Below are 206,028 nucleotides of genomic sequence, written 5' to 3'. Positions count from 1 at the left end.
ATGCTGTTGGTCAGACCTGGATTTGTGACTCCAGGTTGATCGTTTCCTATCGGAGTTTGCCAATTTTCTCTGATTTCATTGTTGAAACGGTTCCCGGAAAAAAAAATTGGCTAAAAATCCTTCCTACCTACTATGTCACCACTATTTGAAAAATTTGATTGATGTACAATAAAAATTTATGTACAATTCATAGATGTCTCGTTAATTTGCGAGTTTTTTCAGTGTCTCGCAATTCAACGACTTATAATAAAAATGCTGTATTTGTATTTGTAATTGGCCAGGAAGGCGCATTGGGATTTACCTGTAAGGCCTTCCTGGTATATATGTAAAATAAAAATAAAATAAAAATAAATAATCGGGATCCGGAACAGAAACAGGAAACCAGATCCGGAATGGAAGCAAAAGTCGGGAACCGGAACTGAAACACGAATCCGGATCCCGAATCGATACAAAATTCGGGAAACAGAACTGAAACAGTAATTGGGAATCGGAACTGAAAAAATAATTGTAATTGAAACAATAGTCGGAAATCGGAACTGAAACAGGAATCTGAATCCGGAACTGAAACAGTAATCGGGATCCAGAACTAAAACAGTAATCGAGGCTACCACCCTTAGGCTGCCGTACCGAAGGAGCGCTCCCTGGCACCCCCGCGGCCGGCATGTGTCACCCGTCTGTACGTGTGTGTGTATGTGTCGGCCGAACATCGCACATGCAAGTGAATGACGCTCTACACCCCCCCCCCTCCTCCACTTCCCCACTAGCACGCTTCCCCACATTTCGAATACTTGGCTGTGATTGACTCTCCATACTGTTCCCACATTCTGCCATATATTTATAAAATCTATATATATGTATATATATATACATATATAAATGAATATCTGTGTGTGTGTCTCGAATAGGCTCTGAACCGATTACGATGGAACTTTCAGGATTTGTTGTATGCATGTCCGGGAAGATTACTGTGAAAAAAAACGGGAACGGAAACGGGAAAAACGGGAATGAGTGTCATTCGCTATAATTTCAATGTTTTCGCGCCGCGACCAGGGTGTTCGCTGCCTGCGTTTTTCCGACAAATAGGAATGGGAACGAGAAGGGGAACGGGAATTGAATGCGTTATTGTGGAATTGTAACGCATGACGCGAAAGTAAAGGTCTGACCACACTATGCGCTTGCGACACGACCGGCAGCGTGCGGCCAAATAGTTTGTATGAAATTGTATGAGATATAACGCACTACGCGTCACGCAACAGAGTTGCCTTTTGTATCAACTTTGCCGTGTCGTGTCGTGCTGCAGCAGTCGATGGCCGTATAGTGCGGTCAGACCTTAAAGCTACATTCACGCGTTCAACGCATCACGCCGCGAGTGTGATAATAATCGCACCGCCTCGCGCTCGAATATCTTAAGCGGGCTCTACACTCACGCCGTGCGTGGCAGTGAACACCATCGAACACATCAGTGACATGTGAGTCGAAATGTGAGTGTGTGCGTTTCGCGCGATCGAGTTCGCACCTCGCGGCGTCCCCCGTGTTTTGTCCCGCAACGAAGGGACGTCACGACGACGAAGTGACTCGGCAACGAAGGAATCACGTCGCCGAGCTGTGGCATACCGCTTTGCGAAGATCCCAGTTTTTGGCGGAGAACTTCGCGCGAAATCCAGTGTCGTAGCTACCATTGCGCAGAGTGAAGCATCACTGTCCATGCTCGATATGAAACAATTTCACCGTACGCCACTGCTATACACATATGTATAAGCTAAGTAGGCGTTTCAATAACAAATCAGGCGTGTAGCCGCTCGAATAGGAAAATATTGCAGAAACGAGATCTTACTTTAAAGTTTAGACGAAACCACTTTGGTGTTGAATCGTATATATGAGAATGTTAGTAAATTACGAAATTCATACGAAGAAATAAAATCAGGAGCGAACAAACTGGCCAGGAAGTGGGGAGAAATTTTTACATCGGGGCCCAAAATTTCTAGTTACGCCACTGGCGCTAAGGGGTTAGTAAAATGTAGTAAAAAGATGTCACCACACTCATTGAGTCGCGGCGCGATGTTCACAGGCGAGTGAAGAGCCCACTTTAACCATTCGTCAAATATTCGTCATTCGTTAACAAACGCAACGTCTGCCAACTGAAACTGAAACTGTCAACGTTGTCAATTCAATACGGGTACTAAACGAGAAATTGTCGCTGCTTTCAATTAATCCTACAAACTTTCAATTAATCCTACAAGCTTTCCAAACAAACAATTGGATAATTTCAAATGTGTTCGCTACCTGCATTTTTCCGACAAATGGGAACGGGAACGAAAACGAGAACGGGAACGGGAATTGCATGCGTTATTGTGGCATTGCAACGCAAATAGCGGAAAAAAGAAGACGGAAAAATATCAAAATTTATTTTAACTGTAAATTGAAATTATTATTTATTTATTTATTTTTATTTTTACATACATATTTTAACAAACATATATACGAATATACCAGGAAGGCTTAACAGGTAAACCCCAAATGCGCCTTCCTGGTCCACATAATTATTACATACATAGATACATGTAAATATAAACAATATCTGACATCTATGGTCAGATATTACAAACATCGTATTAATACGATAAAATAACGATGAATAACTTTCATGTAACAATACGATTTTTTTTATATTCAATAAACAACCACAGATACATCTATGGTGAGCAATATGGCAAAACCTAAGATATAACAATAACTAAAGGTTCGCAACAGAAAATTGGGAAGGAAACGCTTCAATGAAAATCAGAAAAATTGGCAAATTCTGATAAGAAACGATCGACCTCGACAAACCAAGGTCTGGCCAACAGCGAGACTTAGCGGGAATCGAACTCGTAACATCAATTACGAAATAATTCAACATTCACCACTAGACCACGCTGCTGGTTCTATTCTGATTATATTCCGTTTACTTGTCCTTGTCAGTGGGGTAGTGAGGGGGGGGGGGGGCAGCGCCAATACTTATTTTTCGACCCGAAGCGTACCCTCAGGACCGGTTACTCGGTAAGCAAAAGATGCTGATTTCAGCTTTTCTCAGAGGGGAGCAAAAATTTTAACCAGTAAGGAATGACTTTCTAGATGGGGGGGGGGGGGGGGGTAATAAAAAATGATATTTAAAAAATGAGTGACTGCACCATTCATTCAAGAAAACAAGTGTATGCGATAGTCTGATCCGTTATTAGCGGAAAAGGAACTGGACCCGTTTTGTGGAGGGTACGTTGCAACAAGAACAATAAAAAAAAATCTTGATGTATGTTTTTTTGCCGTATTTTGTGTCTGAGGGCATGCTTGCAAATAATTACATCTTTATGCGAGGTGGTGTTCCATGTCACACGACAAAATCGATAAAAACTTACCTGACCACACAAAATATTTTACTATGGCCAGGTAATTCACCGGATTTAAATCCAATTTAAAATTGTTGGGGGGTATTAAAAAGTATTATTTATAACAGCCCTAATACTACGTTGGCTAATTTAAAAGAAAAAAATAATAGATAAAATAATAGTACATAAAGAGTATGCCGCGGAAAATTAGTGTTGTTGGAAAAAATAAGGGAGGGACCACTAAATATTAAGTTAATTATAGTTTTTTGTTGTAAATATTATTAATAAATATATTGTGTATATAAAAAAAATCGGTTTCATTTTCTATTCTAAAATTGAATAAAATCGACGAAAATCTAGTTTTTACCTATAATATTTACTTTCGACGCTCCAGTCTCCGCCGCCATTTTGGAACGCCACTCGTATACGAATACAATCGCAACATTTTAGCGCGGTCCGACTCCACTCGGATTGAATATCAACGTCCGAAAACACTCCGATAACCTGTTATTACATTACGAGTACAAATAAGCTCATATATGTACTTCCGTCATTCAATTTTATTTCAAATTTAAACGAGAAATAGGGCGAAAATATAATGAATCAATGAACCTCAAAAGACATCAAATATTTTCACGATATGTAACTAACCAGTATATAATCATTGACTACATGAACAATGGCGGCGGTCTAACATACGTTGAAAATAAGGGCGCGCTTGGGGCCCCCATATTTTGGGGGGGCCGAAATGGACCTTTGCTACCAAAATTTACAACTTACAAATTATTATTATTTCCAAAAAATACATTCGTAAGCCAAGAATAAATGAAATTAATACCTATTCTACATAGTATTTTAAAATTTTACTGATTTCATTTCAAAAACTATAAGTGTACATACATATGTATAGTAAATAAATAAAAAAAATGGTTTTGTAAAATCCTAATGAAAAACCATATACATCTTTTTACTGAAGTGGGGGCATCAAATTTCAAATGCGCTTCATATAAAAAATGTACTGACACAAATATAATATACTAGTGGTTTTACCCGGCGTCGCTCGGTATTTATAATATAATTTGCAATATAAACCGCTTAAACATGGCCAATTTTTATTTGTTTTTTATTAAATTTATTTGAATCGAAAAAAAATAATACTCTTTTTTTACATTGATATATACAGGAAGGCTTGACAGGAAGACCCCAATGCGCCTTCCTAGACAATTAATTACAAAAACAATGCAGCATTTTTTATTACATAAATCACTGTATTTCAAGAAGCTGAAGAACACTTAGCAATTAGCAATTAATTAATTAATCCATTGAAACGTATGTGGATTTAGATTTGTAGATACATTTTTACAAATTGTATATACATTAAATACAGAAGATTTGTGACAGCAGGTAGGATGATTTTTTTGCCAATTTTGAGGAACCGTTTCAACAATAATCAGATAAAATTGGCAAACTCTGATAAGAAACAATCGACTTGGAGTCACAAATATCGAAGTCTAACCAGCAGTATTAAGGATTAACCCGGGATCGAACCCAATAATCTTTTAGTGCTAAACATAAACGCAACCACTGTGCCATACTGCTGGCTAAAAAAAAAGAATATTATTCGATTTATCGATATCATAGAAACTTTGAATCGATGCTCCCACCCAAACCTTACATATGTAGTTACAAAGTCTCTTTCGAAATTATATATTAGATCGATATGAATTAATAATGAACATCAGCATCATCAAAAGCACATATTTTCCAATAAAATAATAAAGAAATGCATTCACTGGTCAATTTTATTTCATGTATAAAAACCATTAGTGCAATTCAAATTAACTGGACACTTTTAGATACAAACAAAAAAACACAATATAAATCGTTAACTATACATAAATTAAATAAATATTTGTCACTTCCGGGCTATAGCTACTATAGGGGATGAACGAATGAGACGACTGGCATGTTAATGCACGTGTTTATTATATGACAGCTGAAGACGGAGTGGGTAGCAGCTCTCCGAACCCAGCCGGGTTGGTCCCCACTCGCAGGAAGGCAACCAAACTCGACCATGTCGTATAAGCGAGCCGCCACATCACTCCCCCCCCAGCATCAGCGATACCAAAATTACAAAGAAACAAATTTTACAAAAGAAAAAAATTATTGTTACACAAAGAGAAAAAATTATTACGTGGGGAGAAAAAAAATTGTTGACGTGGGTCATCCGCTGTGTACATAGGTGTACCGCCCTGAATGGTCGGTAGATTCGAGGGCGGTGACGTCGCGAGCAGGACGGTGGGTGGTCCGATGGTCGCGCCGATCAATGCGATGCTGCGGCGGCGCCGCTCTTCCGAGGCTGATGTCGGTTGGTGGGGCGGCGGGGGCGGCAGGGGTGGCAGGGGCATCGATATGGTTGATGATACTCCGAGCTGGACTGTGAGTCGTTGTGGCTCGTGGAGGTGTTGTAGCGCTACCGCCCGTCTCGGCGTGACGACGCTCGTGGGGACGGACGGGGCCTTGATGATGATGATGATGATGATGGTGCTGAGGTGGTGTATGTCTTGTGGTGCTGGATGACCGTTCTATGTGTAGTGGATCGCGCATGACTCCACATCCAGCCGTCAAGATCGTCGTCTCATTCGCTCCCCCATTTTTTAAAAACACCTGTCGTCGACGTTGTGGCTGGACTCCAGTCGATAGGTAGATAGGTAGGTAGCCGTGTCTGCTCGTTTATTGTCACCCGCGGGCCGCGACGCGTGTTGATGGCGATGGGGGCGCGGCGGGTAGCTTCCCCGCCTGGCTCGGCGAGGCAGGGATGAGCGGCATGTTGAAATTGATCGAGGCTGCGTGGCTCGATGTCGGGGGTCACCAGTATAGGGGATGAACGAATGAGACGACTGGCATGTTAATGCACGTGTTTATTATATGACAGCTGAAGACGGAGTGGGTAGCAGCTCTCCGAACCCAGCCGGGTTGGTCCCCACTCGCAGGAAGGCAACCAAACTCGACCATGTCGTATAAGCGAGCCGCCACAGCTACCAAATCTAGATTTCTAGTATTTCTAGTATGATGTTAAATTGGTTATATTACAATTTAACATCATTAAAACAACAAACACCAAGAACCGAAATGTATCCAACTTACATACATACAATCGCAAAACGTTTCCTATCAATTATCAAACGAAAAGAATATCACATTCCTTGCAATTATTTTTACTATGTTTGCATCAACCAAATTAACGATTAAAAATCACACTAATCCTTCATTTTATTCATTAAGCGAGCATTTTATGATCACTGATCGCCGCAAACCAATTATGTATGTACTTTGTACATGCACACAGCGTTTCAAATCGAATCAAAAAAGACAATTAAATAAAAAATGATTGTAAGGACGAATGTGAAAGACCATAACTGACATAACATGGAAATAAAATTGATATAAACCTTCAAAAAATACTCACTGTTTTAAACGTTTCGGTGCCGTCACAACATTATATTCATATTCATTCACAGTGATTGTATATAAACGATAAGTCACACCGCAACTCATTTTGCGTTTTATCACTTTGGGCTTTTTATCTTTGTGCAAATTCATACAATTTAATTAAATCAATTACGGATAAAATTCGTCGATTATTAAACTCGCGCAGGAAGTATTTTATTTTATCAGCGAAAAACGGTGACATGTGCAGACAAGATGGCCGACCGACGTTCAACTAAAAAACAAGCGAAAAACACATTTTAATTAAACAAATTCAAATGATTTATGCCGTTTTATTTTTTAGCAATCGATTATTAATTTTATAGATTATTAATTTGATTAAAGGTTCACTATTTAAAAGCAAAATTCTAATTCTTGTATGTAGATGATGCAATAGAATGCGAGACTGTTTTATTTTTATTTTTACACAATTAAATGTACAAAACTGATATTTTAAAACAATTCGCGTTTATTATCGATGACCTGTGAGTCAGAAAACAGTGACATGTTGTTTTAAAAAATTATCACAAAGGAATCGCTCGCAAATTAACGGTAACGCAATAATTGGCGCTACGTGGGTTCTGATGACGATATAATTATGAAAATTTATCGATGATTATTGTAATTATTATAGGTTGTTATAAATAACATTGTTTTATAAGGAATCTAGTTATATGCTCCGCTTCCGTAGGCGTCTAGCTTAAAACTGAATGGGCCATTTCTTTCGAGGATCCGCGCAAGTTCGTACTTGTCGAGGACCACAGCCAGCTACATCCAGTGCTGTTCAATGGTCTCCTAAAATATCTTATGTATATAATATTATTTGCATGAATTTATCTATGATAATATATGAGACGTGCGATGAACACATGTGTGCATATTATTCATTGAAATTAAATGTGCGCCATATGCAATTTTTACATATTAATTTTATTTTAAAAATAAAACGTTTGTTTTTTGCTTCATTTTCAATAGTTTCGATTCGATTCGATGGTGTTAATCAAACTTTTCAATATGAATTAAAAATTCATGTTATCTAAATTTCAAATAAATATTGCGAATAATTGTATTATAAGATGTCGTCATTGTGTCAACTGTATTATAAGATGTTATATATATATAACTAATTAAATAATAAATACCCGATTTAGATAATAGTGAAATTTATTACATCGTGTAAAATGATAAGACAATTAATTCACGTAAAATTTTTTATTATATTTTAATTACAAAAAAATAATTTGATCAATAGTTTCATCAACTGAAGCCAGTATTTTACAAAATAGTAAAAAAATTACGAAATGGTCAATATTTGGCCAAAATGATCAGCATTTTAGTTCTTAATTACAAAATTAAAGAATATAAAACGTCTTGATTTTCAACACAATTGGCTATATTCGTAGGGGGAGAGAGGAGAATGGTTGAAAAAGCTTAAATAAAAAGTTTTATGGTATTATTTAATGTATTACCAATATTTTTATATAAAATTGGAAATTTAAAAAAAAAAGACACTAAAAACAACTGAATGATGTTTTTAATATTTGAAAGATTTATTTTTTCAATTCCTTAAAAGTTGTGCATAAATAAAGACAAAATATTTTATTATTTATATTAATAATATTTTTTTTATTATTAATATTAAATTGTTAATCTTTGTACATAATTGAAAACATGTTATATTAAAAGTTACGAGTCTTTTACAGAGACATCTATTGAAAAAACAATTTGTATAAAAGCACCATTCTGCTTGAACAGTTCTGATCGTAGCTTTGACTTTAATAATACACATGTATATTAAAATCGCGAAAAAAATCATCCAAACCTTTGTATTGAAATAAAAAAAAAAAAAAAACACTTTGTAATGTAAGATATGTTTATTACGATTTCAATACCTATTACAACACAGTAGGTAAATTACAATATTCGGACTCGCATAATAAACATATTACAAATATATTATATTATATTTCTAAAACTTAATACGTACAAGATTACAGTATAATATCACAAACTATTACCCGATATGAATATGAATACATCGCTTGATACAAATTTGGCGGTAAGCCACGAAGGAACATGTATAATATAAAATGAATTAAAAACGTCCACCGATACTTAAAAATATAATAACCTAATAATAAATAGGATGCGCGAGAGTAAAATACATTTAATATTCATCGAAAACATAATCTTCATCTTCATCTTGCGATCTGAGCAACTGTGATATAGATTCCATTTCACCGGCTGGATTTTTATCTTGTACATCAGTGTCCTCTTCGTAATATTCAGATTCTGCAAAATAACATTAAAATATTATTTATTTAACGTTTTGGACCATTGTGGCATTACAGTAAGAACCTAATGCGCCACAATGGCCTACATAATAAAATAAGAGGGAGAAAATAAAAAATAAAAAAAATTAATAGATAGAACAAAAAGAAAAGTAAAAAATAATACAGCATTTAACACAATCATAAAAAACTTTATAGTAATAATTAAAATTATAATAAGTAAAAATACAAAGAAGGAAATGTCTCGCACCTGCAGCCTGTTCCGATAAATAAGAACAAGCTACAAATACAAAACATCCCTGCGAGGCCAAAATAGAAGAGAGTAGATTAAATATTCCACACATACATACATCACATTCAAATTAAGAGAATAATGATGAGCGTAGGTTACCAGATAAATATGTTAAAATAATATCCGATAATCTACGCTCACTTTGGTGGAAAATATCACATTCAGGCATGGCAGCAACGATTTCATTGAGAAGTCGAATAGCTCTTGGAATAGGAGGCATTCGAAAAAGAACTGTGCGAGCAGGAGGTACAACCATCAAATGATGATGTCTACCACGCACATACATAATTATTAGGGACATAAAGTCCCAACTGTTCCAGCAACAACGGACATGACGTATTACCACGCAGTAGCTGGACAACGAAACGAATTAATGAGAAGTTCCTTCGAAGTCCAAGGGAATTATACCCAAGCATGCCCAAAAGGAAAGGAGTAGGGTAGAGATATGGGTAGTAACCATACTCTTTCTTATAGAGAAAACGAAGAAATGCTTTTTGCACTTTTTAAATCATAAGAGAGTAATTTGCTTCATGCGGATATTAATATTCTTTTGTATACAATTCAATTGTAATAAGTTTACCTGCATCATCGTCGGCATTGATGATTTGTTTTGGTGTTTGCGGTTCGTTGATTACAGAGGCCGGAGTCTGCGGTGATTGCATGACGGGTAAGCCAACTGGTCCTGATAGTTTTGCGTTTCTGTTTCTTCTACTTGCATTGTAAGCCTTCAACGGAGATGAGAGTATGGTGGGTTTGTTGGCAAGGTCGAAGGATGTCTTTCTCCTGTAACAATGTTTGTATGTTTAATCATGCGTTGTGTTTATCATAAAGAGTTATGATTAATCATAAAAAGTGTATCATTCATACTTTCTACTGGGAGATTCTGGGATAATCGGAGATGATGGTATTATAGGTTGATTAGTAGGTGCAGTATTGGCATCTTCTTTTACTGCCACTTTATTGAGACTCATTAAAATGTCGTAATTGATTTTGGTACTGATTTTCTTCTCTTGCAACATTTTCTCTATCGCTTCACCTGCCGATGATGAAGGTCCTATGGCTCCTTTCCTCTTTGGTCCTACCTTTCTCTTCTTTCGTTCAGGTTTTCCTTCCTCTTTTTCTTTTGCTAACACTGCTGCTTTTACTAAAAAATAAAAACAATAGAATAAAAATATACACATCGGACTATTTATGAATAATTTTACTGCATAAATACTGACATTTTTGTTCTTTCAAATACGGAGCGTTTAATTTGTGCCAAAGGTGCGTTTTGTACAAGGCTTCACGAGGAGTCATTATTATAGAATTTATTTCATCATCGTCAATATCATCGAGTGATTCTCCTACGACGTTAGCTTCAGAGTTTTCTGAAGGCTTTGATATATCTATGCTCGTACCCAAGATATTCGAGACATTTGGAATGCTCATTTGATCGATCACTCCCATACTCTCTAAATCTGGACCTGAAATTTGCAAAGACAATATATAAAACCAACAGAATAGACTAGTGGTCAGCATAAATGCTTTCAGTAAAGTGGTCACGGGTTCAAATCCCAATGACGTTCGATTTGGGACTCCAGGTCGATCGTTTCCTATCAAAGCTTGCTAATTTATCTGATTTTCATTGAAACGGTGCCAATAAATTGGCAACCTTACCATCAGTGTCATCCCAATTTTGGAACAACAGATTTCCAATTTTTTTAACGTAATAGTGACTTGGATGAAATTTCTTCTTATATATTACTTGAATTCATAATATTTCAAATGATTATTTGTATAAATCCAATAGCTATTAAATTAGAATTCAATAGTTGATATTTTTAAGTTGCTAAGTAAAATTTTTGACACTTTTGAAGTAAGTGTTCGTTCAGTCTTCCAAAGAGAAACAAAAATGAACTAAATAAAATCATACCATATATAGGTATATCGAAATTCGCTGAATTGTATAAAATGCTGTAAAATTTATTTATTTATTTGTCTCTGTGGATGTTAATTAATATGACTGAACTTTGTATAATACTAATAATACTTGTATCAAATGTACAATGTTTCTGGTGAAGAAGGCGCACTGGGGTTCCTGGTATAAATTAAAAATTAAAAATAAATAAATAAAACCCATTTCATCATCATCCTTCCCCATCAACTGCTGGGTTTCCTACCTACGCCCATACTACTGTTCCCGATATTTTAAAAATCCTATCCTTTAACCCTTTGACTGCTACAACAACGATAAATCGTTGTTTTGAAATCGGCGAAGATTGCTACGACGATCGTTGTTGACGTCATTAATTGTCGTATTTCAATACTTTCTTTGAGCCACCAGCGCATCAGTGGCACGAAACATTTTTTTTATATACGTATTTATATTTATTTTTCAATCAAGCTTTATAAATATTTATCAATTTTTTAAATAAAAGCTCTTCAATTTCGGGTTCATCATCAAAGTAAATTTCGGGTTCGTTGTCAATGTCATATAAGGAGTTATTACTTGGGAATTGATTATTGTCGATAAATTCATTTTCAGAATCAGTAGAGCTGCTGATTTGTCGAGTTCCTCGGCGAGGAGCTATTATTTCGCTTTCATCACTTTCACTGTCCGATATCATTTTGCAGAGTTAAAATAAATGGCAAAAAACAATAGAAATCCGCTTTCAATTATATAGGTCACGAGACGTCACGAATTCATGCAATCAATCAAATGCAACTGAAATGCATACAAAATGTTTATGATACATGTTGAAAAATTATTTGATTATTAGAAACTTCGCATCCTTGTGTGTCTCGCTCACACGTACACAATTAAAACCAAGAAAGAAAGAGAGAGAGACCGCTACCTGTTTCGAATATATCGCATGTTGTAAGGATACATCGATATCTAAAAATAGATTATTGAAAAGAATAAAGCCTCGGAAAACAATCGTCAAAACTTATTTAGTGTATATATGTAGGTATCTCTTTCGCACGCACGCATGTAAAAGCAAGACAGAAAGAGAGAGCACTAGTCCACGACTGCTTCTTAAAAATGTATATAAAGTATTATAAAAATTACGAGTGTTCGGCGAAGTAAGTATGTAAAAAAAAATATTATATTTTTTTTTTTTCAAAATAATTACAAATGTTAGCATTTTTCGCTTGGACATTGAAAAACCTCGTAGCAGCCAAAGGGTTAACAATCTTTTTGTCAGGCGACGACTCAATGGGATGCTACATTCTTTTTTAAGCTCCTAAATGGTTTCCTTGATTTTTCCGATTTACTGAGTAAGCCTGGTTTCAGGATCGCAGTTAGGTATTCTAGACACGTTGCACTCTTTTCACTTAATCCTTTCAAAACCAATTCCCTAAAATATTCCTATCTACAGCTTATTTATCGTATGCTTAACGGGGAGCTGAATGAGTTTGATCTATTCGGTATTTCCTTACATCAATTCAGGACTGCCATCAGGAGAGTCTTGATTGATTGATCCATTTCTATTTCTATTATATATTCTTTATCCAATTATATTATCCACTTTATGTCAATATGTACTAAATATATTATGTATTTTATAAAAATCTATGTATAATTGGGCTCAGATGTTATTTTGTTATATTTATGTAGGGTTGGAATTGAACGAAAGGCCGATGTATGGGCTATGGCTGAGAAAGAGTATGTTACGACTGATTGTGAGAAGGGGATGAAAAGGGGTAGAGATGTAACGGTTAGTCGCAGTTGGACCTTTGCTCCGCGCGGTTGGTCGCTAAGCCTCCGCACGTATCATCTTAATAGACAACATGACTGAAAATTCACGCGTTTGGTCTTCATCTCAACCACCTCATCCTAACCATGGTCCTGAACAGCGTCATCTGTGAGGATTCTCTACCACATTTATTCTTTATTTTTATGAATTTCTACATCTGAGGCCTGTTGATTTTTCAATAAATAAATAAATAAAGGCGTCTCCACCACTCTTCCATTCTTCTCTGTTCTGAGAAACATTCATCTTACTTTTCTTACTTTAAATACACCTTTGGTTACCAAATGAGTATTATTGTCTACCTTTCAACCAATCATCTAGTCATATGACCTACCCATTGCCATTTCAGTATCTGCCCTCATTATATTAAGCATAAGTTGTTTCATATGCAACATTTTGGCGTTCGAAGTCTGGCAAAACACAGCGATAAAAAACTTCATTCTTTAGACAAAGCGAATTCTTATATGAATCTGTAACGCGACGTTCTCCCCATCGTCCCATAGGGCAACACTCGCCCTTTATTTCGAGTGGCCACACCGGAAAAAGCCTTATAGGCGCGCGCGCATGTAGGGCGAGCCTCTCTCACCCGCCATCGACCGACGAAGAAAGATCTCTCCTGTGCACGTCTCCAGGGGGAGACGGGGCCCAGAGATTCACTATCTTGCTGAAGAACCGCTGTGAGGTCGAGTGTAGCATCACTCCCTCCCCTGAGTTCCAGCACAACGTCCCCTGTATTCCTCACGCCGTTTCCGGAGAAACATCTGCCGTGAGAGGACCGACCGACCAGAGGACCGCAGAGCCAGCTCTCAACCACGAGGAAGCGGCTATCAACGAGACGAGTTGCAGTCAGGATCCTCCCCGACTATATATATATATATATATATATATATATATATATATATATATATATATATATATATATATATATATATATATCCCAAGGTTAGTCCACGTTTCCATATAACCCGACCCTTGGAAGAAGAACGACATAAACGCCCTCTGGACCTCCCATCGCGAGATCAGATAAGCGCGCGTAAAACCGTTCGTTACAAATCTTATTTTTCAAAGTGTTTTTTGCATACCCAGTCCCGCTGAATTCATAATAATAGGATCATCAGGATCGTCTTCGTTTAAAGAATTATTCACAGCTTCACAGGTAGTTTGAAGTACAAACATATCAAGGTCAGCATTTTCTACAGCGCTTTCATCGCAACCAGATACTATAAACAAAAGTAAACATTATTAAGAACACCAAAATCGATGAATAGATTAATGAATGAGCGGGAAATAATTATCTCACTTGATTTGGGAGTACTTGGAACATGTTTAGTTTTCTTCTTGTGGTCCTTTTCAAGTTGACATTCTATTTCCTTTTGCAACTGGGTAAGAGCTACTTCTCCATCCTTCTCATTGAACTGTACGAATCAAAAATAGTTTATAATATACATATATAATATACATAACTACTTATTTATATATTCAACACACACAAACCTTCTTCAACCGTTCCTTATCCTTTTTCCTAGCAGCAATGAATGCAGGTGGATCCTGTTCCTCTTCCAAATCCACAGTAAGAAACTCATCAAGTGTAAGTGCACCCGATGGAGTATCACCGAACTCCACAAGCCTCTTTCTCAGAGTCGACTCATGAACTTTTACGATACGAACCAAATCAGCGGGCTCTCTGTTCATTTCATGTAAACGACTAGCAAGCAATAGAGCTGTAAATAAATAAAATACGACTATAAACAACACATACATATAAGCAATGGCAAATTTATCAAAATAATATTATACACCACCTGCTCCGCACAAGCCAGACGGCCTTCTTCCGGAATGTAAAGAATCCCTCTTCATCCTCTGCACCAGCCGGAGAGCAGTAGTTGAGATCTCTTGCGTTTTATCACCGAAATCCAACTGATTGGCAAATCGAAGAATGTAAATGCACGGATCTGCAAGTTCAAAAGAAAAAAGAAACATTTTAATAAAAATACACAATATCAAAGCTAATTATCAAATACATGAAAAATCTGGTTATAATCCATCGACACGATTTGCATAGATAATTTGCACTTAGAAAAATAAACATGACAATGTAAAATTTCAGAAACAATGCAACAATGCAATTAAATACAACCGCACTATGTGAATTATTGCACGATTTTTTGCATCGTATTTTTCTTTTTAGCAATCATGACGATAAATGACGACTTAAGGTTCGAATCTTTTTGACATGGATTTTTTAAAATATGATACGATAAGGGTGAATATTTTAAATACATCACCTATTCTGTCTTAAGTGTTTTATTTATTTTATTTTTAAATTAGTGTTTCAACGGGTTGGTTTGGAAAGGAATTGATACACGAATAAAAAAAGTTATATGTTATAAATAATGTAAGGTAATTTATAGGCGCGCGCGCGCACGTATTATTAATCGTAATGAGTGCGCGCACTACACGCTTACCGATCCAACCCGTTCGAAATGATTGAATGAATGTGTGTTTGTGTTTCGAGGATGTGTGTATGTGTCATCCATCGCTCGGCCTGACGTCACACATGCCTGTCATCGATCGGCCTGACGTCACATGATGCTCCCCCACTTCCCCGCTACTACGCTTCCCCACGTCTTGTCGGCCACTTGACTCTGATTGGCTGTATCTCCACGGTCCGTCACAAACATACCCACATACATCGCGTCCGTTTTTATATATATGTATACCACGAAGCCTAACAGGTAAACCCCAATGCGATCAATATACAACACGTACATACATATATGGATATATTTAGTTTTGACAAATTTTGATAAACATACATTTTCGGAGCATTTTTTTCTACATATAAATCGTCAAATTTTGAGATGCTGAAAAACTCTTAATTTTTGAAAACATTTATGTTTGCATTTTGCAGTATTTTCAATCAGCGAATCAGCGAAATTGAAAATGCTGAAAACTCGAAAATTGCGAGAAATGGGTAAAGGTTGCCAATTCGTTGGAACCATTTCAATGAAAATCGGATAAATTGGGAAATTGTGATAGGAAACGGTCGACCTGAAGTCAGTGCTTTACAACCTATGGTGTCCTCGGAATTTTTTTTTCTAAGCGCCCCTAGAAAAAATATTAAAAAATGGGTTATCATCCTCCTTTTTCCGGACTTGGGACCGGCAGAAAAGTTGTTAACAAATTTGACCAACCCCACTTGTGGAGTTAAAAATAAATAAATACAAATGTTTGAACTTAGAACGTAGAGGCGCTTTTAGCGCTTTGATCTAAAATTTTGTAGCGCCTTAGGCGATTTAATTTTAAATTTTGAATCGCCTTCGGCGCATTAAGTGGCACCCTAACTTACTTGGCGCCCTCGGGCGCCGGCCGACCCAGCCCCCCCCCCCTAAAACCAAGGTCTGAGCAGTAGAAACTAGTGGGATTTAAACCCGTGATCACTTTGTTCAAAGCATTATATGCTAACATTGGTCAATTAGTCAATTCTGCTGGTACACGCTGGTTATGATTGGAAGCATTGGTTCTTTTCGCTATCTGAGCATCCGTCTCCAGCACCATCTTTTTTATGTATTGTATATGTATATGTACATATATTATTATTATCTCATCCGTAAAATGGCAGATCCCGAATATGCAAAAATAAATAATTAAATGATTTAAATAAGCTACTATCTAGAAGAAGAACGCACAAAAACCACAAATTATGGTAAACCCAATTTTGCCAATTTGTGGTTTATGACCTGGTCTTTGTCCATGTGCATATGTACATACATATACCTTAAACTATGTATATTTCAAAGCCAACGCTATTCTGTACTTTTTTCCTAAGAAATTTTGGATCCAATACACATTTTTTTTTATCTTTCATAGAAATTTGAAATTCATAATTGTTGAAAAGCCGGTAGATCGAGCCAAAAAAGCCCGTTTTCGGTTTTTTGAAAAATGGTCAAAAATCCGGGTTTTCGGTCTCGGTTTAAGCCGGCTTGGAAGCCCTACCGCGAATACAAATCGAATAGTCAAAACACTTGTCCGCAGTCTAACTAGGAAGCATCATTGTACGAAATCAATTCCACGGTCAAAACAAAGCGTACCACGTTTGTTTAATGTGATTTACATGTCTAGAAAGAGAAGAAGAAGAAGGAGATGAGGTCGAGCTGAACGTCCCGAGCAATTGACTTGCGCACGCGAGTCGCATACACATTTGGGATAAGTGTTTTGGAACAGAGACGACGGGACGTGAACCATTACCGCTTCCTCAAACGGTCGCATCAAGATAATGACGATCGAAAACAAGAAAAAACAAGCAACGTGGGTCAAAAGATCAAATCTTTAAAGCGAAATGAAAATTCACCATCAATCGACATCGTAACGTGAAGACTTGGTGCGTTGACCAGGTCGGAGGTACATATGTATGTGTTAACCTGAAAACAATCACAGCTTGGAAGTTGTTCAAACTGTCATCATCAATTGTAGACCCATAAGATTTGTTAGCAAAGGCTAGTTAAATACATAGTAGCCGATTGATAGTGTTAAAGATCAAAAACAAGCAGAAGTCATAGTTCCATAAGAACTGTCTTGTTTTGATTTTTAATACATTGTTTGTATTCCACAAGTGACCAATCTGTGAAAAATGCTAAACAATGTGCAGAACGAATACTGACAGCCAACAATGATGCACAGCGAAAGTATTCACGTATATAAATATACAGCCTAATCAGTCAATCAACTAGTTGTTTTACATATAGTCATAGTCATAAATTTGAAGAAGTAATTGACTAAATTTATGTGTCTGTTAACTCTTTGAATGCTGACCAACGCCGATCGGCGTTTTGCCAATAAGTCCATGGGCCTGAAAAACGCCGATAGGCGTTGTGTCTTGAGCATGTACAAAGTAAACAACTTAGTACCCGCTAAGCTTTTCCAGGTAGCATTGAAAAAAAAATGCATTGAACATGGATCGTGTAATCCATGTCATTCATTTGTCGTTTATTAACCCTTTGCCCGCGTCACCAAATTTAGCGAACATGCCCTGTACGCGACTGATTTTGTTATCGCGTTTTCGACTATAAATATAGGTTGTAATATTTTTTTGAATTTTACAACCTATATTTTTTTGTTGACTATTGCCATCTATTGAATTTGGTAAAGTATACATTTAGTAATATTTTCAACCAAGTTATAAAATTTTAACACAATAGACGGCTCTTATACAGGTTGGAACTTCCAAGACATCTATGCGTGTCTCGCGCGCTGAGGGCATGTTCGCTAGGACATGTATAGTAGTCGTACGCGGTGGAAAGGTTAAGACTGGTTTACACCGGAATTTCTGAATTTATAACCATAGTAGAATTTCCCGAAGGAAATTCCTAACTGCTGAGTATTTTAGATTGTAGCTTGGCATTTAGTAGATTATGAGCATTAGATTTTAACAACAATAAAGTAGATGGAATTAGTTTTGGAAAAATACTTTCATTAATAGACTTATTTTTTTTATTTTATATTTTTTGCAAGATATATTAGAGAGTCTAAAAACTCGGCGGTAGTTATCTAGGGGTTGTTCGGATTCACTTCAATTTTTATACCTGCTTTCTATTGGATTTCAAAATCATTCTAGTTGGAAATTTTCAGCGTAGGGGGCATTCAACAGAAAAGACGTCAGCACTCAAAGGGTTAAGGCCGAGTTCTTAAATTTAATAATGTAACATGGGAACACGAGAGAGTATCCTCTGTCTAAATGCATTCTTGGTATTAACCGGTAAGCCGGTTATGGAAGAAATTATTAATTGTTTACCGGTTAATGTAATTTGATTTGCAATCGCCCAGGTGGAGATTGGAGTATTGGCATTTGAAATACATATTGATTATGCTGATTGGGACAGTCTTGGAGATTGAATTATAGTATGCATTTGAAATACATATTGATAATGCTGATTGGGTCAGTCTTTCACATCTCACATTTCTTTAATCCCTTGAGACAAGAGTTTCAGTATTATTCTTGAACTTTGTTCCACACACTATCTTCTTTTCTGGCAATAAGACTGTACATATGTACAGTCTTATAGCCAGAAAGTTCCATGTCGTTCTTGGCTTCTCAGTAGAACGTCTTACCCAGAACTTTGCACGTACTACTTTTTTGACCAGGTGAACTTGGATTTTATACCTATTCTTTATTTTTCTTTATTCTTCCCATCATACCTACATATATTTTCATATTTGCATGTAACAGTAACGGAGTATACGATGATTGATCGATTTTATCTTTCGTTTACGTGACCTTCTGAAGGCGACGAGAAATCATCAAACAGTATCTTTCCATACATCGAACTACAATGTGTGTCAAAAAGTGAAAATACACTCTCAAAAGCAAGTACGCCACTTTCAGATGATCAATACCTGTTAGAAGAGACTGAAGCACGTCTCTTTGCGTCGAATTGAATTCTGACATTTGTATGGCATTAGCCCGAGTTTTTACATTGTTCCTTTCACCATTTCTCACACCGGAGAGGAGAAAAAGAAGTACACACTAGCTGCAACATAGCGATTAATTACCACAGATGCGAAATAATAAATTACACAGAAGAGATTTGAGGACGAAACGTGGATGACGAGAGATCGACGCGAACCGGTCGAGAGTTCAAGCAGTCACGCTTTGCACAATTTATCACAGACCACAAACCAACCGGTCGATGAGACACAGTCTACAAAAATATATATACATATGTATATACACATATAAAAAAAAAATCAATCTGTCATTTCACACGACCCAGACTATAAATTTGCCGACAGAAGTCGCGTTGCTTCATAGGAAATTTCACCACATGTACGTAAGACGTTCACAAAGTTACCGGAAAGTAAACTACTTTATCATGTATTCACAACGAGACTTACGTCTATTGTTATGTTAGTTTGAAATTACATAGTATTATGCTGGTAAAAACCTTGTATTAATAATAAGGATTATTAATAGAAAGCCAATCTCAAAGAATAGCTAAATTGTTGATAAATGAGAGTTAAGAGGGCTGGACAGCAGCACCTTGTCCATACAAACGTACTATACTTCTCCCTTCCTCAATTATGGCACTAGAGAAATTATTTTTTAATATGCTATGGATATCCACCATTGGGGTGCATCTATCGTTTTATTTTTTTGATTAATTATTTTTTATAGGATATAGGAGCCGCCAAACATCTATAAAATCGCCTCTTTTTTACACCCACAAAACGGGTCCAGCGTGCTTATTTAACGGTCGATTTTAAAAAAAATACGCCGATAGATGCACAGAAAGTATCTTTCTCATACCGATGATGATTTTTTTTTTAAATTGGTCCAGTTTTGGAGGTGAAAATAGTAGAATACGAAACCTCGATTTTGTCAATTTAAAATACGTTTTATCTGGTCGAAGCGCAACTGTCGCATTCACTCAATATATATATATTGATATATATTGTCGCATTCACTCAATATATACATACACTCAATATATATATCGAAGAAAGGAACGGTAACAAAATTAAGGTTTCGGGTGTATAGCCCTCTTAAGAAAGCCGAAAGCGTTGGGAAACCGTCAATTTCTGTTTCTGAAGAAAGTATGCATGCTGTAAAGAATAGTGAAAAGTTAAGAGTATATGCGCAAATATACTGAATCGTACGGCACGGCATCCCTAGGTAGACTTCAGTTGTGAATGGGCGCTTCTTCATGTCATTATTAATTTTTACGATCTTATTATTTCAACAGGTTTTTCCAATATTCCTTCAAATATGAGAATCGCCGTTATCAATCACTGTCACAATGTCAATACAAGGATAAAATGTCACCGAAAGCATTCCAGGGTGAGAGTTTTGACCTGGATTGCGATAGCATATATTGGGTGAGCTAGAATTTTTTACACGGGCAAAAGTATCTAAATAAAAAAAACATACTACGCTCCACTTTGTGTGTCTGCGCCTTATTTCACCTATACTACATACTCCCCCTCCTTGATGTTCTAGAATCTAGAATTGTTCAATTAGACTCTAGAATCTGATGAACAATTTTAACGGAGGGGGGCTAGAGCTTTACAACTACAAATTTACAGATTATATAAATTTTGAAATCATATTAAAATAGTGTTGACAAATAGTAGTAGATTGGTTTTCAAAATTTGAAGCAAGGATAAATACTACCATACAATTTCAACAACATATGTCGAATGTATTGTTTTGAAAAGACTATCCCATGGATGAGTTAAGGGCTGAGGACAACCCTCTACCATTATACTCAACTATCACAAATTCGTCACTTATATGACACTATCATTATGACTCCTTCATTGTCACATGATGTGTAATTAATATTAAGAATAAAACGACTAACCAGTAGAGATAAGACACACCTAATTTTATAAGTAATACCATTGATTTGTGACACACCTAATTTAATGAATAGCACTATTGATTTGTACCACACCTCACGCACTGACTAACCGAAATTGTACGACACATGTCTTCAACACATTCGTTTTTTTACAGAAGAATATATAAACCATTCCTGTTACAATTAAGTTAGTCCGTAATCAGCTCTTGTACTGAATATTATAATAAATTATTATTTTTTATTCAAACCGTTCATCTGCAATTCCTTATTCGTGCATGGGTTAGTCCTTTCAAAACGACACATTCGACCTACATATGTCGTTGAAATTGTATGGTAGTATTTATCTTTGCTTGACAGTGATCTATATCAAAACGAACGTTTGGACCATTTTTGGTAAAATTGTATCCTTGCTTGACAGTGATCGATACAGGATACAATTTCACAATTATATATGTATAGGAAGTCCGCTGGGTAGCAGGGAGGATTGCAGGAGAGAGAGAGACAAGTAAAAGCGATCTCAATTCAATCTTATACGTTTATTTAGAACAATAGGTACTCGATGCGCATACGCACCCGGTCGCGTCAAAGCGCGATTCCTACTACTGTCGCTACCGGACAAGGTTCGGTAGTACCAACCTTAACATTAATACATACAGTGCATAATACCAACTGTTCGGCATGAGCCACCTCATTATACATAATTATAATCATTTTATATTAATATCCTACATATGTTGTTCGCAATTTTATAGGTCGTTTTGGTATATGTAGATCACTGTCAAGCAAGGATAAATACTACCATACAATTTCAACGACATAGGTCGAATGTGTCGTTTTGAAAGGACTATCCCATGCACGTGTGCCATGAACCTCACTTTTTTTCTATATGTTTAAAACTATCCAAAAAAAAAACCCACGTGCCAAATTCACCACTGTGTGATTTCACCCTAATTCAATTTGGTGTCCTTTCTTTTACATTTTCCGGGAATTTTTCGAACGCCCCTCCCCCCCATATACCCACTAGATATACACACAATGCGTTGTAACGCATGTAAACCAGTGCAATTGGGTTCGGCATCTGCTCCGAGCAAATATGTGCACCATTTTGACCCGCTGAACCTGACCATTACGGTTTTAATTAAAGCGACCGAGCGTCGACGACAGGACGACAGTTGGCAAACGAACGCCGGCTGGACAGCGACGACGACGTGCGAAAATCGACAGTGCTAGCGAAAGTGGCCCGCGAAAGTGATAATATTATTATTATAATGTGGAATGGCTACGAAAAGGTGTTGAACCGATGAAAAGGACAGTTAAAGTGTTGGTCAAGTACATGAAGGCCATTTGGTCGCCGAAGATGCTCGAAAGGATAGAGAGGCTCCTCGAAGAGGAAGACTCGAGAAGGGGTGAGTGTTGGATTAAACTTTTAGTTCACTGCTACTATACATATGTATTTTATACTGTGGAAATTCACCGAAGAAGATGTTCTGGGTCATATATGTCATTAATAAATTACCTAAAAAAAAAAACTCCTTGCTCATATTTTGCTTTCACTTGTGCACGTTTGGCTATGGACAGTCTAGAACAGTCAGAATCAGTGTGGATACAGGTATAATGTCATAAAAATGTAGGTCATCATTTGAAATGTGCAAATTTTTAGATTAAATGAGCTATTTTTCCTTAGGGAAAATGTGTACAGGAAATAGGGAAGACGTTATCAGAGTGTGCTTTTGTTGATTTGAAGCGTTTCTTCTTGACTATCTTCTGTTAAGAAGTAATCGAGATAAGGTAAACACTCCAAGGCTCGATTTTTTTCCATGTGTTCTACTATTATAAGTATTTAGATTCTATTTGAGGAAACTTTGCTTTCTTTAGTGTCAAATATGATGTCATGTCTATCGTTCGACTTTTGTAATTTTGATTAATCCAACATTTCTTTTAATTTTCTGCACTTATAATAGGTATGTAACTATGATGACTACCACTATCAAAATGGTGCAAATTATATTGAAAATATCTTGCTGTTGGGAAGGGGAATGTTTACTTTCTATGATTAGCGTTTTTATTATCAACTAGCTGAACCCGGCACGTGTTGCAATGCCACAATAACGCATGCAATTCCCGTTCCCGTTGCGTTCCCGTTCTCGTTCCCATTTTTCGGGAAAATGCAGGCAGCGAACACATTTGAAGTTATTCAATTGTTAGTTTATTTTAACCTAACAACGCAGGTCGCTACACGAAATCATTTGAAATTATTGCGTTGCAATGCCACTCATTCCCGCTTTTCCCATTTCCGTTCCCGTTTTTGAGCGATTTTTTTTACAGTAAGGTTCCCGGACATGCATACAACAAATCCTGTTTAGGAGCCTATACGAGACAGACAGACAAATAGACAAACAGACATTCATACGTACGAGTGGATCAATTTGCACAAAATTTGTTCAGTTAGCTTTTTTCTACATACCAGGACCCAATCCCAAATGGATTTTTTTGTATACTTAAAAATTTAAATAAAAACTCGCCCATGAATATATACCATTGAAAGTGGCTCAAATAAGAATTTATAATAGGTCTCGGCCATGATTAAGCGACAGATAGTTGCATTCAGCACTGTTGGAACGTGTATGGTTTTTGGGATAGCCCTAATGACTAGTCTTCGGCATTGCCTGGGTGTTCGTCAAATAACAATAGTTATTGAATATTATTAACTGGAATATTAATAGAAATAAGTAAACCATTTTATATGCCAAAAGCATCGTCACAACGCCGATCTTTGCTAATGACCATCTGCTCTATAGTCATGACTAGACTTCGGCGTTGGCTTTGTGCTTTTAAAACCAGCAGAATATACTTGTGGTTAGCATATAATGATTTGAACATAGTGGTCACGGGTTCAAATCCCACTGATTTCTGCTGGCCAGACCTTGGATTTGTGACTCCAGGTCGATCGTTTCCTATTAGAGTTTGCCAATTTATCTGATTTTCATTGAAACGGTTCCAACAAATCGGCAACCTTACCCATTTTCTCGCAAATCTCGAGTTTTCAGCAATCTCGAATTCAGCTGAATTGTATAAAAATGCTATAAATGTACAAATTACACCATAAATGTCTCTGTGGATGTTAATTGATATGTATTTACTGAATTTCGCTGAATTGTTTAAAATGCTGCAAATTTACAAATTTGACCATAGATGTCTCTGTGGATATTAATTGATGTGTATTTATTTACTTTGTATAATACTAATAATATTTGTATCAAATGTACAATGTTTCTGACCAGGAAGGCGCATTGGGGTTACCTGTCAGGCCTTCCTGGTATAAAAAATAATAATAATACAAAAAAAAAACAATATACCTCTCCATTACCTTACAATCAAAGAGAGAGAAAAACATGATTGACAATAGCAATTTTAGATAGTGAACCATTTTTTATTTCAAAAGCAACGTCCTAATGCCGATTTTTGGTCATAACTAGAGTACGGACCCAAAGCGCGCCGCTTATTGTTCAGTTGTTGTAAATGCTTTGAAAAAAGGTTCAGCAAACCTTAAACAATGCATTTACAATATTTGAACAATGAACGGCGCGCTCTGGGTCCGGGCTTTAGTCATGACAGCGGAGGGAGATTGGGTACTTTTAATTTTGTAGAAAACCTTTTTTATTTATTATTTCTTAATTTAGCATTGTTGGAACGTGTATTGTTATTTGTCATTTCCCAAATGAGTATCCGTCCCTTAGTCATGACAAGATTAGAATTCAAGACAGAATTCATGACAAGATCAGAATTCAAAACATCGATACAGTAAAAACAACCACTAATTAGCATCATCTAAATGACACTATAATGCATATTTTTATGAAGAGCATATGGAGTAAGTTAGATGATACGTCATTGCTCCAAAAATTGAAAAGGAGGGGAGATATGTGCAATAGATGCATCAACTGATTGGACTAATAAGTGGAAGCGCATTGTCTTCCATACTATCTTAGATAAAACAAAATAAACCAAGTATAGAACAAATAGAATGCAACTTGAATATTGATAGACCAAACTCTGATTTGAAGCAACATTCTTATATAGATCTATTCCAAGAAATTACACTAAGATGAAGATGGTGTTCAAAACTCTTTCTAAAAAAATTCAAGGCTATTCAAAGATTTTTGGTGAAAAATTATAATTTTTGAACCATTGCAAAGGAACTATCGCCCTTATGAAAATGCCGCCTCAGGCAACAGCTTGCTTAACCAACAATTATGTTAATATTCAAGTTCGATTGTAGTGAATCACACGCACGATGGACAACCAGACGAGACAATCTTTGCTGCGCAGTTTGCTGTCAATACAGAAAGTAAACAAGAACAAAAATTGTACCTATTATACATAAGTACATACATCAAAATTTTTGACATTATGATAAAAAATAAGAATAATAAAAAAGCAACAAATTGGCGAAAATTATCCGTTGAGTCATGAATAAGATTTGATCACATTTAGTGGTACAGAGGTCGTTTCCTTTAGCAACAAAAATAATATCAGTGTGGGTGTTTTAGATAAAATATGCAAGTTCCTTAAAAATATTATCGAGTATTTTATTACTCAATATTATTATATACAGTTCATTGACTGTTAATCATTGCTTTTCAATGACTATTCTTACGTCGATTTAATCCAGTGGTTGGGAGCCTTTTCCAAGCAGAGCTCAATAAATCATATTGTAATTATAGAAATATTGAATCATAATACATTCGAATTTAGGATCGCAATTTAGCGTCAAATTTCATTTACCGGTAAACGGTAAATAATTTCTCCCATTACCGGTTACTTTGACTAATAACGTTAATCTACACAGAATGAACCGTAAATAATAAAAAATAAATCTCTGGTGAATAATGTCATATAAATACAATAAGGTCCATTCGTAATAATTAATAATCATAATTGAAACAACCGTTTTATCGCGTTAATTACGACTTGATTGGTCTGTGTTAGTTACCGATGAATAAATTTTGGCATTTTACCGGTAAATGTAATGCAAAACATAATTTAAAAATCTTAAAATCCATCACAGTAATTTTCGAATTTTATCGATTAACTGTACAAATGTTCAAATATATTTTCTTAGAAATACATACGATAGGACTTTATTTAGTGATATGACAAATAATACTTCTCATAGAACTAATCAGAGAGGAAAAAATAAACATATATATATATATATATATATATATATATATATATATATATATATATATATATATATATATATATATATATATATATATATATATATAAAAACAAAATTACATATAATACTTGCAACTATTAAAACAATATGTATGTATGTACAATATTTACTTATATTTTGATACTGAAACAAAATAGCCTTCGTTTTATATTCCAAATGTTACGAAAAGCTGCTTTAAAATTAGGGCGTATGCATAGAGAGACCGAGACACGCACCATGTGTCTCCGTGTGCGCGTTGGGTCTCCATGTTCGGCAGATTTTGGAGCATTTGTGTCTCCGTGCGCACCTTGTATCTGTTCGCTAGTTTAGACTTTTGATGATATTGTGATCCGCACTTAATTAGGGCGAAAACACACAGCGATGAACGTTGCACATGGTTTTTTTTAGATGGTTTCATGGCACGCCCAACAGAGACCGTCCTAAAATCACCCCCTGGAATGTTTCGGTAAAATTGTATCCTTGTATTTATCCTTGCTTGACAGTGGTCGATAACGGTGTATCCCATATTTGAAGAAATGTATGAGACCACCCACAGCGGGGAGGCAAGCACACGACGTGCCGTTCTTCCCTGTTATTTCGCTCTAAAGCAGAGCCACACGCGGCTCCCGAGCCGCCGGTTTCTTACCAGACGTCAAAACGACCTTGATTCAATTCGATTGTTTTTTCACTGTTAAATTTTGCATTCGAATTATTAGCCTTGGCAAGTGATATTTGCTAAATGCACAGATCTATAAATACACATTAATACGAATTTTTACAAAGACTTCCTGTTTACATATGTACATAATTTATCTCATTCAATTGTGATATTGTTTTTGGTGGAGTTTTTGATTGAATGCACTTTTCTCTTTTGTCGCAACGTGTCATTATATCGATTGGTAATAAATATGGTAATATAATTGAATTAATTCATTCGTCACGTCCGTTTTTTACTTCATTTCGCAATATTCGAATTAATTTTACGCGGGTCAAGAGCGAGTGTGTCGCACAAAAGTGACCTCAACATAACAACATACTGGCGTCACTTCTAAATTTTGCAAAGCCCATTGAAATGCCCTATTCCTTTAAATTCCGAATAATTTACAATGAACATTCATTTGTATATATCAGTGGCGTGCTTTGACTTCTCAAACGGGGCTTGCGGTCAGGGGAAAATACAAACAACATTTTTTTTTTTTTTAATCAGTGCTTCTTCTTACAAAAATTCATCAATAACCATTTCATATTACTCATTGCTTTTTTGATCGGTTAAATAGATCTCGTTGCAAAACACGAAAGTTTTTTTGACCTCTATAATTAATCACTAATAAATCTGCATTAATTTAATCAATATTCAACTACATTTAACAGTTGATAGTTGACATTCGCAGTTGTCAAAATTGCTCAATGAAGTATCTCAGCTGAGAGCAATCTACCGGACAATCAATTGGGCAATTTATTGGCGCGATAATCATGACTAGAGGTAGGATAGTCACAGTGCTATCCATTGTTCGGCAAACCTTTAACAATGCATTTACAACCTTTGGACAATACACGGCCCCCTCAGGCTCCGGTGACTAATCATGACAGCAGGATTTTCAAAGAATTAAAACAATATATATTATAATACTAGTTGTTTTACCCGGCTTCGCTCAGTATTTATAATATAAACAGCGTAAACGTGGCGAATCTCATAGTAAATATTCATTTGTTTTTATTAAATTTATTTGAATCGAAAAAAAAAATCGAATTGTCGTCATAGAAATTTTGACTTGTTTACGATTCCCAACCAAAGATACTTATAAACATACATATATATTTACATAAAAATTCTCTTTCGACATTATATATTAGATGTAGAAAAAGCTTTTTTTCAAATTTGATCTCAAAATTGTAACATTTACGATACAAATTTCTGCGGCAGATAAACCGCTTCGTCGGTACGTTTTATAAATGATGGATGATATTGGATGAAGGAAATAAAAGCCCGCAGTGTAGCTCTGTGTTTGCGTTAACCACCGAGAGGTTCCCGAGTTCGAGCCCTGGGTTAACCTCCATTGAAAATAATTTATTCGCAGTATTTCTGCACTACTGCTGGTCAGACTTGGATATTTGTGACTCAAATTCGATTGTTTCCTATCAGAGTTAGCCTATTTATCTAATTTCATTGTGGAGACGGTACTTCATCAAATTTTCAAAACCATCCTTTTTACTATTTGACTATTAGTATTGTTTTTGATATTTCAACGGGTGGTTTCGGAAAACGAATTAAAATAAAGGTAGATGTATGTATGTATACTAATAATTGGAGCCGAATTCGTCATCGCAATCGGAATCAAAATCGATATAATAAATCTTGATAAATCTAAAAATTGTTTTTTTGAAATCTCCACATACCTACATATATACATACATACACAAATATCCACATCCTTTCCGTTTATATATACATATATTATGATTTAGAATATATGATCTATACATTTACATGTACAAGTGTGGGATTTAGTTTTCTAATCTAGAAAAATCATTATGAATTATTTGGTTGGCTTGCATGAGTAGAATGAACGATGAAGTTGGTAACATGTAATGTGACGGACAGACCATTGCGGCGCAATGTTTTAAACCGCTCAACACGAGTCATTTTACACAACCGCTTATATCTCCTGACAACCAGATCCTACACAAGTTTAATGCCATCGCTCTGGGGCATCACGGAAAGGTATCGCTCTGGGCGGTACGTGACGATTGGGCGCCCAGGACGATTGGGCGATCAGTGTTACTCGCCACTGCGACAATTGGACGACGAGACTGGCGGACTCTGCGTCAATTGGGCCCTGCGTCAATTGGGCGCCCATCGCACTGGGCGATCATCGACTGGCCGACGGCGACCGGGCGACCAGGGCGCGTGGGCGACCACCGACACGGCCCGCTGGTGAAGTGGTCGCCAAGCTTACGTAAACTCTGCGTTTTGCAAGGAACGACCGCGAACGGAGCGTTATAGGAATTTCCGATGCACTGACAAATATTCTACCTACATACATATGCTTTATACCGCTTTATTTTTCGTTTCAGTTTTACCAATTTTTCGTAACAACACGAATCATACTATTAATTTTTTTCGCTATATTATATTACATTTGCTGGAATTTTATATTAAACGTACTTTTATAAATACATGTGTAGCACCTTTTCACAAAAAATAATTGTAAGATGACAAATCATATGTACCTACATATTCTCCAAAATAATATAAAAGAAAAATGATCGATTGAATCTTTCGCGCAGTGCTTTTAGTTTTTTTTCAAATGGACACACTTTTTTTTCTTTTAAATGTTATATTTCAGTTTTATCAATTGGATAAATTCACACTCTATTCTCAATTTTCTCAACACTGTATTAGTTATACATAATAACAAAATATTTTCTAATAGCAATTCTCAAAGTTTTCAAGATTATATTTTTTTTCAATGATGAAATACGTTTACGAAAAAAAAGCGCATACTTAAATTCGTTCGCGGAGCTCGAATAATTTTTTTCGGCTTTTCCCATAATTAAATTATTACATCGTTTACGATTCGCAGAGGCAATTCTCGAAAAAAATAGCTTTTTAAAGTAATTTTAAACATCTCCCGTTCTATGGTTATTGTTGAAAATTACATTGAGCCACAAAAAATCACGTTTTTTAGTTACCAGAGCGGAGACTAACCAATCTTTACTAACTTTGACCCACTGAATTCGAATATGATATTGATTTTTGCTGGTTGGTGATTGTTTACGAGATATGAGCGTTTAAAAAAATGCGCGATTTTTACAGTTTTTTGGCTTTTGCGGTCTTTAACTCAAAACCTAGTATTGCTGTGCTCAAAGTGAGTATTGGAATCAATAGTCAGATGTTTTTCCTATTGATTGTGATATTGCATTGTTTTAAAATACTTATAATTAATTGTCTAGCGAATTTTAAAAGTAAAAAAAATATTTTTTTTACGGATTTTTTCTCCGTGCTATTTTGCATTTATTTGGCAATTTTTTTATTTCACCTCGTTTATAAGAATTGGTTTTCTATTTCAATATTTTTTATTTTTATCTAAACGTACTAACTCGAGCGGTAATTGCAATTTAAATGCTTTCGTTTTTGTTGCTCAGTGTTATTATAGTCACATTAAAATCTATATGATAGTTTATAGTAATTAAGGCTCATTTCGTTTATCAATAATTTAATAAGGTATATTTTTACTAATTAATATCTTTCGCTTTTGTAAATTCGAAACATACATACATATGTATAACGAATTATGTTTACATCTATAACTGTCATCCAGCGCTCATCTGTTCATCTAATGTATAATTTCTTTAATAATATTTTATGCGTATAAAATATTACAAAGACCTTAATAATACCGCGAAGATAAATAATACCGCGTCTCATAGGCTAGGCTAGAGATGCTCTGCAAGTCATTTTGATAAAAGAGTTCTCAAAACGACTTTTGACAACTGTTTCTCGAACTACTTTTTTTCTTGATTGTTTTACATGACATGTTATACATACATATGTAAGGTTTTTCAACGGGTTTTTGCGGTATCATAAATTCATGGCCCTCAAATTTGGTTTAAAATAATGCAATGACGTAAATGATTTTATACCCTTTATCCTTTTATTAAATTCAAATTATTCTGAAATGGTTTTCATCGTTTTTTCAAAACCTCTCCGATAAAATAAACGTTTTTTATTCCAAAAAAAATGGCAAAGTTTCAAAGCGATCGGAAAAGTTTTAGGAGGTTTGTCCAAAACTAAGATAAACCTTGTAATTTTCAAATGTTATAATTAGCATGGAAATAATTTTTTCAATGTATGTATGTGTTGTATGAATGCATGTACATACATACATATGTACATATGTTATTTTGAAAATTTTCAATTTAATATTTATTTTCATTATTCATCAATGAAAAGTAAATCAAAAAACTTTATTAATACTATGATTTGATGAATATACTAAATACTGGCGATTCTAGAATTGATTTAATGTTGAGAGTTACAAATTTTACACGTTTTGGATTTTCGTAAGATTAAAAATAAGCACCAATCACACGGTTGATCCCATAATTGTTATATTTTTTGACCATTGTGGCGCTTTAGGAATTCCTGTTATGCCACAATGGTCTGTTTAAAATAAATAAATAAATAAATATTTTTTAAGATCATCGAAAGCCGATGCAATTCGCGCTATTATATAAGTATTTATATTTTTATTTTTGAACATTTAATTTGTACGAATATTTTTTACGTAAATTTGTACGAATATCGACACAAATTAAAAATCATGCGATATTTCTTCTATTTGAATTTCATCATTGAATATCAAAGAAAAATACTACATATAGATATATATACAAAACGTGTTATTGTCTAGCATTCAGGAGTTTTTTATAACTTTCTATTGTAGGAGATATTTCGAGTCTTAAATGGTCAGTCTATTGTTCCGAAAACCGAGCGAGAATGAATCTGACCCAGGTACCTACCCTTTTTTTTGTCGAAGGGATCCGTAACGGAATGCGAAAACAAATTATACAAAACTTAATCTATACTACGTACATACATAGATAAAGTAAATATAAATAAAATGTGCATGGTGACTTTGAACCGCATGATTTTTAATTTGTGTTGATATTCGTACAAATTTAATGTTCAAAAATAAAAATAAAAATACTTATATACAGTTTTTGCAAGCCTATTTCACCCTTTTGCTAATGAAATTCACTTAACACAATGAAAATTGATTCAGATTAACAGAATGAAAATTGAAAAATTGAAAATAAAAAAATAAAAATAGTATTTGCACCTTCTAAATAAATATCTATGGTATGTACAAATATAAATATAAGTTTAAACTATAATACATAAAAAGCACATTTTGTTTAATTCGGTTTCTTTATTTTTTAATACGATTTTTGAAAAGGACGAATTTCATTTGCAAAAGGATTAATTTTCATTTGCAAAAGTACTGATTTCATTTGCAAAAGGATGAATTTCATTTGCAAAAAGGGTGAATTTCATTTGCAAAAGGGTGAAATAGGCTTGAAAAAATATTATTAAAGAAATTATATATTAGTTGAACAGATGAGCGCTGGATGACAGTTATACATAGATGTAAACATAATTCGTTATATATATATATATATATATATATATATATATATATATATATATATTTATATATATATATATATATATATATATATATATATATATATATATATATATATATATATATATATATATATATATATGTATGTATGTATGTTTCTAATTTACAAAAGCAATAGATATTTACCTACATAGTAATATATTAAATTATTGATAAACGAAATGAGCCTTAATTACTATAAATTACTATAAACTATCATATAAAATTTTAATATGACGAAAATGTCTATATTTTTAATTCTTACGGCTAATTTTTACTTTATCTATGTACGTAGTTTTTGATATATGTACATACATACATATGTACCTAAACGCATCATAACATTATGGACTCGTTATTAAATAATTATTTAAAAAGCATAATTTTCAACAATAACCATAGAACTAGAGGTTCTGATCGAGAAATCTTGTCTCGAGATTTCTCGAGAAATTTTGATTCTCGTTTCTCGAGAATATTTTATTGTAAAATTACGAGATTCTCATTTCTCGAGAATATTTTATTATGAAAATTCGAGATTCTCGTATCTCGATAAAATATGGGATCAACCGTGTGATTGGTGCTTATTTTTAATCTTACGAAAATCAAAAACTTGTAAAATTTGTAACTCTCAACATTAAATCAATTCTAGAATCGCCAGTATTTAGTATATTCATCAAATCATAGTATTAATAAAGTTTTTTGATTTACTTTTCATTGATGAATAATGAAAATAAATATTAAATTGAAAATTTTCAAAATAACATATGTACATATGTATGTATGGACATGCATTCATACAACACATACATACATTGAAAAAATTATTTCCATGCTAATTATAACATTTGAAAATTACAAGGTTTATCTTAGTTTTGGACAAACCTCCTAAAACTTTTCGGATCGCTTTGAAACTTTGCCATTTTTTTTGGAATAAAAAACGTTTATTTTATCGGAGAGGTTTTGAAAAAACGATGAAAACCATTTCAGAATAATTTGAATTTAATAAAAGGATAAAGGGTATAAAATCATTTACGTCATTGCATTATTTTAAACCAAATTTGAGGGCCATGAATTTATGATACCGCAAAAACCCGTTGAAAAACCTTACATATGTATGTATAACATGTCATGTAAAACAATCAAGAAAAAAAGTAGTTCGAGAAACAGTTGTCAAAAGTCGTTTTGAGAACTCTTTTATCAAAACGAACTCATAGTAAAAAAAACCGTTTTGAATGAGTTCGTTCATTCGGTCCAAATATTTGAAAATATATAATTTCTTGTAAGGTCTTTGTAATATTTTATACGCATAAAATATTATTAAAGAAATTATACATTAGATGAACAGATGAGCGCTGGATGACAGTTATAGATGTAAACATAATTCGTTATACATATGTATGTATGTTTCGAATTTACAAAAGCGAAAGATATTAATTAGTAAAAATATACCTTATTAAATTATTGATAAACGAAATGAGCCTTAATTACTATAAACTATCATATAGATTTTAATGTGACTATAATAACACTGAGCAACAAAAACGAAAGCATTTAAATTGCAATTACCGCTCGAGTTAGTACGTTTAGATAAAAATAAAAAATATTGAAATAGAAAACCAATCCTTATAAACGAGGTGAAATAAAAAAATTGCCAAATAAATGCAAAATAGCACGGAGAAAAAATCCGTAAAAAAAATATTTTTTTTACTTTTAAAATTCGCTAGACAATTAATTATAAGTATTTTAAAGCAATGCAATATCACAATCAATAGGAAAAACATCTGACTATTGATTCCAATACTCACTTTGAGCACAGCAATACTAGGTTTTGAGTTAAAGACCGCAAAAGCCAAAAAACTGTAAAAATCGCGCATTTTTTTAAACGCTCATATCTCGTAAACAATCACCAACCAGCAAAAATCAATATCATATTCGAATTCAGTGGGTCAAAGTTAGTAAAGATTGGTTAGTCTCCGCTCTGGTAACTAAAAAACGTGATTTGTTGTGGCTCAATGTAATTTTCAACAATAACCATAGAACGGGAGATGTTTAAAATTACTTTAAAAAGCTATTTTTTTCGAGAATTGCCTCTGCGAATCGTAAACGATGTAATAATTTAATTATGGGAAAAGCCGAAAAAAATTATTCGAGCTCCGCGAACGAATTTAAGTATGCGCTTTTTTTTCGTAAACGTATTTCATCATTGAAAAAAAATATAATCTTGAAAACTTTGAGAATCGCTATTAGAAAATATTTTGTTATTATGTATAACTAATACAGTGTTGAGAAAATTGAGAATAGAGTGTGAATTTATCCAATTGATAAAACTGAAATATAACATTTAAAAGAAAAAAAAGTGTGTCCATTTGAAAAAAAACTAAAAGCACTGCGCGAAAGATTCAATCGATCATTTTTCTTTTATATTATTTTGGAGAATATGTAGGTACATATGATTTGTCATCTTACAATTATTTTTTGTGAAAAGGTGCTACACATGTATTTATAAAAGTACGTTTAATATAAAATTCCAGCAAATGTAATATAATATAGCGAAAAAAATTAATAGTATGATTCGTGTTGTTACGAAAAATTGGTAAAACTGAAACGAAAAATAAAGCGGTATAAAGCATATGTATGTAGGTAGAATATTTGTCAGTGCATCGGAAATTCCTATAACGCTCCGTTCGCGGTCGTTCCTTGCAAAACGCAGAGTTTACGTAAGCTTGGCGACCACTTCACCAGCGGGCCGTGTCGGTGGTCGCCCACGCGCCCTGGTCGCCCGGTCGCCGTCGGCCAGTCGATGATCGCCCAGTGCGATGGGCGCCCAATTGACGCAGGGCCCAATTGACGCAGAGTCCGCCAGTCTCGTCGTCCAATTGTCGCAGTGGCGAGTAACACTGATCGCCCAATCGTCCTGGGCGCCCAATCGACCGTGTCCCCGCTCTGGGGCATCACGGAAACAAAACAGTGAATGAAACATAAGATTGCTAGGAATGGAGAAATGAGGAGAAAGAGATTTTCGTTCATGATAGTTTCGTGATTCAGTCTAATCTAAGCCTGGCAACACTAGTATCAAAAATGTAAGGAGAACACAGGAGAAAGGAAAAATAATGGAACTCATTAGAGAGATTTTCATTTAAAATATGACAATCAAGCAATTATATTGTCTTAAAGAACACACTTGGCAACACCGGTATGAAAAACCTGAGGAAAAATTACTTATGTATGTAAAACAACAGATTATTCGTATTATTGTTTGGGCTCATACTCATAAGCAGTAAGTAAATTGAAAACGCATTAAAAGATACAATCAAACACAGTGGATAGATTAAGAAAGATTGCAAGCAGGGCTGTACAGTCCAATTAATTAATTAATTTTTCTATTGATGTTTTATATAGTTTATATGTAGTTAGTTTTTACCATTTTTTCATATTGGTAGCAAATAGTATATATAGAAGTTTTTTCTTTTTTTATTGTATTCGTATACACATTTTGGCAGTGACAGTATGTACATACATATGTACATATGTCGAATCGAAACGACTATTAGGGCGAAATTACACAGCGTGGGATGTGGGACGTGGTTTTTTTTAGATAGTTTTAAACATATAGAAAAAAATGTGTAAAACGACACATTTTAGCTGTTTCGTTGAAATTCTATAGCAGAATTTATTCTTGCTTGACAGTGATATGTACCAAAACGACCCTTTGGACCATTTTCGGTAAAATTTTTCTTCAAATATGGAATACACCGTTATCGATCACTGTCAAGCAAGAATAAACACTACTATAGAATTTCAACAAAACAGCTTGAATGTTTCGTTTTGAAAAGACGATACCGTGTATAGTACCATGTACACCACATTTTTTCTATATGTTAAACTATCTAAAAAAAAAACCACGTCCCACATCCCACGCTCTGTGATTTCGCCCTTATAGTATGGCGAGCGTTACCTCAGACAGACAGAACAGCGATATTATATATATATATATATATATATATATATATATATATATATATATATATATATATATATATATATATATATATATATGATGATGCTTACTAAATTAAAATTTATTGGTGGATTTATATCAACAAAATTGGAGACTAGTTGACAGATACCGTAATACTATTGTTGCATAGGGGTGGGTGGAGGATCCAAGTAAAAGGCCTTAATCGTTTCACAGCATTTATTGATGATTAAGGAGATACACGCATTGGCAGTGCTCAGTCCAGAATGACCTGATATCGCCTACATACCGCCTTATAAAGGGTAGATCTCTCAGGTCGTCTAATCTGTTTACCAATTGTATAGTCACGTATTCGGATATGTATTCCCACGACATTGGGTCTCCCCGTACCGATTCTGAGAAAGGACTAATAACGGTCATTGTTTAGCCTAAATGCACTAAGAGTCCAGATATAATACTGGAAGTAAGTGCAAGCACTTAGTTAATCCGTTAACAGATATCCGTTGGTCCTAAGTGCAAGCACTTAGTTAATCCGTTAACAGATAACCTTTGAACGGTCACATAGTCTCTGGGATTCTATTCGGTTAATCCGCGGCGTACGTAACACTATTAATTAAATAAAGTAATAATAAAAAGTCGGAGTCGGTTGATTTTTTACGACTCCGACTCCGCTTGAAATGCTCCGATTCCACAGCCCTGGTTTCAAATTAATTGTACATAAAGTGACGACATAGCACATTTAACTATGATAAAAGTAACAATGCACAATCTAGTCCAAGTATGTTGCATTTCCGCGTCGCGTTCTACATAAACGGTCAGTTTTTTTCATACACACTTTACTATAGTATACCTATGAAGAAAGTGATTTTTTGGTCAAGCAACGGTACAAGCCTCGCGATCCAAATGTCTCACATTGCGAGATGTTACAAAAAAAAAAGTGATCGATGGAATCACCAGACTAAAATGCGATCGCACGCCCATACAACCATTTTCGTTCTGTACAACGAATGTAGCACAGATCGCCGATCGAATACTATTCAATTGAAATTTCATCGAAACAATAATTAGTGGCCCGCATGCGTATTTTATACTCCGTCGTAAATTGGTATAATAAGCCCTGTCGGCTATTTTCTTCACGTAACACATAGATGGATAATCTGCCAGATTTATCTGCACCAAATCGGCCAACTTTGCAATTGGGCAATTGCAGCGACAGTTATTACCAAATTGCCACTACTAAACGATAGTCATCCTGATTTATCAATCGTATAGATTGTTGCCTACGATATTTGTGGTGTGTAACTGGCGATATTTCGTATTTACATACATATGTTGTATGTACATATCAGAGAAATGTTATAATAATAGAAGTGCCTTTACGAATAAATAAATTGTGTCAATAATACGCGGTACGTCTCCATAACTACGCTACAACGCACGGATATAATCAGGGTCATCACATATTCACTACAGAAATTAAAGTTTCATTTTGATATAGATTTATTTACAATTTGAGTATATGGTGGTGTTGGGCGTTGGTGGCCAATCCGTTTCTTTTCTCAGTTGGCAGATTATTTATATCCACTTTTTTATTTGTCTGTCCTTGGGAACTATTAAATTAACGTGTAATGTATAGTTTCAACAAAAATATGTCCAATATAAAATGAACGATGATTATATTAATTAAACTCAAATAATTGGTTAGGGCGGTTTCAGACTAGCGTATTTTTATGCGCGTATATCGTCGTTTCGGCATACGCGCTTACACGCGCGCTACATTTCGCGCTTCAAAAAACCGGAATCGCGTACACGGGCTTATTCCAGCGTGTTCGCTCCAACCGGTAGTGGTGATTTAGTATCAACATGGATAATACGAGCTTATAAGCGCGTCTACGCTCGTACGAGTTGCGCGTATGGAGAACGACGCGCCTATACGCGCCTACATGCACTTCAAAAAACGAGATTATACGCGCGTATAAAACGCTAGTCTGAAACCGCCCTTACACTATTCGAGAAATGACGACTTTTTTGGTTCAGAGACGAGATATGACTTTTCTTATAGATCTATGCCCAGTGAACAAGAATCTGGTAATAAAAAATGTTGATCGACTCGAGATTCGGAGATATATGTGTTTTTTTAATCGCACGATTTTTCTATATCTTTGTGTTGTTCGGTCGATGTCTCAAAATATGTCATTTTTCTGTTCAAAATGAATATTGGAATCTATAGTCGGGTATTTTATCTTTCATTTGTAGTACTTTTCAGCTTTAAAATCTTTCTAAGTAGTCGTCCAGTTCAAATCAAAAGTCAAAAGTACCTATTTTAATACTATTTTATATTGAGTATTTTCTATTGAAATATGTTTATTGGGATAGTATTCTGGCCACACTATTTTTTAGAAAAAACATATTTCGACTATTCTTGTGGATTAATAACAAAAATTATATTAATAACTGGTTTAACTCGATAAAATAAACGAATTTTTGTAATAAATTTTTCCAACGAATAAAATTTAAAAGACTTTTCCATCTAGAAATGAGATCGTTGTCCAGATGAGATAGAATAAAAATAAAAATATGTATATACACATACAAGTTCATAGATGAAAAATAAATTTATACATAATCATAAAAAACAATAGCATTATAAAAATAGCAGATAAAGTAAAAATATCAAATAATAAAATACAAAGTAGGGATTGTCTTGCACGTATAGCCGGCACGAATATATGTACATATAAGAACCAGCTGCAAATACAAAATATACCTGCGAGGTCGAAATGGAAGAGAAGATCAAAATTTCACTCATACATCACATTGAATTATGAACATAATGTTGAGCGCAGGCTACCAGATAAATACGCTAAAATAATCTAAAATAACCTACACACACTGATATGGAAAATATCACATTCAGGCTCAGCAGCAACGATTTCATTGAGATATACATAGATATAAAATTCTATATCCATTATATTCTATGGTATCAACATAAACCAGCAGCATAGCTCAGTCGTTTAGCTTCTGCTTAGCGTCAAGAAGGTGCCGGGTTCAATCCCTAAATGAAAATGAATTTTTCAGAGTATCCTGTTGGTCAGACCTGGTTTTGTGACTCCAGGTTGATCGTTTCCTATTAGAGTTTGCAAATTTTATCTGATTTCATTGTTGAAACGGTTCCCGGAAAAAAAATTGGCTAAAAATCCTTCCTACCTACTATGTCACCACTATTTGAAGTTTGATTGATGTACAATAAAATTTATGTACAATTCATAGACGTCTCGTTAATTTGCGAGTGTCTCGCAATTCAACGACTTATATTAAAAATGCTGCATTTGTATTTGTTATTTGTAATTGGCCAGGAAGGCGCATTGGGATTTACCTATAAGGCCTTCCTGATATATATGTAAATAAATAAATAATAAACAAATGGCAAAAAACCGAAATTAACACATGATCTTTAGATCCCAAAATCCAATGCCCAAAATTGGCAAAAAAACTCACATCATTTTAGCAAATCGTATACACAATATACACATGTACATATTTACAATAATTCAAATAAAATTTTTTAACAAATGAATGTTATTACATTATACTATAATTTAAACACAAAATAAAATTAGACAGCGCGTGTATTTTGGACTCGAAAGGAAAAAGTTCTGTTCAATTCAATGAAGATCTGAAAATTTTGAAAGGATATGCTAAAGTTGTGTTCCTGACCTTCTACACGTTACAATAAAGTAAGTATATACATACATATATAGTATACATTATGTAAATATATTACAATAAATTCAATGCAGGAAAGTGTTACCAGAGAAATATTATAATAATAGAAGCGCTTTTACGAATAAATAAATTATTTCAATGTTACGCGTACGTCTCCAAAACTACGCTAAAACGCAGGAAATACCATCAGCGTCATCATATATTCACTACAGAAATGAAAGCTTTATTTTGATATAGATTTATTTACAATTTGAGTACATATATATAGTGGTGTTGGGCATTGGTGGCCAATCCGTTTCTTTTCTCATTATTTTTATCCACTTGTTTGTACTTGTCTGTCCTTGGGAACTCTTAAATTAACTTGTAATGTATAATTGGTTATTAATATAATTGAGTATTTGGCGCCACCAAGAGAAATATTTTTACATTTATTTAAAAATATTTTTTACATTTTTTTGGTGCCACCCCTGAAATTTTATGTAGAATGCGGGCGATCGCCATGAAACTTTTAAAAACTGTCAAAATACGATGTTAATTGAATAATATGTTACTTAAATGATCTACTGTGCAATTTTTTACGATGCACTTGCAATTGCCTTTGCCCAGAGAAGTTTTAATCGGACATACGTCGAGCATTAAATACGACTGATGCTAAAATTATATAGGAATGTCTGTGGACAGTCGTCACTTGACAACAATATAACGCATAAAGCCACTTCTATTATTATAATAACATTTCTCCGAGTGTCACTAAATTTTTAGTTTTTACATGAACATTCTTCTGACATCTTGAGAAACTAGGTTTCAAATAAAAATAGGCAAACAATCAATTGAAAGCATATATATTTTGAACAGTTATTTACAACTGCTTTGTTACTGATTGTATACCATCAAAATTGCTATCGGATCACATCCTGAACAATCGTTTCTCGAACGTACAAAAATTTAGTGGGTCGAACGTGATGCATTCACTATCGAATATTGTAACTTGTTTTACGCTTCGACCGATGATGATGACCCACAAAAAAAAATGAGATCGCACAAAAAAAGTATCATACGACCCGCACGAGAAAATTTATGCAAAAATCGCATAAAATTCGCATTTGAAAATTCACTTTTCGAGAAAAGAAAGTGTTTCGGCCGCGAGAACAGGATAAAGGAGTAAACTTTCGCGACATGAATGATTCAAACGCGGTCTAATTAGAATCGATATAAATACATAAGCCATTGTTTACGAATGCATTTACTTTCTTTTCAAATTGAGTAACCGATAGGTGTATTGTGTATTAGCTGTAATGTAATTGTGATGTAAATTTTATGACTGCAAGAAGGTTAACGCAAACAACCCGAGGGTCACAGTCATTATCGGACAGGTGTAATTTCGCAATGTAAATTTTACGACGAATTGCATTCTATTGTTATATAATGTATAATAATAATAAAGCAATTATAATATCAAGTAGCTGCAGTACCCGGCTTCACTCGGGAGTGGTTTGTGTTTTCATTTTATCAACCTTGAATGTCTAAAATTATTTGGTGCTACTTTAGTATGCGGTCTACCTTAGCATGCGATCTACCTTTGAATCGCGGTCAACTATTTTTTTTTATTTCCCCATTTATTTCGCCCCATAATGTTATCGAAGCATTTCTATCAAAATATCGTCAGGAGATACATATCTCTTAACCAAATCTAAAGTGAATAGGACCAACCTTAACTTAACCTAACCTATCCTGACCCTTAAATAAATAGGTGTTAGCTGCTAAGATGTTTTTTTTTGTTGTGAAAATATTGATGAAATAAAACTTAAAAAAAAAGATATCTTAGCATCCAACACCTATTTATTCAAGGGTCAGGATAGGTTAGGTTAAGTTAAGGTTGGCCCTATTCATTTATGATTAGGTTGTTAGGGTCGGTATTATTCAGTCTCAGTGTCACACGCGAGAACTGAGACAGTGAGACCGCATATTAAAGTAAAAACGTGAAGGTAGATCACATACCAAAGTTAATATGTGAAGGTAAATCGCATACTAAAGTAGCTCCAATTATTTCATGTCGAAAGATTAAAACATGAAACAACACCCTTTCAAGGTTGAAATATAATATTTAAATGTTTTATGCGTTTTGTTTCATCAAAAGACTTTGATTTTTGCTAAAATAAAATCCCCAACTGAACAAGAAAAATGTATACGGCGATTTGTCCATAGGTTTGACAGTGATCATTTGACATTTCTTCAAATATGATTCCCATATTTAAAGAATGGTAGGAGAAACTTGTAGAAATAATAAGATCATTCGGATTAATAATGACATGAAGATACGCCTCTCACCGCTTGAGTTCACGTACAAAAGTCCCGTGCCGCAATTTTGACCGTACTTAGTATACAAAAATCCCCAATCACAGTTTTTTTGTCCGTAAATGAATCTCAAATCACAAGAATCTCTACAAAGTTTCGAAAAAACGGTCTATAATATAATAATATATATAGAAATTTTAGAAGTATACGTTATGCATAGGGATGTGGCGTGACAACCGATCGTGTCGGTTGGTGGTGTCAGCGTCAGATGCGCTGCGCGGGAGCATACACGCATTCACACATCCACGAAGACACACACACACATTCATTCATCATTTCGACGTGGGAGAACGGCGAGCGTTTAATAAGCGAACTGGAATGCAGCCATTGAAATCAACGGGCACAACACTAGTTTAGTAATAAAAGGTTGTATTTTTTTTAAATGTAGTCGAGAAATTCGTCTCTAGTAGGGTTTGTCGTAGCGTCTCGAATTTCGTAATCAGTGATCTTGCAGAAGATGTTTTTGATCTCAGTGAATAGCTTAGTATAAATTAATAAATAAGTCAAAGATGAAATTAAGGAATAAGGGTGGGGTGTTTATATAAAATTTACCCCATAATATTTGTAATAAAATTTACCCCATAGTTTGTCATACAATATTTGGTTCAGGTCAGTTAATCGAATTGAAACAAACAAAACGTTTGCAACAATAATACAGAAAATATATCAGTAATTGAATGATTATGACTTATTATCGAAATTTCCGAACAACATAATTAAGTAGATATGTTTATAATGGGTCTACGTGACGAGACAGAATGTTAAATTACAGAAAACACAAATATCGGAAGGCAAAGATCAAAAATCGCAAGATCTTAAGTCGAAAGATCAAAAAAAAATGGTGCATGGTAAACGGTACATACTCACGTACATACTCATTTAATTTGCGCGAACAGGATACAACAGGAACAAGAGGAACATGCTTTTCCTCCCGTATTCTGCGCGCGCACATTAATACGGGAGGAAAAGCCTGTTCCTCTTGTTCCTATTGTATCCTGCTCGTGCAAATTAAGTGAGTATGTACCGTTTACCATGCACCATTTTTTTTTTTGATCTTTCGACTTAAGATCTTTCGATTTTCGATCTTTGCCTTCCGATATTTGCGTTTTCTGTAATTTAACATTCTGTCTCGTCAAGGAGACCGGTTTATAATACATGTAATATCAAATTGATGCGTTCATTGAATGCCGGAAAATTTTAAAGTACCGAGGGGGGGGGGGGGGAACATACAAATTCCGAAATTTGTATGTATTTGAAAAATGGCCAAAGAAAGTAGTGTCGGATTTAACTTGAGGTTATTTTGAAACGAAGGTTTTTTATTGTCCTCTTACTGGTGTCCAGCCAGATGTGACCATCGCGTGAGCTCCACAACTGGAGCGAAGTGCAAGGAGGTCAAGTTTAAGCTGATTTTTCACCGGGAAAAAATATTGCATCGAAAGTGCATTCAGCATTCAAGTATAAAATAAACGTATATGAATTTAAAAGAAAAATAGTATTACATTTATTCACTAAAATAAACTTTTAGCATCAATTTCAGACTGACAGACCCACACACAGTCTACTCGACCAAGTCGCGCCCCCCACCACTAATGCCATATCTAATTGTGAAACATTTTTTAAATTAAACTTGTTCAGAAACACATGTAATTCAACTTACAGTTACAACCCTGGATTACTTTCATCATATATGTATATACATATTTTATTTTTACATCAATATATACCAGAAATGCCTAACAGTTAATTATAAACATTCTAGCATTTTTTATTACATAAATCGCTGTATTTCAAGGGGCTGAAGAACATGAATTAATTATTGATAAATGAATTAATCCATAGAGACATCTATGGATTTAGACTCGTACATACATTTTTAACATATTGTACATAAATCAAATTCAGATATTTGTGACATAGCGGGCAGGATGGTTTTTGCCAATTTGATGGAGGAACCGTTTCAACAATGAAATCAGATAAATTGGCAAACTCTGATAGGAAACGATCGACTCGGAGTCACAAATATCCAAGTCTGACCAACAGTATTGAAGATTAGCATGGGATCGAACCCGGTAACCTATCGGTGTTTAACATAAACGCAACCACTGAGCCATACTGCTGGCTTTGGCTTGGCATATGTATGTATAATATAAATATGTAAGTCATTAAATAGCGTGCAAAATATGAAATGAAATGTACATATAAAAGCATTGAAAAGTATATGCTCGAAAGAATGAAAAGGGATTGAAAGTGGAACACGTGTTTGAGTGATTGAGCGAATGTATGGAAGACATACAATTTCGTTTAAAATCAATGCAATTAAGAAGAAAGTACATTATTATAAATGTAGACTTGGACAAGATGACAGAGAATTGAACAAGATTCTGACAGAAAACATTCATTAATAATACATAATGGGGTGGCCCTGTATAATTAACATGAAATAAAGTTTTCACATAACCTTTTGAACACTCAAGTTCATCCAGTACTGCGACCTTGAATCACACAATTTGGCGAATTAAGCTGAAATGCGAAGAAAAGGAACTTGTCAAGGGTCATCGAGGACCTTCGCAAGTTCGTAAAAATAACCAGTTTAATAGTTACATATGTGGACAGTCAGATATCAGGTTTCGACCGAAACTTCCATATACATATTTGACTGGAGATTTTTTGTATTATCCAAACACAGCACAAAGTAAACGACACATCAATTCACCTATGATCCAAGCAGATATGAGGACATTATAAAGATTAAAGTTTGGTTTGAGAAGACCAATACGAAGACACTCGAAATATACGTTTAATTTTACGATAAGTAAACGAGGAAATCGCAGTCTAAAACTACAGCTTTAAAGTAGTACAGCATTTTTCAATCTAAAAAATCCACATTTTCATAAATCGCTTTTTTTCTTAAAATATATATGTAAGCTAAAAATAATGGTGTTTCTAAGAAATTAACAATAGTGAACCATTTTTGTGTGCGAACGCCAGTTTTTGCTTATAAAGTGTGAGGATAATGAATTATTATTGCTGGTGTTGGATGTTGGACAATTTATATAGACGATTTATCAGTCGTAGACTCGTAATGAACGGTAGTAGGTAACATATTTTTCATGGACAAATATTACTATATGTACAATAGACTGAATTTTTGAGCACTATTATTGTCAAAACTTTACATAGATGATAATTCGCTGATTTCTACAGTCTAATTCTTATTAATATAAATATAGTAAACTCTCGATTATGGACAAAAGTGTTATATCATCAATGAAACGTCTTTAGCGTCAAACTCTTGTTGAGAAAGGTGACAAACTAATCAATTTCTGGAAAAAAAATGACGATATTGGATGCTATACACGGAATAACACAATCTTGCTCAAAAGTAAAGCCAGTACACTTATTCTATCATGGGGAAAGATTCTTCCTGACATGGAAACATATGTAGTGGATTCTGAAGACAATGAAGCAAATGATATATCTGAAATATGTGGATTATTGGAAAATTTATAATGTTTTGAAAACGTGGATAGGGAAAACATCGAGGAGTGGCTCAATTGTGATTTAGGTGATCCAGATTTTAAACGCATGGATGATGCAGATATCGTTTCTTTTGTTTCTCAAGAGGAAGAAAATGAGAGTGACACTACAAATGAAGAAGATACCAGTGATTACATTAGTCATACAATGGTACAACACTAGTACTAACTACTAACGGCCACTTATCTGCTTAACTATGAGCGTTTTTCTTAATAAATAACGATTGTTGAGTGTTGTAAATATGATATTATATTCGAAACCAAGTCAAACTTTGATGATTCGGATTATCCGTGCCCTTCCTCCCTAGCATTAGCCCGGATAATCGAGAGTGTACTGTATCTGCAAAAGAGCTCGGTATATTTGAATGTAGCGCAAGTTCAATTTTCAGTTCCAAAATCATTATTTATATTTGACTTCATTCACAAATTGTTATCACTTATTTTAATTCTATGTGTCCAGAATCTCGGAAAAGCAGAATAAGCGAATAAATACAGGCTACCAGTATTTTTAAATATTGTTAAACGCAAATCATTATATTTAAAGTTTTGCGAGATATTTCTCGGAAGGAAGAAAAGTGAACTTGATGTTACTTTCAATAATAACGGCTCAAATATGTAAATATTCCAAGTATAAATGGATAAAGTATTGTGATCGTCAGAAAAGGTCCGAAATAAATTGCCCAACCAAAGTTGGACGATTTATCTCTCGATCAATAAATATGCAATACTAAAATATGAAATAGTATTACAAAAAAAAAACTCGAATGAGATAACATCTTGGGTATGCTATGGGTCAAGTGGTGTCAATGGTCGTGTGCTCAAATATAGGTGAATTGAACAGTTTATTATTACTACGAACATACATATTTACCGATCAATTGAATCAAAAGGTGCCTAAAAAATATAGCAGCTTCTATTTGCACGTGATCGATAATCAGACGATTAAACAAAAGCGCACAAAACACTGGGGCTCAAAAGTAAAAAAAAAAAAGAGTAAAATCTTCAGAGGTGTAAAAATCATCGACGATAATTTAAAACCACAACAAATGCCCCAAGTGCTAAGTTTTATTATCGAAGAGTTACATAAGAAAGCACGCGCCATATAAAACAGCACGTAAAACTATTGCGATTAAAGGTTTTTTTTTTAAATTTATAATACGTAGATACATATGTATAATGCAGATTGCGGTGAAAAGAAAGTGAAATTGGCGATGATGAAAATTTAATGTTTCTGGTGCAACGACATACCTCGACTATCCAGTTTCACATTTGAAAACTTGCAGTGAAATTCGATGAATAAACTCACTATGTGCAAACATGCACTTGTAAATGGAAAACAAATGTGTAAGAAATTGGACGAAAGGGCTGGGAAAACCGAACGAGCTCAATCTTTGAAATCTTTCAGAACAAATTTCGGTAGATTGGTTTGCCTGGTTAAGATTATGGTAGGAGAATTTCACGGAAACGAAAGGATAAATGAAGATGACACTCCAATTAATCACGCTTTATCTCGTGCGACAGACTTCTGGGTAACTGATGGTAGATCTTTAAAGGTACAGACACACGTCATGTGTTTTTTAGACAGTTTCGCACGTGTAAAAAAAACGCTAGCACGTCAAATATATATATCCTATCACAATCCAGGCCAAAACTCACCTTCTGAAGTGTTTTCGGTGATATTTTATCCTGTATTGATATGGGTTTGACAGTGATTCCAATATTTGAAAAGAGAAACTTGTCAAAATAATAAGATCGTACAAATTAACAATGACATTAAGTAAAGCCCATCACAGCTGGAGTCTACAGTTAGACGTACCGTGCCGCACTTTTTAGTGTGTTACCAGAGATAGGCGTTAGGCGTTAGGCGAATGCTCGACAATAATAATAGACCTCTCCATTACTTTTCAAAGGAACAGAGCAAAAAAAATGGTTGACACTAGTAATTAACAATCTGAACGCCCCACTTTAGTTCTTACCATTAAGGTGTGAAATTATTAGTTGATTTATGCCACACAAACATTGAAGTATAATGTATAGAATAGTCATTCCTAACAAAAGTATCGCTTAAAAGCGAGCCATCGAAGAGAGAGACGGAAAGTCAGAAGAGAGACAAAAGAGTGAGGAAAAAAAATTCGTGGAAGTGATCGTCCCTTATCGTCCTTTGACGTTCAGGGACGCACGGGCACATACAGATGTTCGGACTTTGTTGAACTAATACTACCACACAATTTCACTAGTAGAGCCTATTTCAAAGAGATCCTACTGCTACAGGGTTTAACAATCAACTGAGCAAAACAGCCGAAATCTCCGTTTGCACGGAGTTTTTGTAGCAACATTTTTGGAAGCTAAGAGCGCTTCTACCCATTCTACTTCAATGCACACTAACAATCTTGGATGATTTATTTCTCGATTTAGTGTAATAAAATGGAATTTAGTAGATAGAAATCTCAGGAATCGATGCATCTGGAAGGCTATTGCTTTTATTTAAGTAGAAATTTTGTATGGAACGGTCACGATTTTGGTTTTATTATCATCCAAATTTTTACAATAGAACCAATGTTTCAAACTAGGGATTGTGAACGTGAGCCCATCACGCTTTTGATTGGGTAAGCAGCGTAAGTGCTTATAAAATTCGAGTAAAAGATGAGAAAAACAGTGTTAGTAAACAAAAAAAATAATAAGCAATAGGCATGGTGACGCAGAACGCACAATTCTGGCAATTGCAATAGTGCTAATACGGAAACAATGGAAGTTTCGCAAACGTCACTTGCAATTTTCCCAAGTGCTTTTCCCACACAAGCAATCTCCGATAGAACTCTGAAATCGGATTGATACTCGAGTGGAAGAAATCCAGTAGCTTGGTAAAACTTGGCACGTTCAAAGCAAAGGAAAGTGCAAGTGGTACGCGAGCAGGCAACAAAACGGTAACGGTGCACAACAATGACGATAAATTGAATACGCGGCGAATTCAAAATCAGCAGATCAATCATGACCGGACCAAACATAATAACCCACATCCTGAAAGACGCGCGCGAGAGAAAACAGCTTGTGCAGACAATGGGAGATGCGGATTACTTATGTATTTATAGCAATGGAGTACGTGCTCTTTCATCAAAACCAATTGCAAACACTGTATTGTACTATCTAGAAACTTGTCATCGAACACAACGCTCTGATCATTCCTGCTTCATCAAAAGAAACGAGTGTCCCACTCAGAAAGTGTGATTCTTCAATCGATGTTATATTATGGGGCTCATAAATGATGCGATTCACTTGAATAGATGGTATACATAGGATACAATGAGACACCCCATACAATTTCCTATTTTTGTCTACCCATCTCCCCTTCTGTCTTTCTTTTACCTTTTTGCATTCTCTCGAGTACCATTCTAGCACTTCTTCTGTCCACCTTTCGTCCATTCTTCTAACTACGGGGCCTACCCATTGCCAATTCTATCTCTTTACTCTGTCTGCTACCCTTTTCATACTTCTCACCCACGTATTCCAGCACTTCTTATGTCCACCTTTCGTCCATTCTTCTAGCCATGTGGCCTACCCATTGCCAATTCTATCTCTTGTCTACAACCCTTATACTTTTCACCCACGTATTCCGCTTCATGTATTTCCTCGTTACGTTGAGCATACAGCGTTCTATACTTCTTTGGTTCTATATACAATATGTATATACTAGTTGTTTTACCCGGCTTCACTCAGTATTTGTAATATAAACAGACTAAACATGGCGAATCTGATATAAATATTCAGTTGTTTTTTTTATTAAATTTATTTGAATCGAAAAAAAATAATATTCAACCAATCGCATCGTCGTCATAGAAACTTTGACTTGTTTTCGACGTTCCCAACCAAAAATACATAAATATATATAAATATACAAAATCTCTTTCGAAATTATATATTAGATTCTAATTGCATATATTATTTGTTTGAGGAGAAATACATATACTGGGAACATTGATTTTATAATTTAACTAGCACAATAGACTAGTGGTTAGCATATAATACTTTGAACAGGGTGGTCACGGGTTTAAATCCCATGGTTTCTGCTGGCAAGAACTTAGAATTGTGACTCCAGGTAGAGCGTTTCCTATCAGAGTTTGTCAATTTATCTGATTTTCATTGAAACGGTTCCAACAAATTGGCAACCTTACCAATTTTCTCGCTAAATCTAGAGTTTTCAGCAATCTCAAATTTCACTGAATCGTATAAAATGCTGCAAATTTACAAATTGACAATAAATGTCTCTGTGAATGTTAATTGATATGTATTTACCGAGTTGTTTAAAATGCTGCAAATTTGACCATGGATGTCGGTGTGGTTATTAATTGATATTGATATGTACTTTGTATAATATTCATAATATCAAATGTACAATGTTTCTGGCCAGTAAGACGCATTGGGGTTACCTGTTAGGCCTTCCTGGTATAAATTAAAGATAAAATAAAATAATTTAAATATACATATGTATGTAGATAGCAGTAAATACATACATAAGTATAGGAGTAGATACATACATCTCGTTAGAAATATTGAGTAAGGAAGTATGGAACGCCGAATACTCGATAAAACGAGAAGAAATAGGGAACGGAATACGTGGGTGAGAATTGTGACAAAGGTAGTAATGGCAATGGGCGGGTCACGTATGTAGCTAGAAGAATGGACGAAAAGTGGACAAAAATGAGCTCAAATGCTATCCGAGAGAGAGTAAAAAGGTGTAAGAAAGGCCGCAAAGGAGATGGGTTGATGAAATTAGAAAAATGTGTGGGGTGAGATGAATGAGAGTTGCTCAAAACAGGGACATGGAAGCGTGTTGAATTGGTAAATGGTGATGACAAAGATTTAAGCCCTTGTAAAGTATGTGGAAGAATAGAGGAAAACTCGGAGACATAGCATGTAACTTCGTTGAGGAATTGAGGACTGGAAGTCAGCTGGTGCTTCGACGATGAGACCAGTACCAAGACCGGTCTACCTTAGAACGGATCAGTTGTCAGACGAAGGTCTCGAGAGCAATACGCATATGTATACAGCCAGTCGTTCTTGTGTCGTGAACTGAGTCGGTCGTACATTGTTGGTGAAATTTAGTGTACAAAATTCAAAACACGTGCTAACTTGTCAAATATATTTAAATAATCACTATTTGTATTCGTACTTTCTTACTGTTGAAATCGTAAGTGATATAATAAATTGTGTATTTACATAGCTTTTATTAGTATGTAGTATTATAGTACATAGTGGTGTTCCAAGGAAAAGTTGTTGTTATCAATTAGAGCATTCTTTTGTTCAAGTTCATAAATCAAGTCAAATTGTAGCAAGCAATCCTAAGTGTATATACATTTAAGACTCTTATGAAGAATACATAAGTAAATCAAGCACTTCTCATCAAAATTATGTATATAAATATACATAGTTGGGAACTGAATTGCATTCTATTCTACTTACGATTACCTTATTTTAGTTTGTTTTGGGGCATGCATTCTTAGATGCATCTGCTTCTTTGCATTATTACCAAAGATCGGTGTTAGATGGATTGCTTTCGCACAACAAATGGCTCACTATTGACAGTTTCTAATAAAAAAATATGCTTTTTAATACAAGTTTTTTATAAGCTTACCAAAGATCAGTGTTAGATGGATTGCTTTCGCACAAAAACTGAATTTCTAATAAAAACCATGCTTTTTATTACAAGGTTTTTATAAGCTTCACTTCGTCAATCGGTCTGACAATATTCCTACATTCTTCCAATCGCTTTGTTACTTTGCCATTTTGCGAGGTTTGGCCAATGATGGATATTTCAAGTGCTTCCGCTAGTTCGATGGTGAAATATAGTCGTAATAAACACGTTTAAGAATCCAAAAATTTCAACTCTTTGTCACTAGACTGTTGCCTATACATATATGTACATATATGACTTTCCGCCAGTAACTCATTTTATCAGATTTTAATTGTTTAGACGCCTATAACTTTATCATTTTCACACTATATCTTTTGAATTATTTGAATTATATGAATTTGAATTTGAATTATAGGCTCTCATTATCTATCGTGTATATTTTTAATTATCTAATAGGTTATATAATGAATGTTAAAACGTTTATATTACAATTTGCTCTCTTGCTTTGAACACTAATGACACGGTCCATTGTTATTTGAAAACGATCCATCGAACGATAATCTCTGATTATTTATTACCTCTAAACAATAAGGAACAAGCTGTCAGTTTCAAAGGCAGGCTTTTTTACCGCATTACTTCCGATTAAAAAGTTTTGGGTTCAACGCTAGACAACAGTAGTTTGATTTATTCAAACGTCTTTTGAATATATTGACGTGTTGGGGAAACTTGCGACTACTGAAAAACTCTTATTAAATAAAGCCTCATTGTTAAATCTTTTGTTAAGTAAGATTAGGTTATTATTTGGATGATTATAATCATCCAAATCTGTACAGTCAGTTTAACAGATTAATCAGACTTAATTGTTAAAACCATTTACACAATAAAGCTAGTGTGACTTTTCTATTTCTTGACATAAGTATGTACAGATATTTTAATATTACAGTTAAATTGGGTTAGATTTACTTTTATATGTAAATTAACACTAATGAAACTGACTCAACTTGACCTTTATCCGACTAAACGTAAACGTTTACACAAACAATACAAAATTTTTGAACAAAAACTTTAATCTAATCTAAGATCGAAGCTTCAAAGTAAATAGTTTTTAGCATTAATACCATTAAGTGGGTCACATTGAAGTCATTGCATACAATTTATTAATATTGTAGATATACAGGTTTTTATTACATTTGTAATTATGTATTACAGTTACTTTTAAAAGCAAAGTGAATTTAGGAGATTCAGACTAGAACACTGAACCGTAATTTCGGTAGAAAAATTCATCTCACTTCGGTGCTTTCGAGCGATAAATTCACGTTCACGTTTGAATCAATCCGAATTAAGAGCCCAAAATCCCAAAAGATTTGGGACGAATCGAATGTGTCCAAATTTATAATCGAGAAAGTGGAACATCAAGTGAAATGCGAATGGTGTGTAGCACGTTATTTGTGTGCGGTTCTCGATTTTTTTTTCTCTTCCGTCGATTTTTGAGTACCCGTCGGAGTACGGGGTCAAAGGAAAGTAAAATCGCGTTCAATAAAATTTAAAAAAAAATAGAAAAGACTCCCAAAATGTGTCCCGAATTCGGAAAAAAGGATGGAAAAGGCGTGATGATGACACGCGCGGTAGAGAGCGTGATCAATTACTCACTAAGTTCGTGAGCACTGCTCGTATGTGGATCGCGTAATTAAAAAAATCAGTGTTTTTAAACTGCTACTAAAAAAATGTTTGGCAACATGTGGCGTAAATATAACCGTTCTCAGTTTTGCGCGTGAAAGGAAATAATATAATATGACTGGGGTGGTGAACTTATGGCACACGAGACGATTTGTGTCAAAAGTTGAAATGCAAGTACAATGCATTAGCCTTGAAAGCCTATATACAGTTGAAGTGTATCTTCCTGTTGTAATATATTTTGCCTAGTTGGAATACATTCCAGCTAACCTGGTACCAACAACCGTTATAGTTGAAGTGTATTTTCAGTTGTAATATATTTTGACAAGTTGGAATATATTCCGTCTAATCCAAGTAAGTTGATTCATATGGTGAATCACATTTTAACTGGTGAAAATGTATTACAACTGAAAACACAGTTCAACTATAAGTTGGTACCAGTGGAGATGGAGAGGTTACTGTTGAAGTGTATCTTCCAATTGTAATATATTTTGCCTAGTTGGCATACATTCCAGCTAACCTAGTATCAAGTACCGTAATAGTTGAAGTGTATTTTCAGTTGTAATATATTTTGACTACTTAGAATATGTTCCGTCTAACCCCAATATGTTGATTCATATGGCGAATCACATTTCTAGTCAAAATATATTACAACTGAAAACACAGATCAACTATAAGTTGGTGCCAGTGGAGATGGAGAGGTTACAGTTGAAGTGTATCTTCCAATTGTAATATATTTCGCCTAGTTGGAATACATTCCAGCCAACCTGGTACCAACTACCGTTATAGTTGAAGTGTATTTTCAGTTGTAATATATTTAAAGTAGTTGGAATATATTCCGTCTAAACCATGTAAGTTGATTTATATGGCGAATCACATTCCTAGTCAAAATATACTACAACTGAAAACACAGATCAACTATAAGTTGGTGCCAGTGGAGATGGAGAGGTAACAGTTGAAGTGTATCTTCCAATTGTAATATATTTCGCCTAGTTGGAATACATTCCAGCCAACCTGGTACCAACTACCGTTATAGTTGAAGTGTATTTTCAGTTGTAATATATTTTAAGTAGTCGGAATATATTCCGTCTAAACCATGTAAGTTGATTTATATGGCGAATCCCATTCCAACTGATAAAAATGTATTACAACTGAAAATACAGTCAAATTATAAGTTTGTACCAGTGGAGATGGAAAGGTTAGGTTTTCGTGAAAACGACACTCGATTAGTTAATTTGGTTGGAGTCACGTTTTTGTTTTGAATACATTATTAGAGTATCGTAATACGGTATTCATTACCATTATTCTTAACACTTAGCAAATATAAACGCATTATTTAATTCTAAAGCTTTCAGAAAAACATCGGAGCTGTCAAAACTCGACTGTTATATTACAACTGGCGCACATTGTTGAAAGAGTATTAACGATTGTAGAGATATAATTTACTAGTTGAATTGTATTCGAATATGAATGACCTAATACGCCAGTTGGAATATATTACAACTGAAAATACACTTCGACTGAAACATACATATATTTATTTATGTTCCAGTCGAAATATTTATTTAGAATAAAATATATAAAATTATTGGAGACATAGGGCATGGTTTAAAATCAATGATTTTTTTTATTATTATTTAACGCTTCCTTGTACGACGAAAGTTTTCCACTATTTCTATCGATGAACATCCAAAATTCGTTTTGGTACTATGACTGAAATCGATGACAATTCGTACTCGAAAACGAGTTTTATAAAGTGTACCATTTAATGTTGTCAAGTCATCAATTTTACATACGTCAGACTTGTGCATTAACGATTTTAAATGAGCTATTTAAATATTCAGCTATGACATGTTTTTATAACCATAAAATATATGGAAATCATTCCATCAGCTGATTGTCAACGATTTCGAGCGTTTCGATAGCTGCTGGAAAATTTTGTTGAAATCATCTTATCAGACTTTTTCCCCCATGATGCTAATACGGGTTTGGCTCTGAACGACACCTACAGTATTAAACCTGTACATGTATACATTTATATATTATAATATGATTTCAAATAGTGGTGACATAGTGGGTAGGATGGTTCTGACAATTTGATAAGGAACCGTTTCAACAATGAAATCAGATAAATTGGCAAACTCTGTTAGAGTCACAAATATCCAAGACTGACTAGCACCGCTGCAGAATAAATTATTTTATATCGAGGTCAACCCAGGGCTCAAACCCGGCAACAGTTCGGTGGTAAGCATTAACGCAACCATCGAGCTATACTGCTGGCTAATTGTTGAGATGACTCCATACAAAATAGGTCTATCCTTCCCAATATAATCACAGATTATACAATCTGCAATTGCTAATTGTACGTTTTTCAATTCTAACATTTATTGACATTGAATAGACATACATGTGTTTATTATTTTACACCGAATCCATGAAATTGTCTATAACACGCATTCGGCAAGAGAATTGACAAAGTGACAGTTGAATAAGGATGTGTACATAAATTAATGCTATTTTTATACATTTTGATCAATATTTTGTGACATTTGATTAGTTCTAGAAAACAACACCGGAGCGCTGCTGTCTATTTGCCAACTCCACACTTTGAGCAGACAAATTCTTACCGATTACACGCATTCGGCAAAGAATTTGCCGAATCCGTGAACTGGACAACGTGCTTGCATTTTTCACGCATTCGGCATTTCTCTTGGCGAATGCGTGTAATAGACAATTTCACGGATTCGGTGTAACATATATACAGGTTTTTCATTTCAAATTGACCCCTTTTCAATGTTAATTTGGAACGAAAAACCTGTATATGTACACGGTTGAACATAGTGATGCATTAGGAAAATTTCAAATGACAAAACTTTTATTAAATATGTAAACTGAAGACATCGAAAGTCTTCACAATTACAGAATTATGAAATATATCAAGCATGAATTCAATCTTATGATATGTAAAACTATAGTCGATCCGACGTAGCGTGAGACTTACGAGAATAGAGCATGCTGTCGCATTCGTGCAATATGCAACATTGTAAGGACGTAAAATAATTTCTTTATAATTTTTTTTTTCTTATTTAACTACATATATAATATGTATTATTAAAATATAATTGCATGCAAGGTCTTTAAAAATATTACTGTAAGTTTTTCTGTCCATAACATGACGTTGACAATTACTTTTAACGTCTAAAATATATAAATTTCCATTAATATAAAATATAAACGTATTCCAAAAATAAATTTATATTATCAACAACTAACGTATTTTATATTAAAATTTTATTAATTTAAATATTTCAAAATACGAAACACGAACTCAAAAGTAACAACAAAATAAAAGTCAAATTATACACACGAACAATATTGTATTTCTTGACCAAAATGCAATGCGAAACTGAAACGAAATGTAATTGGCTATCGCGGGCGGGTAGATCGTTTCGACTACAGCGAAAAGTCCCAGCTTCGCACGGAATAAAATACATACTACATATGTAGGAAAAATTTACATCAAAGATAAAAATAGCTGCTTATAATATTTATATACAACTTAAAATAAGAATCTGCCGCATTATTATGCTAATTTATACACAGGTGCGTACAGCGTCGAAATTTAGGACCTCTGATTTATGAACTCTGAGAATGCTTGAATTTTAGTAAATTTGTAACCTTATCTTGTGTGGGCACGTCGTAAAAATTTACGACCAACTTGACCATCCCCACTCACTCACCATAAAAAATACTACAACCGGGCACTTTAATTTTGCAAATAGGTGTGTGCCTTCACAGTCGCAGTCTCGAGTTGGCAGATAGATCCTCAGTGAATCGGGGGATCCTCAGTGATGAGGAAGTCGTCGAAGGAGCTGATGGAGTGAACTTTGCGAGCTGGTGGTGGTGTCGGTCGATCAGTCACAATTTTCTTTCGACGGCCACGATACCTGCGCAAAGAGCGGCCCCATGGTGGAGAAGACATGACGAGCTGGGGGCGCAGCACCAAGCCTGAGGTGGGGTGGGGCGTAGCCCCCGTCGAAGCCTGGCAACTGGCAGGACGCTGCGTGGAGCGATTCCAGAGGGCCGGAGCCGTGGCTCTCCTGGAAAGCCTCTTCGCACCTGAAGAGGAAGACGACAGAATCGACTGGAGGATATACACGGAGCACACCAGAGGTAATTACCAAAAAAAAAAAAAAAAACTAACCCAATGACGGTGGAAAATTCAGTATTGTGATTCCGGTACACTTAAGGCACCGACACATAAAGTTGACGCGTGAAGGAACCCAGCTGTAAAGAACCGCAGGGGGTCAGCCGGGTCATAGTGCACATTTATTTATACATGGATTTTTTTATTTTTATCTTTAATTTATACCAGGAAGGCCTAATAGGTAAACCCAATGCGCCTTCCTGGCCAGAAACATTGTACGTTTGGGTTCGGTGATTACTAGTCAAATGTGAACCGGTCACAGGACAACCGGTCGCTCTAGATCGGTCACACGTGATCACCCGTCACATTAAAACTGGTCACGAGAAAACTGGTCACACCCTAAAATCGGTCAACCAGTTTATTCGTGACCGATTTTAGGGTGTGACCAGTTTTCTCGTGACCAGTTTTAATGTGACGGGTGATCACGTGTGACCAGTTGTTCTGTGACCGGTTCACATTTGACTAGTAGTCCGTACATTTGAAGCCCCACCAACCCATCTCCTTTGCGGCCTTTCTTACACCCTTTTACTCTCTCTCTCTCTCTCTCTCTCTCTCTCGGATAGTATTTGAGCTAATCTTTGTCCACTTTTCGTCCATTCTTCTACATAGCTACGTGACCCGCTCATTGCCGTTACTACCTTTGTCACACTTATCACCCACGTATTCCGTTCCCTATTTCTTCTCGTTATAGCGAGCATTCGGCGTTCCATACTTCTTTACTCTAACTTCACTCTAACATACTTCTAACGAGATGTATGTATCTACTCCTATACTTATGTATGTATTTACTGCTATCTACATGCATATTTATATTTAAATTATTTTGTTTTATCATTAAATTTATACCAGGAAGGCCTAACAGGTAACCCCAATGCACCTTCCTGGTCAGAAGCAATGTAAATTTGATATTATTAATATTATACATAATAAATAAATACATATCAATTAATATCCACATAGACATACATGGTCAAATTTGAAGTATTTTAAACAACTCAGTAAATAAATATCAATCAACATCCACAGAGACATTTATTGTCAAATTTGTAAATTTGCAGCATTTTATACAATTCAGCGAAATTCATGATTGCTGAAAACTCTAGATTTAGCGAGAAAATGGGTAAGGTTGCTAATTTGATGGGTCGGTTTCACGTGAAAATCAGGTAAATTGGCAAACTCTGATAGGTAACGATCGACTTGGAGTCACAAATATCCAAGTCTGACCAGCAGTATTAAAGATTAGCACGGAATCGAACCCGCCAACCTCGTGGTGATCAAAATACATACAACGAAAGTAGTATAGGTAGATAAATTCCACGAGTTGGAACAAAATTAAATAAAATTGAAAGTAATCAGAGTTTTGAGAGGAAAGGGGAGGGGGGGGAGCATTAGAAATTTTGCGGAACAAAAAGTTTCGCTCCAGGCATTTTTTTTCCCACATTAAATAGTAAATTATACGTAATTACGATATATTTAATTAGTATTTTATGTACTGATAATAAAAGTGATCCACAGGCGAAATTTTTTAATGAAAAATTTTTTTTTGCCTATTTTCATTCCATTTATTTATTTATTGTGTGTAAAAATTATAATAATGTTGTAAAAAAAGTTTCAAAATTTCAAAAATCTTCGCATTCGGATCCATAATATGTATGTACATAATAAGTAATATAATTATTATATATCATTGATAATTTCACATGAATATTATTGCATTACCGAAAATGCATAAAAATTATATACGCGTCTCAAAATTTCCAAAATGATGTCACCATGTTTTCCATGACATAAATATTACACAAATTTTTGAAAATTGCAAAGGATATCTCATTTGTATTGCGAACTTTAAGAAAACCAGTAAAAATTCTTCTGGCTACATTGAAGATTTTTTCCAAATTAATACAATATGTACATATATATATATAATATAATTGAAGAAGCTAAAATAAATCTATCATGATTATTATTATTTTTTTTAAACTCGAAATTACATCATAAAGCAACCTTTGAAGTTTGATACCGTTATGATTGAGACACCTGTATAAATGACTCTTAATAGGAAACGAGTCGAGAAAAATAATAAGAAACCAAATAAGTAAATATGAACGGCTATATTTACATATACGGCTTATATACACATACACACAAACGGTATTTTCCATTAATTAAATTATTATTCGCTTTGATAAAAGCACACGGATGTTTTATCTTCAATAAAGAAATGATTTAAAACTGAAAGTGTTACAAAATGTGGTGTGAAAAATTTTGTTTATTTAAAATATTATAGCTATTTAGTATTAAGTTCATATTTGTTTATATTTTACACGGGTGTTATAATAAATTGATATGAGATGTACTAATTAAAAAATAGTGGATTTCATTTATCGCCAGAGATCGGGATTGGATGGATGTTTTTCGCACAAAAAAAATTCTTGTTGTTTTAAAAAACCTTTTTTTTTGCTCTCTTGTTTTTACCACTAATGGAGCGGTCTATTGTTATTTGAAAAGCTTACCGCGCAAAGCCGATCTCTGCTTATCACTAGAGGTAGGACCGGAAGCGTGCTTTTTCCAGGAAACAGGGCGTTTTGGGTCTATTTTCCAGGAAACAGGGCAAACTACAAAGCTAGAGAGCATAAAAAAAGGTTCATCATAAAAATGAACAAAGCACGACGAATAATGAACAACGCAAAGTTAGTCCGCTCTTTAGTTATCACTATCACTGATATTACGAGGAAATATTGTTGGTTCTTATGGTGGGCATTCACGGAACGATTTCTGGCTAGGACATTTGTCGTAGCTTTAGACTTTACCGCAGACACTGCTAGAAACATATCGAAAGATAAATTTCTCAAATGTAGATTATGGATATTATTGACAAAAAAATCTAAGCTTTGCTTTAAATAAGCATTAAATATACATATGTATGATAATCATAATTATATGACATTTGAACATTCCATTCAAAGCGGTGAGAAGAAAAAGTTGCGCCCGGGGCAAAAGTTTGAATTCCCCCCCCCCCTCCCTCCCCTCTCCCTCAAACATTTAATTTAAAATATTTTATTCAGGTTTAAAAATTTTTATTCAGGTTTAAAAAAGATATGTGAGAGAATATATGTATGTACATTATTATTAACTAAGAAAATTAAGAAAATATATATTAAAGATTTAGTCATTTATATAAAACTAGTGTTGTGCCCGATGGAATACCATCGCATGGGTTATGACTAGTCACCGGAGTCTGAGGGGGCCGTGTATTGTTCAAAGGTTGTAAATGCATTGTTAAAGGTTTGCCGAACAATGGATAGCACTGTGAATATCCTACCTCTAGTTATGACATATTAAGCTTTTATTTAAAAAAATATTAAAAGAAAGTATTTTTTTGAAATAACTTTTTAATATATTTAATTTATATTTAATTGTTAAGTATGAAAAACTACCACGTACATGACAAGTATAAAACAACAATAGAAAATTAGTTAATTAAGTAATTAAATAAATTTTCAATAGATGGCGCTAGAGACTTATTTGCCTAGAAGGAACATTGGTAGCAAACAGTATACATATATAGAAGTTTTTTTGTTGATCTGTTATTATTTTCGTAGATTTTTTTGCAGTGTTTTTATAAATGTATGTATATCGAATAGAAATAGTAATCGAGCGTTATCTCACACACACACACACACACACACACACAGAGAGAGAATCGCGCTATTATATATATATATATATATATGATATTTTTGATAATGTTCTTTCAAAGGTAGGACCAATTATTTTAGCATTTATTTATTTCACTTACAAGTTCTGGAATTTGTCACATATAATTTACTTATTACATCTCATCTTAATATAATATCATATCTTACTTATAATATCTTCATCTTTATAAGATCTTCATCAGTATAATATCATATCTTACTTATAATATATACATATATCTATCCATTGATTTGCATATACATATGTATTATACATAAGTCTCAACTTCGTTTACTGATAGTTTCGTCAAACAAAAAAAATATTTTTTCAAAATCCTTTAATGACGGGGACGAACACAATTATGTAGGATCTGACTAACTGTATTTAATTGAGAACAAAAGGTTTATTTGTTGACAGACAAGTTGCTAGTCGTTGAGAAACATCTACGACAGAAAAATTGCTAAAGACTTGGCGATTTACCCGAAGAATACCCACCTTTAGAGTATCGTAATAATCGAATTTGACTGTATTTTTAATTAGACAGCATCAACACCATAAAAACAGATTGCATTAGCATCGGAAAAAAAATTACAATATATGTAAGTAACGCAACCTAAGATCACACATAAACGCACAATTACAGCAATGGTACAATTTTAATGAATTTTTCCCATAAACTGGTTGGATGCATTGCATAAGCAATAAGCCACACATCCATAAAAGCAAAAAAAAAATAATCAATACATTTAGCATATGACCGCTCGTCGATGTCTCTCGAACGTCAAGTAATTTTTCATTAACCCTTTCATAACTGACAATTTACACGAACGTGTTTTCCACACGATTACATATAATATGCAAGTGTTGTATAACGATACGGCGTGTGCGGCGGGTAAAGTCAAGTTCGTTTTTATTGAAAAAACAAGTAATGTCAGTAAAAATATGATGTGTCAATGTTAGGCCAAAAGCCATTTTCGTAGTGCATATAGCATTGAAAGGGCAACTATCGCGCGCGTAACAGTTTCGAAACTTTATCCAAGTTTTCGAACTTGGTTTTTGGGATACCTATTAACTAGGTGCCCTTCGACAATCATGTTGAAAAATATGTTAGAAAACTGGTTTTTATAAAACATAAATATTAATATTATGTTACAAAAGTTGCGCAATCGCCCACAATACACGATAAAGTTAACGGAATGTCGAAAGGTTACATTTAGATCCGCACCTAAATGTCACTCATCTGAGTTGATACGATCCAGCAATAAAGATTTTTTTTATTGATTTATTTTAAATCAGTACATCCCCATATATGTATGTATGTATGAAAGTTTGCATTAAATAGGGAAATTCGGAGAAATTTCGTAATCTTATGTACGTGAGGATGGACATATCTTATAGTGGTCGTCCTACTAGACAGACAGGGGTGGCTCGTGACCTTAAAATCGAGACAGCTAAAGCCGCCCCCCCCCCACTACATTTTTTTTCTCAAAAAATCGAACTTAATATATTTTTAGTAAAATTTTATACAAGGAAAATGCCTTATTTGGTAAATTACACTGTTCGACACGAAAAATGGTTCAGAGACGAGATATGACATCTTATAGAGCTATGCCCAGTAAACACGAATCTGGTAATAAAAAATGTTGATTGGCTCGAGATATGGAGAAGTGTGTGTTTTTTAAATCGCGCGATTTTTCTATATTTGGTGTTTTTCGGTCGATGTCTCAAAATCCGTCAATTTCCTGTTCAAAATGAATATTGGAATCTATAGTCGGGTATTTTATCTTTCATTTTTAGTACTTTTCAACTTTCAAATCTCTATAAGTAGTCGTCCAGTTCAAATCAAAAGTCAAAAGTACGTATTTTCACTTGGGATTTTTTCCCACTGTTAATACTATTTTATATTGATTTTTTTCTATTGAAACATGTTTATTGGGATAGTGTTCTGGCCACACTATTTTTTTTTCGTTTAAAAGGGTTAATTGGATGTGTGCTGAATTTTAAATCGGTAAAGTTGCGAACTAAAAGCTCGTGCTAGTATTTACTCATATTAACACGAATCTGAATTGAATTAAAAGGGATAATATATTAAATTGTCTTTATATGAGAATGAAATAAAATTCCACTTAGAAAAATCATATTTATTTATCAAATTTAAAGACAAAAATGAAAGAATTGACATATTGAAGCAGACTGCAAAATAAAGTTGAAGTGTCGGACCGGTGTATTCTGCCCCAAATAGACCTTTAAGCAGCCAACTAAAAGCAAACTTCTGTATACGGAAATACGGATATTTTTTCTACACACTATGTACCCACATTACAACTCGCAAGTTCCAGAGTAGTAAGCAAGCCCAAGCTGGCGACCACGGGACTACGGCAGATAAACGATTGCCCCAAACTGGTTTACAAACCGATTCAACTCACCGCGTGGTGAGCGGGATAAATAAAAATTCGTTAATTAGCCTAATTTACTTGTGTTACAGCCATTAGATACATAATATAAAATCTAGAGAAAAAATATTTCGTCCTAGATGGGTCTCGAACCCAAGACCCCACAACTGATAACTTGAACGCGTTCGATTTTAAATTCGGCTTTTTCGTACATTTGTATAAATTATTATTAAAACAATTTAAGTTTTAAGAAGTTTTTTTATATGAATATAAAATTTAAAAACATATTCTAATAATGCAATCGATGATATTTACTCGGGTCTGTCACTAGTTTAATAATAATATTTATGAATACCTTTTCCTATCAATTTTATTTTTCAATTTCTAAAATTATTTCTAGAATTGAGGTTTTCATATATGTAGAACTATACTTATCTTTGAAAATTTGTATATTCAGAGAACAAGCTCGCTATATACGAATACAAGTATGTATGATAATTCGCTTGAACCGAATTAAATGTGGCTTTTGCTCGTAAGAGCTGACTTCTCACTACAACCGTGTTTGTATTATCCAAATTCGACTGTATTTGAATTTTGGTACCATTATTATTAAATTGATAAAAAATTGTAATGTTTATGCATTAAAAAATACTATGAAGAAATATTTTCAATTATTTGACTACAATTCGATAATAAAAAAGTAAGGTCAACGCACTAAGCTCATGTTCTTTAATAGTCTAATATACATACATGCATAGTAAATACCTTAATCTCAGTAATACATAATTTTAAAGGCCAATGTATAATATGAAGGCATTAAATGGAAAATTGATACTATGATATTAGGATTCTATAATATTTGTTTAGCCATGACATGTACCTAATAACACATTTGAATTTTTGAAATAAAATCCGAGACAAAAGATAGAATACCTATGTAGATATTTCTCTATATGAGGCATCAATGGAATTCGTATCATACACAAACACAATAAGAACTACCGCTAGTCAAAGATTAAATAATGCAAAATATCTCCGTCGACTCTTACATCCAATAACTGATGACGATATTCGTATCGTTACTAATGATTTCAGTACACCAACTCCGGGGGAAGATTTTTGGGAATATGTACCATGTATATGGTGCTGCGTTTTTTTCGCATGTTTAAAAGTATCTAAAAAAAAACGTACAACGTACCACTCAGTGTGTTTTTGCACTATCGATGTCTCGAAAAAACCACGCGGGACAAAATCACTTGGACGAAACTGCGCAGCGAAAGAATCGCGCAACGCATATACATATAAACAAATATGAACAAGAAAATAAATACAAGTAATATGAATATTAAAAACAGGTCTAATGTATAAGAAAAATCGGATAGAACACAGTAATGATAAAATAGGAATCGTTCATTTATTTTGAAAGTGTAATTTTGAATTAGTGCTGATCCTTCGATATTATTTTTAATTTATTACATATAATTACGTCAAGTTTCAATAAATTGTGAATAAATTCAAAAATACACTTTCAAAATGATTAAACGATGCTTATTTTATCATTACTATCGGATTTTTATTATACATAGACCTGTTTTTAATATTTAAACTACTTGTTTTTCTATTCATTTTCTTATTTATATGGGCGTTGCGAGATTTTGTCCCCGCGCTATTTTGGTTTTTCGCGATTTTGTACCGCGCGGCTTTGTCACTGCACCGAATTTATTACTACGCGAAACATATTTACTGTTTAACAGAAATTTTTTTGTTCAGAACAGAAAATTGAACCTCCACCACTTTCAAATATAGCAACTCTATTTTTGAAGTTTATTTACAGATTATTGATTAATTTTTAACCTCAATCCAAGCAACGCTTATCGTAGATAAGTGAAATATAACAGTGAACGTTACACATAGCTAAAATGTTATCTTTCTTATGTACATACATACATACATACATAAATCATGCTTGAATCTTTCACAATCAGAACTATGTACATACGTACTTTATTGACTAAATTTGCAGATTTGAATTGAAAACAACTCAATTTCTAAAACAGACGCCATTTTCAAAACGTCAAACGTCAAAACGTCGCACAGCCGATAAATAACATTTAACACGAACGTCAATCAAACAACATTAACACCAGACCGAACTATTGACCAATGCAACCAAATGCACATGTCCAACATGTTGTACACACACATTTATGCATATACCTGTGTATCAGATCTGGGTCCACGTGTGGGACACGTGAGGCAACGACCAGCCCGGTTCACGAACGTCGACCATATTGCAACATCTGAACCTGATCTTGGCTCCGAGGAACCGAACGAACGGTCTTATATTAGGTACAAAAGCCGGAACACCACGTGGAACACCGGTCGTAAATTTTTCAGCCCGGGCAGAGCCGAGAACTGTGCGTGCGTACGACTTGTTGTGTATTAGCAACCAGTTTGTTGCAACGGGGTCAAGTTGATACACATTCATTCGGTACGATCGCTAATAGGAATGTTGTGATTAGCGGATTATTGTCAATTGATGTTCCACGATTTAATTTCGCTCTGAAAGTGAAAAGTGCTCTCTTGTTAGTGCGTTTTCAAAGTCTAGGTGACTTCGTTGTGTATGTATAACCTGCTGTGACCTCGCAATGCATTGTGCTAACTTATTTGCATTCGTTTAGTCTAGGAATTGTATCCAACACCATTCAATTAGATATGTGAATATATGATATAAAACTACCACATAGAAGTCAAACAGTAATACTATTATACGACTGTATATAGTGGTTCCCGGAAAGATGCACTAAATCGCACTGAATAGTAGCGCAGTTTTGAGAGGTTATAATTTTCAAAAGCGCTCAAAAAGATCTTCACAAAAAAAGATTAGCACCCTCGGATAATATCCGAATACCCCTTGTCGCTTTTTTATGGAATTCTATTGCGTTAGTTCTCCTTCAACATCGTTGAAAGTTTGGATGTCTCGAGAGTACAACTATCTCGAGTGCATTTTTCCGGTCAACGTATATAGTATGAACAAAGCTTACGACCGGTAAATCGACTTGATGAATTGTGCAACAAACTAAAATACTAATTTTTTCATTTTATGCCCCATTATAGAGCATTAATTGTAGGATTGCTGTAAAGACAACAAAATCCACATCCCGCGTAGCTTTATTTTAGATAAATTAAAGTTATATAAATATTGTCAATATGTATATATATGTAAATTTATCAAAAAATCAATTAATCAAAAAAATAAAAATAAATTGAAACATGCCTATGGTGAATATAAATAGCATATTAAAAAATAATTTCTCTAGTGCTATACTTGAGGAAGGGAGAAGTCTAAAACGTTTGTATGGACAGGGCGCTGGGGTCCAGCCTTCTTAAAATATCATATTAAAGAGCAATATAAAAGGCATGAGCAATCGATTCTAAAAGTGTGATGTAATGTTAATTCTCATGATAGCGGAAAAATTCTTAAATTCTTTCCGAAACGCTTCTCTATATGGTAGATAGTAAAGTTATTCATCAAGGTGAAACGGCAACGTTCGAAATCAAGAACGAATAAGAAATAAAAAAAGTGGAAAAAAAATATCGCGTGCAATTTTTTTTAACATCGTATAAATAGTTTTGTCATTTTATGAAGCATTTTCAAATTTTCTATAAAATTACTATATTTTTCTTAGTATCTATTGAAAAATTTTTTTAACTTTTGTTTTAGAAATAAAATTAACTTTACAAAAATTCCTTTACCCATTTAAAATTTTAAAATATATCGAGTTACCATTTAATCATTTATTAAAGCTTCCTGATAAATCATTTGCCCTAGACATTAATCGTTTTTGTATTTCGTTTTTCCACCATCTTGGTTAGAAATTCGCGATTTGCGTCCCTAACCTCAAACATATTCTGCAATGAGTTAAGTCTCCACCCCGAACCCTCCTATATACCTCCATATCTCATTTTGATCCCTTTGATTCTTGCACTCTTAATCCCAGACGAGCCCCCAAACTGTAGGATCTGGTTGTCTGGAGACATACAGTAAAGTGAGAGCGGTTTAAAATATTTTTTACTGGGCGAAGCGCCGCAAGTCTTATGTAAACTGTTCCGACACATTACATGTTACCAACCTCATCATTCATTCTATTCATGCATGCCAACTTAATCATTCATACAGGTATTCTTTTAGGCTACAAAACTAAATTCCACATTAACTTTGCAAAAAAAAAAAAAAAAAAATATATATATATATATATATATATATAAATAATAATAGAGAATTATAAACGATCATAAAATACTTAAGACAATCATATTCTTTAATACAATTTTTACCATACTTTTTTCCCCAAATTTTAAACGGAAATTAATATAGCATTACAAATCCCTCTGCTTCAATTAGCACATGTTTAATAATTACTTTCTCGCATGCTAAAAATGACGCATCATATTTAAAATAATTTAACTAAGTACGTACATATATAGGTATGTCGCGATATGTATGTCATGTTTTTATGCACAGTTTCAATTGATTTACATTGGAGTATAATTGGCTGTGCTGTTTCAGTTATTACCCTTTAATTTTTTGCTCGATAGATTTCTTCAATGAGAATCGTTTGATTCAATTCGAACGGATATAGTGCAGAAAAAAGCGTTCCAGTTTTAGATTTTATGCTTTAAACTTACATTTTATTATTAAGTCGTTTAATTAGCCTCGAGGCAATAATCGAAACAGTATGCAAAATTGTAAATTCACTCACAAAATGTGACAATGAATTTGTGTTAAAATCATAAAGATTTTGGCGATCGTTTGTATTATGACCGTTCAATAGACACCGGAGCGTAATTTATGTAAGATTTCGACTTTTGGTAAGGTAATGAAATTAAAAATTTGGTAAGGTAATGGAAATTAATTGAAGGATAATCGCAGCTTTTATGACCCCAAATGACCTTACGTAGAGCAACGATCGCTAAGCTTTCGAACCTCACGGACCCACTCACTCAATCACTAATATGATCAGAGAACTTCCATGTGTACATTCAGTATGAATATTTTTTATTTTTCTACATTTACATATATAATGACATGAAGATCAATATTAAATTATTCTTTATTGCGGAATTCAATTATGGATTTTTGCTTAAATTTAGCTATTCTTTTTGAAGCTGCCAAATCGCGAATACTTTTCATACAATAACTAGCTGAACCCGGCATGCGTTGCAATGCCACAATAACGCGTGCAATTCCCGTTCTCGTTCTCGATCCCGTTCCACGGCCATTCAATTTTATATATATGTATAGATATATTTGTTGACGTGGGCCACCCGCTGTGTGTTTTTGGTACAGCCCTGAATGGTCAGTACATTCGAGTGCGAGGTAGGCGTGGCGCGATTATTGTCACACTCGCGGCGTTATGCGTTGAGGTTTTGTCCTGTTTTTTTTTCACAGTAATCTTCCCGGACATGCATACAACAAATCCTAAAATTTCCATCGTAATCGGTTCAGTGGTTTAGGAGCCTATACGAGACACACACACAGACATTCAATTTTATATATATTGATGAACAGATATTGGCTGTGCAGACGATCGTCTTTGAATGAACCACATAATAAAAATACACTCTTCGATTTCTTCATTTCCTGATTTTTCCATAGCCTTACGCTCTGAGCTTCCGTTTTTTGACATTAAAGAATCAGTAAACTTAATTTTTTCACTTTGTTTGTTTATATCCGAGAACGTTGACGTTCCAACACTATATTTATTTGACAAAAACGTCATAAGACGCCGCTTTTTAAATCATTGATTACATCTAATTTGTCTTTTAATGATAATACAACACGTTTTCTTCAGTGGCGTGGCTAGGAATTCTGAGCCCGTGAGCAAAAATCATCAAGGACCCCCCCCCCTCGAATTTTAAAATCGAAATACCAAATTTTTGGTTTTGCAACGCAGTATTAATAAAAATATAATTATTGTTAATATGTACATAATATAATTTTCTTAATTTAACTCACCCATTTTAAAATTTCTTCTTTCGAGCCTTACTGTTAGCAAAATCATGAATTAGTTGTTTGAGGTCCATTTTAGCTGCTCAATTATAAGCAAAGATAGTTTATTGAGTCTGGTTCGACCGATCGAATTTCTTTTGTAATCTTTAATTATTTTTGGATGTAATTCAATTTATTGAATTTATGTATAAAAATAACATAAACGCGATATATACTTCTGAAAAATCATTCTCCAAACTGTACTTGGTAATAAGTCATTCTGAAAATTACCTTATGGTCATTCTTTCAGAAAGATTTTTCTTTATGAATAAAAATACATGAGCAAATTGAGATTCAAATTAAACTGAGAAAACTTCTGGATATTTTGTCTGAGATTCAAACTGGTCTGGAATATCTGTTTCCAGTATATTAATAATTTTCCTAGGTTCAAGAAAACCGAAATAGCTTTTCGTATAATAACCTAAATAAATTTTTGTTAATAGTTAGTACTGTTACATTCGTTAGTAAGTATTCATTATTTTTATTTTATTTGAATTTCATACCATATGTTTATTACGTATTTGCTTTATTTTTATATGTTGTGATTTTATATTAACTAAATATAAATTATCTTGCCTTTTTTCCTGTCAAAACCCCCCCCCCCCCCCCCTTGACAAAATCCTGGCTACGCCACTGACACTCGCACACAACAGCCAATGACAGCGGCGAGCGGGCCGAGCGGTCCGCCCCGTCCGTTAACTCGGCTTTAAGGTCTGTTCATACCTAGTCAGCACGTACCGACTTCAGCAGGTATCCGGCCGTACGAAAAGTATACTTTGGTACATTTTGTATGGGTATATTCATACCAACCGTCACGTTTACGCCACGGCAGGCTTACAGCAGTACCCGACATTTCCTGTTCATACCTTACAGCAACATCCGTCAACGTATCGTATCCGTTTTTTTGGTCATCGTGGAAATATACACGCGAATTACGTGCCATGAGTCTGCCGCTTTGCTGTTTTGGACCAATTATCGATAGTGACAGTTGACAGCTGTTCAATCTTTCGACACGGTTTTGGCGCAAATATTTAAAAAAATTTTGTCTATCATCCACAAGCTCCTTATACAGTGTCCAAAACTCTCCTTCGGTTTTTCTATTTTTTAAAATGGGATGCACTTCAAAACGCCCCCGTGCTTTTTTATTGCCTTATACATAATTTTTCAACAACAGCGCGATTATACATAATTTTTCGTTCGATAAACGTCGAAACATTTTTGCTGACTTGTATTCTGACGCGTAGCTACGAATGCACGTGTATGCATTCATATTGCAAGTACTCGACAATACGACGTAAGCAACATTGCGCCGTATCGTCATGGCCTCTAATGTATAAGTAAGCCGATTTTGCCTTGCACTCGGCCAAATTGCTGTAAACGTGACGTGACCGCGACGTGTAGGTAGATATGAATAGAAATGTAATAAAATGACATATTTGAAACGGAGTCGTGCAGTGCTGAAGCCGTGCAGTGCTGTTAAGTATGAACAGACCTTAAATCAAATAACTTTATTTTAAATCATGTATCAATCCGAAAACACCCGTCGAAATTTTGACGGGCATAAAAATACTATAAAAGAATGGCACATGGCCGACGCGCGTAATCACAACGGCCAAGGAACAGTGACAGTTGTCGACAGTGCAGAGTGGGGAGTGGAGAGTGTCGGTTGTGAGACGTGAGGGAGAGAGTTCGAAGCGTCGTAGACATGTCCGGGGGGCTCGGAGGGGGCGGAGCGGGGGCCGGCGGGGCTCCGGGCTCGGCCAACAGGCACACCCTCAAACCCCGCAGACCCCACGACTCTCACGCACTCACGCACACGGCCGCCTGGCTATTGGGTATACACACTCACTCACACATACCAATCTCACCGCTCGATACTTCACTTATGCTTATACCTAGTACATACTATATACTAGTATATATTATGTCGTACAATTGTACAATTGTTGTCGTTGCGTATGCTATCGATTTGTAATAAACAATATGTTCGATTTTCAGATGTGTATTGCGTTTCAGCTATGCATTCGCATTGGCTCGTATTTGGAGCTTGGCCCGATTGTTTGCCAAATTTTAATTAAATTCAATATACATTTACATTTGAATCCGAGTGCTGATTGTTTTCGTTATTAGCCTATTCCTCTACCTAGTAAAAAAAATTGTGGCTTTGCTTGTATCAACAGGGGTATGAACGGTACTGCAAAGTATTTTCGTCAAAAACAGACTGTAACTATTATGCAAATAAATATCGAAGAATTTATGTATTTTTATAGAATTTTAATGTTTAACAGATTTGCTTTATGCTATACAAACATAAATGTGGGTTCCGTTTATAACTCGAGGTCAAATAGAAATATTTTAAGTATTAGAAGAACTGAGCTGAATATAAATTTACTATATAGTTTGTCGTTTATGTTTTTATAAAGATTCTTAAAATTTATGAACCAGGCAAAAAATGGCAGCAAGACATAGTTTGAAGAGTATTGCTTTATAGCAATACAAAAATATTATAAAAAATAGTAATGTATTTTTTCTTCAAAATATTACATACACATTAAATGATGCAATATAATTAAAATTTCTAATTATATTTAGATTTAAACCAATTAACTTTTTATAAAGATCGATGGATCATTTCGAGAGACCAATATTTTTAGCATATATTTAGCATTTTCATTTTAAAGAATAGGGTGTTCGATTATAGCATCCATTTCTTTAACCCTTTGCCCGCGCCACCAAATTTAGCTGCTTTTTTGCGGATTTTGTTATCGCGTTTTCGACTATAAATATAGGTTGTAATATTTTATAAATTATTTTAGCCTATATTGAATTTTTTTTTTGACTACTGCCATCTATTGAATTTGGTAAAGTATACATTTAGTAATATTTTCAACCAAGTTATAAAATTTTAACACAATAGACGGCTCTTATACAGGTTGGAATTTCCAAGACATCTATGCGTGTCTCACGCGCTGAGGGCATGTCGTACGCGGTGGAAAGGTTAAGAGATAATTTTCAAAAAATGGGTTTGGTTCAATGAATAATTTCTAAAAATTCATATTTTCAGCATCTATTTAGCATTGTTATGTTTCATTTTAGCAAATAGAATGTTTAATTATAGCATCCATTTCATTTAGGCACAATTTTCAAAAATAAATTCAATGAATAATTTCTAGGGTTGGAATTGAACGAAAGGCTGAAAGTATGGGCTATTGCTGAGAAAGAGTATGTTACGACTGATTGTGAGAAGGGGATGAAAAGGGGCAGAGATATAACGGTTAGTCGCAGTTGGACCTGTGCTCCGCGCGGTTGGTCGCTAAACCTCTGCACGTATCATTTTAATAAACAACATGACTGAAAACGCACGTGTTTGGTCTTCACCTCAACCACCAAATCCCAACCGTGGTCCTGAACAGCGTCATCTGTCAGGATTCTCTACCACATTTATGTATGTTACAGTGAAAGCATATTTCAAGTGAAAATGTTTGTTCACCAATTCAAGCAGTGAAAATGTATCAAACCATGAATTTACAACGTTTAACTCTAACAACCCAATCTTAAACGAATTGGGGGCAACCCTTACTTAACCTTACCCTTAAATAATACCAACTTTTTAACAGTCTAATCTTAAATGAATAAAACCAACCCTGAAAATTTAACTGGTTATGATTTCAGTTAAACGTCAGTGAATATATATGTCTAAAAAAATGGATGCTATCATTTACCATTCTATTCGTTAAAAAATATGAACATGAAAAATAGATTCTTAAAATATTAAAGATTCGTAACATACTCTTTCTCAGCAATAGCCCATACATCAGCCTTTCGTTCAATTTCAACCCTACATAAATAAATGCAAAAAATTTGCATATATTATGAATTTTTCAATTTAAATTAACTAGTTGAAAATATTCATATATATTGTACATAAAACCAATCGATAATGATTTGACAAATGTTCTCCAATACAATAACTAAGTATTCCGATAACGAAAAATTCATATTACATATTAAAACAATACGATTTGAATTAATGACCCGCATATTTGTATTTTCCGTAGACAACATCAACTCTGGAGGTCTGTCCCTTTCGCCGCCACATGGCGGAGTGCTGCAGCGAGAGGCGGGAACGCAAATCATGCAATCCTGTCACAGCAGTCCGCCTTCACCGACGGGCTCACCAGCTCCTCCGAGCTCACCACCCACTCCGACTCCACCCTCCATGATCGTACCGCCGGCCACGCACGACCCCAACTGGCAAGCGAGCCGCTCTACCGTGCGAGAGCGGAACGCGGCCATGTTCAACAACCAGCTGATGGCCGATGTCAAGTTCCTCGTCGGCGGACCCGGTACACCATCAAAATACATCTATTATCATTTACACAATCTTTGATCGACGTTTCTATCGGGTATTTTTTTTTCATATTTGCAGGTCAGACACAGTGTATACCGGCGCACAAGTATGTGCTGGCTACGGGGAGTTCGGTATTCTACGCCATGTTCTACGGTGGACTGGCTGAGTGCAAACAAGAAATTGAAGTACCTGATGTAGAGCCATCCGCATTTTTGACGCTACTTAAGTGAGTAAATTGTATTGTTTTAATATAAATGTGAAAAAACTTGTAACATTTTGAAGAACAAGTTGGCAGCGGCTCGTTTTGTCAAGGCATCGGTTTGTTTCAGCCGCTTGAATAATGGACTTTCATATGCGGTGTAGTTTTCAAGATGTTCAAAGTAAAAAAAAGAACAATTTAAGTTTAAACTACCACAATATTCTGATATGCTACAAGCGGAATTTGTCGAAATTTTCGAAACAAACGTAAGGTGGCGCGATAAGTTTTTGTGTTGCGTTGTGATGTACATTTTGTATGAATTTACCGTTCCTATAGAAGTTTACACCTCCATGAATGATATAATTCATACTCAAGATTAATGAGAAGCAGCTTAAAGCTCGTCAAAAAATGATGGATGTTTAATTTTTGTTAAATTTTATATGTAGATAGAGTAAGTAAGGTCTTAAAGTTTTAAAAATATATTGAAATATCAACTCCTCTCCGAAACCACCTGTTGAAATATCAACAGGCACAACACTAGTTATAATATTATTAGTGTTTTACCCATTGAAATTAACCTTTGAAAGATAGAGCGTCGAGATCGAATGAGTGTCCCGAACCGGGTTTCTCAATACAAATGGGTTCAATATATGTATATCTTATTGATTATTTTATACGTGAACATAAAAAAGTTTTAGTCCTATAGCATGTTTTTGAATATTTTTGTATTAAAAAATAACGACAAGTATCGACATGCAAACGCACATAGGTAAAGCCAACAGGCGACTGCATGACTCAATAGCCACGCGCCAAAAGTGACGAAAACAATAGCTCACGAAAATATAGCTGTCTTTTTCTCGCGCATTGATTCATCGATCAACAAGAATATGCAAGCGAACAGTCAAAAACATGACTTATCGCTACCGCCTTTAAATCATACTTTGGAACGTAGAAATGTATAAATGTATTTTTTTACAATGTACCCCTTTTCTAAATCATACAAAATCTATTGAAATAAATTTCTTGTAGTTCATTCTAGGAATACGAGAAATATAGGGTGTATAGATTTGAAAACCACATAGTTATTACGAAAAATGTAAAAATTGGGGCACTTGCATACCCCACTTCAGTGAGGGAGGGTTAAGCGGGTGATTTTGAAATTACTTACGATTGTAATATAATAAATTAATGTTTGATTGATATTATATTCCAGGTACCTATACTGCGATGATATTAAACTAGAGGCGGACACAGTGTTGTCGACATTGTACGTCGCGAAGAAGTACATTGTGCCTCACCTGGCCAAAGAGTGCGTCAACTATTTGGAGACGAGTCTCACGGTCAAGAACGCTTGCCTGCTGCTCAGTCAGTCGCGACTCTTCGAAGAGCCCGACTTAATGCAAAGATGTTGGGAAGTAATCGACGCTCAGGTATGTCTAAACGATTTAATGCAGAAACTGAACAGATCGAACTCGTCCATAGACTCGTCCAGTCTTTCCAGCTCTAGTAGTATGGAACGGTTCGAAGAAACGCCTAATATTCCTTAAACACAAACCAAACACACACAAACGATAGAGCACTACTGGTATACGAATTACTGAACAAATTTTAGTTTTTTTTTTTTGCAAAATAAATAAATATTTTTTTTTAGATTCGTTTCATATATTTATTATTGTTTCTAATTGTGAATATATTTGTTAATGATAAGATATTGAGTTGTTGAAAATTGATATTATTTTTAATGTCCATAGTTTTAATGTAATCATGTAAATATTATTTTATTATTATCAAAAAGGATGTGTTCAATTTAAAAAAAAAAAAAAAAAATACTAGGGCGAATTATCTAGTATGTGATTAATTTATTATTAAGGCGAAATTTGTTTAAAAAAAAATTGATAATAATGGTCACTCCGTGCCGTACTTATCTAGTCATTTTATTTATATTATAGTTAAAACGTGCGAATCTAACTGCAATACAATAAATATATACTATATTATTTAAAATATGCCATGTAATAACTGTGATTTTATTTTTATATACATATATCGGTTCAAAATTTTATGCAAATTTGGGGTAGTTTATTTTTGTTTATTGTTCGACTAAAGTAATTTGCCAAAAAAAAAAAAACAAACAAAAAAGAGATGACACAAATGCTCAAATATTTTATACTGTTGTATTTCTTCATACATATCAATAGTAATGTCGAAAACTGTATGTGAAATTAATGTAAAATTAAATTATTATATGGAACTTGTTAATACATGGATTTTCAAAAAAAAATTGTATTGCAGTTTTAATTCAATCCACACACTTTCCTTATCCCGATTCAATACGTGTGTATATATATATTTATGTTTTGTGCTCTTATTAAACGTTGATTGAAATTCATTACAGGCCGAGATGGCTCTCAAATCAGAGGGTTTCGTAGACATTGACATATCAACCTTGGAGTCGGTGTTGGCTAGGGAGACGCTTAATTGTAAGGAAATTAATTTATTCGAGGCGGCCTTGAATTGGGCTCAGGCCGAGTGCATAAGACGGGACATCGAACCGACCCCGACAAACAAGAGGGTGATGCTCGGCAACGCCATATACCTCGTCCGAATACCGACGATGACCTTGGAAGAGTTCGCAAACGGAGCAGCACAACAGGGCATACTAACACTTCAGGAAACCATCGACATATTCCTACACTTCACAGCCAGCAATAAACCGACGCTTGCATATCCGATAAAACCTCGAGCCGGACTCAAATCTTTGGTATTTATTAATTCTATAGTATGATAAAAAGTATAAAATAAAAAAAAAAGTTTTTAAAAAACAAGCCTCTTCTATATTTTGTATATGAAAAAGAGCTGTTAATGATTAAAAATTTTAAATTCAATTTCAGGTTTGTCACCGATTTCAATCATGCGCTTATAGAAGTAATCAATGGCGTTATAGAGGACGCTGCGACTCGATACAATTCTCCGTCGACAAGAGGATATTCATCGTCGGGTTCGGCCTGTACGGTTCTTCGAACGGAGCCGCCGACTACAACGTCAAAATCGAACTGAAGCGCCTCGGAAGGATCCTCGCCGAGAATAAGACCAAGTTCTTTTCAGATGGCTCCAGCAATACGTTCCACGTCTACTTCGAAAATCCTATTCAGATCGAACCGGAGACTGTATACACGGCTTCGGCGATATTGGACGGCGGAGAGTTGAGCTACTTCGGCCAGGAGGGGCTCAGTGAGATTTACACCGGCAAGGTGACGTTTCAGTTCCAGTGCTCGTCGGAGAGCACCAACGGCACGGGCGTGCAGGGAGGCCAGATTCCCGAGCTGATCTACTACGGGCCGACGAACAATGGCAACGGAGAGGACTGATATTCGCCATACATTTTGCAAGTTCCCACTTTGCAGTTATGCTACGACGAACCGATACAGTGCAATTGATATGTGGAGCCGTTGCTTACAGTTTGATCAAAATATAAATGTGATAACAATGTAACGTGCATTGCCTTCAACACTACTAATGTCCAATTCTAAAGCTCTCAATTTATGTAAACTGCCTAAATACTGTTTAAAGAAAAATATGATTCATATACAGATATGTAAATATTTTATGATCTGAACGTATTATTATTATTATATTAGGAGTGTTGAGTTTTATTGTATTTGTAATATGATTATGTTTCGTAGATGCTTCCTTATTGTTTTTAGTGTTGAAATTAGATTTACTATTGTGTAGGTTATTGTAAAACATATATATATTGATGAATTGTATACTTAATAAGTTAATAAATACCGAATTATCGTTTAAAATTTACGTGTAAGTCACATAACATCGAGTCATGTACTAAAACCGTGATCAATTTATTTAACTGTCTTGTGCTAAATTAATTTAAAAAGAAAAATTAGATAATATAAAATATTAAATATTTACCGTGCCATTTTCATTGTGCGATTATTCTATCCTGTATCACTACGTAAGAACATTTCCCATCCATCTATCGAACATGAATCGTTTATTTTTTTCCAGAATCATCAAAACTACATATTCCATGGAATATGGAACATATTGACGTAGAAAGTTATCTCCATAAAAATTTAAATAGCTTGTGCATTTGCACAAACATATGTCAATATTATATACAAAGGGTTTTCATTTAAAAAAAGTGCAGTATATGTGAGGCTTACTTTAAAACAAAGACCGGTTTAAATGTGTGTAATTCGTTTCTGATTGGCTGTCGTTAAATATCCATGTTTTTCGATTTAAATACATTCAATAAAGAAAAAATGACTTACCGAATAACGATGGAACCATTAGTAATAAATAAATTTAAAAAAGTAAGAATTGCTTATTACAATTCCTTTCCAAAACAATCTGTTTTATATACTGTATATATATATCAAGAAAGCCTAACAGGTAAATCCCAATGTGCCTTCCTGACCGATTACATGCATCGTTATACAATTTTTAGAATAATTTTAATAAAGTAACATATGTACAGACATCTATGGATAAATTTTTGATAAACTTACATTTTCGGAGCATTTTTTTTATATATAAATCGTCAAATTTCGAGATGCTGAAAAATTTTCATACGAATTAGCGACATTACAGATGCTGGAAACTTGACGATTGCGAGAAATGCGTAAAGGTTGCCAATTTTTTGGAACCGTTTCAATGAAAATCAGATAATTTGGCAAAACCTGATCGACCTGGAGTCACAAACCAAGGTCTGACCAGCAGCAACCAGTGGGACAAATTTGCAGAATTTTCATACGAATCAGCGAAATTAGAGATGTTGAAAATTGCGAGAAATGGGTAAAGGTTGCCAATTTGTTGGAACCGTTTCAATGAAAATCAGATAAATTGACAAAGTCTGATAGGAAACGATCGACCTGGAATCAAAATACCAAGTTCCGACCAGCAGCAACCAGTGGGACATTTATGGACAAATTTGCAGCATTTTTATACGAATCAGCAAAATTCGAGATGCTGAAAACTCGAAAATTGCGAGAAATGAGTAAAAGTTGCTCATTTGTTGGAACCGTTTCAATGAAAATTAGATAAATTGACACTCTGATAGGAAACGATCGACCTGGAGTCACAAACCAAGTTCTGGCCAGCAGCAACCAGTGGGACATTTATTTACAAACAAACTTGCATCATTTTTATACGAATCAGCGAAATTAAAGATGCTAAAAATCGAAAATTGCGAGAAATGAGTAAAAATTGCCAATTTGTTTGAACCGTTTCAATGAAAATCAGATAAATTGACAAAGTCTGATAGGAAACGATCGACCTGGAATCAAAATACCAAGTTCTGGCCAGCAGCAACCAGTGGGACATTTATGGACAAATTTGCAGCATTTTTATACGAATCAGCAAAATTAAAGATGCTAAAAACTCGAAAATTGCGAGAAATGAGTAAAGGTTGCCAATTTGTTGGAACCATTTCAATGAAAATCAGATAAAATAACAAACTCTGATAGGAAACGATCGAGTTGGAATCAAAAAACCAAGGTCTGACCAGTGGGACATTTATGGACAAATTTGCAGCATTTTTACACGAATCAGCAAAATTCGATATATTGAAAACTCGAAAATTGCGAGAAATGAGTAAAGGTTGCCAATTTGTTGGAACCATTTCAATGAAAATCAGATAAAATAACAAACTCTGATAGGAAACGATCGAGTTGGAATCAAAAAACCAAGGTCTGACCAGTGGGACATTTATGGACAAATTTGCAGCATTTTTACACGAATCAGCAAAATTCGATATATTGAAAACTCGAAAATTGCGAGAAATGAGTAAAGGTTGCCAATTTGTTTGAACCGTTTCAATGAAAATCAGATAAAATAACAAACTCTGATAGGAAACGATCGACCTGGAATCAAAAAACCAAGGTCTGACCAGCAGCAACCAGTGCGACTCGAACTCGTAACCACTATGTTCGGAAGCATTAGTCCACTCTACTGTTTAAATAGAAAGCCATCAAACTTTATCTCTAATTCTCACAATCGTTATAAAGATAAGAGTTTTTAGATTATCACAAGTTGTATAAATATTTTTCCTTTTAAAAAAGGTAGAAAACCTGAATTTACTTTGCCAATGTAAATTGTCAGGATGAGATCTGGTACAAGGATTGGTAAGGTCTATATTCAGCAGTGGATAAAGAAAGTCAATAGGACGAATTAAAAAAAATAACTATCATCTCCGATATATACATATGTAAGTAATATGTCACTCACCTATCGAAGGTATCTTGATGCAGAGTGCACGGGAAAGCTGAAGGTACGCCCGACCCAACTGGTAGCAGCAAATTTGCAGGACATCGCTAATATCAATGAGTAAATCTGTTAAAATTCATTAAGGAAAATCATTAAGCATCAATTCATCAGGTAATATACAAAATGAGAAATAGTCTGTTCAAAGGATACGGTCGGTTCCTTCGGTCCTGCACGTAATATAGACGCAAGCGGCATGTATGTGACTAGCCGGGCGACCTTGGGTCAAGTGTCGGCTGAGAGCCATTTTGAAAAAGTTACACGCTATATCAATACAATGCTGCTTGAGCCGCAGATTTTGACTCAACGCTGTGATTCCCTGTTTAGCCTTTTTTATCGTGACTTCTCTGGATTCCGTCGAAACGCCCATAGAAAAAGCTGAAAACAGTCGAGTCATTTATCAAATCGTCGTTTATTTATGAATGAATTTATGTTGGATATTGGAATTGCATTTACCCGCTCCGTAGCCAGTAGCACCGCCTTTACTTTCGGCCGATACGAACTGGCCGACCATGGACGACGATCCGTGGGCATTTTCTTGGAATTCGGTCTCGGGAACGATGATGTTGTCTTCCAAAACCGAGCCGCAATTCGTGCAGACGGCATCGCCTCTGGCCGGATCTACTTCAATGTCGGACGAGCCGCAGTTTTTACACTTCCTGCCCGACGACATCTTGAATCTGTTTTAGCTATCCGTTTCTCATTCGTGCAATTCTGTGAACGGTGTGCATATTCACGTTTCATAACATACAACATATGATATAACCTCAAAAGTAAACTTTCCATTGGCGACTTCGAACGTTAAAATTTGACAAATTAATGGAAAATGATGGATTTTAGATTTAAATTTGAGTTTATTACAAGAATATTTATAAAGATGAATATATAACAGAATATTATGAAAAAAACAATACCAAATGATAGAGTTGTCAAAACGTTGGAATGTTGTAGCTGTCACCGGGATGTGAATCAAGTTTGCCAATACACTTCTGACAGATGTTGGTCGGTCAGTGCTACCAATCAACTTTGAACTGGACATAAATCTAATTGTTCGGTGTTTATTCCGCAAAAATCGTCACTAAAATCTCCATCACGGAACATCTGGCACCCAAACACTCCATCAATCGAAAGGCATCCACGGGAAATGTTGTTCTAACGAAAACTCGAGTGCTAGATGTTCCACGATCGAGATTTTAGTGACTTGTGCGAGATCGCTTTTTGCGGAATAATCCGTTTACCAATTCTAATTTACTCCATTTTATAACTGTCGCAATATACAAGCTTGCTGTTATGGAGGATGAACGAATGAGACGACTGGCATGTTAATGCACGTGTTTATTATATGACAGCTGAAGACAGAGTGAGTCGTAGCTCTCCGAACCCAGCCGAGTTGGTTCCCACTCGCAGGAAGGCAACCAAACTCGACCATGTCGTATAAGCGAGCCGCCACATCACTCCCCCCCCAGCATCAGCGATACCAAAATTACAAAGAAACAAATTTTACAAAAGAAAAAAATTATTGTTACACAAAGAGAAAAAATTATTACGTGGGGAGAAAAAAAAATTGTTGACGTGGGTCATCCGCTGTGTACATAGGTGTACCGCCCTGAATGGTCGGTAGATTCGAGGGCGGTGACGTCGCGAGCAGGACGGTGGCTGGTCCGATGGTCGCGCCGATGCGATGCGATGCTGCGGCGGCGCCGCTCTTCCGAGGCTGATGTCGGTTGGTGGGGCGGCGGGGGCGGCAGGGGCATCGATGTGGTTGATGATACTCCGAGCTGGACTGTGAGTCGTTGTGGCTCGTGGAGGTGTTGTAGCGCTACCGCCCGTCTCGGCGTGACGACGCTCGTGGGGACGGACGGGGCCTTGATGATGATGATGATGATGATGGTGCTGAGGTGGTGTGTGATGAATCTTGTGGTGCTGGATGACCGTTCTATGTGTAGTGGATCGCGCATGACTCCACATCCAGCTGTCACGATCGTCGTCTCATTCGCTCCCCCATTTTTGTAAGCACCTGTCATCGACGTTGTGGCTGGACGTCGGTAGGTAGGTAGGTAGCCGTGTCTGCTCGTTTATTGTCACCCGCGGGCCGCGACGCGCTCTGTTGATGGCGATGGGGGCGCGGCGGGTAGCTTCTCCCGTCTGACTCGGCGAGGCAGGGATGAGCGGCATGTTGAAATTGATCGAGGCTGCGTGGCTCGATGTCGGGGGTCACCAGTATGGAGGATGAACGAATGAGACGACTGGCATGTTAATGCACGTGTTTATTATATGACAGCTGAAGACAGAGTGAGTAGTAGCTCTCCGAACCCAGCCGAGTTGGTTCCCACTCGCAGGAAGGCAACCAAACTCGACCATGTCGTATAAGCGAGCCGCCACACTGTCATCGTTAAATTCATCTGAAAATGCAGTTTAAATCAACAGCCGATTATTTTACATTATAATCAGAGAAATGTAATAATAATATAAGGGCCCTTGCGAATAAATAATTCTATATAAATACGCTACATCGCACGGAATACAATCAGATCAATTTACTTATATAAATGTATTCCATGTTATTTATTGTATATTTTTGAATGCATTGTGCAATTTTTATCGATGCTTGCCCATCTTGCGAGTAATATAAACAAACAGAGAAATTTTTATCGGACATACGTCAAGCACCAAGCATCAAATACGACTGATACTAAAATTATTTAGGAATGTCTGTGGACAATCGTAATTTCACAACAATATGACGCCTAAAGCCACTTCTATTAATATAAAATTTCTCTGATTATAATACCAACTCTTATCTGCTAAGGGCATGTTTCTACTGGTAATTGGACTATTCGTCACATTGGGGTGGTCACAAAGACAATTTTTGCCATGAAAATCGCGAATACACAATATTTGGCACTCAAGTTCTCGTTACTATGATAGTTATCGTTAGTGTTGTTCAGACTATGTCTGATGATCGGCTTTCGTGGCTTTACGACCCACGATTTGGCCGATATATTTTTGTGCTGGCCACCCTGAGTCAGCGGTTGGCACACAAACTGACAGTTGTCGATAGCGGTTTGGCGCGTTAACACCCCGGTGTTTACGGGGCCCACCTCGCCACCGAAATCACCAGCTAGAGGCTGGTGAGGGTTGTGACGATACTTGGAGACCAGCTCCAGTATCCGTCCGGTGTGCACCAGAGGAAGCTTGGTCTGTCTTCGTCCAGAAGGCAGACAACTGATCTACGCGTGGCTAACCTCAAAGGGCACGCGTGGTTACTTTGTTATTCCCCCCCCCCCCTGCTTATTCTCTGTATTTATATATATATATAAAATACAGTCACCATACAAACAGAATTACAACCTGTTATCATTATTATATAATTTCCCGCCTTTGTCCTGTATCACACTCCCTTACGCACACTGTACGAGAGAGAGAGAGAGAGATAGACATCAGCAGAGACCAGACCATCGACGACGAAGGAAGGCACCGTGAGGAAACCAGTCCCGCCCAAGCTTACCACTAGCTATCTCAAGAAACCGACTTCCGGGGTGCTCTCGAGTTGAACATCCCTGGAGTCTGTACATTTTGGTCCTTCGATTCCGTATGTCTTCAGAGCTGGTCTTCCAACGTCGTCGAATCCAGGTTGGTCGTAATTAGCATTTTTCTGTTGTTGTTGCTATTTTTTTGGTCGTCAACGTCCATTTTGTTTTTTCCCGCGTCCATTTTTTCCTTTGTTTGATTTCGTCGCATTTCAATAATGGCGTCTTTGAGTACGCTTAAAAATACGCGGAAAAGAATTCGCGCTCGGTTAACGAGAAACGCGAATCAATTGGGGGACGATCTGAGCATCTTCGAGCTCAGAATCAGGCTCGAAACAATCAGACCATTACTGTCTGAATTCGAAGCGATCCAAGCTCAGATAAACGAGCTGGACCAAGAAGAGGCGCAGGCCTCCGAATCCGTCGTGGACCTATTTGATAGGGAGCATATGGCCGCCTTCGTGCGATGCACCGAAGCAATCAATTTGCGTGAGCCGCAATTGAGCGCTTCACCGTTAGATGGCGCTAACCTCACAATTTCACCTGTACCGCAATCAAATTCGGCAATAAAATTGCCCCGTTTGGAGTTGCCCACCTTCGAAGGCAACGTCCAAAATTGGCCGCTTTTTTCACAACGCTTCTTGGCCGCTATGGCCGGCGAGAGTTCGCAAATCGCCCGGTTCCAATACTTACTAGGAAGCCTAAAAGGAGAGCCCCAACGTTTAGTTGACGGCTTGGAATTAGCTTCAGATTCATTTACGAGCGCGTGGTCCATTTTGGATCAACGCTATAACAACAAAAAAATTGTTGTTCAGTATCACCTTCAGGCATTGCTTGAAGCCGAGCCAGTCGTGAGCAACAATCACGTCAGTCTGCGTCGTCTCATAGATGATGCCAACATGCATGTACGTGCGCTCGTTAACTTGGGCGTCCGGGTCGAGACCTGGAACGAGATTCTGGTGATGTTTATCACCAGAAAACTCGACCGGAGTACACTTCAGCAATGGGAGCTTCAGACTCCCAAGTATGAAGACTGCACGTTTAGCAAAATAATGCATTTTCTAACGTGCCAGTGCCAATCGATGGAAAATGCCGACTTCGTCTTAAAAGGCGAGTCGAATCCTCGACCAAGAACCATTACGAATCCGAAGGCAGCAGTTCTGCATGTGAGGAGGGAACGCCCCTCCTGCATCAGTTGCAGCGGAAGTCATTCTCTGCTAGCCTGTCCATCATTCCGCCAAATGAGCGGTGATGAGCGTAGGTCGAACGCCATAAAACGTCGACTATGTCTCAACTGCTTGAGGCCAGGGCACATAGTTCACGCGTGCCAAACAAAGCAGAGATGCTTCAAATGCGGTCATGCCCATCACACCATGTTACATGACTCAACTCCATACCAAACTTCGCCTTCAAATAAGGCCAAACATTATCGGAGCCCCAAGAAATCAGAGAACGCCAAACCCGTAAAATCATCGTTGGTTTTACACTCGGTGAGACGCGTATCGCCTTCTCACGCCCGAACTGTCCTGTTATCCACTGTGGAAGTACAAGTTCGCGGCGGAGATGGACGTTCGCACAAGGTTCGAGCATTGTTAGATAACGGCTCCGAACTCAACCTCATCTCTGAAGACTTAAGAAGGCGACTCGCCTTAAAGTCGAAAAGGATGGACGTCAACCTGGTAGGAATAGGTTCAAATAGGACGTCCATTACTAGTGGCGCGGTAATTCGAATTCTACCGCGCATCCCCAATCAGGGCTCCAGTGTTGATCTCGATTGCGCAATCATGCCCGAGATCGCGAATCAACTTCCATCGCGCAACGTGTCCGAGATTCGGAGCCATTTGCCGCTTCATCTCCCCCTTGCCGATCCGTCATTCGATATTCCCGGTACAGTGGATATGGTGATAGGCAGCGACGCCTATCATGCGATGTTACGCAATGGCAAACGTACCATTTTAGTTCCCTCCAAGTCACGCGGTGACAGAGGAGGACGCATCGCGATGATGAATACAGCTTTCGGCTGGATATTGGGCGGCTCTCTAGAAGCGCCCACAGTTTCAAGCGATTCTCGGAATTGCCATCACACAACGGGTCGTGATCCGTTATCTTGTTTTGGCGCGAGACGTCCAGTCAAGACAGTTACGCGTCCCCTGGACGAATCGCGTATTTCCGCGGTACGAAGATTCCGCTTGCCGAAGCGCAATGTACCCGCGCCTTTAGCCCTCACATCTTTCGACCTTCCCAACCCAGCTCCCATAACTCCTGGCCAGTTCCTAGTGGGCACACCACTAGTTGCGCAACAGCAGGAGGATCTGGTCGATCAACCCGGAGCGAGGGTGCTACCACACCAGCACATGCAGCAGCGGCCCCTGGCAGACAGGGGCACAGGAGTAGGTCCTACTACTCCTCCATCAGCAACACCAAGCGAGCAGTCCGGCGAGTAGCTCGATTGCCAGTCGAGCAGCACTCAGTGAATTTGTGCAACGGTGTGGCGAACGTTCAAAACGTCCCACATTAAAGTTGGCGTCTTTAATTTGTGTTGTGATTTAGTTAAATGTGTTTCCAGTTAGTTTTTTTTGTCTCTTGTTTGTTGATTGGTGTTGGTAATGGAGCTATCAATGCATATGGGACATGTAACGGCTTAACAATATTGTTACCTAGCACTGGTGTTGGTTGTTTGTTTGTTTGTTTGTTTACCTTGTTGGTTGTTTCTTGCGGGCTTAGTCAGCTGTTAATGTACAGCCGGACGATTGACGGTGGACGAACCTTTGTTTTGATTACTGATTGTGTATTGTTTATGTCTTTTTTGTTGTGTTCTTTTGTTATCTCATTTGTCATGCTTCATTAGTCTCTTGATTAATTCATTTGTTTTGGAATCCGATCCTCTGGATTCCAACGGGGGGAGTATGTTCAGACTATGTCTGATGATCGGCTTTCGTGGCTTTACGACCCACGATTTGGCCGATATATTTTTGTGCTGGCCACCCTGAGTCAGCGGTTGGCACACAAACTGACAGTTGTCGATAGCGGTTTGGCGCGTTAACACCCCGGTGTTTACGGGGCCCACCTCGCCACCGAAATCACCAGCTAGAGGCTGGTGAGGGTTGTGACGATACTTGGAGACCAGCTCCAGTATCCGTCCGGTGTGCACCAGAGGAAGCTTGGTCTGTCTTCGTCCAGAAGGCAGACAACTGATCTACGCGTGGCTAACCTCAAAGGGCACGCGTGGTTACTTTGTTATTCCCCCCCCCCCCCCTGCTTATTCTCTGTATTTATATATATATATAAAATACAGTCACCATACAAACAGAATTACAACCTGTTATCATTATTATATAATTTCCCGCCTTTGTCCTGTATCACACTCCCTTACGCACACTGTACGAGAGAGAGAGAGAGAGATAGACATCAGCAGAGACCAGACCATCGACGACGAAGGAAGGCACCGTGAGGAAACCAGTCCCGCCCAAGCTTACCACTAGCTATCTCAAGAAACCGACTTCCGGGGTGCTCTCGAGTTGAACATCCCTGGAGTCTGTACAAGTGTGATGGACTTTTCGGCTGCCAGATGTTCCGTTATAGAGATTTTAGTGACTTTGTGACCAGTAATCACCGAACCGTTTCTACTATTAGGAAGGAGGAGCTTTTTCAAATATATCCTACTTTGAAAGTGTTTTTAATAACATCCGTGTCTAGAGAATTTCTACCCTTGACTTTAAATCCAAGTGATAATTTTTTCAGGCTGCCTTGTACTAATTATTCTAGACGTAAGCCGAGTTGCGACAAAAGCTGTCATTATAGACCTGTATTCGGTGTAAATCCTGCTCCCACCTGGTATTTCTTGTCACAGAATCAACCCAACGTTACTAAAGAATTTTATTTAGCCTGGCGTCTTTGAACTGATTAGAATTGCCCCCCCCCCTGGACAATTGAATAGGGGAAATGCGGAGGAGGCCCAATATTAATATGTAATTTTCAGGAGCATCGATGAAACCACAAGAGTTAATGTCATAGGGTTCTTATTCTTTAAAAGCCTTTATTTATTTACTTGAAAATACATACCTGGCCTATAACTAAATCATTCGAAAAACCGTTTTCAATTTTTCTTACATATTGTTGCGTAGGGGTGGGTGAAGGATCCAAGTAAAAGGCCATAGTCGTGTCACAGCATTTATTGGTGATTAAGGAGACCCACGCACTGCCATCCAGAATGTCTTGATATGGTCTCTCCTTATAAAGGACAGGTCGCTCAGGGCATCTTCCTCGACACGTTTGTTTACCTATTGTTATAGTCACGTACCAGATATGTGGTCTCGCGCAGTCAGTTCTGAGAATTCTAGCGGGAAGTGGCTGGGTGCCGGTACCGACCGCTAAGTCCGTCCATTGTTTAGCCGACTCGCACTTAGTCTGGAGATAATCCTCGAAACAAATTATAACGGTCTCACGCTCGTCTGGATTCTGGGAAATATTGGGGATGCCACTCGGCCTAATCCGATTGCACTTAACCGACGGCTCCTTTTAGGCATACGTTACAATATCAATGAAAACAATGCATACTTTGAGTCAGCATATATGTAATTAAAAGTTGTATCGAGTCTTATCACATAACATGGGTTTAAGACAATAAAAACAAGTAATATAATGAATGAAATAATATTTATTATACTTAAAGGATATCAATAGAACAAAATATACATGTGTATTTCTTATCAATAATGATAAACTAAAAAGTAAAATTAAACAGATAATGCAGCTCAGAAAAACAAATGTATATGTACTTTTTTGATAATTGTAGATAAAGTATCTAAATGGAAAATAGAGTATTTCACACTGTATTAACAATGATAGTTAACCTAAAAAATTATCCGTAGACTAGATGCATAAAACTACAATAGTAATTAACGATAATTTTAGTACTTTATACTGACCAAACGTAAGCTAATGGTCACAACTATGAAAATACAAAAATGCAAGGCGTTGTTACTTTTAATAATGCAATTCTCGTTTAAACAATAAACGAAAAAACAAACGGCCAAGCAATCACACAGTACGCTAAAAGAGGAATGTTTAATTATTGCATGATCATTTATTACATCTAGTAACACATTTTGAGACAATTACAGAAACAAACAATTAAATATAATATAGTAAAGGTTCAAACCTTAACAAAAAAAAAAAGATAAATAATAGAAAAATCATACTTTTTCCTTGTTGAAACATTTTTAAAACATGATAATACATACATATAAAAATTTGAAAATCAATACTAAAAAAAATCCTCTTTGATAGAACACATCACTGTAACTGGCAAACAAATAATAGTCGTGATTTGATATGCATTTATTGTGTGATCATTACACAATGACTCAAAACGACATCAATCTAAATTGACATAAAACATTACAAGCATGGAAAATACTTGTGCAATTCTAACACATACGTATGTACGTAGCAAAGAACACATTGATAATGCAAAACGGAAAAAAAGATACACACGTTAGTAATTTAACTATAAAATAGTCGCTTTGGTATAATTATCATCATATTCAGAATTTGCATTTCGAAAATTGAACAATGTGAATCGTGATTCTTGGATATATATATATATATATATATATATATATATATATATATATATATATATATATATATATATATATATACATACATACATACATAGTTCTATATACAAGTATCACACGGAAATATTTACAAGACAATATTTTTTTTAATAATATATATAATTCTTTTTATTTTACACGTACTATATTATTATAATTTACTATAAAGTCCTCATCCGCACACAAATACTACTCTCGATGGATTTATCCGGTTTTTTATACACACTCTTAAGCATAATTTTATACTCTGTACAGTTTCGTCGATGTGTATGCGTATAAATAGCACAACAAAAGATTACATAGATCACATTACGTTATCAGCAAAAACAATACACGACACTAGAATGTGTCAACGAGACGTTCGCCGATCGGAACACGTCATCGTATAAACATCTAATCTAGCCACCGACGAGATATTTCATATTTCCTTAAGAAACAAACATAAGGAAACATGTGTGTATTCATCGATTTAATATGCTTCAAACTGGAACATTCTAGAATCGCGATGAACATGTTTCTTCGATGGAAATTTACGTATAAAGTTGCACAACCTTCGTATGAACCATGTTTAAATATTAATTTGAACGGCCTCGCTTAGTACACTCGTGCCGTAATTCAGGGCAAGATACAATCAATCCTCATTTTAGTCAAAATTAAACTAAGTATTACAGGTAAGTTACTTTATCACACGTCTTAAAACAAAATGGATTTTTATATAATTTATATATATATATATATATGAATAATTGGAATAATATACCGTCAATGTTGACTTATTGATTTATATATATACAGTGGAACCTTGAATTGAGAGTGACTCGATGATAAGTATTACTACGACAATCACGATAGAAGCTAAGGAGCATTAATGAGTGGCCAATGTTGACAATTTGATATGTGAATGTTTTGAATTATGAGCACAGTTCCAGAACGAAATCGAAGTTCCACTGTAATTCTGTACTCGACGTTAAATAAAATTTTACATTATAAACATTTTATTGCCACCATGTTTACAAAGAGTCAATTACGATGAAGAGTTTTTTCAGACATTATTCATTTATATCGGGGATTCCGTTCAATCGGGAAACATCGAGCTGAGCGGTTTCGACGACCGAAGCCGGAGAATTACTTCATTCAGCTGGGAATCCGTCGTACGTATGTCATAAGAAGAAATCGACGGACAAGTGTCTTTTGCCTTCAAAAAATGGTACACTAGTCGAGCTTTTTCTTTTTCTCTCTTTATAAAAACGGATATATATAAAAATGTATGTTTAAGTGGATGTGCAGTGCATCGACAAGTATGTAGAATTAATGTCTTGTGGTGATGAAGTGGTTAAATAAATGCATTTTTCTAGTGCTGTTTTACACTGTTTATATGTAGGTAGGTGAAATGTTTACTATTAAATAAGCCACGTTTATCCGAAGCAGGCCGAATAAAACCACTAGTAACTTACAACTTTAAGAGGGCTGGACAGCAGCGCCTTGTCCATACAAACGTACTATACTTCTCCCTTCCTCAATTATGGCACTAGAGAAATTATTTTTTAATATGCTATGGATATCCACCATTGGGGTGCATCTATCGTTTTATTTTTTTGATTAATTATTTTTTATAGGGGCTAGGAGCCGCCAAACATCTATAAAATCGCCTCTTTTTTACACCCACGAAACGAGTCAAGCGTGCTTATTTAACGGTCGATTTAAAAAAAAAAAAATACGCCGATAGATGCACAGAAAGTATCTTTCTCATACTGATGATGATTTTTTTTTTAATTTGTCCAGTTTTGGAGGTGAAAATAGTAGAATACGAAACCTCGATTATGTCAATTTAAAATACGTTTTATCTGGTCGAAGCGCAACTGTCGCATTCACTCAATATATATATATTGATATATATTGTCGCATTCACTCAATATATACATACACTCAATATATATATATATCGAAGAAAGGAACGGTAACAAAATTTAAGTTTCGGGTATACAGCCCTTTTAATATGTGTATCAATTCCTTTCCGGAACTACCTGTTGAAATCAAAGGGTGCAACATTAGTTTAAAACAGTGAACGATTTTCGTAGGCAAAAGAAGCTTGTCTGATCACAAGTAGAGGACTCGTCGTGTTCTACGAGTACAGAATTTTAAAAGAATTATATATACATACATAATTTAACAGAAAAGTGGTACATAAATGGAAACATACATTTTATACATTGAAATATTTTCATACACATATGTGATAAAATAAAAAATAAAAAATTGGAAAATCATCACGCCATCGGATGTTTAAACTTTTTAGCCGTTTAGACTCGTTGGGTCCGTTGGGTCGGCGCAAAGTTAAAAAGTCACCCGCAGATTAGTCCGAGGGGTGTGTGGTGTGTGTTAGTAGTCGTGGAGCAAGTCCAAGTACGAGAACAGATTGAACCGTCTATACACGAATATGGCTATGGAGATAATGAGACACACGACGACACAGTCTCTGAAGCTGTCTAATGAATCTCTGGGCGGAGAGGCAGCGAGCCGAGACGGAGAGGGCGGGCGCGGGAGGCGCTCGGGACACGCGACCGCCGACGACGCTGCCGCCACCGAGGGGGCGCCGCTGGCGGAGGGGCGCGCGGACGAGCAGCAGGGGGAGGGCGAGGTGCCGGGGGTGGGAGTGGGTGGGGTGGGTGTGGGGGGTAGCAGGAGAGAGTCGGGGGGTCCGCAGGCGTCGCAGCGCCAGAGTCGCGAGCGGCGGGCCAGGGAGCGCCTCTCGGCGGGCGAGTAGTCGAGCGAGCCGATGGTGCCCTCGGCGGGGGTGGGCAGGAAGGCCTGCAGCGCGAGCAGCGCCGTGCGGATGGACCAGGAGGGCTGCCACGTCTCGGGGTGGTGGCCGGAGATCGACAGGCAGATCTTGCGGTTCACCTCGAAGCGGCCGTTGGGCGTCAGCAGGATGATGTGCGGCGGCCGCATGGGGTACTGCGACGGCAGAAGAATACGGCCGTGGTAGAGGCCGCCCGCGAACTCCGTGTCGGCCGGCCCGCGCACCGTGAAGTGCCACTCGAACAAATTGTCGGCCAGAGGCTGCGCCCCCACCGCGCCCCCCGACCCCGCCGCCTCCGCCCCTGCCCCCAGCTCGGCCGCCTCGCGCAACAGTCGCTTGACGGCGGGGCAGCGCGCGGAGCCCCCACCGAGGCCTGCGCCCCCGTCGCCCCCAGCCGCCCCCTCCTCCCCCGACATCGCCCCACACCATCAGGCGACAACACGCATCTGTCACCGCTCCGCTCGCACACACACACACACACACACCAGACCTCCAACCCCACCGCGCACTCCCAACACCGCGTACACCGACCATGGCTCGCCGCTGTTGCGCGTTTGCTTCTTTTGCGCTCCACGATCGAATACCGAGACAGAGCGCGCCTTTGGAAATCCGGCGAGTATCGTTTTACCCTCGGTTTCTAATTTGGGATAATTTAAATACAGGTTTTACCCCCGGCTTCTAATTTAAATACAGGGATGTTTTGTATTTGTAGTTGTTTTTTTACATATTTATTGAAACTGCCTGTAGGTGCAAGGCATTCCTTATGCTATATATTTTTTTATTTGATATTTTTACTTTATCTGTTATTATTAAATGCTGTTTTTTATGTTTATGTTCAAATGTATTTTTTTATGTATAATTGATGGGTGTATTATTTTCGTTGTGTATTGATTTGTGTTTAATTGTTATTTTGTTTTTTTTTGTGTTATATTTTTGACCATTGTGGCGCTTTAGGAATTCCTGTTATGCCACAATGGTCTGTTTAGAATAAAATAAATAAAAAATAATAGCAGAAAAGTAATTTCGCTGTGTCGACGTTTGCAGTAACTCGATTCGCAGAAAAGTCTCATGGGTAGGGCTTTCAGCATAGAAATAGAATGCATAGAACAATAATAATAATAGCTTTTATTCCAGACGATGGGGAGAATAGTGCAATCTCCCCAACGCCCATATTAATAATATATATATATATATATATATATATATATATATATATATATATATATATATATATATATATATATATAGATAATAAAAAGAGTATTGATGAATAGTTAACAAAAAATAAATATATAAATATTACTAATAATAATAATAATAAGTTGTAACGCGACGTTCTCCCCATCGTCCCGTAGGGCAACACTCGCCCTGTATTTCGAGTGGCCACACAGGAAAAAGCCTTATAGGCACGCGCGCATGTAGAGCGACTCTCTCACCCGTCATCGACCGTCGAAGAAAGATCTCTCCTGTGCACGTCTCCAGGGGGAGACGGGGCCCAGAGATCCACCATCAGTGCTGAAGAACCGCTGTGAGGTCGAGTGTAGCATCACTCCCTCCCCTGAGTTCCAGCACAACGTCCCCTGTATTCCTCACGCCTCAAACTTTGTGTCAATAAATAACAACATTGTAGGCGGGGTACGATGTGTTGACCGTATCCCGGCCTAACGAAACACTGTTGTGTGGTTCAAAGATGGGGTCACCAATGTAGGCGGGGTAGCGATGTGTTGACAGCGCTGTTGGATGATCAGAAGGTTGCGTAGATCACGTCGGAGTAGTACCAATGTAGGCGGGTTACATGTGTGTTGACCGTATCCCGGCCTAACGAAACACTGTTGTGCTAGTTTTATAAAGTTTTATTGTTTGCCTATGGTTGTACAAAGGTATGGTATTTGTGGGCAAAAGTATGTCGTTCAGCGGTCTCTGGATATGGTAGAGTGTCGCTGGCTCAGCATTCAGCTATGTACGGAAGGTCTCTGGATACGGCAGTGTGTTGCTGGCTCGTCCGGCTGGTTGATCTTCCAAGTCCGCGTAGTGTAGTGGTGGCTGGTCAGGAGCTGTATGTTGACTGGTCTGCTGCTGTGTGTCGACGCTTGCTGCTGTGGGTCGACTGGCGTTGTTTGGGTTGTACCTCCTTTTATAGTGTTTCTGGAATCGCCTGACCGATGGTGGTGGTTTGTTGATGCGTAAGAAAGGAATGCACTGTTGTCGAGGCGTAGAATTTTCTGGAATGCTTGATGGAAGTGGTTATTGACGCGTACGAGGGGAATTTGCTTTCGTCGAGGCGTCGAATTTTCTGGAATGCTTGGCGCCTTTCCGCTCGATGTATTTTAATGGTGGCGGCGTGTTTCGACCGTTTTGGTTCCACTCGACTGGTAGGGGCGTTCCGCCTGAGTTTAATATAATGACTGCAGGTGCATGTCGTCTGGGTTTCGGGAATGTAGTTTGTTGTTGCGGAATATTCTCGAAGGTTTCGATGACGATGACGACGACGAGATTCCTACAACATCTTTCGCATTAAATTTTGATGTGTTAGTTGTAGTTTAATTAGTAATTTAATATAAAAATAAATATACGTGTTCGTATAAGATTATGTTATAGCAAAACCTTTTTACATACCTCCTTTGTATTTCACATGGTTTTCGTGTTAGTGGTCATTTTTATTATTCTGTCTATTGTAGTGTTCAGTATTTTTTTTTAAAATAAAGGTTTGTTATTCAAAACGTGTCTATATTATAATATTTATTAAAAAATAAAAGGTAGGGAGACGCGGAAAAAAAATTTTTTTTAAGAGTGGCGTAGTAGCATAAAGTTTGGAAACCGCTGTACTAGAGTATAATACCAATTATCCACACTAATGATGCAAAGGTGTCTAACGAATAATTCTAGATATTTTTATCGTAGATAAAAACAAAAACTATAGGACATAAAAATAATATAATATTGTTGCGTAGGGGTGGGTGGAGGATCCAAGTAAAAGGCCAACAGTCGTTTCACAGCATTTATTGCTGATTAACCTTTCCCTTACGGTGCTAAAAAATTACGCGTGCAGCGGTGATGTCGACTCAGTCGTTCTAGAAATTCGTGATTTTAAAGTCTGATAAATATGAATATTTATCAGCCATCTGCCATCAGCCATCACATCCGCCAGAATTACGCGATGATTCAAAACCTATGCGTAAAAATATATTCAATTTTTTCATCAAATAAAATAAAATATGTTTATATGTACTTTTCATGTATTTATTTTCACAATAATAATTTTAATACACAAATACATAAATTGATAAAAAAAAATGAGAAGTAAACGTAAATAAAAAAAATACAATATTGGGCATAGCTAATTCCAAACTAAGTTCTCTAATAAATAATTTTCGTCGACTTCTGTTATTCGCCTTCCATTCTGGATATTTCTGCGCCCATAGCAAATATGCATTTAGCGCAGCTATATCCAGCATCTCCATAAAAACATTTTATCGCCGGTATCTACTGCACCTTTTGTTTTATTATAAAACATTATTATTTCCGGCTTCTTTTCTTCATGACTACTCACTTCACTGTCATGAAATTGAGTAGACAATAGCAAAACTGCTTTATTTTTTTTTTGGCACATACGAAACTAATGTCTTGGTTGATGTAAAACCAAACAAGCTACTGTGTAAAAGTCTATGTTTCGATGGTAAAAATTCTTTAGGAATTTCCCGTTTATTTTTACGTAGGGTACCAGTTAGAGTTAGCCCTTTATCTAAAAGGTTATCAGCTAATGCCACCGAAGTAAAAAAGTTGTCCGTTGTTACACCTCTATTGGTGCCATATTGCGGTTGAACTTAATCCATCACTACACGATTCCCTTGATTTATCTCTCGGCAATTATTAACCATACCTGTATAAACCTGTATATTTAATATATATGCTGTTGAAGAGTCAGCCGATACCCACATTTTTATTCCATATCTACCGGGTTTCGACTTCATATACACGCGGAATGGGCAATTGCCTCTATAGGTAGCCAAACGTTCATCCACAGTAATGTTGCAACTTGGAGAATTATTACGTTTACATTCTTCTACAAATTTATTAAAAATTGTCCTGATAGGTTCTAATTTATCAGACGACACGTGTATTCTTTCTTGTCTGGTTTCTTTGTCGTCAAAACGAATTTGACTGAATATTGTGATGAACCTATCCCGAGACATAGATGCCGTAAAAAATGGTTGGCAAAAAGCGCTGTCATTAGTCCACAATTCATTTAAGCTTAATTTTCGGGTCCTATTTCTGCCAGACGCAAGCATTATTCCAATGAATGCAAGCAATTCTTCTGCCAATATCGGCTCGATAATTTTCGTGGATGTACGATGTAACTGACGATTCGTTTGTTCACATATTTCTCTCACCATATTTGAATTTATAAACAAAGAGAACATTTCTCTAATAGTATTTACAGTAGTGCTACCATTTATAAGTCCTGAATTTTCGGTAACAATATTGCACTCTCTACGTCTTGAGGATGATGGTGGTAATGAATTCCATTGAAATCCATGATTCGATGTATACACTTCTTCGTCTTCATTTTCACTGGCCTCTAATTCCGAATCTGTATCTTCCATATCTTCAATAAAATCTTCCGTATCAGTAAAATTATCATTTATTTCAAAATCGAGATCGCTATCATATTCCTCTTCATTCATCAAATTTCTTTCAGCCATTTTTTTCAAAAATTAAAATTGTCTTTGAAAATATAAATATAATATACAATGTAGCATAGCAAATTAAAAAAAAAATAACATTAAATAATTATTACCGTATTTACAATATAATAATCAAGAAACACAAATAAAGTGCTGGTCCACACGGTACAAAAAAGCTCCGAAACGAAAAAAACAACACGCGCGCACCGAGAACGGGACACGACTGAAGGAAAAAACGTAATAACACACACTGCATTTGCGCATTATGCCCGATTCTTCGATAAAATATTTTTTTCTGTTGCGTCAGATAAATACGTGTATATTATAATAATTCTATCTAATACATTAATGTATTGCTGAGGAATACCCAAAATATGAACTCTGTATTTAGTATATTTAAAGAGATATTCATACAATTAGAGTAAATGTCGACTATGTTTCTATCACCGGTAAGGAAAGGTTAAGGAGATACACGCACTAGCAGTGCTCAGTCCAGAATGACATGATATCGCCTACGTACCGCCTTATAAAGGGTCGATCTCTCAGGACGTCTAATCTGTTTACCTGTTGTATAGTCACGTATTCGGATATGTATTTAACGGTCATTGTTTAGCCTAAATGCACTTAGAGTCCAGATATAATCCTTGGAAGTAAGTGCATGCACTTAGTTAACTCGATAACAGATATCCGTTGGTCTAAGGGCAATTCGCTCAATCCGCGGCGTACTTAATAATATGAATAAACCGAAAAAGAAGAACTTACAAAAGACCAATAATTTTTTTGAAATCATCAAGTATGTATATTATTTAGAGTTTATATTATGTATATTAAGTAAGTATATTCTTTTAAGTTTGAGGTGTAGGTTACTAGAAGTTACCAATTCATTTATTTTATTTATTTATTTATATATATTTTAGCTATGAAGCTAATTTAAAAATACATCTTAATTATTATACTTAACTCTAAAATTTTATAATTAACTTATATGTATTGTCCCTCACAGAGGTGTCTCTTCGCATCTCGCAGGAATGCATTTAGTGAAGAATGCATGTTTTTAGCAGACCTGATGCACTCAGGGAGGGCATTATACATGAGCACACCCCTGTGAAAAACACCCCCAGCTGTCTTATTCTTTCTTACTCTACTTACAACTAGTTTGTCCTTATTTCTAGTATAAAAACTATGTTTATCTCTATTCCTTATTATATAATCATCAAAATACTTAGGTAATAACTTATGATCTAACTTATAAACAAAAGACAATGTACTAATATTTAGTAATAATTCTAATACTCATCCATCCTAATTCATCTAACATACTTCCAATACTCTTAAATCTACTCACATTCAAAATACCTCTCATAGCTTTATTCTGTATTTTTTGCATTTTTTCTAAATCTTGGCCACTAAACAAATTAAGCACAGTGGCACAATAAACCACATGTGGCAAGACAATTGAAATAAACACTAAAATTTTACTTTTTTTACTTAAAATATTTCTTAATCTACATAATACACCAACTTTTCTAGCCATTTTTTTTATTATATAGTCAGCGTGCATTTTAAAATTTAGTCCTGAATCTATGTATACACCTAAGTATTTTATATTTTCAACTTTTTCAATTAACTTATCATCAATTCTAATTTCATTCAATATATTTTTATTTTTACCATTCAACCACATCATTTTTGTTTTATTCACATTCAACTTTAATTTATTTTCACACAACCAGTCATTCACATAATTTAATTCTGTAATGAACGGATTTACGCGCGTCTTTATGCAGAGGGCGTGATACGTCGTTATTCCTCCAAGAGTCAATTTAGGTGGAAACGTGGACTAACCTTGGGATAGTTATATGGAGAGCAGGCGATTGATTGAAACGCGGTGTTCGGCTTCGGGAAACAATGTTTATTCGTTCAGGTACAGCGAGTGTGGGAGACGAGAGAGGTGTTGTCGGTTGCGAGGTTCGAAGGGAAGAGATAGCTTCCCGTGACGCCCTGACCGCCCTCGGGGCGAAAACACCTCCGTTTACGGCCAGCCTTTGGGGTTGCCACAATTATATATGTGTATATAGTCGGGGAGGTTCCTGATTGCAAGTCCTCTGCGTTGATAACAGCTCCTCCGGAAGCTGGCTCTGCGGTCGCGTCACAGCAGCGGGAGGGGGGAGGCAGGAGACAAACTCCGTACTGCCTCGTGTGGACACAAGATGGCGATCTCTGGGCGTCTCTGAAGACGCTCGGCGGAGATGCTGGAGGTAGGTCCGTCCCGGCTGACGGCTGGATGTAGAGAGAGCGCGTTCTACATGCGCGTGCGCCTATATGGGCGCGATCACACAGCGAGGGAGCGGTATGCTATACGCGGGATATTTTTTTTAGATAGTTTTAAACACACACAAATTGTAGGGTCATACCCGGTACGATACGCCGGATCTTACGGGATCGTGCGGGATCGGAGCGGTCTCGTTGAAATTCTATAGAATTGTTTATACTAACTTGACGGTGATATATAGTAATTCGTCGACCCTCGGACGACGCTTGACAGTGATCGATAACGGTGTATCCCATATTTGCAAAAAAATATAGCAGAACTTGTCGGAATAATAAGATTATAGAAAATACAAATTACATTAAGGATTTCAAGCTTTTATTGTTTAATAATTCAGTTTTAAACTTAATTAGTAAACAATTAACAAAAATAGACAAACAAGTGTCCGGTTTATAACAACAATTGACTAATGTTTCCGGGTAGGTTTAAGAATTAAATACTCATTCGATACTTTCATAAACAAACTCTGCGATCACGGACAAAGATGTATTCAGCATAAAGGGTTTTATGTAGTACACTAATTGTTTACCGGAATCAATTGTTACTAAATAAACAGAAATGACTAGACAATGGACTCAAGTTTTTTGGTACAAAAACTAAATACGTACTTAAATCCCTAATACCATCAACAGATAAACGAACAAAGATGTTTTTTACGTAAAGGGCTATAGTGCACTCAATATGGACTGTAACTAATTGATACTGAATGCATTTCCGTATGAATGTATGTACATGTCGATACAATAACATGTTCGTTTAAAGAGAGCCCATTTTTACTTTATTTTATATCAAGAACAAAGTATTTTTTATTTATACTTTTTATACTCAAGAAAGTGGTGACTGCAAACAGTTCGTCTTTTGAGCTCGGTCATCGCAGTTCATAATATCGGTACATCGCAGTTCATAATGTCAGAAAAATTAATAGAAGTTGTGCGACAGTACGAATGTGTCTATGACGTCAGATCCGTAAAATATAAGGACCAAAACATTCGCAATGAAGCTTGGGAGGAGATGTCAAAAAAAATATGGGATACACCGTTATCGATCACTGTCAAGCGTCGTCCGAGCGTCGACGAATTGGTATATATCACCGTCAAGTTAGTATAAACAATTCTATAGAATTTCAACGAGACCGCTCCGATCCCGCACGATCCCGTAAGATCCGGCGTATCGTACCGGGTATGACCCTACAATTTGTGTGTGTTTAAAACTATCTAAAAAAAATATCCCGCGTATAGCATACCGCTCCCTCGCTGTGTGATCGCGCCCTATAGCTTTTCCCTGGGTGGCCATTCGAAATAAAGGGCGAGTGCTGCCCTATGGGACGATGGGAAAACGTCGCGTTACAATTCTATATTTAAAATCTCAGATATTACATCAACATTCTTTCCAATTATATATATATCAATGTATCATCTGCAAACAAATGTATTTTACACATATTAATTACCTTTAAATTTGGTAAACTATTCCAAAATTTTGCCACTCTCTTTGGCGCCGTCCACACACACGATATCTACATACGATATTTCCATATCCAGTATCGCAACCTGTGGTTGCTATTTAAGACGGCGCCTTTGAAAATAGAGATTTTTTAATTTTTTTTTATAATAAATATTCTCATCATACTAACGATAACTATCATACTAACGAGAACTTGAGTGCCAAATATTGTGTATTCGCGATTTTCATGGCAAAAATTATCTTTGTGACCACCGCAATATGACGAATAGTCCAATTATCTTGTAATCTATCACCAAAACATGACAAACCAGCCGAACCAACACAATGGTAAAGTTGGCAACGTAAAGTACGCTCATCAGTCTGGCTTTGGCAGCCGAGTGGAGCGGGTTGCGTGTCGATTGTTTCAGGTCGCGACTGGTCGATCGTCAGCGTTTGGTCGCGTTCAGCTCCAGCTCCAGCTCCAGCTCCAGCTCCAGCTCCACTGCACACGAAGCGAGATGGTCGGCCGACCGGAAGGGTAGACGTGACGCGACACGTCGACGCTACGACACGAGACTCGGCCGTGGCGGAGAAGAGCGACTCGCGTGCCAGTGGAAGTGCCAGTGCCAGTGCCAGTGGAAGTGCCAGTGGAGAAGCAGCAGATTGCAGTGACAGTGACGGGATGGCAGTGACAGGAAGGCCGCGCAAATCGGCCCTCAAGGAGACCATGTCGGCAGCCGGGGGCATCGGCCCGCCCGCAGTGCCGCACGCCCTCGTCGTCATCTTCCTCGAGTTCTTCGCGTGGGGACTCCTCACCATGCCCATCATCAGCGTGCTCAACGCCACCTTCCCCGACCACACCTTCCTCATGAACGGCCTCATCATGGGCATCAAAGGTATCCTCTCCTTCTTGAGCGCCCCCCTCATCGGAGCCCTCTCCGACGTCTGGGGTCGCAAGTTCTTCCTACTCGTCACCGTCTTCTTCACCTGCGCGCCGATACCCCTGATGACCATCAACACCTGGTGGTTCTTCGCCATGATCAGCATCAGCGGGGTGTTCGCCGTCACCTTCAGCATCGTCTTCGCCTATGTGGCCGACGTCACCTCCGAGGCCGAGCGCTCCCGGGCATACGGCCTAGTCTCGGCCACGTTCGCCGCTAGCATGGTCATATCCCCGGCACTCGGAGCCTACTTGATGGACGCACACAGCGAGACCCTAGTCGTAGCCGTGGCCACGGCCGTAGCCGTCTTGGACGTGTTCTTCATCCTGGTAGCCGTCCCCGAAAGTCTCCCGGAGAAGGTGAGACCGAGCTCGTGGGGAGCGCCTATATCCTGGGAGCAGGCAGATCCGTTCTCGGCCTTGCGCAAGGTCGGCAAAGACCGCACCATCTTAATGCTGTGCGTCACCGTATTCCTCTCGTACCTCCCCGAGGCCGGCCAATACTCGTGCATATTCGTCTACCTCAAACTAGTCATGGGATTCGGCGTGGTGCAAGTCGCCGTCTTCATAGCCACCGTCGGAATCCTCAGCATAGCCGCCCAGATCGTTCTCGGCTTCCTGATGAGAACGCTCGGAGCCAAACACACCATCATGATCGGCTTGCTGTTCGAAATGCTGCAGCTGATGTGGTACGGATTCGGCAGCCAGACCTGGATGATGTGGGCCGCCGGAGTGCTGGCGTCGATCTCTTCGATCACGTACCCCGCGATAAGCGCGTTCGTGTCCATAAACAGTCACGTGGACCGTCAGGGAGTCGTGCAAGGAATGGTGACGGGCATGAGGGGCTTGTGCAACGGCCTCGGCCCGGCCATGTTCGGCGTCATATTCTATTTCTTCCACGTCGACCTGAACGAGGACCACCTGGGTAATAAGATACACAGGAACTACACGGAGCAGGAGGCTAAGTATCTCGGAATCGTGCCGGGGCCGCCGTTCGTCTTCGGAGCGCTGCTCGTCATCTGCGCTCTGCTGGTGGCGGCGTTCATCCCCGAGGAAGGGCCGCGCCGGCCCAGCTTGGAGCTCCACTACGAGGTGGAGAGAGGGAGGAGAGTGGCCGGGCCGCTGTCCCCGCTGATGGCCGCCGACTCGGCCGCACTCTAGTGCCGGACGCTACTCGTCGAAGCTTAAACTGTGCAATCTAGAGGGGTCAAGTGTGATAATAGTATGCTTCATCAGTTATAAATCCACCTTATATGTATATATATAATATAATATATATATACATATATAGAGTGCTAAGTTTCCTTTTTGTGTTTAGTCACACGAGTCGAGCGTCGTCGCCTCTGCATCATCTTCATCATCATCCTAGTCATATAAATATATATGTATATGTATTGATATGTGACGTTGACGCTGAACAAACGCCGTTCGCACCGTTTGGTCGTATTATTTTTCTAATGAACTATTTTTGTAAATAAATTCACAAACACACACAACACTCACTCGTCGATCGTTTGCCGAAAGGTGCAAGAAATGTTTTGAGATTAAAATGTTTGTTTTTATCATATAATATTATAAGGACTTTGTTTTGTTTGACGGAACTTTATTATATATGTATAATATATGAAAAGTTTGGCTCGGTTTATAAAGACGCTGTGGAAATCATCTTTCAACATTTATAGTATTGAAATGCAAGTAAATTGAGTCGTATTGATGAAAGCTCATTATCTATATATATAAAATAATGTTTAATTTTTTTTTTGGTGATCAAATGAACATTTTATCATCAGCATTTTTAATGTAAATTTATTCATAATTTGATTGTACAATTGATAGATTTTTTCATGCATATAAAATAATGTTAATACGTACATTTTTAGCGTTTTAACCGAAAGTATGTTAAATTTTTCAGTCATATAAAATAAAATAAAGTTAAATTTTAATACTTTTACAATTTATGAAATGTATACAATTTAAAGCCAACAACCAGAAGCGTCATTTCAACTTTTCCTAGGGGGGGGGCAAAATTTTTAATCAGTAAATAATGACTTTCTAGGGGGGGGGGTGTATTATTATTAGTCACCGGACCCAGAAGGTGCCGCGTATTGTTCAAAGGTTGTAAATGCATTGTTAAAGGTTTGCTGAACCTTTTTTACAAAGGATTTACAACAATGGATTGCACTGTCAATATCCTACCTCTAATTATTATATATATATATAAAGTACAAAATAAATAAATCTCAAACAATAAAACTAAATATATTTGAAACATTTTTTTTTTCTGGGAATAATCAACTTGTTTTTAAAGAATTTCAATATGATATTTTTGTTGGTTTATTATTTTAATACAAAAAATTTATAATATTAGATTAAACAATGTGGATAGTCCCCTTCAAATCTAAGGGGGCCCCCCCAAATGATGCCCCTGCTAACAATACGAATTGATAATTATTAAGCAATACCAATATTAAATAGTAAAATAAATTATTGATTATTTAATGCAACGATATATCTTTGTTTATGAAAATGGCGAGAATTGCTGATTTATATTAGGTAGTTAATTCTAATTCCACTGTTTTGTATCTATAATATTACAGAATAATAACAAAAACAATAGAAAATCGTTTTCTATTATAGAGGTCATGAGCCGTCGTGCAATTTAATGGACACTAAATGTTTACAATAACCTCTAGTGCATCTCACTCGCACGCTCTAATTTACAATCGCGAAAGAAAGAGAAAGTGAGCTACCAAACACCAAAATATTAATTAGCATTTCTCGCTAGGATTTTGAAAAATATCACAGCAGCCTAACGGTTAAATAAGACGAAAAATAGATTTAAAAAAAAAGTCAATTAATGGGTTTTCTTTGTATATGCTGATAAAATAGCTTGTATCAATACGTGACTTAAATTCATAACGTATACTTTTAATGAATTCCATTCAACAGACGAAATCCGTCGCGGAAATGTTTACCGATTCCGTTGAAACCCCACAGAACTGCAATCGAGCATAACAGACGACACGAATTAGTTCCGTCAGGCAAAACTACGTCAACGTGTATTTATATTTTAACACTTGTACATATTTGTAAAGCTTGTGGCATTGATTTTTCGACGTCGCCTCCACACGTTGCTGACGAGCTGACCCGAGACTCCTCAAAGTCCACCGTTGACCGTTTTCCTCGTTAGCAACGTGTCGACGCAACTTCAGGTACGTACGTCGGCATTCTGTGTGTGTGTGTCGGAATGTTTGTGGCTTATCTTTCAGAACGATCTGGTCTGCGACACCCAAGAGGGTACGCCGCTCAAAATGCCGGCGTGCGTAACGGAGTTCACATTCCCTCGTGGAAGGATCGACATTAGATTATTAATTTAGTTTATTTTTGATTTCACAGACCCGTTGTATGCAAACTCCGATACCAAAAAAATGGCAAAAAGGACCGCGTTGTAAATTGAGATTTTTAAAAGTGTATATGTGTTTATGTGTATATTTTTGACGCTCGGTGGATTTTTTACACCTTTTTGTAAACGAATTTTCAACGCTCGTGCGAGCTTTGGTTTAATTTGCATCGGTTTTGGTTTTGGCTGAACGGCGTAGAAATCACTGTGATCTTGTAATTCGCTACTTTTCTAATGTAAGTAATGTAGTTTAAGACTTCCGAGTGTTTAAATGTGATGTTTTCAATTTTACCGACTATCAATTTTATTCAAATTTTAAAAATTCGTTATTTATATATATATACATATAATATTACATAGTTGTTTAATGTTAGCACGAGGAAAATTCAGTATTAAATTTTGGAAATCACTTTTTTTTCTTTTCATTTTGTTATTGTCTGCATCACCGTAAGTCCTAGCGATAAAAGAAACAATTTTACAATAATATTTTTATACATAGTTTAACAATGTTAAGAAATCTTTCTTTTCGTATTACGGCATTGATCTCTTATCAATTTTTTGTTCACGTGTTCTTTTAACAGCTGAGTCGCTTTTAAAAAAAAAACTACAAGCATAAAATAATCATTTTTATACAGAAATTCACTAAACTAAATTTTTATTTGAATTTTACAAAACAGCTGTTAGGGCGAAAACACACTGAGTGGTATGGGCCGTCACGTCCCCGGTTTGTAAACAGCCGTTGTTCTCCAAACTGCATACAGGTGTAGTTGCACGTGCAGAATGCATATGCTTGGGAGGTCACACGTGTATGCATATCCATATGCAACCGACAAGTTTCTTAAATATAGGATTCTCCGTTATCAAGCGTGGATAAAATATCACCGAAAACACTCCAGGGGGTGATGTATTGAGACTGTGTACCATGTATATGGGCTAGGGGCGTTTTTATTATCACACCTTTAGCAAATACACAAGGCTGCGCGAATAAATACAATAGATTATAAAAAAAAGCTCAACATTCAAACTCATATAAAAAAAATCTCCAAATACTATTGGAATAAACGCAGTACTGCGTATCCCGCAGTTCTCGTCAAACTCATATGAAACGTAGTACTACGTGACTCGCTTAAGGTGTGTTATTACAAGCCTCTTCTAAGCTAGCCTTCGCTCGTTCGTCTGACAACATTTGGATTTGATATCCTTTGATACATTCTTCCGATCGTTTTGAAACTTTGCCATTTTGCGCGGTTTCGTCAACAATATATTCAAATCAAATCCGCCACTATGATGGTGAAAAATAATCGCAATAGACAAGTTTAAAAAATGCCACAATTTTGACCATCTTGACCAGAGAGACGTAATAAGAATAGAGGGGCCCTTACGAATAAATAATTGTTGTCAATTTGACGCAGTACGTCTCTATAAATACGCTACATCGCACGGAATACAATCGGATCAATTTACTTATAAAAATGTATCCCATGTTGTTTATTGTGTGCTTTTGAATGTATTGTGCAATTTTTACCGATGCTTGCCCATCTTGCGAGTAATATAAACAAACAGAGAAGTTTTTAATTGGACATACGTCGAGCACCAAGCGTCAAATACGACTGATGCTAAAATTATTTAAATTTGCCCATGGACAGAATGTCACTTGACAACAAAAGAACACCTAAAGGCATTATTAAGGGCCGGGCCGCACCGCTCAACTCGCGAACAACTTGGTTGAGGGGACATGCCACACTCGTCAACTTGTTTGTCGCACACATTTCCATACATTTTTTCGTGTCGCGCAACAAGTCGGCCGACAAAGTTGCACGGTGCGGCCCGGCCCTAATATTACATTTCTCTGATCTTGACGTCTCTCGCTTTGTCAGATTTTAATTGTTTAAACGCCTATAACTTATAAAATTTGCATTATTTTCGCATGTTTAAAAGTGTCTAGGAAAAAAAAACACGTACCACGTACTACTCTGTGTGTTTTCGCGCTTAGTCGCATAATGCAAAATAATAACGATACGCCAAAACGAAAAATCGCTTGTCAAAGTGTATTTATTGCTCAATCCTGTACGCCAGTATTACGCATCGTTAATTTTGTCGGGAAAAAAGCGTCTTTAGACCACGAGTGGCTCAGCAGGCACATTTTAGCACCGGATTGATAATATATTCCTAACGCAGTAGTGATAACACCGAACCTGCACAAAAATACACCCTTGCCAAAATCTAGTCAAACCCAAAAGTGATTCTATATACCAATTTTTAAACACAAGAGCACTGTAAGAATAAAATAGACAGTACCCGGTCTGCTATAGAGTGTGACGGGACTGATTTAGTCTCCAAATGGAGATCACATACTCGAGGGTATGTGTGCTGAAAGGTTGCCACTCAATTTTTTAGTCATGTGTGTGTGTATTTAAATGGCGATTCGATGATGAGGGGGGACTCGGTGACGTTCCGCGCTAATAAATTACACCGCAATTGCTGAATTGAATCTGAGCAAATATTAGGATAGGTTTCATGTTGCAGATGTCGATTGTTGACTTTTTGAGTGTTTATCGTTTAATACGCAAATATGTTTGTTTGCCGTGTGAAACGTGCGTATTTTGTTACATACCACTTTAGTTGATAACTCTTTTTTATTATAACGCTATTCCGGTTCCGTTGCTAATTTGACTTTTAAATGCTTGTGTTCATTTTACAATCGTACGGCAATACGACTAGAGCAGTACAGTGCAGTTCAACTGTTAGGCCACTAAATGCTGAATTTTTTTTTACTGTATCCCAAATCGATTGATTTATAATATATATATATTAACTGGAGGAATGTATGTATGTTTTTTTGCATGGACAAGTATAGAGTTCAGAAGATCGTGCAGTAAATGCTGACGAAGACACATATAGGCTGGGCGAGCGTGTGGGGATGGAATAAGGGGTTAGCACAGGGTATGGAGCAGTGGCGGCTCGTGATAATTCATAGAGGGGGGCTGCAGAGATTAATCGGGATGTAATAGCTCGTTGACCATACCGGTGATCAAATGCAGACAAAAATAGCATGCATATGTACTATACTGGGAGGTCTGCAGCCCATATAGACGAGCCGCCACTGGTATGGAGTGAGGACGATGTGCGAAGGTAGCAATAAATAATGAGCAAATTACTATATAGGGTAGATGATTGACTTTAAGGGCTGTGCATGATAAAACCGCTAACGACAATAGCCTCGGGTGTGGTTTATGTATCAATTCTTTTCCAAAAGCAACCGTTGAAATATCAACGGTTCAACTGTCATGAAAATGATAATTTGTGTAGAAAATTATGCACTTGGATTTGAGTTTCACCAATTCTCGTTAAATGAACTCTTTGTTTCTATACTTGCATATAATGTCGTCCATTTTGAATAAGATTAATCACTGTTTATTTACAGCTCAATGCATAAGGTATGGAATGAAACCAAAAGCTTTTAAATTGAAAGTTCTAGGATAATGATTTTATTTAAAATAATTAATTTGCATTTAATAAATATTGAATTTAAAGTTGTAATATTAGAATTTTTTTCTGGAATGATTACTATGATGTTCTTAGTACCAAACCGACGGGACAAGTATAGAAACTGATAGTTCAGTTAACGGGAATTATCGTATAATATCATCCTTTCCTGTGTTTTCGGCTTTAAAATATTTTGAATTGAAAAAATAGATACCTTACAATAGTCTAGATATGGGCTAATTTAATTTTTAATTATATGCAGTTCAGAATTTTGTTCGAAAAATAATGAAAAATCCGCTTTTTTTTCCATGTACAGATTTTTCGGGTCCCATAAAATATCCTTTCTTGTGTTTTCGGCTTTAAAAAATGTTCAATTGAAAAAATAGATTCCTTACTATAGTCTAATTTAATTTAAATATATGTAGTTCGGAAAATGTGGAAAATGCTTTTTTCCATGTGCGGATTTTTCATGTTTGGTTTTATCCAATCTACAATATCATCACTGGCAACATCGCCATTTTCAATATCTTATCCGACATGTAGAAATTGCACTTTTTACAAAGGCTCACCCCTACTCCATTTAAAATACGCAAACTATGCTTTTGCGTGCCTTTTAAGAGGAGTGGGGGTGGGCCTTCATAAATGAACAACTTTTACAAAAAATTTATTTGGAAAAAAGTCCATTATTCTTATTTAAAATGATTAAATGTAAATTCCCACTTTTTACAATCCTCTTCTATATTTTTTTTATATTGCTCAGAAGGCAATGGAAATTTTTACGACGCATTAAAAATAAATAATTCAGTCATATTATAATATTGATCGATGTCCACGAATGCTGTCTCACTAAATACTAGGTAAACTTTATCCCCCACCCCTTATCAAATTGAAATGTTATGCTTTTCATGACCTTCTGATCAAATTGTTACCTTTGACCTTTATTATAATAATTATTAATCAATTAGTTTACTTTTTACGGAACAAATATAGTACATTTTACAATGCTGCTTACTAAGTACCATACTAAAGTCTGGACCGAGGAGGCTATAGGACCGCCCACTACACAGTGTGAATCTTCTGGCAATATTTAACATTCAGAAAATTTTGCAATAATAATAAATCACACAATTCAACCGATAAGCCTTGCATCATACACCGGTTTCGCAGCCACTGCAGGCCTTGACCTCCGAGAAATTTCGCAATGTCTGACTCCCAACTCTCATTTCGGGAAAGCAACACCTGCAAACATCGAAAGATTACAATACAATTGTGCATTATCTCGCCGAACCACTATCTCGCCATTACCCGTGACTAATTCCGGTCCGAGCAAACCGAACACATACACATTATAATGTAACGACGAACCTTATCTTCCCACTAAACCAAACCGAGATTACGGAAACTCTACATTTTTGTTTCTATTTACAAGTCCGAGGAGTGAGTCACCGATGTTTCATATCGTGCAATGCTGCTAATTATATGGGACCAGCCGTGTGTGTATACCCACTCATCATTCCCGTCGGCAAAAGCCACTTAAAATCCCCCAGTTGAACGTCGCTAATTATCGTATCAGCTTTATTAATTGTAATGGTGCAAGACGTGTCAAGGTCTCGTCGGTGCGTTAATGACCATTTCATATGTCTTTTTGCAAACTAGAGTGCACCCGAAACCGACGCGTGCACTGATAAGGTTCGACTAGTCATCGGAACACTTTGGAAATTGTTTATCTACACATTATACACGTGTACGTGTCTCGAGGCTTTATCTCAAAACGCGCTTCGTTTTAAAACCATGCATATATTAGGCAGTACCTGGCATTGCCCAAGAATATATCGTGCATTTTTCCGTGTATATAAAACATCCGGAAGCCAGAACTTCGCTCTATACGAACCTGACTGACTAAAATGCGCTCAGTATCGAATGTGATCACCGGTTTATTTTTCATTATATCCTTGAACAACGCTGATCGGCGTTTTGACAACAAGTCCATGAGCCTGAAATATGCTGATAGACTTTGTATATTGAGTATGTAAAAAATATACAAGAATACTACCCGCTAAGCCTTTCCACATCGGAATTTATAATCATAGCAGAATTTCTCGACGGAAATCCCTAACTGCCGAGTATTTTAGATTATGGCTTGGCATTTCGATTGTGAGCATTACATTTTAACAACAATGAAGAGGATGGAACTAGTTTTGGAAGAATACATTCATTAATAGACTTCTTTTGTTCATTTTATATTGTTGCAAGATATATTAGAGTCTAAACACACCTTTACAAAGCTCGAAATCCTCAGCGGTAGTTATCTAGGGTTTGTTTGGATTAGCTACAATTTTTATACCTGCTTTCTATTGGATTTGTAAATAATTCTAGTTGGAAATGTTGGCGAAACTTTCAACAGAAAAGACGTCAGCACTCAAGGGGTTAATGGGTGAGCTAAATTAAAGTTTTTTCTTCCCCATATTATTTATCAATGTCGAATGGCTTACTATCTCTAGATCATACTGTAAATAAATTGGTAAGGAGTTGATAAGGAATAAACGAGGGTGAAAAAAGGTACTTAAAAGTACTACTGTTGAATTAGGTTACGGTAGAAAGCCGCGTTTGAATAGCTAGCTGTCATCACTTCGATCTGATACAAGATTAAATGTAATTTTCAATGATTAAACTCCTCTAGCTTCATGTCGGAGACGTTAGCTTACTTCGATGTTAGCTAACCCCCGTATTTCTGTAAAATATCAAAGCGATCTAAAAATTGGAAGTGGTTCAAAATCAGATCACAAATTTTTGACGGGTAGGAATTTCATGGAACTAACAGAGTGAAGCTAATAAAAAACTTGTAAAAACAAGTTTTTTATATATAATATAGTTGTATTTGAATACTTTTAAAATATAACCGGCGTCACCCAATTCAAATTTTTTTCACTTACTGGATAGCTTTCATAATGCAACTTTATAATGTGTGAATTTTTTTTATTACAAGTCATTAAATTCCATAGAAATTTTTAAACGGGATGATTTAATTTTTATTTAATACAAAACAAATTCTTAAAATTAAATTATCCTATATATATACACATACATAAAAATATTGTATAGCGTTGATTTAATGCAACTTTCACTATACTTGAATATAAATAAAAATAAACATGACAACTGCAACTGTAAATACACGCCAAAAATAATAAAAACTACATACAATTAAAAGATAAGGCACTCTGATAAAAGCAATATATGTACGTCGTCGTTAAGATTTGAACTCAGGTGCATGCGATATCTTCAGCGTTCAAAAATTTCAACACGCATCCCCAAACATACAACTAGTCAATTAAAATCTAACATTATTAATAATAATGATGAAATAAAATAACACGAAAAATCTAGGTCTCGAGCTTCCTGGCTCTCATCTGCAGCTCGAACCGCCTGTTGGTCCTCACTCCGGCTATGAAATGCCTGTTCTCGTTCCGGGCGTCCTCCAACACTGTCGTGGGTTTATCTTTCATCACGATTTCCCGAGCTTTGATCTTCGACGCGGACCTGTGCGGAGTCGGCAACTTGGGCCTCGGCGAATCTTTGTACGCTATGGTCGGCAGAGACTTGAAGCCGCTCGAGTTGACCTTGAATCCGAATCGCGTGAAGTTTGGAGGCGGCAGCATCGTGTCAGACGTTTCCTTCTTCGCCGACGCATCCTTGCCTTTCAACCCTGAAACATTATACTTTCATTATCGGAACTTATCATACTATATATATATGTACTACAAATTAAGCGGTTTAGCAAAATATTAAATAACAGAAGCTTTTTATTATTGTTTACTAGTTGTTTTACCCAGCTTTGCTCAGTATTTGTAATATAAACAGCTTAAAAATAGCGAATATAATCGTAAAATATTCATTTGTTTCTTTATTAATATATATCGAATCGTCGTCATAGAAACTTCGTTTCGTTTACGATGTTCCTAACCAAAAACACTTACAAACTTATATACAAAGTCTCTTTCGAAATTATATATTAGATTTGAATCGAAAAATTAATATATATGAATCGTCGTCGTAGAAACTTCGTTACGTTTTCGATGTTCCTAACCAAAAACACTTACAAACTTACATACAAAGTCTCTTTCGAAATTATATATTAGATTTGAATCGAAAAACAAATATATATATATGAATTGTCGTCATAGAAACTTCGTTTCGTTTTCGATGTTCCTAACCAAAAATACTTACAAACTTACATACAAAGTCTCTTTCGAAATTATATATTAGATAATGATTTTAGAAAATCTTTAAAAAAATATCCATCATTTAAATGGAAGAGATACGGTCAACTTGGCGCAAGTCAACTGGGCGACTAAACAATATTTGCATCAAATATGTAATGCAAATATTTTTTAGCATTTTTTAATATATAAAATCACCCGTCTTTTCTATTTATTTACTACTGGATAAAATCTATATACATACATATATATATATAAGAAAGCAACCTGATATGAGGCTTGTAAAAGTCGATGTTTGTCTGTCTGTCAAAAACGGGAACGGGAAAACAGGAATGAGTGGCATTGCAACGCAATAATTTCAAATGTGTTCGCGTCGCCACCTGCGTTGTTAGGTTAAAATAAACAAACAATTGAATAATTTCAAATGTGTTCGCCGCCTGCGTTTTTCTGACAAATTATCATTACTGTATACTGTTTAATTTGATTAGTAAGTATTGATTTAAAACTGAAACATTCACTTATCGAGGAACGGGAATTGCACGCGTTAGCAATTAAGTTTATTACGCTTACAATTAAGTTTACTACTATCGTCAATTCAAGTACTTGAATTGTATGTATTTTGAAGTGCTATATACAAATTTTCAAAGTATGGAACCGAGCACGCTCGGCATAAGGTAGTTGATATAGTGGAACGAATGAAGAGATTCAAATGGTTGGGTCACGTAGCTACATATGGTGGAAGAATGGACGAATGGTGTGGACAACAGAAGTAATAAAAAAAAGCACTTGAATGGTACCCAAGAGAATGTATAAGGATCTTCCTTACACCTTTTGCAACTTGGATGAAATGTGTGGAGTAAGAGTCCAGCTTTCATTCATTTATCATTGTTGTTCTATGCAATAATTTAGTCATACATGTAGGGTTGGAATTGAACGAAAGGCTGATGTATGGGCTATGGCTGAGAAACGACTGATTGTGAGAAGGGGATGGAAAGGGGTAGAGATGTAACGGTTAGTCGCAGTTGGACCTGCGCCCCGCGCGGTTGGTCGCTGCACTTATCGTCTTAATAAACAACATAATGCACGTGTTTGATCTTCACCTCAACCGCCACATCCCAACCGTGGTCCTGAACAGCGTCATCTGTCAGGAATCTCTACCACATATAATATATACATATACTATTTAGAGATATACATAAGCGAGTTGTTGACAAATTCACTCCAGATTCAGCATCTTAAATAATCTTTTGAATAAAAAAACACACCCAAGAGCCACACTCGACGCAACACTCCTCAATCTACATAGTTACCAATATCGACTAAACTTCTAGAACTTCTTGACTATTTGTTGCAACGATGCTGAAATCATTGCGTCAAGACGAACAGCTTGCGCCCGCTTGATTTTTCGCTCAGATGTCGCGCGCCGAAAACTCCCAACGTCGGGATTAAATATAACAAAAAAACATCATCATCAGTTCAAAGTATATATATATATATGGATACATCGTCGGTAGAATTAAATACATCATCTTTCGAACAGAACTTTGAGCTTATACACATATAATATAATTATATATCTACATATACATATATAGGTGTGCAATTTTCAATCAGCAATTGTTTACGTGTGAATCACATACATACATATAATAAGTATACTTAAATTTAAACATGATACACAATAAAAAGAACAAAGTCAAGCTTATAATATACATTTATGTACGATACGTAACTGCCGAAACGTTTTCATAATTATAAGCGTCCACGAATCGAAGACAATACATTTATTAAGTATTAACATATTTCATTTGTGATCGTTTTCGAGGGGATTGTTGTTTTTCTTTCGCATTTCTCAGTTCGGCCCGTAAACGCTTGCCGAACTTTTTTATCATTAGTCAATTCGTAGAATCGTAGACGGCCGTCGTTCATATTTATTTATTTATTTATATACTTTATTGTAAATTTGCCATATTGTAAGCCTATATACATATAAAAGTAAACGAGTCAACGTTACAAATAGTTCCGAATGCATTTCTTTTTTTTTATACAATGTAATTTGTAATGTATTTTGTAATTTACATTATTATGTATCGCCACTAACATAAACTTGTGCTGTTTTTATTTTATTATTTATAACGATATATGTATATGTATGCAACACAGAAGAATTAACATATTTTGTATGTATTTCGCAACAACAAGGACCACACATTATAAGCGTATAATTTTCATATGTAAATACTATTTTTAATCGCTGAGCAATCATTGATCAATCTGATTTCAAGATTATATTGTACGATAAGTATATTTTATTCCATTAAACATTTTTTATATATATACATATATTTAAATAATATAAACCGGATGTACAGTAATTTAATGCTACAAAAGTATTATTGTAATCATTTTTTTTTAAATCGTAGCTTAAATCTACCGTTATATATAAGCAATCATTATTATGTGTAAGTCATCACGGAACTGCAAAACCTTTCTAGATATAATGTTAGATCTACGACAGCGAGATAGTCAATATTATTCGCAATGCATTTGTATGTCTGTTTTTATTATAGCCGAAATATCTTATCAAGGATTGGAATATGTCAAAGTAGCAAAGATGGTTGCGTCAATGCCAACCACCGAGAGGTTCCCCGGGTTCGAGCCTTGAGTCGACCTTGATTGAAAAGAATTTATTCCGAGTATTTCTACAGTGTTGCCGGTTAGATTTGAATATTTTTGACTGCAAGTCGATCGTTTCCTATCAGAGTTTATTTGTCGAAACCATCCTACTACTATTTGAATATGATCTCATATGAAGTATATAATAATCTATAGTTTTTTAGTTGTAAAGCCGCAGTCTCTCCGTTAGAATTGTTCATCAGATTCTGCAGTGTAATTGAGCAATCCTAGATGCTAGAAAATCAAAGGGGGGGGAGTATGTAGTGTAGGTGAAATAAGGCGCAGACACACAGAGTGGTACGCGGTACGTTAAAAAATGCTAGTTCGCCCAATATATGCTACCGCAATTCAGGTCAAAACTCACCCCCTGAAATGTTTTCCGTGATAGTTTACCCCTATGAGGAACTCCATCAAATTGGCAAAAAAAATAAACATTCTACCCACTATTTGAATATGATTTAAATTTATATTAATACAAGTTTAATACCATAGGTGTCGAGCATAGACAACCCTTCATGTTAAGACATAAATTTTAAATAAAAATAGGAAGAATTTCAGCACAGTACGAGATAGTCCTGATATTGCATATTTTGCACCTACCACTTATCCACTCAGAGGCTTTAACACGGATCATCGACTCATTTCAGAACAAAAACCGATGAAACAAGTGCATTTCAAAGCGGAGAGATTATAGTAATTTGTAGAAATCAATCTAAGATGTACCTCCTTAACCATTTGCCCGCGGCCGTCTTCTATGGAAGCTTTGCGCGACAAGTCTGTAGAGCGGCTGTCTTCTATATAATTTCCGAACTTTGCACGGGATTTTGAGCCTTATATGCGCCTATATTAACTGTTTTAAGGTTCAAAATTGGTTGAATACATTACCGAGAGTTGAATGCCATCTAGTCAATTTGCTCAAAATGAATATATACCAGTCAAAATTAGTTTTCTGTGGAACCATACTGAAACCTCGTTTATGTGACGTCACGTCTGTTGTGAACAATGGCGACGATACGTCTCAACTGTATGAAGAATGATTATTTGACAATTAAGCCAAAACTACGGGATATATTATGTATTTTATTATTTAAAATAATACTTTGTGTGTTAATTAACATATCTGGTTACTTGAGTAAACATTAAAATCAGTAATTAAGGTCGAAAACTCGATTGCCAAATTCGCGAAAAAGGTGCCGCCGCGTACAGGGCTTGTTCGCTATATTTATTGCCGCGGGCAAAGGGTTAACGAATTTTAAGTCGAGGCCTATAATGCCTGAAAACGGCATCCACCCGATTTAATCAAAATTTACAAATATATGTATGACAAAGTTTACATCTGCATTGCGGACAAGTATTGACTCATCTCCGTGTAATAATATATAACAATTTTTCACTCGGCAAATAAAATAGAATAAAACAATTATTTTAGGCATCTTCCCTATTCGGGGGACGGAAACTCGTGTGTATAAAACGAGCATTGCGGCGTTCAAACCTGGTCATTATACCCAAACGGAATTTTCCTTATCTCGCTTGGATCCGGTAGTACTTTGAACGCCGCCGTGAATATTATATATATATATAAGGAACGAGGATGAATGTCGAGTGACGAGTGAGTGTGGCAAACGTATAAAGTTAAGTATTCTTAATAAAAATCTGCATTTCTATCGAGTGCATACATACGAGTGGGACACGAGGGTTGGATTGTGCAATAATATACACATGTACGTGATTGAAAAACATGTAAAAAAGAACGGCGTTTCTCTATTAGTACAAGTTAAGGTAGTTCTTTGGTATAAGGGTGCTTGAGAGACGTATTTTTGTAACGGGTTATAAAAGTTGCTCACGCGGATTACGATGCTGTCGCATCATTCGAATATGCCTTGTTGAATTAAAATCCATTGATGATGATGATGATGATGACGATGGTGAAGCCGTCTTCGCACGCCTCTGATATATATAATATTATATATATATATTGTCATGCAGATTTTTATAATAAAAGCTTATTTAGATAAAAAGTCATATAGTGACATCGTGATATGCTGTGTGAATTGTTATGATATACCAAAGTTTATTAGTCTAAGTACAATAGTGACGACGGTTGACAGTGGGAGAGCTAATAAACATCCTGTAGTCTATATATATATATTTAAAAATAGTATTGATTGTTAATGATATATATGTATATCGGTATATTTTGAATGTTCGAAACGGGCAGGTTTAATTATTTTTCACGTATGTTTTGTCCGAACAAAGCCGTATATATATATACTGAATCTTACTGTGCATAAAATTACTGTGCCATTGGTAATATTTTCACTATTGTACCGATCAGATTTTCGCGCGCTTACACCATAGATATAGAATAACCTAGATAAGCCATTACGTACACTTTTGGTCGGAGATGTTGTCGTCACCAACTGAGAGGTGCGGGGGGTTTAACTAGCGGGGTGAAGTGGTGAAAAAAAATGTCACAAGAAGTTTTGCACTGAAGTTTTATTTTATTGGACACTCCGCGTGACAGTAAACCAAACTAATAAAGCCATATTAAGAAAAAAATATTCAGCTATACACACTATATTAAACTACAAATGTATGTTACTATAATAAAACCATCATTAACTATTACAATATTTAAACATTAGTAACTTCCACAAGGATCAATCTTAAAGCCGACACTTAAATATTTAGTTCATTGTTTGTAGTTTTAAACTTAACGTCGATTTCTGAATTTCCTTCAGTGCCAACAAGATGTACGCGTGCATTTAGAGACATCTGTAGCAGAGGTTGTCGACCGCTGTTCAATCACTGCACGCAACACTACATACATCGCGCCGATATTTCATTATGTGTTAAAATACAACTATAATTGAAGACTTTTTATGTTTTATTGAGTAATTGTAACACAATTTCACTGAATACGTTGGCATTTTCGAAAAATATCAATCGACCTTCCGACTTAGAAGCTAACCAGCTACTGAGAGAGAGTGTGCATGCACTGTAATTTCTTTTGTGTGTGCATGCACCGACAGGGTGATCGGCTTAGGGCGTCAGGGCGTATCTATTGTTACTAAAAAGAGCCGCCGAGTAATTGCGATCGGATTGGGTCGGGTAGCGTCCTGAGAGACCGTGTGACCGGTGTAAGTGGTTTTAAGGATTAGCTATCAAGCTAAGTGCATGAAAGCTAAACAATGATCCCACTTCTGACACCAGTGTTGCGTAGGGGTGGGTGGAGGATCCAAGTACAAGGCCAATAGTCGTCTCACAGCATTTATTGATGATTAAGGAGATACACGCACTGTCAGTGCTAAGTCCAGAATGACATGATATCGCCTACGTACCGCCTTATAAAGGGTAGATCTCTCAGGACGTCTAATCTGTTTACCTACTGTATAGTCACGTATTCGGATATGTATTCCCACGGTATGAGAAGTGCAATCATTGTTCAGCTTTCATGCACTTAGCTTATCGCTAATCCTTAAAACCACTTACACCGGTCACACGGTCTCTCAGGACACTACCCGGCCTAATCCGATCGCAATTACTCGACGGCTCTTTTTAGTATACGTAACACTATGTATGTATTCTATATCTATGGCTTACACTGATCTCGCGGTGGGAGATGCAGGTGGCGGAAAGCGTCGTTCTTCCATCGTCGAATCGCGTTATGAAGAAACGCGGACTAACCTGGGATGCTGAATATTTTTCGTGAAGGTTCCCGACTACTCTGCTCGTCTCGCACTTCGATCTTCGAAGGGGACGGACGTCCCCGGCTCTCGCTCCCGAGCCGTCTACCTGGGCGCGCCCAGAGATCGCCATCTTGTTCCTACACGAGGCAGAGTACAGAGTTTGTCTCCTGCCTCTACTACCTACACCGCTGTTGTGACCAGACCAGCGGTGCTTCATCGAGACGGGCAGAGTAATCGGGGAACCTTCACGAGAAACATTCAATATCCCGCGGTTAGTCCACGTTCTCCTCATAACGCGATTCCCTGGAAGAGCGACGCTTTCCGCCACTTGCATCTCCCACCGCGAAAATCTGATCGTTACACTATTTTTTTTCTTGCGGAATCGTTAAATAGGCATAAAAAAACATCCAAATAATAAAAAAGAGTTGTTTTTCGTTCCTACGTACAATGTAGTAGTTTTATTATTTATATATAAATGTATTTAAATCAATCCGAATATTTATATACATATGCGTACAAAAGCGATTCCAATCCTGCGATGGATCTGTAAGGAAATTTTTTTAGGTATATATAATATAATACATGTATGATAAATAAGACCTGAACGGATTGGATTCGCTTTTGAATGGTGCCGTCGCGATGACACGCATCTCGGGGGGCCACAGGTCTGCCCAATTTATGTCTTCGAAGACATACATATAGAGTGCGAGTCATCGACACGGCCTCATTGATGATGATTTCAAATCGTTTCAGTATTAGCGTGTGTGTTTCGTCGTGGGAGCATTTGATTTTTTATTGGAAGATTAAATCAAACACGATGCTATTATTAATAACACAAGGTGGTAGGGGGGTTTATTTTTGTTTTGTTCGGTTAATTTATAATTATTATATGTAAAACAATTACGACAAAAAAAAATAATTTAAATTTAAGTTATACATTAAAATACTATTCGTATGATATGCAGTAACTTTATATGAATATATTTATATAAATAAATAATTAAATAAGTGGTCTTTGTCAAAACACTACTACTACTACTACTACGTACATGTACAATGTTGCATTTGTGCATACTTTTGCAATCGACTTTTGATTTTTTTTTTCTTTCTACCTCACTCTAAAACGTGAACTAACTCTTTTATTAATTTCACCAAGATATCTTTACGGTGTTAACCCTTTGCCCGCGTCACCAAATTTAGCGAACATGCCCTGTACGCGGCTGCTTTTTTGCGGATTTTGCCATCGCGTTTTCAACTATAAATATAGATGTGTTCCAGAAATAAATTATTTTAGCCTATATTGAATTTTTTTTGACTACTGCCACCTATTGAATTTGGTAAAGTATACATTTAGTAATATTTTCAACCAAGTTATAAAATTTTAACACAATAGACGGCTCTTATACAGGTTGGAACTTCCAAGACATCTATGCGTGTCTCGCGCGCTGAGGGCGTGTTCGCTAGGACATGTATAGTAGTCGTACGCGGTGGAAAGGTTAAATGACTAAATAAAATAATAAAAATGCAATCAATCATCTTTTTAAATTCATCGACTCATCAAATTAGTAAATTGCACCAAATTTTCAGAATTGTCGTGTATATTTGAATTGAATTTTTGTGTTATTTCTTCAAATTATATATATTTTTGCTATTGTAAACCGCACGCCGACGCGTCGGTATAAATTACCACTGTACAAAATTAAAGATTGTTGTGTAATCTATATTTAATATATTTGTAGAAGAGCAATTCACATCACGTATTGTATAAAAGATATTTGTGTCCTATTATTGCCTTTTCTTTTTTTGTTGTTTTTGTTTCGGAAAACTGATATACATACATACACACATATATATATATATTTAAAAAAAAAAAAAAAACTAATCTGTATAATTTTGTATAATGAACTAGTCTCACATATGAAGTATTTATAATATAGGGGATGACGTCTAGCTATTTTGCTGCATACATATTTTTATTTGTAAAATAAATATAATTGTAAAAATAACCTTTCTTTTTTTTTATTATTATTTGACTAACTGAATAAGGCATGCAATTCCCGTTCCCGTTTCAAGTGATGGTTGGAGCTCAACTAACGTCTCTTCAACGCCGTGTCGTCACAAACCAACTGGTAACGTTGTTACCAACGAACACATTTCCTTGACTACACAATGGCGCGCTTCAAACTTTCGCGTCGATAAAATCGTAACTACGAATATTATTATTAAGAGGTTTTTTTTTCACAATAAGCTTCCCGGACATGTATGCAACCAATCGTGAAAGTTCCATCGTAATCGGTTGAGTGGTTTAGGAGCCTATACGAGACAGACAGACAAACAAACAGGCATTGCATTGCATTTCCTATCAAACGATATTGTAACGTATGCGTAAAAGGAGCCGTCGGTTAAGTGCAATCGGATTAGGCCGAGTGGCATCCCCGCTATTTCCCAGAATCCAGACGAGCGTGAGACGGCGCATCCCTGACACTGTGCGACCGTTATAATTGGTTTCGAGGATTATCTCCAGACTAAGTGCAAGTCGGCTAAATACCGGCACCCAGCCACTTCCCGCTAGAATTCTCAGAACTGACTATCTGGTACGTGACTATAACAATAGGTAAACAAACGTGTCGAGGAAGATGCCCTGAGCGACCTGTCCTTTATAAGGAGGTGTGTACTTTGACCATATCAAGGCATTCTGGACGGAGCACTGGCGGTGCGTGTTTTTCCTGAATCACCAATAAATGCTGTGAAACGACTTTGGCCTTTTCTTTGGATCCTCCACCCACCACCCCTACGTAACAATATGAATGAGTGAAAAAAAATCGCCACTAAATCATCAGCATACTACAAATACCTATGCTAAATTATTGAACGAGTTAAGGCGGTATAAACACAGAATCGTACGGCATGGCATGCCCAGGTAGATTCCAGCTGTGAATGGGCGTGTCTTGTCATTTTTAAGGGGGAAAACACACTGTTGTATGGTATGGGACACACAGTGGTATGGGACGTCACGTCCCTGGCTTGTAAACAGTGGGTGTATTCCCCAAGCCGAATTCGGGTGTAAGTTGCACGTGCAGAATGCATATGCAACCGACAAGTCTCTCCTACATTTCTTCAAATATGGCATTCACCGTTATCGATCACCGAAAACATTCCAGAGGGTGATTTTTGGGACTGTGTAACATGTACATACATATATGGGCTGCATTTTTTTTCGCATGTTTAAAAAATGTCCAAAAAAAAAACACGTACCACTCGGTGTGTTTTCGCCCTAATTCGTGTGATCTAATTATTTCGACAAGTTTCTCCTACACTTTTTCAAATATGGGAATCACAGTCATCGATCACTGTCAATACAGGGAAAATACATCACGGAAATCACTTCGGGAAGGTCTGAAAGTTTTGGCCTGGATCGCAATAGCATATATTGGAAGTGCTAGCGTTTTTTTACATGTACAAAACTAGGGCTTCCAAACCGGCTTAAACCGAAACCGAAAAGCCGGCTTTTTGACCATTTTTCAAAAAACCGAAAACCGGCTTTTTGGCTCGATCAACCGGCTTTTTAAGGTTTTCTTTAATTAATGTTTTTTTCCTCAAAATTAACAATTATGAATTTTAAATTTCTATGATAGATCAAAATAAATGTGTATAAACGCTCTTAGGTATAGGCGTATATTTCTTTGAACAAAAAAAAAGCTACACTACTTTCTTTCTTAAGCGGTTTCTTTGAGATTTAGTAATGGACCAGGTCATAAACCAATAAAATATTATTGAAAGTATGTAGTTTCAATGACCTACCCAACTTCAGGTATAGAAAGCATCCTTATCTATCGCAAATCCTTATACTTGAAAACATCAAAAAAAGTAGTCAAATGATTTATGGCGAAATGCATAGGAATTTCCGAAATATAATTGATTTTTCTTCGAAGGAATTGCCCTTTAAATATTGAGGCCACATACCTACTTTTATTATGGATTTAAAATGTTCGTGATCAAATGAATTTGTTTCCGGAATTTGAAACGGTTGCTTTTGGATTTTTTAAGCTAAAACAGATGCGTAAAAACAACTTTGAAATCTTTTTATCTATAATATATCTAGCTTATTTAAATCATTTAATTATATGTGCGTATTTAGGATCTGCCATTTTACGACTGTGATATATGTACATATAATACAAATTTTATTATTTGTAATATTTGTAATAATAATATAAAGTAATGATCTTATGAAAGTTCATAATGTTTATAACTTAATTTAATTTATAAAAAACTATTTTTTTTTGCATAATATAGATATATATTATGCAAATATATACATATTTACATTTTTTTTTTCGATATAAAAATTTTAAACTTAAAAAAATCGTATTTTTCTAAAACCGGTAAAAGCCGGCCAACCGGCTTTTTATTTTTAAAAAAACCGAAAACCGGCTTTTTATTTCGGGCGGTTTTTTGGAACCCCTAGTACAAAACTATCTACAAAAACCACGTGCCTCGTACCACTCTGTATCTACGCCCTTAATCTTGTATATCATCACCAAAAATTGGCTACACATGGATGCAGCTTGCCAAGAAATGGTCAATTTCTTATAAAAACCATTAATTAGTGTTCAAAACAAGAGAGCGAAATTGAGAGCTTGTAAAAACATATCCTCCTCGGAAATTGACAATAGAGCATCCGCATATAGCCAATTTCTGATCATCGTTTGAATGCAGACCTCTCTGACACACTTCCATTTGTCTTTGTTTTGCGCAACTCATCCCATACGTTTTTCTATAATTTCATCCATCCATCCATCTTCCTTCCTTTCAACTTCTTACATTCTCTCGGGTACCATCATAGCACTTCCTTTATCCATTTTTCAAGCCACGTATCCCACCCATTGCCGTTTCACTCTCTCCACTATGTCAACTACCAGTGACGGCTCGTCCACACGGACTGCGGGGCTGCAGCCCTCCCAGTACAGTACATACATACGCATGCTACTTTTGTTAGCATCTGGTCAACGAGCTACTACAGTATAATTAATTTCTGCAGTTAGGCCACTGAATTTTCACGAGCCACCACTGTCAACTACCCTCGTCATGTATTCCGTTTTCTATCTCCCCTAGTTACACTGAGCATACCACGTTCCACACTTTATTGAGTGCATTGGACATTTTTTCTCGAAAGCTACATAGATTTTGCAGAAAATTTTAACTTCCCCGATTTCTATAGGGAACCAGCAACATAGCTCAGCAGTTTGAATATTATGCTATAAACTGGCAGGTTCAATTCCTGGCCGATCAATGTCTGTCGGTTCCCATCAGAGTTTACCAATATATCTGATGTCATTGTTGAAACCGTTCCAAACAAATTGGCAGCCTATCCTCATTTGTCACCATTATTTGAATATAATAATTGATATAGACGGTAAATACCTTTCATGTAATTAGGAGTCGTCGTCGTGAACAATTGCTTGGCGCGTTGCTCTTTTCTAGCTTTCAACTGCACCAACGACTCCATCTGATCGAACTGCTTCTGATGCAGGGAGGCGAAGTTCGGCATCTTACTCCGGGACAACGGCTGGGGAACTTTGTCGTTGGTTTTGGCAGGCGTCACTTTACACGCCGACTGTATAATACTTGCAATCTGCTTCTCTTTTGCTATACAATGAAAGACTCTCGTTCATATTACACTATATACGTATGTTGATTAATATTAAAACAATATTTCACCTTCGGAAAAGTGTTTCTTGACTTTCTTCGGAAGCTTGCTGATACCTCTATTCTTCTTCTTTTCGAGGATGTTCGTAAACGTTTGTGGTTTGGCGTTGGTTCGTTGTGTGCCTGGAATGAAAATTGTATCTTATATAATATATGTTTTCAAGATAAAATTTGTAATATTTCATTTCTTGTATAGTATTGTAACGCGGGGACTAAAGTGCATTCGGGGGCTAACAATGGAGACCCTCCCCAAATGGCTAAGCGGGACTCCAAGTGGTCGGTAGAATTTATAGAACCCTGAGAGCGTGAGACTCACTTAAAACTGTACAATGGAGAAACAAACGGATCGGGGAAGCTGTAGTGAGCGACTTGCCCTTTATAAGGAGGTACTTAGGCTATATCAGATCATTCTGGAACGAGCGCTGGCTCCTGAATCATCCAATAAATGCTGTGAGGCGACTTTGGCCTTTCATTTGAATCCTCAACCCACCTCTACGCAACAGTATTATATATAAATATACTGATTATACCTTTGTTGGCGACGAGGATACTCTTGCTAGTGCTCTTCAGGCTGGACTTGATAATGTTGCTTGTGTTCTGAACAAACGGCAATCGCTGCGAGCTGGGCGAGACAAATGTAACCCGATTATTGGTCTTCGTCAGCACTTCTTCAGGCTTTTCCACAGAATGAGTAACATTCAACGGTCGAACCTTTCCCTTCGGAGTGGAATCGGGCAATTGACTCACGCTCCTCTTAGCTCTTAGCTCTTCTTTGTCCAACGGCGGCATCGGAGTACAACCAGCAGACCCGACGCTGATCGACTGACAGACGGAGCGAGGCGGCGTCGTGAGCATACTCTGACCGAGTTGACTTTTGAACAATTTACAAGGACTGGCCGCCGAGAAGGTGTGTTTCTTAACGCTCTGATTTACACTGGTGTCATCTTTCGTGAATGTATTTTCTCTCCGGGGCGTCGGAGGTTTGATGGTCTCGTCCGAGAGCGTTATCTCGGCGATTCCAGATATTCGGGATATCCCCGAGTATATGCTCGAGAGTGGCATTCTTTTGGATTTGTTTTGTTCGCTCTCGATCATGCCCTCCAGCATGGTCGAGGACGGCTTGTCTAGTATCGAGTCGTTTTGCGATATGTCGATCTGTTGCATTAGGGACATCGATAAGTTTCCGTAGTGTCTCAGCGAGCGACGTTTTTCAAAATTGATGCACGGCAATGTATCGACAGGGGCTTCGTTCTCGTTGGCGGCTTGTACCGACTCGTCAATGCCTTGCACTGACTCGTTGACGTTCACACTGTGGAAAGTAGTTTCGTCTGTATCGTCTGCCGCTTTCCTAACGGTTTCGTCTTCGATGTCTGAAATTTTCCCTTTTTTTGTTTTGCGGTTGCGTTTTTTCCTGATATTTTCGTTTGATGTTTCTGTGCTATCAGATTTCTTCGCTTTTTTTGTTCGTTTTCCTGTAGTCTTAACGTTGTTTGGAATTGCAATGTAATTTGATTCGTCCACTTCATGGGCGTGGGATCTCGTGACGATTCGCCGTACATTTTCGACCGTTGTCGGGGCTTCGGTGGAATCTATCACTTGTGCAATATTCTCTGAAATAATCAACAGTAATAATGTGAATTTGTATAATACAATGAAAACTACGGTCAAATTAAATTATTACAAATAAACATGGTTGTTATAATGAAATAACCATAAACTATTTGGGTCAAGTTTTTTCTACAATGCTGTTAATATTTAATAAAAAATCAAACATTTCTTTAGGAAGACAATTTAACAAAAACATTATTTTTAGCATAATTTTAACTTGTCTGCAAAGATAAAGATTTGATGAAAATATATTCATAAAATAAATATACTTTTCATAGCTCTTTAAATATAAGTAAAGATTCGTTACTATGACATCATACTTGAAACGGTCAAAACAAGTTTAAGTTTTAAGAGGGCAACTGACATTTGACTCTTGATTTATAAGATCAGAAAACCATTTTTAATAAACGTTCCTAAAGCAATGTTTGACATATATAAAGTAGTGATACTGACTAGTCCTGGTACGAGGCATGATGGTGGTGGTGGAGTGGGGCGGAGTCGCAGGGGGCGCTCAACGTCACTAGTCACTAGTCACAAGTCACCAGTTACGAGTCACCGCTCCTACGGAATCTACCGGTACACCAATTTCGACGAAGAACCTTCACCAGCTAGTAGTTTGGGCTTAACAGGCACAGCACGTGAACACTCCTCGTAGACAACCGTCCATACAATAAACGCCATTCAAACGCCAACCGTCGTTTCCCGTCAGTGTTGCTACATTACAAAATTATACGTTACATTAAATTTGACACGTGAGAAAATTGGCTGTTATTCTTCAAAAGTAATGATCGTTCAGGTTCAGTGATTTTTACGGAAAAGATTATTCCGTACAAAAATATTGTGACTACATTTATCCGCATACTGATTATTCCACTTAGATTATTTTAAACAAAGCCTGGGGGATACGGTTCGGTGATTATTTCGCAAAAACAGGGGCGTCATTTCAGCTTTTCCCAGGATAACATTTTTGACCAGTAAGGAATGACTTTATAAGGGAGGAGGGAGGGGTATATTTTATTAAAAAAAATTAGTGTATATTTATTCATTTATAGTTTTGGACCATTGTGGCATTACTGGAAGAACCTAATGCGCCACATTGGCCTACATTTGAAAAATAGAAGAACATGCCTAAAATAAAAATAAATAGCAAAAGCAGAAAAAAATAGTAAACGAAAAAAGACAAAAGAAAAATTATACATAAAAATAAAGATAAAGTGAAAAAATACATGTATATATATATGATTTTTGGTTTAGTGATTACTAGTCAAATGTGAACCAGTCACAGGACAACCGGTTGCTCTAGATCGGTCACACGTGATCACCCGTCACACTAAAACTGGTACACACCCTAAAACTGGTCACACCCAGTTATTTAACCCAGTATTTTAATTTAATTTCATAACAATACATTAGACAACGTGAATAGTCCCGCTCAAATCTAGGGGGGGGGGCGGCTGCCCACCCCAGCCCCCAGCCCCTAAATGAACTAACAAGTACCCAAATGTAATAAAAAAAAAACAAAGTGCCAGATGTTCCGCCATCGAGATTTAAGTGACTTGCATGAGATCGCTTTTTGTAGAATTAGTAAATTAAATGCTTTAGTAAATTAAATGCATTAAAGAATTTGTCGAAATATTTTATTATCTCTGATTTTGTTCAAATTAAGATGTAACATTCCGCTATTTGAAATGAAATGAAATAAATGGTTATAAGAATTGTTATAAGAAGAATAAATGGTTATAAGAAGAAATGGTTATAAGAATTGTAAATAGGTTTTTGAGCTATTTTTCCTATAATGCTGTACATTAACATTAGAATAATATAATACTAAGATTACTAACCAAATTAAATTAAATTGTAAAATAGAAAATTATCAATAGATCAGTAGCTATTAAAATAGATATAAGATGTATTTTGAACATAATTTCGTAACAATAAAAAACATTTAAAAATCAAAAAATAAATGGCAAACGGATTATTGCTCAAATTTCGATCGCGCGTACGGCAATCGTTGCCAAATTGCGAATACGGAATATTTAGCACCCGAGTTCTCGTTAGCAGGCCCGCCTCAAGGAGCCCGGCCGACTGTGTCAAAAATATTTTTGCTGCTTCCCCTTCCCCCATTTCACCATTTTCAATAACTCTATAGGAGATGGAACAAATGAGACGACTGGCTTGTTAATGCATGCTGGTTTATTATGACGGCCGAAGACGAAATGATAGTAACAACTGTGAACGCGGCCGAGTTGGTCCCAACTCATAGGAAGGTGACCGAACTCGACCATGTCATATAGCGAGTCACCACAACTCTTTCACTATTTTCAATCACTTCATTATTATTTCCCGATACTATAGAATGACATGGAGATCCACAAGCGATCGAACCGACCTCATAAAGGTCTGTTCATACCTAGTCAGCACGTACCGACTTCAGCAGGTATCCGGCCGTACGAAAAGTATTCTTTGGTACATTTTGTATGGGTATATTCATACCAACCGTCACGTTTACGCCACGGCAGGCTTACAGCAGTACCCGACATTTCCTGTTCATACCTTACAGCAACATCCGTCAACGTATCGTATCCGTTTTTTTGACCATCGTGGAAATATACACGCGAATTACGTGCCATGAGTCTGCCGCTTTGCTGTTTTGGACCAATTATCGATAGTGACAGTTGACAGCTGTTCAATCTTTCGACATGGTTTTGGCGCAAATATTTAAAAAAAAATAATTTTTTTTATGGAGATTGTAGGCATATAGTACAACTGAAATGATCTCATCAAGTCACTGCGACACATATCCAGGAAAGTCATTAACGAATGGCACACGCTCGCCTCGTCAAAAGGTCGACACGTGTTTCTATACACTTATCTTGGAAACAAAGGAAGAACTCACTGAACCCATAAAAACCACGAACTACGTCCAGGCGTATGAGCCCATAAAACCACGCTCGCGAGTACCAAGAACAAAAGATGTGCACACGACACACTTCAACCCAAAACGTTTATAAAGCAACGCAGCAACCTCCACCTGTAGAGTGAGCCACTAGAGTTCAACTAGATCACATCTCCGAAGAAACCTCTTCGTACATACAATAACCATTGTACCAATTGAACGCAAATAAACGATCCTCTTTCAAACTACACAACACGTGTTTCGTTAGACCGGGATACGGTCAACATACCTTCCCTGTCTTACACTGATGACCGCCGACTACTAAATTGGCGATCTTACAAGATATTTAAAAAAAATTTGTCCATCATCCACAAGCTCCTTATACAGTGTCCAAAACTCTCCTTCGGTTTTTCTATTATTTAGCATGGGATGCACATCAAAACGCCTCCGTGCTTTTTTATTGCCTTCTTGAGCTTCTTCTTTCAACAACAGCGCGATTATACATAATTTTTCGTTCGATAAACGTCGACACATTTTTGCTGACTTGTATTCTGACGCGTAGCTACGAATGCACGTGTATGCATTCATATTGTAAGTACTCGACAAAACGACGTAAGCAATATTGCGCCGTATCGTCATGGCCTGTAATGTATAAGTAAGCCGATTTTGCCTTGCACTCGGCCAAAGTGTATAAACGTGACGTGACCGTGACGTGTAGGTAGATATGAATAGAAATGTAATAAAATGACATATTTGAAACGGAGTCGTGCAGTGCTGAAGCCGTGCAGTGCTGAAGCCGTGCAGTGCTGTTAAGTATGAACAGACCTTAACTTGTTGTGATACATTTTAAAAGCGATCCGAACCGAAATAAGTATATATGTTGAATATGTTTTTGCGAGTGGCAGCAGTGACAGTGGCAGCAGAGTGACAGTTGTGAGCAGTGATCAGTATTCAGTATTCCGTGGGTTGCGCGTCATCAGCTGTCAGTGAAGGTTTCGCGCCGGCTCCGGCTCTGGCTGTGGCTCTTGCTCCATCCCCATCCCTTGATCAGCTCGTCTCTCGCACACTCCTCGCAATGGTCAGTCCACTCCACCAATTCACGCAGACTCCACGCAATTGCGTCATCGGATCCTCCTCACTTATCTACGACCGGAGCTTATCAGCCACGATACACCATTATCACCATCACAACCATTTCTCCTCACACATTCAAATCAATTTAATAGAATAATTTAAACACACCCATCACCACTTATGTCACATTTCACCAGACATTCTCATTTCTATTCACTCTACTTCATATGCCCCAAATTATTAATTCACTCATAGTAACTTTCCCTACAGATTTGATTAATATAACATGCATTCAATTTTATATATACAGTCGTGGTTTCGGAAACCGGAACACCATAGATAAATGTGATAAATAAAATAAACACCCATTAAAATAAACACCCAATAAACAAGTCATTAATATGGTAGAGTATATCATAGTGCTTTATTTTAACGACAATTGTTAAGAAAAGAAACAACAACAAAAAATGTAGGGAGAATTTTAGTCGGAGCCGGTTTTTATGACCAAACGCAGTCTCCACAGTTGAATGAAATTTTGAATGAAAAAACACAGTTGAGCGCAAACTTTTCATTTTATTAGTCACGTGGTATTATTTACACATTATAAAAACTTAATTAATATTTTGTTGCGGCTCCTTTTAATTTTATGACAGCTTTTATACGGTTAGGCATAGAATCTATTAAGTTTCTTAAAATGTCGATGGGGATGTCTTCATACCATACTTTTTCAATGGTCTCTTTTAATGATCGATGGCTAGACATATTTGTTTTACTAATCCTATATTTAATAGCCATCCATAAATTTTCAATTGGGTTTAAATCGGGACTATTCCCAGCCATGTTAATGTCTTTACACCCAATTCCTGCAAATAAACCCGAACCTAAACAAAAATATTTCAATTTTTTGATCGAAATATTATTAATTACATTCAATATCATTAAATAAAATTAATACTCACTAATTTAGCTCGATGACAAGGGGCAGAGTCATCTTGGAATATGACATCATCAGAATTTGAAAGATGGTTTTCCATTGATGGGATAAAACTTTCTTCTAGAATTTTTTTATATGCTATTCCGTTAATGGAACCTTGCACAAACTGTATTCGACCAATTCCATAATAACAAAAACATCCCCAAACCATGTGGCTTGGGGGATGCTTCACTGTCTCAGGGTACATTTTTGGTCGAATCTTTATCCAACTTTTCTTCGAATATACGGAAAACCATCGGAGCTGAAGAGGTTAAATTTCGACTCATCAGAAAATATGACTTGTCGCCAATCCGATGTCGTCCAATTTTCGTGATATTTCGACCACTCTAATCGGTTTTTCATCATTTTCTTCGTAAGTAATGGTTTTTTCGCAGGTTTCCGAGCGTGCAGTCCAGCTTCTCTGAGTCGTTTTCTTAAGGTTACATCACTAATTTCAATTGAAAATTGATCCGAAATCTCTTTACTTATCTCTACAGCAGTTTTGAACCGTGTCCGTAAAGATAATAGAGTTATCAGGCGATCTTGTCTCTCGGATGTGCATCTTTTCGGTCCTGTCCCCTTCTTACGAGCAAAAGTTCCAGAATCCTTTTTCTTTTTCATTATTCTTGACACATTAGATACAGAACGTCCCATTTGTTGAGAAATTGATCGCAATGAATGTCCAGAGTCTGCCAAAGCCGCGATTTTTATATTCTCCTCCAATGATAGTTGAATGTATTGTTGCATGGTATTTTTATTTTCAATGATTTCGATCCATACACCTCGAAAACTCACACTAAACTGAACTCAAATCGTAGAAAACAATCATATTTAAAAGACCCGATCGTTAAAAACCACACACCTAAAGGGACAATATTTTTACTGCCCAAAAATCGTTAAATCACAAGTGTTCCGGTTTCCGAAACCGCGACGGTAGATATAATTTTATTCGTATTTATTATTATATTTTAATCATTAATTATGTACAATTCCAGATTCGTTTCATATTAATCCAAAACCGCGCGGGCAAAACACGCTTAGCCAAATGGTATATGAATTTCGACGATGATGAAAAGCAAAAGCTCATCGAAGAAGTGCATGCCGTCGTTACGGTGAGGGACGCCAAGCACACGAATTTCGTCGAAGTAAGTCGCATACATACGTTTCAATATAAATACATATATGCTACTTAAAAATAACACCGATTTCATTTTCAGTTTCGTAATTTCAAAATCGTATACAGACGCTACGCCGGCTTATACTTTTGCATATGCGTCGACGTAAACGACAACAATCTGTGCTACTTGGAAGCCATCCACAACTTTGTCGAAGTGCTGAACGAATACTTCCACAATGTGTGCGAGTTGGATCTCGTGTTCAATTTCTACAAAGTCTACACTGTCGTCGACGAGATGTTCTTGGCCGGGGAGATACGCGAAACGTCTCAAACCAAAGTTTTAAAACAGTTGTTAATGTTGAATTCGTTAGAGTGAATGGCTCTCTCTGTCTCTAGCTCTATATACATATATGCATTTCTCTTTACAAATTGTTACACCTAATTTTTAGCAAATATGAAGAGTATTTTATAAAATTATTATACGTACATATGTACGCTATCGATACTATTCACTCAATGTATAATTTGTAAATATCGTGTAGTCGTTTAAATGTAACAAAACATTACCTTGAAGTACTCATATTGTATTCAATGTGTGATTTTAAATCGAATATTTGTAATGTACAAACATTGCTACATTGTTTTTAGTTCAATAATTTGAAATCTCACATTTAAATTAATGAAGTATAGAAAAATATATATATATTTTTGTTTATTATAAGATTTTGGTCTCAATTCGAATGACTTGAAATTATCTGAAAGCTCTGCATTGTGTTGAGTATTTAAAAAAAAAAACCAATTGATTAAGCGTTGAGCAAAACCATGCATACTTGTATATTTTCAGTGAACTTATAAATCAAAGTTTTCATCATATATTTGTATGTATATTTAAAATTTCCCCAAAAGAATTCTGTGACATTTTTGGCTAACTAACTTAAGACAATATACATATGTACTTTCATTTATTATTGTAATGATTTCCAAAAAACAAAGTCGTATTAATATTAGCTATGATTTATCGAGTGTAAAAGAATTATGTGGAGTGTGAAATGAATGGTCTTTTGAATGCGATCATTCCATTTGTTTTCAATTGCTGTTATCGTTTACTGAATGATAGATATAAACTTTTAGAAACTAAGTGATTGTCATCAATGTTGAACGCTCAAACAGTTCATTATAATAGTCGATACAAAAAAACCTGAACTTTAAACTAGTTTTCATCACACTTGTTGATTTGACTTGTGTATAAGATTTAATTTTACTTATTTTAGTTGTTTAAGTCAAAATTGGTCATAGTGGCAAAGTCTGAATTAAATTATTGTATTTTAAAATCAGCCCCGTATACTTTTGTACAGGTTTCAAAAGCTATCATTATTTATTTAAAAAAAAAGCTCGCATGTCTCTTGATTTAAATGAAATAGCATTGCCATAAATGACATGCTTAAGGCAATCGAATAGCTATTATTAATTTGTCAGCATAATTCATATAAAGTATAAATATATATAATAAATAAAATAATATATTATAAACGTATGATAGATTGAAATATGTAACCAATAATTTTACGTTGAAATATAATGGATTGTAATCGCAAATGATTTTTATTATCATAAATAAACACACTATATGTCACGTCTACTACATACATACAAATATTTTGTAATATTTCATTAATTCTCCCGAAGACTTATTTCTTGAACGACGCCAACATCAAATTGAACATAGTCCATGTACGTTGACTTGCCTGAAACATATCAATCATTTCATTGCTGCATTCATTATATAAACATATTCATGACAAAATGTTCATAGTAACCTCAGAGAAGAGCATAAGACTGATCGGTTTGAACATGGTGTAGAGCTGCAACGGACGCTGCGCTCTAATCAAGACGATCAGCAACGTATTGGTGACACTACGGCTCGGATTCGATTCCCAGCCACAATTGTAAACGGCATCACATATCGACACACTCTGCATCAAAAATTACATTACTTTCTCACCTGCGTTGTTTTATGCATTGTTTTTACTTACCTTTTCGATCATCATATCGCCGAAGAAGCTCGGAATGAAAAGGTGGACTCCCGTCGATATGAGGAATACCGTAAACTCATAGGGAATCTCTCCGTTCTTTATACACTAAACGTTCAAAAGTATAATATTCAATCAGTCTGAACTGATATTTTATTGCTCTGTGAAGAGGTTTGTACTTGCCGATAGGATTTGAAACGCAGAAGAGGTTGTCATGATTGGTGTGATGAAAAATATCGTCTCGTATGCTGACGTCGACATGCTGTTGACATCACCAGCAAAGCTACGCAAATTTTTGTTACGTTTTATATGTATATAAAATGTGGGGCAGAAACAATTAGACAATAAGTATCTTGAAGTAAATATTCTCTAGGTATACAAAACTAAAAGAAGTCACTTTTTGAAGAAAATCTCACTCAGGTAAGAGCTCATCACGTCTGAATAGAGATTCTGAAATGGTTTGATTTCAGTGAATATGAAGGATAATTCTATATCTAAATCTAAAGAAGACAAAATTGATGATAGTAGATAGAATGCAAACAGACACCGGGAATCTAACCTTGGATGGAGAGGTGATAGAAAGAGTAAAAAGATTCAAATATCTGGGTACCTGGCTGAATGAAGAGATGGACCCAGATGAAGATCTAAGAGTCCGCATCGAGATGGCTAGAACAGCATTTGTAAAAATGAAGGCGGCGCTTACAAACAAGCATCTCAATCTTCATACGCGGTTGAGATTCGCGAAGGGCTACGTCTGGACAATATTACTACACAGATGTGAGACGTGGACTCTGAAGACCAAGATGATCAGCCGCATCGAAGCTTTTGAGATGTGGGTCTATAGGCGTATGCTGAAGATTCCGTGGACCAAAAAGATATCAAACGAAGCTGTCCTCGGCATGATGGGGAGAGGCAGGGAACTTGTTTCTGTCATCAAGCGGAGAAAGATGGAGTACCTCGGACACATGATACGGGGTCCAAAATACGAATTTCTCCGTTTGATAACCATGGGGAAAATAGAAGGAAAAAAATGGATTGGCAGGAAAAAGTTATCTTGGCTTCGAAACATGCGCATGTGGACCGATATGAGCGCCGAAGAGCTGTTCCGAGCCGCTGAAGACCGATGCGGATATCTTCAAATAATCGACGAGGTGGTCGCCAACGTCCTGATGCGGACAAGGCATTAACAAGAAGAAGAAGAGGGATAATTGGTTGGATACACAATGCAAAAAATTCCATGTAAGCTGTGCAAAAAGTGATCCCGCAATATGTCTTGTTCCAGAGACGTTACCGGGCCTCCAAGCTCGTTTTATTTATCATATGCGATTTCTTACGACGGGGTTATTTGAATTGACCTTGTGCTATCTAGGAATTCAACGAATTATGCTATGGAAGGTGATAAACAATGTTTGACAAAGTACTGAGCTCAGCCGAGTAACATTATCTTAAAAAAATGACTAGCATTATGTTATACTATGTAGTCGAGTTTAATTCAGCTAGTAAATACTATCTTTTCAATTAGAGTGTTCATTTTCAAAATACTAATTGTTCCCGGCCCCACCCATTGTCTTCTGTGGATGCTTTCTTACTGTACCTGTAGATCTTTTGCAACTTTTGGACAATCCAGCAAAGTTCTCGTTGTATTTTAGCCGGGTCGTTCTTTTTCTCATCATCGAACAGCGCCGCCAAGTGTATTTTGACTATGTCAAGCTGAGCGCACACGTGCATCAGGAATATAGGTACTATGGGATCGAAACCCGTATACAAGGTCATGACGAATATGTCAAGGAACATCTCATAGATAAAGACCATCTCGAAGAAGGGAGACACAAACTTTAAATCATCCCAAATGGGCAGAATACAATCGAACAACATCTGCTTTTGAAAGTCTCCAATCACCAATGAGTAGAACATCAAAATGAAGGCGGCCCACCAGAATACTGTTCCACTGCCTACGACCAGGACACACCACAAATCCGAGAGCCAGATGCCCCACATGGCGTATGTCTTCACCACTAGCAAATCGCTCTCGTTCAGCGTCTTATTAGCATCCTCGTAGTCTTCGTCGAGTCGTAGCAGGAGCGAGCCGAGGATCTGCCTATGCCGGACTAGGCTAGATATTTTTATTAGCATCATAATGATCAGAAACAGGATGGTCATTTGTCTGGTGGCGTCCGAGAAATCCGCCTTGAGGATGTCCAGGTACATGGTGTTGCCGACTATCGCCACGCCTGAGATTTGAATGATTTGATTGGTGATCCAGAGGAAGATCAACCCCACGTTCAGACGCTTCGGGATCATCCCGTTCGCCAGTAAGCCGTAGTAAACTCGCAGGTACATTTGTTTGAACTGGGTTATCTTTAAGTTTTCTATGTATTTGACCCGTCTTGCGGGTATCAACATGTAAACTATACGGGCAAACATTGTGATGGCTTCAGCAGTTTCAAGTGAAATGAAGTATGAGAACTTTCATTCAGCAATAAAAAATTCCAATGCAGTGGTGTAGACAAGTAATACAGACAGTATTTTAATAAATTTACTTATATATAAACGATATTGTTAAGGTAATTAAGAATTGTAAAATACATTTGTTTGCGGATGATACATTGATATATATATAATTGGAAAGAATGTTGATGTAATGTCTGAGATTTTAAATATAGAATTAAATTATGTGAATGACTGGTTGTGTGAAAATAAATTAAAGCTGAATGTGAATAAAAAAAAATGATGTGGTTGAATGGTAAAAATAAAAATATATTGAATGAAATTAGAATTGATGATAATTTAATTGAAAAAGTTGAAAATATAAAATATTTAGGAATATACATAGACTCGGGACTAAATTTTAAGATGCATGCTGACTATATAATAAAATTTTAGTGTTTAATTCAATTGTCTTGCCACATGTGGTTTATTGTGCCACTGTGCTTAATTTGTTTAGTGGCCAAGATTTAGAAAAAATGCAAAAAATACAGAATAAAGCCATGAGAGGTATTTTTAATGTGAGTAGATTTAAGAGTGTTAGAAGTACGTTAAATGAATTAGGATGGATGAGTATTAGAATTAGTCTAAATATTAGTACATTGTCTTTTGTTTATAAGTTAGATCATAAGTTATTACCTAAGTATTTTGATGATTATATAATAAGGAATAGAGATAAACATAGTTTTTATACTAGAAATAAGGACAAACTAGTTGTACTTTGATGATTATATATGTATAATAAGGAATAGAGATAAACATAGTTTTTATACTAGAAATAAACACAGATTACCTAAACAAAATCTGCTTTAGGTCATCGACTTTAAAGATTCTTTAATTAATATTATGTATTAGATGTATTATGAGCAGTTATAATAATTGTAAATAGGTTTTTGAGCTCTTTTTCCTATTATGCTGTAGATTAACATTAGAATAATATAATACTATGATTACTAGCCAAATTAAATTAAATTGTAAAATAGAAAATGATCAGTAGATCAGTAGCTATTAAAATAGATATAAGATGTATTGTGAACATAATTTCGTAATAATAAAAAGCATTCAAAAATCAAAAAAAAATACTAGAAATAAGGACATACTAGTTGTAAGTAGAGTAAGAAAAAATAAGACAGCTGGGGGTGTTTTTCACAGGGGTGTGCTCATGTATAATGCCCTCCCTGAGTGCATCAGGTCTGCTAAGACCATGAATGCATTCTTGCGAGGTGCGAAGAGACACATATAAGTTAATTATAAATTTTAGAGTTAAGTAATTAAGATGTATTTTTTAAATTAGCTTGATAGCTAAGATAATATATAAATAAATTAATAAATAAATATATAGTTTGACAGTATATTTTGGGGGGAGTCGAATAGCCATGTTGGATCCAGATTAAATGAAGTGGTAAGGAGTTTTAGGAACAAAAGTATAATTGAAAATAAACTATTGAATAAACTGAAATTTCGCGACTACAGTTAAAAACAATATTTTATATTCAAAATATTTGTATCTTTGAATTAAATTTAAATATCGCTTTCACAAAACGTCTCTGTTACTATAATATAATTTTGTCACATTTTTATTTCCTAATAATCCACCTTTACAATTCTCTCACCTTGGATTTGTCAAGTTATACTCTAAAATTTTAGTATATTAACATGTCAAAGTGTTTCCATCGCCTCAAATTATTGCATCATATTCACCTGTGTGAAAATTTGATGAATATTTAATATATTACACCCATTAATCGAAAAGAACAAAGAATTTTAGATCACCTACAGAGGACATAAGTACTTATTGCATGTGAACAATAGACTTTCATTTATAAATAAAAATGATAAAGTACTCTTTGTCGAGTCGACGTTATCAATGTTTACGTATAAACTTTTAATTATTGGTAATTTGAAAAGATTATCGAACACTATTTTCATTCAATCAATCAACATACATATAATGAAATACCAGATGGTGTTACTTTTGATATTTAGTGGTACACAATTGCTAACGATAAAGTTAATCTTGTATTAAAAATCTATTTTTTTTAATGTACATTCAATTCAATGTTGATGTTTTCAATCAAAAACAAGAAAATAAATAAAAGATGTATTTTTTATGAATAAGCATGAGAATTTTTATTTATTTTTTCACTTGTACATATTATACATATTTACATAGTACATCCATACATAAATATTTGTAGATATATAATTGGACTGCATTCATAAGTTCAAAAAATTGATTTCTTTATCATATTAGCATACTCAAAATGGATTCTGTGATCAAATAAAAGTCAAAAAATATTTGAATACATATAAAAAGTCAAATAAATAACTTCCTATATGCTTGTTGCTAATATCAGAAAATTATGAGTTATATCATCAAGTAATAATAATGTAATATATAATTTAAATTAAAAAGCCAGAATGTCCTTGGTTAATAACTTGGTTAATGCTTAAATTGATGTTTGACCTTCAAATGAGATTTGATAAAACCCCCAACAAACACAATCAAGTCTTCAGGGCTTCGCTCTGGTCTGATTTGTAGTGTTGAAGTCCAGTGGTGAGGTTGATATGTCAAATCTAAATGTAGCTAGTTATATCTTAAAAGCTAACTATTGAAAATTTAGAACAGATTGATTGGTTTAGAATTATATGAAAAACAAAAATACTTTCTGCTAAATTATTACAAATGAGCCGCTATAATTGAAAGTGGCATAAGGCCACTTTTCTTCATTTCAAGAAATTCTGGACATATCGAATTGAAAGAAGTGATAACAATTTGTGAATTAAGTCATACAGAAATTGTGTTTTTAGGACTGAAAATTGAACTTCCGCCACATTCAAATGTAATGGCTCATATATACAAATTAGAAGCAAAAGTATTTATATTTTATATTATTGTATACTACTAAAGGATACTACTAAAGAATAATAATACTACACTTGCAAAATGTACAACTATTGATTATTTGAATCATTGATAGCAATATACATCTTCTATTTAGCTTGTGAATTGTGTTAGTACGTGTGGCCAACAACTGTAATATTACCCTTGTTGTATCCTCAATGTTGAGACTTGTAATTATGCTCAACAAAATGCTTCCACTACTCATGATCCTCTACTTCTTGCAAAGTCATTTAATTTGTTAAATCCTCCATTTATTCACTTCAAAGTGCCTTTTCTTCTACTTTCAAGCACATTGCCGATAGCCATAATTTTTCCAACAATCTATTGAAAAACTAAAGGTCCTAAAATCCTTTGAAGAACTAAATTATATTAACATAAGTAAAATTTAATAGCCAAATAATCAAAACAAAAATTAAGTATATGAAAATAAATATTTCATTCCATACGTACTCGTATTATTTTTAATAAATTATGATACTCTTAATCACCACTGGTTATATAAAAAAAATAAGAACTTTATCACCTATGTAGCGTTCGGCCTAGCGTTTTCCAGCTGTAATCTGTTGGCCTGTACACCAAACCGATTCTATTGTGTCGTGTGAAAAAATTTATCTTATCAATCGATTCATTCTCATGGATTTTAAATATTTTGCGCCCGGCACTACCAAAGTAATTATTGAAAAATTCGCACCGTGTGCAAAATGGATTATCTGATTCGATCATTCATCGTAACCGTGGACGATCGTCAACGAATCATTGTCGTCGTGCATTTATGCAGGACATATCAACGACATAGATTACGCATTCATGTGTTGGTTTTTCCCATTCACGGTTCATCGTCATGAAAATGTGGGCATACTACAATATATGGTCCACCGGAGAAGTTGATTATTTTCAGTGAATATCTGACATTGGCTGATATATATGAATAAAGTTTAAATTTATTACATTTTTAAATGTTGTTATTCTCATTTATAATCCACATCAAATTTACTAAGATGTTGTTTTAAAAGTATAATTAAGAAAAATATATTCTTTTGAAAAACAGTCTTGTTTTGCATCACTGTTGTTGTTTTCAGAATCTTTCATTATTATTCAGTACGGTTTTGACCAAGAAATTCATACGTAGACACAATATGTTGACATTGAAATAGAAAACCGAAAACAAACATATGTAGATAGACATTCAGGATGTGGTCAATTACATTGACAATAAATAAGTACTCGTATTGTAATATGTAATATTTGTATCACATAATATTGTACATAAATCAGTGGTGGTGAGTGATTGCAACATTTAAATTTAGTCTTTATTTTCAATACATAGTTGAACTTTCGTAATTAAAAACAATCTACGTATTGAAATGAAAAATAACCAGATTCAAGTTCAATATGTTGTCAATTCAAGCGATGTGATATTTACATACATACATATATACATTGTATGAGTTTTATCTTTCTCTGTCTTACAAAGTAAATATAAATTGTTCGTTTGAAATAAAAGCTTGCTTATATGTATAATCTAATCTTTTATTTAAAATAAAAAAAATATATATTCAAGGTACAGGTGAATTCAATGACAAATTGTATTTATAATGTATAGAATTGGATATATGAATCAATAATTCAAATTTACATTTTATTTATTTTTTTAATTTATACCAGGAAGGCCTAGCAGGTAATCCCAATGTTCCTTCCTGCCCAGAAACATTGTACATTTGATGGAAATATTATTAGTATTACTGTAATACTATTAAAGTACATAAATACAAATCAATTAATAACCACAGAGACATTTAATGTCAAATTTGTAAATTTGCAGCATTTTAAACAATTCAGTGAAATTTGAGATTGCTGAAATATATAAGATAAGAACCCAAACTTCGTCACACGATTAAATCGTTTCCGAACTAAGAAGAGGCTAGTAAAAAATCATCTACAGCCCAAGTGATCCACATTTTACATAGATATATGCCAGGAATCCTAACAGGTATATCCCAATGGGCCTTCCTAGACAATTAATTACATACGGCGAAATTCGAGATTGTTGAAAACTGTAGATTTTGTGAGAAAATGCGTAAGGTTGCCAAACTCTGATTGGAAACGATCGACCTGGAGTCACAAATCCAAGGTCTGGCTGGCAGAAACCAATGGGATTTGAACCCGTGACCACTCTGTTCAAAGCATCATATGCTAACCACCAGTCTATTATGCTGGTTAGTGCATAGTTTTGGATCAGGAGTAGGTTTACTCCAATATAATATATTCAAAGGGATAATATCACTCAATATTGTTTCTAAATTTATAAATTTGGTCAAATATGATAAAATTGACTGTATTTGAAGCAAATAAAATTTTGAAAGAAACATTCTACAATGCTTTAATCCCTAATGTTTTTTTATCATAGTAAAAAAAAGCAATTTTTATAAAGAACATTTAACAAAACATCCATATACATAAACATATCTGTAGATATAAATAATTGCTCTTTATTATGTGGTCCACCACTGGTTATCTGTCTAAAGATACTACCTCAGAGTATATCAATGTATATTTTAGCCATGTTGTCTCAGTCGACTTGTTGCATCCGACAAGTCAATAGCAGTGTCTTTAATACTTTTTTTTTATATAATTTAAACAGCACTCTAAACAGATCAATACCTACAAGTAGCCATCATACAAGAATTCGGGTAAGCTAACTGTTAAATCCATATTTAATATATAAACCTGCATATTTATATAAATTGATTTTACATGCTAATCATATGTTCGTTTATGTTAATTAATTTATTCGAATAATATTCCAAAACAACATCATATATAGGTACTTAATATTGAGTACCCGTTCACCGTTATTTAGACATTTCAGTAGGTTGTAAACAATGGACACAGTTGTTTCAGGATATTTTAAATGATGCTATCCCAAAACTTTTGGTTTTGGGTAGTATGTATGACACTACAGTCATGTATACGTTTTACTCTTGTCCCACTGTGCCGAATTCTATTCAGTCCTAAACCCCGACAGTTCATATTCCAAATAAGGTTTTGGTATCTGTTCGGTATGCATATGAGGCATCCGGTTTGAAGGTCGTCCAATGATGCTAAATGACGTCAGTTGTCTCTTCAATCATTCATCAGCACCTGAACAGCCGTTACTCATTAGCTGGAAAATAAAAATGCAATTTTCAGCTGCAATATCGCAAATATTCAGTTTCAACTACCTAGTTTTTCTATGAATATTCATATCTTTATTGTAATTTTGTGGTTCTTTGATGCGGTAAAAACATCGATAGTGGTTTGCCGCTTTGAAAACATTGTCTTCACCACATTGTCTCCATATCGCATTGATCATTGACAACAAGACATTTCACTGAACAGGAAAAATCTCATTTAATTTTTATTTTCTTAGAAATCGATCATTGATGCAATTTATTGGTCGATCTAACGAACAAGAACAATTTTTAATTGTGAAGCTTTTCATATAAATTTAATCTTCATAAATAATTTTTGTACAGAACTTTAAATAAATTTTAAAAACTTTGAATTAAAGTGTTTGAGACATTTTTTTTCATTCATTTCTAATTACCATCTTAATATAATTTGATGAAATAAAGACTCAGACATACAAAAGTACAATAATAGCTCAATAAATAACCGTGGTTTCTACCAAACAAATTTCCAAAGTCATATTTTGAGTTATAACTAGGGATTGCAATACCGAAAGTACTGATACCGGTAGTATCGGCATTTGACCGAAAATAAGTAATACCGCTATTAAAATAAGAAATACCGATAGTATCAATTTTTTCAAATTTTTTTGTCAAAAACGATATTTCCATGGCTAAAAACTACGTAAACGACATACAAAATTATATCTTTGTCTGTAAAATTCTTTTAATTTTTACTGTTTTCCGATACATATCGTTTAATACAATGTTCGGTAATATTTTCAGTATCGCGGCCCCCCTACAATGTGTCTCAAGTTTTTCAATTTTAATTTAAATAAGAAAATTTTGTACTATAGAGTGCTGATTTTATTTAATTACGTACATACATACATTGAAAATGTGATAAAACATATTATTTGGTACATTTTTCAGTACAATATATACATATGTATGTAGGTACATATTCAATGATGACACGACATGGACTAATTTTCAAATTAGAGTATGGATAAAAAATATATATGTCTTTCAACAACAACTAATACCGCAGCTGATGGTTGACTCTTCGTTTGCATCTCCAGTGAGCGATGATTGGGTATCTGATAAGCTTAAGTGGGAGTTGCAAAAAAAAAAACAACCAAAACGAAACATTATAATCTTTTATACCTGGGACGTACCTACTTCACCTTTTTGCACCGAATATCATATATATTTGAATGTTTGGGCTTGGCGTATTTTTCAATAAACATGTTGAAACATGCTCAGGATATCGGAAGCAAAGTATTTTTTACCAAAAATTAATTAATTAAAAAAAAATACAGAAAAAACCGGTAATAACGGTATCGTTATTTTTTATTTCAATAATACCGGTATCGGAAATTCCGATATTTTTGCAATCCCTAGTTAAAACCATTGTTCCAATTAAGTTATACTAGGTTTTACCTGGAGGCACATACAAATTTAAATTATCTATACACATAAATAATTATAATTTTTATCGTTTATTATTACTTTCCAATTTTATTGTAAATTCAACTTATTTAAATATTCTTTGAATATATGAATAGGTAAATACATACATACATATATGTTTGTAGTATGCTTTCAAAATCATAGGTATGTATATATGTATAATATGTACTACACAATGAGAAATTAGGTATATTTTAAGGCAGTCTAACTTTTGATTACAATCTACATACCTATACAGACAAATAGCGCATAAATACATTTTAATTCCAAATACAGAAGTACATTAGGAATATACAAATCTTGCTCATCTAAAATCTAGTTTCGGACTTTCACTAGACTTGATGCTTTTTCGCAGATACATATTACATCTAGATACTTTCACTTTCTCTCCGAAAACGAGCTCGATCATTACCTGCCATATCGGATATGCAAGTGTGCAACGAATTGGATAATTTGCACATGTGCATTACTCGTTCGTTTCGATCAGTCAAAGACCGAACTTTGGACCTTCATTCACCTGCCTAGAACAAAAACAATTTCGTAACACACATTTACCACTAGTACCTGTGTAGATACTTACCATTGCAAAAACCAGTTTGCCTTGTCGACTTGTTTATACTTATTTAATCGCTGATACGTATACAAATGATCGTATTTCTATAACCTTTCGAATAACTCAGATCAATTTCGATAATGTGTATCTTACGAGGAGGTAAGATTCGTACTGTTCCTGATTTGAATTCACTATTAACTGCTTAGTATGCTAGTTAAGTACATACATGATACAAACAACAATAGTTTCAGACAAGGCTGGTTTGAGTTTTAGCACACATATAAATTTGATAAGATACAGTCCAGCTATACATACATATATAAATTGCTTAATTTTTTTCTGCACAATGGTTTTAGCAATGGTGCAAAGAAAATAATGATTACACTGTTCGACAAATGACGATTTTTTTTTTGGTTCAGAGACGAGATATGACTTTTCTTATAGATCTATGCCCAGTGAACACGAATCTGGCAATAAAAAAATGTTGATTGGCTCGAGATTCGGAGATATATGTGTTTTTTAAATCGCGCGATTTTTCTATATCTTGGTGTTGTTCGGTTGATGCCTCAAAATCTGTCAATTTCCTGTTCAAAATGAATATTGGAATCTATAGTCGGGTATTTTATCTTTCATTTGTAGTACTTTTCAGCTTTCAAATCTCTCTAAGTAGTCGTCCAGTTCAAATAAAAAGTCAAAAGTACGTATTTTTACTTGGGATTTTTTCCCACTGTTAATACTATTTTATATCGAGTATTTTCTATTGAAACATGTTTATTGGAATAGAGTTCTGGCCACACTATTTTTTGTTTTCGTTTAAAAGGGTTAATTAGAAGTGTGCTGAATTTTAAATCGGTAAAATTGCGAGCTAAAAGCTCGTACTAGTATTTACTCCTATTTACACGAATCTGAATTGAATTAATAAGAATAATATATTAAATTGTCTTTATATAAGAATTTTGTTATGTTATATTTTCATAACAAATCGATATTTAGCCTTTGTTTGTCTATAACCAAGTTGATTGGAATGAGGAATATATAAAGATATATTAATATTTATTTGTTTTTCCGGTATGCAAATACATAATTTCCAATTTACAATCACAACATTTGGTATTCTATCTCAAGCTTATTCAACCCAGACAGTAGACTACAAAATTCTCTAAATGAAAATCATTTTTTTATAATTTTTCCCATACGAGCAACGCAATTCGGCAAGTCGGCTAATAACATAAAATGTATTCGTAAAATTGAAACTGTGAACGCCTTTTAATACCTTGTATTTTGATATTTTCGTTATTCCTTGGTCTCGGTGAGGCTTTCAATCGAATCCAAATCCTTCTCAAGATAATGTAACACGTAGTTTCTACTGAAAGTGTATCTACTTTGTACGATCAAGCTTCCTTCGTCTTAAAGTCAATTTATTTAAATGAAATAAATCTCGTATTTGGGTTTCGAGTGGATTTCCAGTTTAAGTAAACGGAAAAAATGCAAATTTATTGCATTCGACCGGTTGTTGCGAAAAAAACTGTTTTCTTTTTGGCGTTTTTCCAAACATTGCACCGTTCGAACGGCATTGTCGGAATTTCGATAAGATTTCTGTAGAGTGTCTAACACACTTGATGGCGCACTTTAATAACAATAAACGTAAATTGAAATCGATTTAAGATTTTTAAATAAAATTTACATTCTTTATATGTGCACATCACTAAGATAACACATTAACTATGATTAATGTTGTACGGTATAATTCTTTTTATACACTGATGTACAAATTGTGTTATCTATTTCTCGTTGATACCTCACTTTTTCACTGAACAAGAGTTTTTGCCCGATAAAGACAATTTAAAATACAATGTGGAAACTTTTAATTCAAAGCAACAGTTCCAATTTACGATTCGATGTACTTTTATGATACTGTTTCGGTTAATATCAACAATGAATTATTTGCTCATCGTACTAAAACTAAAAATTCCAAACTAACTCGGAAGCACTCATTGATAGCAATTGGAAAACATATTTATTTAATTTTTACATACATACACAGTGCTGTTTTAGGGGGGGGGCTGGGTCAGGGGGCGCCCGGGGGCGCCAAATAAGTTAGGGTGCCGCTCGATGCGACAAAGGCGCTTTAAATTTTAAACTTAGAGCGCCAAAAGCCATACAAAGTTTTAGATTAGAGCGCCAAAGGCGATTTTATTTTCTAAGGGTGTTTAGAAAAAATTGCCCGAGGGCGCCATTGGGTGTAAGGCTGGCACTGTACATACATATATGTATATACCAGGAAGACCTAACAGGTACACTCCAATGCACCTTTCTGGCTAATTACAAACATCGATACACAACTTTTAGAATATTTTTAACAAAGCATCATAATTTACGAGTCATTTATGTCAAATTTTTGAGTCATTTATGGACCGATTTGCAGCATTTTTAAACGAATCAGTGAAATTTGAGATGCTGAAAACTCGAAAACTGCAAGAAATGGGTGAAGGTTGCCAATTTGTTAGACCGTTTCAATGAAAATAAGATAAATTGGTAAACTCTGATAGGAATCGATCGACCTAGACTCACAAATCAAAGTCTGGCCAGCAGCAATTAGTGGGACTTGAAAAAGTGACTGCTACATATGTTCGAAAGCATATATGCTAACCACTAGCCTAAGCTGCTGGATTTGTAACTTTTAACTCAAGAACGTGCCCAAATACAAAAAAAATCAATATCATAGATTTGAAATAGTATCTAAACATATTAAGGACAATAAAAAAGTCCAATTCCTACATGATTTATGTTATTTTTCAATTTAATTTTATTTTATCTTTAATTTATACCAGGAAGGCCTAACAGGTAGCCTCAATGCACCTTCCTGGCCAGAAACATTTGTACATTTGATACAAATATTATTAGTATTATACAAAGCACATAAATACATATCAATTAATATATACAGAGACAATTTGCAGCATTTTAGCTTACTGAAAGCTCGAGATTTTGCGAGAAAATGGGTAAGGTTGCCAATTTGTTGGAACCGTTTCAATGAAAATCAGATAAATTGGCAAACTTTGATAGGAAACGATCGACCCAAGGTCTGGCCAGCAGAAAACAGTGGGATTTAAACCCGTAACCACTCTGTTCGAAGCGTTATACGCCAACCACTAGTATATTGTGCTGGTTGAACTGTGTAGTTCAGTTCCGGTTTCATTTTACCAAATAATTTCAAATGTGTCTCCACACTAACATTTGACTAAAAGATGAGATTTAATACAGTAATCGGTGCAACAAATGAAAATTTTCCTATAAAATTTTCACGAGCTACATCAAATTACTATTACACGATTGCAACTTGTTTAGCTAACGGTGTGTGTGGAATTTAGGCGCTAATGAAATTACATACGTAATGCGGAATTCCATTTTGAACCGGTCGACAGCCTAAATTACCTAAATATCTACAATATGTATTTTTAAAATATAATCTTGCACATGCGAGATTGGCGCACGGTGTTTGCACTACAGAATACGTAATTGCAAAATGTCGGGGAAAAAATGCACAGGTCGTGTTGCACGCATCGACGTGCACGTGTCACAATAAATATTATCTAATCGACACTTTTTTTTGACCCACATGTTTCGACGCAATTATGTTATCATTGTTATGATTTGGTTGAAAATTATAGAAATTATTGGTTGAGTGTTGTGGATTATTGTGAAATTTGCACTTCTTCAATTATTGCAGTTTGTTTGTATTGTTTTTATCTTATTTTTAATTTGTGGGGTGGTTTGTTTATTAAACCAACTATAGTAATAATAAAAAATCTCATAATAATAAAATTTTCAAACAATCATCCATTGAAATAAATATATGCTTTTCTTTTGTTTTTATTATGTTTTTTATTATCGTTATATTACATAAAGAACTCTATATATGTATTTCTATTGTATATATATTTTTATTGGAATGGTTTTTTCTATTGACATGCTAAAACTTTAGGATAAAAGAGCAATTCTGCAAAAATTTAATTAAATTTTTTCTGAATATGTAAAATAATACATAAATATATGCCATACGTATCTACATATGTATGTACATACATACAGTGCCGTTTTTAGGGAGGGGCTGCGTCGGGCTTTGGGCGCCACTTTATGCACCGTGGGCGCTTTAAAATTTAAAATTAGGGCGCCAAAGACCCTAAAAATTTTTAGATCAGAATGCCAAAGGCGGAACTTAAATTGATTATTTGAAATTGAAACTTATCTCCGGCTAGAATGTCACAAAATAATTTGTCACAATTTTCTAGGGGCGCTTAGAAAAAAAATGCCTGAGGGCGCCGTAGGGTGTAAGGCCGGCACTATGTATGTATGTATGTAAATATAATATGTTAAAGTTTTTTATTAGCTTCAGTCTTATATTAGCAATTATTTTTACAAGCTTTTTGCTAGCAGAGTGAACTCTGTTGTTTAAGTTTTCTTTTTAAATATTATATGTTATGGTCTATTTTCATCCCAAAAATATAAAAATAAGACTGCAAAACATTCATAAAAACGCTTTCATATACATATATTTATTGGAAAACTCAACATGGTAAACATTTGACGTCAAAGTATTTGCATTATAAAAATAACTATTTTATATTATTTTATTTTATTGTTACAAATCAATACACACTCGCCATTACAGATTTGCTCCAATGCGACGGGTGTACGTTAACGAAATACAGAATACATAAACAATCAGAACTCAGAAATACATTAATACATACATATACAATCAGAATATATAGCATATAACAATTAATCAGAAATAATAATCATAGAGACATCTATGGATTATTTTTAGATTTTTTTTGTATACAATTTTTATATACAAAAGGCTTGGACCCTCTAGGTCAAGAATTCTCTAGGTCTCTCCGTCGAGAATTCAGACTTTTACCTACTTGTATATTAAAAATAAATAAATACGGTGATTTTCAAGGCTACGTTTTAAGGTCTGTTCATACTTAACAGCACTGCACGGCTTCAGCACTGCACGGCTTCAGCACTGCACGACTCCGTTTCAAATACATATGTCATTTTATTACATTTCTATTCATATCTACCTACACGTCACGGTCACGTCACGTTTATACACTTTGGCCGAGTGCAAGGCAAAATCGGCTTACTTATACATTACAGGCCATGACGATACGGCGCAATATTGCTAACGTCATATTGCCGAGTACTTACAATATTTTATTTATTTTATTTTATTTTTATTGTTACAAATCAATATACACTCGTCATTACAGATTTGCTCCAATGCGACGGGTGTACGTTAACGAAATACATAATACATAAACAATCAGAAATACAGTAATACATATACAATCAGAATATATAGCATATAACAATTAATCAGAAATAATAATCATAGAGACATCTATGCATTATTTTTAGACTTTTTTTGTGTACAATTTTTATACATATAATAAATATGAAATTATAGAGATATCTATAGATTTCAGATTACTGTGTATAATTATTACAAATTATACACGGGCAGATTTTGTGACAACAGGATTAGATCTAATACCAATTTTCAGGAACCGTTTCAGCACTGATCAGATAAAATTGGCAAACTCTGATAGAGAAACGATCGATTTGGAGTCACAAAACCCCCAAATCTAACTAGCAGTGGCGAGGACTCGAACCTTTGACCTCAGTGATGCTAAATATATACGCTAACACTAAGCCAAACTGCTGGCTAAAATAAAATTAAAATTAAATTAAATCAATAATTTAAATTATATATGTAATTAGTAAAAGTGCTTTCTAAAACTCATTCCATTGATATTCTTACGTGAATTGCTTAATGAAAATTCCTCCGAAATTTTCTTCGAAACTATTTTTCTGTAAAGCAATTTCCTCAACATACTTTCAGCAACCCTTTTATTCTAACTTATAACTTGAGGTGGGATAGTCACAGTGCTACCCATTGTTCGGCAAACCTTTAACAATGCATTTACAACCTTTGAACAATACACGGCCCCCTCAGGCTCCGGTGACTACTTATAACAAAATTAACTAGAAATAGGGTGACCATACGTCCCGTTTTGAATCCTGGCAAATATGGTCACCCTAACTAGAAAGAACACTACTAAAGCCCAGATAACCAAGGTGCCGTTAATTGTTCAAATGTTGTAAATGCATTGTTAAAGGTTTGCCGAACCTTTTTTACAAAGCATTTACAACAATGGAACAATGAGCGGCATCTTGGCTATCCGTACTCTAAACACTACAATTGCTGACCAATGTATGATCATTTTGTGCAAATGTCCCGTGTGCAACCTTCTTATGTGCCTTTTTCCGGTTAAAGTTATAGGCGTTTAAACAATTGAAATCTGACATACTGAGAGGGTGGCAAAAATTGAAAAAAAACGCTCGGAACAGTGTGGATAAATCCGGCAACGTGGATAAATATAGCAAATAGACCGAGAACAATAATAGAGTATTTTCAAACGTGTTTATTACGATTATTTTTCACCAACGTAATGGCGGATTATTTTACCACATATATTGATGACCAAACCGAGCAAAATGGCAAAGTTTGAAAACGATCAGATAAGAACCCAAATTGCGTCAGACGAAAAAATCGAAAGCGAAGTAAGAAGAGACTAGTAACACTGTACAACACAAAAAATGGTTCAGAGATGAGATATAACTTTTCTCGTAGACCTATGCCCAGTAAACACGAATCTGGCAATAAAAAATGTTGATTGGCTCGAGATTCGGAGATATGTGTGTTTTTTAAATGGCGCGATTTTTATATATCTTGGTGTTGTTCAGTGGATGTCTCAAAATTTGTCAATTTTCTGTTCAGCATGAATATTGGAATCTATAGTCGGGTATTTTATCTTTCATTTGTAGTACTTTTCAGCTTTCAAATCTCTCTAAGTAGTCGTCCAGTTCAAATCAAAAGTCAAAAGTTCGTATTTTCACTTGGGATTTTTTCCCACTGTTAATACTATTTTATACTATTTTTTATTGCCAGATTTGTGTTTACTGGGCATAGATCTATAAGAAAAGTCATATATCGTCTCTGAACCATTTTTTGTGTCGAATAGTGTATGTAATTGTACACAACTGTAGAATGCTCCCTAGTCACCGAATTTTGGTTGTTTTGTTGATCCGCGGCGACAGGCCACTTTGGGACCCCACATGACCAATTTTAACGACCTGTGTTTAACTTTTACCGGTATTTTTGGTATTTGTGGTAGTGGTAGAACCTCGACAGCCATCAGCCATCAGCCAGTGCCAGTTCTGTGCCGCTTACCACCAGTCGTCCTCAAGTGCTGCTTGCCCACCGATTGTGCAACACCACTTTTTGTACGAGTTCCGGTACTCGCATACTTTACTTTTCCTTTAAATTATCGAAGTTGTGTAACAGTGAACGCCGGTTTTTTTACACGTGCAGTTTGTTGATAAATGTGAAAGGTTGAAGGACGTTTTGGACGACTTTGGTTAAAGGTCGTGTCTGTATTATTATTATGTATGTATGTTCGTAATGACGATGCTAGACTGCAATTAATAGTTCATCATAGTGCAGATTTTTGTAATTCGTTGGCATGCAACGCAGTGGGGTAGATAGAAAAAATTGGCCCTTGCAAATTTTAAATGTCCTTCCAACCTATATGTAAATTTTAAAATTCTGCAATCTACGTACATAGATCTTTTAAAGACATTTTCTGAACTTCTTCATGCTAATATTGCACGTTCGCCAAGTCAGAATTTTTTTTTGACCTTTTAAATATGTGTGCCCTGCACGAAAAAAATCATATATAATCCTAGTATCAATGAGATGAAAATAAAAAAAAATCATTAAATTTAATAAACCGGAAGTGGGATTTTTTCCTTTTAGAAAAGTCAAAAATGTTATGACGATTTTCTCCACACCACTGAACGTATCATGCTGAAATTTTATATTTGTATTATTATTAAGGCTTTAGTTAGAATTCGTAAGACGGATGTAGTAACACTTTGAGTGCTTATGTCTTTTCTGCTGAAAGCCCGCCTGTTTGCCCTCTTGCTATGAGTACAAGAGTAATTGACAATAGTGCACCATTTCTTTGTGGGTAAAAGAAACTTGTCCGCCGATCTCTGTTCATCACACACAAATATGTCAATCTATTTTTAATACATATAATATATATACATACGTTTGTACACATGGAGACATTCGAAGATACTCTTCTTCGAACAGTGGCCCATTGGTCTCGTATTCTTCCTCCGGGCTTAATAAAAACATTTTTTTTTAAATTCGCATGCTTTTTTTTATTGAACATTTACATATCGAATAAGGATAAAATTTTATTTCTAATAAAAAAAATAATTACATAGGGTGTAAATTTTTACTTTAATCTCAGTGCCTGGCCATTACCAAAATATCTAGTAACATATATGTATTATAAAAAATCAATATAATCGTGAACATTTACAATTTGAGTAAATTTTTCAAATTATACAACCTAACCCAACTTAATTTGAAAATTTTAGCGACACTGGACCAATCAGCGACACGTCAATTTGTTATACAACATTTTGACATTTATTCTAGATTGGTCAAAAATACGCATATTTACAAAATTCAACAGAAATATGTACACTGAGCGACTCTTTCGATTATTTTATTATATGTATTTATTTAGTGCCAGCCTTTGAACTTCTTAATTATATAATAAACTAACGAAAAATATTGACATTCAATTTCATTAGGGGTACGATTTAGCTGTACACTGAAAAATATACTTTGTATCTTAAAAAAATGTTTTTGCATTAAAATTTTGCATTATTTTCGGTGCATTAAACAATATCATATTGTGCATCGAATAAAATATTTTGGCATTATAAACTGACCATTAAAAAATATGAAACGATCATTCGAAAAAATAGGTTTTAGCATTAGAATGGATACAAAAAGTGGCAACGTTGCAGTCTTCCGCTATTGACAATTATCAACTGTCAAAAGTGTTTACTTTTATTTCTCACTAGTGAAATGTAATCTATAAATATAAAATTGAATGTCTGTCTGTGTGTCTCGAATAGGCTCCTAAACCACTGAACCGATTACGATGGAACTTTCAGGATTTGTTGTATGCATGTCCGGGAAGATTACTGTGAATAAAAACCTCTTAATAATAATATTCGTAATAACGATTTTACTGACGCGAAAGTAAAGCTATCCCGCCTTCAACGCATCACGCCGCGAGTGTGACAATTATCGCGCCACGCCTACCTCGCACTCACATGTACTGACCATTCAGGGCTGTACCACAAACACACAGAGGATGGCCCACGTCAACAAATATATCTATACCCAAATATAAAATTAAATGTCTGTGGAACGGATTTGTTAATGTCTGTGGAAGGATTTGTTGTATGCATGTCCGGGAAGATTACTGTGAAAAAAAATCGCCTAAAAACGGGAAAAACGGAAATGAGTGTCATTGCAATGCAACAATTTCAAATGTGTTCACGCCTGCATTTTTCCGACAAATGGGAACGGGAATGGGAACGGGAACGGGAACGGGAACGAGAATTGCATGCGTTATTGTGGCATTGCAACGCATGCCGAGTTCAGTTAGTCTTAAATAAATAAAACCAACCCTAACATAACCAAACCATAAGTCACGAATACCATATATAAAACCTAACCAAACGTTGGTTCGTATTTTGGTATTCGTAACGTTGCCGATAAATTTCGTCTATCGTTTTAATGCACATTTCATCCTATTTTTAAGTAACAAATATTTTTTTCAATGATCGAAGCAAACTTTCTAATGCAATCTGTATCCGTCATTTAGAAATTCAAATTTTTTGCAATGTACAGAAACAAAACAATTTTTTTTAAATTGTTTTTTTAAATGCACATTTATTTTATAAAATGGACGTTTAATATACGAAGTGCCCTTAAATACGAACATAGCCTTAAATACGAAGTGCCCTTACAGCGATGAAGTGGTTAAATCAATAAACCGACAACTTTCCTCATACAAAAATAAATCCTTACCACGTATCTTCGCATTTACATCGAATCGATGTCGTAATTTTGTTAATGTTGCGCGGGATTCTCCAGTGGTATTTCAATGTCATGTCGAGCACGATTTCGCATTTGGGAAACGCCAACACTCCTACTTGCGACGTTTCCACACGATTTCGTCCCGAAGGATGTGGGTCGAAGAAGGACAAAAGTTGAATATTAATCACACCGTTGGATACTGTGAAATATTAATTTCAAACATTTTCACTGTTGAAAATATTATGACGAAAAACACAATACGATCGCGCATACAATAACAACCTTGATTTGTTATTTAATGCGAAAATTGAGCGTAACTTTTACGTCCATATCCGGTTTTGATCGTGTGATTCGTATGTTATATAGCGAGGCTTTGGGATCGTTATTTCCGAAAAAAATATAATTCGCCCGTGTTAAAACGGCGTAAACGACACAATAAACAACAAGATGTTGCATCAATTGCTGCGTAGACATGTGCAATTATACATACATACATACATACGATATTGTGCAACCAACGTGTAATTTAATGTAATCAACAATCGTTACATATTACCTATAAATATTCTGCCGATTAAAATAGATGTGTTTTATTATTATACATATGCCCGAACGTAAACAATAGTATACTATATGAACGAACAGGTGAATTCGGATTACATAGTTTTTCACACGCTTCAATGCTTGTTTGATGATGTTACATTACAGACATAAACAAATTATGTTCATCGTGTCATTATGGCTTGATAAAGTTCAAGGTGTGCCTTTCTAAATATTTCAGGTTGTAGCCTTGCAGGTGCAACTGTTGTAGTTGTAACTTGAATTGCATTTATCTAATCTTGGCTCATAGAAAACCTTCTCTAGAAGTGTTCAAGATTTTGGTCAAACTCTCGTTGACATTCGTTCGGAGTTTTAATTGGCGGTATTTAAATCAGTTCTTCTGATGAGATGGGATTTAAAGGCCTGGATGAAGGCCTCTCCAACACGCTTCCACTCGTCTCTGTTTTACGCAACTTTCATTCATCTCTCCCCACACATTTTCCTAATTCGATCTACCAATTTTCCCTGCGGTCTTCCTTTTAACCGTTTTGCATTCTATCGGGTACCATTCAAGCACATTCTTTTGTCCTCCTTTAGTCCATTCTTCTAGCCACGTGGCTCGCCCATTGCCACTTCAGTCTCTTTACTCTATCCATTATGTCCATTACTAAAGCCCGGACCCTGAGGGTGCCGTTTATTGTTCAAATGTTGTAAATGCATTGTTAAAGGTTTGCCGAACCTTTTTTACAAATCATTTACAACAATTGAACAATAAACGGCACGCTTCCGGTCCTACCTATATCTATTACATTTGTCATACTTCTCACCCACGTGTTCCACTTCCTGTCTTTCCTCGTTATGCCGAGCATACAGCGTTTCATACTTCTTTGAGTACATTGAACTTTGTGTAGCATCTTGGCGTTAAGCGTCCAAGTTTCACATATTTATTTATTATTTATTTTTACATATATACCAGGAAGGCCTTACAGGTAAATCCCAATGCGCCTTCCATTGCAATTACAAATTACAAATGCAGCATTTTTATTACAATTCGTTAAATTACGAGACACTGAAAAACTCGCAAATTAACGAGACATCTATGAATTGTAGGAAGGAAGTATCGCATAGTAGTAACAAGTAGAAGTAATAGCATAGTAGGTAGGAAGGATTTTTAGCTTAAGGATTTTTTTTCCGGAAACCGTTTCAACAATGAAATCAGAGAAAATTGGCAAACTCTGATTGGAAAAGATCAACCTGGAGTCACAAATCCAGGTCTGACCAACAGCACACTCTGAAAAATTGATTTTCATTCGAGGCCCGGACCCAGGAATCGAACCCGGCGCCTCTCGACGCTAAGCAGAAGCTAAACGACCGAGCTATGCTGCAGGCTAATATACATTATTATTAAATTATGTCTTGATAATGAAGTTATCACCCTATATATGTAAGTATACAGCCAAGAACATATTTTTCTATGTCTGCTAGAAAAATATTAATAGAAAAAGAAGATAACACAGTAGAAAGCATCATACATGCATACATGGTTTGCTAAGAGGTTTAGTAGCTTCCAGATTGGAATCAAATTGTAATATCATCAGAGTATTTGCTTTCATATATCAAATACCATTAAGTGTTATTGAGTGAATGGTCTCGCAGATTTATTATTGGTCTTTCATCTCAAATGTACGGAAAGAAATCTTTAGTACGGTGACAGTAGACAACCACTTGTATGTACTTTCACCGGCACGTGTTACCCTGTATTTATTTTGCGATCATTGAATTTGATCTGTCAACACCCAAGACTACGATCAGGTGCCGTTTGATGCACATTCGTTGATCTCATTTCTCCAACGAGGAGTTTGACCAGATTTAGAAAGTGAGAACGTTGCGTCAGCTCGCAGCGGCAACAACAAAAGTGAAACCAAATCTTGTGTCACCGTTCGATCTGGCAAGAATTGCATGTTCATAATAAATTCCCGACACCATATTTGGTACCTGATTATTCATACATAAATAACTTAATCGAGTGATTGGATCTTTACCGATGTTATGCAAAACATGTGAAAAATTCGGCTGTTGATCTGATTTGGACTTGTTCACGTCCGTCAATTCCGGAAAGACTAGTTCAAAATGGTATTTAGCAATACCTAAATTTTGTAGGCGCACTAGTTTTTCTATTAGGTGTTTTGTAATGCTGTTTATTTTCGTAAGAAACAGTTTTTTTTAATTGACAGCAACGAAATTCACTACGTTCGTATATTCGATAATGTAAATTGATATTTTACGATACGTTTTTTTATCGAAAATTATCATTTTTGTATGATCGCAATCTTATTTGTTTTGTTTAAGTTAGTTGTTATGAATATTATTGGCTTTAAGGTTTGTAGATACCGATTTGATTATTCTATTATATGTGTTTAGTGCCAACGCTTGACACTACCTCTTGAATATATCACAAACTAACAAAAAATATTAACTTTTTTCAATTTTATTAGTGTTACAGGATATTTTTAGATGTCAATGTGAAGAAACCAAAATTAATTTCGAGTCATAGCCTTAAATACGAAGGAGCGCTCACCGGTGCGCTTATGGCGATGAACATTTTATGGAACAGTGGAACCGACTCATTGAGTTTTCATAGTCCATAGTCCATTTTTAGCAATTAAATAATAGAGATTTGTCAACTTTTACCAACTACTTAAAAGCTCAAGATATTGTGCTAATTTCAATAATTTTTATTTTTTATAACTTCGTTTTATCATATACATATATGTAAATCACACTTTATAATGCGTTTTTTTAATGTTCAACGATTTTGCTATAACGCTTTTCTCAACAACACAGTTTTCCTACAACAAATGCCATTGATCTATTAATTTTGGACCAAATCATATTTTTTCATGGCTTTGTATTACCAATAATAGGTACAAAGGAGATAAACTTATTCCGAAGTATAATAATTTCATTGTCTAATTTATGAAATTACTACAAACATTTAGATACATTTATACCACAATTGTATAGTTTTTAAAAATATGTCCAAGAACAATCTCGCTAAGCAACTTTTCACAATTTGAAACTAAACAGAAAGTAAGAAATTAGGAGAGATAACAGCAATTTCACTAGTGTGTCACTTGATTGCGGAAACACACTGAAGTGCGAAGTGCGAAAACACACTGAATGGCATGGGACGTCATGTGCTTCCTGCTATGTTTTTTTTCGGGAGGTCGCACGTGTATGCATATTCATATTAAACCGACAAGTTTCTCCTACATTTCTTCAAATATAAGATTCACCGGTATCGATCACTGTCAAGCAAGGATAAATACAAAGATAAAATATCACCGAAAACACTCCAGGCGGTGATTTTTGGGACTGTGTACCATGAATATGGGCTAGGGGTTGTTTTTAAGTATCCAAAAAAAACAAAAACACGTCCCACTCAATGTATTTTCTCCCTTAGTATCCTTTATGGTGCTCCTGTTCGCTACTAACTGATATAGTAGTATATTGTTCGTTATCATACTAATTTTTTCAGTTAAATTGGCTAACAACTATACACTAACCAACAACTGGAGTGTTTCATATGTTTTTAATTATAATTGGAAATCAATGAAAAACTTTTTGTTGGGATTTTCTTTAAAACATTGTTATGCCATCTATGATCTAGCTTCCACGGTAAAATGGCTTCTTTTCGTACAGAATGTGGCCACGTTCGCATGGCTGACACAGGCGCAGGTGAAACCCCGTTTCGCCATGTTTCCTCGTTTGCGAAAGCCCCGAAGTTTCTTCTTGGCATTGGCGGCGACTTGTTGCCTGTATTTCTTAATTTTACGATGCTTTGGCAGCTCTAAAATCGACATCCCTGAAAAATGTACGTCACAATGACATTTGGAGACGCACCACTTGCCATCTGTCGGCCAAAGTGGAAAACTACAAATGTCAACCATTTTCAAAATTTTCATAATCATAAGTTTTAATTTATTTTTACTAACACTGTTTTATATCCATGTTTTAGATATATTTAGCAATTGCACAGATTTGTTATAAGTATGGAAAATTTAACGTATTCAAACAAATTTCATTTGTTTCATTTAATAAACAATACAAAATGATTCTTATCATAATTGGGTATTTTCTATCAAAATTTTCTGTTCTGTATTTCAAATTTACTATATTTTATATACATATATTAAAACGAATTTTAATTAGAAATATCAATCCGATTTACTGTTTCTGTATATATGTATGTGAAAATAAAAATGGTTTTAATTTTATTCACAGCTAGTGGTAAATTAAAGATGGACCACTCTCATCATAACCACGGCATGGACCATTCTCAGCATGTCCATCCCATGGCCAAATCACCGGATGCTTTTCATGATCATAGGGGCGATGGTGAAGAAACTGGTGATTGTATGAGCATGCACTCCATGGTGGTAAGGCTTTAAGTACTCTTCAAGTTATTTAGAATGTTTAAAAATATCTGTCAAAAACATATTACAGAATGAGAGTAATGTTAATTCAAATTGATTATTTATATATAGAAATATTATAGAGTTTAGTTAGCTTTTTCAATGTTATTAGATTGTGAAATTTGATAAAAGTACATACATATATACATACTTATTATTTTTTTGATTTTTAAATGCTTTTTATTATTACGAAATTATGTTCACAATACATCTTATATCTATTTTAATAGCTACTGATCTACTGATCATTTTCTATTTTACAATTTAATTTAATTTGGTTAGTAATCATAGAATTATATTATTCTAATGTTAATCTACAGCATAATAGGAAAAAGAGCTCAAAAACCTACATATTTACAATCCTTATAAATGCTCATAATACATCTAATACATAATATTAATTAAAGACTCTCTAAAGTCGATGACCTAAAGCAGATTGTGTTTACATAGGTAATCTGTGTTATACTTATTATAAATATTGAATGAAAGAAGCAATTAAACAATAAAAAAAAAAAATAGCATCTATAATGTTATGTTTATCAAATTTTCGTTTTTAAATACCTATGTATGTTCTTTTTACTTTTCACTTTATAATTTTTGTGGAAGTAGATTCTGGAATCAAAATACAATTTTTAACCACACAAACCAAACCACAATAATGTTTTTCTCACGATGTATCTGTTAAATTTATATCGCAACTTATCTCGTTTGGTTATCTGTGTATGTAAAAATGTGTTGTTTTATATTTTAATACCATATTCAGTGCATACATGACAGATATGAAAACTTGAAACGAAACAATTTTGTTATGAAATGAAGTTTCTTCTATATTTCCTGTTAGACATTTGCGACATTTATGTATGTATATATTTTAATTTCAGTTTCATCTTGGAGTATGTCAAGAGATCCTCTTTCCGGGGTGGATTAGTACTAACGCAGGAGAATTAGTTGGTGCTTGCGTCGTCGTTTTCTTGGCAGCTGCTTTATACGAAGGTCTGAAATGCTGGAGGGAGATTCTGTTTAGAAAGGGTAGCATGAAAACTGAAACTCAGAGCCAAATGAACATTACGAAACAGGAATGCGGTCCCGATTCCAACTGCTCCGGACAGAAGATTGTAAAGTACGATTAAATTAATAAAAAATGTCCACTATATATTATATATATAGTATACAATACTGTTTGATTAATTCGATTGTATTATTTCTAGGTACCCGATGTTGTCTTGCATGCATGTCGTCCAAACTCTTCTTCACATGTTGCAGATCTTCATATCTTATTTGCTGATGTTAATCTTCATGACGTACAATGTGTGGTTGTGCTTAGCTCTCATATTAGGCACCGGTCTTGGATATTTCCTATTCGGATGGAAAAAACAATCAGTCGTTGATACGACGGAGCATTGTCAATAAATTTATGCGAACAAAATATCGTTATTTAATTAAGAAATTATGTGATACTTCTTGGAAATGTGAATTGTGGAGTGTTCACATTATAAATTTTATTTTAATTTTCATGTGGTTCAAATGTATTTTTTATAAATGATATAAAAAGATATTATACGTATTGCCTATTGTAAAAATGTGATGTTAAATGAATCTTATTGACTTCAGATATTTTGTCTTTTATACAGTGTGGGTGCAAATGCCGAAAATTAATTAAGAAAATGTTTTACTTTTTTAATGTACATATGTATTTATCTATATTATTATACATATATACTTATCCTGTGATATTCATGTTGAATATTTTACACAATGATAGATCAATCAAAACGCATAAATTATGTTCATTAAAAATAACATTCCATTGCAACTGTAAGAAAAAGTCCATATATGTAAATATATAATAAAAATAAAACAAATACAATAATAAATTGTTTTATTATATTGTTGAATAGTTATCTAATACACAAACCACTTTTTTTTAAGTTGATTTAATAGAAATTATTTTTTTCGTCAATAGATGGCAGTAATCATATTTTAATAATAATTTTTTTTTATGTTTTCTCGCTCATAAATCAAAATTATACACACACAATTAAGTATAAATTATTATAATATATAGTCAACAATGAATCATGTTTTGTTATTGTTAAATTATAATGAAAATTTGCGACAAATTTTATGATCGTTTGTTTTCAATTCAACTTTTATTTCAAATTTGGAGAAAAATAAACAATCGAAATCACGTTTGTTTTTATTCAAAATAAATGTATTGTAAATTGTTTTTATTTGCTTCAGGTTAAAATATACATCTTATTATTATCAAACTAGGGGGAGATATTTGACACTAAACACGCTTGTGAAATTAATACGCGTTTGTAGGAAATAATTTAATTTTTTTTAGAGAATGTGTCGGCTTCCTTTGTAAGAAAAACCCTGTCATTTTCAGACAGACATATGTCCCAGCACTGAGTGGCTTTCAACATTTTATATTCGTTCAACAAAAATCAATCTCCGGCTTTATATTATAACCATAATAGCACCTTAACTTACTTCTCTCATAAAATCTAATCTTCAATATTTTTAACGATTGCTGTAATTTTTATATACATAGTAGCGATTTCTTCATGTCATGAGCTAATCGGAATTCGTAGGGATGAGATAATGACCCATTTTTTGTCGCATATCTGCAGTCTGTCTCCAGTAGCCTAATTTAGCATGCAGAATCCTCATGCCGAGCACGTGTTGAGCCCTTGAAAGGTCAAGACGAAGGGCGTGGACCTGTCGCAATTAATTTTCAGCCTTTGACTTCAGCCGCCCATTTAATGAGCTGAACTCAAAGAAAAAACTAATTCTGTCCTTGAATTTTCGGTCGAAAAAAATCATCGTCCCACCGGAACCCATAAATAAAATGCAATACAAAAATACTGAAAATATCGTTTTTATTTTTGACATAGGTAGATAATAACAAAAATACATATGTACAGGCACTCAACACATCTACGCTTAGATGAACAATACAATTGTTACACCTAAATATAAATTACATCATCAATTCGACAATACATTGGAATATACATACATAATATAAAATGAATATTTCATTACAACTCATAGGTACATACTGTATGTATGTATTATTAATATGAACAAAAATTTGTAGGCATAAGGTACTTTTTAATCGTAAAATAATAATTCTAATACACCAACTATAAAATTAACATTTTTTAACGGAACAAAAATACTATAAAATCATTTAAGATTATACAAAAAAAATCATATTAAACGAATTAAGTGCGTAGAAAAATATAACTTGCAATTTCATCAAATCCATCCCTCACTTATTAGGAAGTTCGTTAGTTCTAAGGCCAATTACAAAAAAATCAAATAAAACAAAACCAAATGATTTTGACAATGAAAGCGTTGTTATCATATTCACAAATCTTCTGCCAAAAATTTAATTATAAATTTTAGCATAGCAAATTTTATACCTTCTAATGACACAGACAAAATTAACGAACTTCAGATTGCTCTATAATACAAGTGCACTATAAACCAGGTTCAAACTGCTGTTATTAATCAATTTAAATCAACCGCAAAATGTATTTATGTCTAGCAAGATCTTTTAAAACATACTCGTATTTGATTGTTCTGGACTAAAAGTTTAACAACTCCTGCAATATAGTAAAGACATTTACATTCGCATGATTTTGTATTGATTAAGAACTGAGGATCATCTCAATTCGTTCCCAATAGAAGGCACTGATAGAAAACACGCACTTATATGTAGATAAATTCCCTTGCATATATTATTAGAGTACGTTCGCAACGACTTGAGCTTTTTTCTTAACTTTTTCTAAGAAATTTATTTTTTTGTGTACACAATTGAGTTGTTTAAATTTTACAATGAAAAAAATTTCAATCGGTGCTAACGTTTTCTACAATATATGTAATATCAAACTAGGAATGTTCCAAAACTATGAAGCAGACGTAAATGAATACACAATGTACATATGTTTTACTCTATGAGGGAAAATGCATGAAAATTGTACACCAAAAGCAATGATTTTTTTTTCAATTTTTAATTTCATTTAACGATGATATCTCGAACGATTTCTGCATCATAGTTTTGAAACATCAGCACTTACTTGCAAAGTATAATAATTACTAAAATATGACACATTTGATTCACGTTTATAAAACATCGACATATAAAAATATTTTACAACTTTTTCAATATATAAAATTATTCGAATAAAAATAAGGCACATTGTGATTATTTTCATTTCATTTTTAATACCTAAGTATACAAGTATAATATATACAATTACACAACACACAATCGCAGCACACAATGGCTCAAAATAACGTAACGACACTACGTTCGAATCGATGTTGACTAGAAGTTTGATTTTTTTTTACACACAAGGCGTCACACAATACGTCATACAAGGCGTCACACACACATCGTTGAACCACTCAATAAATTAATTAATCGTTATTTTATTTCGTTGTAATATTCTGTGGGGTGCACAGAGGCAAACGATCAAAGGGGAGGATGCGGTGGAGGTGGAGCACCTTGCAAATACATGTAGTAATTGTACGGGGGATGAGAGGGTGGGTTGGGGCGGGGTGGCGGGGGCCAGCAGGGGGCTCGAGGCGGAGAAGGTGGAGCTTTGCCCCCTTGGGGCCCGTAATACAAAGGTCCAGGATACAACGGAGAATTGTATAAAGATATGTGAGTGTGAGCTGGAGGCGCACCCATGGATCCGATCTTGTTCCGCAAGATCCTCGATATGGAGCTCACTGACGGTACATTGTACTTGTCGCAGACTCCGTCGGATAGCAGTCTGTCCCTGATCTCCCAAGCGAAGATTCCAGGGTCTTTTTGCTTCAGGTCTTTGATGTAGGCGACTACTTTGGGCGTGGTGACGCGCGGCTTGGAGCCGCCGATGGCTCCTGGAAGGATGCTGCCCGTCTCGTGGTACCTGGCCAGGATCTTGGAGACGCAGCCGTGGGAGACTCGAAGCTGTCTGCTGATGTCGCAGGGTCTGATGCCGAGTTGTGCCAGCTCGACTATGCGAAGACGAACGCCATTGGGCAAAGGGCGTCCGTTCACGAATACCCCGCCCAGTTGGTTCACTTCACCATACTGCTGCACCTGACCCTCTGTAAAAAAAATAACAATTATTAATATAATAAATTATCATCATCATCATCATCATCTATAGCCGTTCACCATCCACTGCTGGATGAAGGCCTCTCCAACACGGATCTACTCGTCTCTGTTAGTGAAGCAATTTATTTTGATTTTTTAAATATAATATACCTATGTACATAAGTACATACACAGAGGTGTAGTCGGGCCAGGTCGCCAGATATAAACATTGTTTTTCGAGTACAATTAAAAAATATTTTGACTTAAATTTCATATAAAATTTTGTATTCCAAATATGCATTGTGAGCAGACTCTCGTTCTAACACTCGCTGACCACAATCGAATAGTAATCTGAGCACATTCAAAACTTAAACGACGTTTAATGATCTTTTTTATCTAAAACCACCCCAAAACTTCGAAAGAAAACATTATTTGAACTATTGACAATACGCACTTGAGGATAGATAAAATGAGGGAACTCAGCTTAAATGAATAATCATCTCTAAATTCACATGTTAAAATTTGATAGGTTTTTGACATATGTATGTATGCATGCATATATATGTACATAGTCTTAGCATTGCTAAAATCAAATGTTGCTGTTGACACACAAACACGGGTTTTGCAAAATCAAAGATGTTGAAGAGGGTGCATTATGGACGTTTTTTATAAAATATAAAAAAAATATCCAATTAACCCTTTTAAACGAAAAAAAAAATAGTGTGGCCAGAACACTATCCCAATAAACATCTTTCAATAGAAAATACTTAATATAAATACTTAATATAAACAGTGGAAAAAATCTCAAATGAAAATACGTACTTTTGATTTGAACTGGACGACTATTTAGAGAGATTTAAAAGCTGAAAAGTACTACAAATGAAAGATAAAATACCCGACTATAGATTCCAATATTCATTCTGAACAGAAAATTGACAGATTTTGAGACATCGACCGAACAAAACCAAGATATAGAAAAATCGCGCGATTTAAAAAACACATATATCTCCTAATCTCGAGCTAATCTTTCAATATAAAATACTATTAACAGTGGGAAAAAATCCCAAATACGTACTTTTGAATTTTGATTTGAACTGGACGACTCCTTAGAGAGATATGAAAGCTGAAAAGTACTACAAATGAAAGATAAAATTCCCGACTATAGATTACAATATTAATTTTGAACAGAAAATTGACAAATTTTGAGACATCCACTGAACAACACCAAGATATAGAAAAATTGCGCGATTTAAAAAACACATATATCTCATAATCTCGAGCTAATCAACATTTTTTATTACCAGATTCGTGTTCACTGGGCATAGATCTATAAGAAAAGTCATATCTCGTCTCTGAACCAAAAAAAAATCGTCATTTGTCAAACAGTGCTATTTACTAATTATATTGGTTTATCATTTAATGAGATGCTATCAGGCATGTAATAACTATAACTATTACACTCTAAATACTATAAATATCTGGAAGAGAGAGCTTTCAAACTAAATAATACAAACACATATTTATAGCAATATGTGGGTATTTTTATTAACAAAGTACAAAAGTTTTGTTATTTTACGTGCCGACTGAGTCACCTCTGGCAGTTGAGCTCAGAACAAAAGGCCTACTGGAAAAATAACTGCGAGATATTTACGATTATTGACACTGTTTTGACGTGTCGACGCCGAGAAGGCGCTAAAAAATCAATCTTCAACTCTACAGAACGGGTAATTTGGAGTCGCAAAACCGGGAGCGTGTCTGAGCTTACATTTTCAGACGCAACATTGTTGCATGAGTGAGAGCAATTGCGATAAATCGACAGACGGCAGAAATTCGCAAATGGCTCTTCGCATGAAATCCGAGCTGCGTAATAATATATGCTTGGAAAAATAAAACAAAACCCCTTATGGAATGGTTCATGTTGGAGTACAATACATTGTATCGCTTGCGATTCAAAAATCTACATTTATAACTATGTATGTATTGCAGTTCAATTTTTCGAACAGGATTTCGTCAGGAGAATTCTTCAAATTCGACATGATATTTTAGTACGAAGGAGGCCACCGGTTGATTGGCAAATTGGCGTTAAATTGCGTCCGGCCATTTGCTCTCGAGACGCAAATAAACGCTCAATGTTATATCCCAACAAATCTCGACGAACTCGACTAATTAACTGCACTCGAAACGCAACATTCAGTGGTGTCCAACTTTGTTTTAAATCGCATATCGTTTATATATATTATAAAACGGAACTACATACATACATTCCTTCAAACTCTTTCTAATTGAAGTAAGACTCAATAATAAGGAAACCAGTCGTCCTCCTTATCTTCCATCAAAAGGTGTCCTCCTACATATTCTCCTTTTCGATATATGAAGACTAACTGTAAATCTCCGTATTCAAAGTCCAATCCACGTTTTATTAATGGTTGTGGCTCTTTGCAAGGTACGTTTTCATCTAGAAAAAATGTGTATCTGTGTATTTTGGGTTTTTTGTTGTTGTTGCTCAGTGTTATTAAATAGATAATGAATTACTATATCTGCGAATTATTGGCTATTTATTTATCTGCGAATTATTGGTACTATATCTGCGACAGGTTCAAAGCCTTCTATGTGGGTGAACTGTCACTGTCAGCGTGTTTAAATTGAGTTCGAACTCGTAAAGTGACGTGGAGTAAAAAATATAATCCAAATTAGTTAATATTATTAATTGTTAGAAAATTATTATCATATACAACGTATAATACCTACATTCAAGTACAAGCCGCGAACTAGCTCAATGATATAAATATATCAATTATAATAACGTGCGAAATTTATTTGCCTCATGTATAATGAACGATTTATTAAACAAGTCTAGCATACATTAATTAATGTAAGAAATTATAATCGGATTATAAGTTCACGCGCATGCACAGAAGGCTTTGCGCCTGTCGCAGATATAGTACCTTCAAATAGCCACAACCTTTATTAATTCATTATCTATTTAATAACTAAAGAGCGGACCCAAAGCGCGCTGTTCATTGTTCACATGTTGTAAATGCATTGTTAAAGGTTTGCCGAGCATTTACAATAATGGAACAATAGACGGCGCACTTCCGGTCCTACCTCTATTGATAACACTGAGCAACAACAACAAAAAAACCCAAAATACACAGATACACATTTTTCTAGGTGAAAACGTGATCAGTGATCAATTTTGAGTTCGAATCAGTCAAAATCGCGAGTTCAAATTTTCGCATGATCACAAAACTTCATCTATTGTTACTATGTACATACATAGATAAAGTAAAAATACGGAAGCGGATATTAATCAATCATTAAGTAAGTTTGATTCACTGATTTCGAGTATGACATTAATTTTTGTTGGCCTGCTCTCGCTTAAGAGATATAAGCGTTTTAAAAACGATCGGAAGGGTGTGGATATAAAACCCAAATTCGTCAGACGAAAAAGCGAAAGCAACTTGATATGAGGCTTGTAAAAAATGGGAAATTTTTACAGATTTTTGGCTTTTGCAGTCTTTAATTCAAAAAATAATATACCACTCGAGTTAGTACGTTCAGATAAAATAAAAATAAAATATTGAGATTGAAAACCAACTTTCATAAACGTGGTAAAGTAAAAAATGAGTGAAAATTGCTTATAATATTCATTATATCCGTTGTATCGTTAACGATGTAATATTTCCGTTATAATGAAAGTTCCATCGTAATCGGTTCAGTGGTTTAGGAGCCTATTCAAGACAAACATTTCACATAGATATATTACCAGGAAGGCTTGACAGGAAGACCCCAATGCGCCTTCCCGGACAATTAATTACAAACAATGCAGCATTTTTTTATTATTACATAAATCACTGTATTTCCAGAAGCTGAAGAACAAGAAATAACAATTCATTAATACAGAATGAATCCATTGAGGATTTTAGATTTTTGTACATAATTTTTACAAATTATACACACAATAAATACAGAAGATTTGTGACAACAGGAAAGATGATTTTTTGCCGTTTTAACCGTTTCAACAATGATCGGATCTAAGCCCGCTTTAAAGGTCAAGGAATTAAACCCTTAAAGCCCTCAACACGAGGCCACCCCCCCCCCCCCCCCCCCAACGAATACAGTCTAAGAGACCCTTTCGTCGGAGAACGAGACGGTTGTTCATGAATATCGCACAAGAACAACCGCACATCACTGTTCTAATAAAAAAACCACACTGTACATAACAATGATCGGATATAAAAATTGGCAAACTCTGATAAGAAACGATCGATTCGGAGTCACAAATATCCCCAAATCTAACCAGCAGTTTGGCGGATCGAACCCAATGATCACATGGTGCTAAACATACACGCTACCATTAAGCCAAACTGCTGGCTATAGATAGAAGATAAATTGTTGTCAATTGTATTATGTGCATTGCTTGTGGTTATTGACAGTGGACAGTTCGTCACTCGTTTACTAGAGATACGTCGGCGTGCACGCAGCTCAACGTGGCAAGGCTTCAGCAGCGCCCCTAGCGGTTGACAGGTAGCATTAATATCGGAAGAAGCGAGTGATTGATGGCAGCCTTTGTGAACGAACAGACCGCCGCTTCGCAGAGTCTGTCGGCTGCCGTCTCGATGGCAAATTGATAGATGATAGTTTCTGGCGACGACATGTTATCTCCGCTATATACCCTAATTGATTTACGCCAGCTCCCGGGTATATTTTAAAATTTAAACGACGACAGCTCCAAATTGATCAAAATATCGGAATTATAATGAGCATGAAGAAAATATCGCGCGAATTTCGACGGTAATAATCATTTTTTACACTTGACGCAAATGATGTCCCGCTCGCGATGACTCGGAATTAATTATATATATTTCATTCGAATATGTCGAGAGTAACTGACGAACGTTTTCAACTAATATTTTTTTTACATCTTAATATTAACTTTTATATGTAGTATTTTGTGATTTAATGTATGGAATTCTTTTATATATTTTTTTCTGCATACACACATATGTACATAGGTAGTTCAAAACTCACGCTTCATTTATATTTTATGAATGTAAAACTGTATAAGATGATATATGAGATCGCTTAAAAATTTTAAATTTTGATGTATAATTTTGGGATGCGGTGCATCCGCTCTAAAATCGTCAGACGAATTGAACGACAGATTAACGGACGGCTGCTTTAAATGCAATTCTCACCTTCTCGAATGATAGATTGCACATCAGATGACGGGTAACCTTTCGATGTGCACAGATGCAATTATTAAAATGGTAATTATTAAAATTGAGTTGGATCTTTCAGGCGAGTTTATAATAAGGCAAGATTCGATAAGTTCCGAATCTTGCCTTATTAAACTCGCCAGAAAGATTCAACTCAATTTTAATAATTGCATCTGTGCACATCGAAAGGTTACTCGTCATCTGATGTGCAATCTATCATTCGAGAAAACGAGAATTACGTTTAAAGCTGGCATTCTGTTAATCTGGCGATTTTAGAGCGGATGCACCAAACCCATAATTTTGTATTAACATATTTGAATCAATTCCCAAAGAGCACACAGGCTTCAAACCTTTTTTTTTGTTTCTGACCCATTTTTATAAAAGCCTAGTGACCTCGTGACCTTTTTTTGTACTAGCAATTCTAAACATTACAAAGACAATTATATTATTTATTCAATACCATACAGATATTTATGGAAAATTCCATATACAGCAAAATTTTGAGAGAAATACGTACTAGGGATTTCAATTTCCGTCTTTAATTTCATAAAGCGGTAAACAGTAAATGATTTTTCCTACTACCGGTATTTACTGGTACATGAAAAAAGTTTTTTATCGCGGATCAGATAACTGTGGTTACTTTTCATAAAAACGTTAATTTATATTGAATCGTAATTACAACAAAATGTCTATATCATTCAGGTATAAACACAGATTACCTAAACACAATCTGCTTTAGATCATCGACTTTAGAGAGTCTTTAATTAATATTATGTATGAGATGTATTATGAGCATTTATAATAATTGTCAATAAGTTTTTGAGCTCTTTTTCCTATTATGCTGTACATTAAGAGGGCTGGACAGCAGCGCCTTGTCCATACAAACGTACTATACTTCTCCCTTCCTCAATTATGGCACTAGAGAAATTTTTTAATATGCTATGGATATCCACCATTGGGATGCATCTATCGTTTTATTTTTTTTGATTAATTATTTTTATAGGAGCTAGGAGCTGCCAAACATCTATAAAATCGCCTCTTTTTTACACCCACGAAACGAGTCCAGCGTGCTTATTTAACGGTCGATTTAAAAAAAAATACGCCAATAGATGCACAGAAAGTATCTTTCTCATACCGATGATGATTTTTTTTTAAAATTGGTCCAGTTTTGGAGGAGAAAATAGGAGAATACGAAACCTCCATTTTGTCAATTTAAAATACGTTTTATCTGGTCGAAGCGCAACTGTCGCATTCACTCAATATATATATATATATTGATATATATTGTCGCATTCACTCAATATATCCATACACTCAATATATATATCGAAGAAAGGAACGGTAAAAGTAGATATAAGATGTATTATGAACATAATTTAGTAATAGTAAAAAGCATTTAAAAATCAAAAATCAAAACTGAAACTCCAGATACAATTTCTTCAACAAGTATGACCTTGATATTCAAAGCTACCAATTATTGTCAACTAGACGGGTAAGACATAATAGACATACATATAGATATCACAACAAGATGGAAGTTGACGATTGATATTGTGTTTTTGGTAGACGTAGCGTGTCGATGATGGGGGCCCCCTTTGATACCGGAGCCCCGTTCACATCAGACGCAGCTTCCAGCCAAGCAAATAAATCTACGTGGTGACATGCGCTCGAAATAGTGACACACTGTATTTTTACTGTCGGACACGTCTAGTCGCCAAACCTCAACATGATTCCATGATGTCCCATGTCCAATGTTTGTCCGGTCGATATCGATAAGATTCAATCGTCGGCAAACATTGGCTAAAACTAGATTCTAACCTTTTGGTTAATGTAATATCTGTCACGATTAGATTTACTGTCTACCAGGTGACACATCCAATGTACATAAGCAATACATATGAGATGAAGATTACAGCAGCAGTGCTCAAAGGTTTCAGCTACAATGTGGATGCCGTACAAGCGAATGTAATCAGTAGTCAATGAAAATCTGACAAATTTGCAAACTCTGGAAGGAAACAGTCGACCTGGAGTAAAGCCCGGATCCTGAGGGGGCTGTATATTGTTCAAATGTTGTAAATGCATTTTTAAAGGTTGGCCGAACCTTTTTTACAAAGGATTTACAACAATTGAACAATAAACGGCACGCTTCCGGTCCTATCTCTAACCTGGAGTCACAAACCAAGGTCTGGCCAACAGCTACTAGTGGGAATTGAACCGTGACCACTCCGCTCGAAGGCATAATATGCTAACCACTAGTCCACGCTGCTGATATTTAACCTTTGAAGGACGGAGCGTCGAGATAGAACGAGTGTCCTGAACCGGGGTCGAGTATGACCCCAGTATTTTTTAATCAAAATACAGCTTTTCTCAAAACAAATGGGTTCAATATATATCTTATTAATCATTTTATACATGAACATAAAAAAGTTTTAGTCCTATAGCATGTTTTTGACTATTTTTGTATTAAAAAATAATGACAAGCGTCGACATGCAAATGCACACAGGTAAGGCCAACAGGCGACTGCATGACTCAATAGCCACGCACCAAAAGCGACGAAAACAATAGCTTACGAAAATATAGCTGTCTCTTTCTCTCGCATTGATTCATCGATCAACAAGAATAAGCAAGCGAACGGTCAAAAACATGACTTATCGCTACCGCCTTCAAATCATACTTTGGAACGTAAAAATGTATTTTTTTACGATGTATCCCTTTTCTAAATCATACGAAATATTTTAAAATAAATTTCTTGTAGTTTATTCTAGGAATACAAGAAATATAGGGTGTATAGCTTTGAAAACCACATAGTTAATACGAAAAACGTAAAAATTGGGGCACTTGCATACACCCCACTTCGGTGAGGAAGGGTTAAGACGAAACGGCGTCTGTAATTCGTTTCTGATTGGCTGTCGTCAAAGTCGTTTTTGATTGGTTGCATTGGTGATTGGTCGATCGTTAAATAATATTAACTTTTTCGATTCAAATACATTTAATAAAAGATTTTTTCACCGAGCGTAACCGGGTATGTATGTAGTATGAAATATAAAATAATTTTAATTTTTTAATTCGTTGCTTTATTTTTCAGCGGTTGTTATAAAAGTTACGTGAATAAGCAAATGAGTCACATATGTATGTGTATAAAATCAAAGTGTATTTATCTTCATAGCGTGTCGGTAAATGAGATGAAGTATTCGCGAAGTGATGACAGCGCTACAACGGCGACAATTCGTCCATTTTCCATTTTCCAAAGTAATAAAAAATGAGAGCTTCATGTTCTCGGATCAGTTTAGTTGTGCGGCACCATTTGTTAAGTTGTCTGGACAAATTGCGCAGTGGCGGCGCACAACACAGACAAACCACTAATGTGACAGCACATCCGACTTAATTACCCAGCGCTGATTTATCGCGGGGAATATCAACAAAACGCACCTAACCATTTGGAAATCGGTTCAAGTCGATATTTTTTAAGCCCGTGAAATACCTGCGGTGGCTAAAATGGCGGAAAAGTCATCCTCCACTTGTATTGAAAAACATCGATTTAGGAACACGTGAAAATCTATTTTTCTTTCATTAAAGTTAATCTTAGATTGGAATTATTTTTTCTACAATCTTACAATGTACAATTGTACATATTTTGAGAATCTGTGGTGTTAATACATGAGACTATACATATATACATATTTGAAAGTGGTGGAAGCCCAATTTTCTGTTCCAAAAACACTATTTGACTTAATTCACAGATTGGCATTGCTTATTTTAATTCGCTATGTCCAGAATCACGGAAAATAATAATAAACGTATTACAGGCCACCAGTATTTTTAAATGTTGTTAAACGCAAAACATTATATTATATGCTTTGCGAAATATTTATCGAAATGAAGTGGACTTGCCACTATCGAATATGGTTGGTCACAAAGCGCTCGCCCAAAAGTCCATCATACTAACGATAACTATCATAGTAACGAGAACTTGAGTGCCAAATATTCCGTATTCGCGATTTTCATGGCAAAAATTGGCTTTTGGGCAATCGCAATGTGCCTAATAATTAATCCAATTACCATCAAATATAACGGCTCACATGTTTCCTTTTCTTCTTTTATATTCATTCTGTTTGACAAGTATTATACAAATGATACCTCAGACGATGGATCCAATTTCATATTTTCCCAAGATGTCGTTATCGGGTTGCCCCTGAGTGACATCTATGATATTAAACTTGTCTGTACATAAGAAAATGTATCTTCTAAAGTGGTGTAGTGCTAAATAAAAAAGAATAACCAGTGCGGTGTTATGACTAAAGCCCGGACCCTGAGGGGGCAAGCCGCGAACTAGCTAAATGATATAAACATATTACAATAACGTGCGAAATTTATTTGCCTCGTGTATAATGAACGATTTATTAAACAAGTCTAGCATACATTAATTAATGTAAGAAATTATAATCGGATTATAAGTACACGCGCATGCGCAGAAGACTTTGCGCCTGTCACAGATATAGTACCTGCAAATAGCCAATAATTCGCAGATATAGTACCTTCAAATAGCCACAACCTTTATTAATTCATTATCTATTTAATAACTAAAGAGCGGACCCAGAGCGCGCTGTTCATTGTTCAAATGTTGTAAATGCATTTTTAAAGGTTTGGCGAACCTTTTTTACAAAGGATTTACAACAATTGAACAATAAACGGCACGCTTCCGGTCCTACCTCTAGTTATGACTAAAGAGCGGACCCAGAGCGCTCTGTTCATTGTTCACATGTTGTAAATGCATTGTTAAAGGTTTGCCGAACCTTTTTTACAAAGCATTTACAATAATGGAACAATATACGGCACGCTTCCGGTCTAGTTATGACCCCCCCCCCCCTCTCTTTTTTCATCATTTAAAAAACATGTATCATAATATTGGTAGTTCAAATATTTATAAAAAAGATGTGTTTTGTATTTTCTAAAAACTTCATAATAATAAGTAACATTAATAACTTAAGGAATATAGAAAAGATACTGGAAAAGAAGACTTCAAGTTTAAAAAAGACTTCTAGCTTGCTTTTAAAAATATTATGGTTTTCAGAATTTACTACATTGTTGGGAAGATTATTTCAAACTTTAACGGAATCTCTGATCAATTATTCTTTTTGGAGTCTGACAGTGTGACCTCTAAGATGAGTGTTTTTATTGAACGTAATGAGTAGTCACCGGACCCAAAAGATGCCGCGTATTGTTTGACGGAACTTTATTATATATGTATAATATATGAAAAGTTTGGCTCGTTTATAAAGACGCTGTGGAAATCATCTTTCAACATTTATAGTATTGAAATGCAAGTAAATTGAGTCGTATTGATGAAAGCTCATTATCTATATATAAAATAATGTTTAATTTTTTTTTTGGTGATCAAATGAACATTTTGTCATCAGGTTTTTTAATGTAAATTTATTCATAATTCGATTGTACAATTGATAGATTTTTTCATGCATATAAAATAATGTTAATACGTACATTTTTAGCGTTTTAACCGAAAGTATGTTCAATTTTTCAGTCATATAAAATAAAATAAAGTTAAATTTTAATACTTTTACAATTTATGAAATGTATACAATTTAAAGCCAACAACCAGAAGCGTCATTTCAGCTTTTCCTAGGGGGGGGGGGCAAATTTTTTAATCAGTAAATAATGACTTTCTAGGGGGGGGGGTGTTATTATTATATGTATTATTATTAGTCACCGGACCCAGAAGGTGCCGCGTATTGTTCAAAGGTTGTAAATGCATTGTTAAAGGTTTGCCGAACCTTTTTTACAAAGGATTTACTACAATGGATAGCACTGTGACTATCCTACCTCTAGTAATGAGTTTGGACAATTATGATGATTATTTATTATTTTAAAGACTTCGATTAAGTCGCCTCTTATTCTTCTCGCCTCTAGTGTTATTAATATTAGCCAACATATATTTAATTTTACTCATAGAACAATTGTCATATCGATCAAAGTGCCAGGGCGGTGACCTGGCTCAAAAAGAAGTACCAGGGCGGCGACCTGCCCCGACTACACCACTGTATACATATATCTATGTAAAAATAAAATAAAATTATATCGCCATGTGGAACTTTTTGCGTAATGTGTAGGTAGCCTGTTGTGCTACCTACACATTACGCACAGCATCGGCAGTCCTGACGAACACAAACAGGCCAATCTTCACCATCAAATCAATATCATCAACAGTGACGAATTTTCACAGTGTGCGAATTTTCCAATCCGTAACGCGACGATTGACCCGAAAAAGGACGATCGAGCGCGAGCGTGCACATTACGGCCGGTGACACCCGCTCGCTTTGCGCATATAAATAATCCCCGAGGAAAAACAAAGCCAGAGAGAGAGTCGAGAGCAGAGAGGGACTGTGGAGTGCCGTAAATAAGCACCTGGCCAGTTCGGGCCACTCTTCAAAAATATCGGCTACACCCACCGACGACATGTTAATTTCCGCGGCGGGTGAAAAATCGCCGGATGCGAAACATAAACGCTCACTTTTAATATGTTTACGTGTGTAAAACACGCGAGAGTGATGTACGAGCGTGTAGCTTTTAATTTTTACACGCAAATCGACTGCCGCGACGACGCGAACGCGCCGTGCCGGAAAAATCGGTCGCGTCTTTTCCGCGCCGATTCCATACGCAAGAGAAAACGTCGGAAAATCCGAGACTAACTCGCGCATGACAATAATACGTACGCCAATGGATAGAGCGAGATTGCCGCTTTGTTACAGTGGTAATAAGTTGGCCTGGTGATTTACAGGCAGTGCGCAAAATTGCGTCAAAGTTGTGCAAAAAATGTATGATATTTTATGAGAAAATATCCGTAATAAACAAAGCTGTTGCTTATTTTATTGATAATAGTGATTTTAACCAGGGCTGTGGAGTCATGGAGTCGGAGCATTTCAAGCGGAGTCGGAGTCGTAAAAAACCAACCAACTCCGACTCATTTTTTTATTATTATTTTCTTTAATTAATAATATGTAATATGTTATGTGTAAACCAGAGTCTCCAATTATATTAAAGTTAATCCGCTAATAAATTTAGTTATCGTGGTTTTATATTGCATTATAAGTAAAATCGTTGAATTGCACGTATTTTGATGTTTTGAGGCCAAAACCGATTGTCTCCGTCTTATTCTTTTTTTTTTATTCTCATTTTTATTGATTTCATTACCAATAATTCAATAAATTGTCAATTTTTGGTGATTGTTTTAATTCCTTTATTTTTTATGAAAATCGCTATTATTTCAATTAGTAACAATGTTATACGTTGGCAAAAAACTCGATTTAATAAAATAGTTCAAGTTGGAGTCGGTAAATTTTGATCCGACTCCACAAGCACTGGTTTTATCACAAAGGGCGAAACTGTGAATCATTTTTCTACTCATAATACATATATTATTTGGTAGAATTCGGCAGGAGAAGCAATCAAGTAAACATACAATTTGCTGACAGGTTGAAGGTATGTTTTATGAAAGAAGATCTACTATTCTTATTTCAGAACTGTAGTTTGTTGTTTTTGATACTATTATGTATATAAACATTACATAAATATATATATTTTATTGCTTTGCCACTGATTTTTATTAGCTTCACTTGTTATTTCAGATAAATCTGTAGCAGTATCATAAAAGTCAACATTAATTGATGTTAATGTTTAATATTAATAATAATTAACGATTCAAAAGTCGAATTCATAGAAGAATATAAATCAAATTGGACGCCCTTCAAAATGTAAAATGGTTATGTATTATGTTTATATTTAATATTTCTGGGTATAAATATGAGTTACATTTGTACACAGTAGTGTGTACATTCATATGTGTGATATCGTATGTCTTTCAAAGTAATAAATTAGCCCTTTATGTTTATTATCGAAAAAAATGTAGAATTTGTACGCTTGACAAGCGACTTCGGAAACGCGGTTTGATGTTACAAAGTCATTTTTTTTCAGACCGTGTATAAAAAACTTGAACCGTTTTACTGGAGTTATGAAGACGTTATTAGGTTGCTTTTGGTTTAATGACTTTCCGTTTATGTTTACGAGGATTTTAAGAAAATGTACGCAACAAGTAAACTCAAACAAACGAACACAAAACAATCAAATTATTCTTTTGTTTTTTTTATTTGCAATTGGTTTAATTTTTTGTTGTATGTTTTGAAAATTAATCAATAGCGTGGTGTTTGAATTAGTGAAACGAAAGTGAAGAAAAAAATTTCTAAACGAGTCGGCAAGGACAAAAACGATTTAGCGACACAAGAGGGTTTCCGATGTCCTTTACAGTTGCCGCAGGATCATATGAAACTGACACCGCCAAATAGGCTATTAAAAAAATATTTTCGGATTTTTACTGAAAATCGTCACGCTTGTGGGCCAATTTTGCCTTCAAGTTCCGACAGCACCAGTAGTTTCCCAACTTTTATCACAAAACATAATATAAATAGGTTTATAAGTAATCATTAGATAGCATTTGCTTTTAATTTATTTAAAATGGAAATATTAATAAAATCTCAAAATCAAATTTTCTCATCATCACAAAACTTAATTTATTACTTTATATACATATGTCATCATTCACAGTCAATCGCCATCCATAGACGAAGGCCTCTAATTACGTCTCTGTTTAGAGCAACTATAATCCGACACATTTTTCTGATTTCATCTTCCCTGTGACCTTCCTTGCACCCTTTTAAACTATCTTGGGTACCATTCGAGCACTTATTTCATCCTTCTAGCTATGTGATCTTTACATCAACCATCCTTATCATATATCTGACCCACGTATTCCGTCATCCATCTTAACTCGTTATGCCAAGCATGCAGCTTTCTATTCTTCTTTTAGTGCACTAGACCTTAGGGCCGGGCCGCATCGTGCAACTTTTTCGGCCGACTTGTTGCGCGACACGAAAAAATGTATGGAAATGTGTGCGACAAACAAGTTGACGAGTGTGGCATGTCCCATCTACCTGCATGCATTGATCTGGTCGCCCTCAACCAAGTTGTTCGCGAGTTGAGCGGTGCGGCCCGGCCCTTAAGCAGAATTCTGGCGTTAAGTATAAAGTTAAAATCAGGGCTATGGATTCGTAGTCTGAGCAGAGGATGTTTACTGTGCTTAAAAAAATCGGCTAGCAACTTTGCTGGACATATCAGCTTTAGCAGAGCCGTTTTTCCAAGGCGGATACCAATTTCACACTGACCGTTGAGCGCGGCGCGTACTGAATTTCCTCTCTCTCTCTCTCTCTCTCGCATCTGTGAGACACGTGTACGAAGGGTTTTCCGCGAAAATACTTATTTCTGTTGATATTGATCAATATTTCGATTTTGTAATGACATAATTCGAATCATAGAGGTTTTGATGAGGAATACATAAAATATCTTGACCTTACGTTCAGTATATTTGGAGAAATACAATAAAATATAAGTCCTGGTCACGATCTATCAAAGTGGGGCAAGTGTTGAAAATGTTCTAACTAGTAACTAGGAGTGACTCAACAATACCCGATGTATGCAGATCTGAGATAGTGTTTCTAACTTTGTATTTATCTCATTACTGATATTAGAGTAGTTATAAACAAGTTCTAAAGCCTGAATTCCAATAAAAATGATGGAAAATGTACTAGAATGAGCCTAATAAGTTGAAATGGGAATTTTTGGTAATTCTTGTTTAATTACATATGTTTGGGTCAAATTAAGGAAAGGCTTGATATTTGACAAATTACGCACTATCACTGATACACCAAATGCGTTTTTTTTTTCTTTTTCCAGCGACAGCCAATTTGACAGTTGACAGCTGATTTGTGCTCAATTTATTTTTTTCATATCAATAGATTGATAGAGTACAATAAAAAATGTTTTGGGTAATATGTCATAAAATTTTGTATACCAAATATTGTGAGCAGACTCTTACATTTGGTGACCACAACCGAATAGTAATCTAAGCATAGTCAAAGCTTAAAAAACAACTTGCACCATGTACCCTTTTTTTGATCTTTCGACTTACCGCCGCACCGCTCAACTCGCGAACAACTTGGTTGAGGGCGACCAGACCAATGCATGCAGGTAGATGGGACATGCCGCACTCGTCAACTTGTTTGTCGCACACATTTCCATACATTTTTTCGTGTCGCGCAACAAGTCGGCCGACAAAGTTGCACGGTGCGGCCCGGCCCTTAAGATCTTTCGATTTTCGGTATTTGCCTTCCGATATTTGCGTTTTCGGGCGTTTCACTTTCGATCCCGTGAGGGAGACCGATATCAGTGGCTTGCGGTAAAACTCTCTCTCCCCCCATCGTACAGCCTCACTTAATTTGCGCGAGCAGGATACGGGAGGAAAAGCCTGTTCCTCTTGTATCCTGCTCGCTGGATACAAGAGGAACGATGGGGGGAGAGAGAGTTTTACCGCACGCCACTGATATCGGTCTCCCTCACGGGACCGAAAGTGAAACGCCCGAAAACGCAAATATCGGAAGGCAAAGATCGAAAATCGAAAAATCTTAAGTCGAAAGATCAAAAAAAGGGTGCATGGTAAACGGTACTATGTATATATAATATATATGAGTGGCATGCGGTGAAATTATCTCTCTTTTTGTCAGACAGCCTTGTTTAATGTGCGCTCGCAGAATACGGGAGGAAAAGCCTGTTCCTCTTGTTCCTGTTGTATCCTGCTCGCGCAAATTAAGTGCACTTAATTTTTCGACTTAAGATCTTTCGATTTTCAATCTTAGCCTTCCGATATTTGCGTTTTAGGGCGTTTCACATTCGGGCCCGTGACGTAGACCCGGTCCAAGTATGTACCTCCTTATAAAGGACAGATCGCTCAGGGTATCTTCGACGTCCGGTTACTTCCTGCTCGCGCAAATTAAGTGAATATGTACGACGGGGGGAGAGACCCTTTTTTATCTTTCGATTTTAGATCTTTGCCTTCCGATATTTGCGTTTTCGGGTGTTTCACTTTCGGTCCCGTGAGGTAGACCCATACAATGTAGATGTAAGCTGAAAATGGAGGCAAGTTCAACCAAATACAACCGGAAAAATCTCATTGTATACCCGCCCTCATTTCACCAACAAACATTTGACTATCTGTGGAGATGCGTAGGAAATAGCGTACAGGGCAGGGGTGACAAACTCGCATGTAAATTGAATCCGAATGTGTCCCAGTGCGTGACGAGCGGCCACATGCGGCTACGCTTCGCGGCACCTCAAAGCAAACCCATGACGGATGGCGGACAGACAGATACGACACAACGGGGTGTGCTCTTGCGCATGCGTACAACTCACGAACGAACATTCATACATACATACATTGCGCACAAAACGGAAGTCCGTAACGCCATCTACATCATCATCTATAAACCGAGATAACCAGAGAAATGTTATAAGGTTATAACTAGACACCGGATAGTCACAGTGCTTTTTCTAGGAATCGGGGCGGTTTAGTTCTATTTACAAAGCTAGAGTCTAAAAAAACAAAAACGTTTGGCGAACCTTTAACAATGCAATGAATAATACACAGCACCCTCTGGGTACGTTTTTTTTCAAGACGGCACCTTGGTTATCCGGCCTTTAGTTATTTATTTATTTATTTAATAGTTTTGGACCATTGTGGCATTACAGGAAGAACCTAATGCGCCACAATGGCCTACATTTGAAAAAGATATAAAAACAAGTAAACTGTAAATAAAGGAAAAAAGCAAAAGCAGAAAACATGGTAAAATAAAATAATAAAAAAAAAGTAACAAACGGAAAATAATACATCATTCAGAGAGAAAAAAAAATAACAAAAGTGTAAAAATTAAAAATAAAATCCATAAATCCCATTCTTTGTTTACACTGAACAAAATTAAAATAGTATATAAAAATATACAAAGGAGAAAGAAAAAGTAAAACAAAATATAAATAAAAATAAAATCACAGCGAGGCCCAAATGGAAGAGAGTAGATTAAGATTCCATTCATTCATCACATTCAAATTAAGAAAGTAATGATGAGCGCAGGTTACCAGATAAATATGTTAAAATAATATCCGATAATCTACGCTCCCCAAGGTGGAAAATATCACATTCAGGGACAGCAGCAACGATTTCATTGAGAAGTCGAATAGCTCTTGGAATAGGAGCCATTCGAAAAATAACTGTGCGAGCAGCAGGTACAACCATCACATGATGATGTCTACCACGCACATAATTATTAAGGACATAAAGTCCCAATCAGTTATAACAATAGAAGTGGCTTTAGGCTTCGTATTATTGTCAAGTGGTAAAGATCTGTGGACATTCAATAATAATATGCCAGGCAGTCGTATTTGATGATTGGTGCTCGACGTATGTCCGATTGTTTGTTAATTTCACTCGCAAGATGGGCAAGTGCATCGTTAAAAATTGCACAATGCATTGAAAACTGGTCTACGTGACGAGACAGAATGTTAAATGACAGAAAACGCAAATATCGGAAGGCAAAGATTGGAAATCGAAAGATCTTAAGTCGAAAGATCAAAAAAAAAATGGTGCATGGTAAACGGTACATACTCACTTAATTTGCGCGAGCAGGGTACAACAGGAACAAGAGGAACATGCTTTTAATACGGGAGGAAAAGCCTGTTCCTCTTGTTCCTGTTGTATCCTGCTCGCGCAAATGAAGTGAGTATGTACTGTTTACCATGCACCATTTTTTTTTGATCTTTCGACTTAAGATCTTTCGATTTTCGATCTTTGCCTTCCGATATTTGCGTTTTCTGTCATTTAACATTCTGTCTCGTCACGGAGACCGATTGAAAACACACATAATAAACAACATGGGATACATTTTTATAAGTAAATTAATCATTCAAGTAACATATTATTCAATTAACATCGTAGTTTGACAGTTTTTAAAAGTGTCGTGGCGATCGCCTGCATTCTACATAACATTTCAGGGGTGACGCCAGAGAAATGTAAAAATTATTTTGAAATAAATGTTAATACATTTGTCTTAGTGGCGTCGAATACTCAATTATATTAATAACCAATTAATTAAATTTAATTAATATAAACATCGTTCATTTTATATTATACATATTTTTGTTGAAGCTATACATTACACGTTAATTTAAGAGTTCCCAAAGACAAACAAATGCAAAAAACGTGGATAAAAATAATCCGCCAATTTAGAAAAAAACCGATTGGCCACCAACGCACAACACCATCATATGCTCAAATTGTAAATAAATTTATATCAAAATTTTATTTTATTTTATTTTACATAGATATATACCAGGAAGGCTTGACAGGAAGACCCCAATACGCCTTCCTAGACAATTAATTACAAACAATGCAGCATTTTATTATTACATGAATCACTGTATTTCCAGAAGCCGAAGAACACGAAATAAAAATTAATTAATTAATTGATTAATTACAGAATTAATCCATTGAGACATCTATGGATTTCAGATTTGTATATAATTTTTACAAATTGTACATAATAACAATAAATACAGAAGATTTATGACAACAGGAAAGATCATTTTTTGCCAATTTTGAGGAACCGTTTCAACAATGATCAGATAAAATTTGCAAACTCTGATTTGATTTGAGTCACAAATACCCCCAAATTTAACCAGCAGTATGGCGGATCGAACCCACTTGGTGCTAAACATACACCCTACCATTAACCTTCCAGCGGGCGCGCTGTCGTAAAATTTACGACAAATGCGCTTTATCGCATCTCCTACTTTTACCACTTAGTGATAAGCATCGAGCTTCGAGCTATTCGAAGGTCAGTATTTCCCGAAACTGCAGGCAAATCGGTTGTGCTTAGAAGTTTTTGTGAGTCATCAATATTTGGGAATTTCCGTTGAGCGTTCCGTTGAGCGTTCCGTTGAGTCCTTTACATGCAAGAAGCATTCTGCAGTTGAGGTGGTTTGTGATAATTGTAATGATGAAAATATTTATTCTGACTAATAGGTAATATTGATTCTGATTAATAATTCTGACTAATGATCGAATGGGTCGATACAATATTTTTTTTTGGAATGTTAGCATATTTAGAGTGTTGTTTTGGTTTTTTGTTTAGGAAGTAAAATAAATATTTTTTAAAGTATTGTCATTTATCATTTTTCATAACCTTACAACATTTCCTTAACATTTACATAAAGAAATCACCATTTACATAAATAAAACACCATTTACATGGAGAAAACTTGATGACGTAAATTTTACGACAAGCGCCCGCTCAAAGAAAATAACTCCGCGCGCCCGCTGGAAGGTTAAGCCATTCTGCTGGCTAAAATAAAATAAAACTTTTATTTCTGTAGTGAATATGTGATGACCCCGGTTCTATTCCGTGCGTGTATCTGTAGTTATGGAAACGTTACGCGTATAATTGACACAGGAAATGTATTGGTAAAGGCGCTTCTATTATTATTATAACACGTCTGTGGAGATAACCGATCACAATAAGGACCCATTCACGATAAAGTCGAATTAATCGAGTTGGTGGGTGTGTTTGTATGTACATATGTATACGTTTATTGTATTGGCAGTGGCGTGGCTAGGCATGCCGACGATTTTCACGTAAAATGCGTGGTGACGTGGCGCGTCGGCGACTACGGTCCGTTGGTACCAAACGGTCCATGGTTCGATTCCGACGGCGCAACACCTCGCCGATTATCTATCAGTTGGCATACTAAGAAAACCATCAAAACACGGGGAAACCCCCCACATCGATCATCGTCATTACACGGTCCACGCGCCGCCGCTGGCCGCGAACGAGCTCTATCTATCGCACGTGAGCCGGCCACTTATCACAGCCACTTGCACCTACTTTTTATTCATTTCGCCTATTTTTCTTTCCGAATTTATGATTATCATTGTGGCTATGATGATTTAGCACGACTGCGAAATTCAAAAACGTTTATGTATATAGAGAAGAAAAGACAATTTTTACTCCTTATATGTATGTATGTATGTAGGTAGGGTTGTCAGATTTCATGCAAGTCAAACCGGGACATCCCAAAAAAATCTGATCTTTGACTTTTCTATAGATATATTTTCAATCGAAGTGATAATATTTAGAATATCTATAATTGATTTCTTTTCCCTTCTATTTTTAAATACATGTAAACGAAAAGTGCTACAATTACAATGAAGAAACCAAAGATAGACTTCACTAAGAGGATTAGTCAAATAATCTAATGAGGTTTTTGGTCCTTTTTCTTCAGCTAAAAAAATTTACTATTTTATTTATTTATTTTTATTTTTTACATACATATATACAAATATACCAGGAAGGCTTAACAGGTAAACCCCAAATGCGCCTTCTTGGTCCACATAATTATTACATAGATACATGTTAATCTAAACAATATCTGACATCTATGGTCAGATATGACAAACATCGTATGAATGCGATAAATAACGATGAATAACTTTCATGTAACAATACGAATTTTTATTCGATAAACAACCACAGAGACATCTATGGTGATCAATATGGCGAAACCTAAGATATAACAATAACTAAAGTTTGCAACAGAAAATTGGAATGGGAAGGTAGGAAACGCCAATTTTTAAAGGAACCGTTTCAATGAAAATCATAAAAATTGGCAAATTCTGATAAGAAACGATCGACCTCGATAAACCAAGGTCTGGCCAACAACGAGACTTAGTGGGACTCGAAACCCGTAACATGAAATAAGTACGAAATAATTCAACATTCACCACTAGACCACGCTGCTGGTTAATCATAAATAAGAGATTATAATAAATTGACCATATTTATTATAATCTCTTATTGTTCTAGATTCGTTATATGTATTACTTTTTTTAATTTTTCCATATGTAACTTTTTTATTCATAATATTATTCATGTACCTAATTTGAAACACTGAGATTATACCAACATTGAATTTTTTTTCCCCATATTTTTAACATCATCAGAGATGGAAGAAATTGTTGGGTACGGCTATACGGGAACAAGAATGGCTAATAGAACAGAAAAATGCCCAATACAAAAAAAAACTGGAAAGAGGGACATATGAATTTTGTACTGACACCAAAACTGGCATTGCTATTACAGCTTGGAATGACAACCGAGTAGTTCTCACTGTTAGCTTCTGCGATCCAATAGAACCTATAGGATAGCCTCAAAGATGGATATCCTCCGAGAACAAAAACTATCAATCAACCGACGAAATGTCTATCGAGTATCCATCAAATCTAAAAAATGGTGGTGGGTACCTTTTACCTTGTGTTTGGATACTGCAATTCATAATGCTTGGCAACTTTATAGAAAAAATCCAGAAAATAAAAAGTTAAATTACTTACAATTTAGAAAAAATATAGTAAAACTGTACTTAAAAATTAACGGAAATCCCGTAAAGGGGGGGAAGAAGGCCGAAATCTTCAAAAGAATTATCTAGCAGGGTGCCTGTCAAAATTCGATATGATCGGCTAGATCATTGGATGATTCCAACTGATAAACAAAATCGATGTGCACTTTGTAAAAAGCATGCCGCAAAATGTTGTGAAAAATGTGGTGTAAATTTGCATGAAGGATGTTTTAAAATCTTCCATTTTCGTTAATTCATATAAATATATTATAATTACATAACTTGACTTATCTATGTACACTATTTTATAAGGTTGCTTGTGTTGAAATAAACTTTATTTCTTAATTTAGTTTTATAACGCTACCTCGTTGTATTCCCAGTGTTCCAAATTTGGAACATCTCGAAAAACTCGTATAAAACCAAAATTAATGCAATAAAAAAAGAAAAAAAAATGTTATGTATCATATAACATTATGATTTGTTAAAATTATTATAAATTTTGAGAAAAAAAAATTCGGGCAAAAACGGGTTAATGAAAGAAAAATCGATTTTCAGGTGCTCCTAAATCGATATTTTTTCATACTTTATTTTGATCAAGTATTATTGCGTTTAATATTAAAGTTTTATGTACAAACATGCATACTCACACCATCATTGATCAAAAGCTTACTTCGGAATAATAAATTGAAAAACTATATCCATTCTTTCAAAAGCATTTCATGCAAATTTGCATTATTTTTTCGTAAATATTTATTACAATATTTCTGAGACTCTCAACGTCGTGAGAATCCCCGATAGTGCATTCAAGAACATTTCCCACGGGACTACAAAGTTTCAAAACGTCAAAACACACATACAAAGTTGCCTAAATTTATTTGATGGCTTAACAAATTCGAAAGTTCATTTCATGTCAACTGAAATCAGCTCGAGAGCATTGAAAAATTAGTTTCGGACAAATTTCGTCTATCGTTCATGTGCCGCGGCGGGTTTTTACGACCGTCACAAATAATAATAGACGTAAAAATTCGGTCATTAAACGTTTGAAGCCGTGAGGGCATACATCAATGTCAACGAGATCGGCCAGATAGAGCGGTCTCCCAACAGCGAACACATGTTTATTCGCATTCCGCTAAAACGCAACTGAAGAAAACTTTGCGAAATTCGAATAAAATTTCTAGTATAAATTCGACACGATTCACTTATTTTCATTTCCCCCATACCAATTTGATAGACGCTGCAGCCACGCATCTGATTGGTCACGCGAATTTTTTGATCGGCTCTGATTGGTCGGATCGATTTCGTATCAAAAAATGCAATCCAAGATGGCGGCAAGCACAATAGCGCTAATTTGTACGTGAAGTACTAACTATGAGTGTATGTTAAATTGCGAATGTATCATGCGCGTATATTTCAACTTACAAAGGATATATTAATCTAATCGCGAAGTACATTTAAAAAGTCACATTAAAATGATATATCTATTCACAAGCGGCATATTTTTACTTACCTACACGCTGTGATTTATGGGCACGGACGAAATTCATACTGAAAGAAAAATGTAGCTTTTGTCTTGTGACGAAGTCAGCAGTGCAGTTTTTAAAGGGTGAATATACATTTAATTTATTTTAATCGTTGAGTTTTCATTCAATTATAGCGTTTCTGCGAATCGTGCCCTTTAGTCGTTGGGGCGGCTCGTCGACACTGCACAAGGAATCTTAAGTTTTTCCTTTTCCTTCGCCGTTTTTTTACGTCGTACGTTCGATGAGCCGCGAAGTGGGATTCCGAGAAGTGTCTCGGCCCGGAAAAATAAGAGGAAAACAATGGGAAGTGTTAATTTGTCAACGACGTCGGTCACAGACGGGATACGCACAGCGAAGCCACCTAGATTTGGAAGGTCAAAATCCTTCAATTATATTTGAACATGAGCACACAGGGAGAACTGCAAACGTGTACGCATGCCGAAAATGCATCTTCGCCGATACATAAATTAAGTATAATTGTCATTAATGGACGTCTGTGACACAAGAGGTATTTCCCCTTTTGACACTGGGGTCGATCTGGGGGCAGGGGGCAAAACCCCAAAGCGTTAAAGTACAGACATAAGTCAAAATCGAACGCGTGTGGCCTTTCCGTAAGTCTATTTTCGACCTAAATGACATGTGCGAACTGACGTTAAGAATTTTTAAATTTATGGATTTCGACCAGCCGCAATTTAAATACTAGAAATGGGTGAAGAAAATTCCGAATATGTTCCTACCTTTATAAATTGCATTAGAGCTATCCCAAAATAGTACTTGAATATCTTCGAACGATTCAGTAGACGCAGCAATGTTTTCTACTCATGTTTGACAATGTACATATAACTACACATGTACATAATATATACCTACAATTCAGAAACTATTCTTAATTAATCTTTATAAGAATCTCACCAATCATTGTTCTTGCTTATGCTATGCTAAGTAGTTTCATCCATTGAATACCACACTTTTTTTCCATTTATAACCTTCACTTATATTTCATTTCATTGTTCTGTATTCTTACAGTTAAGAAGATATATGTACATATATATAATAAATACTAGCTGAACCCGGCATGCGTTGCAATGTCACAATAACGCATGCAATTCCCGTTCCCGTTCCCGTTCCCATTTGTCGGAAAAACTCAGGCGACGAACTTGAATTTACTTGACTAAAAAAAACACTAGAAGGCGGCGAACACTTTCAATTATTCAATTGTTTGTTTATTTTACCCTAACAACGTGGGTTGCGAACTGATTTGAAATTATTTGCCATGCAATTCCACTCATTCCCGGTTTTGCAGAAACCATCGTGGACATACACACAATAACTCCTGTAAGTTTCATCGCAATCGGTTGAACGCATACGTGACAGACAAACAGACAGACAAATATTGATTTTTATATATATAGATAAATATAATCAATTCTATTTAACTAGACACAAGTATGTCCCCTGTACTCCATTAAATCCAGCATCTTGGTTGTATTTTTTTTGCACAAATCTTTGATATTCTTGTTTAAACAACCATGGTTTACATTCTTCGACTTAAAAATTACAAAACATAGCTTGATAACATAGTGAAGCTATTAAAAAGTAGAAAACAATATTTTAGTATAGTATACTTACGAACATGTGTATTTATGTTGAGAAATTTCAAATAAATCACAGGAAATTAATACAGTAAAAAAGAATTTGGGAAACACAAATGAGTTCAATCTGTGAAATGCTGGAACTCCAAAAGGTTCTAATAACAGCTGAAGATGGCTTTGACATTGGCTTCTGAGTAGTAAGTTTTTACTGTACATACACATAACACATACCTTCTATGTAGAAGTACATAATATGATTTAATATTTCTGATATTCTTACATCGAAATGTATCCAAAACATAATTTGTTATCTTATTTTTCTTGTTCTATGTACATATTAATTTTTATTGTTGTTTTCTTATGTAGGTCATTGTGGCTCATGAGGTTCTTCCTGTAATGCCACAATGGTTCAAAACTATTAAAATAAATATTTTAAGCAAGTACAAATTATACAATCACAATTATGTGAATTTAAAAATGTGTACATTACAACTCAGCCATTGTCAGATAAGTATGTTGTTGACATCTAAGGCGGTTTTGGGCTGGAATCGAATAATTTTCGGTACAATTTTGTGGCAAGAAAGCTGAACGACCGTTTGATAATGGCGGGTCAGCGTCCGCGATAGCCCGTGGACCATTACTAGCGACCCCTGACCCGCGGACATGAGATATCGGCAAGCATTCTCGCCCGATTCGAATTTAGCACCGTCAAAAATCTTCTTGTAACGTGTAAGCATCTCATTCGTAAACGAGAGAAGGAGATATTTGAACCGGTTACGTAGATTAAATCGACGAGTGCAGTGAATTTGTTGACAGTAGCAGCACATAACAATCACATGCACCAAAGACCAGAACCACAACAACAGGGACTGCAAACAAACGATGGAGATATTGCGCCATTTTGTTAAATTGTATCAATTTCGAGAAACACAATTACATATATACATACATATGTACTATTGAAGAGATAATACAGAGTCAAAACGGAAATGACTTCATTAGCATATTGTACGTACATAAATTCGTCAATGGACATTACAATGGCAGCATTCAAATATAGAGAAAGTCAATTGTAACCCCTGTATGACCCATCGATAATGGACTATGTATGTATGTAGTTGGATCACTGCACGCTTGCAATTGTGCATTTTAAGTCTTGTCATGGAAATTACTACAATTATTACAATGTGTCCTACATATTTCAGAACAGTGACTTGCAAAAATATTCATTGGGTTTTTTTGGAAAAGTCCTTGAAAGCCTTATCTTGTTTGTTCATCCGCGACATATTCAGGAAATCTTGTGAGGTCGCAGACCTATGACACTTTCTTCTAAGATTGTCGGAATGGCGTTCATGTTTTGTTGCAATTCGGTCCAAATATGTGTCCTAGTAGGCTCACCATGCGTCCCCGTCTGATAGGGAATGTCCTCTAGTTTCTATATTAATCGATTTTTATGGTATAAACATAGGTATCTCTCGTATAATTGACTTTTCAAATGATTTATAAGGTGAAAAAATTTGATTTGATTTTGCAATTGGAACAAATGCAAAAAATGTGAAACATGAATCTCATGTCTTGAGCAGTAAAGAAAAAAAATGGTTTGAATATTTTTATTTTACTGAATCTAAACCAAGCTAAAGCATATTTCATCTCTATTAAATATGATACTTGAAGTTTTGTCGAAAGGGTTTTTGTCCATCATGATCTGTTGAAAGCTTTAGAATAAACACACTTCTTATTGTTTAGCAAAAAAATAAGAACGATTGGTCATTATTCGAAAAAGTTAACGATATAAAATAAAATATTGTTTTTATTTAACTAATTTTGTCCCATTTTCGAAAAAAAAATATGGTAAGCCATTTACAAATTGATATAAAAAATTTATTCGGTTTTTCTAAATCTTATCATACATGTCTAAATATAAATTTGAAATAATTGTACGTTTTTGACACATGACTGAATAATTATTGGGTTGATTAAATTTACGAAGGTGGTTTTTCAAATGATATCATCTGCAATTTTTGAAATATTCTTTTAAATTTACACATGTATTTGGAAAGTTATGCAATGGATTTATTTTAATCGGCGCATATTTAATCATTATTTGACTAGAAACATATTGTAATAAAAATATCTCTATATCAGTTAGTGGTACGGAAAAATAATTTTCATAGATATCATTATTATATTCAATGGGACAAAATTTAGAATAGATGAGTTTTGTCTTAACTTCCATTTCAAAATAAAAGGAATGGTCTAAATCAACCTATAAAACGGTACTAATATATTATATGTATAACGCTGTAAGTATCAGTTCTCCGATCAAGATTAGAATATTATGTAAATGAAGATGAACTTCGTTAAAAAATATTTTTTTTAGAATTTCCATACACTTTGCTTTGGCCCTGCATCTAATCGATCAGTCATTACAATTATAATAAATATTAATTTAGTCATTAAAAATGATAAATGGTCCGCAAATTATATTATCGATCACTGACTGCTTTAAATAGCATTTACTTTCCACCGTTTGTTTTTAAATTCTTGAAAAAGTTACTGGATATATAATTTGGTACCTTTCGGTCTCTTCTTCTTCCTTTCCGGCAACAAGAACGTTTTTATCTATGAATAAAAAACCCTTCTAAAAACATTATGTTATTATTAAACCAACATAAAAAAATATGTACGTAACAGGAATAAGCAGGACTTTAGGTCAACACCGGAGCAGTGTCGGAGCCGAGCTCTGTAAAAACTCGTCCAATTATAATATAAGCACTCAGTGATGAAATCTTCATTGAATTCTCCGTGGAAACGAAACGAGTCATCTGATCCGAGCCGAGGCATCTTCAGTGTGTCCCAGCACTTACGCACATACCGGTCGAAGAAGTACACACGATCTGACGAAGAAGAGACCTTCGGTGTGTAAACAAGCAGACTACAGCGGTGACGGTATGTTTTTTGTTGCGGCCCGGTAGCCTGCAAATATTGACCAGCCCTGTGTCGAAGATGGACACCTACTAATGGACGCCCTCGAATTAAGCACACAAGTGTTTGAGCTGCACTCCGCTTCACTTGCGACCGCTATTTGTTCCTAATTCCGACATCTTCGGCTTTGGAGACGACCATCCTATATAGCAGTCGTAACGAGCTTCAAATAAGCGGAGGAAATTGGCCGAAAGAGACACGAAAATACGAAAAATGCGACCACGAAAGAGACCGGTTACACAAAAATTTCTTATGTGTGATAAAGCGGGAGGTTCGTTGATTACTGGTCACAAATTACTCGTCACAAAGTCACTAAAATCTCTATAACGGAACATCTGGCAGCCGAAAAGTCCATCATACTAACGCTAACTATCATACTAACGAGAATTTGAGTGCCAAATATTGTGTATTCGCGATTTTCATGGCGAAAATTGTCTTTGTGACCATCGCAATGTGACGAATAGTCCAATTACCAAAGCGGGATATATGAACATATAAACTATTCTCAAATAATCACAGTTATATTATCCAATTCCGTAACAATAAGGTTTTTTTTACAAAATGTCCTCCGATACATACTGAAGTTATAAAAATCATTTATCAGCTACTACTAAATTTGTCAAAACTATGATATATTCACTTCGGGTATCTCCATTGTTTAAAACTCCTATTTTTCTATTCCTATGTATATTAATATTGTTTTTTTATTACTGTTCTATTGTATTATGGTTTGATGGTCCTTGCAGCCGTATATGTATAAATAAATAAATAAATATCGCACAAGTAGCCTCGAGAGATAAAAAAAAACTCTCAACTTCTTTTCTGAGCATATTTTGTGTATACCTACAATTTTGTATTACATCAGACAATAAGGACAGTAGAAGTAGTTGAAAATTATTTATATCTAAGCCAAATCATTGAGATGTCCGGTAATAAAGAATAGGAAATAAAGAGACGTATAAAATTAGAATGAAGTTCATTTGGGCGAATGAATGCCGTTTTAAAATCTAAAATGCCACTGTGCCTGAAGAAAAAGAAATTTACAAAAAGCAAGAGAGCAAAAAAAAAGGTTGACAATAAGTGAAACATTTTTCGTTGGCAAAAACAACTTGTCCGCCGATCTCTGTTGATGACGTATGGGTGCAAAACTTGGGCATTGAACGCCAGAATGCTGCACAAGGTCCAGTGCACTCAAAGAAATATCGAACGCTGTATGCTTGGTATAACGAGGAGAGATATAAAACGGAATACGTGGGTTAGAAGTAGTAAGTATGAAGTGACAAAGGTAGTTGATATAATGGTAATGGTAAACATAATGAAATAGCAAAGGGCAGGTCACGTAGCTAGAAAAACGGGCAATAGATAGACGAAAGAAGTGCTAGAATGGTACCTGAGAGTATGTGAAAGGGTGAGAGGAAGACCGCGGGGAGATGGATGGGTGAAATCATAAATGTGTATGAGATGAGATGGGTGAAAGTGGTCCAAAACGAAGGCGAATGGAAGCATGTTAGAGAGACCTTGATCTAGGAGTGAATGATGACGATGATGATTGATCAAAATGAAATGCGAAATTTAAGCATTGAAGTCCAAAATGTTATAAAAATTCAAATTCACTCAAATAAATGATTTGCATAATGAAAAGAGACTGGAAACGGATGAAGGTATGACAGAGTAACTAACATAGTAAAGCGAATGAAGCTAAACATTGAAAATATAAGTTGAAATTCACTGTTGAAAAAAGCAATTTCTGACACTGGCGGATCCACGATGGTGGCACGAGGTCAATGGCCATCACCCTAGAGGACTACATAATATTATACACATAAATAATAATTAAAATTCCCATTCGGCGTTTAAAAACACAATTCAAACGCGCCTTTTTGGTCTAAAAAGTTAAATTATTGAATTGGGGGCATGAGCAGACCACTCTGCCCTTCAGAAATCAAATGTTATCAAGTGCATAATCAATGCACATGATAACATGATCCATGATCCTTTGCTTGCACTGGGAATTTCCGCTTTTTTTTTAAATTGAAATATTGGCATCACAAATTAAGAAGTTTACATGACAATATATTAATAATATAACTGAATATACGCCCCCGCCCTGCAAATTTCCCGGATCCGACATTGATGTCTGATAATTAGAGGTAGGACCGGAAGCGTGCTTTTTCCAGGAAACAGGGCGTTCTGGGTCTATTTTCCAGGTTCAATAAAAAAGTTGCATAAAAAAGGTTCATCATAAAAATGAACAAAGCAAGACGAACAGTGAACAATGAACGGCACAAAGTTGGTCCGCTCTTTACTGATAATAATATTTAGAGTTTTTGAAAGACAGTGACATTGTGTTGTGAATAGAATACAATCTGCCTCATCTATACAGAATACTTGTCTGCAAACAAATCCCTACGTCAATGCCCATGATCTATCCGTGAAATATGTATAATACCTTCAAAAATATACATACATATGTAGTTCTAGGTCAAAAGTCCCAATCTTAGAGAGGTAGTATTGTGATTTGTATGCGCTATCGGATTTTTTGATGTTTTTTTTCAGCGCGTAAGACCGTAATAAGAAGTCAGCGAATGTTTGCACAGACAATGGCGTTTTTTGTGTGAAGGCAGGCGGCAGTTGATGTGTTGATGGTGTTGAGGTGTTGATCTCGGTAAGCAGTTGTTTGCACAGCTCTCGAGCAGACCCCACACGACTGTGCCCCCGCGTAATACCACAACTGGGCCACTGACATGTCCAATACATATATTATTATACCAAAAAAATACATTAAGAAACAAGCAGCCAGAAAAGTGTGATTAAAATTCTACTAAGAGAAATACATTAGGTCTTGTGATGTTGTTAAATATTGATTCAAGGCTTGTCCTTATGATGTAATATTACAATTATGTACATTTTAAAATTAATTATGATACGCGATGCTGTTTTTTTTTTTTTTTAATTAATTTGCTTCCAAACATGAGATTATTAAAATCTTCGTATATTTTTATACATTTCAAAATGTATCGTCAAATCGCTTTAACGTAATTTGATACGGGTGGAATAAAGCGCTTTAGAAGTGTAAGCGATTGTCAAACTTTAAATGAATTTTAATGAACCCGAACCTAAATTTGACTGAGTTTTAGTTCGTGTTTCGTATCATAAAATATTTACATTAATAGAATTTTAATATAAAATACGTAAGTTGCTGATATTATTAATTTTTTAAAACAGCAAAACTTATTAAACTTAAACATTAGAATCACCTTTAAACAGTTGATTTTAATGTTTAAATATTGCATATAGTAAAATATTTAAAATTAAAAAAAAGGATCTTTACTCATTTCAAAACGGATAATATTCACGAAATGTTTAATATTTGATATTTATTATTAAATAAATACTTATTAAATGTACAATATATAAGCCTGTTTATACGTTTGATCTAAAGTTTTTAATTTAAAACCACTAAATTCGGAATATAATCTTACGGTACTAGAATTACGACATAATTCACAAAAATTAATATAATTACGATAATGAATTGAAAATTTTTCTGAAAAATATTCATTTGCCCGTGCAAAGCCGGGCAATTCTACTAGAAATATTCTGGCTTATAAGCTTCATATTTATAAATATTTTAATTTAAAAAATTCACAAAACATTGTTAAATAAAAACACTCATCTGAGAGGTCAGACTAAAAAAAGATATTTCTTACAAAAAAATTAGAGGTTCCTTCTTTTAAAATAGTGGGGTTAAAATTTGGAATAGTCTACCGAATGAATTTGTAAATTTTACCTCTTTTAACTTTTAACTCAACCTCTTTAAAAATATACTTGATGATTTACTAAAAATTAATAGGTTTTTCTCCTTCTAGTTTTATAGTTTATTCTTTTTTTTGTTATTATTATTGACAAATCGTTAGGTTGATCGGGTCTGCCACATTTTTGAAGTATTTTTAAATAAATAATTTTACATTCAAAATAATCAGAATGTTTCATATAACATGAACCATATTCAAACCCAAATCTAACGAGTTTGTTACATACAGTACTAACAAACTAACCAGTAGATTCTATGACAGAATCACTAATAACCAAACTAACACACTTGTGAAGAGTCTCGGTGATTACAACAAAATGTCTATACCCTTCAGGTATAACACACAGATTACCTAAACACAAGCTGCTTTAAGTCATCGGTTTTAGAGAGTCTTTAATTAATATTATGTATTAGATGTATTATGAGCATTTATAAGAATTGTAAATAGGTTTTTGAGCTCTTTTTCCTATTATGCTGTACATTAACATTAGAAGAATATAATACTATGATTACTAACAAAATTAAATTAAAATTGTAAAATAGAAAATGATCAGTAGATCAGTAGCTATTAAAATAGATATAAGATGTACTGTGATCATAATTAAGTTATAATAAAAAGTATTTAAAAATCAAAACCCATTAAGAGCCAAACCAAATATATATCATAAATCCAAAATATAAGCATTTATAACGTTTAAATTTAAAAAAAAATACGCGTCTTAAAGTTTGACAACTTCCTCTGTGAACAATTTGTGTAGTTGGAACGCGAGCCTTGTTTGATTAGTTCGAGTGCGCCAGCTACCGTCAAAGGTTTTCCACAATATATAATACATACATACATATATTTAGATGTGTTTGCACAGAAGCCAAGAACCGGGTCCCCAACGTGTTTGTACAACATTTGTTTCAGACGTATTGCAAACACAGGCTCACAACACAATTCGCATATTCGGATCGATTTATTTACCCGCAGTCACCCAAAGCAAAATTCAAATTCAAATCGTACATATTTCCGACACCGAAAAACACTTAAATCCAATACTCGAATGCGATTTAAAACACAATCCGATTCTCTCCAAACTTTTACGCATTTCAGTGGGGAATTTGGCTCGGTTTGAACGACCACAATATTTGTGTGTATAATAGATTATTATATTATGTTCTGAAATTCAATCGAACGTAAAACGCGACGAGAAGTTCAAACGTATCGGTTTTATTGTTGTTTTGAAAGATGAGTCATTTCGGTAAAATTTTAATAGTTTCGTTTGATCTGTAGGTGTATCAATGGCGATTTTACACACGCGTAAATGATTTGAAACACGTGTAAATGATTATTTCACAATCGAATCGGTAAATGGTTGACGTCAGCCGAAACATCATGGGAAAATGATTGAAAATGTCTAAAATTAGTGAGAAATGATCGTAGAATTTATTGCGCGTAAATTCCTATTGAACCGGAACATTCCAGTATGTCCTATCGTCGTTACAGACGAATTTTTATTCTCGTATTGTTTTTATTATATTGATAATTATTTACACGTTCATTGATAACGACGATGCTTGATTTATTTTATGAGTAAACAACAATTTTACTACACTTAGTAGTTCGTAGTATTTAATCTACGTTTTTCCTGCTAGAAAAACTCACAAAAAATAACACCATTTGTATATCAAAAATGTACAATAATGATTTAAATAAACCGTTAATTTTTCATTTAGTTTTTATCATCTATAAAAGCAAATTGCAGAAACTATTTTATTTTTATACTTCATAAATAAATAACTGATCGGTTTCGATGATTTAAAAACGTCTATTCTTTTTGAAATAAACACAAAATTAAATATATTTAGAACCCCAAAAAAAATTTTAGTAACTTCAATTATTAAAAGACAAACTTATATGAAAATATTACCGAAAAAAAATGGATAGTAGTCATTATACCAGTTATTATTTTTTTGACCTTTTAAACTATTTTTATCTCTTTGATATTTTATGCTTATAATATGCACACTAAATAGTAATTAATACATTTTTTTATAAAAATATTCGACTACCGGAAGTAGAACTTTTGTCTTATGAGAGTTTCCTATATTATCACTCAAACTTGTATCGAAAATGTTTGTGAATGTGTATTTGTACATTCATTATCGAATTTTGTTTCTTATTCTTATATTCCTTAAATATAAGAAGACATGGATTAGTAACATTCGAAACTTTTAGAATGGATTCAAGACGACCGTACCTTAAGCTTAAAAAAGTACACTGAATAAATAATATATGTATTTTTATTTGTTTATTAAATTAATACAATGGATTTTAACTCTAAATTTGCTTGAATAAACGTCGAAAAACATTATTTCCCGATTGGTTCAAATTATTGTACAAACGTGTTGTGTGTATAATCGGTCTCCGTAACGAGACAGAATGTTAAATTACAGAAAACGCAAATATCGGAAGGCAAAGATCGAAAATCGAAAATCTTAAGTCGAAAGATCAAAAAAAAAAATGGTGCATGGTAAACGGTACATTTTTTTTGATCTTTCGACTTAAGATCTTTCGATTTTCGATCTTTGCCTTCCGATATTTTCTGTAATTTAACATTCTGTCTCGTTACGTAGACCCGTGTATAATATATGTATATGTATTTATAAATATTATATAGATTTACAACTCATTGGAATGATTTTTCAACAATTATTTGAACGATTTGGATAATCCAATCCTGCTAAATCGAGAAAATATATATATATATATATATATATATATATATATATATATATATATATATATATATATATATATATATATATATATATATATATGTATATTTGGTAATGACTAGAGGTAGGACCGGAAGCGCGCCGTCTATTGTTCCATTATTGTAAATGCTTTGTAAAAAAGGTTCGGCAAACCTTTAACAATGCATTTACAACATGTGAACAATGAACAGCGCGCTCTGAGTCCGCTCTTTAGTAATGACCAATTAGCAAAATGAAACGTATATAAAGCCTTGTAAAAAGCAATATCCGGCGGCGACTTGAAACTCCTCACATTTTAATCAAAATTAAACGTGTAAACTTATACAGATAATCAATACGTATGACACTATTCAATATTTGAGTATCAACTAGATACTGTACTATTGTAAAATTCCTTAAAAAAATACGTTTTCGCATTTAATGTAAATAAAAAGTTTGTAATAAAAAGAATAATCAACATTGCCGTTGGCGCTTACATCGGAGCGAAATTACTAACACAAGAGCCGAAAAATAAAACGCAAATACTTTCAATTGCGCAAAAAATAAAGTAATAATATATAATCAATAACAAAAACAATCTTACCCGTATCCATCCCGTAAGTCTCCAGCTTGACGTTTGCACTCGAACTCGAAAAGCACAACAAAACCAACAACTGCAAACTTGCAAAATCACACCGAAAGAGCGTACATAAAACTCAAAATGCGACGCGCACTGATTTTTTTCTGATTTTCATTGTCGATCACAACAACTCGGTCACTTTCGGAAAACGGCACGTGTCTAGAGGAAATATATTGTAGATAGTATATAGTATAGTATAGTATAAAATAATAAGAGGAATCTAGGGTCAGTGGGTTGCGTAGCGAGCCGGAAGCTGGTCGCGGGTCATTTGGCTTCGCCGAGGCGCGGTCGCCGGTTGACGAGCCACTGCCACGGGTTTCGCTCCACTTGAGAAGCGCTGGGGGCGAGGGGAGGAGGGGGAGGGGGCAGGGGGGGTATGGGGGGTAGGGGGGAAGCTGTGGACCCAAAGGGGGGAGGGGGCGGTGCCTTCTTCGGCAGCACTCCCCGCTGCTCGCGCTTCAACACACCAATGCTTTTTCCTTTTCCAATATCAATCACTGCCGTCCAGGGATCTTCAAGCAGCTCAGGGAAAATCAAATTCGAATGAAAGTATGTAATAGGTGTCACTTATGTTCAATTTTGATTATAGAACTGTGTACGCCTGTATTACCAGTGGTTGCGACACTTTAAAGCTCTGTTCATACCTAGTCGGCACGTACCGACTTCAGCTGGTATCCGGCCGTACGAAAAGTATCCTTTGGTACATTTTGTATGGGTATATTCATACCAACCATCACGTTTACGCCACGGCAGGCTTACAGCAGTACCCGACATTTCCTGTTCATACCTTACAGCAACATCCGTCAACGTATCGTATCCGTCTTTTTGGCCATCGTGGAGATATACACGCGAATTACGTGCCATGAGTCTGCCGCTTTGCTGTTTTGGACCAATTATTATCGATAGTGACAGTTGACAGCTGTTCAATCTTTCGACATGGTTTTGGCGCTGACAATGACTTTTTGACAATGCTTCCTTAAATTTTGTAGATTTTTTGGTGATTTGTGTTTTTAGTTTATCCAGTATTGTTTCAAATTGGTATCGGTTCCTTATACAGTGTCCAAAACTCTCCTCCGGTTTTTCTATTTTTTAACATGGGATGCACATCAAAACGCCTCCGTGCTTATTTATTGCCTTCTTGAGCTTCTTCTTCCAACAACAACGCGATTATACATCATTTTTCGTTCGATAAACGCCGAAACATTTTTGCTGACTTGTATTCTGACGCGCAGCTACGAATGCACGTGTATGCATTCATATTGTAAGTACTCGACAATACGACGTAAGCAATATTGCGCCGTATCGTCATGGCTTGTAATGTATAAGTAAGCCGATTTTGCCTTGCACTCGGCCAAAGTGCTGCAAACATGACGTGACCGCGACGTGTAGGTAGATATGAATAGAAATGTAATAAAATGACATATTTGAAACGGAGTCGTGCAGTGCTGAAGCCGTGCAGTGCTGAAGCCGTGCAGTGCTGTTAAGTATGAACAGACCTTAAAACGTAGCCTTGAAAATCACTGTATTTATTTATTTTTAACATACAAAATACGCTGTCCAACCGTCCAAAATTATATGCGAACCAGGCGTTTAGGAGTTTTCATCAGGTAAAAGTTGAATTAATTCAGGGCACGGCAATAATATTGGCATCGCAAAGAGTAGCCAATCATCACAGGAAGAAGCGGGTCAACCGAGCCTCGCTTCCAAGCTTAGAGGGTACGACCTGTCGAGAATTCAGACTTTTACCTACAAGTATACCACAGTGTCTTCACAGGTCACCCCAATATGACACTGTGGCCAGAAAATACATAAAAGATATAAACACATAAGAAAAAATAAAATAATAATAATAAAAAAAAACCAATAAAATTAAAGTATTAAAAAAATTGTACATAAAAATAGAAAATTCAAAATTCAAAATTGAAAAATTGAGAATTAAAAATTAAAAAATTGAAAAATTACAAATAAAAAATAAAAAAATATATAGTTTAAATTGAATTAAAAGTAAAAATGCGGATAGATTATCCGGTGAAATATTGAAAATATCGTTGTGATTACTGACCAAATTCAAGCAACGCAAGACTCGAGCAATTGGTGAAAAAGCAAGAACATTAGTTCTTACTTTAATTGTTTGGAACAATGGACGCAATCGATATAACCAGGGCCGACGAGAGGGGGGGGGGAAAGGGTATGCAAATAGCCCAGGCCCGGGTTTCGAAAGTAGGTAAAATCCTAATCCTAAATAAGTAGGTAAAATCTTTTACTCGAAAGCAGTTATACCATTTTGCTTAGTGTCCAAAAAACCCTAAGAGTATAAAGGCCAAATAATGCTTTTACGTTTATATTACTTACTTAATACTTTTGCTAAAAATGTACATATTATTTGCGGGGGCCATACATACAAAAGTGGCACCCAAGTTTTCAAACAACAAAACAGAATACAATAGAGACATCAATGGACAATCGATAAATTTGATACACAGCAAATTTGCTAGAAATACAATATGTAGGTAGCATTTTTTAAGATTCAACAAATTTGAAATACTTAAGTCTAGAATTTGCGAGAAACTAAAGTGGACGATACCGATTTATTGGATTTTTTTTTAATAACCACAAGATCTTGCCAGCAGCGTATTTGACTCGAAACCACAACAGCTATGCCAGTGCACTATGCTGTGGTTATAAAAATTAAATCAGCTGATAACTAAAAATAATTGTATGTGATGTATGTATGTAAGCTTATTGTAAAAAACTAAATGTATGTAAGCTTATTGTAAATCATATTAACAATTAGATACAACATAACTTATTATTGAATACTTATCTCGCAGATAAAACCCAGTGAAGAGATATACTTTTAGCCGTGAGATGTCAAATCTGACATATTTGGCCAAAAATCAATATATATCGTGTATTACCCTACAAGAAGCTACACGCCAAATTTGAAATTTATATATACATATGAGAGTTAAAACTATAAATATTTATATATTAGAGATAACGAGAACCAATAGAGCAAATTTCATAAAATATAGAGTGAATTATAGGCGCTTAAACAATTAAAATCTTATATCGCCATATCAAGGCGAACAGGTTGGAATATGCGGGACGAACGCTTATTAAACGTCAGGAAGATTTACTTTCCGCGTGTTTAAAACGCGTTGTATACGATATTTTATCTCCAACGTAATGGCAGACGATACATTAACGTGTATTGATGACCAAAATGAGCAATATGGCAAAGTATGAAAACGATCGGATAAGAGATAAAAATGACCACTGACACGAAAGCCATGTTTGATTTTTAAATGCTTTTTATTATTACGAAATTATGTTCACAATACATCTTATATCTATTTTAATAGCTACTGATCTACTGATCATTTTCTATTTTACAATTTTAATTTAATTTGGTTAGTAATCACAGTATTATATTATTCTAATGTTAATCTAAAGCATAATAGGAAAAAGAGCTCAAAAACCTATTTACAATCCTTATAAATGTTCATAATACATCTAATACATAATATTAATTAAATACTATCTAAAGTCGATGACCTAAAGCAGATTGTGTTTAGGTAATCTGTGTTTATACCTGAAGGGTATAGACATTTTATTGTAATCACCGAGACTCTTCACGAGTGTGTTAGTATGGTTATTAGTGATTCTTTCATAGAATCTACTGGTTAGTTTGTTAGTAATGTCTATAACAAACGGAATATTATATATAGCATGCAGTTTTTTCAGGCTAGTATATATGGGTGTATTATAAATTATTTTAAGGGATTTATTTTGTATTACTTGGAGCTTGGAAAGGTTAGTATTCGAGGCGTTATTCCATACAGGTGAAGCATAGGTTAATAATGGTAATATGAGCGCGCGATATAATTTTATTTTATTTAGCGTTGATAAAGAAGTATGGCGATTAAATATTGGATATATTGAGGATATACCCCGCATCGCCTTGCATTTCGCTGCCTCAATGTGAGGTGCCCATCTCATTCTTTTATCAAACGTTACTCCTAAATATTTTATTACTGACTGCCATTTCAGACTTTCTCCAGAGGGGATTTTCAGATCTGAACTTGGCTTATGTTTTCTAACACTAAAGAATATGGCGTCTGTTTTGGTTTGATTAATTTGAATTTTCCACTTAGTGAAGTGTTCAGTCATTGTTTTAATTGCAAATTCAAGATTTTTAAGAATAGTGTCTGGTTTTTTGCTACTTGTGAAGCAAGCTGTATCATCTGCATATAGGGCTATGTGACAGTTTTTTGGAATAGGTATGTCATTTATATATATGGAGAACAAGAGTGGGCCAAGCAAGCTCCCCTGCGGAACGCCAGCTGCGATTATTTTTGGAGACGATAATTCATTATTTACGCTAACCACTAGCTTTCTACGAGTTAAGTACGATTTGATGATGAGAATTAGGTAGTTTGGTATTTTGTTAATAAGGAGCTTATGAATGAGTCCATCGTGCCAAACCGTGTCGAAGGCCTTTTCTATGTCGAGACATACCATTCCGGTACACGAAAGCCATGTGAAACGTAAAGGAGGTATGTAAAAAGACGAGTGGTTAGCATATATGGCGCGCAAAATTGTCACAGGTTCACATCCCACAAAATTTTCACTGGTTCAAATTCTGCTGGCCAGACCTTGGATTTATGGCTCCAGATCGATCACATTTTGAAAATTTATCCGATTTTCATTGAAATGGTTCCATCAAATTGGCAACCTTACCTATTTTCTTTCAGCAATCTCGAATTTCGCTGAAGTGCATAAAATGCTGCAAATTTACAAATTTGACAATAAAATGTCTCTGGATGTTAATTGATACGCATACTAAAGTCGTACCGACTCATCTGACTATCCGCAAATTTCTAAGTCTAAATAATTCAAAAGAACATACATGTGAAATGATGACCCCTGATTTTCATCAAACAGTAGAGGAACGTTCTGTTCCATTGGTTGTCGAGTCACTCAATTGACCATCTCGCTATAGAGGCGAGTTGCGCTATCCATCTCGTTCTAACGCACTCGTCATGCTCGTTCAAGAGCGGATTATTACTCAATATCTTTGATACACGTCTCATGCCGAGGCGTATCTTACGCCAGATAGAGACAGACACAGTTACCAGCAACTACCAAGTCGATACCAGATACCTAATTGCGGAAAAGTCCCGTCAAATCGA

General features: G+C 35.4%; 9 protein-coding genes across 10 annotated transcripts; 4 read left to right on the top strand and 5 right to left on the bottom strand.

The window, feature by feature from the left end:
- Positions 1-8,709: 8,709 nt before the first annotated feature.
- On the bottom strand, positions 8,710-82,031 carry Brf (Brf RNA polymerase III subunit). Its single transcript, XM_077443763.1, has 12 exons — positions 81,931-82,031; positions 81,473-81,730; positions 81,170-81,394; positions 80,981-81,085; positions 14,971-15,120; positions 14,663-14,889; positions 14,469-14,583; positions 14,251-14,388; positions 10,655-10,897; positions 10,302-10,578; positions 10,015-10,217; positions 8,710-9,143 (listed from the first exon to the last, which is right to left on the bottom strand). The coding sequence occupies exons 2-12, from the start codon at positions 81,687-81,689 to the stop codon at positions 9,019-9,021; spliced, it is 2,025 nt and encodes a 674-aa protein (XP_077299889.1). The 5' UTR covers positions 81,690-81,730; positions 81,931-82,031; the 3' UTR covers positions 8,710-9,018.
- Positions 51,581-79,062, top strand: lute (BTB/POZ domain containing protein 3 lute). 2 transcript variants are annotated; one of them, XM_077443764.1, is made up of 7 exons: positions 51,581-51,718; positions 57,619-58,009; positions 74,246-74,533; positions 74,617-74,764; positions 75,951-76,167; positions 77,133-77,498; positions 77,629-79,062. In XM_077443764.1, exons 2-7 carry the CDS (start codon positions 57,817-57,819, stop codon positions 78,103-78,105), a joined length of 1,689 nt encoding a protein of 562 aa, XP_077299890.1. In that variant the 5' UTR covers positions 51,581-51,718; positions 57,619-57,816; the 3' UTR covers positions 78,106-79,062. The 2 variants fall into 2 exon arrangements, with proteins under 2 accessions (XP_077299890.1, XP_077299891.1); XM_077443765.1 differs by lacking the exons at positions 51,581-51,718; positions 57,619-58,009 and adding an exon at positions 71,793-72,022.
- Positions 82,032-91,406: 9,375 nt separating the features above from the next.
- Positions 91,407-97,361, bottom strand: LOC143921322 (uncharacterized). The gene is made up of 5 exons (XM_077444570.1): positions 96,904-97,361; positions 96,580-96,765; positions 96,455-96,521; positions 93,886-93,927; positions 91,407-93,317 (listed from the first exon to the last, which is right to left on the bottom strand). The coding sequence occupies exons 1-5, from the start codon at positions 97,359-97,361 to the stop codon at positions 92,547-92,549; spliced, it is 1,524 nt and encodes a 507-aa protein (XP_077300696.1). The 3' UTR covers positions 91,407-92,546.
- Positions 97,362-101,594: 4,233 nt separating this feature from the next.
- Positions 101,595-107,370, top strand: LOC143920826 (hippocampus abundant transcript 1 protein). The gene has a single exon (XM_077443807.1). It carries the CDS (start codon positions 102,107-102,109, stop codon positions 103,523-103,525), a length of 1,419 nt encoding a protein of 472 aa, XP_077299933.1. The 5' UTR covers positions 101,595-102,106; the 3' UTR covers positions 103,526-107,370.
- A 4,120-nt stretch (positions 107,371-111,490) lies between these two features.
- On the bottom strand, positions 111,491-129,406 carry Mink (Mitotic spindle and nuclear protein). Its single transcript, XM_077443804.1, has 5 exons — positions 127,606-129,406; positions 126,075-127,154; positions 125,557-125,667; positions 125,260-125,484; positions 111,491-112,956 (listed from the first exon to the last, which is right to left on the bottom strand). The coding sequence occupies exons 1-5, from the start codon at positions 127,622-127,624 to the stop codon at positions 112,634-112,636; spliced, it is 1,758 nt and encodes a 585-aa protein (XP_077299930.1). The 5' UTR covers positions 127,625-129,406; the 3' UTR covers positions 111,491-112,633.
- Positions 129,407-130,993: 1,587 nt separating this feature from the next.
- On the top strand, positions 130,994-134,803 carry AP-2sigma (adaptor protein complex 2, sigma subunit). The gene is made up of 3 exons (XM_077443805.1): positions 130,994-131,126; positions 133,091-133,240; positions 133,313-134,803. The coding sequence occupies exons 1-3, from the start codon at positions 131,124-131,126 to the stop codon at positions 133,586-133,588; spliced, it is 429 nt and encodes a 142-aa protein (XP_077299931.1). The 5' UTR covers positions 130,994-131,123; the 3' UTR covers positions 133,589-134,803.
- Positions 134,804-134,923: 120 nt separating this feature from the next.
- On the bottom strand, positions 134,924-144,470 carry LOC143921321 (uncharacterized). Its single transcript, XM_077444569.1, has 7 exons — positions 144,422-144,470; positions 143,611-143,732; positions 136,837-137,708; positions 135,426-135,525; positions 135,246-135,350; positions 135,013-135,185; positions 134,924-134,957 (listed from the first exon to the last, which is right to left on the bottom strand). The coding sequence occupies exons 1-7, from the start codon at positions 144,468-144,470 to the stop codon at positions 134,924-134,926; spliced, it is 1,455 nt and encodes a 484-aa protein (XP_077300695.1).
- Positions 144,471-159,799: 15,329 nt separating this feature from the next.
- On the top strand, positions 159,800-162,729 carry LOC143921320 (uncharacterized). The gene is made up of 5 exons (XM_077444568.1): positions 159,800-159,803; positions 159,948-160,283; positions 160,694-160,848; positions 161,766-162,004; positions 162,093-162,729. Exons 1-5 carry the CDS (start codon positions 159,800-159,802, stop codon positions 162,292-162,294), a joined length of 936 nt encoding a protein of 311 aa, XP_077300694.1. The 3' UTR covers positions 162,295-162,729.
- A 1,025-nt stretch (positions 162,730-163,754) lies between these two features.
- LOC143920671 (paired box protein Pax-1-like) lies at positions 163,755-201,304 on the bottom strand. The gene is made up of 2 exons (XM_077443596.1): positions 200,798-201,304; positions 163,755-165,996 (listed from the first exon to the last, which is right to left on the bottom strand). Exons 1-2 carry the CDS (start codon positions 200,805-200,807, stop codon positions 165,374-165,376), a joined length of 633 nt encoding a protein of 210 aa, XP_077299722.1. The 5' UTR covers positions 200,808-201,304; the 3' UTR covers positions 163,755-165,373.
- Between the last annotated feature and the right edge of the window lie 4,724 nt (positions 201,305-206,028).

The sequence above is a fragment of the Arctopsyche grandis genome, chromosome 13 (genome assembly GCF_051622035.1).
Source record: "Arctopsyche grandis isolate Sample6627 chromosome 13, ASM5162203v2, whole genome shotgun sequence".
NCBI lineage: Eukaryota > Metazoa > Arthropoda > Insecta > Trichoptera > Hydropsychidae > Arctopsyche > Arctopsyche grandis.
Note: the sequence above shows the minus strand (reverse complement) of the source record. Positions and strands in the feature narration are given on the sequence as shown.

What these genes read in the sequence shown, in the direction of transcription:
- LOC143921320 (XM_077444568.1), top strand. An exon ending in AATCGACATCCCTGAAAAAT is followed by an intron (nt 160,284 to 160,693) that starts GTACGTCACAAT and finishes TTTTATTCACAG; the next exon opens with CTAGTGGTAAATTAAAGATG. An exon ending in TGAGCATGCACTCCATGGTG is followed by an intron (nt 160,849 to 161,765) that starts GTAAGGCTTTAA and finishes TTTTAATTTCAG; the next exon opens with TTTCATCTTGGAGTATGTCA.
- LOC143921321 (XM_077444569.1), bottom strand. Translation starts at nt 144,470, where the DNA reads ATGGAAATATCGTTTTTGACAAAAAAATTTGAAAAAATTGATACTATC. An exon ending in TTCGGCACAGTGGGACAAGA is followed by an intron (nt 137,709 to 143,610) that starts GTAAAACGTATA and finishes GCTGAATGAAAG; the next exon opens with TTCTCATACTTCATTTCACT. An exon ending in GCGATATGATGATCGAAAAG is followed by an intron (nt 135,186 to 135,245) that starts GTAAGTAAAAAC and finishes TTTTTGATGCAG; the next exon opens with AGTGTGTCGATATGTGATGC.
- Brf (XM_077443763.1), bottom strand. Translation starts at nt 81,689, where the DNA reads ATGTCGTCGGGCAGGAAGTGTAAAAACTGCGGCTCGTCCGACATTGAA. An exon ending in TGCTACTGGCTACGGAGCGG is followed by an intron (nt 81,395 to 81,472) that starts GTAAATGCAATT and finishes GACTGTTTTCAG; the next exon opens with CTTTTTCTATGGGCGTTTCG. An exon ending in CCAGAATCTCCCAGTAGAAA is followed by an intron (nt 10,218 to 10,301) that starts GTATGAATGATA and finishes ACATTGTTACAG; the next exon opens with GAGAAAGACATCCTTCGACC.
- LOC143921322 (XM_077444570.1), bottom strand. Translation starts at nt 97,361, where the DNA reads ATGGTGAGAGAAATATGTGAACAAACGAATCGTCAGTTACATCGTACA. An exon ending in TCAACCAAGACATTAGTTTC is followed by an intron (nt 96,522 to 96,579) that starts GTATGTGCCAAA and finishes ATTTCATGACAG; the next exon opens with TGAAGTGAGTAGTCATGAAG. An exon ending in GTCAAAAATATAACACAAAA is followed by an intron (nt 93,318 to 93,885) that starts AAAAACAAAATA and finishes GGCTCCGCGCGC; the next exon opens with TGCCCCGCCGTCAAGCGACT.
- AP-2sigma (XM_077443805.1), top strand. An exon ending in AGCACACGAATTTCGTCGAA is followed by an intron (nt 133,241 to 133,312) that starts GTAAGTCGCATA and finishes TTTCATTTTCAG; the next exon opens with TTTCGTAATTTCAAAATCGT.
- LOC143920826 (XM_077443807.1), top strand. Translation starts at nt 102,107, where the DNA reads ATGGCAGTGACAGGAAGGCCGCGCAAATCGGCCCTCAAGGAGACCATG.
- Mink (XM_077443804.1), bottom strand. An exon ending in CAAGAAACACTTTTCCGAAG is followed by an intron (nt 125,485 to 125,556) that starts GTGAAATATTGT and finishes TTCATTGTATAG; the next exon opens with CAAAAGAGAAGCAGATTGCA. An exon ending in GACTCCTAATTACATGAAAG is followed by an intron (nt 112,957 to 125,259) that starts GTATTTACCGTC and finishes ATAATGTTTCAG; the next exon opens with GGTTGAAAGGCAAGGATGCG.
- lute (XM_077443764.1), top strand. Translation starts at nt 57,817, where the DNA reads ATGACGAGCTGGGGGCGCAGCACCAAGCCTGAGGTGGGGTGGGGCGTA. An exon ending in ATACACGGAGCACACCAGAG is followed by an intron (nt 58,010 to 74,245) that starts GTAATTACCAAA and finishes TATTTTCCGTAG; the next exon opens with ACAACATCAACTCTGGAGGT. An exon ending in GCATTTTTGACGCTACTTAA is followed by an intron (nt 74,765 to 75,950) that starts GTGAGTAAATTG and finishes ATTATATTCCAG; the next exon opens with GTACCTATACTGCGATGATA.